The 228,418-nt window shown below is 41.5% G+C and overlaps 1 protein-coding gene across 2 annotated transcripts; it reads left to right on the top strand.

Moving 5' to 3' along the window:
- Positions 1 to 36,462: 36,462 nt before the first annotated feature.
- On the top strand, positions 36,463 to 223,802 carry LOC139473966 (protein eva-1-like). Of its 2 annotated transcripts, XM_071256832.1 has the most exons (8): positions 36,463 to 36,722; positions 100,528 to 100,790; positions 150,885 to 151,008; positions 205,328 to 205,474; positions 208,406 to 208,549; positions 216,503 to 216,694; positions 217,693 to 217,950; positions 218,199 to 223,802. In XM_071256832.1, exons 1-8 carry the CDS (start codon positions 36,638 to 36,640, stop codon positions 218,492 to 218,494), a joined length of 1,509 nt encoding a protein of 502 aa, XP_071112933.1. In that variant the 5' UTR covers positions 36,463 to 36,637; the 3' UTR covers positions 218,495 to 223,802. The 2 variants fall into 2 exon arrangements, with proteins under 2 accessions (XP_071112933.1, XP_071112934.1); XM_071256833.1 differs by lacking the exons at positions 36,463 to 36,722; positions 100,528 to 100,790 and adding an exon at positions 136,261 to 136,321.
- The last annotated feature ends 4,616 nt before the right edge of the window (positions 223,803 to 228,418 follow it).

A 228,418-nucleotide genomic window follows, 5' to 3' on the forward strand; every position in this document is an offset into this window, starting at 1 on the left:
ACAGTAACTATCATCAGTGAAGAAGTTATTTACAGTAACTATCATCAGTGAAGAAGTTATTTACAGTAACTATCATCAGTGAAGAAGTTATTTACAGTAATTATCATCAGTGAAGAAGTTATTTACAGTAACTATCATCAGTGAAGAAGTTATTTACAGTATCTATCATCAGTGAAGAAGTTATTTACAGTAACTATCATCAGTGAAGAAGTTATTTACAGTAACTATCATCAGTGAAGAAGTTATTTACAGTAACTATCATCAGTGAAGAAGTTATTAGAATGGGTATAAGTATAAACAACTGACCACCATCTCTTATCAACCTACTGTCAGCGTAAATCTGCAGGTCAAGTTGTGGCCAAGAGATGCTTGGTGGGCAGGCATTAAACATTCATGTACGTGGTTGACTATTATTTTGTTCTCTGGATATTAAAGGTGTTCAGTTTGGTCCACAGTAAGATGACAGAAATCAGTTTCCACCCTGTAAGACAGTGTCTTTTGACAAGTTTTGCAGACAAGTCAAGACAAATCAAAACATATTTGCTCTAGGCATGGTTAGTAAATGTTTAATCTGTTCTGTGACAGTGTGAGTGAGTGAGTTGGGTTGGTAGCTTCTAACCCCACAGTTGACTAAGCTTATGTTAAGAATAAAACCATAGATTTGGTGAAAAGTATCCATGACATTTTAGAGACTTATTGAACTTTTCCGCACCAGGTGCACATCACCATTCAGTGTTGACCTGTAATAATGAATAATGTCTGAGGTAGACCTGGGACTTGTCAGTCTCCCAGACCAGCGAGAAGAAATTGAAAAGGGAGCCCAACTCAAGTTTAAAATTATTTGGCAGGTCTAGATTGCCTCAGCTCCTGTAATTGAGGATTGTTCTGACCCATATTTGGATTATTTTTTTTATATTTTGTAGATATAATTTTGTTAACTATTTCTGGGGCTAAATGTCAGTCTAGGCTGGGATGAGTCCAAATTTACTGACCAACCTCCTATTACCCGACCCTACCCAGGTACCCGCTGTAGGTCAAGGAATAGGACCAAAAGTTCCAATTTGGAATTGTTTGACTAGAGCCCAGGCAAAAAGTATTTAGGTGCACTATAAAACAATCTGGTCATGCATACATTGAAGTTGACTGAAGCTTTATTTAAACAGTCAGAAAGAATGGATGCATAGTCAGAAAGAAATGTGAACATTAGTTACATGTAGTGTAACCATGGAGTTCCAAATAATTTTTGTCATTAAACAACATATCACTTGACTAACCATGGGTCAGGGTGGTCCTGTGGGTACCAGGGTCCCACTAAGTACCCATCCGACCCAAGTACCCGAGTTACCAGTCCCAGCCCTAGTCTAAGGTCTCAAGTAATAATAATCTTAAGGTATTCAGTGCTTAACGTTATCTTCAGGCATTGCAAATATTAACCATCACAAATTCACTGTGCTAACTTGCGCACTAGGTTAGTTGACAGTTTGGGTCTCAATGTTCTTATAATAATGACTTGGGAGAGGGAGGCTATGCATGGTTTTGTTTAGATTAGTTTCGCAATAAGGCCAAGAACACAGTTATTGTAGCATATGGTTGTACTTTCAGTGAAATTATAGAATCCGTCGCCAATCAATATAGTATCATAAAAAGTAAGATATACATCAAACATTATTTAGTATCAGAAAATATATATTTATGCAGGATTGGATTAGGTCACTCCCAACTCTATAATTAGCCCTTGGATCCTGGAATAGAAATGGTGGAAAACATTCTATAGCAGTTGCCCAGTTTTTGTGTTTTGTAAATATTACAAACGAGTAAATATTATACAATCATAAACTTGTAGGCCTAAGTCATATTTTGTTATGCTTCAAAGATATTTGCCTACAAGTTGGTAACTTTATGATTGTATAATATTTACTCGCTGATTTGGTTGATGCATGACATCACTTAAAATTTGTGTTGATCGATGCTCGTGATGTCATGATTCTTTCTGAGATTCCTTTCTAAGAAGTTATTAACCACATTCTACAACAATATATGATTAAGTGTGTGGCTGTACTTGTGTTCCATTTGTGAAACGTTGAATGGTGTACAACATGTCAGATTCATTCTGACGCTGACAAACTAGCATGATCACATACAGGCTCTGACGTCATAGTAGTGTCGTTCTACAGCTGTTCTAGAATATAGATATACTGTAGATATCGCTGCAATGAAATTGCATCACAATGCTTTGCAGACCATTGTGACGTCATTGGTAACCATGATGTCACAATCAAATGACATCACTAATGGCTCTGCTACTGAAGCTGTTAGAAGTACTTTTTACACTTAAGACACTGCTTATTACTTTCAACAAACTGAAATAGTTGGAAGAATGATGTTGGATGATAAATAAAATTTCACCCTCGTGTCTTTTGATATCAAATATATCAACACTTGTTTATAAAAGTGGAAAAAAAAACCTCGGCAAGCCTCGGAGTTTCCCCACTTTTATCAACTTGTGTTGATATATTTGATATCAAAAGACACTCGGGTGAGATTCTCTATTTATCATGCAAAACTGGCTCCCACAGGAGATATCGCTTGGCTGAGATCAAGAGTGTAGATATGGCTGCAATGAAATTACATCACAATGCTTTGTGACCATTGTGACGTCACTGGTTACCATGACGTCACAATCAAAAGACATTACTAATGGCTCTGCAACTGAAGCTGTTTGCAGTACTTTTCACACTGAAGACACTGCTAATTACTGTCTACAAATTGAAAAAAGTTGAAAGAATGATATTGGATGATAAATAAAATATCACCCTCATGTCTTTTGATCTCAATTATCAACACTCGTTGATAAAAGTGGCAAAAATCCTCGGCAAGCCTCGGAGTTTTTCCACTTTTATCAACTCGTGTTGATATATTTGACCTCGGGTGAGATTCTCTCTATATATACTCAACTCACACGTATTATCAGGAACGGACGTAAGTTTGGTACATTTCCCGTGCAATTGACGACGCCATCAAAAAGTGTTAAGTATCAATGATATTTTCATGTCCTCGCACATGTGCACGAATTTCACGTGCGCGTGACGGCGCCACCTATGTAATAGAGAGTTACCGATCTTGGTTCAGTAGAACGTAATAAAACAAAAGTAATTATTGTCATTCAAAAAGTGACATTCATACCGACATTCATGTTGTTTATTCAAAAGTGGACTACGTACTATTTAGCCAAGTCAATCAGTGGGTTGCAAGCGACAACAAGGGGAGATCACTGTCATGAAAGTTGTCAAGGGTGTTTTATATATCTGATTACTACTATACCACATGGTAATTTACGACGGGTGTACCAAATAAAATACTGGTTATGAGCTACAAATTTGGTTACAATGAAATTGCATTCGTGTTCCCATTCATATGATTCAAATCGCCCGCTACACAAAGTCTTGTTTGGGCCTAGGCCAAGCAGTCATTTCACTAACACACCGAGATAGTGACGCCAGAGTTACTCCCCTTTCAAATTCACATAGTAGTCCATTCAGCGCAAAGTAGGTTAGATTTACACATTCGTGTAAGGCGGTCTTGAACATGTTATACTTTGATATTTGTTTTCCAAGAGAACTCCAAACGAAAAATAATATAAACACGATTACAATAAAAACCCGTGAATGTATGATATTATGAAATAATGCAACTGCACCCCCCTGGTAAGAAAGGTTACCCTTCTTTAAAACTTTGAATGAGTTGGGGTTTTTTTACCACAGTAATATTTTACTGTTTTCAAAAAGTTCCTTCATACAAGGACAGAATGATCGTGATGGATGTAAGGAGACAGCAGGTGGGCTTGTAGTTCAAACGTTAAACATGGAACCAGCAAATTAGAATTTAACTAAAGCTGGACATGACGATGATGATGATTATTATTATTATTGGGTTACCATTGATAATCGAGCAATTTTCTTTCGTAAACCGAAAATACATAAGGCCACGCCCATTTACAGACTACTGTTTTCTGATTGACTGAGACCGCCTCCGTGGTCTTGTGGTAGATCGTCCGCCCGGATAGCGGAAGGTCCAGGGTTCGATCCCCGGCCGCGTCATACCAAAAGACGTTAAAAGATGGTACTTGATGTTACCCTGTCTTGCGCTCGGCATAAGGGGCTAAAACGAGGACTGGTCGGCTCGGAGTCAGTATACTGTGTCTGAGTGGGGTATTCATGTTAAACTGCGGCATGGTTTCTCAGTGTGCTAGCACTATAAATCGGCATCAGTCCGGACTCATAAAAGCAGCCACACACACATATGTGCATGCACATCGCTATATAAGTGCAAAAATCTTGGACGCGGACCTCACCTCAATGAAGTGTGTGAGTGCAGAAGCTTTCTAGTGAGTGAGTATGGTTTTACGCCGCTTTTAGCAATATTCCAGCAATATCACGGCGGGGGACACCAGAAATGGGCTTCACACATTGTACCCATGTCGGGAATCGAACCACTAGGCTAATTGACCGCCCCAGAAGCTTTTCTAGGTGACATCTAATTCCGAAAGTGCACTGTCATGGAGTTCTTTTACCACACGCATGAAGATCAGCTTGTTAACGAATCCATTTTCATAATTTTGTGAATTTCAATATGTGTAAAGAATAGGCATTACTTAGATGTTGGCGGATGACAAAGTAGACACATTTTATGGATAACAATTTCTTTGCTACTGTAAAAAGCGACGTTTCGGTGTAGATCCTTATACCGCTATACATGCTTGACAACGGTATAAGGATCTATACCGAAACGTCGCTTTTTACAGTAGCAAAGAAATTGTTATCCATAAAATGTGTCTACTTTATGTGTAAAGAAAATGCATCTTATCAGTTATGTGAATCGCTACAACCTAATCTTGTATGAATGTATTTCAGTGTAAAGTCGTACGTTCTGTAATTTTCATTACACGGTACGAACTTGATGTTTTATATTATATTAGAGAACAATCGTTGCACGAGTTCTACATACACTAAATAATACCATTACAGTCACCTTAGATCTTTGTTTACATCACTTTTCAACATAGGTATAGACTGAGGACGTATTTAAGTAAACAACTTACACCACTGAACTAGCTAGTTTAAACATATTTTATTCGACTTGGGATTGGTAAACAATCCCAAATCGTCGCCGATGACGTTGTTGACGAGACTGTCTTTCAGAGCCTGAAGACGGTTGTCAATCAGCCGGTATCTTCTCTTTCTGGGTGGTGCTGACCAGTGGGCTCCAATTCGTTGAATGGCGACGCTCTGCAGGCAGCAACAACGCTGTTCCAGCATGGTCACTCGAACTTGTGCGTTAGCCGTTTTGACCATAGATAAATAAGTTGCACTCTTTATATATACCATCAAATACATACTGTATGTATTCTTAAGAAACGACTCTCCTCTAAACTCATCGGTATCATAACCCATATCAACTAAGAAACTAATTGTTTGTTCAATTAAGAAACTGATCATCTTTTCTCCTGTGTTTAAACATCCAACTGTATTATTTTTTACGTAACGACTCTCTGGTAAATCTCCTCTCCTCTCCTCTGTTTGAACAGCACGGGCGCTAATCTAAACTACGGTAATCCGGTGTTTTTATAGCAATTACTCATTTCTCGCTTTCGTAGGACAAATGCCCCAACTTGGGTTTTCGCTTTACTGAAACTAGGGAAAATTGGATTTTCGCTAACCAGGCACGACACCGGTCTAACAGACATATAAGTACCGCTCCCTGTTAAATAATATACATTTGTGGAGACATAGAAAAATTTAGGTCAAGAAACAAAAAATATTTAGTAAGACGACACTCATATTACCAAGACTACAGTAATATGCATATAAGTTTAACATAAATTTATACTTAATGTACAAACCTAACACTACTTTCTATAAAATCATGGACAGACATAGATAAGTATGTTGTTGACATCTGTTGTTAAATTCCTGTTGCCTTGCAATGCCATACCTCTGAACTGCCATTATTATCTTTTGATAGAAGTGAGTATTAAGGATTCACTTACCTCAATCTGAAAGGTCTTCTTGTCTTGTTTTGTAGCAGGGGGGAATACTGTCAGTCGTGAAACATTCTCGGGTCCCTTGTTCGCATTAACAAAGTGATGCACCTTCATCTGTCCTGTCAGTTACTTACTTACTTATATTGGAGATTTTACGTGCGCTTTCCGGCTGTAAGCGTATGTCGCACACAGTGTCCGGTCAGATTCAAAGCTCACAATAAATACTTACTTACTTAAATACACAATAAATACTGTAATCGAGCGCTAGATGTAGACCGTGCTTACCACTCTGTTCAGGTGTCAGTGTGTTGTGACAGCCATCAGCAGTGTATGGCGGCGTCTTTGTTCCTGGTAACCTTATAAAATAATCTTATAATTACAAGCAAAACACTGGACACCTACATTGTGAAAATGTCCAGTACTGTAACAGCAGTGGTTGTGCATACATAGCACTGCCGATATTCTTTCAAAGGATTGCACTAACTCGTGTAACAGCACTTATAAACTGTACAATCTCATCTGAATATGTGGAATTTGAAATGTCTTGCTTTTGATTTTATAGAAATAAGATCAACAGTTGAAGTTATATGAAGATAGAAAATGATATTATTCAATCACAGTGGTGTTGTTTTCGTTGGCTGATTAATAGTTTTTATAGTTCAAAGGCAGGGCTATTCGCGATAATTTAATGACATATTTTAGTCCCTTATGAGCATAGACTTACTGAACTTTATCGTGAGTGAGTGAATATGGTTTTACGCCCCTTTTAACAATATTACAGCAATGTCACGACCGGGGACACCAGAAATGGGCTTCACACATTGTACCCATGTGGGGAATCGAACCCGGGTCTTAGGCGTGACGAGCGAACGCTTTTACCACTGGGCTACCCCACCGCCCCTACTGAACTTTATAATATTCATGCTAAAGTAGACACAATTTATGGATAACAAATATTCATGCTAGCTCAAAAGAAACTTTGATTTATTTTTATAGTAACCCTAAAATAAGTAGGATGGTTTAAACATATTATGCATACATATAGAATGAAATGGGGATTGGTAAACAAGCAACAATGCTTATATCAATACCGTTGCCGATGATCACAAATATAAAAGCGGCAGTTTTAATACATCAAACATACATATATAAAGTAATTAATATAATAAAAAGGTATAATCAATGTACAGCTCATGTGGCACCAACGTAGTTGGCATTACTATACAGACTTAGTAAATATTACTTCCTTAAACGGACAGCCTCCGTGGTCTAATGGTAGAGCGTCCGCCCGGAGAGCGGAAGGCCCGGGTTCGATCCCTGGCCACGTCATACCAATAGACGTTTAAAGATGGTACTTGTTGTTACCCTGTCTGGCGCTCGGCATTAAGGGGCTAAAACAAGGACTGGTCGGCTCGGAGTCAATATACTGTGTCTCAGTGGGATATTCATGTTAAACTGGTGCATGGTATCTCAGTGAGCTAACACTATAAATCGGCATCAGTCCGGACTAGTACAAGCAGCCACACAAACACACACACGTACATGCACGTCGCTATATAAGTGCAATAATCTTGAACCCCATTTCACCTCACCTCACCTCACCTCACTTCCTTAAACACTTTCGCAGTTAACATACACACTGTTGTAGAACACTATAAGTGGCTAACCGAGTTCAAATCTTTCAGATTTAGTAATAAGCATATAAACAGATTCAGTAATGTTATTGTTAGTCAGCTTATTCAGATTAGGGTTGCCTTTAAGAATTGTTTGTTAATTTTTAATTATATCCACGTTGTTAAAATACACATCGTGCCTATTATATTTGCATATGTTTACACGTGAACAGATTATGAGTTGACCAGATTATATCATATATGTCTCTTAACCTTGTCAGCGTTTAAATCACTACATCCAAGCCTGAGGCGACAATGAATAACTTGGCACACACGAGTACCAAGATTAAGATCGAAGTGAATGTCGGAACTATTTGGTATGCTATTGAAATCTTAAATTCATTTAGAGAACGAGCATTTCTGTTACCTCTGGTAGCGAATTCCAAATTATTAAAGTTCCTGAGACTATAATTACTGATATCAGACACTGGTCCAGGTATTAGCTACGAAAGATATTCTGGTACAAGTTTTTTATAAAAAAAATTACCAATTTAAAATACTTTCTTCTTTCTGCCAAAGGTCGAAAGCCAGTTTCCTGGTAGTTTTTTATTCATGATTCGTACCTCGAACAGCACCGCATATGGTTCTCAACGCATCTAGTGTGAAGTTATCGATTGTAGGACAAACGCCCTCATGGACAGAATCCCCATAGGACAAACAACCCCCCCATTAGTCCGGACAAATAAAAGCAGCCACACACACACACACACACACACACACACACACACACACACACACACACACGTGCATGCACGTCGCTATATAAGTGCAATAATCTTGTACGCGACGTTAAACCCCCATTTCACCTCGCCTCACCTATTATGGGGATATTGTTGGACGCTCTCGTTCATCAACTCATTTTTGCAAAATAACTCTAGTGTTTCATTTATTTTGTCTTTGACGAGGTTTTGTGTCCATGTTTCCGTCATATTTTAAGTTGTTGCCCCATTCTAAAACGGCATGAAGATTTTGAGAAACCGGACATATTGTCTTCACTAACTGAAGATTACCTAGGATGCATGGTATAACGCGGCCGGGGAATATAAACAAAATATAAAAAAACGATAACCGATGTGTATTCGGTTAAATCAAAATAAATTAGGGATAGAATTTTGGAATTCTGTAATTTTACCGGAAAAGGTTTGCGCATTTTTGTATTCGTGAATGCGAAAAAAGACTTCATGTATGACTTCGTGTTATTCTATATTTGCACTGTTTCTTAATCCCCCTTGCGCGACGAGAAGAACATGCGTGACATTTGGCACCTGAAATGTAGTCATTATTAGAGGCGGGCGGGTAGCCTAGTGGTTAAAGCGTTTGCTCGTCACGCCGAAGACCCGGGTACGATTCCCCATATGGGTACAATGTGTGAAGCCCATTTCTGGTGTCCCCCGCCGTGATATTGCTTGAATATTGTTAAAAGCGGCGTAAAACCATACTCACTCACTAGTCAATATCATAATTAGTTTAATAAGTACATATGATGTTCATTTGGAATGATTAATACCACATAATATAACGCTAAAAACAGATCTGATTATTGATATCTAAATATCAACCTTGTTAAAAAAAATATTCCTGAGATATTTCAGAGATGGGCACTGATGTAGATATTTATGTATTGTGTGGTATTTAACCGTTTGGTCAGAATAGAAGTGTAACGACACGAAACCTATCGAAGCGACAGTAAAATATCTCCATAGGTTCCGACAGAGTACACTTTAGAGTCTGGTATTTATAATTGTTTCAAACACCAAACTGATAATACCAGACTAATATTTCTCAATTTCAAACGTTCTTTCTAATGTAACTCAATAAACTATTTAAAATACATAAATTTCCCTCTTTATGTTTATTTTGTGCAATATGGCTAGTTGGATTTCTCTCTATTTCTCGTCTAGACTTTGTATTACGTTCATTTTCGATATTTCACACTCATTGTGCATGCCAATGAGATTTACCATCGTCTTTATCGTATGTGTAGACTGTATGTGTCAAGTTAACCTCGTTAATGCTCTGTTTAGACATATTGTCTGTGGCGTTATCGCAACACTGCGTCTGTGTACATCAGGTAGAGGTATAACAAGCATGGTTAGACTGGCAGGTATGAACCATTCAAATCAAAGAAACAGACTTCGACAAGTCAGATGAAGTGTGATATTTATCATCCTACTTTACGGCGTGTCGCGACGTGGATCGACGATGACGTCGCATGGGCCGCAGGGGAGGGTGTCTACAGGTGTACCGGCCTGGTCCACTGGGCAGCATACCCAGGGAACTAGGCTGCAGGTGTATCCCAAACCGTTTCTCCCTGCTTGTTTGTTATTATTCTGAACTGTTGAATTGTTTGTTAGGCACTACTTAGAAGTTGACAGATGACAAAGTAGACACACTTTATGGATAACAACTACATTAATTAGGTCCATAGAGATCCTTTTACCGTTGTCAAGCAAGACAGTCCCTTCTTGTCGATGCTGAATGAAAACTCAAGCACGTAAAAATAATAATAGTATTATAGGTATATTTATTCTACTGTCCGTCCGTTGGGTGTCCAGATCAGAATAGATCCCAGTACCCATTGCTTGACCTCCCGTGGAGGTTCCAGGTTAGAACAGATCCCAGTACCCAATGCTTGGCCCCCCGTGGAGGTTCCAGTTAGAACTGATCCCAGTACCCAATGTTTGACCTACCGTGGAGGTTCCAGGTTGGAACAGATCCCAGTACCCAGTGTTTGACCTACCGTGGAGGTTCCAGGTCAGAACAGATCCCAGTACCCAATGCTTGACCTCCCGTGGAGGTTCCAGGTCAGAACAGACCCCAGTACCCAATGCTTGGCCTACCGTGGAGGTTCGAGGTCAGAACAGATCCCAGTACCCAATGTTTGACCTACCGTGGAGGTTCCAGGTCAGAACAGACCCCAGTACCCAATGCTTGGCCTACAGTGGAGGTTCCAGGTCAGAACAGATCCCAGTACCCAATTCTTGACCTACAGTGGAGGTTCCAGTTAGAACTGATCCCAGTACCCAATGTTTGACCTACCGTGGAGGTTCCAGGTCAGAACAGATCCCAGTACCCAATGCTTGACCTCCCGTGGAGGTTCCAGGTCAGAACAGACCCCAGTACCCAATGCTTGGCCTACCGTGGAGGTTCGAGGTCAGAACAGATCCCAGTACCCAATGTTTGACCTACAGTGGAGGTTCCAGGTCAGAACAGACCCCAGTACCCAATGCTTGGCCTACAGTGGAGGTTCCAGGTCAGAACAGATCCCAGTACCCAATTCTTGACCTACAGTGGAGGTTCCAGGTCAGAACAGATCCCAGTACCCAATGCTTGGCCTACCGTGGAGGTTCCAGGTCTGAACAGATCCAATTACCCAATGTTTGACCTACCGTGGGGATTCAAGGTTAGAACAGATCCCAGCACCCAATGCTTGACCTTCCGTGGAGATTCCAGTTTAGAACAGATCCCAGTACCCAATGCTTGGCCTACCGTGGAGGTTACAGATCAGAACAGATCCCAGCACCCAATGCTTGGCCTACCGTGGAGGTTCCAGGTCAGAACAGATCCCAGTACCCAATGTTTGACCTACCGTGGAGATTCCAGTTTAGAACAGATCCCAGCACCCAATGCTTGGCCTACCGTGGAGGTTCCAGGTCAGAACAGATCCCAGTACCCAATGTTTGACCTACAGTGGAGGTTCCAGGTCAGAACAGGTCCCAGTACCCAATGCTTGGCCTACAGTGGAGGTTCCAGGTCTGAACAGATCCCAGTACCCAATGCTTGACCTACAGTGGAGGTTCCAGGTCAGAACAGATCCCAGTACCCAATGCTTGGCCTACCGTGGAGGTTCCAGGCCTGAACAGATCCCATTACCCAATGTTTGGCCTACTGTGGAGGTTCCATGTCTGAACAGATCCCAGTACCCAATGCTTGGCCTACCGTGGAGGTTCCAGGTTAGAACAGATCCCAGTACCCAATGCTTGGCCTACCGTGTAGGTTCGAGGTCTGAACAGATCCCAGTACCCAATGCTTGGCCTACCGTGGAGGTTCAAGGTCTGAACACATCCCAGTACCCAATGCTTGGCCTACCGTGGAGGTTCCAGGTCAGAACAGATCCCCGGTGCCCAGTAATGCTTGTCTCCCAGAGGTCTTTACGTAAGAGCAAACAATATGACGATCGTAACATTTCCGATGTGGACCGGCTGACTGAGTGTCAACCTACCGCAACAGACTGGATCGTTGCTCGCGCCATGTCATCCACTGCCTTGTCTGTAGTCTGTCTCCCAGACCCTAGAGAATAAATTGAAAATGGAGTCCAACTAAAGTCTTGAATGATTTGGCAAGTCTACATTGCTTCAGCACCAGGCCCTGAAATTAAGGATTGTTCTGGGCTACATTTGCATTTCATTTTTTTATATGTTGTAGATATATACTTTAAATACGATAACTTTATTTCCGGGACTAAATGTCAATTTACCTTGCCTCTCCTAAGTCTGAATATTTACAGCCCGCCGTGACTCAGCTGGACCATGAGAGCAAACTGAGGAACCCCAGATCCTACACAGTGGATCATGTAGCAGAGGCGCCACTGTGATATGAAGAGGTGAGATTAGGTGAAAGGGGGTTTAACGTCGCGTCCAAGATTATTGCACTAATATAGCGACGTGCATGCACGTGTGTGCGTTTGTGAGTGGCTGCTTGTACTAGTCCGGAGTGATGCCGATTTTTAGTGTTAGCTCACTGAGGTACCATGCCGCAGTTTAATAGAATACCCCGCCCAGACACAGAACACTGACTCAGAGCCGACCAGTCCTTGTTTTAGGCATAATGCTGAGCGTCAGACAGGGTAATAACAAGTACCATCTTTTAACGTCTTTTGGTATGAGGCGGCCGGGGATCGAACCCCGGACCTTCCGCTCTACCATTAGACCAAGGAGGCGGTCGTGATATGAAGAACCCCATACGAGCTATACTGAGTAACACAATGTGGTATGGCTTAAGTGAGTGATTGAGTGAGTTGTGTTTAACGCCACTTTTTACAGTTATATCGCGGCGTGTCAGCTTAATGTGGGAGGAAAGCCCGAAGTGATGCAGATATCAGACGTTTACCACTTTGGTGAAACCCACGAGCACGGGTATGGTGCTGACAAACCTAAAAACATAATCGAGGCGAACCGGAATTCGAACACCACAATCATAGTATACTGTAGAGCCCAAGGGACGCAACTCTGCACAGTGAATCGCGGCGCCTTAGACGACTGGGCCCCCGGTGCCCCCGGTATGGCTTAAGACCACTTTTAGTAATGATTCAGCCATATCACGGCATGTAGGGCACACCTTGAATGAAAGGGATTCAACGTACACCTGTGAAACATCAAACCCAGTTTTCGGCTTGACGAGCGATGGCTTTAAGGGCTCATTCACCCTTTCAGGACTTTTATTGCCGTCCTTGATAGGACCATTCCCGATTAAAATTTGTCAAAAGTTTGATCAAGATCCTGTGATATTGTTCAGGAAGCGTCCCGATTCAGCCGTTTCCAGTCGAGTTCGTCCCGATTCTCTCGTTCTCAGTCCGAATCTCATCCCATTTGTATCTTCCACATGTTAAAAAAAAAGACCGAATCTGTCCCGACAGTGTCCCGATTCTCCCGATTGTAACCCGACTAGACAAAATCGGCTGAATTTCCCGAATGTTACGGGAAGCACCATACTGTCGGGAGTGCTTGGCCGACGTCTCTGGACCTTTCCCGATCCGTAGGGAACGTATACGACTGCGTTCAGGCACTCCTCGTGTCGTACCGCTGTCTGATCTCAAACGGGAGCCATAATCGGCACTGTGTGAACCTGGCCTTACCAAAAGATGGCGTCGGGTTCGACCCACCATAGCTAATAACACAAACATATGAAAGCTGTCAACACCGAAAGACATCACTGACTGACTGACGATGTCTTCATGGTGTCAATGTTTTGTTTAATTGAAGGGCATGCACCTTCATTCCGACACTTCGTCACCTCCAATTTCTGTACTCCTTACAGTGCAGTCAACGGGTGATATAAAACATCATTCAACGCCCACCTGTCATGTGCATAGAATAAAAACCTCTGACACCAGAGGTGTAAGGTTCGACACAAGGTAGCGGTGCGTCGAGCGTGGCGAATAATCAAATTTCCATATGTGGGTCATAATGTACTGGTGACCTGGCCAGTATATTTCGTCAACGGCAATACACCCAGATACAAAAGTCCTTTATGCGAGGCATAAACACGGCGCCAAAATGCAACACGTACCGTTCTTGTGGCTTTACATCACGACTAGACTAACATCTAGTCTCTGAAATAAACATATTTTACAGAAGAAAAAAAACAGTTGTTAAATTGTAGTTATAAAATATTATAAGAAGGAGCCCAGAGACTTTCTTCATTTTCAGATACTGCAGTAATCTAGACTTGCCAAACATTATAGACTTGCATGGGCTGTATTGGGTATATTTGTTTCAGGGACTGTATGGCAGGCTACATCACGACTGGCACGAGCATAGTGAGATTGATGAGTATATCACAAAACAGGTAACAGTATAGCAATATATTGCATCTTTTTGCCAATACACAGCCCTGTGAAAATAATGGCATGGGTATGGGTTCCTGAACTATTCTAACCCAGATCTTCAAGGGGTTTTAAGTAAACGATAAACACGCATAATTTGACAATATCATACACTCGGAAAAGCCATGTGAGAACATGGAAATACATCCGAATATAAGCCGACAGCTATGTGAGAACATGGTACTTCACCCGGATATAAGTCGACAGCTATGTGAGAACATGGTACTTCACCCAGATATAAGCCGACAGCTATGTGAGAACATGGTACTTCACCCAGATATAAGCCGACAGCTATGTGAGAACATGGTACTTCACCCAGATATAAGCCGACAGCTATGTGAGAACATGGTACTACACCCGAATATAAGCCGACAGCGATGTCAGGTTATGGTACTACACCCAGATACAAGCCGATAGCTATGTGAGAACATGGTACTACACCCGGATATAAGCCGACAGTGGCGTTAGATTATGGTACTACACCCAGATACAAGCCGACAGTGGTGTCTGGTTATGACAATACATCCTGATATAAGCCGCCAGTGATGTCTGGTTATCATAATATATCCGGATATAAACCGACAGTGGTGTCAGGTTATGGTACTTCACCCAGATATAAGCCGACAGCTATGTGAGAACATGGTACTACACCCGAATATAAGCCGACAGCGATGTCAGGTTAAGGTACTACACCCAGATACAAGCCGATAGCTATGTGAGAACATAGTACTACACCCGGATATAAGCCGACAGTGGCGTTAGATTATGGTACTACACCCAGATACAAGCCGACAATGGTGTCTGGTTATGATTATATATCCGGATATAAGCCGCCAGTGGTGTCTGGTTATCATAATATATCCGGATATAAACCGACAGTGGTGTCAGGTTATGGTACTACACCGGTATATAAGCCAACAGCAGTGCGAGAACGTTGTAATACACTTCATGCCCAATAATCATTTGAATTAGAATTTCTCACGTTATTTAATGGTTGTTGAATGCCTTGAAGGTAGTCACACACACAGGTATAAATTACCAGGGCCCCGTTCCACAAAGCGATCGTAAAAGTATGGGACGGAGAGTGGCCTTAGCACTGAGATTTCTTTGTGGAACTGGTCTCAGGGGCTCTATAAAGGACTGATATACATCCCTGCTAGTATTCGTGTAACAAAAGGAGGGGTATCTTTGCTGATTAACATATAAGGGTATTAGAAGACTGGATGTGTTTTTAACTTTATTAACAAGAGATGACAAAGAGATGGCGCGCATTCGCCTTCATTTTCTAAGGGTAGAGTTACCTCGTTATCAGGTAACAGGCAAAACGCGAGGGGCACGAGACGAGGGCGTGCGAACTGCCCCTAGGCACGAGCCAGAGCCCCTTCCTGACCTGTGACGTGAGAGAGAGTTAATGAGGCCGTGAGGGCCAAGCGAGGGGGACAGGTGCACAGGTGGGTCGACAGCTCGGACCTTTCATGTCTCATTTTGCCAATAGGCAGTGGATGGTGGAGTATTATTTCGCTGAAGCGAAACCTAATACAGAAATGGTTACTTATTAAAAAGATTATGCTACAATGTACAAGGTTTAACCAAAGACGTACAGTACGTGTGACATCAACGTCCTCAGACACGTCTGTTGACGCGGACTAAATACGTGGGACGCCATGCGCGTTCAGTCAAAGTGTTCGACTACATGATTATTGCGATCTATTTTCAAGGAACGCCGCCTGGGTATTGCTGAAATAGTGCTAACGCGGCGTAAACCCCGACTCACTTCACTCACGCTAAAAGAATTAAGTGAATGAGTTGGGTTTCCCGTAGCCTTGCTCCAAGGCTGTACTGAAAGAAAAATCCATGGATGAGTATTAATTCTATCCTCCTAATAGGCAAGTCTAGATATGTGGACAGTACATTCCAGTCTCTTATAGGGACAACTTGTTCTTATTATCTACATAATCCAGAACTTATGATTAAAACTAATAATTATTGCCTTAGAGAATTATGCAAGTCTAGGTTTAGCGCCGCTTTGAACAGTATTCCAGTTATTTCACAGCGTGTCAGCTTAATGTGGAATGACAGCCCGAAGTGACGCAGGTCTTAGACGTGAAAACACACGAACATGGGTATGGTGCTGATGAACCTAGAAACATAATCCATGAATCGGAGAGAACTGGGTTTCAAACACACTACTAAAGGTTGCTGGCAAGGGACGCAACTGGCATTTCAAGAATTACAGTTTAGTGAGAAATGACTATGGACACTCCAAGCAAAACGTCAGTTCACCGGAAATAAACGTAGCTGGAACACCTGAGCACTTTGAACATTCAATCCAACAGGTTTAAATATCCGAGCGTGACAATACCCGATTGTCTCCCCTGTACAATAGTACCTGTTAATGACGCCAGGTGGATTAACCCTGTCAAAATGAGACCATGGTTAGGCATTCAGACGGTAGAACTGGCGTGCAGCGCACAATCGCTAATTGTTTCTTCTTGTTCCGTTGACACGCAATGCACACGCTTGCGCAAGCACGCGTCCTGGTCAAACACGTGCTGTATGTCGAAATGCACGTGACGACGCCTGCTTCGGGCGGCTTCCAAAGCAGATGGAAAACAGCTTTAATTAGAAGCCAGCAAGTCATACATTTCTTTACACGCTATTAGTCCTCTTATAATACAAGTGTCACTCGCCCCCATGTTTCTATAGAACCAAGGAACCATCACGATTTTGTTGTTTGCGTTCTTGTTGTATAACGCCGCACACGGCAGTATTCCAGCTATATGACGGCGGTCTTTAAATAATTGAGTCTGGACCAGACAATTGATATCATGAGCATCGATCCACGCAATTGGGATACGATGACATGCATTAACCAAGTCAGCGAGCCTGACCACCCGATCCCATTGGTCGCCTCTTACGATAAGCATATTCGCCTCAACTTATATGGGGAGCCAAAGCCGCCCCAATTTCCCGTGAAGAGTTGCGCCCCGTAAATGTAACAGGAACCTGTGCTCATGGGTTTCACATTTAAGACCTTCATCACTTCGGGCGTAACTCCCACACCAACTTTAGACGCTGTTATATAACTGCAATACTGTTAGAACACATCTGTGACGTCATTCTATTGTTTGAACGCTCCATTATTTTTCAGGAATGGAGAGTTGCTTGTCAACTGTACATTATCTTGAAGCAGCATTTGAATTTTTCAAATATTTTCAACTACAGAATATTTTGTCAAAGTGTAAAAGTAGGGATGAGTTTTAAGTAGGGGAATATCCTCGTAACTCTCCATTCCTTAAAAATAATGGGCCTCGGACCCTGCGGGGTCTCTGCTCCATTATTTTTAAGGAGTGGCGAGTTACTCGGACATTCCCCTCTACTTCAAAGCGGGGTATAAACCCAACTCACTCACTACCCCTGTAGCAACCCAGCTGTGTACCTTTTCAACTGCCCCTTGAAGATCCCGGTTAGAATAGGTCCTATGCTTGCCGTAAGAGGCGACTATACTTGTGGTAAGAGGCGACTAACAGTATCGGGTGGTCTGGCTCGCTGATAGGTTGATGCATGTCATCGTATCCCAACTACGTAGATTGATGCTCATGGTATCAGTCACTGGATTGTGTGGTGCGGCTTGATTATTTACAGACCGCCGTCATATAGCTGGAACATTGCTGAGCGCCGCGTTAAACAACAAACAAAGTTGTTTTTTTAACCTGGCACTATGTCACCAACCAGTCCCCACCGTCACTGGTTAATTAAACAAACGCCTTGCACGGGAGACCATTTTGCGCGGAATGGCCACAGGGCGCTTTCCTTAAGAGATATATATGCTTTTATTCCTCCATAGGAGAGTACAAAACATGTTATAAGTTAACAGTGGAAAGCAGAGATTTTACATGGATTGAGAGTCACTTGAGAAGTTGCACATATCATATAGTCTGGTTATCACAGATATTTGGAACAGTTCTTGATCCTCATCGGACAGGGAAACAGGAGGCTGGCAGGACAGGAGACTGCAGACAAGATCAGTGTCGGGTCTATCTTGGAGATGGACACTGAGTTCCACCGGACCAATGTTGATGATGTCACACCACAACATGTCTCGATGCATGCTTAATGTTTCACAATGACACAAGGCGTGTGTTAGAAGGTCGTCGTAGTGTAGACCACAGAGAAAGCAACTTCCTTGAACAACGCCAGGTCTCCAGAGGGCACATAAATGAACAATAAACGCACACTGTTTCTTAATGTTTGGGTTGGCTTTTGCTATGAACCAGGCAGGGTGGGGCTTTCTGGTGGAATGGATTTTCCTGAAATGTTTAAGGCCTTGATCTAGAGATATTCGGGTATTCCATTCCTTCTCTTCATGGTCATGAATGGATTTCTTTACAATTTTCTTCCAGGAGCTTTGCACGGGAAATGTACCACTGACCATGAAAGCATGTAAGAAAGGTAGAAGTTGATACTTCTCTAGAATGTTCCATAAATCCGGGATGAAGCCATGTGCATTCATACAACAGTTGTTCTTAAAAGCGAAGAGACGAGTTAAAAAGAGCTGCCTGGCTAGAAAATGGCTCCGGCTGTTGCACAGGTTTCCAAGAAAGAACAATTTCCTTGTGTTGATATGGGATTCCAAAGAATGCCAACCTATTAGTGTATTACAGATGTCAGTCCTTGTTTTTCTAGGCAGACCTTGGCACAACTTGAGACAGAAGCGTTGCGATCTTTCAAGTGAGATTTGTTCACCTTTGGATAAGTTGTTCCAAAGTTCACAGCCAAAGAGTGCCCGGGGAAGGCTGACAGAACGAACCAAATTTGCACTCGTGAGTGGATTAAGACCTTTAGCGTGACAGCCCGACTTAATAAGCATCATCGTTGAGGATTTCATTTTTGAGCAAGCATTTATTGTTCTCTCCCACGAACTGAAGTTGAAGTTTAGCTCAACACCTACGTGTTTTGTGCTTTTCGCCATGGGCAACTCCTTTCCATATAATTGTATGTGACAATGGACGTGTTTTGACTTATGAAATGTCATCACACAGCTCTTGGAAGGGGAAAAAGTGAACCGCCACTTGGAGCTGTAATTCTCACATGTTGTTACCATCAATTGGAGAAAGGATGTTATCGGACTGATAAGAGAGATGTCATCTGCTTGAGTTGGTGCTGAGATATGAAGATCAAGAACCATGGAACCTTTCTTTGCAGTTGACAGAGTCCCGAGAAGATCGTTAATGTAAACCAAATACAGTTTGGCAGAGAGCACACTTCCTTGTCTCACGCCTCTCTCAAGGTGGAACCAATCAGACTGGATGTTGTTCACCATAACACAGCTTTTCATTTCAGAGTAAGTGTTGCTTAATATCCTCCATATTGCAGTAGGTATGTTCAGTTCTTTAAGTTTCCAAAGAAGACCAGAGTGCCAGACGGTATCAAATGCTTTGCTGCTGTCTAGGAAAACCACCTTCGGTGTGTCCCCCCTCTCTAAGTAGTGTTGAACTGTTTCTTGGAGTATAAATGAAGTATGGAGAGATGAAAGGCCTTTCTGAAACCCGCATTGGTGTGGGTCCGGGAAGGATTTGCAGTGACTAAATTCAGGAATTCTTCTGCACAGTACCATTTCAAATACCTTTGAGATGACAGGTAGAAGAGTCACACCTCTGTATGAGTCTGCTGAGGCTTTGTCTTTGTTGTTCCCTTTGTATATTGGAACGATAAGACCTTCTTTCCATTGCTTAGGAATATAGCCAGTGGTCAATATTCGGTTGAACAGTTCTGACACGTAGTAGTACAGATAGGACCCTCCATACTTCAAGTGTTCATAACACAAGCCATCAATTCCTGCAGCCTTATTGTTATTCAGTGATTTGCACAAGGTTTCAATCTCTTTAACGGATGTAAGAAGGTCGTGCACATCGTGATCATGGGAGCCAAGTTCCTGTTTGAGTTGGTCGACTTTAGTTTCTATTGCTTCCCTAAAATCATTATCAAAGTGCTCTTCCTGGATATTGCTGAAGACTAAACGCATATGGTCTGCCATAACATTGCAGATCTCCTTCTGGTCCATTGTCAGTTTATCACCTGTACGGATTGATGAAATTTGTCTCTTCCTGTTAGAGGTCTGTAACACTGCCCAGAAGGCTTTCTGATCAACATCATAGAGTTTGTCAAGGCTACTGAAGTAATCGTTTTCAAAGTCTGTTGCAGCTTTTCTCATTGCATTCCTGAATTGGTCTTTAATTTCCTTGTATGCTTTGTATGAAGCGTGCTGCATTCCTCTAGGTTTCCCATCTGTTATCCATTTTCTTCTTGCCTTTAACATGGAGTCATGGAATCTTTTTACCTCGTTTTTCCAATAAGGTTTAATGTATGATCTATACTGACTAACTGGAATCCAATCTTTCGCTGCCTCTGTAAGTGTTTCAGTGATAGCTTTATACATAGTTTCAATAGCTTCGTTAGAACATTGAGTTGGAGGTATGACTTTTCCCCAAAGAGTGTGAGATACTGCATATGTGTAGTCCCTTACACTGCCATTGAACACCGCTTTATCCCACGAAGGTCTCGAAAAAAGTGACGCATGTGTCTGTTTTGAGGCCGTGTTGATCTTCAAGCAGCAAAACACAGGGTGGTGATCAGATATATTGAAAGGGTTGTCCCCCCTTACCTCTGTACTGATGACCAGCTCCAGTAATTCAACTGGTACGAGGATGTGGTCTATTGGAGTTTCTGGGCCTCCATCGTATGCTTGAAAAGTGAAGACTGGGCCTGTACAATAATCCTGCATATTCACTGAAGTTAACGAGTGTTGCGTCGTGAAGAGCTCCATCAGAGAGCTTCTATGATCCGTCTGAATATGATATCTTGGGCCTTTTAGTTTGGTATTCAAGTCTCCAAGAATTATCACAGATCCAGTTTGTGAGAATGCAGAGTAGATATCATCAAGTTGTTTGAGGTAGTGTTTAAAGAGGTCATTTGAGCGGTTTGCAGGTGGCATATAAACACTAAAGAAATAAAGAGTTTGAATATCTGGTAACGCCAGTTCGATACCTGTCACTCTGTCATACTCAAGGGTAATTTCCTGGATGAAGGGTTGAAGTCGTTTGTGACATAGAAATGCAGTTCCACCGCTCTTGGGAGGTCTACGAGCATCGCTTGAAGTAGGCGCTTCTGTAACAATACCAAAATAGTCAGCATTCAGGGAGTCCATGAATGAGAAGTTGAAGGTCTGTAACTGATGATCACTGATTGCACATATGTCAACGCAGTGTTCTAAAAGACATGTATTGAGATAAGTGACACTTGTCATAATTCCACGACAGTTCCATGTCATAAGCGTTAAGTTGCACGCTTGGGCTAAGTTGAATTGATTCGTCATCACTTGGAATACATTTCATTCTGTTGGTGTTTATCATCAAATTGTTGCCAGAACTTGACTTTGCTTAACCAAGGTTTTACAATGATATATTGTGGCCAGAAGTCAACATTTTCAACTAAGCGTTTGTCCTCTGCCAAGACATTCAATTGTGCAGATGCGTACGGTTTTTCTGGTCTATTAAACAATTTCATATGAGTTACAGTCACACCTCTGTCAGACATGTAGCTTCTTATAGCTTGTTCAGAGCACTTTTTATTGATACGCCCAATGTAGTAGCGACTAGTTCTGTGTCTTGGAGGAGCAGAACAGAACCCTGCTGAATCTGTGTTTGTTGCACTACACTGGTCGTTGCTTATGCGGACCTTGATTGGATTTGGAGTGACACGTTCAGGGGCTGTTGTAAAACTGGTGTCTTTGCTTCTGGGATCATTGATATAAACATCTCTCCTTCCAGACTGATGTGACATCGCAGCTTCCTCCGTTGGAGCAATATTTGTGTGAGACAATATATCTCTTGTTGGGATATCAGGAGCTAGCTGCCTTACATCTCTCGTCGTGGTACCAGATGTTTGCTCATCTACAGATCTCGTTGTTTTCTCAGGACTAGGGAAAGTCAGCAATGTTTGCAATAATTCAGTAGCTACTTCCTCACTGCGTGTTGCAGTAACAGTAGGTTGGGTTGTTCCCAGGACAGTAGCGTGTACTATGTTCCTTCTGTTCAAGTTCGGAATCTCGGTGTTGGTGCAGGATAAATTCGTGTCTTCGGTTGTGGAACCATAGTTCACACTGTGTTTGGTGATATCTGCATATGTGTATGCTCTAGACTTTCTGCAATCTCTCTCGACAGCATTAATCCTTTTTCTGACATCACCAACTGAGTTGGAACAAGCCTTGCATTGCTCATCTATTGTTTTCATATCTTCTTCTATTGATGAAAATCTTTGGTTAAGGAGAGTCACTTTTGATTTAATCGAAGCGACCCCAAGCTGCCGCTCGTCCGATATGTGTGAAATATCCAGACAACCGTCGTCCACCTTACTCTTGAGGTCATTAACCATATCTTTGAGGTCAATGTGACGTTTCTCAATTCTATCTCCAGATTTCACAAGTTTTTCTATTTTTTCCTCAGATGTAGCTGACTCTGATTTGATCAGAATCATAAGGTCTTGTTTGTACTCAGATAGCTTGCTTTTAACGTCCTTTATTTCGGATGAGCACAACTGAGTATCATCCGAATTCATCTTATTTGCTGTGCGTAACTGTTCTACAGCCTTACCTACTTTTCCCCGCAGGGTCTCCATTGCTTCTTTTGTCTTAACAGTTTCACTGCGTGCAGCTTCAATTTCTACCTTCATTACATTGTTTGCCTTCTCAAGCTGTTTAATTTTATTATGTAAGCAGTCCACGTCTTGCGTGTATTCTCCCTTCAATGTAGCAAGGTCCCTCTCCAGGCGAGCTATTGTCTCACTGATTGATTGGACGGTGGCTAGCGGCTGAGCGTCGTTTGCAAGGGTAGGTCTTTTGTTGTGTAGATTTAGAACATCATAAATATCATCACTTATTTCACCAACTAATGTTCTGAACAAAACAAAGCAGTCTTTAGCTAATTTTTCAAGTTTTTCACCTTGTTTTGACCGTATATCTTTCCTCCTTTTTAGAATGCTGTCTTGATATGGAAAGGATTCCTTTTGTTTACATAAGTCAAACAGATAGTTTCTCAAGTCATCTAACACATTGGTGTCACCCTGAGCTTTGTTAAGTAAACTTGACACAAAAACATCTCTTGCGCTGGTTCCAATTTCTTCATTTATGTATACTAGAAGTCTGCAATACTGTTAGAACACATCTGTGACGTCATTCTATTGTTTGAACGCTCCATTATTTTTCAGGAATGGAGAGTTGCTTGTCAACTGTACATTATCTTGAAGCAGCATTTGAATTTTTCAAATATTTTCAACTACAGAATATTTTGTCAAAGTGTAAAAGTAGGGATGAGTTTTAAGTAGGGGAATATCCTCGTAACTCTCCATTCCTTAAAAATAATGGGCCTCGGACCCTGCGGGGTCTCTGCTCCATTATTTTTAAGGAGTGGCGAGTTACTCGGACATTCCCCTCTACTTCAAAGCGGGGTATAAACCCAACTCACTCACTACCCCTGTAGCAACCCAGCTGTGTACCTTTTCAACTGCCCCTTGAAGATCCCGGTTAGAATAGGTCCTATGCTTGCCGTAAGAGGCGACTATACTTGTGGTAAGAGGCGACTAACAGTATCGGGTGGTCTGGCTCGCTGATAGGTTGATGCATGTCATCGTATCCCAACTACGTAGATTGATGCTCATGGTATCAGTCACTGGATTGTGTGGTGCGGCTTGATTATTTACAGACCGCCGTCATATAGCTGGAACATTGCTGAGCGCCGCGTTAAACAACAAACAAAGTTGTTTTTTTAACCTGGCACTATGTCACCAACCAGTCCCCACCGTCACTGGTTAATTAAACAAACGCCTTGCACGGGAGACCATTTTGCGCGGAATGGCCACAGGGCGCTTTCCTTAAGAGATATGTTTCTTGTGAGAAGGATCAGGGTAGGATTAAAACAAGCTTAATTAAGCAGGTTGTTGGCCTTGCGGTGAATGGTGTGGGGCGAGCATCAATTACGTCCATGCAGCCGTGTGCAGCTGACGATAATTTCATTTTTTTTCTCATATTGCCGTCAACCTACTTTCGCCTAGTGTCAGGATGAAGTATGAGTTTTTCAGCGTTTGATGTTTTAATCAATTTATCTCGCAGGTAAGATCAAAGGACCCCGCAGGTAGACACGCGTGACAGGTAGGCATAATGGCATGCAGACTTGTGTGTCAGATGTGTTGTGTTACCTTTGTGGTGTAAACAAATGTGTGACGCAGACATGGGGAGAATTTTAATATATGTTATATTACGGAAGTGAAATGAATCTCAAGTTGTTTATTAGTTTAACTCAAGACTCGCCTTCATTGCACACACACACACACACACACACACACACGCACGCACGCACGCACGCACACACACACACGTGGACATAAGCAGGCATATCCTCTAAATTCAAATATGTAAAATCACTTATTATACATGGGCAAAAAGTAAAGCCCCGACTATCCTAGCACTACGTGTATTGTGGCTATGTGACATACCCGTGAAGATCCGGGTTCAAATCAGTCTTCAGCAACCAATGCTTGCCGTAAAAAGGCGATTATGCTTGACGTAAGAGTTGACTAAAGAGATCGGTCGGTCTGGCTCGCTGATAGGTTGATGCATGTTATCGTATCCCAGCTACGTAGATTGATGTTCATGGTATCAGTTACTGGATTGTGTGGTGCGGCTTGATTATTTACAGACCGCCGTCATATAGCTGGAATACTGCTTAGTGCGGCGTTAAACAACAAACAAACAAACATTCTCGTAAAGATTCGGGTCAGAATCGGTCTTTAGCAATCCATGCTTGTCGTAAGAATGAGTGAGTGAGTTTGATTTTACGCCGCTTTTAGCAATGTTCCAGCAATATCACGGCGGGGTACACCAGAAATGGGCTTCACGCATTGTACCCATGTCGGGCATCGAACCCGGGTCTTCGGCGTGACGAGCGAATGCTTTAACCACTAGGCTACCCGGCCGCCCCGCTTGTCGTAAGAAGCGACTATGTTGATGTATGTCATTGTATCCCAACAGCGTAGATCGAAGCTCATGATGTCACTCATTGAAATGTGTGGTGCAGACTCGATTATTTACATACTTTTACCTTTTCAACTGCCCCGTGAAGATCCTGTTTAAAATAGGTCCCATGCTTGCCGTAAGAGGCGACTATACTTGTCGTAAGAGGCGACTAACAACATCGGGTGGTCTGGCTGGCTGACTTGGTTGATGCATATCATCGTATCCCAGCTGCGTAGATTGATGCTCATGGTATCAGTCAATGGATTGTGTGGTGCGACTTGATTATTTACAGACCCCCGTTATAAAGCTTGAACATTGCTGAGTGCGGATCAAATAAACAAACAAATAAACAAACAAACAAACGAATCTACATCCGACACTGATGACTAGTCGATAAATGTCCAAGATACCACTGATACTTCTTGGCGATTGGCTGAAGAAGCTGCAGTTCCTCCAGATCGGAGCAGATCAGATCATAGGATGCACACATGCAGAGGAAACGTTTGACAGGGCAGTCAAAGAGCTATTGCTGTGGAGCAGTTTCGAAACGCCATTAGCCTGATTTAGTAATCTATTTCGGTTTGTCTATTTCAATATGAGAAGAAGAAGAATAGTTCATCATAGTGTCACGTGTAAATCACATGTCACATGTCATTTTATAGTTTTAAAACAGAAATATGAGCACCCAGCCAATTTGGCTTACGAGACACTTTTAAAACATTTACATAGTAGTAAAGTGTATCATGCTGACAATAACACATGTTAGAATACAATATAACAAGGTACCTGATGTATACGATATATCCATGCAATGTGTACAAACCCAACCCCCCACGCCACGCCACGACACGACACGACACGACACCCCACGGCCCGCCACGCCACGCCACGACACGCCACAATGTATACTGTATATTACACACCACACTATATCATACAATTACATTTCATCTCTTTGTATAAATACAAGTTTATACATATGGCAAGATTTACAAACACAAATAACCAGGTATACATTCGTCGTGTATGAGTATGCCACTTTGTAAACATATACAAATGTTTCTTGTCATAAAACTAAAAATACCATTTAAAAATGTCTATTTCATTTAAGAAATAAAAGACTTGTGGTCGTTGTTTATCGTGCAATAAAACACTGCAGGGAGAATAAACCATGAGGGGCGCAGCCCCCAGTGGTTTATTCTCCTTGCAGTGTTTTATTGTACGAGTGAGTGAGTGAGTATGGTTTTACGCCGCTTTTAGCAATATTCCACCAATATCACGGCGGGGGACACCAGAAATGGGCTTCACATATTGTACCCATGTCGGGAATCGAACCCGGGTCTTCGGCGTGACGAGCGAACGCTTTAACCACTAGGCTACCCGACCGCCCCTTATTGTACGATAAACAACGACAACAAGTCCTTTATTTCTTATATGAGATATCAACATTAAGTACAGCCTCTTCTAGGATGTTAGTACACCCGTATTTAAATAATGATGACTCCCTGAATGGAATCCGACCTCGGCAATGTCAGACAAGCCCATTTTTGAACAGAGGATTAAAGTTGGTCTTTCCCGGATATTCTCACATTCACGTCAATTATCTGTACCTTTTCTCCGAATACCGATTGTCACATCTCTCCCACTTTTGGAAGCGATCGTTCGGCCATTGTGTTTATCTACGTTGCCTAGCTACATCTATGGGGAACAACTCACCAGACACTCCCCTATCACAAAAAAACGTCGTCCAATTTACGACGTCATCAATTTGCTTGCGCGTGTTCAAATGACGTCATGATGGCACAATGTATTATCGTGAAATAAACCACGCTTCGTTCTTTATTGTTCTTTGCGATTTATCGCGTAGCTATCTTATATATGGAAATATATGGTTAGAGGTGTTTCGTGTTTTTCCATGCAGGTGTGTGTACACAGTTCAGTTAAAAGACCATTGACCTGCTCGTGGTGAGATGTTATCACGTGCGTACGTGTGTAGCGTTCCATTGACCTGCTTGTGGTGAGTAGATGTTATCAGGTGCGTACGTGTGTAGCGTACATGTGTTACCAGCAGGCGTATTGAGCGAGAACTTGTCGCGTTGACTCGTGTATGTATGCCTTGGCATGATGCGTACTGACGCTTACACGGAATAGTAGTTTCTAGTGAGTGAGTGAGTATAGTTTTACGCCGCTTTGAGCAATATCACGGCGGGGGACACCAGAAATGGGCTTCACACATTGTACCCATGTCGGGAATCGATCCCGGGTCTTCGGCGTGACGAGCGAACGCTTTAACCACTAGGCTACCCCACCGCCACAATAGTTTCTGAATAAGTCTGAATAAGAAATAGGTTTGATAATCATCTGCTAAACGTATAATCATGGGACTGTATAGTCTAGGTCTCTACAGTCAGGGGACCGTGTACAGTCTAGGTCTCTATAATCATGGGACTGTACAGTCTAGGTCTCTACAGTCAGGGGACCGTGTACAGTCTAGGTCTCTATAATCATGGGACTGTATAGTCTAGGTCTCTACAGTCAGGGGACCGTGTACAGTCTAGGTCTCTATAATCATGGGACTGTACAGTCTAGGTCTCTACAGTCAGGGGACCGTGTACAGTCTAGGTCTCTACCAGGAGACTGTGTACAGTCTAGGTCTCTATAATCAGGGGACTGTATAGTCTAGGTCTCTACAGTCAGGGGACCGTGTACAGTCTAGGTCTCTATAATCATGGGACTGTACAGTCTAGGTCTCTACCAGGAGACTGTGTACAGTCTAGGTCTCTATAATCAGGGGACTGTGTACAGTCTATGCCTCTACAGTCAGGGGACTATGTCCAGTCTAGGTCTCTACAATCAGGGGACCGTGTACAGTCTATGCCTCTACAGACAGGGGACTATGTCCAGTCTAGGTCTCTACAATCAGAAGACTGTGTACAGTCTAGGCCTCTACAATCAGGGGACCGTGTACAGTCTAGGTCTCTACAATCAGAAGAATGTGTACAGTCTAGGCCTCTACAATCAGAAGACAGTGTACAGTCTAGGTCTCTATAATCAGGGGACTGTGTACAGTCTATGCCTCTACAGTCAGGGGACTATGTCCAGTCTAGGTCTCTACAGTCAGGGGACCGTGTACAGTCTAGGTCTCTATAATCATGGGACTGTACAGTCTAGGTCTCTACAGTCAGGGGACCGTGTACAGTCTAGGTCTCTATAATCATGGGACTGTACAGTCTAGGTCTCTACCAGGAGACTGTGTACAGTCTAGGTCTCTATAATCAGGGGACTGTGTACAGTCTATGCCTCTACAGTCAGGGGACTATGTCCAGTCTAGGTCTCTACAATCAGGGGACCGTGTACAGTCTATGCCTCTACAGACAGGGGACTATGTCCAGTCTAGGTCTCTACAATCAGAAGACTGTGTACAGTCTAGGCCTCTACAATCAGGCGACCGTGTACAGTCTAGGTCTCTACAATCAGAAGAATGTGTACAGTCTAGGCCTCTACAATCAGAAGACAGTGTACAGTCTAGGTCTCTATAATCAGGGGACTGTGTACAGTCTATGCCTCTACAGTCAGGGGACTATGTCCAGTCTAGGTCTCTACAATCAGGGGACCGTGTACAGTCTATGCCTCTACAGTCAGGGGACTATGTCCAGTCTAGGTCTCTACAATCAGAAGACTGTGTACAGTCTAGGCCTCTACAATCAGGGGACCGTGTACAGTCTAGGTCTCTACAATCAGAAGAATGTGTACAGTCTAGGCCTCTACAATCAGAAGACAGTGTACAGTCTAGGTCTCTACAGTCAGGGGACAGTGTACAGTCTAGGTCTCTACAATCAGGGTACTGTGTACAGTCTAGGTCTCTATAATCAGGGGACTATGTACAGTCTAGGCCTCCATAATCAGGGGACTATGTACAGTCTAGGCCTCTATAATCAGGGGACTATGTACAGTTTAGGTCTCTACAGTCAGGGTACTGTGCACAGTCTAGGTCTCTACAATCAGAAGACTCTGTACAGTCTAGGCCTCTACAATCAGGGTACTATGTACAGTCTAGGTCTCTATAATCAGGGGACTATGTACAGTTTAGGTCTCTACAATGGGGGACTGTAAAGTCTAGGCCTCTACAAACAAAAGACTCTGTACAGTCTAGGTCTCTATAATCAGGGGACTATGTACAGTTTAGGTCTCTACAATGGGGGACTGTGTACAGTCTAGGTCCCTACAATCAGAAGACTGTTTACAGTCAAGGTCTCTACAATGTGTAGACTGTGTTTAGTCTCGATCTGACTATACGGTCTAGGTAACTTCGCTCTACAGTCAAATGGAGGAGCAATGTCGAGGCGCCTGAGCGTCGGACGTCGTTCTGTTGCTGGGTCAGGAAGTCGACGCGTATAGGAGAGTATCTAAGAATTTCATGTCAGGTTGTCGGTAGTGCCCATGCTCCTAAGAGTGCCGGAGAACCTTATGTTTTGTCCGGCGAATGACAGAGAGACTAAGACCTCACAATGGTATGTACTTGGTTGAGGACTTCAACAGAACGTCTCCGGCATACAAAACACATAGCCTGGAGAAATGTTGTTATATCATCATTACATTAATCTTAATGAACATAAGTGGGGAAAAGAGCGCTGTCAGGGACGTCCTCGCCTGCCCCCGGCATGTCTGTGGCTACATACGACTTCATGATGTCTGCCTTAACTCTTTTTTAGACAGCTCTGTCCTTGGATGTCCCTGACAGGTGGCGTTGAAGAGTGGCTTGCAGTGATGAGTAGATATTCTATTATCTATGTAACTAGTCCTGCGGAATTTCTTTTATTACTAAAAGCCTAGGCAAGTCTAGATCAAACTTAACCAAGTCTAGTGTTCTTGATCCCACAGCAGAAGAGGAAAGGGTCCTTCGAAGAAAAAAAATATAATTATTTTAAAGAAATGTTTTCATTGACTAAGATTTGGTCTACTATTTTACTTTAATACACAGCTATATAGTTATGATGAGTAGATAAACGGATTTAAGATTTGTGTGTAAGTGTTAGGATTTAGACAATACCATTGATTATGTTTGATTTTTGTGTTTGTTTAACGCCGCACTCAGCAATATTCCAGCTATATGACGGCGGTCTGTAAATAATCGAGACTGAACCAGACAATCCAGTGATTTACATTATGAGCATCGATCTACGCAATTGGGATACGATGACGTACATCAACCTAGTCAGCGAGCCTGACCACCCGATCCCGTTAGTCGTCTCTAAAGATCAAGGGTTGATAAACTGCAAACTTCTGTAGTTAGTGTGAGTGAGTGAGTTGGGTTTAACACTGAGTAAACAGTATTCAGTTATAGTGTGGCGTGTCAGCTTGATTTGGGACGAAAGTGAAAGAGGTAATTGACGTCCACCACTTTGGAGTGAGTGACAATCTCATTAAAATCAGATCTTAGTTCTCGCTACCGCTAAACAAAGATCTGAGCGAATCCTATTACGGGTCACGTCAGTACGACTCTTGAGCGAGTTGGGTTTACCGCCGCTTTGTAAAGTATTCCAGTTATATAAATTATATCAGCTTCATGCGGGGGGAAAAGCCCTAATTTATGAAGGACTCAGTGGTTTACCACTTTGGTGAAACTCACGAGCAGGGGTATGGTGCTGAAAAATCTGGAAACAGAATTTGGGATTCGAACCCACAATCATAAGTTTCTGGCCAAGGGACGCAACTCTGCACGGCTAATTGCAGCGCACTTAAACAACTGTGCCACCCGTATCCCCCTTTCTAAAATAGTGAAACCCATGAGTACGAATACGGTGATGAAATTTCAAGATACTAAGTTGAAATTTCGAGATGTTAATTTGAAATTTCAAAATACTAAGTTGAAATTTCGAGATGTTAATTTGAAATTTCAAGATATTAACTTAAATTTCAACTTATCTTGAAATTTCAAGGTCATTATCTTGAAATTTCAACTCAGTATGTATCTTGGAATTTCAAGTTAGCTTCTTGAAATGTCAGCTTATGATTCTTGAAATTTCAAGTTTGTATATTGGAATTTCTACTCAGCATCTTGAATTTTCAAGGAAAAAAATGAAATAAACAAAAGACTCAAAAAGGCTTCCGTACAAATTACTAGCTCCTTGCATGCAGTCACAGAGCTAAAAACCTGAGGGTCTAAAAGTGTTTAGGAACTTGGGGAAACATTTTGCGCACACTTATCGTATGCGTTTGTTTGTTTGTGTTGTTTTTGTTTTTTCATTCTTTCTTTTTTTACGCTTCTTCCTATCTGGAATAATGCTCAGATCGGCGTTAAATAACAGACTAACAAACAAACGACATCAACCACTTTGCACGAGCATCCTACACAATCGCATAAGACCTGAGTGAATTTATTTAATAGTTTATTATTCAACCAAAGTTTATAATTCAACTACATAATATATTTATCTGTGTGTTTGTGTATCGAACGGGACATAAAAAATGACTGACAATGATAGATACAGATGGAATAATACATAGCAGTATCATTATTATACATACAAAATACAACGATTTACATGCATGATTAATAATACACATACAATATTTCATATTTTATGTAACTTCTCACAACAACCATACCCTAACATATGGCATGTATCCTTATAAAATATTTGTGATAGTGTGTCCATGTTCCCCATGTTAATAATATTCCAATGTGCTTTTAAAATTGTGTCTCAAAAGTCTCCATAAACAAATGAGCATAACAGATATTTACATTTGAAGAGACGGGTACATGGAAATTGGAGGCAGTGTTACTGCAGGTTTAACATCGACAAATGGCAACTCGTGCGCATGATGGTGATAAGAACATATGCACAAAACGGCGTCCTAAATCTACATACATTTCTGACAGCCATCACATATATGCTGCAACAGCTGACGGACAGTCAAAGCAGACGACGCCGAATTACCGTTAACACTCATGAGGTGTATGTAGGTATCGGTGTGGAATATCAAGTTTATTCCACACCCTTGTCAATAATACCGATACATATCAGCCGAGGACACGAGTATATATTATACCAACATGCCCAGGGGCGGGCGACCCGATATGTAGCACTTAACAGATGCCCAGATATGATGAGGTAGACTTTGACGAGTCGACAGGTTCGGTACTAGACCTTGAAATGTACACGTCCGGTAGTGTATAGGTGTGGCCGGATTAATTCTCATATAACTACGCACAGGAGTAGACGACTACTTGAAAGACCTTGGACCGTGTTTGTTCTGTCAAATCCACAAAAACAAAGCATATTGAAACACTGCCACTGTTCAACAGGTGAAAAATCCATCGTGTTCAGGTAGATGTCAGATGAACGCTCATGTGGATTGCCCCGTGAATAACTGACAAATGCCTATGGGACCTGACATTCTAATACATGTAGTCTGCACATCAAAAAACCGCCAAAGTAGTAAAATCGTAAATATCTGACAGAGTGATGCCGACATCCATACAAAACTACTACCAAAAATGGTCATGAGTTGAGATTGATTTGTGTGGAAAGAACGAGGTACTGCAGAAAGTTGGAGAAAAGATGAAAATATCGCAAAAACACAACCACGTGAGAGCCTAGCGCCGAAACACACCAACCTTACATGTACGTGCAACATCACGAAGCCTTGTTGGGCTATAAAAAACGTTAGATTTTCATTTGCATGCCATCACAATCTTGCAGCAAGTGAACAGTGAAAACATGCCACGACTGACGCAAACCCAACGCAACAACGCCATCGGCCGACTTCAAACAGGAGAATCAGTTTCAGCTGTAGTCATGTTTTACAATGTGGCATCAGCCACCATTCATTACGAGACTGTGGAACCGTTATCAGACACACGGGACAACACGGGACCTCAGATCCGTTTGGCCACGTATCACTACAAGAGCACAGGGCAGATTCATACGGCCACGGCACTTACGTGAAAGAACCACCACGACTACCTTGACACCTGCGGCATTACCAGGATTGCATAGGATATCAGCCTAGACAGTGAGGAACCGTTTACGTGCTGAGGGTATTGTGCTGGACGATCCGTTCGAGGAGTCATTGTGACGGACATCGTCGGCAGCGACGTGATATCAACGGCGCCAGAGTATGGCCACAACTGCGATGGAGACAAGTTTGGTTTAGTGGCGAGTCACGTTTTATACTTCGCCGTGCGGATGGTAGGCGTCGCTTCACGGGGAATACACGAAAAATGCATACAGGAAGTGGACAAATTTGGTGGTGGTAGTTTGATGATGTGGACAGCCATCTCCTACACTGGTAGAACAGACTTGGTGCAAGTTCTGGAGAATTTAACCGCACAACGTTACATGGATGAAATTCTTCGGCCACAGGTCCATCCCATTATGCAACACGCGGACGTCATTTTCCAACAAGACAACGCCCGACTTCACATGACAGGACTGACAACAGCCTGACAACACAAATATCCAGGTCTTGTCATGCCCTTCCAGGTCTCCGGCTTTAAAACCAATCATACATTTATGGGATGCACTGGATCAAGGACTGCAAAAACCACAGAACCTCAAACAGTTGGCACAAGCAATGCAGGCAGAAAAGGTGGACTTTCCCCAGGCCACAATTCGGGATCTGATTGCTTCCATGGGACGACAATGCCAGTCACTTTTGGACTCTAATGGTGGCCATTCAAGATATTGAGAACAGATGACATGACCTTCACCTTGAAAATCTACTGTTCCATGTGTGCCATGTGGAACCTGGGTCAGTGACAATGATGTGTGCCAATTTGAACAGGCGATGACCATATGTTGATTATTTATACGATATAAATGGAATATACATCTAAAATCACTTTTGCGTTTTGTTTTTCTTTCAGAGTATAGTGTATATACATACTCCCTAGTGCATGTAATGGGGAAGGTCAAAAAGGTCAGTTGTAAGTTCTTTGCGTCGAAAACAACTTCAGATTAAATATTAAATCCCCCCCCCCCCCCCCCCCCCCTTTCTTTAATTTGGTTGCTATCACCTACCCTCGAGGGGATTCTGGGGTATAATTGGTCCCTAGCAGCCTATGCTGGTCGTAAGAAGAGTCCAAATGGATCCGGGTCGGTGACTTGCTTGATTGCATGTTATGGAATCCCGACGGTATGGATAATTTCTCACACTATCAATCACTGGATTGTCTGATCCAGACTCGATTATTTAGAGGCCGACGTCATATAGCTGGAATATTTCTGAGTGTGGCGTTAACACAGACACATTAGTGTCGAATATATGATCTTTCAATACATCTAACGTTTTTAATACAAATACAAACAGGAGAAACAGAATGTAAAACAATTAAGTTGTTTGGGATGGTTGGTTGGTTGTTTTCTTGTTTAACGCCGCACTCAGCAATATTCCAGCTATATTACGGCGGTCTGTAAATAATCGAGTCTGGAACAAACAATCTAGTGATTGATATCATGAGCTGACGCCCTATTCTACCCCGGATCTTCACGGGTCCTGTGTGGGATGACAAGAACCTGAATGGCTGATCTATGAGAAGAGACGGTTTTTCTATCATTGATTTATTTATACCGACCAATCCTTTGCAAATAAATCTGCTTCCGGATTAGAATTGGTCCCTATCTATATCAGTGAGTGAGTGAGTTGGGTTTAACGCCGCTTTTAACAATATTCCAGTTATATCGCGGCGTGTCAGCTTAATGTGGGGGGAAAGCCCAAGCGAAGCGGGTCCCAGACGTGTACCACTTCGATGAAACCCACGAGCACGGTTATGGTACTGACAAACCTAGAAACATTATCTCTATCAACACATGCTAGTCGTAAGAGGCGACTAACGGGATCGGAAGGTCAGACTTACATGTCATCGAATCCAAATTGTGTGGATCGATGCTCATAATGTCAATAACTAGATTGCCTGGTCCAGACTCGATGATTTACAGACCGTCGTCGTATAGCTGGAATATTGCTGAGTCCGGCGTTAAACAACAACAACAACAAAATTATTAATTAAGAAAGATGCCATAGTCACGACGTTTCAACAAATGTCATTCATCAGTGTAATTATCGCTATCTTATCGCGACCTTGACACATGCCTCCTTCGTTGGCTTCATCTCGTGTCGTCATTCGTCACCCTGATTGTCGTTTCCCTTAACCTCTGTGTACATGTAACCTATATATAGTCTGCCCTTCTGCCCACCTGTTGATCACTCCTTAGATAACTGCATACCCAGATACAGAGGGGGCGTGCATCCCCACGTTTTGACCAATACTTAACATGTAAGCACATAACTTAATGTATCAAAAACCACATAGAAGATCCGGGTTAGAATTGATCTTCAGCAACCCATGCTTATAAGCGGAAACTAACGGGATCGGGTGGTCAGGCTCGCTGACTTGGTTGATGCATGTCATCGTATCCCGATCGCGTAGATGGATGTTCCTGATGTCAGTCACTGGATTTTCTTGTCCTGACTTGATGATTCATAGACTGCCGTCATAGAGCTGGAATATTGCTGAATGAGGCGTTAAACAACAAAGATATATATGTAACACATACTTAAACTAAGTCAGTTGGTGATATGTTTATAACCAAATTAAAACACAACACACACACACACGCACGAACGCACGCACGCACGCACGTTGTATCCTTGATTGTATTGGTAACTGTATCAAACGTCGCATTTAAGAAAATTAGACCACAGGTAAAACATGATTTAACCACGTCTTCGGTATAAATAATCCATACTATCTGCCCAGAATAAATGAAACAGTGGGATTCAGGTATTGCGGGATTATATACAGGCAAAATGTTTGAAAAACAATGTCACACCCATTTTAGTTCATACGTGTCGATTTTTACATGCTTTACGGTACTGTCGTCATACCGTTAACGGGAGTATACCTTTAATCCACGGTCTCCGCGTGCATGGGATTCCCGCTACTCCAATAAGCCCCGCCCCCTTTCTCGCGGTCCACGCGGGACCGCCGTTACACTGTTTACGTCACGCCACATTTGGCAGTGTGTACTACGAACGACTCTCATGAATGGCCCAGAGACTCGAGGGGCAATCCACATGAGCGTTCATCTGACATCTACCTGAACACGATGGATTTTTCACCTGTTAAATAGTGGCAGTGTTTCAATATGCTTTGTTTTTGTGGATTTACTTCAAATTTGGATACTATCGGACTGTGTGTTTCGCCGTGCGGCCAGGCGGGGCCCCGACCCCTCGTATAGCGAAGAATGGTGTCTTGCACTGTCATTCGCATTTTTACCTTAGCCGCTTTTTTAGGACGAGTGGCATTAGAGTACAGAGGATACAACGGAGGTAGGACGAATTTCTCCTTTTTTAATTTGATCATAAAACATTTAAGAGATATTCAAACACACAGGTGTATACATCTATACGGACGCTGCGAGAGACATTCTCTTTGAAGTTTATGATCAGTGACATCGTATATTGGACGGGTCAGACCGAGGGCCCGTTGAAGCGTTAGACACAAGCAAGCGAGTAACTTGCTATTTCACGAGTTCATAGCCCCGCAAATCTTACCTGCCACGGGCAGTAGTTTGTTATGAAAAACAAAACAGACCGTAAAAACAGATGATTTAGTTAGGGCGCGTCCCTCTTTGTCGAGGACTCAGTACCGTGCAAAGGAGGGACGTTTTCCCCATTGTCCAGCGTCTTTGGGGGGAACAGTAGGGTATTATGACCCTACCAAGTCCCTATCAATTCTTTGATCACGCTTTGTCGAGGGGAAAGAATTTAGGGGAGGAAGGGGACTCCGAGACCCGATCATTTGATAAATCACCCAGGGGGTTCTTCTCTGAACTGGACAGCAAATTTGAGAATTTATGGCCCGATACCAGTGAAATATGATTATTGGTGGAAATTTGAGAAATGCTTTATGAACCTCTTATCATATTGAACTTGGTTTAAGCCAAAGAATGAACTATTATTTGTAGAAAATGAATCTTGGTATAATTTTCAGACTTGGTGGATCTTTAACTAATGTTTAACACATCACTGTGTATTTCTTTGATTTAAGGTGGTATTATAATACAGCTTCTTTTTGTAAGAGGAGACATCTGATTTAACACAACCCTATATATTGTTTCAGAAACATATATGTTTTTACAGCAAACTGCACAAATAACTTGCAGGCATTACCAAAAAACATTGTCCATACTACACAGAGGGGAGTCACGTTTGGGAGCTTCTCAATGTGATAGAGGTTTATATTTTTCATATCTGTAGTACCCGTCTTGGCTTGTGGAGCAGTTAACAAACATGTTTAAAATGAAGGTCCTAATATGAATGTTAGCCACTGATATTACTGTTACATATTTGCCCTGAGGATCATGTATGTCAAATCATGGTCAATGAAAGTAGACATGTTGACAGGACTTGAAATTGAAATTAGTCCGTTTCAATCTACACTGTACACACACATCATTGTGTTGTGATGACATGTTTTTACAGTGAGTTATCTTGAGTAGGTAGCATTTGACTACTGAGTCTTACAACATACAACAATGTTGCTTCTGTTTAATAGTGTCTGATGTGTTCCACATTGTAATATATTCTTGTACAAAAATATAAATATATTCCTGACTGATATATATATGATATTATATCGCACTTTCATAAATAGTATGTTTTGATAACATGCTAGTTATCCTAAGAGCGTGTAGCACTGTCTTTATGTACATGAATTAGCAGGAAATATTGTGTTCGTTGAACTGTGACTGAAGTGAGAATGATCAGGATCAATGGAATTGGTTGTGAGGAATTTTAAGTCTTTGGTGTTGTGCCAATCAGTCAAGTAAGGTTAGTCAGGCCTGGTACCAGTGTTTGACAGTTTGAACTAAATAGCACCTTTGAGGTTATGAGGGCGATGGGGTAGCCTAGTGGTTAAAGCGTTCGCTTGTCACGCCAAAGACCAAGGTTCGATTCCCACATGGATACAATGTGTGAAGCCCATTTCTGGTGTCCCCCACTGCGATATTGCTGGAATATTGCTAAAAGCATCGTAAAACCCAACTCACTCACTTTTAGGTTTTGATGAAATGAGCGAGTGAATTAAGATTTTATGATTTCTTTTATCTGAAACACAACATTGTGTAATGTGAATGATTACACAATTTCTATGTATTGACATGAAGATGATGACGGAGTAGTGGACATGCTGCCTCAGTGAGCACACTGAATGAGAACCTGGGCTACATATGTACAGCTACAAGAATATGTCTGCGATCAGAGTCAGAGAAGGGACTATTTACAAATTTAAATAATAAAACACACTGCACCTCCAGCCTCCTAATGCACACATGTAGTCTGAAAATATTGATTTTCATCAGCTTCGACTGATAAGTTGGGTGGAGATGATGATACTATCTCCAGATATTCTGTTGAGAAACACGAATAAATTCAGGTACATTCCCGCCATTCCAAGTTCTCACAGTGACCAGCGGTCATTATAGCACTAGTCCTAACTTCATCGTCATGTGCTAGCCCCACGACCCGGCTCTGTTTGCTTTCTTCGCTGCGTACACACGGCAAGCAGACATGTTTTCCTCGGCGCTTATCAAACCTGTGGTTGAGCCACGACCCTCTTTGATAGCTCGGGATTACCTGGACCAGGCCCTGGGAGGAATGTGGTCACTTGTAAATAAAGGTGGACTATGCAGAATTAACGTCATATGGGTGAAAAGTTTGCCTAATCTATTGACCAGCTATGGTCCGAGATAATCTTGTTACCTTGTCAACATTAGCCATTGCCGTTGTTTGGTGTAAGATTCTGGTTGCAGCTTTGTGCTACTGTCTAACTTCAAACATGGAGATTCGTGGGGGAAATTAGGGTATGGTTGTGATGTTGGGCTGAAACAGTGGCTAGCAATAACGTCACATCATATGTTTGTTTGTTGCTTGTCCTTCACGGTGAAATGGAACATTTCATATTGGGATTACAAATGATTGATTTTATTCCATTGTGTGTTGTCTAAAGAATATGTTGATTTAGAGGGGCAGGGGTGCACACACACACAGACAGACATACACTACACTACACATACATACACACACACAGACACACACACACACACATACACTAAAAACACACATACTGAGTAACACACACACACACACTGAGTAACATACACACACCATGAGTGACACACACATACACACACAGTGTGACACACACATACACTGACACCACACACACACACACACACACTGAGTAACACACATACACACACACTTCAAAGATGGATCAATAGTCGTCTTCTTGTCACACCTAAACTCCACACTTGAGCTTGAACATCTTACAATCACCCATGACAGATCCATTTCTATCTGTACATCCTAAACTAAAGCAACAAACTTTTATCTCTTTTAACATGTTAATGAAATACTGAAAAAGATGGAATGTTCACCCAGTGTAAACAAAGTGGAATGTTTAGTGTTTAATACCTACCCGCCCTTGAAGCTTTTTTTGCATGCATGGGCGATTAATATGTCAAATACATTAAGTCTCCACTGAAAGTAAGGAGAGCTAGAAACTGGATACATTGTACATGAAGATGGTCAGGTAGTATGTTAATGTACATATCACATAGCTGATCAGTGTTTATAAGTTCTAGATGAACAAGGCCATTAGGCCCTTAGAATCTGATTCTGTTTATCAGATTAAACCAGGTATGAACATGTGTCTCTTAATCTGAACATCAGAATGTTGATTTCCCCCAGATAAGGGTACGCGGCAAGGTGGCTCTTTGCTCCCTGATCCCTTCCCTTGTGGTGTTAATGGGGAGGACTATTTAATGTACATGCCCAATGCACACAAGGTGTTAATGATGCAGAACGGTATTGTTCACTGTTGCAGAGAATCGCCTCTGCCTTGCCCCTAAAGTCGCCATGCTTCATTTCCAACCTTTTACACACATGCTTTCATTTTCGCGTTTAGAAAATAATGCATTAGTTTGGCACAAGTACAGAATTTAATTGCTATTGTCATTACAAATATCTTTGTTTGCTTTCCTTGGACTTGTGTTAAATGTTTCATAAGTTGTTGGTTCGATAATTACATTTGACTGCAACTGTAACAATTTATTTCTTGACATTCACCACACTTTGTTGAGTGAGTCACGTGATGGAGGTTGGACGCTGTTGGCATACTAAACAGGAAATTATTGTTCTGTTGGTAATTGGTTTCGGACAGAACAGACTTGCAGGAATTGTTTACAAACAGTGTTATGTGAATATCTATTTACCATTGTAAGATATTTGAAATACTTTTATGTATACTATTCAGAATTGTGATATTTTAGTTATTTTTTCTGAAATCATGGATCATTGTTGATACGGGGAGACCAATATGGCATAAATAACTTTCCTGGGGACTAAAAATAGATTTATCAGATTATGATCATCAGGATAAGAATAAACATATATAAATCCCATCTCTCCATGTTAAATGCTTTGTGTGTGAACTGTGAATATAGTACACTATTTATAAAAAAAATGTTTAATAAATAAGATACAGTATTTCCCTTACAACTTGGATGGGTATTTCAACAGCTGTTCTGTTACATCAATAAATCACATCTTATAAATCTCACAGCTGTGTACAGTTTGAACATGCATTTTCAAACTATTGATATAAACCCAGTCTGATACAATAACACTTAAGCATGTAAAAGTACAAACATCATGGAGTTTAGAGCTGGGACGTGTAACTCGGGTACCCAGGTCGGGTGGGTACTGAGTAGGACCCGGGTACCCACAGGATTACTTGGACCCGTGGTTAGTTACGTGATATATTGTCTAATGACTAACATTATCTGGAACTCTATGGTTACACTACAAGTCATTAATGTTCGCTTTTCTTTCTGACTATGCACCCATTCCTTCTGATTTGTCATATGGATGAATAAAGATATAACTTATGTCAAATTCAGTGTATGCATGACCAGATTGTTTAATACATATATCTAAATACGTTTTGCCAGGGCTATGCTAAAATAGTTCCCAATCGGACATTTTGAGACATCTCCTGAGACCTTCAGTGGGTAACCGGGGAGGGTAGGGTAATAGGGGGGGCAGGTACCCGGGTAGTAAATTTGGACTTGTCCCAGCCCTAGTGGAGTGTATTTTAAATTACAATTTCACCAACCCATATATCAGGGCTGTGTTGGTATAACCTTTGCCAGTTGGGTACAAATCGGGAGATGATTAAATACATGTGAATGTGTTCCTTGTGTGGCTTCAGATGATGTTAGGGGCAGTCGGGTAGCCTAGTGGTTAAAGCGTTGGCTCGTCATGCCAAAGACCCGGGTTCGATTCCCGACATGGGTACAATGTGTCAAGCCCATTTCTGGTGTCACCCGCCGTGATATTGCTGAAATATTGCTAAAAGCGGCGTAAAACCATACTCACTCACTCAGATGATGTTAGTTGAGGAGGTGGTTTCTTGAGGAGGCCAAGTATTCCTTGTAAACATATGCCATTTGTCACAGTGATATATCAACATCAATAATGAAATATGTGGGAGTCAGAAGGCAGCCCTCACACCCAGGTTTGCACAATGGCAGTTGAAAGATTTCCCTTAACACTGTCGGACTGTGTGTCTGTCCCTTCAACAGATTTTCATGCCAACGAGCCAATTAATCTCATCTCCATGTCGCAGTGAGGAGCTGTACAATGCCCCACGTGAAAAAGGACCTGGTACCAATTTTACCAATTGAAAAATTGTCTTGTTCTGAAGGGCGTAGTGGTGTTTGTAGTCTTGCTATTATAACGCACAGAATCCCTGACGCAGAGGCGTGAAATACAGAAATACAGACACACAGAACATATAGCTTTACAGGTGAGAGACACAATAATATGTAATTGATGCCTCGTGAAATATAGCAAAACTGTGGTAGACTGACAGGTCTTACATCTGATTGGGGAGATGTCATCCCTACTTAGAGTCTGTTTGAGTGAGAAAAAATAATTGGTGGATTTATGTTAGGTGGGTATTGAAGTAGAGGTGTCCTTCTTTGCTGTTGCTATGGATAGCATGAGTGAGTGGGGAGGGAAGGGGAGAGGAGAGGGGAAGGGTGTTTGTGCTTGAAGTAGTGAGTGAGTTTGAACACCGCTTGGAACAGGATTTCAGTTATATCATGGATGTCCGTTTGATGATGGTGAAAAGCCTGTAGTGATGCAGGTGTCAGATTTTACCACTTTGGTGACACCCACGAATACGGGTATGGTGCTAGGAGCTGGAGGTGACAGATACATTCAAGTTCTGTCTTGACAACGTAGGACCCCAGTACCCCAGAGTTCCAAGACTACTAAGCACTTGCTGACCTGTAAAGATCCTCAGCAACCCATGCTTGTCGTCAGAGGTGACAATGCTTGTTGTAAGAGGCGACTAACAGAATCGGATGGTCAGGTTCGCTGACTTTGTTGATGCATGTCATCGTATTCCAATTGAGTGGATTGATGCTCATGTTGTCAATCACTGTATTGTCTGGTCCAGACTGGATTATTCACAGACTGCCGTCATATAGCTGGAATATTGCTGAGTGCAGCGTTAAAATACAAACAAACAAACAAGCACTTGCTGATAATGAGGTTCTGGTAGTCGTGGCCTTAGTGGCATGGGATGTTCATTCTATCAACCACTGGTTTGTGTGTGTCAGTCTGTAGTACATATAGACTGAGTGGTGTATATAACTTATATTCACTCACTCATACCGAGGTCACTGTTCAGTAGTAGAGACTAACATATTGAAAGTGACATCTAGTTAATGATCTATATTAGAAAAACTCAAAACAAATTCACAAGTTTATGGTACTTTTAACCAGTTTTTAGAACTAGGGCAATAACAAAGATTGCATTGGTTATGATATATACTCCTCAAAAGAACTTAAACAAAGCCCAATTCATTAATTTTACTATTTTTTCATTTTACTATAATTGTCATGACAGATTAACTGTAATTATATGAAAAGATAAAGGGTGTGACAGTCTGGTATTTTTAAAAATTTTTAGCAACTGCACCTTAGTTAGGGATGGTTATTGGATGTTTTATGTGTATCACAATATTTTACAATGCATTGTATTGCGATACGTATCACGATATAATGTATTATTCTAAATTTTGAATTCAGAACCAATTTGAAACATCAGTGTATGAATCGAAGTTCATAAATGGAACAAAACAAGATGCTGGTTCAACATAATATTTACTCAGTCAATATACACACACAGATGAACGCTCTGGGTACTGGCAAGTGTATAACATTAAACACGTGACAAAAATCGCTATTTGAAATCACCCAATATACCGAACATTAAGAAAAGATATTGCGATACATATCGTAGAAAGAATGAACCTCAATGTAATTGTAATATCTCGCATCCTTAACCTTGCTACTTTGAAAATAAATTTTTTAAAAACAAGCCCAACAAAAGTTGTATATGAAAGATACATTCCTGTCAGTGTTGTGTGACCACATGCCCCAGCACACAGACGCGATGACTTTCACTGAACCACAAGATGAGCATATTGCGAGATAATTGGCCTGGTTGACAGTAAATGAAGCGAGTGATTGAACCTTGTGGTGGCGTGTAATGTTAGGAGAGAGACATAGGCTTTGTGTTAGTCACCTGGGGCGGTGTAGTTCCACTGTCTCTGTTGGTTTATCAGATCAACTGGAGACTGGATAGACTGGGGCTATTCACAAAACTTTATTACCTAATTTGAATCAGTTACAGGTATTGTTTTATTAGTTTCATCAGTAGTGAATTATTGGATGGTCGGCGGCAAGGTTTCGATGAGTATACCGGTTCCAAACTGTCAGGCAAGAGAAACTACACCCATGTTTGATGGTCGATAAAACTGAGACAAACAGGAAATGGTTATTCAATGGTGATGTATTTGATACGGGTATCATAGTTGTGTATTTTGGTCAAATACAATTTTCAAATCGATGCTTTCTTTTGAATAATGTTTTTTGAATTGGTGAAAAAGCTTATTTTTTTAATGGTATCCTCTAATTCTAACCTGAGAATATTTAACCTGCTCTGAGATTGATTTTGATGAAATATTAGAACAGCCAGGTGACTGTGTCAGCAGTGGTTGGGGGTGAGATCAGACTCTAGAACAGCAAGGTGACTGTGTCAGCAGTGGTTGGGGGTGAGATCAGACTCTAGAACAGCCAGGTGACTGTGTCAGCAGTGGTTGGGGGTGAGATCAGACTCTAGAACAGCAAGGTGACTGTGTCAGCAGTGGTTGGGGGTGAGATCAGACTCTTGAACAGCAAGGTACAGCCCTCCAAGTAGCGACCAATTTGGTTGCATTTGTAGCCTAAATTACTTTTTTGTGACCTGTATTGATTGCTTGGTTGCCGGTTGGCTCCCATTCATAATATTAGCTTGGCGACTAAAATATTTCACATATTGAAAGAAACTGGAGAAGACCATCTCTTGTCTTTATTACCAGGAGACAAGTGGCTCTCATGAACACATCTAAGCATGGGGTGCTGCAGATGACATAGACAGCCATCATTGGGTGAGATCAGACACTGGAACAGCCAGGTGACAGTGACAACAGTCGTTAGGGTGAGATCAGACTCTGGAACAGCCAAGTGACAGTGACAACAGTCGTTAGGGTGAGATCAGACTCTGGAACAGCCAAGTGACAGTGACAACAGTCGTTAGGGTGAGATCAGACACTGGAACAGCCAGGTGACAGTGACAACAGTCGTTAGGGTGAGATCAGACACTGGAACAGCCAGGTGACATTGACAACAGTCGTAAGGGTGAGATCAAACACTGGAACAGCCAGGTGACAGTGACAACAGTCGTTAGGGTGAGATCAGACACTGGAACAGCCAGGTGACAGGTGACACAAGAACTGTAGATCACAGTGGTTAATTCTGACAGCAGTCATTCTGTCCATCCAATCCCCTCCGCCAACAAGCCAGGGACCCCTGGGAAGGGGGTGGGTGTGGAACAACCGCCACATGCCAGAATAAACGTCCTTGAGCTAAGGTGGTGCTAAGCTGGAGTCTGACATCTTGACATCTGTGGTTCTGTGGGAAATCGGATCTATTTACTACAGCAGATCACAATTCCTAACATAAACTATGACAGCAACAGATAAAGCTCTGTGTCCTTGTGGAGAGTCAGGTCTCCGTCCCAGTAGCCTCATGAGATAGCCATCAGAATCTGGGCCCCGTGAATGTGGATCTGTCTATAGCCCCTGGGCGTACACTCAGTTGATCTGACGTTTCTCCCGCCTATTGTCAGGGTAGATTTAGTGAAGGAGGAAGGCGGGTAGCCGATACAGGAAGTCATGTGACTTCCCAGGGAGCAGCTTGTATGTCCAGGAGATAGGATGTCGGAATATCTTTGGGCAGAAGATTAACACCAACGTCATTCAGTCTTTGTGAAAAGGAATTCACAGTGGTAGTTCTTCCCGATTGAAACTTTGATATAGGAGAATGTCCACTTGAAAAATCTACCTGACATTCTTACCTGTACTTAGCCCCTCCAGCCACCTGTTCTCAGTGACAATGTTTCCTTATGAATTATGTATACCTGTACTACTCAATATTTGATTGGGATGCACTGGTACAAAACTCAAATTGTTTTATTCATTGCAAACTGAAAGGCCATAGGCCCATAGTTCAACGTATTTACAAGGTATTGGTGTTTCTTCTAACTAACAATGCATGATGTATGTACAATGCAATATTTTGTAATAAAGTAATATTTGAAGTTGACATGAGGATGCAAAACAAATTAATATTTGTGTAAGTTATAAACTTCTTTGGAATATGCTTGTTTCTTAATTGACGATAGTTTACACTCAAGCATAAAATGATACTCATGTTCTATAACATTAAGGTTACAAGATGTATAGATATTGTTAGGCTTTTTAAATATACCTTTATAGATCTTTAAATCGTAATATCCTGCTCTGAACTGCGCAAGCGATACTTCAAATTTATTTTTATTTTTATTTTTTTATAATTTTTATTTTTTTGGTACAAAACTCAAAGACTTTATTTTGGGTTTTTTCAGGGTTGTGTTTTGTAGTGGTTTTGTTGTACACTGTTTCTAAGATTCAAATTGTGTTCTTTAATATGTTCATTTTGACATATGAAACTGAAAATTCCATGGACACTAAGCTTTAGTCACATTTCTTCACCATCTCAACATTCAGAATTAAGGGTGAGTATTGGGGTTACTTTCACTGTTATAATTGTATTGTAATAGTAGCCCAAACCAATTTTAAGGCTTGATAATTATATCAATCAAAGTGATAAAAATGGATAAAGTATTGCTGATAATATCAAAGATGGCCATTTTCCTCCATCACTACTTAAATGAAAGTAACTCTAACATGAAGTTGTTGTAACCCTTGCTAATGGACCACACTAGCAATTTTGAAATGCTGAAATGAATGTGGAACATCATGTCATCTACAAGCGAAATATTTAGGTTAAAAAATGTAACAAAATGTTTTTTTAAGAATTATGTTCTCGAACCAGTTAATTGAAAAAAATGGTCCTAACAAATGAGGTTATCCGACATTGTTTGCAAAAGTTTAATTAACAGTGAAAGAGTCCATTAAGCAGTGGACCTCGTGTAGTATCAGACAAAACCAGCAGTCCCGTCACCTTTCACTTTACACACAGAAACCTTTCCCTTTTCATCAACTCCACACAGGGTTTCATACACATCTCTCACAATATGTACACAGTAGTCTGTTCGACAACTCCACACAGGGTGATGGGTTTCATTAACCCCTGCTCCCAGCTATTTCCACTGGTATTGTCCTAGAGAAAGGGACACCTGTGCCAGAGACACAGTAGTCCTCTGTATTGTTGCACGGACCCTGTGATACTTAATCTCAGCCCTTCCCCATCAGCTCCTGGGAGTATATAGGGTTGCGGGCTCTCCTCAGTGGCTTGCCAGTAATGGGAGCCAGCCATTGTTATGCAACTGTTGTGTCTTCGGCCTGCTTTAGCATGGCACAGTGAGTAAATATTGTATCAAGCTGATATCAAATTAGATTAGAAAGGTGGCACGATCGCTGATTGAAGGCGTGAACTGTGCATTGAAGGTTAAATTAGAAGATTAAGATGGTGAAAAGTTTTGTCTTGAGTTACTTAGCTTCGGTACATCTATGTGCAGTGAAAGTCTCACGAATCTTGTACAGTTTACCGTACGCTCTCCTAAATGTTACAACCCGGTATTTACCGTGACAGTGAGCTGTTTTCTTATCGTATGACATTAAGCTGCAAGGGCGGACCCAGTATTTTTTAAAAGGGGGGGGGGGGGGGGGGGTGTCAAAATATCAACATACTAAATTTGGTTTTTAAAAGGGTGGGGTCGAAACTCCCCCTCTGGATCAGCCTATGAGCTGTGTGGATGGTTTCTGCCTGAGTTTATCTGTGAGGTTTCAGCACGTCTTCAGGGAAGTCTCACAAATATTTTACAACTTATTGTACTCTCTACTAAATGTTGCAGCCAGTACTTTATGATGACAGTGAGTTGTTTTCTTGTCATGTGAGATTGAGCTGTGTGGATCCTAGAGAATAAATGAAGAAAATAAATGCAACTTAAGTCTAGAATGATTTGGCAAGTCTAGATCGCCTCACTCTGAAATTAAGCATTGTTCTGGGTTCCATTTGGATTTTATTATGTATTTTGTAGATATAAAAAGAAAATGGGAATGAATGTTAGCCTATAGGGATGGTTTCTGTCTTGTGTGACTTAGGTTTCAGCATGTCTTCACAGAAGTCTAAAGAATATCTTACAACTGACTGTACACTCTCTTATGTGTTGCAAAAAGTGATTTATAATGAGTTATTTTCCTATCATATGCATCAACTTACTGGTTAGCCCTGTGGTGAGAGTGTTTGATAGTCACACTAAAGACCTGGGTTTGAATCCCATATGCGACAACCATTGTTGAAGTTCCTGTCATGATATTCTAGAATATTCCTCAGAGCAGTGTCAACAACATTGTTGCAAATTGGCACCATTGGTTCGGAACAAAAATTTGAAGTCAATGAAAGGGTGCTTAAGGTTCCTTTTGTAGAAATTTAGTTCCTGAAAGTTTTAAATATGAAACACAAAGTCTCAATATAAATGATTGTGAATAATTTTGATCCCATCGGCCTGAAGGTCAAAAGGTTATACATACATGATGTGGCAACCATCTTGAATAGGTTTGGGTGAAATCTGACCTTGTAGCTGAATGGCATTTATTTGTCTAATGGCTGGATTCAGTGGAGAATTGGCTTTAGTAAACAATGCAGTGATTACAGGTATGGACTGAGGGTATAGGGGAAAACAACAGTCAGGAATAGCAGGAGAGAAGGAGGAACAGGTGCCCCCCAGAGGTGGGGAAGGGCAGCAGGTGGGAGGGGCTGGGGGGGAAACTGGCGGGGAACGTTATTAGTGTGAGGGTGGATGCGGGTGAGCTTTGTGGGTAGGATGATGTGGGGTGGATGTAGGGGTGGGTGGGTTAAAGCAGACAGGGACAGGTGGGGTGGATGGTGGGGGGGGGGGGGGGGGGGGGGGGGGGGTTATGGGGTTGGGTGGATGTTAAGCTTGCAGGGGGCAGGGTAACCCTTTGATTCCCACACAGAGTTGTGTGGATGTGGGGATGGATATGGGGTAGGGTGGATGTTAAGCTTGCAGGGGGCAGGGTAACCCTTTGATTCCCACACAGAGTTGTGTGGATGTGGGGGTGGATATGGGGTAGGGTGGATGTGCAGGGGGCAGGGTAACCCTTTGATGCCCACACAGAGTTGTGTGGATGTGGGGGTGGATATGGGGTAGGGTGGGTGTGAAGCTGACATTGACAGGTAGGGTGACGAGGGATGGGATTGGTGTGCAGAAGGGTGAGTATGAAGCTGACTGGGGGGGTGGTGGTGGTGGGGGGCGTGACCCTTTAAAGCTGACATTGGGGGGCACACTGAGGGGTGAGGAGATGACAGGTGGATGCTGCTGTATCATCATGATCATGGTGGATGTGAAGCTGACAGGGAAGGGTCTGGAATTCAGTTATCCCATAGCCTGTCTCTTATACCAAAGAGAATATATTCATATGAATCCAGCTCAAATCTAGAATGGTTTAGCAAGTCTACACTCTCTCAGCTCTCCTGAAATTAAGAATTGTTCCATTTGAATTTTACTTTTTTTATTTTATTTTATTTCGCGGACTTAACATTAGTCAAGGTATCGCTGTCATATACAGGAAGATCGAGCAAGAGCATCATAATGGGGGTGGGTTTTACATGTGGGAGCCTGCCCGCTGACCACTGAGTGACCTGCAAACATGAGGAGGGTCATGTGGGCAGGGACGGGCCACCGATCTACCAGCAGATGTTCGACACAGGGTGGAAGGTGTGAGGTGGGTGCTTGTGTGGGTCTCCATCCACTTGACTGACCACAAGGTGACCGCAGACATTAATGGAGACATTATTGCAGCTCTTTAACATATGGGAGTAGGCCTAAATTGCTTTTATGTTGGCACATCAAGGCAACTGTTAATGATTTATGTGGTTTGGCTGTTGTATTTCAGTGCACCCTGAGTATTTGAAAACTTTATGAGGAATTTTGAATTTTGAATGAATTTGGGAAGAAAATGGCTATTTGTGAAATTTAAGTGATGAAAATTTAAATTTTGTGTTTGTAAGGGATTAAGATAATTAAGTGTCCTTATTTGGTCGTCTTGGTTCATGACTCATGCCAGTTGTAGATGCCACTCATGAATGGTGGTGCTAGGTCATCAGTGTTGATGGTGTGGCACCAAGTGTATGCCTGGAACATTTCATTTGTGCAATTTTCTTTGTAGATGATGAGTTTAATTAGTGCAGTGTTTGTCAAATGCACAGTTCTCAGATAGTGATTCATGGTTTTAAGCATCAGATATTTCAAAATGCTTGTCATGCAGTCATTGAGTCTAACCCCCTTTCATAAAGTGATATTGTGCTTGACTGGGACAGTCACTTAGTCTACGATCACTTTGACCATGGTTTAACACAGATATGCCACAGTTATAGTGCTACGATCACTTTGATCACCACAGACAACTACATGACAATAGGTACAAGTACAAGACAATAGGTACAACTACAAGACAATAGGTACAACTACAAGACAATAGCTACAACTACAAGACAATAGCTACAACTACAAGACCATAGGTATAACTACAAGACAATATGTACAACTACATGACAATAGGTACAACTACAAGACAATAGGTACAACTACAAGACAATAGGTACAACTACATGACAATAGGTACAACTACAAGACAATATGTACAACTACATGACAATAGGTACAACTACAAGACAATAGGTATAACTACAAGACAATATGTACAACTACATGACAATAGGTACAAGTACAAGACCATAGGTATAACTACAAGACAATATGTACAACTACATGACAATATGTACAACTAAATGACAATAGGTATAACTACAAGACAATATGTACAACTACATGACAATAGGTACAACTACAAGACCATAGGTATAACTACAAGACAATATGTACAACTACATGACAATAGGTACAAGTACAAGACCATAGGTATAACTACAAGACAATATGTACAACTACATGACAATAGGTACAACTACAAGACAATAGGTACAACTACAAGACAATAGGTACAACTACATGACAATAGGTACAACTACAAGACCATAGGTATAACTACAAGACAATAGGTACAACTACATGACAATAGGTACAAGTACAAGACAATAGGTACAACTACAAGACCATAGGTATAACTACAAGACAATATGTACAACTACATGACAATAGGTACAACTACAAGACAATAGGTACAACTACAAGACAATAGGTACAACTACATGACAATAGGTACAACTACAAGACCATAGGTATAACTACAAGACAATAGGTACAACTACATGACAATAGGTACAACTACAAGACCATAGGTATAACTACAAGACAATATGTACAACTACATGACAATAGGTACAAGTACAAGACAATAGGTATAACTACAAGACCATAGGTATAACTACAAGACAATATGTACAACTACATGACAATAGGTACAACTACAAGACAATAGGTATAACTACAAGACAATAGGTACAACTACATGACAATAGGTACAACTACAAGACAATAGGTATAACTACAAGACAATAGCTACAACTACAAGACCATAGGTATAACTACAAGACAATAGGTACAACTACATGGCAATAGGTACAACTACAAGACAATAGGTATAACTACAAGACAATAGCTACAACTACAAGACCATAGGTATAACTACAAGACAATAGGTACAACTACAAGACAATAGGTACAACTACAAGACAATAGCTACAACTACAAGACAATAGGTACAACTACATGACAATAGGTACAACTACAAGACAATAGGTACAACTATAAGACAATAGGTATAACTACAATACAATAGGTACAACTACAAGACAATAGGTATAAATACAAGACAATAGGTACAACTACAAGACAATAGGTACAACTACAAGACAATAGGTATAACTACAAGACAATAGGTATAACTACAATACAATAGGTACAACTACAAGACAATAGGTACAACTACAAGACAATAGGTACAAGTACATGACAATAGGTACAACTATAAGACAATAGGTACAACTATAAGACAACAGGTATAACTACAAGACAATAGGTATGACTACAAGACAAAAGTGAGTGAGTTAGTGAGTATGGTTTTACGCCGCTTTTAGCAATATTCCAGCAATATCACGGTGGGGGACACTGGAAATGGGCTTCACACATTGTACCCATGTCGGGAATCAAACCTGGGTCTTCGGCGTGACGAGCGAACGCTTTAACTCCTAGGCAACCCGACCGCCCAACAAGACAATAGGTATAACTACAAGACAATAGGTATAACTGCAAGACAATTGGTTAAATAGGTTTACCAAGACAAGCAACACCACACATGGCAACAATTCAGATAAGAACATAAAGAACATGAAATATTATCTGAAATGCCTTTTATCGTTTATATTATTTTTCCCATCTACCACTAAGGACAAAAATATCTGTAATCCAAGAAATAAACAAAGTGTTGCCTAACATGGATGAGGAATTACTTACAGCCTGATGCTGGTCTTGGGGAAACAAATGAGGGGATTACCTGGCCGAGGCCAAAGCTTATCTTCACAGAGGTTACTGACGGTCAGGCTTCAGGTTAATCCCTCTGTGAAGGGGGAAATTAGGGGGATTACAGCAGGTGAGTGCTGGATGAGAAGGTGATTAATCAGGGCTTTAGTGAATCATGGGCCGTATATTGTGGGTGATGTGAGGGTCAAATGTACAGGTAGGAGGGAGGGGAGGAAAGGTGTGGAGTCGGTTGTACAGGTATGATGAGGATGGAGGGAAGAGAGGTGTAGTGAATCACATGTATGGGTAAACAGATTAGGGAGGGGAAGACAGGTGTGGGAGTCACATGTACAGGTAGGATGAGGGAGAGGAAATCAGGTGTGGGGGGCACACGGACAGGTAGGATGAGGGAGAGGAAATCAGGTGTGGGGGGCACATGTACAGGTATGTTGAGGGAGAGGAAGAGAGGTGGGGGGGCACACGTACAGGTAGGATGAGGGAGAGGAAATCAGGTGTGGGGGGCACACGGACAGGTAGGATGAGGGAGAGGAAATCAGGTGTGGGGGACACACGTACAGGTAGGATGAGGGATAGGAAATCAGGTGTGGGGGGCACACTACAGGTAGGATGAGGGAGAGGAAATCAGGTGTTGGGGGCACACGTACAGGTAGGATGAGGGAGAGGAAATCAGGTGTGGGGGCACACGTACAGGTAGGATGAGGGAGAGGAAATCAGGTGTGGGGGGCACACGGACAGGTAGGATGAGGGAGAGGAAATCAGGTGTGGGGGGCACACGGACAGGTATGATAAAGAGGGAAAGAGAGGTGTGGGGGCAAACATACAGGTAGGATGAGGGAGAGGAAATCAGGTGTGGGGGGCACACGTACAGGTAGGATGAGGGAGAGGAAATCAGGTGTGGGGGGCACACGTACAGGTAGGATGAGGGAGAGAAAATCAGGTGTGGGGGGCACACGTACAGGTATGATAAAGAGGGAAAGACAGGTGTGGGGGCAAACATACAGGTAGGATGAGGGAGAGGAAATCAGGTGTGGGGGACACATGGACAGGTATGATAAAGAGGGGAAGACAGGTGTGGGGGCAAACATACAGGTAGCATGAGGGAGAGGAAATCAGGTGTGGGGGACACACGTACAGGTATGATGAGGGAGAGGAAATCAGGTGTGGGGGGCAGACGTACAGGTAGGATGAGGGAGAGGAAATCAGGTGTGGGGAGCACATGGACAGGTATGATAAAGAGGGAAAGACAGGTGTGGGGGCAAACATACAGGTAGGATGAGGGAGAGGAAATCAGGTGTGGGGGACACACAAACAGGTAGGATGAGGGAGAGGAAATCAGGTGTGGGGGGCACACGGACAGGTACAGTAAAGAGGGGAAGACAGGTGTGGGGGGCACACGGACAGGTAGGATGAGGGAGAGGAAATCAGGTGTGGGGCACACACGGACAGGTAGGATAAAGAGGGGAAGACAGGTGTCCGGGCAAACATACAGGTAGGATGAGGGAGAGGAAATCAGGTGTTGGGGGCACACGGACAGGTATGATAAAGAGGGGAAGACAGGTGTCCGGGCAAACATACAGGTAGGATGAGGGAGAGGAAATCAGGTGTGGGGGACACACGGACAGGTATGATAAAGAGGGGAAGACAGGTGTGGGGGCAAACATACAGGTAGGATGAGGAAGAGGAAATCAGGTGTTGGGGGCACACGTACAGGTATGATAAAGAGGGGAAGACAGGTGTCCGGGCAAACATACAGGTAGGATGAGGGAGAGGAAATCAGGTGTTGGGGGCACACGGACAGGTATGATAAAGAGGGGAAGACAGGTGTCCGGGCAAACATACAGGTAGGATGAGGGAGAGGAAATCAGGTGTGGGGGACACACGGACAGGTATGATAAAGAGGGGAAGACAGGTGTCCGGGCAAACATACAGGTAGGATGAGGGAGAGGAAATCAGGTGTTGGGGGCACACGGACAGGTATGATAAAGAGGGGAAGACAGGTGTCCGGGCAAACATACAGGTAGGATGAGGGAGAGGAAATCAGGTGTTGGGGGCACACGGACAGGTATGATAAAGAGGGGAAGACAGGTGTGGGGGGCACACGGACAGGTAGGATGAGGGAGAGGAAATCAGGTGTGGGGGACACACGGACAGGTAGGATAAAGAGGGGACGACAGGTGTGGGGGCAAACATACAGGTAGGATGAGGGAGAGGAAATCAGGTGTTGGGGGCACACGGACAGGTATGATAAAGAGGGGAAGACAGGTGTCCGGGCAAACATACAGGTAGGATGAGGGAGAGGAAATCAGGTGTTGGGGGCACACGTACAGGTATGATAAAGAGGGGAAGACAGGTGTGGGGGCAAACATACAGGTAGGATGAGGGAGAGGAAATCAGGTGTTGGGGGCACACGTACACGTACAGGTATGATAAAGAGGGGAAGACAGGTGTCCGGGCAAACATACAGGTAGGATGAGGGAGAGGAAATCAGGTGTTGGTATGATAAAGAGGGGAAGACAGGTGTCCGGGCAAACATACAGGTAGGATGAGGGAGAGGAAATCAGGTGTGGGGGACACACGGACAGGTATGATAAAGAGGGGAAGACAGGTGTCCAGGCAAACATACAGGTAGGATGAGGGAGAGGAAATCAGGTGTGGGGGGCACACGTACAGGTATGACAAGGAGAAGAGGCAGTTTCAAATTTCCTGTCATCAGTTGGTGGTGCATGTTATGTTCTCTAGCCTCACATCTTCCCCTACACTGCCAAACGCTGAGTGAATGATCTGCCCACATACACAACCTGGCCACTCCTATGACTGCATGACCGTCTTGTAACAAGGGCTGAACTGGATCAAGATCTGTATCAAGGCCAGCACAGAATGGACATCCTTAATACATTCCATCCCAGACAAATACATGCCTTTAAGTCAAACTGACAGACATTCTAAACCATTGTGCTTGTTATTGTGTCAGACATGGGGATTTTCTGCCCCTGCGAATCCTTTCTTGTTGGTAGGTCACTATTTTCCACATCAATTATCTTATTGACCCCTGGGAGTGTGTTAGGAGCTATAAGTTGATGTCGTTCCTCCGCAGCAGGTGTTGCGCGATATACCTCCTGGGCTCCTGGGCGGCTATTACGGTGTCGCACGAAGCAAGCTGTTCTGCTATCGTATCTCTTAGGTGGGTGTGATACTGTCGTACCACCCAGGGTTACAGGTTGTGTTGTAACCACTCTCCGCCGTCACTCGGTAATTGCAGATTGCGGTATCACCATAGTGTCCACCTCATTAGCCACGGAGAAGGGCGCTGATTTCCCCGGAGGATAAGGAGGTCTTCACCTCATTTTACTGTCATTAAACTCATCAGTCTTTGGTGTAGGTTTATGTAATAGTTTGAAAACTGAGAAGAATGTGTGATTTTAGCTTTTGACTTCTGACCTGACCTTGACTTGCATGCGTAACTGAAGTTGCATTGTTGATTTGTGGCTTTAGATATACAGGTATATATTACAGGGTTTAACTGCACCCTGGAAACCTGCAAGTGATCATGACTCATCTTTGCAACATCTTTTAGTGTCAAGGTGAGGTGAGTTGAAATGAGGTTTAACGTCGCGTCCAAGATTATTGCACTTATATAGCGACGTACATGCATGTGTGTGTGTGTGTGTGTGTGTGTGTGTGTGTGTGTGTGTGTGTGTGTGTGTGTGTGTGTGTGTGTGTGTGTGTGTGTGTGTGTGTGTGTGTGCCTGATTGTAGTAGTCTGGACTGATGCCGATTTATAGTGCTAGCCCACTGAGATAGCATGCCACAGCTTAACATGAATAATCTACTAAGACACAGTATACTGACGCAGAGCTGACCAGTCCTTGTTTTGGCCCCTCAATGCCGAGCGCCAGACAGGGTAACAACAAGTACCATCTTTTATCGCTTTTGGTATGACGCGGCTAAGGATCGAACCCTTGACCTTCCTCTCTCCGGGCAGACGCTCGACCACGAGACCACGGAGGCGGTCTTTATTGCCAAGAGAACAAGTTACAGAGTCATGCGCAGTGATGCAAGAGTTGAACCTTCAGTCTACAAGATATTTATTACAAACAATAAATAGATAGAAGTGACTCTGTGGCATTTGAGTGGCTCACTGAGCAATGTTTTGTGTGTTGATGTTTCCATACCCGCCCATCTCCCCCAAAAGGCAACGCCCAGTAAGGGACTACTGTTTCTTGATTGGATGATAATAGAAGGGGCACAACATGTTAATTATTATTGCATTTTTGCACTGGACGATGTCACTGATTTCATATTGTTGTGTACCGTGTGTTTATTTTAATGATTAATTAAGCAGTATGAGAAGTTATTATTGTCGACATATTTATTTATAAGAATTGATGTCAACATTAACAAATTTGTGATAATCAAAAGACGAATGAAAAAATAGCTTGAATGATAACCACCTGACCAGATGGGACCAAGTCCGGACAAGACAATGAGCTCCCTCACATATAATTAGCAGGATTAAATGACATCTTGCCAATAAAGAAATGCAAGCCGGAGCGAAGCACTGACAGGTCAATGTTTACCCAGCTTTAACTAGGAGTCAAGAGGGCCGGTCATGTGAATCAAGTCATGTTATTAATCAGTTAAGGATGAGAGACATGTAATTAGCGTGAAATGTTTGATCTGGACATGGAGATGATTGAGATGTCAGGGCATTAAGACATATTGGTGACAAGCTGCTGTGAAGAGAGGGTGGGGATGGTGGGTCAATATTTATGTTTTGTGACAATCGGATGCACGAGTGTTTGACACGGAAAAAAGGTTACTCAGATGGGTGGTGAAAATTCCCAAGAAGGGGAGACAACTGTGGACACGTGTGGAAAGATTATTGATGTGGTTTCGGCAAGGTTTTATCGTACAAATCTTGATATTAATAGTTTCATTGCAAGTGTTACTTGAGGCCTGTATAACAGCTGAATTGGTACAAGAGCTATAAACCTACTGCCACTTTGCCTATAGCATTGTACTTGTCTTCCTATCCCATAGTAACCTTGTGAGGGGTCCTACTTCATAGTGAGACCTGCTTGGAGGTTTTACATTCCAATTGTAATACCTACTTGGAGGTTTTACATTTCAATTGTAAGATCTGCTTGGAGGTTTTACATTTCAATTGTAAGACCTACTTGGAGGTTTTACATTTCAGTTGTAAGACCTGCTTGGGGGTTTTACATTTCAGTTGTAAGACCTACTTGGAGGTTTTACATTTCAATTGTAAGACCTGCTTGGGGGTTTTACATTTCAATTGTAAGACCTGCTTGGAGGTTTTATACAATTTGGTATTCATTGTTCATAATGCCATTTGATACTCGGGTAAAGGTGCCTAGGTTGCTTTTGAGAAAATGATTTGTTCCAGAAGAAATGGAAGACTATATATAATATGTCCTCAGATTTGATTCCCCAAACAGATTTTTTGCTGGACACGATGGGTGTCCTGGAACAATGTGTAGTTGTGAATACTGCCCTAAATCGGATCATGGTTGCTGTAAATAGCAGTGAGTTGGGGCGATTGGCTTGGCTTTATTTAGCTTGTTTATGCTTTGGGTTTTTATCAATTCGTTTTGCTTTCATGTGTTAGTATATCAAACTTTGAAACATAATTTCTACTCTGTAGTTTTCATAATCTGCAGTCATCTCTGAACCAATATGGGTAATGATTACAGTGGAATTACTTTGTAATATCATGAAGTCAATTTAAGCAACCTCTAGACTGCAGACCTCCAATCAATCATGACTTGTTGACCATGATGATGGTTTCATCTTTAAAGGTTAATTATGTGAACCTGGTGAGACAGATTGTAACGTATGACTTGTTTGTTCTTTTTCACGTAGTTCAAATCATTCTATGTAAAAGAATAGAAAAAAGACTGATAATTCCTGTCATGAACAGTATCCGAAATAACTGCTGGCCTGCCTGCCCATGGCTTGTAACTTTTCTTTTGGTTGCATGAAATTTTCCTCAACCATCCCAACTGTCAGACAATTTTAAGACTCAGACTTTTAAGACTTACTAAGTATAGTGCGGGTAGCGGGTTCAATATTCAATATTTTCCTATCACTTCACACACGATATCGCCGAAATTAATTAAAACAATATTAAAAGGAATTTTGAATACAATTAATGAAATAAGTTACAAACATAAGTCCAGATATACAAAGAACACTTTTTATAGCCAGACAGTGTAATTACATGAATAATTTGCGAACTTCAGTATGGATTTGTTGACATGGTATGTCCGGTGTTACATGCTCACGGTAATGTCTTTCCATGGGGGAAATTTCAATTGCATTATTTCAACTGAATCACAATGCAATTTGTCTCTTATTGTTTGTGATATTTCAATATTTGTAATGTCTGAATGAGGGCAGGTCACTTTGAAGATGGGCAGGCAACATTTAAGGTCACCTGCCGATTGTCTTGTTGGGTTTTAAAATCATTTCAAACACGGAAACATTGAACATTGCAATGCTGGACATTATTTCCATCACGACTTTGTTCATGGTGCAAACATGTCCTCTTTCCTGACATATACATACACTGAATACAGTGTCATGGCCACTTGTGCAGTAAGTTTTGTTTTTGTTTGTTTGTTTGTTTGTTGATAGAATGGATTGTTAATGCTGGTGATAATGAAGGTGAGGGCTTACTGATAGTCAGTTTCAAAATATAGAATAAACAACACCAACTGTGAACTATAGATAGACTGCCACTATGTATGAGTTAAAAGGGCCAATCTGCCATGTTTCTTCCATTTTATGCCTCGAATAAACCCTGAGCCTTTAATAAACCCTGAGCCTCGAATAAACCCTGGGTCTTGAATAAACCCTGAACCTTGAATAAACCCTTAGCCTCGAATAAACCCTTAGCCTCGAATAAACCCTGGGCCTCGAATAAACCCTGAGCCTTGAATAAAACCTGAGCCTTGAATAAACCCTGGGCCTTGAATAAACCCTGGGCCTTGAATAAACCCTGGGCCTCGAATAAATGCAGGGGAGTTTTTTGGACAGAATTAATCACTGGGGGTGAAGAGTGTTTTAAAGAAATATAAGCCGGGCATTTAATTGAGGAAATATGGTACTTAAAAAAAAAACACAACTTTTGTTGTTTCTTATTCGCTTGTGTTAAACTAAGCTCAACTTATCCCCAATTTGGATCAAGATTCAGAAGATGCTGTACATCCTATATATACTTGACATGTTATGATGTTCAAATTATGCTGCAAAAACCCCGGAAAGTTATCCCTGCAGAAAATATGACAGGGCAGATTCATGTTTTGCAGCTAACAATGCAGACAGGCAAGATGTGACGTAAGTGAAATGTCAAGCTCCAGACACTGTCACATCGTGTAAATGCATTGTCTCGTCAGTGGCAGCCAAATCAGTCCTGGGCTTCTATTTCCCAAGCTGACATTCTCCGTTTTTCTCATTCTGTCACCAAATGCATCACATGCAGAGAACATATAAAAATAGGGATTAATTTGTTCAAGATGTTTCCTGGCAAAACGTAATTATGCCTCAGGTATTACATGATTAACTGTCTGTCCTAAAACAAATAGTAACATCAGAGTCACTTGTCGTAAGGGTTCGGATGGTCAGGCTTGCTGACTTGGTTGATGCATGTCATTGTATACCAATTGTGTACACTGATGCCCATGATGTCAGTCACTTGTTTGTCTGGTCCAGACTGGATTATTTACCATCATATAGATGGAATATTGCTGAGGGCGACGTTAAACAATAAACAAAGCCATTAAAGAAAGTGACAGAAGACATGGTCAGGCTCTTACAAATTACAAAAGTCATGAGAACATTCCTGTCTTGAGCAGAGAAACCAGTGATGAATATTATGAGCAATGTTCCATCACATTGGGGGGGGACCCATAAAGATCCGGGGTAAAATAATTTTCAGCAACCCATTCTTGCCGTAAAAGGCGACTATGCTTGTCGTAAGACGTGACTAACGGGATCAGGTGGTCAGGCTCCCTGACTTGGTTGATGCATGTCATGGTATCCCAATTGTGAAGATCGATGCTCATGATATCAATCACTGGATTGTCTGGTCCAGACTCGATTATTTACAGACTGACGTCATATAGCTGGAATATTGGTGAGTGCAGCGTCAAACAACAAACAAACAAATAAACAAATAAACACATCGAGGGCTGATGGTGCAAAATCAACCAAGCCGGGCCACGTCTTTGCTTGGTCGCCATTTACAACAAGCATCTTAACGTTACTTGGAACCTTTTCTAATCTGCTTATGCACAGGGGTCAAATGTCAACTGAAGGGTGGAGTAAGGATGATAGTAAGTATATTTATTGATAATGATAATGACTATAATAATCCGTTTGTAGTGAAGGGTAATATAGGTTTTAAGTGTGTCACAATATTTTACGATGCACAAGGCTGTATTGCAATTTGTCTCACGATTAATTGTCTCATTCTAAATTTTGAATTCAGAACCAATTTTAAACATCAGTTTATGAATTGAAGTTCATAAATGGAACAAAACAAGATGTTGGTACAACATAATGTTTACTTATTCAATATATACGCACAGATACATGCTCCAGGTATTTGGTGTATAACATTAAACAGATGACAAAAATCAGAATTTGAAATCACATGATACACCGAACATTAAAAAAGGATATTGTGATACACATCGTTGAAAGAATGCATCTCAATGTACTGATATACCGGTAATATCACACCCCCTTATCCATTTGAATGGCGCTTTTTCCAAGCTGATCATCATGCTAAATAAATTCTGACAAGACAGGGAATTTTACAACTGTCCCTTGCTTAAAACAACTGATTGATTTTTAGATGCCCCCAAGGGGTCAAACTAAGTCCTAACATCAAAACCCAGTCAATGAAACCCTATTTGGGATAACACTTTCTGAGTAAAGTACAGATTTTCGTACTGTTTTGGTTGAGTCCCGTCCGGGATTCGAACCCACACTGCCAGAGTGAGGCACCTAATCGCCAGCACACAAAGTCAGTGATCTAGCCCACTCAGCCACCGAGGCTTCCACAATTAACAGAGACAATAAAGCAGTGCCATGGAATCGGTTAACTCGGTACGACAGATCCCCATCTGACGAATCAGCCATGTTACCGTCTGTTGACATCTTCCACCAGGAAGACTATCCTGTTGTCTCAGGGTTAACTCGTGGCTTTCTGTGATCAAAGGCAGGCCGCATGATGACAGATGAACCATTTGGATACATGTCCTGCTACAACAAGCTTGTGTAACAGTGTGTAACTAAGTGTGTCGGAATGTAAACAAAGTGTAACAGGCTGTAACAAGTGGATCTGACTGTAACAAAGTGTAACAGAAAGTACAAAGTGGGTAGAAGTGTTTGAAGATGTTCTTTGTTCTGGCTACCCAGCAGGCTGGTCAGATCTGTGGGATTGCAAGGTTTACAGATGTATGATATACATGCTGATATTGCATAATTAGTGTGGGAAAGTAAGCGATAAGGAATGTCGGGGACACAGGGCGGATCATGGTTGATCTCTTCAGATGCCCTGATATGGCGGTGAGATGCTCGCAGTTGCATCATAGGGATGATGTGGTCACTGAAGCAGTCCCTTCTATGTGAAATATTTACAGGTGGACAGGATCAAGGGCCAGTGTGTTATGTTCAGATGGACATGATTAAAGGGTGTCCTTTCTCAAGGGACCCTTGAAGATTCTGGGGTAGAATAGGTCTTCAGCAACCCATGCTTGTCGTAAAAGGTGACTATGCTTATCGTAAAAAGCGACTAAGGGGATCGAGTGGTCAGGCTCGCTTATTTGGTTGATGCATGTCATCAATCCCAATTGCGAGGATCGATGCTCATGGTATTGATCACTGGATTGTCTGGTACAGACTTGATTATTTACAGACCGCCATCATATAGCTGGAATATTGGTGAGTGCGACGTTAAACAACAAACCAACCAACCAACCAACCAACCTTTCTCAAGGTCCACATTGCCAGAGACACCAATTGCGCTAAACACCAATGAACATCTGTGAACTGAGGCTTGATTCCATCTTGTCCGAATCGAATCGTCCAACCTCTGTGAGTTGCACATGCTGAGGTGGACATAATGTACCCTGTCAGGTAGTACAGGTAGATAGGATTAAAGGGTGTGTTATGTACAGGTAGATAGGATTAAAGGGTGTGTTATGTACAGGTAGAAAGGATCAAAGGGTGTGTTATGCACAGGTAGAAAGGATCAAAGGGTGTGTTATGTACAGGTAGACAGGATCAAAGGGTGTGTTATGTACAGGTAGACAGGATTAAAGGGTGTGTTATGTACAGGTAGACAGGTTTAAAGGGTGTGTTATGTACAGGTAGACAGGTTTAAAGGGTGTGTTATGTACAGGTAGATAGGATTAAAGGGTGTGTTATGTACAGGGAGATAGGATTAAAGGGTGTGTTATGTACAGGTAGATAGGATTAAAGGGTGTGTTATGTACAGGTAGATAGGATTAAAGGGTGTGTTATGTACATGTAGATGGGATTAAAGGGTGTGTTATGTACAGGTAGATAGAATTAAAGGGTGTGTTATGTACAGGTAGATAGGATTAAAGGGTGTGTTATGTACATGTAGATGGGATCAAAGGGTGTGTTATGCACAGGTAGAAAGGATCAAAGGGTGTGTTATGTACAGGTAGACAGGATCAAAGGGTGTGTTATGTACAGGTAGACAGGATTAAAGGGTGTGTTATGTACAGGTAGACAGGTTTAAAGGGTGTGTTATGTACAGGTAGACAGGATTAAAGGGTGTGTTATGTACAGGTAGACAGGATTAAAGGGTGTGTTATGTACAGGTAGACAGGATGAAAGGGTGTGTTATGTACAGGTAGACAGGATTAAAGGGTGTGTTATGTACAGGTAGACAGGATGAAAGGGTGTGTTATGTACAGGTAGATGGGATTAAAGGGTGTGTTATGTACAGGTAGATAGGATTAAAGGGTGTGTTATGTACAGGTAGACAGGATTAAAGGGTGTTATCAGCATTAGAAAATGGCACTAGTCCTGTAGTCCTTGCCAAAATGCCCAATAGTTAAGGTATCAAAAGGACTAGTAAAAATTTGCCTTTCTCAAGGGTTTTGCTATATGTTAACATTATGAGGACTAGTGAACTGAAATTGTTAGTTTCTATCACTGCTTGTGTAGCTGTTGGAAAGTTCAGATCTGTATTCTTGCGAGTTTGTCGAGTTGGTGGGTCAAGGACATATCACTAGTGTGTCATCAAAAACACAAGCTTTAAACAGATAGAATGTGTTTACCAGAATGAGTAATATTCCACCAATGTCACACCCACTCATAGATAACAGAGCCTGGGACAGATAAACCAGTGACTGATATTATGAGCAACATCCTACAACATTTGGATACGATGACACACAACCAACCAAGACAGCACACCTGAACACCCGATCTAATGTAGTCATCTCCTACAGCAGGCAATAGAGTGCATGGGACCACGTTTTACCTGGGTCCTACATGGAGTAGAAAGACAAACTGAAAAGTTACACAACTGTAGTTATAAACAGGCCGTGGGAAACTTTGGGTTTCCCCACCGAGACCAGGGTTCCTCAACCCAGGGGCACAGTCCTTACATCTGTGTTCTTTCAAAGATTCTTTCAGTGGTTACCTCACAATGGAACACTTTTCTCAGTTATCTGGTTTTCTTCTGAAAAAGTGTCCCCTCACCAAATGTTGCCATTGCAAAATATTCTTTGAACTCTTTGTCTCCATGACAACAAGACTTATTGCATGGCCAGCAGCTCCAGTAGCTCTGATATACCGTAAATCTTCAAATAGAAGTCGAGTATCAAGTTGATTCCAACATAAAAACAGGCTAGAGATGATGCTTATATTAAAATTTAAAAAAATGAAAATACCCCAGATGAAATATTTGCAGTGAGTGGTCCCATCCAATAACTCATCAGATTAGATGATTAAAAAGAAATATATGCAGATCTAACATAGAAGCTATTGAGTGAGTGAGTTGGTTAAGGCTGCTTTAAACAATAGTTCAGTCCCATCTAGTGGTGGGATGATACACTGATGCATCAGTGGATCGCAATTTTTTACCTCTTGATACAAGTATCGTTTACAGCCGCACACTAAGTAAAAAATATCGATTCTGACCTTAAATGTTTGCTTAAATAACTGTTCCACTAAACACTAATCAGTAGTGCAAGTTAATAGTTAAAAAAACAGAAATATTTTCATTCATTGCGCCATACTTGACACTGCCAACTGTAAATCATCAGTGTGCCAGGTATATGGCAATCCTGTCTATGAACATGATGGCTTATGCACCACAAAAAGGGTGAGTGAGTGAGGGAGTTGGGTTTAATGCTGCTTTTAACAGTACTCCAGTTATATCACGGCGTCACAGATAAGAGCACATGCAAGTATTGTGATACATAAAGGATTGTGAGTAAGGTATCTTGATACGTATCGGATCGCACAGGTGGTGTATCGTACCAGCCCTAGTCCTATCACATCGTGTCACCTTAATGTGGAAAGATGGCCTGAAGTGAAGGAGTTCACACACGAATTGTGTCTGGTGCTGACAAACCTAGAAACATAATCTTGAGGAATCTGGGATTGGAACCCATGATCACAGGATTCTGGGATGTAACTCTGCACAGTGAATGACAGCAACTTGAGTGAGTGAGTGAGTTGGGTTTAACGCTGCTTTTAACAATATTCCAGTTATATCGCGGCATGTCAGCTTAATGTTGGAGGAAAGCCCGAAGTGATGCAGGTCTCAGACGTTTACCTCTTCGGTGAAACCCACGAGCACGCGTATGGTGCTGACAAACCTAGAAACATAATCGGGGCGAACCGAGATTCGAACCCACAATGCTAGGTTTCTGGCATGCCCAAGGGATGCAACTCTGCACAGCGAATCGCGGCGCCTTAGACGACCGGGCCAGCCGTGCCCCCCGTGTTCCAGGAAGCATATACAGGACTGCTTAGTCACATTCATAAACTCTCTACAGACAATGTAGGAAAGGATTAAGGCCACATTTTGAATACATACAGCATGAGATAAAAAGTTATTACAATGCTACAAAGGTAATGTCATTCACAAATTGTAACTATGCAAACTTTTTTAGTTTTTGGTCTTCCTTCCACACTTTGTAAAAAACTGAACAGTGATACACTGATACAGTACGTGGACTTTACAGGCAAGAATTTATTGTATGGGAAGATGTACATTTTTTTTAAACCATGTACCACAATTGTATTGACAAGACATGTATATGTAAATGCCGTACCTGCTGAGATGAATAAAGAGGGAAAATAAAAAAAATAAAAAAATTAAAAAATTCATAAACTCAGACAGATGCTTTCTCTAAACTCTGTTAAAACAATTAATAAAAAAGTAGCAAAACCATGTACCTGTCAAGCTGTGTATCTGTATGTCAGAGGACTTGAGGCCAAGTTGGAGCTTAACAATCACAATTCAATCCTAACATTGTAAGTTTATGGCCATATTAAGTGTGTTTGGTATGTTGGAGAGTCCTACACTCCATCAACCTGTAACAGTGGCAGTGATAAATCAGCTGGAAACTGGCTTCAAGTGTCTATCTCTTGTCATAATGATTTATATGTTGATTAACTTAATATTTTTACAAATTCAGTAGATATAAATTACAATTAATTTTAATCCAAGGACCTGCTGTCAAAACATTCTTTGATTCAAGGAACACACAATGGCTTGTGTGTTAATTTGTTTTTCCAGAAAGGTTTGGTTCAATTTTAAACATTTGCTGAATTTGAGATTTGTGTTTTTTTGGTTCCCTTAACTTTGGAAAATGACAGGAAAAGCATGTGATACCTAGAGGTGGGTCCCTTTGGGAATCTGAGAATAGTATGGGTACCCAGCCACCTACCGGATTTGGGAATCTGGGGTTAGTATGGGTACCCAGCCACCTACCGGATTTGGGAATCTGGGGTTAGTATGGGTACCCAGCCACCTACCGGATTTGGGAATCTGGGGTTAGTATGGGTACCCAGCCACCTACTGGATTTGGGAATCTGGGGTTAGTATGGGTACCCAGCCACCTACCGGATTTGGGAATCTGGGGTTAGTATGGGTACCCAGCCACCTACCGGATTTGGGAATCTGGGGTTAGTATGGGTACCCAGCCACCTACCGGATTTGGGAATCTGGGGTTAGTATGGGTACCCAGCCACCTACCGGATTTGGAAATCTGGGGTTAGTATGGGTACCCAGCCACCTACCGGATTTGGGAATCTGGGGTTAGTATGGGTACCCAGCCACCTACCGGATTTAGGAATCTGGGGTTAGTATGGGTACCCAGCCACCTCCTGTATTTGCTGGTCAAATGGGGTAACTGACCCGTGAGGATCTGGGGTAGAATTGGTCCTCAGCAACCCATGTTGTAAGGGGCAACAAATGGGATTAGGTGGTCAAACTCACTGACTTGGTTGATGCATGTCATCGCATTCCAATTGGGTGGATCAATGCTCATGATGTCAATGACTGGATTGTCTGGTCCAGACTTGATTTTTTACAGACCACAGTCATATAGCTGGAATATGGTGAGTGTGTTAAACAACAAACTAACAAACGAAAAGAAATGAGGCAACATTATGGTTTAGGAAGTTAAACTCTAGACTCTAGCATGAATTGTTGCTCATAATATCAATCACTGGTTTGTTAAGACCAGAATGAATTAGTTACAGGCTGCTGTCATATGGCCTGACTTTTGAGTGCGGGGTTAAACAACACACAACCAAAGACCATTGTGACAAGCATTACAAGGTAGCATGGCCAACACACACTACACTGATCATCAGTAGGCCTGAACTAGTTAGTCTGTCAAGCCTTCATGTTCTGATACTTTAGAGGGGCGGTAAGGTAGCCTAGTGGTTAAAGGGTTCGCTCGTCATGCCTAAGACCTGGTTCGATTCCCTGCATGGGTTCCCCTGATGTCCCCTGCTGTGATATTGCTGGAATATTGCTTAAAGCAGCGTAAAACCATACTCACTCACTCACTGATACTTTAGAATGTAGGTTAACATTAAAGAATGAAAGTTAAAGAAGTGTTGTAAAATCAGAGTTCACCAAATTCATTCTGGAGGCTTGGATTTTTTATTTTACATGTCTTAAATGTGTTAGTGACTTCAAGATGACATTAAGAAGATTGACATCAAATACTGAAGAAATACGTTCAGATTTTTAAGAAGAAGACGTACAACAGACTGTTAGGTTATTCAGATTCACATATCACTCTGTGGTTAGGGATATAGTATTTTCAAGACTCCTAGCTTGTTTCACTCGTAGGCAGTGTGTGAAGTTCGTGCCTAGAAATAGTCTGAAACCTAACTTGCTTGCTTACTCACTCACTCACTCACTCACTCACTCGTGGTGACCTCAGCTAGAGTGTGGTCAGGGGACTTTGATGAGAGGACTTCACGACAGTGCCAGATGACAGTACAAGGTTTTTGCCAGTTTAGTCGAAGAGAAATATGATGCCATCTGATCCATTCTTGGTTCTACAGTAAAGATGTAGGCATGAATTCCCAAGGATTCCTCCATTTGTTATCTGTATGGTCTGAAGCTATTTTATGTCTATTTTCATGTTATACAAGAAAGCATGCAGTAAAAGAACTTATGTACAGTCCATGTTGAAATAATAAATAATGAAATCCACCCCTTCTTATCGGTATTGGGCTAGCCTAGTGGGTGAAGCGTTCAGTTACCTTCCGAGCTACAGTTTCATTCCTCACCAGCTACAATTTGGGATGCTTTTCTTGGTGTCTCTGCTACAACATGGCTTATGTACCGTTTGAAACATATCTGTGTTTTACCAAATGTGACTGAGTTGGGTTTAGCTCCGCTTTTAACAGTATTCCAGTTATGTCACGGCGTGTCAGCTTAATGTGGTAGGAAAGCCAGAAGTAATGCAGGTCTTAGACGTTTACCACTTCGGTGAAACCCACGAGCACAGGTAAGGAAACATAATCAGAGTGAACCGGGATTCGAACCCACAATGATAGGTTTCTGGCATGCCCAAGGGACGCAACTCTGCACAGTGAATAGTAGTACATTTGGATAAGTAGAGTTTATAATATATTACTTTCCTCTATCTCATTGCATGTTAAATATACAAAGACATTTTTTGTTAAAGTAAGCAATTCAAGTTTTTTAACTGAGATATGAATTTAAATTGGGATTGACATACAGTAAACTACAGTTATAACAAACTCAAAGGGACCACTGATTTTAGTTTCTTAAAACTGCAGTTCATTATAAGCATATATACAGCACATGATCAGATGACCGGGATAAAAAAATAAGTTTGTTACACTTAATCTTTAATACAAAATATAATGGACACAGCAGTGTAAAAAGAAAGTTATATTTGTCTTCAATGTGATAGGGTTAAGGCTTCTAAGCGTGTGCAATGATAGAACATCAGCAGACATCTTGTAAAGTGAAGTGAGCACCTGTCACCACCCCGGAATCCCCGAGTGCAACAACCTTAGACCCCCTAAAGTTATTAAATCCCCTGGCTCAAAAATAGCCACACTAAGGTAAATCCCTGGGCTGTATAACCTCAGTGACTGGCCCTCATGAAGAAGCCCCAACCATCCTTCTAGAAGGATGCTATGTAATATGGCAGTACTTCATCACAGTGACAGACAACTCCAGCTACTTGCTGCTTCTTCTGACACACACAGGGCCATGGGAATCTCACTAAGTGCTTGTAAATCTGCTTTACTTTCATGGCCCTCGTAACCACCTACACAAATTATTATTAATAGGTGTAAACTGGGGGTTGAAAGGAGGTATCATAATTTTGTGTGAGGCTCGTTGGATAGGTCAGGGATAGAGGTTAATGGTCATTCAGGCTGTTTTCAGGAATCTCACCTTTGTGAGACACCAGCTGTCCTGGGTTAATGATATTATTGGATTGTTTCTGAATTATGTAATTATATAAGTGTATGTTAGCTTATTCTCTCTACAAGGGTGAAGTGGACTGAGTGTACCTTTGACTTGTGCTAATGATAGTTTCCAGCGAACGTATGAATCTGGAAAGAAACAAAACAAATATATTGCTTCATTTCTCAAGTATGCCAATGTCATCTCCATTTCAACGGGTCATCTTCCAAATTGGAGGGAGACAACCCCCTTTCGGGCGTACATCCAATGCCAAGCTCTATATAGTGGTCCAGAAGCTGCAGCTTTGTAGGTTGGATGCCATGAAACATTTATCTTGAAATATTTTGTTAAAAACAATTTTACAAGGAGTGACCAGTCGTTTAAGGCGCCTTGATTCGCTGTGCAGAGTTGCGTCCCTTGTGCACGCCAGGAACCTATGATAGTGGGTTCAAATCACAGTTCGCCCCGATTATGTTTGTAGGTTTGTCAGCACCATACCCGTGCTCATAGGTTTCACAGTGGTAAGTGTTAAACGTCTTAGACCTGCATCACTTCAGGCGTATTATCCTCCCATATTAAGCTGACACACCATGATATAACTGGAATACTGTTAAAAGCGGCGCTAAACCAAACACACTCGCTCACTCAATCAAGTGCTATACTTTATGATATACTATATGAGTGTTTACCCTTGGCTTGTGTTTACTGTTATAAACCAATGGAGTCACTAAAACTGTGAAGAGATAGTCCTGTAGTGTTGTATTGGTTGTCTTCAGAACAATATCAAAATAATACCTATCATTAGACTATACCCTGATTTTCTTCCAACTTCAGATTTCAAAATGATCATTATTTGTTCATTATTTGAAAGAAATACTACAGGCAATAAAACCCTCCATATTCACTTCCTGGTAGAAATGGAAGATAATGTTATCATTAGTTTATACTCCCCGAAATGAACTCCTGAAAAAATGTGAATGGACAAGGCTAAGTCTCCACGGGGTCCCATTAATATATGTATATAAAATATAAATCAAAAATAAAATTGTGTTAACCAAATTGCTGCAAAGGCTTATGTTTGTACCACATATGTCATGAAAAAATAAGTGCTTTAACTTATATGTTAAAAATAAAGTTTTATGACCTGCTTCCACAAAACATTCATCTTTGTGCTAAGAACGGCATAAACAGATAATGGTCTTTGGATTTATGTGTTTAAAATTGATATTGCAAGATCATCCAGTAATATCACAGTTATGAGGAAGAGAGTGTCATAAAGTGTGTGCCACTGAGAGCTCATGTGTAGAATACCCGCTATCAAAATTGTTTTGCACAAAAGAACCATTTATGAGTGCGACTCTGACTTATTTCTATGGCTCAAAAGCTTAGGCTTTCTGTGAAAGTCTGGGGAGGGTGTAAAGCTGTTCCCTTACAAAATGGGACATTATGAAATGTGTGGGAGGATTTCATTGTGGTGTCAGTTCATCATGTTGCTTGTCATTTTAATGAGCAATCATTTAACAAACTCACTACAAGCATGGGGTACTTTTATGGGTTATTAAAAAGTTAAGTGATGGTATGGGACTTGGCTGTGTTATATATTCCTACTTGGTAGAGGGTTAAAAAGAAGTGGGCTTGTGTTGTGAGGCAGAGAGAGCATTGGTACTACCAGTGTCAACTGTGAATTCATGAGTCAAATATTGCACTTAGTAAGGGCACTAGTCTCATGTTCCCCATGCTTGTCTCCATAGGAAATTCCATGAGAGTCCTTTATGTTCCTATATAGCCAGTCCCCAGTACCCATGCTTGTCACCTCTATATTCCTATATAGCCAGTCCCCAGTACCCATGCTTGTCACCTCTATGTTCCTATATAGCCAGTCCCCAGTACCTATGCTCGTCACCTCTATATTCCTATATAGCCAGTCACCAGTACCAATGCTTGTCACCTCTATATTCCTATATAGCAAATCACCAGTACCCATGCTTATCACCTCTATATTCCTATATAGCAAATCACCAGTACCCATGCTTGTCACCTCTATGTTCCTATATAGCAAGTCCCCAGTACCCATGCTTGTCACCTCTATGTTCCTATATAGCCAGTCCCCAGTACCCATGCTTGTCACCTCTATGTTCCTATATAGCAAATCACCAGTACCCATGCTTATCACCTCTATATTCCTATATAGCAAATCACCAGTACCCATGCTTGTCACCTCTATGTTCCTATATAGCAAGTCCCCAGTACCCATGCTTGTCACCTCTATGTTCCTATATAGCCAGTCCCCAGTACCCATGCTTGTCACCTCTATGTTCCTATATAGCAAGTCCCCAGTACCAATGCTTGTCACCTCTATATTCCTATATAGCAAATCACCAGTACCCATGCTTGTCACCTCTATGTTCCTATATAGCAAGTCCCCAGTACCCATGCTTGTCACCTCTATGTTCCTATATAGCAAGTCCCCAGTACCAATGCTTGTCACCTCTATGTTCCTATATAGCAAGTCCCCAGTACCCATGCTTGTCACCTCTATGTTCCTATATAGCCAGTCCCCAGTACCCATGCTTGTCACCTCTATGTTCCTATATAGCAAGTCCCCAGTACCAATGCTTGTCACCTCTATGTTCCTATATAGCAAGTCCCCAGTACCCATGCTTGTCACCTCTATGTTCCTATGTAGCAAGTACCCATGCTTGCCCTTAGATTGTCACTGTAATTGGTCTTGATGAGACGTATTACCACCAATTACATGCATTCCTAGGACTGAAGAAGACTCCAGCTATGCCCAGGTCTCAAAACACAAACTCAGTTTACGAACGCACGGCTCCAGGGGAAACAGATTGTCTTCACCGATCTTGCCTCATATTCAGTTTCCATGAAACATGGCAATTTTCATCTTGAATAACAGAATAATGAGGGTGTCATAATCCCCCGTCAGTTTAATGCGAACGTAGACACACCAGGCAAATTTGTTTACCTGAATGTAGCCATGTTTTATCTGTTTCAATGTACCCCTCCCAGAACGAAAGATCAGATTTCCGTGATTAGAAAGTGACGGTCAAATCTTGTAGTGTCTGACTCGGCCCGTGGGTCGGATTCACAGTCGGAACCTCCTGAACGGCTTCGGGAAAATGGGTAGTCATTGTTGTTGATTTTATAGCACTATGTAGGCGTGTGAGAGGAGGGTGGTCGCAACAATTGATGATGACAGTCGGATCAGGTTAGCATGAAAACCCCTTATTACGGAGTGTTTACGTTAACAAGAGTGTATCTTTGGTTTCTGTTTCGTAACACGGGGGAGTAAATTCCTACGTGTATCTATTATCTCGAAGGAGCATTTGATCTGCCTTTCCTGTACCAAGTCACCTTGTCAATTCATCACCAACCACAGCCTGTGGCATATTCTCACTGAAATTTTGAAAGAATTTGGTACTGGTTATTTCAGACAAAAAATGCTTTTTTGATTGTAGCCTTGTATTTCCTTCAGTTGAAAACCTGCATAGAGCTGGAGTTTTGCATGAGTGTGGCGTTAAACAACAAACAAAAATTTATGTGCAATATGTTTGAGTTAGTGAGTGAATTTTATAGAGTAATCTAGTGAGGGACTAACCATTTGATATTCTGTGAGCGGGCCTGGGATTCTGTATAAAGACTGGATATATTTTCTGCTACAGTTGCAAACCAGATATATTTTTTAATGAAAACTATGAGCTTAAATATTCTTTGGTTAAGTTCATATTGCAACGATGTATTTTTTGTAGCAGACAATTTCTTCTTTCTTCAACAGCAAAATTATTTTTTCAAGCATTTTTGGGACAGTTTATATGTTTCTCTAAAATCCCACTGATGGACACCAAGAATAGTTTCATATTGTCTGCCAATGTAAAGTTGAAATTCTGGGACTCAGGCCTGGCTATTGGATGCTGTAGCCACTTGGCTCTGATATCCTCCAGGAGCGTTTGGAGCAGATGATGACTCAGCAGGACATGCTGTGTGAATAATGGTTTGTTTGTTTGTTGTTTAACACCGCACTCAGCAGTATTCCAGCTATATGAGGGCAGTCTGTAAATAATCGAGTCTGGACCTTACAATCCAGTGATTGACATCATGAGCATCGACCCACAAAATTGGGATACGATGACATGCATCCACCAAGTCAGCGAGCCTGACCACCTGATCCTGTTAGTCACCTCTTCCGACAAGCATAGGCACCATTTATGGCAAGCATAGGTTGCTGAAGACCTACTCTACCCCGGAGTTGTTAGTGCATGTAATAAATATAACTAATATCTCAGCAGAGAAAAAGTTATTGCCCGAGAATTTTGACTATAATCACAGATTTTGACACTGACAATATTAGTATCAACTGATTACAAAAAGATGTGTTTATATTGGCTGAAAACAGATTTATTGCTTTAGTGGTTTTGTCACTAGTATTTATCATTATAAATGTCATAAAGATCAACGGATATGATACCAATGTTAATGTTAGTTTTGCTGTGGTTTATGACTCTATATCCTTGGTGTGAAATATATACCATATATTACCCCTGTTGACAGTCAAGTGCATGGGAATTTATGATTTGTCAGAGTTGATATGAGAACTCAAGTTTATTGTTTGCAGTTCGTATGGCTCATCTCAAATTTCTAGTGTCATGTCGGACAGTCTGCTGCTGAACTAGTATACTAAATAGTGGTATGGTAGAGGTATCAGTATTGGTAGTGATAGCGGTACTGATGGTAGTGGTATGGTAGAGGTATCAGTATTGGTAGTGATAGCAGCAGCAGTTATGGTAGTGGTATGGTAGAGATGGCAGTATTGGTAGTGATAGCAGCAGCATTAATGGTAGTGGTATGGTAGAGGTGGCAGTATTGGTAGTGATAGCAGCAGCAGTAATGGTAGTGGTATGGTAGAGGTATCAGTATTGGTAGTGATAGCAGCAGCAGTAATGGTAGTGGTATGGTAGAGGTATCAGTATTGGTAGTGATAGCAGCAGCAGTAATGGTAGTGGTATGGTAGAGGTATCAGTATTGGTAGTGATAGCAGCAGCAGTAATGGTAGTGGTATGGTAGAGGTATCAGTATTGGTAGTGATAGCAGCAGCAGTAATGGTAGTGGTATGGTAGAGGTATCAGTATTGGTAGTGATAGCAGCAGCAGTAATGGTAGTGGTATGGTAGAGGTATCAGTATTGGTAGTGATAGCAGCAGCAGTAGTGGTATGGTAGAGGTATCAGTATTGGTAGTGATAGCAGCAGTTATGGTAGTGGTATGGTAGAGATGGCAGTATTGGTAGTGATAGCAGCAGCAGTAATGGTAGTGGTATGGTAGAGGTATCAGTATTGGTAGTGATAGCAGCAGCAGTAATGGTAGTGGTATGGTAGAGGTATCAGTATTGGTAGTGATAGCAGCAGTTATGGTAGTGGTATGGTAGAGATGGCAGTATTGGTAGTGATAGCAGCAGCAGTTATGGTAGTGGTATGGTAGAGGTGGCAGTATTGGTAGTGATAGCAGTTATGGTAGTGGTATGGAACTACAAGGCGAATGTTTGTAAGGTTGTAATAGAACACACAGTACTGGCACACACAAGCATTGATTAATAATCCAGTTGTTTGCTTGAAGTTGTGAAAGAAAAGTCAAGTGTCCTGTGTTATAAAATCGAGTAAAAACTGTTTTCCTTTGTTTGGAGTTGAAGTATTGAAGTACATAAAGTGTAGCATGGTGTCTATGGAAGGCTTCGCAAATTGATCGCATGGGGTTAATAGTAAATTGTGTCCATGTTACTATGTTTAATTACATCATGATTTGATATTATAAAAAGGCTAGAAGGACATCCTACATAAATTGTTCTGTTTTCACCTCTGTATGTGTCGCGACCAAACAACCCGCTTCATATCATGGTCGTGTCCACAAGCACCTATGGACGACGATGTTCCGTCTTTCTGTACTTGATAAAATGTATACACTTGCAAATTGGATTTGACCAATAAATTACATCACCATCAAATAACCATTCCATTTTTTCCACCATCAAACATGATCATTGCCGCCGTCTTAGAAATGTTGACGTTGTTGAATGACATCAGCAATCTTCAGTTATGGCATCATTTCTAGTGTGACGACATTCCAACTTTACATCACAAAAAGATTCAAATGAGGTCAATAAAGCCATCATTCGGTGAACATGAAGTGATATTTACCCTGGTGCCCATATGATTTTTATGAATTCAGTTGTTTCTAACCCTAGGGGTTATAAAGCAAGGTTTTACCTGTTTTAATAAGATGTTGAGAAACACACATTGCAGTAAATATGTCATGGTGTGACTGAAACTTGTTTGTCCGAAATTTGAGTCTCTATCTCTCATCAGAAGGATGTCCTTTTGAGGTAATAGAGAGACAAACGAGGGATCCCGATACCCAGGTACTGTACCCCTCTCCAACAGGATTTCCTGTGTTTATGATCTCCAGGGTCAAGAGGTTGTGTTTTATGATCACTGGCAAATGTGATAAAACAAATTGACAGCTGTAATGGTGTGGGTAATATCGTGTTACAGGAATGGCCTGACAAGTGTTGTAATTTACATGAGGATTGCACAAGGCACTGCAGGGGTAACTGGGTGGGGGAGGGGGAAGGCACAAGCATGGGGTGATTGGGACTTAATCTGACCCAGAGACAAGTTATTGGGTCCTTGGGGCCTGCTCTGCCTTGGAATCCAAAAGGGTAGACATTTATGGAGGACTGGAGATATATTCATCTCCAAAATCCCGAGTGATGACAAGTATGGGGAACTTGGACCTAGGCTTCTCCAGAATCCAAAAGGGAAAAATGTTGGAGGTATTAGGGACCTCAGCTCCTTTGGAACCCCAAGGGATGACAAACATTGGGTGCTGGGGAACTATCCTTCTCCAGATCTCTGAGAATGACAAGCATTGGGTAAAGGTAAATGGAAACCCAAGGCCAACAAGCATGGGGTGCTGGGGAACTATCCTTCTCCAGATCTCCAAGAATGACAAGCATTGGTTAAAGGGAAATGGAAACCCAAGAACGATGAGGTGTTAGGGACCAACTCTATACTCCTGAATACTGGGGACAAATTTTTCACAAGATCCTGTGGGGTGAAAAGCATTGGGTACAGGTGAAGTAAACTTCTCCGGAAATACGAGGGTGACAAGTGTCGATGGTTACTGGGGAACCATCATCCCTGAATCCATAGAGGCGATAAGTATTGGGTATTGAGACAAGCATTGAGACAAGCAAGTGTTGATCTATTTTCTACAGAATCACAGTGGGTTACAGGTACTTTGTACTCTGGTTACTTCCCAAGAATACTGAGGGTACAAAAATGAGTAAGGGCACAAGGGTACTGACTGGGACCTTTTCTGACCCATGAAGATTCGGGGTAGAACAGGTCTTCAGCAACCCATGCTTGCTGTAAAAGGCGACTATGCTTGTCGTAAGAGGCGACTAACAGGATCGGGTGGTCATACTAGCTGACTTGGTTGATGCATGTCATTGATCCCAATTGCGTGGATTGATGCTCATGCTATCAATCACTGGATTGTCTGGTTCAGACCCGATTATTTACAGACCGCTGTCATACAGCTGGAATATTGCTTAGTGCGGCGTTAAACAACGAAGAAGAATCTTCCCCCAAACTCCCCGGGTAGCCAAGCATGGGAACTAGCGATCTACTTTACCCCTGAACCCTGTTTCGGAGGTCCAAGAAATGGAACCATGTGGGGAGATAGTGCATGGGACATTTGTATCGGCTGTAGATATTGGCCCTGAAAGGGGTGGCTGGAGTACTGCAGTGTGTCTGTCACCCCACCTGAACACAGACAGCAGGTAATGAATGCTGCAGGTGTAGGCTGGCCACGACATACTGCCTGACATCTCCCATGATTCATGTGGCTTGGGTCCCCTTCATGCAGGCTGAGACAGCAAGGGTAATGACAAGGGGTCCTTGTCACTTGTGAATAATCAGGTAATTAATTTTCTCGTTGTGAGTGGTAGACCTACCTGTGAGAAATTACTGTCGCAGTTGTATTTCTGGCCCCAATCTTGCAGAATGTTTTTAGTAATTTGCTCTTTGTCCTACCACCTCCACATAATCTGGGAAACATGGTGCCCGATTGCACTCGACCCTGCCCCTCCCCTCTCTCCACCCCCACATACCCTGATGTACACAGTGCCCTATCTACTCACCCCTGTCCCTCCCCTCTCTCCACCCCCACATACCCTGCTATACACAGTGCCCTATCCACTCACCCCTGCCCCTCCCACCTCTCTCCACTCCCTCACCCTATTGCACTCTCTTCATTGACTACTACTTGGGAGACTGGCAAGCGTCAACACTGGCCTCACTGGAATGGAATACTGACATCATGCAGGATGGTGGGCTTGTGTTTCATGCCAACCCTCACCCCTGCCCCCAGCCTCAACTCCTCCCTTGTCGTTCCAGCCCCAGAGTTTGATTGTGTCACCATAAGCCAACAGCATGGGCCATTAATCATACTATCAACCATTGGTTCATCATTTGGTTTCATCATGACTTCATTTTTTGCCGATAGTCATGATACAGCTAGACTATTCAGGGTTCTGTCTGCATTATCAACCCATCACACACAGACACACACTGACACATACAAAGGTGCAAAGACACACACAGATAGGAGAAGTTCGGACTATTAATTCAAGACTTTATATGTTGAGTGAGCTGGACGGATGTCAGAGAGGTGAAATTGGGTTTAACGTCGCGTCCAAGATTATTGCACTTATATAGAGGCGTGCATGCACGTGTGTGTGTCCAGACTGATGCTGATTTATAGTGCTAGCCCACTGAGATACCATGCCGCAGTTTAACATGAATACCCAACTCAGACACAGTATACTGACTCCGAGCCAGCCAGTCCTTGTTTTAGCCCCTTAATGCCGAGCGCCAGACAGGGTAACAACAAGTACCATCTTTTAACATCTTTTGGTATGACGCGGCCGGGGATCAAACCCCGGACCTTCTGCTCTCCGAGCAGACACTCCACCACTAGAGTTTTAGTATCATGATTGTCACCCACAAGTAGGCATCTTGTCAGCATGGTCAAGTGGAGCCAGGTTCAGAGTTTTGTTTGTTTGTTGTTTATCGCCACTCAGTAATATTCCAGTTATATCACGATGGTCTGTAAATAATCAGGACCAGACAATCCAGTGATTGATGTCATGAGCATCAATCCACGCAATTGGGATAACATCCACCAACCAAATCAGTGAGCTTGACCTGCCTCTTACGACGAGCATAGTCACCTCTTATTGCAAGCATGGGTTGCTGAATACCTATTCTACCCCAAATCTTCACAGGGCTGCAGGTATATTGACGGGTGTGGCCAGGTTCAGAGTTTTGTTCACCTGTATGTTCATAAGTAAGGATAAGAAATTTATGGATGAACAACTTCAACATCAAAAGACTTCAGCCCTCAATCAACCGTGACCAAGGCTATTACATACCCCTGGCGTACCATCAACTCATCAAAGACCCCAAAGACCCCAATCAACCAAATCCCGTTGTTTACATTACTGGCTTCATCCTTTGTTTCATGGCATTGACTTCACCGATGGTGATCATCACTGCCCATGTGTGTACACAACAGGCTTCTCTACTCCAGTATACAATATCTACCCTACTGTATAAACATTGCCTCCTACGTGTATATATACTTGCTTACTGCACTCTGTAAATCACTTGCTTGATAACGGTGTTAGAACCTACACCGAAACGTCGCTCTTTATTGTAATAAAGAAGTTGTTCATCCATAAATTTCTTATCCTTACTTAGTACTCCAACTTCTAAATGCCTATCAAAGACGTTACTGTATGTTCATGTGGACATAGTTTGGTCAGGTTTTAGGCACAGTATTGGTTTGCAGGGATCCAGGAATCAGGGTGACCTGGCTGGTTCCAGCAGTGCTGGTAGTCCCCCTTCTTCATGTGTCAGCCAAGTGGTGGGTATCTTCTTACTTGCTAATCCTGGCCACTGTCCAGTCTATTCTGATCTGTGTCAGTGCGGATCCTCTCCTGAACACCCCCTGTTAGATCTATCCTTGTTGTCACCCAGTTCTTGCACCTTGGACAATAGACACGGCTCACACTGAGCCTGACTTGGCACAGAGTCGCAGGACATGTCCACTCTGATGGACACACAAATCTATCATTGATCCATGAGTTTAGAATTAGATTGCTGGGTGTTAGGACAGTCCTTAATGGTGAGTCAGTATCTCTTGACGAGCAAGTACCCAGCTGACTAGATCTTCTCAAGATGGCTATGAGAGTCTATGACAACTCAGACTTGATCGTCATGTATGTTGTTAGCTATGAGTGTCATGAACTCCTCCTCGTGATTGGTTCATAAACATGTAAAAGACAATTGCTTAAGAAAAGTGAATTCTGATTGGTTTACCTGAAAATCAAATTATCTTCCCATAGTTTTCTATTAAGATACATCTTTGTTTGATGGTAATTTTAGTGTCTGTTTGTTTGTTTGTTGTTTAATGCCACACTCAGCAATATTCCAGCTATAAGATGGCAGTCTGTAAATAATCAAGTCTGGACCAGACAATCCAGTGATTGATATCATGAGCATTGATCGACGCAATTGGGATATGATGACATGCATCAACCAAGTCAGCGAGCCCGACCAGCCGAACCCGTTAAAGTTAACTAGCTTGGTTTGAAATTAACATTAACCTTACTAGCTAAATTAAAGATTGGTGACATTTCCTTGTGGACTTCCACTTTTACCTCATTTTGCAGATGAGAGAAAGTAAAAATTAATTTCTAACCCAGCTGGTCCCAGCAAACGTAGCTATGGTAGTAGCATTCAGTTAGAGTTGCCTGCCCTTTGGATATTCAAAATTCCAGAAACACCTGACACCTGTTTCTGTTTGAAAATATTTTGTTGAAAAGAAGAAACTAAAGACTTCTTCCCTTTCACCAGGTCATCGTGAACTTGTGCCGTCTCGGGAAACAATTTCAGATTAAGTCCCGAGTGATTCAAGTTTGCAGGAAGAAAATTTGAAATTAATTCACAAAGATAAGAATGGCCCTGTGGGTAGAGCTCAGTCTTTATCACCGTCCCTGTGCTGTCACTAGCTGAGGGTTATCACCAGACATGCTGCCAACTAACTTATCTAATCCCGTGGATTAACTAGTTAATGCCCAGGATTTACCAAATATCAATCAGTTCAATATTCCTTGCTGAGGTATGGGGGAGCCATGGCATTGCCAAGCTTGGATACACATTTACATTACAAGGTTGCAGGCTCTTGGTAGTTTAACTTGACATATCTATCTCCATGTAGTCGTGGCTATCAGCATGTCACACAGACTTGACAATAAAGACCAGGGCTTCATTGTAGCAGTGATAGGTTGACCTGGTTATAGGGGGGGCAAAACCTGGAGTTGATGGTGAGGGAGGGGAGGGGGTGGAGGGGATTGGAAGAAGCCTGTACTTCATTGTGACATGGGCCGACTTGCTCAAAGCGATCTTAGCGCTAACACTATCGTAAGCCTATGTTAAAGTATGGGAGTTGCGATCATCTTAGCGCTAAGATCGCTTTGTGCAAGTGGGCCCTGGTTGAAAGGTGGAGTTCAAAGGTACCTGGTTATTAAGGAACGGGATTTAAAAAAATTAAAAAAATTGTCAATGCAAGAGAACCAACCTAGATTTTCTGCCGAAACAGATTCCATTTGGTGTAAAGGGCAAAATAGCTATGGAAATTCTATGAATGGGCCACTGAAAATCAGTGATGACACCAGGTGTTTGCGAAAAGACACCTATTAATTCGATAATTACACAATGAATGCACTGTGTATTATCAAAGTAATTGTCACAGGCATAACGTGTAAAGAAAATCTAATTTATTGCATGGGTTTGAATTGTCAGGGTTCAGGCATTGTGGATCACCAGTGACTCCATTGTAGGAGCACCCCAACCATGAGATGCTGACGTGATGTGATGTCAGGGTTCAGGCTTTGTGGATCACCAGTGTCTCCATTGTAGGAGACCACAAAAGGGAACTCAGATTCCGGTCTCTTGTACACCACATTCCAGCTGCTGATTTGTCTGTGGTGTCTTGCTGGACTGTGTCATCATTCTATGGACATATATTCAGCCCAGTTGTGTGTGGAAGGGGACAGTCATGGTGATTGTAGCTGCCCGAGGTAGCTGGCATGAACCTTCTACCCTTCCATCCTAGACAACCCTTCTATCCTTGACAACCCTTCCATCCTAGACAACCCTTCTATCCTAGACAACCCTTCCATCCTAGACAACCCTTCTACCCTTGACAACCCTTCCATCCTAGACAACCCTTCTATCCTAGACAACCCTTCCATCCTTGACAACCCTTCTATCCTTGACAACCCATCCATCCTTGGCACACCTTCCCTCCTTGACAACCTATCTTTCCTTGACAACCCTTTTATCCTTGACAACCCATCTATCATTGACATCCCTTCCATCATTGACAACCCTTCCATCCTTGACAACCCATCCATCATTGACAACCCATCTATTATTGACAACCCATCCATCATTGACAACCCATCTATTATTGACAACCCATCCATCATTGACAACCCTTCCATCCTTGACAAGCCTTCCATCCTTGACAAGCCTTCCATCCTTGACAACCCTTCCATCCTTGACAAGCCTTCCATCCTTGACAACCCATCCATCCTTGACAACCCTTCCATCTTTGACAACCCTTCCATCCTTGACAACCCATCCATCATTGACAACCCATCTATTATTGACAACCCATCCATCCTTGACAACCCTTCCATCCTTGACAACCCTTCCATCCTTGACAAGCCTTCCATCCTTGACAACCCATCCATCCTTGACAACCCTTCCATCTTTGACAACCCTTCCATCCTTGACAAGCCTTCCATCCTTGAAAACCCATCCATCCTTGACAATTTAACCCTTCCATCCTTGACAAGCCTTCCATCCTTGACAAGCCTTCCATCCTTGACAAGCCTTCCATCCTTGAAAACCCTTCCATCCTTGACAATTTAACCCTTCCATCCTTGATAAGCCTTCCATCCTTGACAAGCCTTCCATCCTTGACAAGCCTTCCATCCTTGACAACCCTTCCATTTTTTATGACCCATCCGCTTTTGACCACCATTTCATCTTTGATTGGACCTTTAATGTTTGACGAGTGATTGAAACCTACTTCCCCTCTGAAATACCAAGCATGACTGCAGTGCTCAGATACATGATAATTAGGGCCTATTTTTTGTCTCTTTCTACAAGACTTGTGTTTTTTAAAGGTTCTGTGTCCACCCACATGGCTTCCTTATAGAGGAGTCATCAGCTGGATCCTTCCCCGATAAGGATGATTCACGGGCCCAGTAATGTTGATCACATATAGGGGCTTTTACACCTGTAATCTCATAGCTTCATGAGTGTCAATGCCTGGCTGTACTATTTTTAAGTCTGATAATCCAATGATTTTTTTCATCGATCTTGGAAGATTTATGATTTCCTTTTAAGATTTGGATGCAGATGCAACGAGAATGAAAAAGCTCTTTGTTACTGAAGATAGTTTTTTATTCATTACAAGTCATCATCATGGCTACAAAGTGTGAAGCCCATTTCTGGTGTCTCCCGCCGTCTTATTGCTGAAATATTGCTAAAAGCAGCATAAAACCCAACTCACTCACTCACAATCAATGTTTTAGTGCAGATTATTGATGAGGCATGCTTGATGGTATCCTGTATGAGATTGTATAGATAATCAATAAGATGGATGGGTGAGTACAATGGATGAAATTACTGTCAGCCGTTATCATACCCAGACTGCATGAATCGTTGCTCATATTATCAACCACTGGTTTGGCAGGTTTGATTACAATCAGACTGCCTTATGGTAAAGTTAGGTTGTTGTCTCCTAGGCAATTAAGATAGCTATGGGATAAATCGGAAAGAACAATGAAGAACAAAGCATGGTGTATTTCACGATAAAACATTGTTCTGTCGTGACGTCACTTCTGGAGATTTGAATATGCGCTCGCAACTTGATGACGTCATATATTGGACGAAGTTATGTTTGAGAGGGAAGTGTCTAGTAAGTTGTTCTCCAGAGATGTAGCTGGGGTACGCAGATAAACGCAGTGGCCGAATGATCACATCCAAAAGTGGGAGAGCATTGATTGACGCAATTGGGATATGATGACATGCATCAACCAAGTCAGCGAGCCTGACCACACGAACCCGTTAAAGTTAACTAGCTTGGTTTGAAATTAACATTAACCTTAGACTAGCTAAATTAAAGATTGGTGACATTTCCTTGTGGACTTCCACTTTTACCTCATTTTGCAGATGAGAGAAAGTAAAAATTAATTTCTAACCCTGCTGGTCCCAGCAAACGTAGCTATGGTAGTAGTATTCAGTTAGAGTTGCCTGCCCTTTGGATATTCAAAATTCCAGAAACACCTGACACCTGTTTCTGAATGAAAATAATTCGTTGGAAAGAAGAAACTAAAGACTTCTTCCCTTTCACCAGGTCATCGTGAACTTGTGCCGTCTCGGGAAACAATTTCAGATTAAGTCCCGAGTGAATCAAGTTTGCAGGAAGAAAATTTGAAATTAATTTATAAAGATAAGAATGGCCCTGTGGGTAGAGTGCAGTCTTTATCACCGTCCCTGTGCTGTCACTAGCTGAGGGTTATCACCAGACATGCTGCCAACTAACTTATCTAATCCCATGGATTAACTAGTTAATGCCCAGGATTTACCAAATATCTATCAGTTCAATATTCCTTGCTGAGGTATGGGGGAGCCATGGCATTGCCAAGCTTGGATACACATTTACATGACAAGGTTGCAGGCTCTTGGTAGTTTAACTTGACATATCTATCTCCATGTAGTCGTGGCTATCAGCATGTCACACAGACTTGACAATAAAGACCAGGGCTTCATTGTAGCAGTGATAGGTTGACCTGGTTATAGGGGGGGCAAAACCTGGAGTTGATGGTGAGGGAGGGGAGGGGGTGGAGGGGATTGGAAGAAGCCTGTACTTCATTGTGACACGGGCCGACTTGCTCAAAGCGATCTTAGCGCTAACACTATCGTAAGCCTATGTTAAAGTATGGGAGTTACGATCATCTTAGCGCTAAGATCGCTTTGTGCAAGTGGGCCCTGGTTGAAAGGTGGAGTTCAAAGGTACCTGGTTATTAAGGAACGGGATTTAAAAAAAAAAATAATTGTGAATGCAAGAGAACCAACCTAGATTTTCTGCCGAAACAGATTCCATTTGGCGTAAAGGGCAAAATAGCTATGGAAATTCTATGAATGGGCCACTGAAAATCAGTGATGACACCAGGCGTTCATGAAAAGACACCTATTAGTTCGATAATTACACAATGAATGCACTGTGTATTATCAAAGTAATCGTCACAGGCATAACGTGTAAAAAAAATCTAATTTATTGCATGGGTTTGAATTGTCCGGGTTCAGGCATTGTGGATCACCAGTGACTCCATTGTAGGAGCACCCCAACCATGAGATGCTGACGTGATGTGATGTCAGGGTTCAGGCTTTGTGGATCACCAGTGACTCCATTGTAGGAGCACCCCAACCATGAGATGCTGACGTGATGTGATGTCAGGGTTCAGGCTTTGTGGATCACCAGTGACTCCATTGTAGGAGCACCACAAAAGGGAACTCAGATTCCGGTCTCTTGTACACCACATTCCAGCTGCTATTTTGTCTGTGGTGTCTTGCTGGACTGTGTCATCATTCTATGGACATATATTCAGGACAGTCATGGTGGTTGCAGCTGCCCGGGGTAGCTGGCATGAACCTTCTACCCTTGACAACCCTTCCATCCTAGACAAACCTTCTATCCTTGACAACCCTTCCATCCTTGACAACCCTTCTATCCTTGACAACCCTTCCATCCTTGACAACCCTTCTATCCTTGACAACCCTTCCATCCTTGACAACCCTTCTATCCTTGACAACCCTTCCATCCTTGACAACCCTTCTATCCTTGACAACCCATCTATCATTGACATCCCTTCCATCCTTGACAAACCTTCTATCCTTGACAACCCTTCCATCCTTGACAACCCTTCTATCCTTGACAACCCTTCCATCCTAGACAACCCTTCTATCCCTGACAACCCTTCCATCCTTGACAACCCTTTTATCCTTGACAACCCATCCATCCTTGACAACCCTTCCATCCTTGACAACCCATCTATCATTGACATCCCTTCCATCCTTGACAAACCTTCTATCCTTGACAACCCTTCCATCCTTGACAACCCTTCTATCCTTGACAACCCTTCCATCCTAGAAAACCCTTCTATCCTTGACAACCCATCCATCCTTGACAACCCTTCCATCCTTGACAACCCATCTATCATTGACATCCCTTCCATCCTTGACAAACCTTCTATCCTTGACAACCCTTCCATCCTTGACAACCCTTCTATCCTTGACAACCCTTCTACCCTTGACAACCCATCTTTCCTTGACAAGCCTTCCATCCTTGACAAGCCTTCTATCTTTGACATCCCTTCCATCCTTGACAACCCATCTTTCCTTGACAACCCTTCTATCCTTGACAACCCATCTATCATTGACATCCCTTCTACCCTTGACAACCCTTCCATCCTTGACAAGCCTTCCATCCTTGGCAACCCTTCCATCTTTGACAACCCTTCCATCCTTGACAACCCTTCCATCCTTGACAACCCATCTATCATTGACAACCCTTCCATCCTTGATAACCCATCCATCTTTGACAACCCTTCCTTCCTTGACAACCCTTCCATCCTTGACAACCCTTCCATCCTTGACAACCCTTCCATCCTTGACAACCCTTCTATCCTTGACAACCCATCTATCATTGACAACCCTTCCATCCTTGACAACCCATCCATCTTTGACAACCCTTCCATCCTTGACAACCCTTCCATCCTTGACAACCCTTCAATCCTTGACAACCCTTCCATCCTTGACAACCCTTCCATCCTTGACAACCCATCTATCATTGACAACCCTTCCATCCTTGACAACCCATCCATCTTTGACAACCCTTCCATCCTTGACAACCCTTCCATCCTTGACAACCCATCTATCATTGACAACCCTTCCATCCTTGACAACCCATCCATCTTTGACAACCCTTCCATCCTTGACAACCCTTCCATCCTTGACAACCCTTCCATCCTTGACAACCCATCTATCATTGACAACCCTTCCATCCTTGACAACCCATCCATCCTTGACAACCCTTCCATTTTGTATGACCCATCCGCTTTTGACCACCATTTTATCTTTGATTGGACCTTTAATGTTGGATGAGTGATTGAAACCTACTTCCCCACTGAAATACCAAGCATGACTGCAGTGCTCAGATACATGATAATTAGGGCCTATTTTTTGTCTCTTTCTACAAGACTTGTGTTTTTTAAAGGTTCTGTGTCCACCCACATGGCTTCCTTATAGAGGAGTCATCAGCTGGATCCTTCCCCGAAAAGGATGATTCACGGGCCCAGTAATGTTGATCACATATAGGGGCTTTTACACCTGTAATCTCATAGCTTCATGAGTGTCAATGCCTGGCTGTACTATTTTTAAGTCTGATAATCCAATGATTTTTTTCATCGATCTTGGAAGATTTATGATTTCCTTTTAAGATTTGGATGCAGATGCAACGAGAATGAAAAAGCTCTTTGTTACTGAAGATAGTTTTTTATTCATTACAAGTCATCATCATGGCTACAAAGTGTGAAGCCCATTTCTGGTGTCCCCCGCCGTCTTATTGCAGAAATATTGCTAAAAGCAGCATAAAACCCAACTCACTCACTCACAATCAATGTTTTAGTGCAGATTATTGATGAGGCATGCTTGATGGTATCCTGTATGAGATTGTATAGATAATCAATAAGATGGATGGGTGAGTACAATGGATGAAATTACTGTCAGCCGTTATCATACCCAAACTGCATGAATCGTTGCTCATATTATCAACCACTGGTTTGGCAGGTTTGATTACAATCAGACTGCCTTATGGTAAAGTTAGGTTGTTGTCTCCTAGGCAATTAAGATAGCTACGGGATAAATCGGAAAGAACAATGAAGAACAAAGCATGGTGTATTTCACGATAAAACATTGTTCTGTCATGACGTCATTTCTGGAGATTTGAATATGCGCTCGCAACTTGATGACGTCATATATTGGACGAAGTTATGTTTGAGAGGGAAGTGTCTAGTAAGGTTGTTCTCCAGAGATGTAGCTGGGGTACGCAGATAAACGCAGTGGCCGAATGATCACATCCAAAAGTGGGAGAGATTTCACAATCGGTATTGGGAGAAAAGGTCAACATAGTTTACGTAACGATTGTGAGAATATGCGGGAATTACCAAACTTAACCCACCTGTTCGTAAAATGGACTTGTCCAACATTTCCGAGGTCAGATTCTGTTCATGGAGTCATCATTATTAAAATTTGGATTAATATTTTAAAGCTTGCACATTTTATCAACATCCTAAAAAGGCTGTACATAGTTTCAATTTATATATATAGAATTAGATAATGACATTTTAGTTCCAAATTATTTTTCATATACCGACATGTTTTTATAACAGTTACGGTATATCACAGTATATACACATTATGACACTATAGACACATAGCCTCTATGACAGCTGGCTAACACTACTCTCTCCAAAGTCATTACATATGACTGAAGTTCAATGTGACATTCTGTACCAGAAAAATAAAGTACTTGTTTGTCTATGCTAAAGCCATGAGGAATGTCAATATGTCCCCTCTGACGATACATTTATTATGTGTAATGTGGAGACCTTTGATACGAGGCGTATGCCGCGCCAGCAAAGTAATGAAATAATAAAACGTTTGTATTGGACCAGGCAACAAGGAAATATGTCGTTAATACATGCCATGAACTGGCTGGCTTCCAAACGCAGCCATGAATCATGAACTATCTGTATCAACTGTAGTGTTAAGATTATGGAGTGTTTGACTCATAAACACTGTGTTTAACCTTCTTTATTATTTCCAGAAACTTCTAACATATTTAGTAAGCCTGAAGACAGGTGTAACAGATACAGTTGTGGCCTTGTTGTATTGCAAATAATGTGTGTGCTTTCAGCTTATCGCCACTTAAGGAATTATGCAGTTGCGACATGAAGCGTCTTACGTTTGACGCTGGCTCATGTTTTTGTGAAAAGACAGTATCTGATTCATACAGTTGCTATTTGATGGATGGCATGGAGTTGGTAGATTGGTTTATGTTGACAAGTTTGGAATCATTTCTTCTCCTAAACAAGTAGATCTATGAGGAGTTTCACTACACATGAGCACAGCGATGTCTCGAGGAGGCTTTGTACTTGAGATTTATTTCAGCTGTCTTCTCGTTTAAAAAATATGTTTTGTTTATTCAGATTTAAGACTTGTTGAATTTTTTTTATGTTTTGTTTATTGTATTTAACATTGAATTTAAGAATTTTTCATTTTTAGTTATATTATTTTTAATTTGGTGTGTTTGTTGATAAATATGTGAATACCAAGAGAAATAATAAGTCTAAACGATGAAAACTGACATGAAGTGAGTGATTGAGTTTGGTTTCACAGTTCTTTTAGCAATATACCAGCAATATCACAACAGGGATCAGAAAAGAGCTTCACACATTGTACCCATGTGGGGAACTGAACCCAGGCCTTCTGCGCAATGAGCAAATGCTTCAGGCACTAGGCCACCTCGCTGCACCACTTGCAGTAATATGGGTAGGCTGATGCATTGTAGTGAGTGAGTGAGGTTTTATGCCGCTTTAAGCAATATTCCAGCAATATTACGGTGGGGGACACCACAAATGGGCTTCACACATTGTACCCATTTCAGCGTGACGAGCAAACGCTTTAACCACTAGGTTACCCAACTGCCCTCTGATGCATTGTAATTAAAACAAAGTAAATAGTAAAATCTCAAAGGAACAATTAGAATCTGTCTGAAGATATAAAACCTTTAAGGATCACAATTTTGTATTGTTTGTAACAGCATTTCAGAATTACTTGATGCCCCTTCTATGCCTTCATCAGGTAAATACTGCATATATATAGAACCTGTCTGCTGTAGATTAAAACTTGTTGCCCCTTCATCAGGTAAATACAGAGTATATGTAGAACCTGTCTGCTGTAGATTAAAACTCGTTGCTCCTTCATCAGGTAAATACAGAGTATATGTAGAACCTGTCTGCTGTAGATTAAAACTTGTTGCCCCTTCATCAGGTAAATACAGAGTATATGTAGAACCTGTCTGCTAAAGATTAAAACTCGTTGCTCCTTCATCAGGTAAATATTGCGTATATATAGAACCTGTCTGCTGTAGATTAAAACTTGTTGCCCCTTCATCAGGTAAATACTGCCTATATATGGAACCTGTCTACAGTAGATTAAAACTTGTTGCCCCTTCATCAGGGAAATACGGAGTATATATATAGAACCTGTCTGCTGTAGATTAAAACTTGTTGCCCCTTCATCAGGTAAATACGGAGTATATATAGAACCTGTTTGCTAAAGATTAAAACTTGTTGCTCCTTCATCAGGGAAATACGGAGTATATATATAGAACCTGTCTGCTGTAGATTAAAACTTGTTGCCCCTTCATCAGGTAAATACAGAGTTTATATAGAACCTGTCTGCTAAAGATTAAAACTTGTTGCTCCTTCATCAGGTAAATACGGAGTATATATAGAACCTGTCTGCTTAGGACTAAAAAGTCAGATAAAATCTCACTTATAGCACTAAGTAACCCTTGACCTCTTGTGGCCTTCAGGTTGACCTTTGACATTACAGGTAGATGATTAGGGTGACACACAGGTAGGGAAGGAGGTACACTTGGTAGTTCCTGAGAGATTCTCACATTGCAGGACTTTAAAGGTGTACGGGAAAATGTTTACTCCCTTTTGAATGTTGTGTAAGATGCATTTTTCTTTTTTTCATCCCTTTTTAACAGTGTTTCAGTTGTGTCACTGAATGTCAGTGTGATGTTGGAGGAAAGCCCAAAGTGATGCAGATCTTAAGACATTTCCCACATTGGTAGAATGCACGAGCACCAGTATGGTGCAGACAAACCGAGAAACATATTCAGGCCTGAACCAGGATTAGAACTCGGGCTGGGGCGGGTAACTTGGGTACACGGATCAGGTGGGTCCAGAGTAGGACCATGGTACCAACAAGACTACCCGGACCCATGATTAGTCATGTGATATATTGTTTAATAACAATAACAAACTTGGTTACACAACAAGTTGCCAATGTTCACGTGTCTCTCTTACTATGTATGCATTCCTTCTCACTTTTGTATTTTTGAGTAAAGATAAAGCTTCAATCAGATAATTTTATATGTGGATCTAAATAGTTTCTGCAAGGGCCCTTGGTAAACAATTCCCAAATGGACGCTTTGTACCCAACTCTTGAGACCTATTTTGGGTACCAGGGTGGGGTCAGGTATTAGGGGGTCGGGTACCCGGGTGGGGTCAGGTATTAGGGAGTTGGGTACCAGGGTGGGGTCAGGTATTAGGGAGTCGGGTACCCGGGTGGGGTCAGGTATTAGGGAGTCGGGTACCCGGGTGGGGTCAGGTATTAGGGGGTCGGGTACCCGGGTGGGGTCAGGTATTAGGGAGTTGGGTACCAGGGTGGGGTCAGGTATTAGGGAGTCGGGTACCCGGGTGGGGTCAGGTATTAGGGAGTCGGGTACAAGGGTGGGGTCAGGTATTAGGGAGTCGGGTACCCGGGTGGGGTCAGGTATTAGGTAATCGGGTACCAGGGTGGGGTCAGGTATTAGGGAATCGGGTACCAGGGTGGGGTCAGGTATTAGGGAGTCGGGTACCAGGGTGGGGTCAGGTATTAGGGAGTCGGGTACCCGGGTGGGGTCAGGTATTAGGGAGTCGGGTACCCGGGTGGGGTCAGGTATTAGGGAGTCGGGTACCCAGGTGGGGTCAGGTATTAGGGAGTCGGGTACCCGGGTGGGGTCAGGTATTAGGGGGTCGGGTACCCGGGTGGGGTCAGGTATTAGGGGGTCGGGTACCCGGGTGGGGTCAGGTATTAGGGAGTCGGGTACCCGGGTGGGGTCAGGTATTAGGGAGTCGGGTACAAGGGTGGGGTCAGGTATTAGGGAGTCGGGTACCCGGGTGGGGTCAGGTATTAGGGAATCGGGTACCAGGGTGGGGTCAGGTATTAGGGAATCGGGGTACCAGGGTGGGGTCAGGTATTAGGGAGTCGGGTACCAGGGTGGGGTCAGGTATTAGGGAGTCGGGTACCAGGGTGGGGTCAGGTATTAGGGAGTCGGGTACCCGGGTGGGGTCAGGTATTAGGGAGTCGGGTACCCGGGTGGGGTCAGGTATTAGGGAGTCGGGTACCCGGTGGGGTCAGGTATTAGGGAGTTGGGTACCCGGGTGGGGTCAGGTATTAGGGAGTCGGGTACCCGGGTGGGGTCAGGTATTAGGGAGTCAGGTACCCGGGTGGGGTCAGGTATTAGGGAGTTGGGTACCCGGGTGGGGTCAGGTATTAGGGAGTCGGGTACCCGGGTGAGGTCAGGTATTAGGGAGTCGGGTACCCAGGTGGGGTCAGGTATTAGGGAGTCGGGTACCCGGGTGGGGTCAGGTATTAGGGAGTCGGGTACCCGGTGGGGTCAGGTATTAGGGAGTTGGGTACCCGGGTGGGGTCAGGTATTAGGGAGTCGGGTACCCGGGTGGGGTCAGGTATTAGGGAGTCGGGTACCCAGGTGGGGTCAGGTATTAGGGAGTCAGGTACCCGGGTGGGGTCAGGTATTAGGGAGTCGGGTACCCGGGTGGGGTCAGGTATTAGGGAGTCGGGTACCCGGGTGGGGTCAGGGAGTCGGGTACCTGGGAAGTAAATTTAGACTCGTCCCAGCCACAATTGAAACAATATTTCAGTTATATCACGGTGTGTCAGTTTGATGTAGGAGGTAAGCCCGAAGTGATGCAGAGGTGTTAGACATTTACCACTTTGATGAAACCCCTTAACACAGGTATGGTGCAGACAAACCTAGAAACATCAACAGGACTAACTGGGGTTAGAACCCATGACCATAGGTTTCTGGCATGCTGAAGAGAGGCAACTCTGCACATCAAATTAAAGCGTCTTTGTCAACTGGACCACCCATGCCTCCTGACACTAAAGTGTGTGAGTGAGTGAGATGGGTTTAACGCCGCTTTTAAAATATTACAGTTATATCACGGCGTGTCAGCTTAATGTGGGAGGAAAGCCCGAGGTGATGCAGGTCTCAGATGTTTACCACTTCGGTGAAACCCACGAGCACGGGTATAGTGCTGACAAACCTAGAAACATAATCGGGTCGAACCGGGATTCGAACCCTCAATCATAGGTTTCTGGCGTGCCCAAGGGACGCAACTCTGCACAGCGAATCGCGGCACCTTAGACAACTGGGCCACCCATGCCTCCTGACACTAAAGTATGTAGAGAACAGTTGTGGGCACAGGGCTGCTTAGGGTTCATGTAGTGGACAAGCCATGACCATGTACACCCAGCAGATTCTCGTGTGACCAGGCAGATAGATTAATCTACACCAGCCGAACCCTGGACCTTATTGCTACATCAAACATGGCAATCACATGGGATAAAAGTGTCGATGACATTCAGATACCCTGTACCCAATCCCAGTGTATACCAACACACTATCCCATATGTACCAACACAACACTCAAGGCTGTATATATTTATTGTCTTTGGGGGAATAGTACCAATTTCGCACTTCCATTTTCATATGAAAATGAAAAGACGCCAAAAGAAAATTTAAATTAAATTTAAAATATTCCAAAATTAATATTTTGAAAAAGAACTAAAATAAAATTATGAGGGTGGGGGCCTTAAGAAGGAAAATAAATTTACCTTTTTATCTATTTAGTAATAAGATATATATATTTTTGAGATGGTCCACGGATGACCACCATGAACAAATATTATCCCTAGGATATATGTCCACATGTACCTCCTCTCTGTCCACACTCAAGCAACTGACCTTTCCAGGGCAGTAACTAGCCATAATGTCTTCTCCTCATGCTGGAGTGGTCACCAGGTGCAAACTGGTTAACCTGTGATGTTTTTATCTCACTAGTACACCACAGTGTGCTGTAAAACATATATCACCCCTGACAGCCTGGCGCTGGGGTGTTACTGGGTTAATACACTATGGTATTGTCCCTGCCATTGTCACTGTGAAGCATTAGATTGTATGTGTTAACAAAGAAAGGGTTACACTCTTCATGTTTTTGAGTGTACTGATCAACATTTTACACAAAGACCCAAACAAAAATAAGATGAAAAAAACGTTATTCAAGTTTAAGTTTTTTGCCCGTTCTCATAGTATAGCCACTTCAAAGCCTCATTGTGAGAATAAACCACCCTTGGGCAGAAATCAGTAATTGTTGTTAGTAAATATATATCCTGGGTACAGGGGTACAAAGCGATTTTTGCACTAAGGTGATCATAACTCCCATACCTTAACATAGACTTACGACAGTCGTAGTGCTAAGGTTGTTTTGCACAACAGCACCCTGAACTTTAAAAAATCCATTCAAAAGAGACCAACCCACACAATGCTTTGTCAAATTAAATTTTGAATATTTATTTGTATTTTGTCCCCCCAACCAAGCTTATTTGTTTGCAAAAAAAATCTGTACAAAATTCTTAAATATGAAAGTGTGGTCATATGAAGAAACAGCATACAAATCCTAATATCATTTTAAAAAAAAAATTTTTTTCGAAAGGTGATATGTTAAAAAAAACACAGTGGATGGATAACAGCATTAAATGGACAATATCATTAATCTAAATGTAATCTTTTTATGTTTTTGTTATTAATGTGAAATTTAGTCTGCATGATAGATGCTATATTTAAATCTGATTATTTCTTTTAATCAAAACAGTTTTCTGTGGACTGTATCTTATTGCCACCATGTTTCTCACTACGGAGTTCATTATGTTTCCTAGAACAAGGAGGTCTCTCTGTTTTCCAGCTTTTTGATGGTGCTTGTATTGTGTATGCTTTGTTTGATCTCTTTGTAAGTCTTCACAAGTATGTTGACAATCCGCTAAATGTTTTACAGATTGGTTACTGATGGCCTTTTGACCAGCTTGCATGTGGCGTGCAGGTGGCACTGTGTTTATGTTTTGGTAAGCCGGCTTGGGTTTCTCCGAAACATGCACCAAGTACACATGCTCCTGCTTTCTACAGATAACATTTCACTGGCCTGTAACTTGCAGACTTGAACTGTCAGCACTGCTGTGATTGGACAATTGGTGTTTGGATAAGATTCACTGATTGGTCAGTACACTGAGGTTGTGGTTGGTAGTAATCACTGATTGGTCAGTAGACTGAGGTTGTAAGTGGGTAGTAATCACTGATTGGTCAGTACACTGAGGTTGTGAGTGGGTAGTAATCACTGATTGGTCAGTACACTGAGGTTGTGTGTGGGAGTAATCACTGATTGGTCAGTACACTGAGGTTGTGAGTGGGTAGTAATCACTGATTGGTCAGTACACTGAGGTTGTGGATGGGTAGTAATCACTGATTGGTCAGTACACTTGGGTTGTGAGTGGGTAGTAATCACTGATTGGTCAGTACACTGAGGTTGTGAATGGGTAGTAATCACTGATTGGTCAGTACACTGAGGTTGTAGTGGGTAGTAATCACTGATTGGTCAGTACACTGAGGTTGTGAATGGGTAGTAATCACTGATTGGTCAGTACACTGAGGTTGTGGGTAGTAATCACGGATTGGTCAGTACACTGAGGTTGTGAATGGGTAGTAATCACTGATTGGTCAGTACACTGAGGTTGTGAATGGGTAGTAATCACTGATTGGTCAGTACACTGAGGTTGTAGTGGGTAGTAATCACAGATTGGTCAGTACACTGAGGTTGTGAATGGGTAGTAATCACTGATTGGTCAGTACACTGAGGTTGTGGGTAGTAATCACGGATTGGTCAGTACACTGAGGTTGTGAATGGGTAGTAATCACTGATTGGTCAGTACACTGAGGTTGTGAATGGGTAGTAATCACTGATTGGTCAGTACACTGAGGTTGTGAGTGGGTAGTAATCACTGATTGGTCAGTACACTGAGGTTGTGTGTGGGAGTAATCACTGATTGGTCAGTACACTGAGGTTGTGAGTGGGTAGTAATCACTGATTGGTCAGTACACTGAGGTTGTGGATGGGTAGTAATCACTGATTGGTCAGTACACTTGGGTTGTGAGTGGGTAGTAATCACTGATTGGTCAGTACACTGAGGTTGTGAATGGGTAGTAATCACTGATTGGTCAGTACACTGAGGTTGTAGTGGGTAGTAATCACTGATTGGTCAGTACACTGAGGTTGTGAATGGGTAGTAATCACTGATTGGTCAGTACACTGAGGTTGTGGGTAGTAATCACGGATTGGTCAGTACACTGAGGTTGTGAATGGGTAGTAATCACTGATTGGTCAGTACACTGAGGTTGTGAATGGGTAGTAATCACTGATTGGTCAGTACACTGAGGTTGTAGTGGGTAGTAATCACAGATTGGTCAGTACACTGAGGTTGTGAATGGGTAGTAATCACTGATTGGTCAGTACACTGAGGTTGTGGGTAGTAATCACGGATTGGTCAGTACACTGAGGTTGTGAATGGGTAGTAATCACTGATTGGTCAGTACACTGAGGTTGTGAATGGGTAGTAATCACTGATTGGTCAGTACACTGAGGTTGTAGTGAATGGGTAGTAATCACTGATTGGTCATTACACTGAGGTTGTGGGTAGTAATCACTGATTGGTCAGTACACTGAGGTTGTGAATGGGTAGTAATCACTGATTGGTCAGTACACTGAGGTTGTGAGTGGGTAGTAATCACTGATTGGTCAGTACACTGAGGTTGTGAGTGGGTAGTAATCACAGATTGGTCAGTACACTGAGGTTGTGTGTGGGAGTAATCACTGATTGGTCAGTACACTGAGGTTGTGAATGGGTAGTAATCACTGATTGGTCAGTACACTGAGGTTGTGAGTGGGTAGTAATCACTGATTGGTCAGTACACTGAGGTTGTGAATGGGTAGTAATCACTGATTGGTCAGTACACTGAGGTTGTGAGTGGGTAGCAATCACGGATTGGTCAGTACACTTGGGTTGTGAGTGGGTAGTAATCACTGATTAGCCATTAAAGTGAGGTTATGAGTGGAAACAGTGTGTTATATACCTAATCAGCTTGTGACCTAATCTACATGTATGTATTTCATCGATACCCTATACTAGATCCATATCCATTGCCTAAGCAAATTCAACCAACTCCGAAGTTCAGAGGATGTCAGGCAAGACCGGCTTGTGCAGCTTACACCTTCCTCTCCTGAGAGTTCACATTCCCTAAATCTTGGGATTTCTTTGCATCGTAGCTGGAATGAATTACACCTGTTATGTCAATGTGTCCAACACATGTACTGATGTTTTTTAACCTTGACATCAAAACTCAACGATGTTGAAATAAGTCCAATTTCATATCACATTCCTTCTGCATGTCTGATTTATGGCTTTTAGAAGTACTGTGTTGGAACTGATTGTATCAGAGTTATCTGCCCTTCACTGACACAAAGTATTCTTTCCATTTAGAAACACACAATTATGATGACTGCCCATGCGGTACTTAAAGTTTAGAGTATTAAGCCTGTGACTGTATTGTATTCTGCATGGCGGAGAAGGTGTTACTGCCGACTATAGGCCATCAGTAGGGGCTTGTTGTGTGGCCATTGTAACGCTGAACTGGATAGCCTTTGGCTTAGGCTACAGAGTACGGAAAGCTGTCTTAGGATCTGTAAGGTCACCTTTAATGCAGGGATATTTCAAAGTTTCTATTAAATCCTTTTTCCATTTTAATAAAAAAAAGTGTTGAGTTTCTTTGATGTCAAAGGATATTACACCTGTTAATCTGCGGATCTTTAAGCATGTTTGCCTTTTGCATTAAGTCGATATCACTGAGTTGATCTTCCTAATTTAACAGCATGAGGTTGGTTATCAGCCTGTTACGATAGATAAATCCAAAATGAGAACTATACATGTGGATCTTCATAACATCAAACAACACGCACCCTGCAAGGATTTACCTGGTTATTTATTTGGGGGTATGTAGGACTCAGAGCCTTTCACTGAAAGGGTCCATGGGTAAAAGCTGGGGGTCCTAAGCTACAAACTGGGGGTCCCAGAGAAATGTCTCAAAAATAAAATAAAGTACAAATGACATAAGATTGTGCATCCACAGAGGCGATTCGTTAACAACAGATATTCCCCGACTGAAACGAATCTACAAGTGCTTGCACTAGAAGTTTGTGCTGCATTCGAATGTGTATTGTATTTTTTAAATGATTGATGAATGAAATTGAATTTTGTGACACATTGTTGTGTAGGTTAGTGACACAAAATTTTTAAGTAATTTACTGACACCTAATTGTTGTGTAATTTGGTGACACACAATTATGTAATTTAGTGATACACGATTGTTATGTAATTGAGTGACACACGATTGCTATGTAATTTAGTGACACACAATTATCTAATTTAGTGATACACAATTGTTATGTAATTTAGTGACACAATTATCTAATTTAGTGATACACAATTGTTATGTAATTTAGTGACACACAATTATCTAATTTAGTGATACACAATTGTTATGTAATTTAGTGATACACAATTGTTATGTAATTTAGTGACACACAATTGTTATGTAATTTAGTGACATGATTGCTATGTTATCAGTGACACACAATTTTTATGTAATTTAGTGACACACGTTTGTTATGTAATCAGTGACACACAATTATAGTGTAATTTAGTGATGCACAATTGTTTCGTAATTTGGTGACACACAATTGTCATGTAATTTGGTGACATAATTTTTTCATAATTTAGTGACACACAGTTTTTATGTAATTTAGAATCCTTCTCTAGCATGATGATATGAGGCATTTTACACCATTGAATGCCACAATAGACCTGATATATTACTACATGTTCTCTAACTTGTTTCAATCAGTATTTGTTTTACGATGCCATCAGGGATCAACAGTCCACGGGTGTCTATAGATTTCACATCAGAACTAACAGTTGTAACTGCATCGTTATTGACAAAGCCATGCTGTTTCCAAATCAGAAGTGAATAAAAGCCTTCGATCAGGAAAAATAGAGGTGGTATTTCACCCACCTCGTACTCAGTGCGCAATTACACAGCTGTTTCAGACAGGTTTATGATACAGGGAAGTCAACACCACCAGCTCAATGTTGTCAGTATTGACCAGATCTGTTGGAATAGCTTTGTCCCTAATGGCCTCTCCCAAGGTCACTGTGTCACTGATAATGTATTGTGAACCCAAAAGCTTCATCTAATATTGACTTAAATTGTTGTTTTGTCTTTTTAATGTTAAATCTTACAAGATGACAATGATTCCTGCATATTATATTTTGACATATTACTGTGGACGAGAGACTTGTATTGGTGTGAACTGATGACACACTGATTGGGTGACATATGGTCCGGAGTGCTCTCCCTTCACTGACAGCCATTGTGTCCTTTGTAAGGCTTTGTATGGCTCCCGTTTGAGATCATACAGCGCTAAGTGAAAAAGTCAGATTACTATCCTCAATGATCTGGAATGTCCTATCATTGTCTGAACACAGTCGTATGTGTTTGCAACAGAGTCCTACGGATCGGGAAAGGTCCAGAGACATCGGCCAAGCAACTCCCATAACATTTGGGAAACTCAGCCGATTTTGCCTTGTCAGATTACTATCGTGACTATGTCGTGACAGATTCTGCTGTATCGGATCAAAATCGTAACAAAACCCTGTGTTGTCTGGACGGTGTCCTGTGGGTTGGGATGCTGACATGATGAACGGGCATGAATTGTTCATTGCCCTTTCCGTCACGCCGTCACTCACTCACTCACTCACTCACTCATTGCTGTTTCTTGTCAATTGAATCCAGATTGCGTCAAGATCTTGCCGAATGCGAACTGTCTTAGTCAGTTCACTGTCCAGTCACTGTCTGATCTCTGTTTGATCGCATTCGGGAGAATCTGGACACTGTCGGGACCGATTCGGTTGTTCTTTACCATGCGAAAGATACAAATCAGATCAGATTCGGATTGAGAACAGGAGAATCGGGACGAACTCAGCTGGAAAAAGCAGAATCGGGACGCGTCCTGAACAATATCTGATTGTTTGTGAATTTCCCGCAACAAATCACAGGATATTGATCAGACGTTTGACAAATTTTAATCGGGAATGGTCCTATCAAGGAGGGCAGTAAAAATCCTGAATGTGTGACTGAGCCCTTACACCCTGTAGATATTGATGTGGGCAACTTCTACAGTGTCACATTATGTAGACAGAAGGATATAGAAACAGTGCAGTATCCTGATTGGCCATCCCGATTTGTCATTGTCCAAAATAGTGTTGTTGTTTTTTAAACAGATTGAAATTTTAATTTTTATTATTGTGACTAAAGAAGGACTACTATGGTCAACAACACAAGAATATTTAGGGGCCATTTACTATGTAGACAGTGTGTTGGGGGTTCTAACTTATAGCACATTCTTAGAGGACTTGCACATGAAGTGCAATTTGTGTCCATATTTTATATAAAAACTAATTGGGTTTTTTACATTGGTACATATTTAGGCTCATTTATTGAGGAGAACCAATTTGGGTGCAAGATGTAGAACACATTTTGAGGTCACTTGACATGAAGTGATACAGAATCAGTAGCAGGAATGATGAAGTGATGGTTCTTGGAGTATTTCTGTGAGATGTGACAAGTGTACCTATTTTTGCAGGTTCTTTGTCAAGCACATTAGATACTTTCCACCAACACACATGTGACGGTGAGTCGATGACGGTCAAGTGTCCACAGAAGACCATCATCAGCATACAGTTTGCCCAATATGGCCGCCAGGTCCCGAGCAGCGAGATGTGTCCAGCAGCAGCGCCATTGCACAGAGACGTGTACGGCAACACGTACCGGACCTACAGGAACTACCGCTCACTGTCATACAGGCAGCAGGAGGATACCAACTGCCAAGCCACCACCTCCCTACAGGTCAGTGACAGGGCTTTCTTTGAATGGGGAAATGGGCCATCTACCATGCTGCAGTTTACTATGCAGAGTTGTGTCCCTTAGATGTATCAGAATCCTGTGAGCTTTTGTTCAAATTCCAGATTCGCCATGATTATGTTTCAAGGTTTTTCAGCACCATGTAACCCATGCTCTTGGGTTTCCTCAAAATCTTAAATGTCCCTTTAGACTCTCTTCCCACAGCCAGTTGACACACCATGATATAACTGAAATATTGTTCAGAGCGGTATTAAACCACTCACTCTTTCTTTTACCTAATAATGGAACCCAGTCCTGATATGTGACAAGCACACACACAACCCATAGGGCCACCCACCATTGCCCTGTAGACCGTCTACATGGTGTGTGTATTCCAAGGCGTTGCTTAATTCACTAGCAAATCAACAAGAACTGAAAAATCCTTCGTACTCAAGAACAGTTGTCGTCCAATTAATCCAACTCAGCATCTACTCCAAATCACACCCACTGACCAGGCACAGTGCCCACTTGACCATCACTGCCACCTTTGTTTATACATTGTATTGATTCACAGTAGCCTTGACCGACATCTGGTCGGTAATACACCATTGCATGGCTACGGAGACTTAATCAGAACTAGTCCCCAATTGCTGCGGTGTTCTCCAGGCCAGAGACGAACACTCTTGCGCCGGTCCTATTGTCGCTTGAGGGAGCCAGATACCAGTGTTTGTTTTCATGACTTATCAGAGACCCTGGTACTTAGGTGTGAAATCTAATTTGACCCCATGGAAAGATTAACCAAGGAATGTTAATGAAGTTTTTTTCCCCAACAAGATATACCTGAAAGCAGTACTATCTGAATTGATCCTAGACCAAGTAATTTAAGGCTTTGAGATTTCTAAAGGAATTAGGCTGTGTTATCTATTTGTTATGCACTAAATATCATCGGTCAGAGTTCTTTGAAGGTAGGCGGTTTGAAGTCAATGAAAAGAGGGGTTGTTTTAAAGGAACAGTGTCATGTGAGAACAGTGGGATATGGGCGTGGGATTGGCACATGGGTGTGGCAGATGATAATGGGCGGGGTGGTATGGAAGTTCCGGTGTGACACGGTCAGGAGTTTTGAGGATCAAGCAGACAGTTATATTGGGCTTCTCGATCAGCCTCACAAAGATTTATAGGTGGAATGTTAATTAGGAGGAGAAATATTTAATCCACTAAGTTGAATGATGTAAATTAACTGTGGACAGTAGGTAGTATTGTTAGTAAGGTGGGTCAAAAATCAACCTGAGTCTAGTCTGATCAGGTTGCAGTGGGGTGGGTACCCTAGTCTAATCTGATCAGGTGGTATTGGGGTGGGTACCCTAGTCTAATCTGATCAGGTGGTATTGGGATGGGTCCCCAAGACTAGTCTGATCAGGTGGTAGTGGGGTGGGTACCCTAGTCTAATCTGATCAGGTGGTATTGGGGTGGGTACCCTAGTCTAATCTGATCAGGTGGTATTGGGGTGGGTACCCAAGTCTAGTCTGATCAGGTGGTATTGGGGTGGGTACCCGAGTCTAGTCTGATCAGGTGGTATTGGGGTGGGTACCCAAGTCTAGTCTGATCAGGTCTTTGTGGGGTGGGTACCCGAGTCTAGTCTGATCAGGTCTTTGTGGGGTGGGTACCCGAGTCTAGTCTGATCAGGTGGTAGTGGGGTTGGTACCTGAGTCTGGTATGATCAGGTTGCAGTGGGGTTGGTACATTAGTCTGGTCTCATCAGGTGGTAGTGGGGTGGGTACCTGAGTCTAATCTGATTAGGTTGTAGTGGGGTGGGTACCTGAGTCTAATCTGATTAGGTTGTAGTGGGGTGGGTACCTGAGTCTAATCTGATTAGGTTGTAGTGGGGTGGGTACCTGAGTCTAATCTGATTAGGTTGTAGTGGGGTGGGTACCTGAGTCTAGTCTGATCAGGTTGTAGTGGGGTGGGTACCCAAGTCTAGTCTGATTAGGTCGGGTGGGTACCCAAGTCTAGTCTGATCAGGTCGTAGTAACTTTAACTTCGACACATCCAACACAGGGAGACAATGCTCAAGAGGGACTCAGGAACACCAGAAAACTCCAAAATGACACTGAAGTGTCAGCCAAAATGAGGCCAACAAACGTGAGGTTCAGAAATTACACGAGTCACGTTTTCTGTCCTTTACGCCAGTGTATTGTATTGTTCAGCACTCGGAAACATTTAGTAATATCCTTTGTAATGATGGGTTTAATAACCAGATTATCTGTTCGAGGTCAATGGTTTTATAGACATTTATATTGAATTTGGTCATTCAGTGCAAACTGGGTTTGTCGTGGGGCAAAGGTCTACCTCATAACATGAACAGAATATGGACAAATAATGTCCTTTTGTGAGGTCCAACTCTCTGTATTATCTCCCCTGCTAAGACGAAGCATTAAAGGGACTCCCAAGACGGCCTGTTAGCCCCTTGATGTTGACAATGAAAGTATTCAGGGTCTTCTCAGGTGGTTTGACGTGGCTTTGATAGAAATTCTACAGAGGTATTCATCTAATCCTCAGTTTATGTAAACCTGGGTGGAGATGTAAGAATGTAATTTGTCTCATCGGTAAATTATGACTTGGTTTCTGATGTTTGGATCAGCTTTCTCTTCTAATGGTGGCTGGGGTGTTCCTGTTAGTGTTCCTGGTGGCTGGAGATTGACAAGTGAAGATGATAGCAAGGCTGAAGTGTTTTTTTCTCGACATTCTCACACCTCCGTGACATGACACACTCAGTGTGGTATACACTCCTGGAACTGTATTGTATATCAGTAGAGGGTGAAAAGCATGTGTGGTCAAGTCCCTGTAGAGAGTACACTTACTCACAGGCTTCTCCAGTTTATTAAACTAATCTCTCGAAAACAAAGGAATTAAGCCCCTACTCCCAACACGATCGCTAGGCACCCACAACTTGAAAATGTTTGTGTAAACAACATGACAATACCAATCGGCCCATTATTATCAGTGCTCATTTCCTTGGGTACCGTGTTGCTTTTTAAACAACAGGAAGCAATCACAGTGGTCAGTGTTTGTGGGTGTACTCACCCACCCACCCACCCACCCACTCACTCACTCACTCACTCACTCACTCACTCACTCACTCACTCACCCAACCCACTCACTCACTCACTCACTCACTCACTCACTCACTCACTCACTCACTCACTCACTCACTCGATCACTCACTCACTCACTCACTCACTCACTCACTCACCCACCGACCCAACTCACCCACCCACCCACCCACCCACTCACCCACCCACCCACTCACTCACTCACTCACTCACTCACTCACTCGATCACTCACTCATGTTCAACACATACACTATAAACGAGGTATGAGTCAGCTTCTTTTTTTTTTCTTTGACAGCTGATAACTCTTGCAGCATTCACTTCATTCCACATGAAATTTAAAAATCTGATATGTCATGAGTTACTTTCCAACCATGTGGTTGATAGGCATTCTGTTGATTGATGACTTCTGTGTTTACACAAAGCGACATTTGGCGCAGGTGCTTGTATCTGTGTGTGTCGTGCATGCTTAAAGGGGGACTTGGCGCCACGGGCTGTTACCATGTTAACTAAAGGTCTATGCATTGTAGTTTGTGTAAACAACATGACAATACCAATCGGCCCATTATTATCAGTGCTCATTTCCTTGTGTACCGTGTTGCTTTTTAAACAACAGGAAGCGATCACAGTGGTCACTGTTTGTGGGTGTACTCACCCACCCACCCACCCACCCACTCGCTCACTCACTCACCCACTCACCCACTCACTCACTCACTCACTCACTCACCCCAACCCACTCACTGACTCACTCACTCACTCACTCGATCGCTCACTCACTCACCCAACTCACCCACCCACCCACCCACCCACTCACCCACCCACCCACTCACTCACTCACTCACTCACTCACTCACTCGATCACTCACTCATGTTCAACACATACACTATAAACGAGGTATGAGTCAGCTTCTTTTTTTTTTCTTTGACAGCTGATAACTCTTGCAGCATTCACTTCATTCCACATGAAATTTAAAAATCTGATATGTCATGAGTTACTTTCCAACCATGTCATTCTATTGATTGATGACTTCTGTGTTTACACAAAGCGACATTTGGCGCAGGTGCTTGTATCTGTGTGTGTCGTGCATGCTTAAAGGGGGACTTGGCGCCACGGGCTGTTACCATGTTAACTAAAGGTCTATGCATTGTAGTTGACAACTTGTTTGAAGCAGCGTATCATTTGCTCACTCACTCACTCACTCACTCACTCACTCCAGTCTGTGGGTTGTAGTTTAACACCTTTTTTGAAACGGTATCACTCACTCACTCACTCCAGTCTGTGGGTTGTAGTTTAACACCTTGTTTGAAACGGTATCACTCACTCACACACTCACTCCAGTCTGTAGGTTGTAGTTTAACATCTTGTTTGAAACGGTATCACTCACTCACTCACTCAACCACTCAACCACTCACTCAACCACTCACTCACCCAGCCACCCACAAACTCACTCACCCACAACCCCACTAGGTGTTGTGCATTTAGGTCTGAAGGTTGTAGTTAGAATCGTGTTTGAAACAATATGAGGGGTGAGGTAACCTCGTGTTTAAAGCGTTCGCGTACCATGACATTTAGTTTAGTCACAAGTTCTGTAGAGAGAAATGTATTCTGTATTAAAAGATTTCATAGGCTGTAAGTTTTGAAAATCCTGCATAACATCAACATAAAAAGCATATTCTAATAATGAATAAAATTGTTTTCATTTTTCATTTATCTTAGGTTAGAATTGTGACATAAAGTCTTTTAATCATGATTGTGGGCTTCCTTTGTTTTAAGAAATGCGTTCTTATTCAATTGTCAGTGAAGTTGGCAGAGAGTATAAAATCTGACTCACCAAGAATGCAAGAGTTATTTCCCTTTGTCCACACGTTCAAGCCTTTACTGACATCTGTTTCTGTTGATGGGCATGAAATATATTCTTCAATATTTTTAAAGCTCAAAATAAATATCCCTGCTTAAAGGTATTAATGAAAACTGTAGAGAATTTTACTTGATTTATCAATAAATTATCAGAATAACAAGCTGCCACCTTAATAAGATATACTTTATTCCTGATACTGTGTAGAAAGCTTATTTGAAATCATTAAAGATGTGAATAGCATGGACACAAATATTACAAATATAGAATTTTTTTTACAGAATTAGAAATTTAAGAGTAGGGTCGTACAATAAAAACAGATGGTTTGCGATAATATCCTGCAGTCTACCGGAAACTGTAAAGTTAAAAGCTTCCGCACCTGTTTCGTTTCATAAATTAATTATTTTTTATATCATTCCTTCAATACTTCATTATCAGTGCTATAAACTTATGTGAAAGTGAACCCAGTCATGAGAAGTGCAGTATCATGTTCATAGAATTAAAAAATAACATTTTAAAAAAGGACACCAAGAAAATTGGCTCAATTTCAATAACTGCAATTTATTTTTTGCACCGAGGTGACTTGTTGCTGATAGAAACTGGCCAGGAATGCCGATTATGGGTATTTCAAGTGTTCGTCTTCTCAGTGACAAACACTATTTACCCTCTCTACAATGTAAATAGTTGTCAAGCAACACAGAAATGTAAAGTTAAAAAACGTGTAAAATACATATGTACAACAATCTGTTTGCTCTCCTTTATTCATCGTAAATCGTTGTCCCAGTTGAACTGTTTAACAGCTGTTTAAGTGCTATTCAGACTTTTTCTACACAAGTAGAGAAAAAAACACTGTGAAACTCAAACGCATAAAAATATGATATCTGCTGTCTGAGCCTATTTGATGAAGCTGTTTATGTCAACAGCTAAGCCAGAATTCACGGAATATTTTGCCCTGGAATTTGTGATTACAACACAAGCAAACATGGCTGCGGTATTGAGCATTGTAATGGCAGGGTTAATCTTCTTGCACATCTTCCCAATGGGCAGGTGCCCCGTGATCTTCAGCCTAAGTCATAAGGCATTACTTGTTTGCACATGGGAAGGGAAAAATAAAAATATGTTGAATTCATTGTGGGTTAATGGGCATATGATGCAAGATTTATTGGCCAATTTAAATTATTCTAGAGGCATGGTTATGTTTTTCATTGTGTGGCTCGAGGAATTAGATTTCATGTTTATTTTCCCATAGTTTATTGTAAAGGTATGGAGGCTTGGCAGGGTGCTAAAACCCATCTTGAAAGATTGTGAGATAGGACTGCGGAATTTGAAAATCAATTGTTGTTTGTTGAATGGTGACACGGATCCACTGTTGTGCTTTGTGTGTCCATGATGGAGATCTTATTTAAATAAATACAGGAATCTTTGTTATGGATGTTTTTTGTCCTGTTAGATAAATGGTTCAAATTTTTTATGTGGACAAATAATTATAGCAAATTATATCCTCAAGACAATATCTCAATATGTAAGAAAGCAATTAAGCCACACAATAACAAAAGATTTGAAAAACAGATACCTCAATAGTATTCTACTACAAATAAAGAACTCTATTATCAAGAAAATTACAAAATACCTTCAGACTTTTTAAAAGGTATTTTTGATTGTCTTGATAAAAGAGTTCCTGTTTGTGGTAGCATAACAAGAGCTAATTGTTCCTATCGTCCATGAGTAACGTGCACCACAATGCATTGTCCCAAACTACTCCTGGTGACTCGGCCTTCACAGAGACCCTCTTATCCCTGATCCCCTAAGTGCAGCATCTATTGAGGATCAGGGCACTGATCGACCCCTGAAGGCACACTGCCATTGTTAGGCCCGCAGCTGCTGATGTTGGGGACAGGTCACCAGGTGCAGGGACAGGGGAGACAACTCTTGACAGGTCATTGTTTTGGGAACCCATCAATCACTTCAGTTGTTCTTGACTCGGGTTCTATTGTGCTCGCAAACCAGCGAATGTTATGAATTTAATAAATATATATCTGAGACGAGATATTGTTTTGAAGAAATTTGATTTTGTTGGAGGCGGCCATGGGCAAATGGAGTTCTTCGTACCAGAAACAAAGGGTCATGTGCCAAATATTAGTTTAAAGAAAAGTGATGAGCCGAAACATATTGATAAGTTGTTCATCAGTATCACTGCTTCCTTTTTATGAATGTATAAAAACGATTATTGTGATTTTATGATAAAGTTCAAATGATCATATACAGTTTAACCACTAAGGGGAAAAAAAGTGTCGTGAAGATCTGGGATAGAATAGGTCTTTAGCGACCCATGCTTTTTGTGAAAGGGGACAATGCTTGTCATAAGAGGTGACTAACAGGATCAGGTGATAAGGCTCGCTGACTTGGATGATGGGTCATTATATCCCAATTGCGTAGATCAATGCTGATGATATCAATCACTGGATTGTCTGGTCAAGACTTGATTATTTATACAGACCGCAGTGGAATATTGCTGAGTGCAGCGTTAAACAACAAACAAACAAATCTAAGGGAAAAAACTCACTCAATTATGCGCATTTGTGCATACAAGGTGATTCCTTTTCTAAAAATGGTTTATGGATCTGCCAACTCTAAAGACAAATGTATAGTGGGAAAATGGAAATCTGAAAAGCAGTGTTTGTTTTCTTAACCAACTTGAAATACATGTGTTTCGCCCCAAAACCAATGTGCATACATTTTAATAAAAAATCACTACAAGTATAATAACTTCTGAAAAAACTTCTCTGAAATGATAACCAAGACTTTTTACATTAAATTCTGTAAATCTAGAAATAGAAAATCTGTACCAACTGTGATATTTAAGAAGATTAGTTCTGCAGACAGATGAAGTCTTGGTATTTAAATATATTTCCCATCATGTGCCTTCCGGACGCGTTTTTGTTTGAATGATAAATTCAAATCAAATATTAATTCCAATTTATTAGATTTGAGGAAAATCTGCCTTATTGTAGACAATTGATGGGATTAGATATGCAAGTCCTATGGTGTTGTTCACAGGAAAGATATTTGATATTCATTTCCAACAGCAATAAATGAAATTCTGAAATGAAATGTATACAAGATACATTTTCGTTTTGAACTCAACGGCAATATGTCTTTGTCCTTTGTGTTTCTGTTACTGTAGTAACCCTGCTTCCGATATCAGTATAAGATCAACTGTTGAGGTCACGCTTGTTGTTTGGGTTGTATGGGATATCCTGTTTACTTTAATGTGTGGGAGAAATATGCACAAACATCTTAAATCTACTGCCATAGATAGACAGCACAAAGCTGTTTAACAGGAAGGATGGCTGCTTTAAAACAACAGTGGGAAATAAAATACAGGGAGGCATATGGACATGGGGAATAAACAGGATATGTTCTCCCAGATGAAGGGTATCCATGACCGAAGCATGAACTGAACGCTGTACAGCAGACACACAATACTACAGTTGATACACTGTCTTTGGAGTCATGTGTGTCATGATCAGGATATATACATTATATAACAAACACACAATACTACAGCTGATATACTGTCTTTGGAGTCACGTATGTCATGATAGGATATATACATTATATAACAAACACAATACTACAGATGATATACTGTCTTCGGAGTCACATGTGTCATGGTCAGGATATATACATTATATAACAAACAATACTACTGCTGATATACTGTCTTTGGAGTTATATGTAACAAACACACAATACTACAGCTGATATACTGTCTTTGGGGTCACGTATGTCATGATCAGGATATATGCATGATATAACAAACACACAATATATACTACAGCTGATATACTGTCTTTAGAGTCACGTGTGTCATGATCAGGATATATACATTATATAACAAACACAATACTACAGCTGATATACTGTCTTTGGAGTCACGTATGTCATGATCAGGATATATACATTATATAACAAACACAATACTACAGCTGATATACTGTCTTCGGAGTCACATGTGTCATGGTCAGGATATATACATTATATAACAAACACACAATATATACTACAGCTGATATACTGTCTTTAGAGTCACATGTGTCATGATCAGGATATATACATTATATAACAAACACAATACTACAGCTGATATACTGTCTTCGGAGTCACATGTGTCATGGTCAGGATATATACATTATATAACAAACAATACTACAGCTGATATACTGTCTTTGGAGTTATATGTAACAAACACACAATACTACAGCTGATATACTGTCTTTGGGGTCACGTATGTCATGATCAGGATATATACATTATATAACAAACACACAATACTACAGCTGATATACTGTCTTTGGGGTCACGTATGTCATGATCAGGATATATACATGATATAACAAACACACAATATATACTACAGCTGATGTACTGTCTTTGGAGTTATATGTAGAGTTGGACTGTTTGTTTTGTTTTTTGTTTAACGCCGCACTCCACAATATTACAGCTATATGACGGCGGCCTGTAAATAATCCAGTCTGGACCAGACAATCCAGTGATTGACATCTTGAACATCGATCCACACACAATTGGGATCGATGACATGCATCAACCAAGTCAGCGAGCCTAACCACCCAATCCCGTTAGTCGCCTCTTACGACAAGCATAGTCGCCTTTTACAGCAAGCATGGGTTGCTGAAGACCTATTCTAAGCCGGATCTTCATGGGTCGCAGAGTTGGTCTGAATCATGTCATCATTTTGACAGATGGAAGATGTTATTTACGTCTCACTCTTAATAATGTCAACAACTCTGTCACAGTGATAATCAGAGTTGTCTTGCTTCCAGTGCCACCGATATTGTCACAGTATCACAGGTTGCCATCGTCATCTTCCTCATAAGAAAAATGCCAAGTTTCATTCGGAGTAATTGGTGGCAGTCCTCTACACAGCATGTCAAAGGATATTGAGGTTTCAAGAAAACATGAAAAACAGTTTATTATTACTTAGAAGGAACCAAACTGGCTGAATGTCAGAAATATGAAAAGAAAGGTTTCTACAATAGAACCCCTAGGAAATGGAGACATAGATAGTGAGTCTGTCACACAGTCCCCAAAACCATATTATTCTCCCTTCCGCCCAGCCCTTTCTGTAATGCTATAACCTTAAATGAAGCAAGTCTAGATTTTCACAGGTTCTCGTATCCTGTTCAGTTTGAATGAAGTTGTTTATTATAGAAAATATGTTTTAAGGGACTAAGCATTAGTCTATATAATTACAAATATGGGAGCTTGGCACCATTACCCAAAGCGATGTTACCAGTAAGACCGTTGTATCTCCCATACTTCGACAATAACTTAAGCCAGTTTTAGCTCTAACATAGCTTTGTGAAATGGGACCAATGTATATTTTCAGAGACTAAGTGTTAGTCTAAGAAACAGGTTGCAAGAAGATTTAATTCTCATTTTTGGAAATCAGCATAAATAATTTTCAAATAGGAGATTCGGGTATTCTTAACCACTAGAGCTATTGGTCTTAAAAATGTTAGATAAGTAACTCAAACTGAATACTGAAAGTAGGCCAGGATTTCCATTTGTAATTAGCGTCTTTCACTGGATAAATCCTTGAATATTTATCTTAATGTTTATGTTGAGCTGGTCCTGGGGCAGGGTTGTGTTCTCAGGTGGGAACCACTTCACTGACCACAAAGGATGACACATGATAGAAAAACATAGCGTTGTTGTTAGCACCACAAATGATGGAGTCCACTTTCGTCCGCTCCTGTATGAGGGCGTCCATCATTGCTGCGGCTATACGTGACTGCTCCACCACAAAGACCAGTAGCCTGAGTCCAGGGCAGCATTTGTATGTGGTGATGTGATGGACTTGGAGGAAACGTTGCAAGTTTATTAACCAATCAATTGGTGGTTTTCTTTGAAGGGACTAATCGGGCGGTCAGTAACGGTCGTATCGGTCAGTAGCAGTCGTATCGGTCAGTAATGTTATATCAGTCAGTAATGGTTGTATCGGTCAGTAAGGGTCATATCGGTCAGTAACGTCATATCGGTCAGTAATGGTCGTATTGGTCATGTGCTTGAGACAAGGAACACATCCATGTGTTTATATTACTTCACGATAAAACCAACCTTATTTTTGTCAGCTCAGCTCAGACAAGTACAATTTCAATATTTAATTTTCTATAAAAACTGTGACATGACTTGTGCTAATTCAGAATTGCTACCACAATCTCATCTTTTGTTCAAAGTCAACAAATACTGCTCTTGTGAATATAATAATTTTAAAAAGTTATGTTTATAATGGTATTTTAGTACTTTGACTGTTTTCAATGACGAAGTACGAACTGAAAGCAACTGGCCAGCCTGAAGTGCTCCATCCTTAACGTGACATGACAGTGAGCGAGGAAGATGGAGCTATGGCACCAATACGTACAACAGAGAGCGTTCCTGCTGGAGGATTTCATTGTCTGTAAATCGAATTACTGGAGAAGTGACCTGATGAGATTAGCAGACTAGGCCAAGGTTGCAGGGACATCCATCACACCACACCTCTACTGTCCATCTCCGTAGATACTAGGAAAGGAGAGGTTGAGATCATGGAATTGAAGACTTTCAGGCTTGATTAAGTACAGTTCAAAGTCTCAAGAAAACACTCATTGGTTCAAATATTTGTGTGATTGCTCCTGTTTGTCCATGGGTTCCAGATGATAGAGGTTTAACATGAATATAAGCATTGAATAACATGTTATACCACAGTGAAAGTCAACCTTGGAATAGCAAGTTATACTGCAGGGAAAGTGAGCCACTGAATTACAAGTTATACTACAGTAAAATTGAACCTTTGAATAACAGGTTTTACATGTACCAGAGTAATAGTGCAACCATTGAATAACAAGTTAAACCACAGTGACAGTGCAACCATTGAATAACAAGTTTTACTACGGAGACTGAGTTGTATCGTTGGTTCAGAAGCCAGAATGATGGACATGATGTCATTTCAAGGAAAACTAAGGCCATCAATTGGATGTCTTTGATCTTTGATAATTTGAAAGAAAGTTGATTCACTTCACAGAGAACAGATGTTTTTTTAGGGAAATGTGTAAACTGAGAACATTAGTCTGACTTCACTGATATAGTTGCTGACCCCTTTCGAAGTTTGACTGGAAATGTTTGATTGAGTATGCGCTACATGGACACAGTGTTTGGTCAGGGACAGTGGTAAGACAAACTGTGAACTGTTTGTTCAGTATTATGTGAACACTGGGATCACAGATCATCACAGAGAGTTTGGACTGGAATATTCTGGGATCTGTGAACACTGATCATAGATAGTCACAGAGAGTTTCGACTGGAATATTCTGGGATCTGTGAACACTGATCATAGATAGTCACAGAGAGTTTTGACTGGAATACACTGGGATCTGTGAACACTGATCATAGATAGTCACAGAGAGTTTTGACTGGAATATTCTGGGATCTGTGAACACTGATCATAGATAGCCACAGAGAGTTTTGACTGGAATATTCTGGGATCTGTGAACACTGATCATAGATAGCCACAGAGAGTTTCGACTGGAATATACTGGGATCTGTGAACACTGATCATAGATAGCCACAGAGAGTTTCGACTGGAATATACTGGGATCTGTGCGTGAACATGGCAGCATTCAATGATCACCTTGGGAGGAAAGTTTCAAGGTCACAACACTCTCTGCTCCATATTGCATGGTACTGTCTGCTGTCTCTGGTAAGTCTGATGAGGAAGTTGTTCAAGATGGCTGGTGTATCTAGAGATGCAGCTTGAGTTAGCTGTGCGTTGTATTGATATTGTATACATATCTCTGCATTTAAGGAGAAAAGTTTGGGAATATGGAAATGTTTCTCCTGAAGCATGTGGATCTGATAAGTTGACCTGGGCCCCATACCTCAAAGCCATCTTAGCGCTAAGGTGATCGTAACTCCTCTGGCTTACGATAGTCGTAGTGCTAAGATCGTTTTGCGGAGCGGGGCCCAGGTCTCTCTTGATGACCATGTACAACTGACAGTTTCAATATCTTTCTGTCAGAGATTGACTCCACAATGAATACCAGACATCTCCAGGTTTAATGGTTTAAAGGTAATTATGACTGACATAATTGCCGATTAGCTAATTACATCAACATGCTCGAGTTGCCCGATGAAATGTTAGATCCCTTGAAACGTGTAACAGGATATCGGGGTCAATTTGACTTTGACCTTGGGTAAAAGGTCAGGGGTCACCCTTCCAGGAAGAGGATATTAGAATGGTGTGTTTGTGTGTGGGCAGCTGGGAAGGGCAACATTCTGGGCATTGTCAGCCGGACAAGCATGCTGGTACATCAACAACTCATAAACAGGCAATAAATGTTTACTGACATTCCAGTCAGGAATACAAGACAATAGCTAGACAGTTCCATGTCAGATAGTTTCAATTTGTCCATTGGTTCAGAATGGCTATTTCCTGTCACTCATGTCACCAGCTTCACTTCAGTGCTAGTCCTGCACCATGACCGTGGAATATATTTATTTTATGAAAATAAAATAATCTAGAAATGCATACAAAAGCAAGTCTAGCCAGCTCAAGCTAGCTCTATTCCTATCAGCATAGGGATTTAAAAAAAAAAAAATTAGAGTCAAGAAGGATATTGTGTAATAAAAGATTTCAGAGACTAAATGTTAGTCTAATTCAGTGCACAAGATAACATTTATTGCAATACTTTTCATAAAGAAAAGATGCAATTTAAAACACAGCTACAATTTACATTTACACAAACACATCAATGTATGTATATCTGTAAACATATGTATATAGAATCAAGAATCAAGAATTTTTATTGTACAGAACACCCTCGTAGGGCAGGGTACAAACTAACTACATATGGGATAGATATAACTATCAACATGAAAGGTAGATAAACATAATGTACATTATATATATAGATATTGCATATTATTTTCATTCATAGTGTGTAAACATTTATATACCATTATGAGGTGGCTGGCAGCGTGTACTTTAATGATGCTGATACTGTATTGATAAGACATAATAATCATAAGGTCATATCTAGATGTTGTCTATAAGAGAGGTTCTTTTAATAAACATGTCGGAGATAATTTGTGAAACATTTTGCTTTTTCAGGACAGGGGTTTAGGATATTTGCTAAGATTTTATTATCATTTTGGCAGTTTTGTAAGTCTAGTGTTCGAAGAAGTATCTGCCTTTCATTCTGATAATTTGGACAGTACAAAAGGACGTGTTTTTCATCTTCTATCTTATTTAGGTTACATAATTTACATATTCTCTGGTCGACAGGCGTGTTAGTGTATCTGCCTCTTTCAATCTCCAGATTATGGCAACTGAGTCTTAACTTAGTTAAAGCTAATCTATGATCTTTACATTTTACAGCTGAAAGATACTTCTTAAGTTTAAATTTATCTTTAATAAGTCCTAGATGCCTAAGTTTGTGTATACATATGTATATATGCATCATAATGTTTTGTCATTTTAAAAAATTGCATTTGTCCCGTAATGGAATGTCTCCGCAATAAATATTATCTTATCTTATCTCATCAGTAAGGGACATGTGGAAGACGAGCATTAAGCTAAATAAAGTAAGTCTTGAATAAGATATCTTAAATGATGGGTATGTTAAGTATCATGATTAATGGTTGAAATTGTAAACATGGAAGCAAATGGTATTGATTGAGGTGATATCGTTAACGTAGATAAGATAGATAATATTTATTGCAATACATTCCATTAAAGAACAGATGCAATGTACAAAACACCTACAATGTACTATCACACAAACACATCAAATATGCACTGTACTAAAAGAAAAGTCCATGCATGTTTATTAATTCTATCCTCCTAATAGGCAAGTCTGGACACATGGACAATACACTTGCACATAAGGCAATAATTATTAGTTTAAATCATAATTTCTAGATTATGTCAATAAGTTGTCCCTATAAGAGACTGGAGTGTCCATATATCTAGACTTGCCTATAAGGTGGATAAAATTACAACACATCCATGGACTTTTCCTTTCTGTACAGCCTTGGAGCAAGGCTTTTAAAAGGACTCCAGCCTCTTATAGGGACAGCTAGTTCTTATTGTTTTCTTAATCTAGAATATATTATTTTAACTAATAATTGTTGCCTTAGGGACTTGTGCAAGTCTATAAAGACAAGGATGGAGCCAAAAAAAGCCATGATTGGAAATGATGAGTATCTTGACGTATTGAAATTGTAAATATGGAAACAAATGATATTGAGGTGATGTCATTATTGGAGAAAATATATTGAAACAGGCCATCTACACACCTAAGTGCTACGTTTTGGTAACTTTGTTAGGTAATTTGTCCTATGATATTATTCTTTCTTGACTATATTTGATACAATGAATTAGATTGTGTTTTGCATCATATGGTCAGGGGTTACACTACAATGCTATGTTTACTATAAATGTCAGTTTAAGGAATCTGTATCAGATCTGCATGTGATTCACTAGGTTAAAATGAGTGAGTGAGTGAGTATGGTTTTACGCCGCTTTTAGCAATATTTCAGCAATATCACGGCGGGGGACACCAGAAATGGGCTTCACACATTGTACCCATGTCGGGAATCGAACCCAGGTCTTCGGCGTGACGAGCGAACGCTTTAACCACTAGGCTACCCGTCCCCCCACTAGGTTAAAACAAAGAGAGGTAGTTTGTGTTTACAAGTAGTGAAAGGTTGCCAGAAAAATGTTTCTGGTCTATGAAAACACTTTTTATAAAATGTGTGGGATTTTTCTAAAGATGTTTATTTTATGTGTGTTTTTGTTGATTTGTCTTCATTGGTAAAAGCAGGGAAAGCAGATTTTGTATTTGGAAAGAAACACAAATGTGGCCTCAAAATGTTTTCATTTTTCTTTTGATTATTCTGTTCCCCAATCATGATGAATTAAATAGATGGCATACTCAACACCTGAAATATTACTGTTTTCAAAAGAAACAATTACAATATTGTGGCTTAGGAGTAGATGGAGGGCTACTGATGGCAAGGAGGGTGGGCATCTTTGTCTGCTTGTCCAAACAGTTGACTCCGCAACATCTGGAGGTAATTCCACCCCACCAGGGCACCTGCTGGGATCCTAATACACCCCCACTGTGCTCATCATAGACCATGCACAGATCACACACCAGGGTCAGCTATAGGGGGCAGGGCTGTTCCATTCCATGGGTGGGGGGTACTTATCCAGCCTTGCCACCAGGGCACCTGCTGGGAGCACAATACCTCCTACTGAGTTCACCATACCATGAAGAAATCCGGAATGCAAAATGATAAACCATATTGGTAGAGGTACATGTAGTCCCAGAAATAAAGTTATCATATTTAAAAATAATCTACAAAATAAAAAGTAAAATCTAAATGGATCCATGAACAATTCAACCTAGAGCTGAGCTCGAGGCAGCCTAGACGAGTTGGATTGATTCAGTTATAGTGTATTTTCTAGGGAGACAGCCTAGGGCCTTGGTAGTCCTGCACCATGACCGCGGAATATATTTATTTTATGAAAAAATAATAATCTAGAAATGCATACAAAAGCAAGTCTAGCCAGCTCAAGCTAGCTCTATTCTGAAATCAGCATAGGGAATTTTTTTTATTTTTAGAGTCAAGAGGGAAACTGTGTAATATAAGATTTCAGAGACTAAATGTTAGTATAGGGCCTTGGTTGATATCCTAAATGATGGACAGTTCATGGGTGGGTTGTGTCAGGGTGGGACAGGGAGAGAGTTCATGGTTCTACCCCCAGGATTGGGGATCAGTGTCAGTACATTGAGTAGTTAAGATATATGATGGTATTTCCTCCAGAAACTAGGATCATGGTTGCAATATGTTGCTGACGGTGTGTGGGACAAAAATATTGCAATCTTTGGTCAAGGTGCGGAGGTCATGATTATGCTATCAAGTCAGATGTAAGATTGTTGCTGTCTCATGGCAAGGTTGAATTTGGTCTCCTTGGTTTAATTTGAACTGCAGGAATAGGCTCCAAGTTACTGAAGATTTAACCAATGGTGATGGTAATCTGACTGAGGCTCCCTGGGAAATCAAGTCAAGTGGGCATGTTATGGGATGCCTGCCTTCTGTCCCTGTCACCAACCATTAGACATGACTGGTTATACACGTGGGATGCTCCAGGGCATAATACTGATCTCCTCCTGATTGACCGATGCCCAGTCTCCCAGTCTGCCTCCGGACTTGGCCTCTACTGTTGCATTCCCAGAACAGTTCATGAGTCTCCCGAGGATCTACGGCAAGAACTGCCTGGCTCTTTTGTTTATTTCTGTGTCATTAATGCCACCGCATGATGCGCCATGTCAGAGGAATTGTTGTGAATCAAATGAATTAAGGGGTTCTTGTGTAGATAATTATTTGCTATGATAATATTCTCCCTCTGAGAATGAGGCAATTTTCTGGAATGTCTTATTTCAATACAGGGTTACTACCTTCAGTAGTGTCTTTGTTGATTATCTCGTCTACAAATATATCCAATACAGACCCTGCAAGTTTATAATCTAGATTAGTCTAGATTACTGCAGGATCAGGTATCTGAAATGAATAGAGTCCTTGGGCTCCTTTATATTATATTTTGATAGCCATAATTAAACAACTTGCTTTATCTGTAAAATATGTTCATTTGAGAGACTAGATGTTTGTCTATTCATTATCGTCTGCTATAAGTTGTTACTTACATATCAATATGTTTACTAGCTCTCTCCCTGTAAAAACACACACACACACACACACACACACACACACACACACACACACACACACATACACACACTTTATTTGCATATGTGTAACATTAACAATAATATCTAACTATCAGCAATGCTCCAGTCTAAGTTAAAAGTAACTTAAAAGGACACAATTCTCAGATCCATTCATTTGAGTATCATAAAATACATTTAGACAAGGCCGGGGCTCTGTTCCACAAAGCAATCATAGCATGATTGTCTTAGATTTATGTTAAAGTATTGGAGTTAGGATTGTCTTAGCGCTGAGATTGTTTCATGGACCACAGCCCTGTTAAACTGGTTCACTATATGATTATACAATAAAGTAGCCAAATATTCCCTGATACGACCCCTATCCCTGCCCTCACCCTGCCTGAGGGGGTCCCGGGCATCACAAGTCTGTCATACACGTCCATGCAGCTGACAGGGGGCACGTGAAGTGTCTCTAAGAGGAAACTTGCCTTCAGTCCATACGGTCAATGGAAGCCATTGTGACTGTGATCAAGAAAGAGCAATGGTGTCTGGATGGAATTAGTTAATTAGCCATGTTCAAAGGAAAATAGAATTTAATTTACAAGTACATCATCTTCGCTGTATTACAGAGATGTGTTCTGCATTTAGGAAGTGTGTTCCTTGTTTACAGAAGAGGAGGGTCATCATGTATGTTGGTCAATGGTGGAATTGATAGGTTTTGGATAGAGGGTTGAAATAATGCCACATTCACCATTACAATATACATGACCACAGCCCTAGCTATATCTGTTGCGACCCGTGAAGATCCAGGTTAGAATAGGTCTTCAGCAACCCATGCATGTCGTAAGAGGCGACTAACGGGATCAGGTCGTCAGACTCTCTGACTTGGTTCATGCATGTCATCGATCCCAATTGCGTGGATCGATGCTCATGATATTAATCACTGGATAGTCTGGTCCAGACTCGATTATTTACAGACCGCCGTCATATAGCTGGAATATTGCTGAGTGCAGCGTTAAACAAACAACCAACCAACCAGTCCTTCAAACGGTGTAATAACACATTCTTGCCTCCATCAAGTTCAATAGCGATGACACTGAGTGAAGATGGAAGGTCTTCGACACTAAGGTCCATGAAGGAGTAGTATTTCTTCCCCATGAAAGAATCACTTGAACATCCTCCCCTGATGGTGCACGGAGACAAAGCTGGCTCAGGGGGCTCGCGGCAGAGATCTTCATGACGTATGTGGAGATTCAAAGACGAACTGACAAGCTGCAGTTGAACTTCCTCCGGCACGTCCCTTCAAGCTTCCACTGAAGTCAGCTATCAAAGGAACTCAAAACCAGCACAAATGGACGACAGTCTTTTGTTGTCAGTGGGCATTTTTACGATGAAATATGAGACATTCTGACGAGATGCTCAGAAGGACACCTAATGCCTTCAAACAATGCATTGTCAGAATGAAACGTGAGGTATATAAAGAAGAAACTATTTATGTACGGGCACGAGGGTTTTTACTGCCATGTGGCAGCTGGATACACCTAATAATAGCTCTACAAAAAATTGATTGGATATAGCTCATGAATATACTTCCTGGAAATCTGCATGAGAAAGGGTTATTTTAACACAGTGTTGCAACCAATCCAACTTGGGAGGACTTTTAGCCAAATATAAAACCCATGACTGGTTGCACATGCTGTGTAATTATCTGTGTTCAGGAAACAGGGCGGCCTTGCTTGGGGGCGCCTTGATTTAATGATCAAATCTATTCTATTAATTATGGCTCGGCCTCTGTTTTCCCTTACACATGCATGTTAAATCTATACATGCAGTGGGATACATGTTTAACACTGCACCAGTGGTGGATTGTGTCTCCAATATCAATATGCTATGTATGCTATGGGTAATTTTGAACAATTTTATTAGTTCTTTTAATGTAATTACCATTGATGATATTTGTGGATTTTGTACATGAAGGATTTTTCAATATTTATTTTTGTCATTATCTTGTTAAGCCAGACCAAATTAGGTTGTTTTGTTGCTATAAGTTAATGTAAATGTTTATTTTTCTTGTCTGGTATATAAATACCTTTTTGTTTGTAGCATCTGAGCTGATGGTCGTGTTGCCATGGTAATGAGCAGCCCCATACTGAAACAATTTCAGAGCCATTAAAAGTAACAAAACCCTTTCCGTAGTCGTAGAAACCTCTGCTTAAAGCACAATCCACTTTTCATTTCCAACTATAACACGAGCATGATTTTTTTAAATCACTGTCAATTAGTGATGACACCAGGTGTTAGTGAAAATGTGAGCATGTCCTGCCCCACCGGAGGCACCTGTCACACCCACATCACAAACACAAAGTTATTTTGTATTATTGGTCATACAAGAAGAAACACGCTGTAGTAGTAGTAGTAGTAGTAGTACCGTATTCACATATAATGCACACTCGTGTGTTATATGCACCCTTAATTATGGGCAATTAATTTCTGGAAAAATATATCTGTCGTACATAAACATTTCAGGCTGTCACCATAAACCACGAAATTTATCTTTTTTCACCAAAATAATATTCTAATAATAGCCCCCTATTTCTAATTTTGAGAGCGCCCTGGTATTATTATTATTATTATTATTGTTATTGTTGTTGTTGTTGTTGTTATTATTATTATTATTATTATTCCTGGATCACCCAAACCCTCTGCTGCATTTTTTATTTTAATCTCAATATTTAAAATATAAATAAATAAATAAGTAAATAAATGAATAAATAAAAATCTCTAATTTCTGCTACCATTTCCTGTCAGTAAAAAAAGGAAATGAGTGTCCACTGATAACATAGTAATAAGATGGAGGAAATTGCAGATCCAACAACAAATACCACAATCTGAAATATTTACCAGGATGAACTCCTAATGAGAAAATGAAGACAGGAGCGTGCTTCACAGACTATTTGGTGATCAGTGATCATTAAGGGTTAATAAGGTGAGATAAAATTTAATGGAATTCTTAAAGTTCCATTTTGGGGCAGATGCATCATAATGAGAATGGGAAACGAAACAGTCTTAAAAACAGATGCAGTAGATTTGACACAGCCTGCATAATTTCACAAATATGGAAAAAACTGGGTAATCACTTTCAGCAATTACTGTTCTACAATGAGTAGCATGCATATACAGAGGATATTGTATGAGTGTTCATGTCATATACTATGTTTACGACACGAGTGTCTAAATTCCGGTATGTGACCAGTGAAGATGCAGGGTAGAATAGGTCTTCAGCAACCCATGCTTTCCATAAAAAGCGACTCTGCTTGTCATAATGGGCGACTAACAAATCGGGTGGTCAGGCTCGCTGACTTGGTTGATGCATGTCATTGTATCCCAACTGCGTGGATCAATGCTCATGATGCCAATCAATGGGTTGTCTCGTCCAGACTTGATTATTTACACACCACTGTCATACAGCTGGAATATTCCTTAGTGTGGCATTAAACAACAAACAACAAGTAGAGTGCATATAGTGTATCAGTGTATGTCTTTGAATGAGTTATTGTGCAAATATGAAAATATGGTATATTGTAGCTAAATTATTATTTAACATGAAATATGTAAATGAACATCATATTTCTACTCAGGACTTCAGAGAATGTGTTTTTCAAAACCAATATGTCATCTTGGTTTTGTGCATTAGGGTAATAATGTAAGGACATCTACTTATTGGCAGAAAATGTAATAATTTCTGAAAGACTCAATGTTATTATATGTTTCTTTGAGCGTGATATTTGTCTTCCTTATCTTCTGAGGTGAAACTCCTCTGTAAATCACCACTTTACATGTAAGCATGTGGCGGAATCTGCTCAGAAGACAAGCCACAGAGACATCTGCATTCAGAGCAGACGGCAAAGCAGCAGATGTGAAAGTGCTGGCAGAAGATAAAATTTTCATTGAGATAGCAGACAATTTTGTTTTGGATGAAAGCAGCTGGGATGATCAAAAGATTAGCCTGAAAATGAAATGAGATGCGAATTAAAGGGAAGTTTGAGAATTGTTGAAAAGCTAAGCAAGCTGACCTCTGAACACAAGGGCAAGAGATGACGTTGGGGAAACATGAAGGGGTCTGGGGGATGGGGGGAGTATTATTGTTAAGAGAAGGAGTGTAGAATGGGGAGTGGATGTGGGATTTTGACAGAAATAGGGAGACAGATTTAGGGAGGAATGGAGCCGATCAATTGGAATGGATGTTTGTCAGTGGGATGGGTGTTTTCATGAAGGGGAATGGCTAGGGGAAGGTCTGGAAGGGAAGGTGACAGATAATTTAGACAACAGGCTTGTGTAGGTGCTGAAGATTTACTATGTAATCCCTGAAATATTAGCTAAAAAAATACATCTATAAAGGATCCCTCCTCGAGCCTCGTAATTTCAAGCTGAAAAGTGTGCAGGTTGCTGGAGCTCAGAAGGGGATGGGAAAAGAATGGAGTTAAAAATAATATGCTCTAAAGGAACTAGAGGAGTGACAATTATTGCTTGGAGACATCATTGGGATATCATTTTATCATTATTTTATTATATTAGTTACTGTGGGTGGGGTCGGGTGGGGTGGGATGGGGAGTGGTGGATGGGGTGAGTGTGTGCGTCTATACTTGTGGATAGCCCTATGGTTTCACCATTCAACCTTCATGATGTTTAACTCCCCGCTGTACAGCAAACCATGTTTCTAACGAACACGCTTACAACAAACTGACATGTTTGACAAACTATTTCCAGGTCTCATTCATGTGCTGTACACCGTATTTTCTTGAGTATAGTGCGCACCCAAGTTTAATGCACAACCCCCTCTAGCAGATACACTACATGTATTTTGAAAAGAGACATTCCATATAATATGCGCAGAAAACAATTACCCCATACCCCTTCAGCGAATTCCGGTAAACAATCAGGTGATAAGAAACTTGGTCAGTACAAAATATTTTAAATTTGAGATAAAAAATCACCAGACATGTTGATTTACCGGTTACGGTTATAATGAGTTAAAGTTAGTGGTCCCTTTGGGTTAGTTATAACCGTAGTTTACTGCACTACATTAAAACCCATTCCATTTCCCATCACAATGTTGCTGTGATACTGATGAGAGTGGAGTAAAGCCATATTGACTCACTCACCCTGCTCTCAGTGCCCCAATGTTGCTGTGATACTGATGAGAGTGGAGTAAAGCCATATTGACTCACTCACCCTGTTCTCAGTGCCCCAATGTTGCTATGATACTGATGAGAGTGGAGTAAAGCCATATTGACTCACTCACCCTGCTCTCAGTGCCCCAATGTTGCTGTGATACTGATGAGATCTGAGTAAAGCCATATTGACTCACTCACCCTGTTCCCAGTGCCCCAATGTTGCTGTGATACTGATGAGAGTGGAGTAAAGCCATATTGACTCACTCACCCTGCTCTCAGTGCCCCAATGTTGCTGTGATACTGATGAGAGTGGAGTAAAGCCATATTGACTCACTCACCCTGTTCCCAGTGCCCCAATGTTGCTGTGATACTGATGAGAGTGGAGTAAAGCCATATTGACTCACTCACCCTGTTCTCAGTGCCCCAATGTTGCTGTGATACTGATGAGAGTGGAGTAAAGCCATATTGACTCACTCACCCTGTTCCCAGTGCCCCAATGTTGCTGTGATACTGATGAGAGTGGAGTAAAGCCATATTGACTCACTCACCATGTTCTCAGTGCCCTAATGTTGCTGTGATACTGATGAGAGTGGAGTAAAGCCATATTGACTCACTCACCCTGTTCTCAGTGCCCTAATGTTGCTGTGATACTGATGAGAGTGGAGTAAAGCCATATTGACTCACTCACCCTGTTCTCAGTGCCCCAATGTTGCTGTGATACTGATGAGAGTGGAGTAAAGCCATATTGACTCACTCACCCTGCTCCCAGTGCCCCAATGTTGCTGTGATACTGATGAGAGTGGAGTAAAGCCATATTGACTCACTCACCCTGTTCTCAGTGCCCCAATGTTGCTGTGATACAGATGAGAGTGGAGTAAAGCCATATTGACTCACTCACCCTGTTCTCAGTGCCCTAATGTTGCTGTGATACTGATGAGAGTGGAGTAAAGCCATATTGACTCACTCACCCTGTTCTCAGTGCCCTAATGTTGCTGTGATACTGATGAGAGTGGAGTAAAGCCATATTGACTCACTCACCCTGCTCTCAGTGCCCCAATGTTGCTGTGATACTGATGAGAGTGGAGTAAAGCCATATTGACTCACTCACCCTGTTCTCAGTGCCCTAATGTTACTGTGATACTGATGAGAGTGGAGTAAAGCCATATTGACTCACTCACCCTGTTCTCAGTGCCCCAATGTTGCTGTGATACTGATGAGAGTGGAGTAAAGCCATATTGACTCACTCAACCTGTTCTCAGTGCCCCAATGTTGCTGTGATACTGATGAGAGTGGAGTAAAGCCATATTGACTCACTCACCCACCCTGTTCTCAGTGCCCCAATGTTGCTGTGATACTGATGAGAGTGGAGTAAAGCCATATTGACTCACTCACCCACCCTGTTCTCAGTGCCCCAATGTTGCTGTGATACAGATGAGAGTGGAGTAAAGCCATATTGACTCACTCACCCTGTTCTCAGTGCCCTAATGTTGCTGTGATACTGATGAGAGTGGAGTAAAGCCATATTGACTCACTCACCCTGCTCTCAGTGCCCCAATGTTGCTGTGATACTGATGAGAGTGGAGTAAAGCCATATTGACTCACTCACCCTGTTCCCAGTGCCCCAATGTTGCTGTGATACTGATGAGATCTGAGTAAAGCCATATTGACTCACTCACCCTGCTCTCAGTGCCCCAATGTTGCTGTGATACTGATGAGAGTGGAGTAAAGCCATATTGACTCACTCACCCTGTTCTCAGTGCCCCAATGTTGCTGTGATACTGATGAGAGTGGAGTAAAGCCATATTGACTCACTCACCCTGTTCTCAGTGCCCCAATGTTGCTGTGATACTGATGAGATCTGAGTAAAGCCATATTGACTCACTCACCCTGTTCTCAGTGCCCTAATGTTGCTGTGATACTGATGAGAGTGGAGTAAAGCCATATTGACTCACTCACCCTGTTCCCAGTGCCCCAATGTTGCTGTGATACTGATGAGATCTGAGTAAAGCCATATTGACTCACTCACCCTGCTCTCAGTGCCCCAATGTTGCTGTGATACTGATGAGAGTGGAGTAAAGCCATATTGACTCACTCACCCTGTTCTCAGTGCCCCAATGTTGCTGTGATACTGATGAGAGTGGAGTAAAGCCATATTGACTCACTCACCCTGTTCTCAGTGCCCCAATGTTGCTGTGATACCGATGAGAGTGGAGTAAAGCCATATTGAATCACTCACCCTGTTCCCAGTGCCCCAATGTTGCCGTGATACAGATGAGAGTGGAGTAAAGCCATATTGACTCACTCACCATGTTCTCAGTGCCCCAATGTTGCTGTGATACAGATGAGAGTGGAGTAAAGCCATATTGACTCACTCACCCTGTTCCCAGTGCCCCAATGTTGCCGTGATACAGATGAGAGTGGAGTAAAGCCATATTGACTCACTCACCCTGTTCCCAGTGCCCCAATGTTGCTGTGATACTGATGAGAGTGGAGTCAAGCCATATTGACTAACTCACCCTGCTCTCAGTGCCCTCTGCCTTTCAGTGACATCATTATGACCTGGCAATAACGTAACTGCCACTGCATATCAACCACAGCACAAAAACCTACTGTAGCTGGATAATTGACTTTCCTCATTTGCCATCATTCTCATAAAAGAGTTTTGTCCCATCACCCAATAACTTAGCATTATTGAGCAAATGCTATTAGGGTGAACACTAGATGCCTTCTGTGTCAGTCCGTTAACTAGCGTTAGGATTAGATTTATGTATTAATGGAAGCTAGCTGTCTCTGTACAGAAGGTGTCTGACATCACATTATGACATAGAAACAAACACTATCTGCAGGGAGTTTCTGACGTAAATGATTCAAGCATGTTTATTGCTCATTTTATGACACTTTATGTTGTTCTAATGTCCTGTATCCCCATTACATGGTTCTAAAAGAACTTGCTCAAGTTATTTTACATGGTTAAGTCCTGTTAAATTTGACAAAGATTGCATTTCAAAATTAATGAGAGTTTTAACTTTCATTCCAGCTGATTACTTGTAGAGATATATTTTTAAGAATTTAGAAAGTAAGGACATTTTTAAGATGTTAAAAATGTTTAGAAATTGCCGATAATTGTGAATGAAATTATGTTCCATGCTGCTCCTGTTTGTATGTGGATTGTATTCCTTGTAATTAAAAAACTGTACGGGTAGGTAATGGCGAAAGTAATATTTTAGCAGGTTAGATTCTTTAGAGTGGTGGGCTAAATCATGTAACTTTATGCCAGCACAGTAGATGCCAGTCTTGTGGGATGGGCAGGTGCTCTGTAGAGGACTTAGTTAAGTGCTTCTGTTATACTTGTGTTAGAGCCCTGTCATTGTTCTGTTATACCCAGTTATAAACACGTTATACTTCTGTTATACTCTTTTTAAGACTGCTCAGCCCATGCCTCTGTTTTGCTCTGTTTTAGAGCCCTCTTATACCTCTGTTAAACCCTGTTATAAACCCATGTTATACTTCTGTTATACCCTTTTTTAAGACCCCTTTTATATACCCATTATTCTACTACGCCCATTCCTCTGTTTTAGAGCCCTCTTATACCTCTGTTACACCCTGTTATAAACCCATGTTATACTTCTGTTATACCCTTTTTTAAGACCCCTTTTATGTACCCATTATACTTCTCAGCCCGTGCCTCTGTTTTGCTCTGTTTTAGAGCCAGCTTATACCTCTGTTACACCCTGTTATAAACCCATGTTATACTTCTGTTATACCTTTTTTAAGACCCCTTTTATATACCCATTATAGTACTCTGTTATACCTCTGTTTTGCTCTGTTTTAGAGCTCACTTATACCTCTGTTGTACGTAGATACAAATGTCCGATTTGGAATACCGATAGTTTGATCGTCGCCCTGGCAAAATGTATTTAGATACACATATAAAACGATCTTGTCAGGCATACACTGAAGTTGACTGAAGTTTTATCTTTATTCAAACATTTAAAGTCAGAAGGAATGGGTGCATTAGTGAGAAAGAAAGGCGAACATTAGCCACTTATGGTGTAACCATAGAGTTCTAGATAATCTTTGCCATTAAACAATATAATCATGTGACTAACCACGGGTCTGGGTAGTCCTGGGAATATGGTGGTCCTACTCAGTACCCACCCGACCGGAAAAAAACAAACCGAGTTACCAGTCTCAGCCCTAGTTTTGAAAATTTCACTTCTACCCATGACAGATTTTGGATTGCAAACACACAACACTACATTTGTAATGGTAGACTCCAGAACGTGTTGTATCATGTACTGGGAAAAATGAAATACAGGTTAACATGAATACTTGACAAAGAGGAATTAACATGTCTAAAATGATTGATTTGGCACTGGTATAAATCATCATGAAATATGTTAAATCCTAACTTTTCAAAGGGAATACTTAGGCATCTTGTTTTAAATTTTTTTTAGCCTTTAGGTTTGCACTGAATTAAAATGAAATGACTCCGCCCATACCAAAGGCATTAACGTCAGCTGACATGACAGCCCTGGATTTATCAGTGGATTTTTACACAGCAATAAGATAACACTATTACATGTCTCTGAGTGAGGAATCTAGCCTTGCTCCAAGGCTGTACTGAAAGAAAGGTCCATGGATGTGTTGTAATTCTGTCATGACAGCCCTGGATTTATCAGTGGATTTTTACACAGCAATAAGATAACACTATTACATGTCTCTGAGTGAGGTATCTAGCCTTGCTCCAAGGCTGTACTGAAAGAAAAGTCCATGGATGTGTTGTAATTCTGTCCTCCTAATAGCAAGTGATGATAAGGACTCCAGTCTCTTAAAGGGACAACTTGTTCTTATTATTTACACAATCTAGTACTTATGATTTAAACTAATAATTATTGCCTAAGGGACTTGTGCAAGTCTAAGAGGGATCATAAATCGTCATGTCTAACAACTCCCAATTACATGAAACACTTCCCAGCCCTGTCGTTTGATCATACCACGCCTAACAAGATGGCAGCGTTCTTGAAGGTTTGAGTGTAGGGATAATTTTAAATGAATTTGTCTCTTTGGGGAGCATTAAATCATGAGGTTTTTTAAGGACTTGTCTGATCTTTGAACCCTTAGAAGCTAGTTGACACAGTAGGCGTTAGACGAAGACATGGCGTGGTTAAAAATATATGCTGTTTGTGTGTTTCTTTGTTGTTTAACGCCGCACTCAGCAATATTCCAGCTATATGACAGCGCTCTGTAAATAATCAAGTCTGGACTAGACAATCCAGTGATTGACATAATGAGCATCGATCCACTCAATTGAGATATGATGACATGCATTAACCAAGTCAGCGAGCCCGACCACACGACCCCGTTAGTTCCCTTTTACGACAAGCATAGTCGCTGCTTTCAGGAAGCATGGGTTTGCTGAAGATCTATTCATCCCCGGATCTTCACGGGTCTTGCATTTTGTAGATACGCTAATCACAAGAAGTTAAAGATTCCTTCATATTACTATAGTTAAGTTGTCATGGCATGACAAATTAAACATAATATTCTTTAACTTGTTTTGAGTAGTATATATATTTTTAAATAAGACAACTTGATGTTAGCCCAACATAATGCGGCTGAAATATATACCTCCTCACCCACCAAAACCCCCCTAATACCAGCAGATGGGTCAGGTTGCAAGGATAACGAAGAAAAGTGGACAAATTAGAATAATGAGGATTTGTCCTTGAGTGTGCCGTGGGTTGTGTGTAGCATTTAACCTGACAATGTCTCCTTCATGATGAAACTCGATCCCGTCAAACAGCCATTAACTGGTCAGGCTTTCCCCTAAAAAAGCCATCATCACCTTGTGGTTTTTTCCCTTTTGTCAGAAATCCATTGTGAATTTTTTATGCCTCCTCAGTTGTTACAGCCGTTATCTTGTGACAGATGGCGCCGGCAATTCAAATTCCTTGACGTCCTCCCAAAGTCGATCACTCGCAATTTGTTGGAAAAGGAAAATTAACATCGTTCAATTCTCTATCAAAAGAAAATACTTGTGTGAAGTGATTTGATTTTTTAAGCATTTAAACATTTTTGTGTGAAATTGAGTTAAAACAATGGTAATTGTAAAAAGACATTTACACTTGAACAGATGGCATCAAAGTAGGCTCTTCAACCTCCAGTCTGCTCTTGAACATGTTTTAGCATCATGTTTATACCAAGCCTACTTTTTTTTTATCCTGCACACAAAAAGTCAGGGATCAAGAATATTTTTGGGGATAATTTTATGAAATGTGTGCTCAGTATTCGCTACAAAAAAATGTCCCCCAATATATTCATGATCCTTCAATTTTTTTGCTCAGTGTATTATGGATTTCCAACTGTTCAGGTAGATCTTGGAGTCGTAGGACATAACCTGTAATCATTTGGGCAAAAATAGCTGTTTTATATCCTGATAAAAAAAAGTTGCAAACTAACAAAGACAAGATTCTTAAAAGATACATTTGATCACTTTCTTTTGTCACACTATCACTGTTCGGAGAAATTTCAATTGAACTTTAGGGGGCACGGGTGGCCCAGTCATCTAAGGTGCCACGATTTGCTGTGCAGAGTTGTGTCCCTTGGGTCAGCACCATACCTGTGCTCATGGCTTTCACCGAAGTAGTAAACATCTGAGACCTGCATCACTTCGGGCTTTCCTCCCACATTAAGCTGACCAAAGGTTTGAGAAAAAATAATCTGTTAGCCAGCTGATAAAAAAGGAAAGGCTTTTGGTTAAATGAACGAATCATAATTGGAAGAAACAAAAGGGTTATTTTTCTTCCCATTTTTCCAGTACTTAGTGAGCCATGAGTCAAAGAAAGAAAGCCCCGCCTAATATACCCCACGGTATTTGTTTTCTGATGTCATGTTGTACCCGATCATGGAATGATGATGATCACTATGCTGTCGCCTCTACGTTATAGACTAAATGTTAAGCTGGCATTTTGCCAGTATATTAAGCATGACAACATGCATTGTGCAGATAAATATGTGAAAATGTCAACTTTGTTGGTTCGCAAGGTGATATGAAGATGTTATTTGACAACAAAAGTCAAATGGTTGATTTATTTTGCATTTTCCTTCAGATCATCATGATCTTACTCTGAGTGAGTGAGTTTGGTTTAACGCCGCTTTAAACAGTATTCCAGTTATATCGCAGCGTGTCAGCTTAATGTGGGATGAAAGCCCGAAGTGATGCAGGTCTCTGACGTTTACCACTTCGGTGAAACCCACAAGCACGGGTATGGTGCTGACAAACCTAGAAACATAATCGGGGCGAACCGGATCTTACTCTGAAAACCATAGTTTCGTCATGGAGACTGACTCCGTGTAGCTCCGGCATAACGTGCTATGTCACTCATGTTAGATAACAGTTTTAGTTTTTCAGATAAATACAGTATTTTCACGATTAAAAACACAATAAATTTATATATCTCACCTGTCAGATAATCCTAGCTAAAGCCACAACATATCAGAATCAGAATTGCCACATGGTTTTTTTCTACTGCCTGTTTTTGTAATTATTTTCTGATTTGGAACAGAGAACTATCTTTAGCTACTAATTATCTCCCTTGCCTCAAAATAATGTGATCTAAATGCAGGGGAGCCAAAATAAACACTGCTAATCACTGTTCAACAAAAGAAAGAAATTCTAAAATCAATGACTTGATATCTAATTAGTTGACGAGATATTAGTATCTGACGGCAAATGATACGTTGACAGTCAGGTTACAGGAACTTGAAGTGCTGGCTACTCTATTTCGTTGTCTCTAATTTGTTTTCCATTGAAGTCAGGTTATAGATAACAGCTGTGTTACTCAAATATTCTCCTTTTAATTCAAGACAACTAATTTGATAGGGCACGCTGGAGTGATGCCCATCTTGCAATCAAGTAATGTAAACATGGCCTGTAAAAACTGTAGATGCTCCTGCTGCAAATTGCAGACATGTGATTCACAATATTTCATTAAAAAATTATTGTTAATATTAGTTTTAATAGGTAATTAGGTTGATGTTTGCCACCTGGTAATGCCATATCAAGAAGATTAGCTGCTGGAACAATGGTATCACTCACTCACTCACTCACTCACTCACTCAACTGTAGGTTGTAGTTTAACACCTTGTTTGAAATGGTATCACTCACTCACTCACTCCAGTCTGTAGGTTGTAGTTTAACACCTTGTTTGAAATGGTATCACTCACTCACTCACTCCAGTCTGTAGGTTGTAGTTTAACACCTTGTTTGAAACGGTATCACTCACTCCAGTCTGTAGGTTGTAGTTTAACACCTTGTTTGAAACGGTATCACTCACTCACTCACTCCAGTCTGTAGGTTGTAGTTTAAGACCTTGTTTGAAGCGGTATCACTCACTCACTCACTCACTCACTCAGGTCTGTTGGTTGTAGTTTAACACCTTATTTGAAATGGTATCACTCACTCACTCCAGTCTGTAGGTTGTAGTTTAACACCTTTTTTGAAATGGTATCACTCAGTCAATTACTCACTCACTCAGATCTGTAGGTTGTAGTTTATCACCTTGTTTGAAACGGTATCACTCACTCACTCCAGTCTGTAGGTTGTAGTTTAAGACCTTGTTTGAAGCGGTATCACTAACTCACTCACTCACATTAAACCCCATTTTGAACAGTACTGGTATTTCAGTCATATCTTTATTTCATGATGTTGTTTTATAACTTATTTTTATGATCAGAAAAATACAATCGCTTATTCCCTGGCAGAACAAGTATTTTCCCCTGTTACCAAATTTGAGTAATAAAAGACAAAACAAAGTTCATTGATATGAGAACAGAAGTAACTCTTACACTTTGATTCCAAGAAATACAGGAATTCATGAAGAGTTTTTAACTTGCCTCTGTCTGACCAAATTGAGAGAAAAAATGGTATTTTGTCCCCCAAATGTGATTTTATTAAAACCCCTGTTTTATTTAATTCAAGGTATTTTACCATTGCAGTCAATGCAATAATGTAAACCTATAAAAGCACTTCATATTTTATTTCAAAATTTGCAATTTAGACATTGCTATTACTGATAATAACCTTACATTGTTTTTTTCCAATTTAGGAATTTTTACATAGTTATCTATAGACCTGGGTGTTATACCTGGCCCCTGAGCAATCCCTGACTGTCTGAGATAGTCTTTTTTTTTACCCAGATGGTCAACTTTTATAGTTTTTAATACCGATGGTCTTACAGAGTTAAAATGGAGTTGTTTGTTTCTATCATAATTATTTCTTCTGCGCCTAAGCATTTTTGTGTCTTGATGATTACAAATATGGCAACCTTGGCACCGATCAACCAAAGAATCTTACCACTAAGACGGGTGTAACTCCCATACTTTAACAACTTAGGACAACTGTAGTTCTTTGTGGAATAGGACCAGGTCGATTTACCGAAGCTGGAACCCGGACAGTGTTATAGACATACCCAAGTGCAAAACCTAAGCAGATTTATATATCTCATCTGTAGTTATTTGTGTTGCTTGTCCTGCCCAGTGTGGGGAGATCAGGTAGCCTAGTGGTTAAAGCGTTCGCTCGTCACACCGAAGACCCGGGTTCGATTCCAGACATAGGTACAATGTGTGAAGCCCATTTAAGGTGTCCTCCGCCGTGATATCGCTGGAATATTGCTAAAAGCGGCGTTAAACCATACTCACTCACTCCAGCCCAGTGTAAAACGAATATGGTCAGGCAACTTTACGACAAGGTAGGCAATTTATTAGACTTGCCATTCCAGTTGTCTAGCAGGAATTTATCTAAATTTTAAACACTGCTTAAAGCCTGAAACACTCCAAACAACTCCTTGCTGTTATTATGCCAATCAACCATACATTTAAAACAACCTTTTCAAGGAAGGATATCTTACAAGGTTTCTTATAACTTTGAGTGGACCAATGGAAACAAATAATTTAAAAGCCTTCACAATGAGATGACACAGCCAAGCAACAGTTTGTTGAAACAAAATAAATATTGTCTATAATATGCATATCTCATTGATGTTGCTGTTGGCTTGTTGATGTGCTGTGCTGTCTAGACATAAGGAGAAAAACATCCACACAAACTTCCTTCTGTTCTTGTCTTTAGTTGCTTGTCTGGAGGAAGTTGTTATTGATAGAAGAACAGTTTAAGTGTGGAGTTTCAGAGGTGGAAAATAGACTTGAGAGATGTGTGGAATTTAGAGATGAGTAAGAAATGAGAAAGGCTCTGTAATCAGTACATGCAATCTATCATTGATCTGGCACCATGTTGACAATATTGTTTGTGTATACCTGGCACAATCTAACCATTGATATCACTGACACTGCTCCCAGCCAAGTCCTTTGTCATTTGAAGGGCTTTCTTTTCGTTCCCGCAATGGGGTTTCCAGACCCAGTTCCAAAAACCTATGTTGGTGCTATGAGTGATGTAACTCCCATTCTTTAGCATAGACTTACGGCAGTTGTAGAGTGAAGATCTCTCAAGGGAATAAGGAGCAGGTATGGGTCTCTTCCATGAGATCACAGTATGAAAACACATGGCTGTGGGGGCAATGAGTCTGCGACATCACAATGGCCTTGATGTGGGTGCCATGATTCTGTAACATCACAATGCCCTTCCTGTCGGCACCATGAGTCTGTGACATCACAATTTCCTTGCTGTGGGAGCCATGAGTATTTGACATCACAATGGCCTTGCTGTGGGGACCATGAGTCTTTGACATCACAATGGTTTTGCGATGGGTGCAATGAGTCTGTGATATCACAATGGCCTTGCTGTGGGCACCATGAGCCTGTGACATCACAATTTCCTTGCTGTGGGAGCCATGAGTATTTGACATCACAATGGCCTTGCTGTGGGCACCATGAGTCTGTGACATCACAATGGCCTTGCTGTGGGCACCATTAGTCTGTGACATCACAAAGGCCTTGCTGTGGGCACCATGAGTCTGTGACATCACAATGTCCTTGCTGTGGGAGCCATGAGTCTGTGTCATCACAATGTCCTTGCTGTGGGCACCATGAGTCTGTGTCATCACAATGTCCTTGCTGTGGGCACCATGAGTCTGTGACATCACAAAGGCCTTGCTGTGGGCACCATGAGTCTTTGACATCACAAAGGCCTTGCTGTGGGCACCATGAGTCTGTGACATCACAAAGGCCTTGCTGTGGGCACCATGAGTCTGTGACATCACAAAGGCCTTGCTGTGGGCACCATGAGTCTGTGACATCACAAAGGCCTTGCTGTGGGCACCATGAGTCTTTGACATCACAATGGCCTTGCTGTGGGCACCATGAGTCTGTGACATCACAAGGCATGCAATTGTTGCAACATGTTATGTTTATCATTGCAAGCAGACAGGGGGAATGATATGCATGGTTATGATGTACATATATCTTCCGAGACAAAGGATGCAATATGGTTGATACAACAATAGAGAAAAATGTATGGTTTGTATTTGATGTCCATCCAGTTGTGGTAATGCTAAATGTCACCCTCTACAACCCTGTCTCTACTGTTGTCAGATACAGCACAAATTGCTCCTGGATCCACAACATGAAACAACAACTTTCAATTAGCTGCCCATGTTTATAATACAGAGTAATACCATGTAAACTGTGGCTATTACTCCAGCTCAGGTTAATCTGCTCTCATGGTTGAAGCTGATCTACTTGAGGAGTTTTTCATTACTGTTGATGGTTGTCTGGATGTGTGGAGTTTGATATATGGTGGATGTCTGACTGAAGAGGGTTATTTTAGGCTGGTGTTATTGTGGTTCTGATATTTCGGTAATGGAAGAGATCTATCTCATGTCTGAACTACAAAGTGATGCATGGTGGCAAGGCTGATGGCATAGTTGATGATGTTGCTGAAGATGTAGATGTTGTGTCCCGTTTTGATCAGATATTCCCTTCTGGTTTCAGTAATGACAATATTTAAGAATTCAATGTTAGGGATCAGACATTTATTATAGGCAGGGTTGGGTTGGGCCGGTGAGATTGAACTGTTTCATATTTTCCTATCCCCAGGAAGGCCTCTGGGTACCCAGGTCCTACTCAGGACCCACCCAACCTGAGTACCCGAGTTACCCATCCCAGCCCTAGTAACAGGGTCTGACCGACCATCCAATCCCCATGTCAGATCAGTAAACAGAGCTAATGAGAATCTATTCTGACCTGAAATCCCCATAAATTGACTCAAGTTATGCAGGGTCCAATAATGGCTGATTCTACCAGGATTGTAATTTAGAATCCTCTTAGTCGTTTTACATTTGCTTATGTATCGAGTTCCTAAAATTTCTCTTTATAAACATTGTTTTTTCTGTATTAATGAACAGTAATTTAGGATTTATTACCTTACTTTGTTCTTTCTACCATTATGATTAATTATGTCCAATCATAATTACGCATTCAGTGCAGGCGTGGTGTACCTTTGTATGTAGGGCATACTCTGAGTGTTTTAGGAGAGTGACAAGTAGAGTTATAAAACTGTATGTTTCCTGTACATGGAGTATTGTGGAGGACACAGACCCAACATGGCGCAAGGTGACTTATATGGGGCCTGGCTTGTTATCGTGCTCTGTCTGGTGAGTCTTCCTCCTGTTCTTCCTCTTCTTTCTCTTCATCTTCTTCCCCTCAGCCCACATACACCTGCACGCAGTCAGGTTTGTGTGAGGCCTGCATGACAATGACAGAAGAGCTTGATATTGCCTGTGTGATATCAGTGATATCCCACAGCCAGGGTATTCCTCATCATTATTCAATACACTTAGGGTTCTATAATCCATGGCCTTGTATTAAGGACTTAGTTTTTTATTAGTTATGTGTCTTGATTCTGACTTGTTAATACTGTGATATTTACCTTGCTGTTTTGCTGCCTTCTTCTGACAGCTATTTAATCCTGATAAACTTGTTCTGCAATATTGCTTATGTGATGTAAAATTAAGATTATCCACTGTTGTAAGGCTAACATTTTTATGCCAGGAAGTCGACATACTTTATCTGTGCTTATATTCATTATTTTTTTTGTTTCAAGATCCTCCAACATAAAAAATAGCAAAATAGAAAGATATTTTAAATGACTTTTCTGACATTTTCTAATTATTGACCTCTGAATGACTTTTCTGACATTGTTTTTAATAATGTCGAATGAATGGTATAAAAAATACTAAAAAATAAGTTAGCATTAAATATCACTCAGATTACTTTGTGTTGAAAAGAATATTCATTGTGAAATATGAAATACAAAGCAAACTGTTCTGAGGGTATTTTTGAAGGTTCAAATAACAGCCAGCATTTTTTTTAAACACTTTTTACTTACAGCTCTGATAAATGCAGATTGCTAACCCCTGCCATGATATATAGATAGAGATTGCTGACACCTGCCCTGACAAATATATAGATTGCTAACCCCTACCCTGACATAAAGGTTGCTGACCCCTGCCCTGACAGATGTATAGAGGTTGCTGACCCCTGCCCTGATATATAGATAGAGGTTGCTGACCCCTGCCCTGATATATAGATAGAGGTTGCTGACCCCTGCCCTGATATATAGATAGAGGTTGCTGACCCCTGCCCTGATATATAGATAGAGGTTGCTGACCCCTGCCCTGATAAATACATAGAGATTGCTGACCCCTGCCCTGACAGATATATAGAGGTTGCTGACCCCTGCCCTGATTTATGGATAGAGGTTGCTGACCCCTGCCCTGATATATAGATAGAGGTTGCTGACCCCTGCCCTGATATATAGATAGAGGTTGCTGACCCCTGCCCTGATATATAGATAGAGGTTGCTGACCCCTGCCCTGATAAATACATAGAGATTGCTGACCCCTGCCCTGACAGATGTATAGAGGTTGCTGACCCCTGCCCTGATTTATGGATAGAGGTTGCTGACCACTGCCCTGATAAATACATAGAGATTGCTGACCCCTGCCCTGATATATAGATAGAGGTTGCTGACCCCTTCCCTGATAAATACATATAGATTGGTGACCGCTGCCCTGACAAATATATAGATATTGCTGACCCCTGCCCTGACAAATATATAGATTGGTGACCGCTGCCCTGACAAATATATAGATATTGCTGACCCCTGCCCTGACAAATATATAGATGTTGCTGCCCCCTGCCCTGACAAATATATAGATTGGTGACCCCTGCCCTGACAAATATATAGATATTGCTGACCCCTGCCCTGACAAATATATAGATATTGCTGACCCCTGCCCTGACAAATATATAGATTGCTGACCCTTGCCCTGACAAATATATAGATATTGCTGACCCCCTGCCCTGACAAATATATAGATTGCTGACCCCTGCCCTGACAAATATAGAGAGATTGCAGACCCCTTCCCTGACAAACATATAGATATTGCTGGCTAGTGCTGTGGTGTAATTATTGACCTCTGAATGATGAAGTCCTTGCTGTTAGTTTGAAGAGACAACTCAGAGTATAATCTGTAATGAATGTTTTAAATGTTCACATGGATACAGGGATATTTACCATATACTAGCAAATATATCAAAGTGTGTGTTGGGAGGGTTGTGAAAGAAGGATCCCATCCTGTGTTGGCGCCAATAAATGGTGCTAATTATAAATAATTTGATGCTTAGTCGATAGAGAGGAAAGATCAAGTTCTAATTCCCTCACAAGCCAGACAAGAGGTTGGCTAGCCTTGCTCCTAGGCTGTACTGAAGGAAAAGTCTATGGATGTGTTGTACATTCTATCCCCTTATGGGCAAGTCTAGATATGAGGACTGTTCAAGGTTTCCAGTCTCTTATAGGGACAACTTGTTCTTATAATGTAAATAATCTAGAACTTATGTTTTAAACTAATAATTATTGCCTTAGAGATTTGTGCAAATCTAGAGGTTGGGTTATACTTCAGTTAAAAATGTGGATATGATAGCATGGAGGGCAGGGATGTGTTTTGATGTACGTGTGGTGGGGTGTGACTTATGTATACTGGAACGAGGTCAGATATACGATGATGTGTGTTGATGTACGTGAGGTTGGGTGATGTACGTGTGCTTAGGTGAGGTGTGTGTGCTGGGGTGAGGTGCGTGTGCTGGGGTGAAGTGTGTGTGCTGGGGTGAGGTGTGTGTACTGAGGTGAGGTGGACATGCTGGGGGTGAGGTGTGTGTAGTGGGAGGTGAGTTGTGTTTGTGCTGGGGTGAGGTGTGTGTAATGGGGTGAGGTGTGTGTGCTTGGTCGAGGTGGACATGCTGGGGGTGATGTGTGTGTAGTGGGCGGTAAAGTGTGTGTGCTGGGGTGAGGTGCGTGTGCTGGGGGGTGAGGTGCATGTACTTGGGTGAGGTACCTGTGCTGGGGTGAGGTGCATGTGCTGGGGTGAGGTGTGTGTAGTGGGGGGTAAGTTGTGTGTGCTGGGGTGAGGTGTGTGTGCTGGGTGAGGTACCTGTGCTGGGGGGTGAGGTGTGCGTGTACAGGGGTGAGGAGGGTGTGCTTGGGTGACGTGTGTGCTGGGTTGAGGTGTATGTAGTGGGAGGTGTGTGTGCTGGGGTGATGTGTGTCCTTGGGTGAGGTGTGTTTGCCAGGGTGAGGTGTGTGTACTGGGGTGAGGTGTGTGTAGTGGGAGGTGTGTGTGCTTGGGTGAGGTGTGTGCTTGGGTGAGGTGTGTGTACTGGGGTGAGGTTTGTGTGCTGGGGTGAGGTACCTGTGCTGGGGTGAGGTGCATGTGCTGGGGCGAGGTGTGTGTGTACTGGGGTGAGGAGGCTGTGCTTGGGTGAGGTGTGTGTGCTGGGGTGAGGTGTGTGCTGGGGTGAGGTGTGCGTGCTGGGGTGAGGTGTGTGTGCTGGTGTGAGGTATGTGCTGGGGTGAGGTGTGCGTGCTGGGGTGAGGTGTGTGCTGGTGTGAAGTGTGTGTGCTGGGGTGAAGTGTGTGTGCTTGGGTGAGGTGTGTGTGCTGGGGTGAGGTGTATGCTAGGGTGAGGTGTGTGTGCCTGGGTGAGGTGTCTGTGCTAGGATGAGGTGTCTGTGCTAGGGTGAGGTGTGTGTGCTAGGGTGAGGTGTGTGTGCTGGGGTGAGGTGTATGCTGGGGTGAGGTGTGTGTGCCTGGGTGAGGTGTCTGTGCTAGGGTGAGGTGTCTGTGCTAGGGTGAGGTGTCTGTGCTAGGGTGAGGTGTGTGTGCTGGGGTGAGGTGTCTGTGCTAGGGTGAGGTGTCTGTGCTAGGGTGAGGTGTCTGTGCTAGGGTGAGGTGTGTGTGCTGGGGTGAGAGGTATGCTGGGGTGAGGTATGTGTGCCTGGGTGAGGTGTCTGTGCTAGGGTGAGGTGTGTGTGCTGGGGTGATGTGTGTGTGCTGGGGTGATGTGTGTGTGCTAGGGTGAGGTGTCTGTGCTGGGTTGAAGTGTGCATGCTGGGGTGAGGTATGTGTGCCTGGGTGAGGTGCATGTGCTGGGGTGAGGTGTACATGCTGGGGTGAGGTATGTGTCCTGGGGGGTGAGGTGTGTGTACTTGGGTGAGGTGCATGTACTAGGGTGAGGTGCTTGTACTGGGGTGAGGTACATGTGCTGGGGTGAGCTGTGTGTGCTGGGGTGAGGTATGTGTGCTTGGGTTGGGGTGAGATGAATCAGCATGGGTTGGGGTGAGGTGTATCAGCATGGGCTGGGGTGAGGTACGTGTGCTGGGATGAGGTACGTGTGCTTGGGTTGGGGTGAGATGAATCAGCATGGGTTGGGGAGAGGTGTATCAGCATGGTCTGGAGTGCAGTATATATGTTATAATGCCTCTGTGACACATGAGATACAGTGTTCAGTGGGGGGCGGCATGTGTGAGTACATGTACATCCTGGTACATTGTAACAGATAAGATTATCAACCGGTCAGATGTCTCAATTTTGAGCAGGGAGGAAAGAATTTTATGGGATAGGCAGAAGGGTAGTATTTTAGATTCCTTCTTGTAGATAATAAGTCTGTGTATACACTTTGTGCTGGAAGATATGTTGTATCCTGCAGGGTCACACAGTGTACAACGGCAAATGATAGTCAGGTTATTTGAAATACAATCTCTCACAGGGACATATGCTACAGGGATAACCTCTTTGTACACATTTGTTGAGTCAACTCTCTCTCAGTATATAATGTGTTGTAAAGACACAACCACACTGAGGCTCTGTGTTGTAAAGACACAACCACACTGAGGCTCTGTGTTGTAAAGACATGACCACACTGAGGCTACATGTTGTAATGACACGACCACACTGAGGCTATGTGTTGTAATGACACAACCACACTGAGGCTATGTGTTGTAATGACACAACCACACTGAGGCTCTGTGTTGTAAAGACACGACCACACTGAGGCTCTGTGTTGTAAAGACACGACCACACTGAGGCTATGTGTTGTAATGACACAACCACACTGAGGCTCTGTGTTGTAATGACACAACCACACTGAGGCTCTGTGTTGTAAAGACACGACCACACTGAGGCTATGTGTTGTAAAGACACGACCAAACTGAGGCTCTGTGTTGTAATGACACAACCACACTGAGGCTATGTGTTGTAATGACACAACCACACTGAGGCTCTGTGTTGTAATGACACGACCACACTGAGGCTATATGTTGTAAAGACACAACCACACTGAGGCTATGTGTTGTAAGGACACGACCACACTGAGGCTGTGTGTTGTAAAGACACGACCACACTGAGGCTGTGTGTTGTAATGACACAACCACACTGAGGCTCTGTGTTGTAATGACACAACCACACTGAGGCTATGTGTTGTAAAGACACAACCACACTGAGGCTCTGTGTTGTAAAGACACGACCACACTGAGGCTATGTGTTGTAAAGACACGACCACACTGAGGCTATGTGTTGTAATGACACAACCACACTGAGGCTGTGTGTTGTAATGACACAACCACACTGAGGCTATGTGTTGTAAAGACACAACCACACTGAGGCTATGTGTTGTAATGACACGACCACACTGAGGCTCTGTGTTGTAAAGACACAACCACACTGAGGCTCTGTGTTGTAAAGACACGACCACACTGAGGCTCTGTGTTGTAAAGACACAACCACACTGAGGCTGTGTGTCATCATGACACGACCACACTGAGGCTCTGTGTTGTAAAGACACAACCACACTGAGGCTATGTGTTGTAAAGACACAACCACACTGAGGCTCTGTGTTGTAAAGACACGACCACACTGAGGCTCTGTGTCATCATGACACGACCACACTGACAACATTAGGCAGTTGTATACAAGTTAAGGCTGATTTGGGGACATTAGTTCTTGTTGAGTAAAATTTGTACTTTAAAATTCATGAGATGACATAAGTCAATATATATATGCTTACTATAAATACTATTATTTCAATCAAACTGAAACAGTTATGACATTTTTATCATATGGTCTTGGGGTGACGTAACTCTGATCTATTTTCTCTCCCCAGAACACATTGAGACAAGATGTAATTCATCAGTAACATGACAAGTTGTCAGGAAAGCTGTACTATGTAACACCTCACATCTGAGGGCACAGCCTTTACATCCTCATAAACCCTCCAAACCTTCACCATGAAAGCTAACAATATAACTGAGGACAAGCATGCATGTCAAGGTGTTGAATAAGGCGACTCATTTCTTTTGTTGGTTTACAGGTCCTTTGACACGAAACATTGCAAAACTAAAATAAATTTAAAATGACCTTCTGATATCATTGATACTGCCTACTCTACTGGTATGGAAAAAAATAGTTAACTTGAAATATCACTCAAGTTAGTTTGTGTTGAAAAAAGGTTGGATTTTTTTGTGGGTAGGGTAGGTGCTTATACTAGCCTGAATTAATGCCAGTTTTATGGTTCTAGCTCACTGAGATACCATATCGCAGAGTAACATGAATGCCCCACTCAGACACAGTATACTGACTCCTAGCTGACCAGTCCTTGTTTTATCCCCTTAATGCCAATGCCAGTCAAGGTAACATCAAGTACCATCTTTTAACATCTTTTGGTATGACACAACCAGGGATCAAACCACTGACCTTCCACTCTCCAGGTAGATGCTCTATCCACTAGGCCATGGAGGTGTAGCAAGTTGATGATATCCGTTTCAAATGTGTAACTGTTTTAGCCATGGGTTGGATTGAGTTTTGGGTTCGACCAGAATCGGCGATGATGTGTACATTCTCAGTGAGTGGGTGAGTGAGTGAGTATTGTTTTATGCAGCAGCAAACTTCCATCAATATCTTGACAGGGCACATAAGGAATTGTGTCTGGTTGGAATCGAACTTAAGGAATTGTGTCTGTGGTTGGAATTGGACAAAAGGAATTGTCTCTATTGTTAGAATCGGACATAAGGAATTGTCTCTGGTTGGAATCAGACATAAGGAATTGTCTGTGTGGTTGGAGTCGGACATAAAAAATTGTATCTATTGTTAGAATCAGACATAAGGCATTGTCGACGTCTGTGTGGTTGGAATCAGACATAAGGAATTGTCTCTGTGGTTGGAATCAGACATAAGGAATTGTCTCTGTGGTTGGCATCGGACATAAGGAGTTGTCTCTGGTTGGAATCAGACATAAGGAATTGTCTGTGTGGTTGGAATCAACTTTAACCACTTGGCTATCCAAGCACCTTCTACTATATTTACTCTGCATGTCAAATAATTTAAATAGAGAACATGGATTGAGATGAACTTGACAAAGTAATAAATGTCTCTACTGGCTTTTTAATTCATGCTGCAGGGACTTTTTTGTTGATTTCTTAAAAAGACTCATGATTAAAAAAGTCAGATATGTCAATGGTTTAGAATGTTTGACAGCAAATGTCATTATTTTACAAAAAGTTTTCTTCAAATTTCTCCAATAATTTTGTTTAACCAGTTCATTGTCACGGAGGAATTCATCTCAAAGACCCACTACATAACGCACATCGGCACTGAGGCCAGTACAGTCGATAAATGAGCTTAGCTGACATTACTGAAACAAATTGAAAGTAAAAGATTTGCGGCAAAGATCCCTCTGATGTTTGGTATAGAAATGTCTGTCACGATAACACCGACTCCATGTACCTCTTGGTAACTCTTTGTATCATACTATATGTCTTTATATCATAATGTATCTCTTTGTATCTCTTTGCATCATACTGTATTTCTTTGTATCTCTTTGTATCATAATGTATCTCTTTGTATCATAATGTATCTCTTTATATCATAATGTATTGCTGTATATTATAATGTATTGCTTTGTACCATACTGTATCTCTTTGTATCATACTGTTTCTCTTTGTATCATACTGTATCTCTTTGTATCATACTGTTTCTCTTTGTATCATACTGTATCTCTTTGTATCATACTGTATCTCTTTGTGTCATACTGTATCTCTTTGTATCATACTGTTTCTCTTTGTGTCATACTGTATCTTCTTGTATCATACTACAGTGATCGCTCGCTATAACGCTACCAATGGGGTCCAAATAATTGGTGGGCGTTATAGACGATGAGCCGTTTAACCGAGGCCGAGGCGCGCGCTCGGAAAATCGCAAATCATCAATATGTGTTTATCTCACGTCACATCAAAAGAGTATAAATTTTTATGGACCTAGATCTACCTGTAATATCATTCATTTATTAAATCTGTCACATTTCACAATGTCTGAAATACGTATTCCATTTCAATTTATCATTTTTAATCGATAAATTAAAAAATTATTCACTATTTTCCGCGATGTTATTGAAAATAAAATTCTCGGACACACATTTCGACAACGGGTCCACATCAAAGAGCAAAATAAAGACGTTTTAAACAAATCTTTAAATATATTATACAAAGTGATAAATAAAATCAACAAAAATATATCTAAAAGTAATCAAACTTACATCTAAGTTATTATTTCCATTGTTTCGTGCGATCGCGTGTAATGTAAGTCAAATGACATCTCGGCTTTCGTCGCCTTGAATTCTCGGCTCGGACACAATGTTTAATGCAAAAATATATGCATGAAAAATCTTTGTCACAGCTCGTAACCTAGCACGATACATTCGCGAAGTTCCATATTTTTAATATATATCGTGATTTCCTGCTTAAAACGTTCAGATTAACACGATTTAACAAAAAATCTTTCGCCAACTTCTGAAATTTATCAAACACGAGCTTGGTATCACAGCTATAATTTGATTGGCTGCCTGAGGTCACGTGCTCAAAATTGACCAATCACGAAACTTGTAGTAGATTTCGGCAAGAAAGCGTCATTAGAAACAAATTTTAATCCAATGAAATCGCTTGTTATAACTACGGAAAAAAACAGGCGATGTTACGAAAGCGCGATTACGAAATGAATGACCGCCGTGTTGTGACAGCAACTACATGTGTGTGACAGTGTCGCCTCAAATTGGATTGCCCACTAATTAAGAATATAAACTTCGCTTGTGGTTCTCTTTTATTGCATGCATGCGCTTCTAAGATCAAAGGTCGATAGTGTGAAAAGTTAACTAGTTGAACAATCGTATTTCCGGGACTTGCCGCGGATGTTTTCAAACAGATTATTAGAACTCCATTCAGCGATAAACGGTTGATTATGCAATGAGAAGCGTTATGTGCAAATGAACAACGAACAACAATACAATTATGTCTGTGTAAAACTCTCAGTATTAAAAGTGTACATAAATTTTGGGAGCCATGCGTTACCGCGCGTAGTAACCGAAGTAGCGCTTTATCGAAGAGCGCAATAGCGAGCGATCACTGTATATCTCTTTGTATCATACTGTTTTTCTTTGTATCATACTGTATCTCTTTGTATCATACTGTATCTCTTTGTATCATTCTGTATCTCTTTGTGTCATACTGTATCTCTTTGTATCCTACTGTTTCTCTGTCATACTGTATTTTCTTGTATCATACTGTATCTCTTTGTATCATACTGTATCTCTTTGTACCATACTTTATCTCTTTGTATCATAATGTATCTCTTTGTATCATACTGTTTCTTTTTGTATCATACTGTATCACCTTGTATCGTAATGTATGTCTTTGTTACTTTGTATCTCTCCATGTATCCCTCTCCATATGTTTAAGACCCGTGAAGATTCCGGGGTAGAATTGCCGTAAAAGATGACTATGCTTGTCGTAAAAGGCGACTAACGGGATCGGGTGGTCAGGCTCACTGACTTGGTTGATACATGTCATCAATCCCAATTGCGTGGATCGATGCTCATGATATTAATCACTGGATTGTCTGGCCAAGACTCGATTATTTACAGACCACCTTCATAAAGCTGGAATATTGCTGAGTGCGGCGTTAAACAACAAATCAACCAACCATATGTTTCATGCGTCTCACCATCTGTCGATGTATCACTTTGTACCTCCCCTGTCTTCCTGTCATTATCTATAATGTTCTCTCAGCTTCAGAAGTCATTGATTTTGTCTTACCATGGATAATGGTTGAACGCTTCATCCTATTTTCTGGCCATGACCCATAGATCTGTTTATGGACAATGCTAAACCAGAACCTTACCCTCAAGGAAAAGGCAGCATAATCTCATTGTTCCACTCAGATGTTGTCACAGCAATACACAGGGCCTTGTAGTGATAAGGATCTACGTACGTCCACTTATTTCCCAACTATTGTTAATGACATGACTGATTGACTAGTCAGATGAAAAAATCGGGTGTTCTTTAACATCTTTTGAGTGAGTGAGTGAATATGGTTTTACGCCACTCTTGGCAATATTCCAGCAATATTTCAGCAATATCACGGCGGGGGACACCAGAAATGGGCTTCACACATTGTACCCATGTTGGGAATCAAACCCGGGACTTGGGCGTGACAAGCGAAAGCTTTAACCACTGGTCATATGAAAAAATCGGGTGCTCTTTTAATTCTTTCGAGACAAGACAAGACAGATTAACGATAGTTATTTGAAAAATTTGAGTGTTCTTTAACTTCTTTAGACGTACATGAAACCTCTTTTGACTAATATATATCTAATATAACTTACAAAGCAGTTAATATTAGCCCCATGGTTGAAGTACTGGCTTGTTATACTGAACACACAGGTTTGACTCCTGCATCAGTACAATGTGGGAACCCCATTCTCAATGTCCCCCACTAAGATATTGCATGCTGTCACTTAATGACTGCAATACTGCCAAAGCAGTGTTAAATTATAGATTACTTTCATATTTCCTTAATATGCCATAAAACAACATTCACTCGTTAAAATAATTTTTGCTTGTTACTTTTTATCCAGTTCTTTTCAAACCATAAACTGTAGGAAATATTGTTGTCCTGTGCCATGACTGTGGAATTTATATTTTTTAGGTATGTTATTTTGCTAAAAGACTAGGCAAGTGTAGCAGGGCGTCGAGTCATCCCGCAGATGACATCCTTACCTTGTCAGCTTGCTGATGGGGCTAACCTCTTTGGTCATGTGGACAAGGCGTCCGACCTCGGATCAGAAGGTCCGTGGTTCGAATCCCATCACGGGATCAAACTAACCAAGTCGAGTTTGCTTGATTCCACATGAAAACAGCAGAAGAGAAAAGGTTCTTACGAAGAAAAAAATATTAATTATTTTTAAGAAAATTGCTAAATATTAGTCTAGAAATAATGTATCATCATCACTGTGTGGCAGGTAATAAGAGGTTATTTGCTGTGTTTGTGTTTGCGGCGTAAATACCCTGACTTACTGTCAGTTCTGACATAGTAATGTCTCAGCATTGTCTGCCACACACTCCCTACATAATCTAAGTTGTATAATGATGGTCATAACAGCCTAACAACTACTTAATGAGCTCTTTCATCGATCACTTCCATATACTATTTCCCATCAACTAGTCTACACATCCTATAACATGGGAAACAAAGGAGCTATTCATGTAAGGTGCTATTTCTTTCTCTATTTACACAGCACCATTGATTCCACATAACACAGTTGTAACAAAGCTCAATGTCGCAGATTCTCCATTCCTGCTTTTTGTGTCAACCTGCTGGCGGCCATATTGATTTTCTGGAATCCTTGCTAATACAGGGCTAGGTTAGGATGAGGCCAGGATGTCTTTTTTTGTTTGTCACCAGTAAAAACATTGATTTTCTTGTAGAGACCAGATATAATTTTCTGGTTGACCTACAATCTGTGTTTTTATTTCTGATTTTGCTGCTAAATATAGATCTGGTGCAAGACACTCAAAATGGATGTGTAGCTTTAACAGAGGAACAACTGTTTATTTGGCAGTTTGAAAAATTCAAACAATGTCATTTCTATGACGACTTTTAAGTTGCTAATATTATTGTCTATAATTTTCCTTTAAATAAAGGTTAATACACTTTGAAGACATGACATTGCTGACAATTTTCTATCTAATTGTTCAAATAATGAAATCAACAATCACGTGCCTCGTGTGATGTTGACATTATCAGACAGTGCAGTGCCACTGTGATGGCCATGATCTATGCTTTACACCTTAAACTAATTACCTTGGACGGAACTGGGGCAACAGGAGGTAGTGCTGCCCCAAGACAAATGCCAAGCTTTGATAATCCAATAAAATGGTAACTGAAGTCTTTCATTGGTCCTATTGTCGATAGAAATCCATTTGACAACTTTTCACACTGTCTGTCAGCCAAATATTGGGCAGCATATTGATTTGTGTAGACTTACTTACAATGGATTTCTTATGATGATGGTTGTTGTTGCTTTGGTGTACATTACTCATGTTTGCTGACATCCTTCACTAGATCACAGTGTTAATCTCATAATGGACGATTTATCGAAAGCCCAAGAAACACTTGACATTTAACCCCTGACATTTAACCCCTGTTTCATCTCAGTTGATCCATGGGATCAGCAGTTTTCAACATAACATATATAAAAACAACTGACATATTTTCTTGTGTGTAATGCACATTTTTGCGCCAAAATAAAGTTCTGGGGAGGGGAATAAATCACTTTAATGTTTTTCCCCTCAAAATATAAAAATTACCACATTTAAAGAAATCCATAGTGGAGTGTGGAAGTTAGTCCATTTGTACTAAAAAGTGTTCAGTGTTTAAGTTTTTGTTTTCAAATAATTTAAGTAATTGTAACCTTCCCAAATCGAGTTTCTGGAGCCTAACTCTAAACTGTTCAATCTCTTTGCCTGAAACTTTGTCTACACATCAGGCATGTTGGAACTGAACGGATGTCTTTTCCTATTCAGGAAGTTTTACATTATTATTTTTCTCATTTCCATGGCAACAAATTAGAGTGTATCTAAAAACCATTAAATGTTTCCGTGATAGAAATTCGGAAATCTACAACCCTGTTAAAATAATGGGTTGATATAGGTCTCCTATGCTTGTTGTGACAGGCGACTTAATGGATTGGGTGGTCAGGCTTGGTGGCGAGGTTGATTTTGTGACATTGTGCCCTGACAGACTGGGACGTTGCTCGTGATGCTGTGTTAATTTAAAAAACAAGCACAGCGTTATGCATATCAGTTCATGAATTGTTATGCAACCTGGTTTTGTCTGGTGCAACTAGGTTTTCATGTCAACATGCACCTGGTGCATGTTAAATCCAGTTCCCTACATCGAGCCCTGGCTGGCAAAAGAAAAGCTTTGTCTATTGAAAAGTACCATTACAAAATCATGTCTTTAGAAGGTTTAGAAAGAATTTTTTTTTTTTCATCAATCAGACCTGTGGAGATCCGGGGTGGAATAGGTCTTCAGTAACCCATCCTTGTCGTAAAAGGCAACTATCGGGAGTGGTGATGAGGCTCACTGACTTGGTTGATGCATGTCATCATATCCCAATTGCGGGCATCGATGCTCATGATGTCGATCACTTGATTATATTGTCCAGTCTTGATTATTTACAGACTGCCTTCATATAGCTGATCGATTCCCGACATGGGTACAATGTGTGAAGCCCATTTCTGGTGTCCCCCACCGTGATATTGCTGGAATATTGCTAAAAGCGGCGTAAAACCATACTCACTCACTCACTCACTCACTCATATAGCTGAATTATTGCTGTGTGCGTCGTTAAACAACAAACAAACAGACAAGTCATTTAGAAGGATTTCTTATATGAGATATGACCATTGTTTATCATGGGATATGACCAGTATGTATCATGCGATATGACCAGTGTTTATTGTGTGAGATTGACCAGTGTTTATTATGTGGGTTATTACCAGTGTTTATTGTGTGTGGATCCGACCAGTGTTTATTGTGGAATATGACCAATGTTATTGTGTTTAATATGACCAATGTTTATCATGTGGGATATGACCAGTGTTTATTGTGGGATATGACCTGTGTTTATTGTGGGATATGACCTGTGTTTATAGTGTGGAATGTACAACATTTAACATTTAACACTGTTAGGACCCACTATAACCAATGCCTCAGTACCCCTATTGTGAAGTGCACACAATATACACTGTGTCTAGATGGCTGCAAGATTGTTGCAACAATTTCATGAGTGCGTATAGTATCTGCACATCTATGCATTGTGCAGTACATGTGGGTGGTGCAGACTACATGACCCACAGCCTCCGTGCAGTATCCAGAAATATCACATCTACATACAAAAACTCACACCAGGCTTCTTAGTACAAAGTACCAGATGTCGTGTAATTCAGAAGAAAAGTTGTAGAAAAGACTAAGTTATACAGTTAACTACATTTATAACGAGCATGCTTATAATGAACTGGTGGATATGATGAATTTTGGTTGTTTTTTTCCTGTATATTTGCTGTGTATATGCTGTATATATGCTTATAACAAACTACAGTTATAACGAACTAATATTAGTGGTCCCTTTGAGTTCGTTATAACCATAGTTTACTGTTACCTACCAACTCTGCCACAGCAAGAGATTCTCATAGCTGCATATAAACAAACTGCCAGGCAAAAGAAATTAAGCACTTGAAAATTTGATTTGACCAAAATAATTACAAACATCAAAATGTTACTAGGCTGAATGTCTGGTATCGGTGACCCAACCCCAATCAGGACAAGACCTGTATGTATGGAGGGAGGGAGGGAGGGATATATGCCAATAAATGGGAGAGTATATGCTAGATGGGTGATTGAGTTCCGTTTCCCGTTGTTTGGGTGACTATCAGTTATCGTCCTATACTTATTATGAGCTGTCATGTTCAGACATTGTTGTTATGTTACAGGTGCTCCTTGACTTGTGTCAGAACCGACACTCCTGCCACCTGGTGGCCAGCGCAAAAACCTTCGGGCAGGACCCATGCCCAGAAACATCCAAATACCTGGAGGTGGCCTACAAGTGTCAGCCAGGTAGGAGTTGTCTACCCTGAAATCAGTACATTTCACATGTGATGGGGATACAGTTTTCTACCCTGTCCAAGACACACGTTAAATGTCATGGTGATAGAGTTGTCTCCCCTGAAATCAGTACATTTCAAATGTGATAGGGGTACAGTTTTCTACCCTGTCCAAGACAGATGCTAAATGTGATGGTGATAGAGTTGTCTCCCCTGAAATCAGTACATTTCAAATGTGATAGGGGTACAGTTTTCTACCCTGTCCAAGAGAGATGTTAAATGTGATGGTGATAGAGTTGTCTCCCCTGAAATCAGTACATTTCAAATGTGATAGGGGTACAGTTTTCTACCCTTGTCTCCCCTGAAACATATTACACATGAGTATGGGACTCTGGAGTTGTCTACCTTGAAAAGGACAATTTCAAATATGTATATGACTGGTAGTTCCATTAATCATGTTACTTTTGTTGTTTGATACTTCTACATTATTTCAGCTATTTGTGCCCATGATTGTGGTACCGTCCTATTGAGGACATGGTTTGAGTGTTTTGAATGTTTATTCAGAAGATGAGTCTTGAAGTACACAAGTCAGGACGTACATCTTCAAAACACATCAGTTTCATTATGACCTTGAGGTCAACAATTAACACATATTCTACCAAGATTTTGAAAATCAGAGGTTGTCAAATCAGAATAAACCCCCTCTGAATGAAACAGCCGATTTGACGGCTGCTGAAGCTAATTTACATAGAGTAGTACTTTTTTTCAGTCATTGTCAGTAAGCGTATTTAAATCAGTAAATAATAGGTGGTTACTACAACATAGGCAATACATTTTGTGCAGAAAAACACAATAGAAATCTACAAATTGAATGTATTGTAAGTTAGAGGAACAACAGAGAGCTTGGAATTTGGCGCTTTTCTATACATGACTGACATATCTTTTGCGTCCAATGAGCGATATGACGTGATAAGGTTTACGTGCAGTGTAGAATGAAAGCTTTGCAAAGCTTGCTTAGTTATCTTCAGGGGTGACCACCTCATGTCAGCATTCCAAGTTGCTGTGCTTATATGCTTTAATAATATAATATGATATGATATGACATGACATGACATGACATGACATGACATGACATGACTTGACTTGACTTGACTTGACTTGACTTGACTTGACTTGACTTGACTTGACTTGACTTGACTTGACTTGACTTGACTTGACTTGACTTGACTTGACTTGACTTGACTTGACTTGACTTGACTTGATTTGATTTGATTTGATTTGATTTGATATGATATGATATGATATGATATGATATAATATATCACTTGAATATATACGATAAAGAGGTCAAATATGTGTATCAAACACGTGATGTCACAGCTGATTTAGTAACAAAAACACAATCACACTGAAGTGGTACTGTTCCTGATTCTTCCTTAATGGTTCAATCGGAGCTGTTTTTCATGCTTAGATGTGTAAACACCCATGAATGTGACACCCTATAGGAAGTGGGATATTGACAATACACATAGCATACTTGAGTCAACGAGAGGGTGGGAAGTCCCACTAGCTTCAAGGAGCGTGTCCATGTCTTCCACTTCTCTGAAGGGGTGCCCTGATAGAGTGGGGCCATTCTTCACTGGAGAGTGCAGTCATCTCCGTCCCTGTGTGACAGGCTAGCAGGACAGGCTCTATTATTAACATGTCAAGTGCAGCCTTATTCCTGTTGTGTTCAGTGCTCAGGTCACTGGATATAGGTTTGGGAAATGTCAGTTGAATGGTCATGGGATTGTGTGATCTTTGGTTTAGTCAGGTGCAACTTGTTTTGAATAGGTCAGGTGAAATGGGGTTTAACGTCGCGTCCAAGATTATTGCACTGATATAGCGACATGTATGCGCGTGTGTGTGTGGCTGCTTGTACTGGTCCGGACTGATGCCGGTTTATAGTGCTAGCCCACTGAGATACCATGTTGCAGTTTCACATGAATACCCCACTCAGACACAGTATACTGTCTCCGAGCCGACCAGTCCTTGTTTCAGCCCCTTAATGCCGAGCGCCGGAGAGGGTAACAACAAGTACCATCTTTTAACGTCTTTTAGTATGACGCGGCCGACTTGGCTCATGAAGTCATATGTGATTGTAGTGGAAAGTGAGTGAGTGAATGAATGAGTACGCCATTCATTTACACAACTTTTAGCAATACCCCTGCAATATCATGGCAGGGACTCCAGAAATTGGCTTCACGCATTTTTCCCATGTTGGGAATGGAACCCGGGTCTTTGGTGTGACAAGCAAATGCTTTATCCACTAGGCTACCCAACCGCCCCTAGTGGAGCATTAAGTATTATACGTTAGTGCAACAGATCATAGAGTATTATGCTGATGTCAATTGATAATAAATAGTGATTAGTATACGAACATGTGTGTCATACTGATCTTATGTAATGAATGTAAGAATTCTAGTATATACTGAGCGAGAGCAAGGGTAATGCAAGAATTCTTACACAAGTTTCATAAAATCAGTATGACACACATGTGAATGTAATAATTTCGTTCATTCCCATTATTTCATAATCGTTTTGAGTTCCCCTTTAGAAAAATGCACTGATCACAACCGCCAACTAAGAAAACCACAATTGTTGAATGACGTCAACAATCTTCAGCTATGACATCATTTCTACTGTGACATCATTCTAACCATTCTGACATCAAGATAAGATTTGAATGATGTCAACAATACCATCTGGATGACGGAAACAATACACTGGTGCACTCGTGCACATACAATTTTTCTTAACTCGGTTACTTTAAGCAGCCATGGAAAGGCTTTGTCTGAATTTGTCGCTACCACCACTGGTGCACTTTGTTTTTGAAACTATACTGCAACATTGTTCTAATGCACATGTACTTCCACTCTCTTAGTTTCACATGACATGTAAGATCACGATGATATGACGTTTCCCCTGATTGTGCATGTGTATACACAAGGAACAGCATCAAAGGCATATGGAAAGAATGGGGTTTTCTATTTGATCAGGAAATATTACTACCGGAAGCCTTTGGTGTATTGTTCTTGTGCATTATCAACTTCTTCCTGGTTTTGACAATGACACTGCAGAAATACAATCACTATGCAACAATGTGCATTTGTACAACACTGTTCCTGTGTACAACAATGTTCCTATGTACAACACTCTTCCTATGTACAACACTGTTCCTGTGTACACTGTTCCCATGTATAACACTATTCCTGTGTACAGTAATGTTCCTATGTACAACACTGTTCCTGTGTACAACAATGGTCCTATGTACAACACTGTTCCTGTGTACACTAGCGAGCTGTTCCTATGTATAACACTATTCCTGTGTACAATAATGTTCCTATGTACAACACTGTTCCTGTGTACAACAATGTTCCTATGTACAATACTGTTCCTGTGTACACTGTTCCTATGTATAACACTATTACTGTGTACAACAATGTTTCTATTTACAACACTCTTCCTCTGTACAACAATGTTCCAATGTATAATACAGGTTCACTCTAAATTATTATACTCATAGGTATGACTCTTTATTATCACGGTACTGGTAAATCTCGTAATCCACATCCCCTGTCGACTGTTTACATAATAAGCAAATCTAAGCACAATATTTCATAGCTTGATCGAATACAGGACTATTTGCGGTATGTCGTGGCTATCGTAGTTATGCACATTAACACTAGAATGTTTTGGAAGTGGAATTACCCCTACCTCCATTCGTAACTGGTTAGAAAAGAACCCATTTGTTTGGACAAATCCGTTGACCCAACCTATGCATACTGAACATGCGTAGTTCATAACAGGAAGTGATGTAAAGCACATATTCCACATGTATCAAAACACAACAAAGTGATACCGCGATAATATGGAGTTGCCTGCCTTTCACTAATGACCCTTACTTGTTTTACCAAGCTCGGTAAAGAAAATCAGCATCAATCAATCGTAATTGATGTGTTATAAAAGTTGAACAAAGAACAAGAAACATGTTGCGGATGACATATTTAATAGGCGACTGTGCTTGTCGTAAGGGGCAACCAAATGGATGGGGTGGTCAGGCTCGCTGACTTGTCTGGTGCATGTCATCGTATCCCAATTGCGTGGATCGATGCTCACGATGTCAATCCATGGATTGCCTGGTCCAGACTTGAATGTTTACAGACTGATGTCATGTGGCTGGAATATTGCTGAGCGTGGGGTTAAACAACAAAGAAACAAACAGGTATTAGACTATGCCACATGTTGCAAGCCACAGAACAACTTCTCTACTTTTGAGGAGATATAGGAGGATATAAGCTGCCTCGGTCATGCACCCTTGTACCTGCATTAGAAGGGGTCTGAACCAGTAATGCTCTTTTGAGAAAGTTGATGTTTTATCATTAATGAATGAGTGATTTTTTATGCCGCTTTTAGCAATATTCCAGCAATATCACGGCGGGGGACACCAGAAATGGGCTTCACACATTGTACCCATGTCGGGAATCGAATCCGGGTCTTCGGCATGACGAGCGAACGCTTTAACCACTAGGCTACCCGACCGCCCCGTTTTATCATTAAATTTTGACAGTTATGGGTGGCTTCATCCAGACACTACCAAGCTAACTGTCGTTCATTTCCCGATGAGCGTCAGTATATCGCATGATTATGTTATCAATCGAGCGTAGAACTACAGGACTAAAGACTAACATAGTCTATGAAATCTTTTATTACAGAATACAATTCTCTCCTCTAAATTTTAACCAAATGATTTTCCTGATGGTCTCCGAAATGAAGCATCCGTGAATGCTCTAACTACCAAAAGAAATCACTGACTTCCATCCTGTTGTGTGGGCCAAAATGCATCGGGAATTCAAACCATGCTACCTTTAGCGGTAATCCCCATCTTCAGATCATCTTAGCTTAGAATGATTCAAACACACACCCAATGTTGATGAAATGTTTATATTAATCCATTTTAAGATTCAACCGGGTCTGCATTTCTTTTCAATTCTAGCTTCTCTGGGTGCAACTTCTGTTTCAAATGAATGACATTGGCGTAGCCGCTGACTTTTGTAAAACCAAGGGATGTAAATCCGGTGCAATGTCAATGCCGGATGATGTCACGACAAAAGCAACTCTCCTCGTTAATGTAGTTCACGATAAATAATTAAGGTTTGATGTTTATTGTTTGGTTATGATTTATGTGTGTGTCAATTTAAGGATTGAAGTTGTATTTGATGACGCTCATCAGCTGATGAAGAAGGTGCCTCACATGAGCAAATTTACAATGAAGCGTGAATGAAACAACTTCAATCCTTAAATAAAGTGCTTAAGTGGTCTCCTGTTGCATTACCATTTCAATTACGACAGTTGTAACAGTCTTTGAAAATAAACAACTAAAAATAACATTCTGATTGGAAATATTTCTGGGAGATAATCTCTTGGTATAGAAGTTTGGGTGCAGCTCTTGACCTTGTTTTGGCATCAGTGGACATTATCTGTCAACATAAGGGCTGCAGTCCTTCTCCTTGACCTTGTCTGTACACCAGGGGAGATAATCTGTCTGTGCTGCCTGGCCAATCTGGATACCTGTCTTCACACACTTCACTTCATTGATAATTCTCAAGTCCGTCAGAGGTGCGGACAGCAGCCACACTACCTGACCCTTGATACACTGGTGTGTACTTCAGTGAGGACACGACTGCCTTTCTAAGCCTGTTGACTAGCCTTGCTCGAAGGCTGTACAGGGAAAAAAGTTCACGAATTTGTAGTAATTCTATCCTCCTAATAGGCAAGTCTTGATATGTGGCCTTGGGACTCTAGTTTCAACAACTTGTTCTTATTATATACATATTCTAAAAATTTTGATTTAAACTAAAAATTGTTGCCTTGTAGACTTGTGAAAGTAACGGACCTGTGAAGTTGTTTGGACAAAAAAATCCCTTCAGACACAGAATCAACCATATCACCACACTGTCCATTCAGACAGGCATTGGTTGCTGGGGACCTATTTTCACCTGGAATCCCCTGGGTTGTAAATGTCAAGGAAATTTTGGTGGGGATTTACAATCAAGTACAGTAAACTACAGTCATAACGAACTCAAAGGGACCAATAATTTTAGTTTTTTATAAGCATACTTCATTATAAGCATATATACAGCATATATACAGCACACGACATAAAGGACGTGACCAAAAAACTGTTCGTTATATCCATCAGTTCGTTATGAGGGGGTTTGTAATAAACATAGTTTATTGTATTGCCATATGTGTTTCTTGATCTCTTGGCAACTCTCCTGAATACATAGAGATTATTATTAATATCATTATTTATTAATATTATTGATGTTTAAGGTGTAATTTCACTCAATGAAGAGTCTTTAGAAACCGTGTATTAACACAGTGTTTGAGTGAACCGCCCCATTTATCATATAGTGCAAAATGACTTGTGTCCAAGTTTGTCTACAGAAACACAGTGACACATTGGAAAACGTCTTTCCAAGCATAGAATGGGGGAATGTTAGTCAATAGTTTATTGAGAAAGAAGGCATTGCATCGAGGAATGGAGCTGGAAAGTAGTTCCTGCTAGGCAACCTCATTTGCATATTTATCGGATCATGATACCAAGTTTACAGTAATGGTTTATCACATTGATGACACTGAACATTATAGGATCAAAGTAATCATGAGATAAAATCAGACCCGTGAAGATTCCGGGGTAGAATAGGTCTTCAGCAACCCATGCTTGCCGTAAAAGGTGACTATACTTGTCGTAAAAGGCGACTAATGGGATCGGGTGGTCAGCTCGCTGACTTGGTTGATGCATGTCATTGATCCCAATTGCGTGGATCGATGCTCATGATATTAATCACTGGATTGTCTGGTCCTGACTCGATTATTTACAGACCGCTGTCATATAGCTGGAATATTGCTGAGTGTGGCGTAAAACAAAACAAAAAACCAACAAACCAACCAAAGATAAAATCAACAAGACCTACACTCGTAAAGACGACCTTATCACCAACATCTGCTTAATATACTCTTTTTCCTCCTGAAAGTATCCAGGAAGAAGCAAGTAAGATGTAATGTCCATTAATGTGGCAGTATAAACAGCTGACTATTATCTGGCCAAGGACTTGCTGACAGCTACACGTGTGGTAGCTTCTTCATCTGTTGTGGGAGGTGTGTCTGACATCCCATCTGAGTGAGGGACTGGTTTCTGTGTGTGTGGAACCTGTTGTCCCCGGATAGATGCTGATAACTTAATGGCCACTGGTTGATGGAAACATCACCCTGGGGTCTCCCTCGGGAAGTGAGTGAGGAGAATTCAACTCTGTGTCTACATATGTGTATTGCCATGTAGCTGCAGGAGGCGAGGTGAAATGGGGTTTAACGTTGCATTCAAGATTATTTCACTTATATAGCGATGTACATTCGGTTAAAAAATACAAAGTTAAAAAAAAGGACAAAAGTACACGAAGGGTCAAATATTACGAATAAAGAACTAAATGTTACTAATGAAGGTCAAAATACAAAACAAATTTTAAACAAATACAAAGTTGAAACAAAGGTCAAAAGTATTAATGTCAATAGTCAAATGTTACGAAAAGACATAATAAGAAAAGAAAAAAACAATGTGTACGAAAGAACGTCAGTGAGCACGAAAGGACGTTTACAATAAAGAACGTCATTGATCACGAAAGGACGTTGACAATAAAGAACGCCAGATGGCGCTGCAATTTGTAAGACATGTGTGTCTGTGTATGTGGCTGCTTTTATAGTGCTACCCCACTGAGATACCATGTTGCAGTTTTACATGGTTACCCACTCAGACACAGTATACTGACTCCAAGCCAACCAGTCCTTGTTATGTCCCCTTAATGCCAAGTGCCAGGCAAGGTAACAATAAATACCATCTTTGAATGTTCTTTGGTGTGACTCGGCCGGGAATTGAACCACCGACCTTCTGCGCTGTGGAGATGCTGTGTCCACTAAACCAACGTGGCTGTTGTTTACTAAGTGTTCAGATCAATTTTACTGCTGTCAGCTCAGTGGATCTCATTGATCGATTATTGATCAGCTGTTTGATATTCTTTCAAGTTGTATTTGTCACAATATTTTGTGTCATCGGAAGAAGGGAGGTAACAGACTAGGCCCCTTCTGTAGGAAACCGGATATTGCTGACTGTGGCGTAAAGCGGCAAACAAAAAAACATGGTGGTCAAGCTTATCACTGCAGGCTGTAATTAACCAAAAAGAAAATCTCATGGGTCCCGATCAATGAAGTGTTTGTAGCGCTATGACTATGGATATCATATATGTACAAAGACTTACAACTGTCATAGCTCTTATACATTGTGGCTTGGGGCCATCTGGCTAGTGAGCCATTGAAAATAACATGTATGTCACAGTTAGGTTTCAGTCAGCAGGTACATGGGTGTATTTATAATGTTTTTATTTTATATACAGTAAACTATGTTTATAACGAACATGGTTATAATGAACTGATGGATATAACGAACATATTTTTTGTTTCCAATCAGTACATGCTGTATGTATGCTTATAGCGAACTACAGTTAAAATGAACTAAAATTAGTGGTCCCTTTGAGTTTGTTATAGGTGTAGTTTACGGTATTTCAGTTAACATTATCTAAGGTGGTCACCCACAGGAAGGCTGTCAGTAGTATCTGCCATGAGAAATGACTAACATGAGGATCAGGTGGACACAATGTCCGATGTGTGTGGACAGACCTTGCTTATGTCTGTGTATATCATTCTGTTTCGCCGCTACCCCTTGTTAAGACATCAGGGAAGGGTTCAGGTGGGTTTTTAGAATATACGACCCCCACCTGTTCTTGTTTGTGTACTTCGGAGGCATTACCTTGACGTACATCGTATCTTCCCTTCATGCTGCTTATCAGGTGTAGAGCAAAGGTGAGGCCCAGGCCACCGTCTGGCAGCTGATGCTATGTGGAGGAGACTACAAACCTTGGTCTATCAGGGACAGATGTGACCCCCTCCCCTCCCCTCCCCTCCATCCCCTCCATCCCCTCCCCACCCCTACATCCCCTCCCATCCATCCCCTCCCCACTCCTCCATCCCCCTCCCCATCCCATCCCCTCCCCTCCCCTCCATCCCCCACCCCTCCATCCCCTCCCCACCCCTCCATCCCCTCCCCATCCCATTCCCTCCCCTCCCCTCCCCTCTCCGTTCCCTTCAACTGCCTCCTTATGGCACCAAGACTGTGTGTAACTGTTTGTGCAGTGTAGTACCATGAAATGAATGTGTACCCCTACTGAGACAGATACTCATCTAGACACTGCTTTCCTTTGACCTGCTTGCTCTGTTCTTGTTCTCTCCTTGATCGGACCAACAAATCACGTTGATGTCCTGAATTTGACACAACCTATTATTCTTGTTTGGTGTTCATATGGAAGTAATCTACTTCAGTATCTTTTCATCATATTGCAGTCAATCACTTTAGGATGTTGAGAAGTAGATGTGAATATCTTTGCTTAATAAATCTTACTTCATAACCTTGTTTCCTCAGAACAATACTTTATTTCATGTTTCAAATAATGTTGTTTGTATCATGAATGTAAATTCCTAAGATGGTATAAGAGTACAGGTGACACAGGACACGGGTTGATAGATGTCCATTATGCTAGATTGTGAAGAAGGATCTTTTGTATAATGTCATGCATACAAAATGTGATATTCATTGTTATAAAATAATTAGAGTGTATGTACTGGTATGTATTTGTATCATGATGCAGCCTTTACAAGAAGGACAGTGGGGTAGCCCAGGGGTTAAAGTGTTCACTCGTCACGCCTAAGGCCTTGGTTCAGTTCCCCAATGGGTACAATGTGTGAAGCCCATTTCTGGTGTCCCCTGTCATATTGCTGCAATATTGCTAAAAGCAGCGTCAAACCACATTCACTCATTTGCAAGTACATGGAGCAAACTGACATCCTCATGGTGCATGGGTTACTTTAGGCTCTTCCAGATTCACCCTGATTAGGATCCTTGGTGTGTCAGCACTGTACCTGTGCTCATGTGGTAAATGTCTGAAATCTGCATCCCTTGGGGCTTTCCCCCCACATCAAGCTGACATGCAGGCTACCTGATAAACATGTTCAAAACAAAGTAAAACTCACTCACTCACTTAAGGGCATATGTTGTCAACTCAAATTAATTCACCAATAACGTTTTGATGATTTTCCTTTTTTCATGACTTTTTCCACATGGGTCACTTTAATGTTAGAGGCATGGATGCCGATATATAAAAGTTCTAAGTGTGTTCTGGAAACTTTCTAGGATGGTAAAAGTGTCCCTCTTTGAAGTCAGTGAAGGCTCTTCCGTTGGCACAGTGGCCCTGTGTGAGGTGAAGTGTGTGGAGACAGTACTGTCTGTGTGTGGAGACAGTGCTGTCTGTGAGGGGCTGGTGCAGACATACACATCTGTGTTCGCTTCCATCCCAACGGTCTAAAACATGGCCGGGAAGAAACATGTCTGGCAGCCATGAAGGTCAAGGTCAACAGCTCTGGACCCCTATAGTAACTGTTACAGAGGATGTATTACCATGACATGCATGTGCCACAAGTCCAAACATCAATAAACAGTCACACCATGCTTCAGAGAAAGACTGAGCATGTTTGGAATGTAGCAGGTTGCTAGTAATGTTTTGACCAATGGATGACTTGGAGTTGTTTAAAACCAGTTGGATATGAGTTATATTCCCCTAGCAGGAATTATGGCATTTTTTTCTTTTGAGATCAAATTTTCGGATACAACAAACTTCTTGTTGTTTTTTTATATATGCGGACTGTTCTTTGTATTAGACTTGGTGCATTGCAAGATTGTATGTTCCACCTAGGCATTGGAAGATGGTCACATAATGTTCTTGCTAGGCATTGGAAGATGGTATGCTCCAGCTACTTTGATGTGTAAAGAAAGAATCAATGGGTAAATCTGTGACCATTTCCTTGCTGCTACTGAGTATAAATACATAGATATATCCTGACAATAATCAATTGATGTTGTTAGCCAGATGCTCTGGGGAATGAAATGATTTTGATTTGCTTGTGTGTTCAGGAGTGCAATCAATAGTGCCATGAAGTTAGTGGGCAATTACACTTAGTAGGGTGCAAATACTGAAAGAAACACATCTTCATGTCTTTCAGCCAGCTGAACCAACTGAAGAAACACATTTAACTAATCAGGGAAATGGAAACATGACAGGGATATAATACCTTTAACCACTACTGCATGATCCCCAAGCTCACAGCAGCGCTTGTTCTGTAATGCCAGTTCAATACAACACATAAGACTCCTCACGGTGTTACTACAACAATGCCTGTTGAATACATGAGTGGACAACTTGTGACTTCTGGCCTGAACCTGACAGCATGACCCATGGTGTGATTGGACAATTATGCCACCATCACTTGCTTTTATTTCATTTCCTGATGTGGTCAAAGGATCTTCCACTACACGGCCGGAGCACTGACCTTGCTGTCCATACAATTGGTCAATAAGTAATGTGTTTATCTCGCTTCCATGCTCAGGGTGCATTATTCAGTGGGTGGAAACATCGATCTGGGTTTATTTTACATCTGGAGTTGTTAGTTTGAAGCACACTTGAAACAATAGTATGTCTTTAGGGGCGATGTATTACCCTTGAGAGTGATGTGCTATAATATCAACAAGGGTTACATTATGCTGGAGAGTGATATACTACATGATTTCAGCAGGCCGGTTATACCATGTTTGAGGTTGATATGTTGCAATATCAACAAGAGTACCATGTTTGAGGGTGATGTTTTGCAATACTAACAAGAGTTATCGATGTGTGAGGGTGATGTATTGCAATACCAACAAGTTATACCATGTTTGATGGTGATATATTACAATACCAAATAAAGTTATCCCATGTTTGAGGGTGATATATTGCAATACCAACAAGAATGCTATGTTTGAGGGTGAATGTTTTGCAATACCAACAAGAGTTTCACCATGTTTGAGGGTGATATATTGCAATACCAATAAAAGTTATCGATGTTTGAAGGTGATATATTGCAATACCAACTAGAGTTATCGATGTTTGAGGGTCATGTATTGTAATACCAACAAGAGATATACCATGTTTGAGGGTGATGTATTGCAATACCAACAAGAATACCATGTTTGATGGTGATATATTACAATACCAACTAGAGTTATACCATGTTTGAGGGTGATATATTGCAATACCAACAAGAATGCTATGTTTGACGGTGAAATTTTTGCAATACCAACAAGAGTTATACCATATTTGAGGGCGATATATTGCAATACCAACAAGAGTTACACCATGTTTGAGGGTGATATATTGAAATACCAACAAGTTATACCATGTTTGAGGGTGATATATTACAATACCAACAAGTTATACCATGTTTGAGGGTGATGTATTGCAATGTCAACATGGTTTACAATTATCTTCCTAACCTTAAAATACCCACCTGTACACCAACCACAACATCCCAACTGTCTCTCACATCCATCCACCTATTCTTATGTCCACCAATCCATACACCTCCTACCCTTAAATATACCCAGCCTTTCACCTACCCACCCATCCACCTATCCAACAGATACTACCCTCCCTGACGACCATTAGTGCCATCAGCAACAGTTCGATAACAGACTGGTCACCCTCTCTCTTAACTCCATGGTCTCCGTAGTCTAGTGGTAGAGGGTCCCCCCGGAGAGCAGAAGGTCATGGGTTCGATCCCCCACCGCGTCATACCAAAAGACATTTAAAGATGGTACTTGTTGTTACCCTGTCTGGCGCTCGGCATTAAGGGGCTAAAACAAGGACTGGTCAGCTCGGAGTCAGTATACTGTGTCTGAGTGGGATATTCATGTTAAGTTGTGGCATGGTATCTCAGTGGGCTAGCACTATAAGTCGGCATCAGACCGGACTAGTACAAGCAGCCACACAAACACTCACACGTACATGCATGTCGCTATATAAGTGCAATAATCTTGGATGCGACGTTAAACCCCATTTTACCTCACCTCACCACCTCTTAACTTCCGTGTGTCCTGTAATACTCTTGGGGTTCCTTCCACCCCCAGTGTGTTATTGGTTATAAAACATCAATTGCCCATCTGAACGGACTGGACAGATAATATGTGCGTGATGTTTAACAGCCAATATTGATTTAAGGCTGTCTTGGCAGATGGCCGGCTGCAGTCAGTTTCAAGATGGCACCTGTCAATTCTCAAGTGAAGAATGTTTATGTGAATCTGATTGGACAGAAGGGCATATCTCATCTACTTGATCAGCTTATGCTTCAGTACAATATTTGAAACCCTGGCTGTGATATGGTTGTTTTATTGAGATTTGCATAAAACCTAACTCTGGGTGAGTGAAATGGGTGAGTTATATTTAGTGCTGTTTTTAGTTGAAACACACTATGTCAGTTCAAAGTGGGATGGTACCCGTGAAGATCCGGAGTAAAATAGGTCTTCAGCAATCGATGCTTGCCATAAAAGGTGACTATGTTTGTCGTAAGAGGCAACTAACTGCATCAGGTGGTCAGAATCAATTATTGACAGATTGCCATCATATAGCTGGAATATTGCTGAGTGCGGCTTTAAACAACAAATGAACAAACAAACAAAGTGTGATGGTGTGGTAGAGTAGCCAAGTGGTTAAAGCGTTTGCTCATCACACTGAAGGCCCGGGTTTGATTTCCCAACTGTGTGCAATATGTATAGCCTATTACTGGCTATATTGCTATAGGAGTAAAACCATACTCACACGCTCTAAATGGAACAAGAGCAAACGAGACAGATGGGCAACATTTACACCCACAAGCATAGGTGACAGAACAAGAATGTTAATCAGGGAATGCTGGGTACAGGCCCATGATCATCAGTCCAGGCACGATAGTTGGCTGGTTTGTTGTTTAACGCCGCACTCAGCAATATTCCAGCTATATGACGGCGGTCTGTATAAATAATCGAGTCTGGACCAGACAATACAGTGATTGGCATCATGAACATCGATCCACACAATTGGGATCGATGACATGCATCAACCAAGTCAGCGAGCCTGACCACTCGGTCCCATTAGTCGCCTTCTTACGGCAAGTATGGGTTGCTGAAGACCTATTCTATCCCGGATCTTCAGGGGTCCCAGGCACGACAGAGGAACAGCCTCTACATAGTGTATTCCTGAGCCTTTAGTCCGGCACCATTACTGTGGAATTTGTATATATACTTAGATTTGTTTTTATTTACCAAAAGCCAAGGCAAGTCTAGATTAAAATAAACCAAGTCTAGTTTCCTTGATTGTCTACTGAGCCTTGTAAAACATGAGCTGTGAGTGGTGTGTGCTCTGGTTGGTTCACGACATGTTAACCCTTTTGCAAACACCTGGTGTCATCACTGATTTTCAGTGATCTCTTCAAATGATTTTAACTCTTTTGTTTTTTATGCCCAACAAATCTTATTTCGTTGTTATTTTCTGACGTTTTATGTTTTAGCGAATGTAAATTTGTGTTCATTTTATGACTGTAGATTGTGGTCTGTTTTCTAATTGTGTTCACTTTATGAAGCAGGTTCGCTCGTCACGCCGAAGACCTGGGTTCGATTCCCCACATGGGTACAATGTGTGAAGCCCATTTCTGGTGTCCCCCGCCGTGATATTGCTGGAATATTGCCAGAAGCGGCGTAAAACCATTCTCACTCACTCATTATGATGCATGTACAAAGTGACTTTAAATTCCAGGAATGGTTATGGTAATGGGTTGTTAGAGGACATACAGTCCCTTGATGTGTGTGCATTGTGTCCAGTCGGTCCACTGTTCCTGGTAATGCCAGGATGTCCACTGTTCCTGGTAATGCCAGGATCTCTGGTGTGAGCCTAATTACAGATCAGTTCCAGTGTCAGTGCCACTGTTCACTAGGTCTGTGTGGGGATTACTTGGCTAATCTGTGCAATCTCCATTAACAGGGCAATAGAGGTCAGTCAGCAGGGGCAGAGATAGATACCTCATTATTACACATACATCTAGTGGAGTTGCTGTGTCCATGTGGGAAGCCAGGTGGCTAGTGATCTAGCTTAATATTGTCACATGTAAACTTGAGTTTGATTCCACAGATGGTACGATTGTTTGTCCTTTCTGTTGGCCTCACTGATGATGCTCCAGATGCTGAAATTACTGATGAAGCTGACTCTCTTGAGGATACTATATTGCTGAGGAGATGATAAAATAAAAGCGACAAAAACCCTTATCTCATTCATAAGATATCTCTGAAAGCTAAGTCAATTGTACGATTCCGACTATATCATCAGCATGTGCTTATGAATCACTATCAAATAGTGATGATACCAGGTGTTCATAAAAAGGAGGGGCGGTCGGGTAGCCTAGTGGTTAAAGCGTTCGCTCATCACGCCGAAGACCCGGGTTCGATTCCCGACATGGGTACAATGTGTGAAGCCCATTTCTGGTGTCTCCCACCTTGATATTGATGGAATATTGCTAAAAGCGGCGTAAAACCAAACTCACTCACTCACTCATGAAAAGGAGCATATCTTTCCAACCAGTGGCACTATCACAAACAAAACAAAACCCACCTTTTCATTCTAGCTCCTCTTAAGTGACCTGAGTAAATGGCCCAGTCTCATTCTCAACCCCTTGTCAGTTCTCTGGGATGGAATAGGCCGCCAGCAACTGATGCTGGTCAGACTCAGTGATATGGTTGACGACATGTCAAGTACCTGATGGGAGGATGCTCACAACATCAATCACTGGTTTGTCCAGATTATTTACAGACTGCTAGCTGTCACATAGCTGGAACAACAAACAACTCTGAGAATGCAAAGATTTTCGGGTTCATTTACAGAATTATTTTATAAAATCTTACATGTAACTATTTCTGAGGTAAGTCTACCTCTAGACTAACATTTACACTCTGAAATCTTATATTACACAATATCCTTCTTGACTCTAAAAAAAATAAAAAATTCCCTATGCTGATTTCAGAACAGAGCTAGCTTGAGCTGGCTAGACTTGCTTTTGTATGCAATTCTAGATTATTATTTTTTCATAAAATAAATATATTCCACGGTCATGGTGCAGGACTAGTCTACCTCTTATTTGTGTAGATATGTATACCAAGTCCTGCACTATAGTGAGGAAGCACCTGTCTGTGATAAGAAATGGCCTTGGAACTGAGGTTTTCTGATATATACAATCAAACGCTCATTAATCGGATGTAGTCAGCTGATCCCACTGATCAAACTGTGGTCAGCTATAAATGGAGATTGATGAGATGGAGTTAGAGGGGAGAGCAAGGCATGGTGGGAAAGTGAGGTGAATGCCCATGTTGAGTGCTACGGAGGCTGACCTCTATCTTCATCATACTGTAGTCTTGTAATTACCGTGGTCAATCTTGTAGGCCCTTGCTTGACAGAGGTAGATAGTGGAGCTGTACCGATTGATTTGCCATCAATGCTTTTCATTTATCCATCGCCCTATGGTGGTGTAGCAATGGTAGTATTGAGAGTTAACAGTTTTGATAAACATAGATATGGCAGCATTTTCTAATTTTCTTCGGTTTTCAGACTCGACTGAAAAACACACAAGCTGAAAATTATAGAACAATTATGAATTATAAGACCTTGGTTTTGTTACAATTGAAGTTTTATGAACCTTCTTTTAGGTTTCATATTTGAATTGTTAGACATAGGTATAAAAATTGAAGTTTTATAAACTGACCTTTTGATGTGAACATAATGTTGATTTTTGATTTTTAAAGTCACAATTTCTTTTTTTCACATGAAAATGCCATGACATGAATGGAACCTGCAACGGTGATGAAAGGCTGCTCAATTTTACATGCAATAACTTCATTTGTGTGCATGCTGCTTTAACCCACTTGTTTTAATTGAATTCCTTTTAAAAAATGCCACACTGTATTGTTTCACTATAAAGCATCCAAATGTTTTCATTTCAGTCTCTATATGGCTGAAATAATACTGATGTAACGTTAAATTTTAACTCACTCACTCTTATGTTTTCTGGTATTTCTTGCATATAGACGGTTCATAAGTTGGATAAAACACTCTTCCTCCATTTTGGTTGAAATTTAAAACCTAACAGTTTTACATTTTCAACCAAAACCTCGGAGTCGTGTTACACACTTTCTACCCAAGGTTGAAGGTTATATAAGGCCCAAACTTTGACAACCTTGAAGTCCTGTCAGATCTTACATGTACCTCCTCCATGAAGGCCCACAGATGTGCAATGAATTCTCAACAAGAACCAGGAAGAATGCCTCCAGGTCCTCCAGCTGAGCTACTGGTATTGCAGGAACTGCAGTCCAACTGTTTCACTGTTTATACAACAAAGTTCATATTCTGGCATTTATACACCATGCATAGCTGACGAGTCCCACCTTCCAGCAGCTGACTGTGCATATCATTGTGCTGACTCTGTTACCTGGCAGACGCTCCCCATGTACAGGCAGGTCAGGGTGCAGCTATTGTGAGTGAGTGAGTGAGTTGGGTTTAACGCCGCTTTCAACATTATTCCAGTTATATCGCAGTGTGTCAGCTTAATGTGCGAGGAAAGCCCGAAGTGATGCAGGTCTCAGACGTTTACCACTTCAGTGAAACCCACGAGCACGGGTATGGTGCTGACAAACCTAGAAACATAATCAGGGCAAACCAGGATTCGAACCCACAATCATAGGTTTCTGGCGTGCCCAAGGGATGCAACTCTGCACAGCGAATCGTGGTGCCTTAGACGACTGGGCCACCTGTGCCCCCACTTAGATAGTGAGAGGTTTGAATGCTTGTTTGTTTGTGTGTATTTTGAGTATGATTACGGCAGTGAGAGATTCAGACATCGACAGTGTATTTACGTCTCAGACATACATGGTGGCTTCATGTTATCATAAAACAACATATGAAGGTGGTGCACAAATAATGCCATCGCAAGGAGCAATAATCTCAGGATTGCAGAATCATAGTGAGATAGGCTACTGTCTGGCATGACAGAGCTTGTGCATATGTTTGGTGTTATCAAAGTGTAAGTGAGTGGTCACCTTGTCACAGGAGTTTATTTGAATGAGGGGGCACGGGTGTCCCAGTCGTCTAAGGCGACGCAATTCGCTATGCAGAGTTGTGTCCCTTGGGCATGCCAGAACCCTATGACTGTGGGTTCGAATCCCGGTTCACCCCAATTATGTTTCTAGGTTTGTCAGCACCATACCCGTGCTCGTGGGTTTCACCGAAGTGGTAAACGTCTGAGACCTGCATCACTTCGGGCTTTCCACCCACATTATGCTGACACGCCGTGATATAACTGTAATACTGTTAAAACCGGCGTAAACCCAACTCACTCACTGATTTGAATGAGTGAGTGAGGGTTGATGCCACTTTTAGCACACCACTGATACGTAAGAGCATGATCACGATGCAGTCACTAACCACGATGTTGTTGGGGTACCTACAGAGATCACCCAGGTTTCTCCTGCAGCTGGTTATAATGGTCCTTCGTGTCTCAAGGCTACGTCCTGTCAAGATGAAGATGGTAGCAGCTGCTGCCTGCAGCATCTGGGGGAACAACAGGCCACATAGACTAACATAGAGTCCCCAAATAAAGTTGTGTTAAGGTTAAATACATATGTGTCTACAGGGAGCAAGGGGTTTTAAGAAACCATTCTCAAGGGGAAGAGACTGCTAGAGCTGCCTCCAACCCCTGCCTCTACCTTTAGCACCAATCCCCTGCCTTTACTCCAGCCTTCTACCCTTGCTTCTACTCCTACCCCACCCCTACCCCAACCCTACCGGGATAGAATAGGTCTCCAACAACCCATGCTTGCCGTAAAAGGCAACTATGCTTGTCGTAAAAGGCGACTAAAGGGATCGGGTGGTCAGGCTCGCTGACTTGGTTGATGCATGTCATTGATCCGAACTGCGTGGATCAATGCTCATGATATTAATCACTGGATTGTCTGGTCCAGACTCAATTATTTACAGACCGCCGTCATATAGCTGGAATATTGCTGAGTGCAGCATTAAACAACAAACCAACCATCCATCCATCTATTCCTACCCCTCCTTCTCCCTGCCTTCACACCTATTCTATCTCCTGCCCCTATTCCTACCCCACCCTCAGCCTTCACTCCTACCTCCCCCTCCCCTACTTCCTACTTCTACTCGTACCCCACCCCCTATACATCTACTCCTGCCCCACCCCATTCCTTCACTCCTACCTCCCTCCCCCCTACTTCCTACTTCTACTCGTACCCCACCCCCTATACCCCTACTCCTGCCCCGCCCCATTCCTTCACTCCTACCCCCCCCCCCCCCCTGCCTCTACTACCCCACCCCTTGGCTTCACTCTTTTGCTCCAACCTACCCCTACTCCTGCACCAAACCAATTGCCCCCACTCCTCACCCCCACCCTCCCCACCCTCTTTGTCCTCACCATCAACTGATCGGATACAGCTGGTGTGAATGAGGCTGTGACATAATCAGTTCTCTATCATTACCCAATCTACTGTGCTGTTGTCCCTGAGGACTACCTTAATTATCACCAGAGGTTTTTCTTTGCAACATTGATTTTGATTGAATTATGAAAATGGCATAGAGGCGAGGTAACTGTATTGAAAATCTTTTGATGACAAATGTGCAAGTACGAACGTCTTCAGATTGAACATTGATCTTTTCGCTCAACATGTTATAATGAGTCCAGGTTCTTTTTCTCTTCCTAATGGGCACTGGTGATTAAGGAGGCTTGTATTTCTATTGAGAAATCATGCCTTAAAATGTCGATCAAGTTGATGTCAGTGAAATAATCAAATAAGGCGAGGAAGTTGATAATGATTAGGTCTTCAAACAAATAGTTCCATCTACACAAATTAGCATGTATAGATTTCTTTGTTATAATTATTGGTTGCATACATGGTTATTTCAGTATTTTCAGTTGGTTTGAATGAATGTCGGAAAGAGTTTGGGCTAGGTACGCATAATGAGATGCACCAGACAATGAAGGGTGCTTTCATTATTAATGTATACAGCTCAAAAGAAGTCAAAGAACACCCGATTCTTTCATATTATTATAGTTAATCTGTTATGCCACAGCATACAGTCAAAGAGCATTGTGTCGAAATTCAATGTGTCAAATTTACCATTAGTTCAAAGTAAAAACTTGGTCCCTGCGTATAGCATCTTTATTCATCATTTTTCGGTGTGTCGCACCTCGGATAACTCAAAGTATTTACGAAGGTCCCTTCAACTCCGACACAGCGATGTTAGACTGTATTAGAGAGAGCTAAGAGCATTAAACTATATTAAAGAGTTTGGTATTCTTGAAATACCTGTGTACATTCAGATTGTCACCCCAGCGCCCTAGTCTCTCTCAAAGACCCTAGAGAATAAATTAAAAAATGAATCCAACTCAAGTCTAGAATGATATGTGGCAAGTCTAGATTATCTCAACTCTGGAATTAAGCTTTGTTCTTGGATCCATTTGAATTTTTATTAAAAAAGTTATACATGTACATTTTTAAATAAGATAGCTTTATTTCTGGGACTAAATGTTAGTGTAACTCCCATCCCAACCAATGAAAATTAAATTCTGTGTCCTCTGAAATTGAGAATTTGAAAACATGGTTCCTAAAAATTCTAGATTCGCACATTGTATCATGTTGTATCTGGAACCGATCAATTACAAAGTGTGGCAGTGGAGTATTGAGATGTAATATATGACAATATAACCCATATTAGAGTTGTAGGAAGTGCGCTCCGGTTCTGAAAGGGGATTTGATCCTGCATTGTAGGTCTAGTGCTAAACATGGGCCTTCAGCTAAACTACCACAGATTGATAATCAATAGGGACAACCCTCCTCGAGTGATCTGTAAATAGAGGGACTTGTCCCATATAACAACTCAGCTTGAGGAGCCTTACAATGCTGGCCCCTGGTCATGTGACAGATCATGTGACCTTGATCCGATAACACGACCTCATGGCAGTCACGCCAAGACTACGGACGTTTATTACTATTGACTTTCAAATGAATCATTAACGAAAATCGGGGAGATTTTTCATTTAAGGAAATAGTTTGGGACCATTTTCATTTGGACAGAGAGATGACCTGGCAGGATATGGGCGATTATTATTTATTTATTTAATATTTGAATGGAATGTAAATCAAGTCCAATTGATATGTCAATTTAGATTAAATGCTAATCTGGTCAGAAAGGGGTTCAAACTTCATCAGATTCTATTTTGAGATTTTATTGTCAATTGAAACAGCCCCAAATTTAATAGGGGTGTTGTTACAGTAGTCATAATCATCGCCTGCGCCTGCGACATCGATGTTGGCGTGATATGACATCATGGTTTGGTGATCTCGTGCACATTACGACACACTACAGATTCGTCATCACCCATTAACTTTTCATCTCAGTCATGAAATTGAAATTTTCAACATGTTTTTATATCTATTGCTGTGGGATCAACAGCTACTATCTACAGTAGAAATCTCCATACAGAGTGGCTGGTCGTTCTTTGGATACTCAAACAAATGGAAGTCCGATATGGAATTTGTCTGAATTGATATTTAATCATTTCTGTAGTTTATGTGATAATTTACAGCAATTATTTTACTAAGTACACAACAAAAGTATGTTTGTTTGCTGGTTACAGTTGGTGGCAATTATTTATTATTTTTTTCCAAATGACAAGTTCTAAAAAAATTGGAAATAAGACATGAATACATGACACTTTTTATGGTTGGTTGGTTGGTTTGTTTGTTGTTTAATCCAGACAATCCAGTGATTGATATCATGAGCATCGATCCACGCAATTGGGATCGATGACATGCATCAACCAAGTCAGCGAGCCTGACCACCCTATCCCTTTAGTCTCTTTTTACGACAAGCATAGTTGCCTTTTACAGCAAGCATGGGGTGCTGAAGACCTATTCTACCCCGGAATCTTCACGGGTCGACACTTTTTATGGATAGCAACTTCTTAGAAGTCTTCATGTTCTCCCAACTTCTAAATGCCTATCTAAGACTTCAAAGAGATTGTGGAAACAATGTATTAGCCATGAAGCCATCTTGCTGGGAGCTTTAAGAAGCATCATCTGGAAACTTTTGTCTCCAGAATGTAATTTCTAGCATGTACCCAATTTCCGTGTACTTCTTGTTTGTGATGAGACCCTGTGGGGGTGCAGGATCAGAATAGTTCCCGAGGTCAGAACAGGGCTGACTATCAAGTGTTCCTGGTGGCAACCTTGCCGAAACCAAAACAGTATGGATCCCTGCTGTGACCTCAGGTTAATTCCTAATTAAATTTCTTTAAATCATGTTTTGATAGAAATACAAACAAAAAGGTATTAAACTTGCAGATATTTCATGGCTGTGGTTTAGTGACAGTAATATTGTGGTTTATTTGCAGTGATATTGTGGCTGTTGTATGTTTGCAATAATATCGTGTCTGTGGTATATTTGCAGTGATATTGTGGCTGTGGTATATTTGCAGTTATATTGTGGCTGTGGTATATTTTCAGTTATAATGTGGCTGTGGTATATTTGCAGTTATGCCATTGTAATTTGAGCAATATTCAATCATTTCATGATGTTATACAGTGGTAATTGTTAGAGCTAGTGTCAATGAGATATCAGCAATTCCTATCACACAGCACACTTCCAGACAAATATGTATGAATATATCTGTACGTTGTCAGCAGGCTGTGGGTGACATGAATAATGACAGTCCACCTGGACACGAATATGTTCTGGAACATGGCCCAGGCAGTGGCAAGAGTAGACACTCACTCACTCACTCACTCACTCACTCACTCACTCACTCACTCACTCACTCACTCACACTTACACACACATATGCATGTCGCTATTTTAGTGCAATAACAGGGTGTTAAACCCCACCTCACCTCACCTCACTTCAACCCCGACCCACCCCGACCCACCCCACCTTACCTCACCTCACCTCACCTCAACCCCACCGCACCCAACCCCAACCCACTTCACCTATGTTAAGAAATTATTAATTTCTGTAAAGTCCATATTTGTAGCCAATAGTAATCTTGAACTGACTGGGGGAACAAACCAGTTATAACCCATGTCAGCTCCAATTGCCTCCCCCTACTCTACACACTGTAACCATTATCACAGTTGAATGCCCACAGTCATGTTTTATGGTATTGAAGCACAGCACCCTCGTCCCAAGCCACTGAGAGTTGCTCTTTACACAACCCAAAGATGCTGTGAAAGTAATTTATCTACGCTGCCACAGTTACAGCAATTACCCCACCCTGGGAGTTGAGCAACATCCTCGTGAGCTGTACTTGACCTGTCTTATCTTATCAGGGTCTCCCATGCCTCTCATTCAGGTTCCGAGTCCTGCTTCACCATGTTCACCAGGCTTTATGAAAACTCCCTGTGTTTTACAACCTTTGAGTATTTGGTCCATGACATGAACATTAAATCATGTTCAAACGGAGTGTCAGAATATTAATAGCGCACAAGTGTATGGCTATGGAGCATTGGAACTATTTGTGTAGCAGATAATTGCTTCTCCACACTTTTCCTCCATGTAAGTCTCCATCTTCCATCTGCTCCAGCATAGGTTTGAGGTGATCTTGTACTGTACATCGTGTATATCTCACTTGGACAAGATTTGTTTGTTTGTTTTGCTTGTTTGTTGTTTAACGCCCCACTTAGCAATATTCCAGCTATATGATGGCGGTCTGTAAATAATCAAGTCTGGAGCAGGCAATCCAGTGATTGACATCCTGAGCATTGATCCACGCAATTGGGATCGATGACATGCATCAACCAAGTCGGCGAGCCACCACCCGATCCCGGTAGTCGCCTCTTACGACAAGCATGGGTTGCTGAAGACCTTTTCTTCCTTGGATCTTCATGGTTCCCTTGGAAAAGAGATCAATAACAATGAAGTTAACACAGTGTTGATGTGACTGTTATACTATCCATCTCTGCTAGGGCTGTTATAGTGTTGATATTGAATGGCGTACAATATTGGTTCTGTTGTTGTACATTGTTAATCTGTCTGTTGTATAGTGTTCACCTGACTGTTTTACATGTATCAGCACCTTATCAATGCCTACAATCAAGTTAAGTGTTTAGGGACCAGTTCAAAAGTTAATTTCTGATATAAACCTTAAGTCCTTAAGACATCCCCCGTCTCTCAAAAACCCTTAATTCTGAAAATATGTGAATTTTGAAGTTTAATGGCCTCTTTTGTAACACATTCTTGTGTTTTGTCCTGCTTTTTCAGAATGTTGATTGACTTTATCATTTATTCCCTAGGTTTTGCTTAAGGTCAGCAGATCCAGAAACAAAATTTAAAAAAGCAGTGTGTGTAAGATATATCCAATGATTGTACAACAGCATGAATCTCCTCAAGGAGTTTCCTGTGTTGAAAGTACATAAAGAGCGTAATCTCCCAGCCAGGATATATAGACGGGTTCTAACAACTGTACATCTCCCTGTAGGGATATAAAGACAGTGTAGACATGGTGAATATCTCCCTGAAGTGGTATAAAGACGACATAAGGTGTGTGTTTCCCTGTAGGGACATGACTGAGACAGTACATGTGGTGGCACAGCCTGGCGTGAGTCTGGAGTCAGGCCTCAGTGACAGTGATGCATCAGGTGACCGATGTAAGCCACTGTCGTGACTGCTGCTGGCATGATTGATCTCCCAGGTGACCAGTCCAAGACGTTCCTGGCCTTTACACACATGATGGTCAGCCAGTCTGATGGTCAAAAATCCCTGTCCAGGGTTGTTTTCAGACCAGTTTTGATATGCAGAAAACAGCTCATTATGGGGACAATTGTCATTATTTTTTGAGTGAGTGAATGAGGGAGAGTGTTGTTTTACACCACTTTTAGAAATATTCCAGCAATATCACTGCGTGGAACATCGGGAATGGGCTTCACACATATTGCCCATGTAGGGAATCGACCCTAGGTCTTCGGCGTGACGAGCGAACGCTTTTACCTCTAGGCTAACCCACCATGTAGTAAACAATGATCCCACATCTATGCTATGCAATAAATAAGTCTTCCGGTTCAGAGACAGGTTGATCTGCCAATGATTGCTTGGATACCATGCTTGGATGTCCAGGATTGAAAAGATGTGATCCTTCCTGATGCAGGTCTGGTGAGACACTGAGTAACACTCCTCTGTACCCAGTGGCAGAGATATTATGACCCTTGTCTAGATGTCCAGTGTATTTCTTGTGTAACACCATGCTCAACAATATTCCAGCTGTATTGTGGTAGTCTGTAAATTAATGAGGCTGGACCAGGCAATCCAGTGATTGACACATCCACACAATTGGGATACAATGGCATGCATCAATCAAACCACGGAGTCTGACCACCCGATCCCGTTAGTCGCCTCAGAAACATGGGTGGCTTGTCTAGAAGTAGGGGCATTGACATGATTAAGGGAGTGTGTCATCTTCAAGCCTTCACTGACCATTTACCAGTATGAAACTTCCACTTGTATCAGTGCCTGGAGGCAAGGGGGTCCATCTAAGGTGTCACAGTTGCTCAGGCAGAGTTGCATTCTTTTGTTATACCAAAATCTGATGATCAAGAGTTAGAAACTCAGATGGCCCTGACTATGATTCTCGGTTTATGAGCACCTGATCCGTGATCCTTGATCCACATCCATGATCTGTTATCCTTGATCCACATCCATGATCCATGATCCTTGATCAACATCCATGATGCATGATCCTTGATCCACATCCATGATCTGTTATCCTTGATCCACATCCATGATCTGTTATCCTTGATCCACATCCATGATCTGTTATCCTTGATCCACATCCATGATCCTTGATCCACATCCATGATCCTTGATCCACATCCATGATCTGTGATCCTTGATCCACATCCATGATCTGTGATCCTTGATCCACATCCATGATCTGTGATCCTTGATCCACATCCATGATCTGTGATCCTTGATCCACATCCATGATCTGTGATCCTTGATCCACATCCATGATCTGTGATCCTTGATCCACATCCATGATCCGTGATCCTTATCCACATCCATGATCTGTTATCCTTGATCCACATCCATGATCCATGATCCTTGATCCACATCCATGATCTGTTATCCTTGATCCACATCCATGATCCGTGATCCTTGATCCACATCCATGATCTGTTATCCTTGATCCACATCCATGATCTGTGATCCTTGATCCACATCCATGATCCGTGATCCTTGATCCACATCCATGATCCGTGATCCTTGATCCACATCCATGATCTGTTATCCTTGATCCACATCCATGATCTGTTATCCTTGATCCACATCCATGATCTGTTATCCTTGATCCACATCCATGATCTGTGATCCTCGATCCACATCCATGCTGATGGTTTCACGAAAGTGGTAACATCTTGGACCTGTATCATTTCCGGCTTTCATCACATGTAAACTTGACACCTCGTAATGTAACTGAAATACTGTCCAAGGGATGTGAAACAAAGCCACTCATTCATGTCTTTGTCTGATGTAAGTCTGTGTTGTAATACTTCTCCATAAGGGTCTTCATTCCACAAAACGAACACTTGGGCCCCATTTCACAAAGCTATCTTAGCACTAAGGTGATCGCAACTCCCATACTTTAACATAGACTTACGAATGTCATAGCGCTATGATTGCTTTGTTGAACGGGACCATGGACCCTGATAAAGAAAGTAATCTTAGAGTGTTGATTGGCATAACAAACTCTAAAAAGATTTACGATAGACATAGAAATATGATTGCTCTGTCAAACGGTGCCCTGGACACACAAGGACACATTCTATAGAGTTCTAGCAGGCCTGGCACCAACAAGGACGATGGCCCGGGCAGTACATTACAAGCAATGTTCCCCCTGCCAGCTCGTTATGACTGTCCCGATGATGGCAGGCTAGTGGTTTGGTTCCTAATGGTCCTATGAATGGCTGCTTGTGTCCACATGGCATGGACCATATAATCAGATCAGATTGACGATCAGTGTCCTGTGTGGCTACAGGCAATTCATCAGATGGGATTGGGGTCCCAGAGATCAGCCAATGCTCAAGATGTGACTGACCTGGTATCAGAAGATTTTGTGATTTAATATCATGAGCATCAATCCACGCAATTGGGATACGATGACATGCATCAACCAAGTCAGCGAGTCTGACCACCCGATCCCGTTAGTCGCCTCTTACGACAAGCGTAGTCGCCTTTTACAGAAAGCATGGGTTGCTGAAGACCTATTCTACCCCGGATCTTCACGGGGCATGATGATTATGATGATGATGGTGATTGGGATAATATTGATTATGATGATACGATGATATTCATATTGATGATGATAATGAGTAAGTTATGTTTTACGTCACTTTTAGCAATATTCCAACAATATCACTGCAGGGGACAACAACAAGGACTTCACACATTGTACCCATGTGGGGAATCAAACCTGGCCATTTGACATGATGAGTAAATGCTTTGCCCACTAGGCTACCCCACTGTCCTGATGATGATATGGAGATGATGATGATGATGATGATGATGATGATTATAAGGAATTTTGTTTGTTTGTTCAACACCACACTCATCAATATTCAAGCTATATATCGTGGGCTGTAAAAAAACGAAGTCTGGACCAGACAATCCAGTGATTGACATTAAGAGCATTGATCTACACAATTTGGATACGATGACATGCTTATATACCAAGTCACTGAGTCTGACCACCTGACCCTGTTAGTCGCCTAAATGTTGCCTACAGCAAAATGTTTATGATGATGATGATGATGAGAAGGAGGATGATGGTAAGACTTATTTGACACCATTATCTACTCTATTAGGTGAACTGTAGATAAAATTCTCAAAAACATTTTTATGAAGAGTATAAAAAATGGCAAGAGGAGCCAAATTGGTTTCGGGGGGACCACAAAGTGTCTTTAAAAGATGTTGGCATCACTATAATAGCACAACATTCACCAGTATTTCTGTATTGTGATTAGTCTGACAGATCACAGATGATGGCGACTGTTGTCGTAATGTGAATCATTATGACGATAAAAACAATAATGAATTATTGCCATGTGATACTCAGCAATACTAAGCCATGCCAGATGATTGTATGAAGGTTTGGGCTAAGTGACATTAAGCAAGGAGCCCCGGAACATGAGCGCAGGCAGTTTAAGCCTCCCAGGTTTCAAGTGGTTACTCGCGCCCTCTGCACAAGCTCCTTGAGCCTCTCTAACCCAGCTAATTCTGGGATTAATGGAGAATCCCAGTCAATAGATGAATCTAGGGGAGGCTTTTTGTTGACAGATGAGACCAAGTGCTGGTCTGTGTTTAGACACGACTGTATCACTGCCACTTCATCATGGACAGGTCTGTGCCTCCGGCTGTGAGCGAGCATTTGTCCTCTGTATCTGTCATGATGGACACACGATCATGTGGTGGTCATGGAGACACTATCATCAGGTTGTCATGGGAACACACAACCATGTGGTGTTTATGGGAACACACTACCATCAGGTTGTCATGGGAACACTCTACCATAAGGTTGTCATGGGAACACACTACCGTTAGGTTGTCATGGGAACACACAACCATGTGGTGTTCATGGGAACACTCTACCATCAGGTTGTCATGGGAACACACACCCATGTGGTGTTCATGGGAACACTCTACCATCAGGTTGTCATGGGAACACACAACCATGTGGTGGTGTTTACTCCTTGACCAAATTATGGATGCAACAGAACTTCATCAAGAGCTGGGCCATTGGCTTAACAAGGCAGTTGTAGTCACTCTCAAGAGGCACAATATTCTGTTGAAGAACACAAGACTTTTAGTACAATCATCATCCTACACTACCTTTTTCATGTGGCGACATCAGATAACACACAACTACATCAAAGGCAATCAAGTCATCAGAAACCTATGTCCATGTATCTCGGCCACAAAGTGGCTTCATCAAGAACCGGTTCCATGCCTCTGGGCAGGGCAGTTCCATCACATGGTGGACAGGCCAGTCACATGAGCCTAGCCCCTCACTCAGAGCCTCACTGAGACACCCCTACCAAGTCTATATGGCATGTAAACTTACGACAAGCCTTGGCTTGAACTGGACCTACACTGTTCCTTGAAGTGATCTTAGCACTACAACCATCTTTACCCAATACTTAAACATAGACTTACGACAGTTGAAGCTCTAACATGGTAAAGCCATTCTTTAACATAGGCTTACGACAGTCGAAGCTCAAAGATCGTAACCCCATACTTTCACATCGACTTACGACAGTTGGAGCTCAAAGATCGTAACCCCATACTTTCACATTGATTTACGACAGTCCAAGCTCTAAGATCATAACCCCATACTTTAACATAGACTTACGACAGTCCATGCTCTAAGATCGTAACCCCATGCTTTAACATTGACTTACGACAGTCCAAGCTCTAAGATCGTAACCCCATGCTTTAACATTGAATTATGACAGTCCAAGCTCTAAGATCGTAACCCCATACTTTAACATCGACTTACGACAGTCCAAGCTCTAAGAGCGTAACCCCATACTTTAACATCGACTTACGACAGTCCAAGCTCTAAGATCGTAACCCCATACTTTAACATTGACTTACGACAGTCCAAGCTCTGAGATCGTAACCCCATGCTTTAACATCGACTTACGACAGTCCAAGTTCTAAGATCGTAACCCCATACTTTAACATCAACTTGCAACAGTCCAAGCTCTAAGATCGTAACCCCATACTTTAACATCGACTTACGACAGTCCAAGTTCTAAGATCGTAACCCCATACTTTAACATCAACTTACAACAGTCCAAGCTCTAAGATCGTAACCCCATACTTTAACATCGACTTACGACAGTCCAAGCTCTAAGATCGTAACCCCATGCTTTAACATTGACTTACGACAGTCCAAGCTCTAAAATCGTAACCCCATGCTTTAACATTGAATTATGACAGTCCAAGCTCTAAGATCGTAACCCCATACTTTAACATCGACTTACGACAGTCCAAGCTCTAAGATCGTAACCCCATACTTTAACATCGACTTACGACAGTCCAAGCTCTAAGATCGTAACCCCATACTTTAACATTGACTTACGACAGTCCAAGCTCTAAGATCGTAACCCCATACTCTAACATAGACTTACAACAGTCGAAGCTCAAAGATCGTAACCCCATACTTTCACATCGACTTACGACAGTTGGTGCTCTAAGATTGTAACCCCATACTTTCACATCGACTTAGACAGATGGAGCTCTTAGTAAAGATCACTTTGTGGAACAGGCCATGTATATTTCACTGTCCTAGTCTAATTACATCAAATGACATGTCTATGTAAAAGCTTCAAAAGTAACGTGGACTCCACAAGTACGGTTCCGGAAGAATTTCTTATGTTTGATCTGGGGCTCCTAATACAGACTTTTTTACTTGGTGTTCTTAGTCTTTCCACAGGAACTGCGTTGACTAGTCCCAGCTTCAAGCCATACGTGTTGATGTTCCTGTGATATTCTATAAAAATTATATCTTTTGTGTACAACTTATTGATTTATGTAGAAAAAGCTCTTAGTGATTACCTCACGAAATATGGTAGAAAGGTTTAAGTAGAAATTGTCATATTTTAGAACAAAACGCTGAAAGTGCATTTGAGATGCAAATGTTCGTCCCCATTATCAACAAATGAATACCGATCCTAATTGTACCAGATTGATTTACAGTTCTTACAGACAGAGGTTGCTTCCCATGCATCCATTGCTTTTAACCTCTGTCTGACCTGCAGAGTATTGATCAACCCTACCCAGAAGGATTTAATTGATTCCACCCTCTGTCTCCACCCAGTCCCTCCCATGCTGGTCAATATCCATCAATATCAATGTCCCCCCTCTGCCCTGACACCCCTACCCTCCACCCCTACCCCCCACCTCCTTCCACCCAGTCCCTCCCATGCTGTTCAGTAGCCATCAATATCAATGTCCCCTCTCCCCTTCCACCCCTTACCCCCCCCCACCTTCCTCCACCCATCACCTCAATGACTCATACACAAAACTGCCTTGCTGTTCAATATCCCTCCCCTCTCCCCTTCACCCCCCTCCCCTCTCCCCTGCACACCTCTCACCTCTCCCCTGCACACCCCTTCCCTCTCCCCTGCACACCCCTCCCCTCTCCACCCAGTCCTTCCCAAGATTCTAGTCTGTCCCAGACCTTGGAGAATAAATTAAAAAAGGAATCCAACTGAAGTCTAGAATAATTTGGCAAGTCTAGGTTGCTTCAGCTGGAATTAAGCATTGTTCTGGCCTCCTTTTGGATTTTATTATTTTTATTTTGTAGATATATATTTTTGAATAAGATGACTATATTTCTGGGACCAATGACTCTCCCCAGAACAGCCTGGTTGTTGGGTACCCCTTCATCTCTTGCCTCCCATGTTCCTCTCACGACTGGTACATTGACATACCTTCCCCTTCCATATCCCCCTCCCCTTACCCCTCCCTGACCCCTGACCTCCAGCTCCTCCAACCCCCAGCACACGTGCTAAGCTCCTACTTGGAAAACATTCATATCATTCTTTGTCTCTCCATACAATCTCAGCTCTTACCACTTAGCCTGTGTTTATCATATCATCAATTAAGTACCCCTGTCCCCCACCCAGGCCTCCCTTTTTCACATTACGCCCATCCTACGGGGAATTATTTACATTACAATCACCTTTGGACAGCACCCTGCAACCAACCCATCGTTACACAGGATCCTCTCCAACCAAACAGAAAGAAAGTCATTGTCATAGTCCTAATGTTAAACCTGATAGAGTTATGGGGTTGTAACACGATTTAAGCATCATGCCCTCAAAGACCCCACCTCCTTATTTTCTGATATGGTGTGAAAATATATCTTTTTAAATGTGATGAACTTCTTTTTTATCTATTACTTTGTTCACTCAGGCACAGGAATACATAACTGTGGATTAAAAAAAATATTTTTAAAATTGATCTATGTATCATACGAGGCCATATTGTCTCTGGTTAACTTCACGTTAGTGCTTTAAGATTATCATCAATGTTGACAGGCATTTGGAAATATTGGCTCTATAAATCAGTCTGCCGCATGCTCTGTTGCAACAAAGTGCTCCCACTTCCATGTCAAAATCAATGAAGTTTCAGTATTGTGATGCTATCAACATGCGACCCACCCGCATGGGCTCCCCCACGACCCAGGCCATGGTAGTATATTGATCACAACCCCTCCCTTGTGTCTCGGCCATTGAGGCCCGGTATTGATTACCTCCCCTCCCCCACCCCAAGATGTTATTGATTCCCCCGATCTGTATGCACGACCAGGTCTTCAGTCACAGCAACAGCAGAGACCACACCACTGACCATCATCACACATCATCTTTGTCATCCTCTCACTCATTCAACCTCATCGTCCTCATCGTCACCCCCCTCCCAGCTGGACCACTCGGGCCATGTGGTCATCTCAGTGACTACGGATGAGGTCATGCTGAGTTATAATGACCACTGCCAGGAGGTGGGCTGGCCATGTGATATACATGGCACTATACACCACTGTCTTCCTGGGCTCTCTGCTACAGATGGGAATAACACCCCCTTAGCAATCTGCAATTAACCCTACTGCTGGAGCCTGCTCGCACAGCCAAGAGGATTCCCCGGACAATCCCACAGAGAGAGTAGAGAGAGGTATTTCCACAGTCGGTGTAGAAGGTGTAAGATATAACATTGCTGAATCATCAGCTGTGTGTGGGGAAATACTACCGGGATTGTCCAGCCCATGTGTTCAGTCTTTCACGGAGTGATACAGTGTACGTGTGTCTTCAGGTGATCAGTGTGTCTTCAGGCAATACCACGTACGTGTGTCTTCAGGCAATATAGTGGGTGTCACCAGGTGATACAAGTCAGTGTCTTCAGGTGATACGAGTCAGTGTCTTCAGGTGATACGACTTCCAGGCATGGAATAACATACTGGCCTGCCTACCAACCTCACTGGCATTTACTAATGGAGGACAGGATTTTACTACTGACGTTACTACTAACGCTGTGCTTGTTGCTCACTACAGGTAAGCAAGAACTCAATCTGTGTCCGACAGATGGAACTGAGTACACCTTTGTCTCAATACACCTGTCTAGTACACCTATCAATGCCTACAATCATCCAAATAGCATGTTCATTGTCCATTGATATAGTCAGGAATTGAATATCTACGATATATGAGGTATTCATGTATGAAGGTCTGCGGGACTTTTTACATGTAATTCCAGTCATGACATTCATATATCTTCCTTATCCCATAATTGATATTTTATGTTATCCCATCAGGAAAGTAGTTTTATCGCCTAATGACGGTGTTGTCAGATGCTGATGCTGTAGTAGATCACGACGATGGCCACGGCAATTATGTTTGTTATCCGGCATGAGTTGTCGTGGGATGGGTATTGATTCCGAAACAACTTTTCCTGTTGTATATATCACCATCAAATAATCATAAGAAAACAACACTGGCTTGACATCCCCATATGTCTTTGGAAAAGCTTTTATGTTTTATAAGACATTGATAATGACTGTTGATTGATTTTGCCTGGGTATTGCTGCTTGTTTGGATAGGGTGTGTGTGGATGGAGGTGTATACACAGTGGATGATGTCTCAGCCTTAGAGAGACGAGGCTGATGGGGACGGAGACAGTGATATATGGCCGTGTTTAACACATGACTGGGCTCCACAAATATTGACTCTATCATTAACTGAGCGTGGTGTCTGCATATTGGTTCTCGGCTCAAATCAAGGATTTCTCATTCTGTCAAAGATGCGATGGATAACATAAATAATTCCTTGCGTGGTTGTATGGTAAAACATGGTGAATTATGTGATGTTAGAAGACTGCTGTTCTGTGAGAATGATCACAGTGATACAAACCGCTCCAGGATCTCACAGATCTCACAGTTGGCATACTCTAAGCCATTAAAACACTTTGAAATCCAATAAAAACGCATTTCCCAATAGTGGTAATTTGCACTATTGATCATGTGAAGTTTTAGAAACAGTTTAAGATTTCATAGACTTTGTTATGTCTTGGATTGTTGGAAAAATTATTTTCAAAAATAACCAAAAGAATTTCTAATATTAATATCTGTGTCTGTAAAATATTTAAGAATCAGTTTCAGTTTAAATGATGTCATACTTTGAAATTAGTCATAGATTACTCAGTTGTGCACAGGCACATCTAGATTATTCCATATCAGAATGTTTATTGTTAGACAGTGACCAATTAATATTCCGTGGCGGGGTTAGCTGAATTTGTTAGTGACCGAATATATTATTTTGGTCACTGCTTGAAAACTTCACAAGTTATATTTATTTATTTCAAAACAACAATTATATTTTATTTATATTTCTTAAACCTTAAGGCAGAATAATATTTTCCAGTATTTTAAGAAACAAACCATTTATTTTTAAAACAATCCGAGCTTTTTCCAAAATGTTTGTCCCATATTAAGCTGTTTTCGAAACAGAATTTCCTTGAAGCCTGTCTCACATGTGGATCTGTTCATTAGAGGGCAATGAGTTGACTGTTGCATCATGCACCGACTCACTGAGTCCACCCTACCATGACAAACTGGGAATTATCTCCACATAATACATTGAAAGAGGACAAGGGTATAGAACACGACTCAGCATTTTAATGTGCTCCCATTGACAAAGAAGCCTAATTGAGAGTCTAAAGGATTCTGTACACTGAGAAAATGATTTAGGTTTTCAGAGGAGTAACCTTGAGAACTAAACAGCCTTGACGGGGGTTTGTGTGTACTGATATTAGAAACAACACCCTCATTGTGAGTGCGAGCGTGCGTGCGTGCGTGCGTGCGTGTGTGTGTGTTGTTTATCACCCCACTCAGCAATATTCCACCTGTTTGACGGCAGTCTCTAGATAATCAAGTCTGGACCAGACAATACAGTGATTGACATCATGAGCATCGATCTACACAATTGGGATAAGATGACATGCATCAACAAAGTCAGGAAGCCTGACCACCCAATCCCTTTAGTAGCTTCATACAACAAGCATATAGTCATCTTTTACAGCAAGCATGGGTTGCTGATAAAGAAACATTTTTTATGAATATCATTTATTTTCAACACATCAATAAAACTGTATTCGTATGGTTGCTACTTATACAACATAATTCCTTTCGGGAATGAATAGACATGATGATAAACACACGTACATGGTAACACAGCTACATCGTCCCCTGCACACACAGATGTGTCTATGATGGACATTCCCGACACAGCCCAGATATCTGACAACCTCGTCTTAGTAAGCAAGTATAGTTGACAACACAGTTCAAATTGTTGGCTTATATTGACACAATTGTTGGAGGAAGATTAACGTCTTGATACCAGAATAAGGAAATAGGAAGGAAAGGGCAGAAAAAATAAATACAAACAAACACGCAGCCTGTACCATGGCCAAACAACTACTGTGGTGCAAAAAGCCAATGTCACTGATTGTTAAAGGCACATGACGCGAGGTTCCGTGAACTTAAAATGGTTTTATTCTAAATCGTCTCTGAACTACCCATTAAAAATAGTGATTTTGCAAAAGTTTAACAAAATATATGCTGTTTAGACATATTGTTTGTCATTTTCTTGTTTTAAACAATCGCTGTAGGGCTGAAATATTGCCAGTACGATGTAAACTTATAACTCACTCCCTCTTTCAAATATTTATATCAGGAGGTAGTTTTTAGGAAAGTAACGTCAAATCAAGCTCCACATTTTCATATACTTTCCTCCTGTTCTTGAAACAAGGAATTAATTTGGCATTGCCTTATGTAACCTGACTTATTATAAAGAAGTTGACATAAACTCTGGGCTCCACTTGTGACAGGCCGTTGCTGAAGCAGATATGTCTTCAGCACATTAAAGATGAAAGCCTGTTGAGGCTGGCAGGGAGGTGATGATTAGCAGCCAGGACATCGTTATCTGCGGTGCAGTGATAAAGTCAAGATGATGATGTTTACAAGCAATGGGCATGTGAAAAACCGACATATTCCTGCTTGTTAACAACAGCAACAAGCTGTCAGGAATAGAACAGTTGTACTTCCCATGGTTGGGATGACTCTCATTGTTCTGGGGAAATACATTGTTTTACCACTCCATGGGGAGGGAGGAACTGACGGTGACTTGTTGCCTACTCAGACCCATGAATGATAGTCTTGGTGTTGTGTCTACTCCAGCCCATGATTGACAGTCTTGGTGTTGTCTACTCCAGCCCATGATTGACAGACTGTGTGGTTGTGTCTTTTGAAAGCCATGATTGACAGACAAGGTGGTTGTGTCTTTTGAAACCCATGAATGACAGTCTTGGTGTTGTGTCTACTCCAGCCAATGATTGACAGTCTTAGTGGTTGTGTCTACTCAGACCCATGATTGACAGTCTTAGTGGTTGTGTCTACTCCAGCCCATGATTGACAGTCTTGGTGTTGTGTCTACTCCAGCCCATGATTGACAGTCTTAGTGGTTGTGTCTACTCAGACCCATGATTGACAGTCTTAGTGGTTGTGTCTACTCCAGCCCATGATTGACAGTCTTGGTGTTGTGTCTATTCCAGCCCATGATTGACAGTCTTAGTGGTTGTGTCTACTCAGACCCATGAATGACAGTCTTGGTGTTGTGTCTACTCCAGCCCATGAATGACAGTCTTGGTGTTGTCTACTCCAGCCCATGATTGACAGTCTTGGTGTTGTGTCTACTCCAGCCCATGATTGACAGTCTTGGTGGTTGTGTCTACTCCAGCCCATGATTGACAGTCTTGGTGTTGTGTCTACTCCAGCCCATGATTGACAGTCTTGGTGTTGTGTCTACTCAAACCCATGATTGACAGTCTTAGTGGTTGTGTCTACTCAGACCCATGATTGACAGTCTTAGTGGTTGTGTCTACTCCAGCCCATGATTGACAGTCTTGGTGTTGTGTCTATTCCAGCCCATGATTGACAGTCTTAGTGGTTGTGTCTACTCAGACCCATGAATGAAAGTCTTTGTGTTGTGTCTACTCCAGCCCATGATTGGCAGTCTTGGTGGTTGTGTCTACTCCAGCCCATGATTGACAGTCTTGGTGTTGTGTCTACTCCAGCCCATGATTGACAGTCTTGGTGTTGTCTACTCCAGCCCATGATTGACAGACTGTGTGGTTGTGTCTTTTGAAAGCCATGATTGACAGACAAGGTGGTTGTGTCTTTTGAAACCCATGATTGACAGTCTTGGTGTTGTGTCTACTCCAGCCCATGATTGACAGTCTTGGTGTTGTGTCTACTCAAACCCATGATTGAAAGTCTTGGTGTTGTGTCTACTCAGACCCATGATTGACAGTCTTGGTGTTGTGTCTACTCCAGCCCATGATTGACAGTCTTGGTGGTTGTGTCTACTCACACCCATGAATGACAGTCTTGGTGGTTGTGTCTACTCACACCCATGAATGACAGTCTTGGTGTTGTGTCTACTCAGACCCATGATTGACAGTCTTGGTGGTTGTGCCTCCTCGAACTCATGAATTACGATCTGGTTGTTACAGCTTGGACCTTTTACAAAGCCTGAATGAATTCAGCTGCTCACTCATGTTGACCATGAGTTTGTCAAGTGAAGGAATGGCATAAAAAATTAAGAGTTTTACATATTTTACCAGTGAACATTGTAATCATCAGAATGGAGTTATGGCACAAACCTCAGGGAAATCCTAAGTTTGTATACATCTCTAAAGGTGTTTGTGGAGTTTTATCCCCAAGCATATAAAGAGAGGAGATAAATTCATCTTCTTGTCTGTCTGTCCATATTTCATTTGCGGAGCATAAACGTGAATGATTTGTCATCCAAACTTGGTACATGCATTAACCAGGGGCTGAAGTTGTAAAGTGGTGCCTGTTGCTATTTTGGGGGCCAGGGGTATTTGTCATCTTCTGATGACTCTTGTTAGATTAGTGATCAGTTTACATTGTTATTTGTACACATAGAGTATTTTTACCAAAACGTGTTTGTTTTCTGTTTCTGCCCACACTACAGGACTAATGTCTAACACCGGCAGATCAAATAAAAAGGGGGCGGTCGGGTAGTCTAGTGGTCAAAGTGTTCGCTCGTTACGCCGAAGACCCGGGTTCGATTCCCGACATGGGTACAATGTGTGAAGCCCATTTCTGGTGTCCCCCGCTGTGATATTAGTGGAATATTGCTAAAAGCGGCGTAAAATCAAACTCACTCACTCACTCAAATAAAAAGTGTCATGTGCTTGACATGGAATCATTCCTTTTTGCAGCCGATTCCTAATGAACAAGTTCTTCTTATTGAGTTCAGACACAAGGTTAGGAAAGAATATCATCATATTTTATCCTTTTTTCACTATTTCTGGCCCAAGCTCTCACTTCATTTCCATATTGCTCATTTGTTTTCCAGACACGTTCAGGACTTGCCCTGAATACCTCTGGGTTTACCCAGCATAGGTGTGTGTGGACACAACGTCAGATCACGCTGCCCTGTCAAATCCATATTAATTTCTCTGTATTTATTAAGTGCTTCACATACCATAGAATGGCTTCAGTGTTTAAATAAGATCATGTAATGTTATCTCTAATTCATCCGTCTGTCATTAAAGCACTGGTTCTTATGGTTAATAAATCAAGACTTTCTCTTTTTGATGTTATTTAATCCGGTACCAATGATATACGTGTATCATGCAGGGTTATTCAGAAGAGTTACTGTTTTATATCCGTAGGGTTCAGGGGTGATGGGGTAGCCTAGAGGTTAAAGGGTTCACTCGTCACGTTGAAGCCTGGGTTCAATTCCCCACATAGGTACAATGTGTATATAAGCATGTCATCGTATCCAAATTGTGTAGATCAATGCTCATAATGTCAATCACTGGATTGTCTGGTCCAGAATTGGTTTTTATACAGCCCACGATATATAGCTGGAATATTGATGAGTGTGGTGTTGAACAAACAAACAAAATTCCTTATAATCATCATAATCATCATCATCATCATCATCATCATCATCTCCATATCATCATCAGGACAGTGGGGTAGCCTAGTGGGCAAAGCATTCACTCATCATGTCAAATGGCCAGGTTTGATTCCCCAAATGGGTACAATGTGTGAAGTCCTTGCTGGTGACCCCTGCCATGATATTGCTGACTATTGCTAAAACCCAACTCACCCACTCACTTCTGAAGGGTTTGGGTATGCATCACTAATTCATTTGCTTAGTTTATTAACTGTGTGAAAGATTCCCCTATTTATTTCAAATCTGTTTATGAATCTATCCAGAGTAATATTGACTGGGAAGCCCAGTACGCCAGGTTAGAAGTTGTTCAGTCATTTCACTTGCTGGTCTACTTCCCTGTGGTTTAACCTGTAAAACGTGATGATGAAGAAACAGTCATATTGAAAGTGAAATTAAACCCTGGGAATCTTGAACATGATTAAGTAAAAATTATTACTTTTTTCATGTTTTGTGAGGACCCTTCTTCCACACAGTGCCAGCCAAGGATTGAAAAATAGCATGACCCTCCAAACCCAGGCCCCACATGAGTTCAATGTGTCAAGCCCATATTTGATTCCTCTGCTGTCATATGACTGGAGACTGTGGTCTAGTGGTAGAGCGTCCGCCCGGAGAGCGGAAGGTCCGGGGTTCGATCCCCGGCTGCGTCATACCAAAAGACATTAAAAGATGGTACTTGTTGTTACCCTGTCTGGTGCTCGGCATTAAGGGGCTAAAACAAGGACTGGTCGGCTCGGAGTCAGTATACTGTGTCTGAGTGGGGTATTCATGTTAAACTGCGGCATGGTATCTCAGTGAGCTAGCACTATAAATCGGCATCAGTCCGGACTAGTACAAGCAGCCACACAAACACACACACATACATGCACGTCGCTATATAAGTGCAATAATCTTGGACACTACGTTAAACCCCATTTCACCTCACCTCACCTCACCTCACCTCACCTCACCTCACCTCACCTCACCTCACCTCACATGACTGGAATATCAACGAAGTGGAGTCAAACAATACTCATTTACTCACAGAATATTTAGAAACACTGATGAAAGATGGACCAGGTGTCACTGAAGCTTCCCTATCAATGTCGTTGTGACAGGGTGCTGCATGGATGACCCAGTGTGTTATATATATGTTGGATTGTCAGCACCTTTCCTTTCATGGATTTCACCAGAGTGGTAAACGTCTAAGACTTCATCGCTTCAGGCGTTCGTCCCACATCGAATTGACATGCTGTGACGTAACTAGAATGCTTTTCAAAGCAGCGTTAAACCCAACTCACTTAACTGCGTCAGACGGTGACAGAGGTAATACAGAGGGCTTAAGGAAGGGACGCGTTGGGTTACGGATTGCATCAGAGATAGAGGAAACCTGATCTTACCCACTGATGCTCCTTTGTTTCTCGATGCTCCTTTGTTTCTCGATGCTCCTTTGTTTCTGGATGCTCCTTTGTTTCTCGATGCTCCCTTGTTTGGCGATGCTCCTTTGTTTCTTGATGCTCCTTTGTTTCTCGATGCTCCTTTGTTTCTCGATGACCTCCCTCTCAAAAATAAGGTCGTCCAATTTACGACGTCATCAGGTTGCGAGCGCATGTTTGAATCTTCAGCAATAGCCTCATGGTAGAACAATGTTTTATCGTGAAATAAACCACGCTTCCTTCTTCAATGTATTTGTGATTTATCACATAGCTATCTTATATTTTTCAATAAAGTGCAGGCGGGAGTTTTTAAGATAATTTTCACTAGTTTGTTCTTACATTTTTCTGATTTCTGGTCGATGGAATGAAAAACTCACTGTTTTTCATTTATTTTTTATTTAGGAGTTGGTGAATTTGTACACCAAGTTTGAAAAAATGTCTGGCATTACAGGTCATAAATATATGTGAGTGAGTGAGTGAGTGAGTATGGTTTTATGCCGCTTTTAGCAATATCCCAGCAATATGACGGCGGGGGACACCAGAAATGACGGTGTGATGAGCGAATGCTTTAACCACTAGGCTACTCCAACCGCCCGTATAAATATATGTGAAATACTGATGACCGAGTAACGTGATAAGCTGTTTCTGCTAGCTACATGTCATGTATTTGTTTGATTTGTGTGATATATATTCCTCGTTTCTGATAACCTTTCCCTTAAGGAAATTAATCATGCATTTCTCAGATCTTTTGTAAAAGATAAAGAACTACTTGGAAATATTTAGCATTCTGTAGCTCTATAAATAGCATGAAATCCCACGTACTGTCCCACACAAATATGTTGAGTCAAAGTAGGCATCAGTTATGACGAGCAAACAATCAATTTGTTGTTGCTCAATGAGTTTTAAAGGGAAACAGACATCTGTATGTGGAAATAGATATGTGGATAGAACGTTCATTGTTTCTCAATTGCGTAGATCGATGCTTATGATGTCAATCACTGGATTGGCTGGTGTAGACTTGATTATTTATAGACTGCCGTCATATAGCTGTAATATTGCTGACTGCGGCTTTAAACAAATAAACAAACAAACAGACACAGTATACTCACTCTGAGCTGACAACTTTTTATCTCCTTTATGCCAATGCCAGGCAGGGTAACAACAAATACCATCTTTTAACATCTTTTGATATGACGTGAGTATGGTTTTACTCCACTTTTTGCAATATTCCAGCAATGTCACAGCAGGGGACACCAGAAATGGACTTCACACATTGTGCCCATCCCGGGATTCGAACCCAGGTTTTCGGCGTGACAAGTGAAGGCTTTACCCACTAAGCTACCCGACCGCCCCTTATATGTAATGAACACTGTGTAAGGCACCAACCTGTGGTGTTAATGACAGGACATGCATAGAGAACCCGACAGTCTGTCCTGGTGCTGCTGTAGTCCTATATGACATTGTCGTATTTCCTCAAATAAGTGCAAGGTCTCAAATAGGCACTGGCTTCCAATATGCACTGGGCACCAAACAGTATACAACACAATAATAATAATGATAAGGGTCGGGTCTCCAGTGAGAGATGGGCATGTTAGATTTGAATTACTTCTCTGAATAAATATAAACTTAGAAACATAGGGTCTATTTTAGTACTTTCGGTCTTTAGCACCACATGGTAAGAGTTAAAGGTTCTGGCTTTCCTCTGTAAGAGGCTTCCATGTGTGTAGACATGTATGGAATCCTATGTATGTCAGTTTATTAGTGACTCCAGCTTATGCAACACTGTAGTTGAAATATTAAGCTCAAAGTCTCTAATTACCACAGGGCCTCCATTACCCAACTGGTTTGGAAGCTTGTTTAAAGAATAAATGCAGGAGCACTTATTAGAGTAAATATGGTATGTACATGGTTAATTAAAAATATTTCTATAAAGATACCCTCGGGTGTTAAGGAACCCTCAAGCCTCTTAATTTCAGAGCTGAAAAGGGGGTATGAATGAGCTGCTAGAGCTGAGAAAGGCATGAGAATGGATTGGGGGTGATTGTATTATGAACACGCTGCCTGCAACCAAAGATGAAAGGGGAGACAACTGGGGATGGAATCCTGTCATCTGCTCCTTCTCCATGCCCCAGGCAATGTTATCCTGAAATGGACCACTATCAGTATTAGCAGAGTCGAAGGGGTTGTATACGCCACTATAACATCCTCCTGGCAGAATGTGTTATACACCAGTATATCAACCTAACAGTATGTGTTATACACCAGTATATCATCCTAACAGTATGTGATACACCAGTATATCATCCTAACAGAATGTGTTATATGCCAGTATATCATCCTAGCAGTATGTGTTATATGCCAGTATATCATCCCAACAGTATGTGTTATACACCAGTATATCATCCTGACAGTATCTGTTATACACCAGTATATCATCCTAACAGTATGTGTTATACACCAGTATATCATCCCAACAGTATGTGTTATGCACCAGTATATCATCCTAACAGTATGTGTTATACACCAGTATATCATCCTAACAGAATGTGTTATACACCAGTATATCAACCTAACAGTATGTGTTATACACCAGTATATCATCCTAACAGTATGTGTTATACACCAGTATATCATCCCAACAGTATGTGTTATACACCAGTATATCATCCTAACAGTATGTGTTATACACCAGTATATCATCCTAACAGAATGTGTTATACACCAGTATATCATCCTAACAGAATGTGTTATATGCCAGTATATCATCCCAACAGTATGTGTTATACACCAGTATATCAACCTAACAGTATGTGTTATACACCAGTATATCATCCCAACAGTGTGTTATACACCAGTATATCATCCTAACAGTATGTGTTATACACCAGTATATCATCCTAGCAGTATGTGTTATACACCAGTATATCAACCTAACAGAAAGTGTTATATGCCAGTATATCAACCTAACAGTATGTGTTATACACCAGTATATCATCCTAAACAGTATGTGTTATACACCAGTATATCATCCTAACAGAATGTGTTATATGCCAGTATATCATCCCAACAGTGTGTTATACACCAGTATATCATCCTAACAGTATGTGTTATACACCAATATATTTTTATCCTAACAGTATGTGTTATACACCAATATATCATCCTAACAGTATGTGTTATACACCAATATAGAATCACCTCCATTGCCTCATGTTATATAGTTATATATCCGTATATCCTGCTAGTCATATGTGCCCAGACAAAGGGTGTTTCGTGATCGAGTTAATACTCTGGTAGCAGGAATACCTGGTAGGTCTCACACTGTTCACGGCCAGATCAAAGTCAGGATGCCAAATTCCAACACTTAAGAAATTCCTCATTGTGTCAGCAGTTATCGTCATTCAAGGATACACTCTACCACAGCCAGCTAGAGCTGAGAGTGACTGTGATTACACGTAGATGCTGCAGGGCTAGAGAACAGGGCACTGCCTTACAAGCAATCAAAGCACTGTAACAGTTGTAATTCTGATAGATTATCATACACCTATGACCCTCTTAGCACTATCATCGATTTGCAAAACAGGGACCAACTTAGCAGAGATAAGTAAAAGAGTCTCAGGAATGTCGGAAACATATGGAAACCTAAGTCAAAAAGAAAAGGAAAATCAGAGTGACTAGGTGTTTGTTTATTCCGCCAACAGTAAAGATCACTTTGACAATAAAAATAATCCAAGGGATTCTTATAAGACTAAAACAAAAGGATTTCCATCAGTAAACTGTAATTCCATTTTATTTGTATGGGTCCAACCCAGGCCATGATTGTTTTTAACACTACCAATCCAAATCAAACTTTACATGAATAAAATAATACTAGACAATCCATTTTATGAATTCACATAATGCGATAGGTGCCTCACTCTGGCAGTGTGGATTCGAATCCTGAAAAGAAAATGTTATCCTAAATATAACATTTGTTACAAATGCATTTTATGTTTTTCATTTTTTCGACCTACCAACCAAATATTGAACTATCAAAATTCACAAGCCCAAAGCATGTGGCCTAAAATAGTTTTGAACAAACTTAATATATTCCACAGTCATGGTGAAGGGCTAGCTCAATCTAAATGCTGGTTCTTATTCATAGACAAGTGTATCCATTACACCACACATGCTGTATGTATGTCTGTATACATGTTTACTACTCGTCAGCTGTATGCAGGGGCTCCATGACGGACAGTTAGTGTTGCAATGTTGACGTACAGAGTCTTGTTTTCAATCATGCCATCTCCTGGTACACATGGCCGTCACGGACAGTTAGTGTTGCAATGTTGACGTACACGGTCTTGTTATCATTCATGTCAGCCCCTGGTACACATGGTCGTCACGGACAGTTAGTGTTGCAATGTTGACGTACACAGTGTTGTTATCATTCATGTCAGCCCCTGGTACACATGGTCGTCACGGACAGTTAGTGTTGCAATGTTGACGTACACGGTCTTGTTATCATTCATGTCAGCCCCTGGTACACATGGCCGTCACGGACAGTTAGTGTTGCAATGTTGACGTACACGGTCTTGTTATCATTCATGTCAGCCCCTGGTACACATGGTCGTCACAGACAGTTAGTGTTGTAATGTTGACGTACACGGTCTTGTTATCATTCATGTCAGCCCCTGGTACACATGGTCGTCACGGACAGTTAGTGTTGCAATGTTGACGTACACAGTGTTGTTATCATTCATGTCAGCCCGTGGTACACATGGTCGTCACAGACAGTTAGTGTTGCAATGTTGACGTACACGGTCTTGTTATCATTCATGTCAGCCCCTGGTACACATGGTCGTCACGGACAGTTAGTGTTGCAATGTTGACGTACACGGTCTTGTTATCATTCATGTCAGCCCCTGGTACACATGGTCGTCACGGACAGTTAGTGTTGCAATGTTGACGTACACAGTGTTGTTATCATTCATGTCAGCCCCTGGTACACATGGTCGTCACGGACAGTTAGTGTTGCAATGTTGACGTACACAGTGTTGTTATCATTCATGTCAGCCCCTGGTACACATGGTCGTCACGGACAGTTAGTGTTGCAATGTTGACGTACACGGTCTTGTTATCATTCATGTCAGCCCCTGGTACACATGGCCGTCACGGACAGTTAGTGTTGCAATGTTGACGTACACGGTCTTGTTATCATTCATGTCAGCCCCTGGTACACATGGTCGTCACGGACAGTTAGTGTTGCAATGTTGACGTACACGGTCTTGTTATCATTCATGCCAGCTCCTGGTACACATGGTCGTCACGGACAGTTAGTGTTGCAATGTTGACGTACACGGTCTTGTTATCATTCATGTCAGCCCGTGGTACACATGGTCGTCACGGACAGTTAGGGTTGTAATGTTGACGTACACGGTCTTGTTATCATTCATGCCATCTCCTGGTACACATGGTCGTCACGGACAGTTAGGGTTGTAATGTTGACGTACACGGTCTTGTTATCATTCATGTCAGCCCCTGGTACACATGGTCGTCACGGACAGTTAGTGTTGCAATGTTGACGTACACGGTCTTGTTATCATTCATGTCAGCCCCTGGTACACATGGTCGTCACGGACAGTTAGTGTTGCAATGTTGACGTACACGGTCTTGTTATCATTCATGCCAGCTCCTGGTACACATGGTCGTCACGGACAGTTAGTGTTGCAATGTTGACGTACACAGTGTTGTTATCATTCATGTCAGCCCCTGGTACACATGGTCGTCACGGACAGTTAGTGTTGCAATGTTGACGTACACGGTCTTGTTATCATTCATGTCAGCCCCTGGTACACATGGTCGTCACGGACAGTTAGGGTTGTAATGTTGACGTACACGGTCTTGTTATCATTCATGTCAGCCCCTGGTACACATGGTCTTCACGGACAGTTAGTGTTGCAATGTTGACGTACACGGTCTTGTTATCATTCATGTCAGCCCCTGGTACACATGGCCGTCACGGACAGTTAGTGTTGCAATGTTGACGTACACGGTCTTGTTATCATTCATGCCATCTCCTGGTACACATGGTCGTCACGGACAGTTAGTGTTGCAATGTTGACGTACACGGTCTTGTTATCATTCATGTCAGCCCCTGGTACACATGGTCGTCACGGACAGTTAGTGTTGCAATGTTGACGTACACGGTCTTGTTATCATTCATGTCAGCCCCTGGTACACATGGCCGTCACGGACAGTTAGGGTTGCAATGTTGACGTACACGGTCTTGTTATCATTCATGTCAGCCCCTGGTACACATGGCCGTCACGGACAGTTAGGGTTGCAATGTTGACGTACACGGTCTTGTTATCATTCATGCCAGCTCCTGGTACACATGGTCGTCACGGACAGTTAGTGTTGCAATGTTGACGTACACAGTGTTGTTATCATTCATGTCAGCCCCTGGTACACATGGTCGTCACGGACAGTTAGTGTTGCAATGTTGACGTACACGGTCTTGTTATCATTCATGTCAGCCCCTGGTACACATGGTCGTCACGGACAGTTAGGGTTGTAATGTTGACGTACACGGTCTTGTTATCATTCATGTCAGCCCCTGGTACACATGGCCGTCACGGACAGTTAGTGTTGCAATGTTGACGTACACGGTCTTGTTATCATTCATGTCAGCCCCTGGTACACATGGTCGTCACGGACAGTTAGTGTTGCAATGTTGACGTACACAGTGTTGTTATCATTCATGTCAGCCCCTGGTACACATGGTCGTCACGGACAGTTAGTGTTGCAATGTTGATGCACACGGTCTTGTTATCATTCATGTCAGCCCCTGGTACACATGGTCGTCACGGACAGTTAGTGTTGCAATGTTGACGTACACAGTGTTGTTATCATTCATGTCAGCCCCTGGTACACATGGTCGTCACGGACAGTTAGGGTTGCAATGTTGACGTACACGGTCTTGTTATCATTCATGTCAGCCCCTGGTACACATGGTCGTCACGGACAGTTAGTGTTGCAATGTTGACGTACACAGTGTTGTTATCATTCATGTCAGCCCCTGGTACACATGGTCGTCACGGACAGTTAGGGTTGTAATGTTGACGTACACGGTCTTGTTATCATTCATGTCAGCCCCTGGTACACATGGTCGTCACCATCACGTCAGGGGGCTGGTGATGCAGGTGATGAATGGGCGTAGCTTCATCCAATATATACAGAGAATCAATCATGTATGTGTGTGTACGTGCGTATCTCTCTCTCTCTCTCTCTCTCTCTCTCTCTCTCTCTCTCTCTCTCTCTCTCTCTCTCTGTGTGGTGTTAGTCTGTCTCCTAGACACTGGCGAATAAATGAAAATATGAATCCAACTCAAGTCTAGAATGATTTGGCAAGTCTATATTGCCTCAGCTCTGAAATTAAGCATTGTTCTGGGCTCCATTTGGATTTGATTTTGGATTTGGTAGATATATATTTTTAAATAAGATCACTTTAATTCTTGGACTAAATGCTAGTCTAGGGTTATGTGTGTGAGAGGGATGGTGGTGATTTGGAGGGATTTTGGTGATTTGGGGATTATTACAAGAAACATACTTTTGCGTTAGGTTTTACCTCAGGAAAATAAAATACACAGTTGATATATTCTGTCTCTCAGTCACAGGTCTCCGCAGAATATTAGATGTTCTGTTCCTTACTCATGCTGCCTGTTACCTTGGTTACCAGATGTTTATGCTTGTCACATCTTCACTGAATGCTGTGCACATTTGGGAGAAATGTCCCGGCCATGTCATACGAAAAAACGTTAAATGGAACTTTTGTTGTCCTGCCTTATATAAGTATAAGGTTATATAAAACAAGGACTGGTCAGTTCGGAGTCTGTATGCTGTTTCTCAGCTGGGTATTTTTTATAAACTGCAGCATGGTAATTTGGACTCAATAGCCTAAAACTCACTGCCAATTAAGTACATGTTAACTGACTCAGAATGGACAAAAAACTAAATATTAATAATAATGGGAATAAATACTCTCCGCAATCCCATGGAGATTTGCAATTTGCATAGAAATGACTGATTAATGACAGAAGATTGGTGAATAAGTCGCTACAGAGGAAATTGTCCAAGGCAAGTATTGGGATGGTACGATTAGGGCTTACATTGTAGGTTGATAATTGGCGTATTGTAGCGAGTACTGGCTTTGTGGGCAATATGTTAGAGTCGTTACTGATTTAATCACTCCATTCACACAGTCTCCGCACAGTGTGAGGAGCATGTTTGGAAACACCAGAAATCTCGGCAGACCCATAAGTGACTTAATTGTAGTTAATTGCTAGGTTTTGGTGGCAAGTTTGTCACATATATAAGACCATGCTCCATTACATCTAGGAGACATTTTGGTTGTCATGACAATGGAAACACAAGATTTTCATTTTTTCAAGTTAATCTGGAGTTTTGGGGACAAAACTGTATGAAAATGACACAACTGAAAATGTTTCTTTTTTTATATGTAATTCTTGTGTAATTTTCATGTAGTATATAAATACATTTATGATGACATGGAGGAGTTTTGCCAGGTCTAATTTGGTTTTCAGCTCGTGGGATAATTATATACATTCTGGAGAATGGTTAGTCATAGTGATAGTGAGACATATTGGATTGAGCAATACAGAGTAGTGTCATGTTGAGCAGCATTGTAGCCATAACACTGATACATCACCGTGGTTACAGTCACAGATATTCCTAGACTTGCACAAGTCTCTAAGTCAATAATTATTACTTTAAATCATAATTTCTAGATTTTGTAAATGTAATAAGTACAAGTTATCCCTGACCCTCCACATATCTAGACTTGCCGATTAGAAGGTTTGAATTACTACACATCTATGGACTTATCTTTCAGTACAGCCCTGGAGCAAGGCTAGGATATTCCCTAAGTCAATAACAAGTTCTCCATAGCGTTTAGCATTCAAACTTCTATATGAAAACTGTTGGTTATGCCAATATCATTGAAAGGTTTTGACCTATACATAAATGTCTTTTCCTCTATAAATGCTTCATTGATAAAAACTGCTATTTTAAGTTCCAATATCTTCTAAGATTCTTTCAGTATTGCAGCTGGAATAATCCACTTTGTGCTACTTGGCATTTCGTACCCAAAACGGCACTCCCTTTACCTCCCACTATAGATAAAGGAAAAGAGTATTTAGATGCCAAGATCTTTTCAGGTTGATTCAGTGTTTGTTAAAGATTATGTCATCAGGAATTTTTATTTTTTTTATTTTTTATATCCAATATGGTCCAAGATCTGTTCCTATCATAAATGATTTATTGAAAAGGGTGTGAGAATCTTAAAGGCAATGCCTTCAGCAATGCAGGAGACACGGTTAGTGTTGAAAGATGCTGCTGGTGGTTGTATGGAGATATTGATGGTATGATCGGTATATTGACACACGCTGCCAGTTTTCCGCATGCAAGGCCTCGGGCTTTGTCCCAATGATCATTCATATAGCACCAGCTCAATATGGTTTGTCCAGCCCGGTGGTGACACTGAATGGCCTGACCCCACTCTTCCAGTGTGTGTGAGTGTGAGTGGGTAACACGGTGCACCAGCTCAATACGGTGTGTCCAGCCCGGTGGTGACACTGAATGGCCTGACCCCACTCTTCCAGTGTGTGTGAGTGTGAATCAGTAACATGGTGCACCAGCTCAATACGGTGTGTCCAGCCCGGTGGTGACACTGAATGGCCTGACCCCACTCTTCCAGTGTGTGTGAATCGGTAACATGGTGCACCAGCTCAATACGGTGTGTCCAGCCCGGTGGTGACACTGAATGGCCTGACCCCACTCTTCCAGTGTGTGTGAATCGGTAACATGGTGCACCAGCTCAATACGGTGTGTCCAGCCCGGTGGTGACACTGAATGGCCTGACCCCACTCTTCCAGTGTGTGTGAGTGTGAGTCGGTAACACGGTGCACCAGCTCAATACGGTGTGTCCAGCCCGGTGGTGACACTGAATGGCCTGACCCCACTCTTCCAGTGTGTGTGAGTGTGAGTCGGTAACATGGTGCACCAGCTCACATACACTCAAGATGTTATAGAAAGCAGGACAAAATTGTTGTGTAACTGAAATGATATTGTGAACACAGTGAAATCCTTGTAAAACATACCCATTCATCACCACATTAGTGAAGAAACTCATTGACCAAAGTAAAGAAACATTTGTAGGAAACCCAGTGATCAACACAATTGTAGGAAACCCAGTGATCAACACGTTTGTAGGAAACTCAATGATCAACACATTTGTGGGAAACTCAATGATCAACACATTTGTGGGAAACCCAATGATCAACACATTTGTGGGAAACTCAGTGATCAACACATTTGTGGGAAACCCAATGATCAACACATTTGTGGGAAACCCAGTGATCAACACATCTGTGGGAAACTCAATGATCAACACATTTGTGGGAAACCCAATGATCAACACATTTGTGGGAAACCCAGTGATCAACACATTTGTAGGAAACCCAATGATCAAAACCATTGTAAGAAAATGACTGATCGGCATGATGGTTATGTAAGGAAACCAGGAATGTTTACATTCATGGAAATCTATTATTCCTATGAAAACTAAGGTTGACATGACCTAACTCGTTTATGTAAAAGTTGCCCATGATTATTCTGCTCAGTGAGTGTTCAGGGCGCCTCCTTGTATGAAATAGAAAATTCCCCATGAGCGCTGCTACACACCTCTATAGTCCGGGGGCCTTCTGTAGGGAGTAATTCACTGACTACAGGCGATATCTGACATATTGCACACACACCTCCCCATTGACAGTTTTAGATTGCTCTGTAGCCCGAGAGTTGATACACTGTTGATGAATCTCTCGGGCACTGTGATATAATCCTTGTATCATCACAGATATACAGGGTGCTCATATAAATATATCATCACAGATATACAGGGTGATGATATAGATATATTATCACAGACATACAGGGTGCTGATATATCTATATCATCACAGATATACAGGGTGCTGATATATCTATATCATCACAGATATACAGGGTGCTGATATATCTATATCATCACAGATATTCAGGGTGATGATATAGATATATCATCACAGATATACAGGGTGCTTGTATTGATATATCATCACAGATATACAGGGTGATGATATCGACATATCATCACAAATATACAGGGTGCTTATATAGATATGTCAACACAGATATACAGGGTGCTGATATAGACTTATCATCTCAAATATGCAGGGTGCTGATATAGATATGTCATCACAGATATACAGGATGCTGATATAGATATATCATCACACATATACAGGATGCTGATATAGATATATCATCACAGATATACAGGGTGCTTATATAGATATATCATCACACATATACAGGATGCTGATATAGATATATCATCACAGATATACAGGGTGATGATATAGATATATCATCACATACCCATGAAAATCCGGGGTAGAATAGGTCTTCAGCAACCCATGCTTGTCGTAAAAGGCGACTACGCTTGTCGGAAGAGGCAAATAATGGGATCGGGTGATCAGACTCGCTGACTTGGTTGATGCATGTCATCGTATCCCAAATGCATGGGATGGATGCTCATGATGTCAATCACTGTATTCTCTGGTTCAGATTCAATTTTTAACAGACCGCCCTCATATAGCTGGAATATTGCTGGGTGCGGCATCAAACAAACAAACAAAGCTTCACACATATCATCACAGATATATAGGGTGCTGATATTGATATATTATCCCAGTTATTCAGATATCTGTAGATTTGTATGTGTTCCCTAGGGAAGACAGTCAGGTCTAATGTACCTGTTACTGATGGCAGACAACTCATCCTCAGTTCTATCTGTGTCCTTCTATGCCAGTTAGATGTTCCCATGTTTTTCTGAGGCCTTGACATGTTGCCATAGTTACTATATAAATAATCAGAGAGGAAATTTGAGCAGAGACTTGTTTTGTAATCTTCGGTAGAAAAATAAACTAGTGTATGAAGGGAATGCACGGGAAAAACTTCAAGGATAGATTTATTTTCATTTGTGCTGCAACCAGTTTGCTAGACATTTGTCTTTGAAGTGCAATTTCACAGTGTATGTTCCATGTTTTCGAATAATTCTACATGTACAAGTATTTACATAAGAAGAGAGCTTGCAATGTGTATATACACGGATGAGAATCTTCAGCGGATCCGTGAATTTCCGCAAATTGTTTCGACCACAAGTTTGTTAAAATCTGATGGCATCCCCCATAAACACCCCCAGATCATGGACCATGCGCCATTGCAAGGATGTTTCAGCTGAAAAGGAAAATACCCATTCTCATCCTTGTACAAAGCTTGCCACATTTCCCATCCCGGAACCACTTCCAACATGGCTCCGTAAACAAAGTGTATGGGGAACAAAACACTTCCTGCATTTTGTTCATTGGTTAGATGATAAAAAACTCATGTCGGCTTGTCTAGAGAGACAATAATCTGTTGGCTCATGTAACTGTTGAAATATTACACTTAGCTTAGAGTTCAGGAAATGCCATGACTCTTGTACTGACAACAATCTCACTTCCTGGCTTGTTGCTTTCAATATTATACAGGGCGTTAGGGTAGCCTAGCGGTTAAAGTGTTCACTCATCTCGCCGAAGACCTGGGTTCGACTCCCAACATAGGTACAATGTGTGAAGACCATTTCTGGTGTCCCCCGGCTGTGATATTACAGGAGTATTGCAAAAAGCTGTGTGAAACCATACTCATTCACTCACTCACTCACTCACTCACTCACTCAAAAGTATACAGGGTAGTAAGGTTGCATGTAGTCTGTCTTACAGACCCTGATACAAATATATGTCAAATACAGCCCATGCAAGTCTATAATGTTTCGCAAGTCTAGATTACTGCAGTATCTGGAAAAATGTAGAGAGTCACTGGGCTCCGTTTTAGTATATTTTTATTAAGATAACTGAACAACTGTTTTTTTCTGTACGATATGTTCATTTCAGAGACTAGATGTTAGTCTAGGTTGCAATGAACATTTTGTTGTCATCACACTGGACCGAAAATCGGTAATTCCTGATAGCTTGTGGGCTATTCTATCTCTGAAGGTTACACTCACTTCTACTTCACCGTTTCTATGACATCAGGCTTTAGTCGTTGCAGCTGATTCTAAGCCAGGAATTCACCGGGCATTCTGAACAAGCATTTTAACACGTAAAACTGACCCAACTATAGGTCTTTGGGCAATAGTGTTGAGTAATTAATTATCATCCATGACATGGTTTAAGTTGGAGAAGTGACTTGAATCTGTTGTTTCTAGGAGTAGAATCAACAGATTCGAGTGATTTCTCTTTTACAAAATCTAGTGTTGTTCTCCGTGTGTTCTAAGGTGTTTAGGCTTCAGGTTCTCTGAAATAAACATATTTATTAAATATTGTTTTGGTTAAATTGTCTTTTAATTTATAGTAGAGAGAGTCAGTTAATCCCTTCCTGAACACTTAAGAAATCTAGACAGCTTTGTAGACTTGTTTTAGAATTTCGAGGATTTCTGTTTCAGGTCTGTATGAAAGATTAGTCAGTATGTATCCTTTAATAAATCCCTTGTCAGAAGATGAGCGGATTCCTTCTCTTTTAGCCTGGAAATCTTACAGCTGACAGAAGTTGGTATGTGGCTGACTGTTATTGTGTTGTTTCAGATGGGTACGAGAGCCAGGTGGTGTGTCAGGGGGAGCAGATGGTGCTGTGGTGCAAGCGGTCCACACGGGTCGCCATCTACTCCGCCATGTTTGGTCGTACACCCAACGGGACCAATGTCTGTGAATACAGCGGCCCAAGACACATAGGTATGTAATTGCTTGATACTGGGGCCAGCTATGTGGCTCCCATCTGAGGAATAGTTCCTTCTCTATACTCCTTTCAACTTCCCCATACTTAGGCATATCTATAACTTAGTGACTGACCTGCTGACCCTAAACTTTACAAATGTGGAATAAGATTTAAAATTTGAGGAAAGTCATTTGTTATACCTGCTGAATCTGGTAATGTAACAAAAAGTAATACATAAAATTAATAATTGATAAAAATATTTATGATTTAGACTTTAAAAAGTAGACATTGTCTGCCACAAATAGTTGTAATAGTTTGAATTTCTTTACACTACAACTGTAAAAGAACCAATTAATAAAAAACAAAATGCATTATCCACCCCCTCCTCAACCCATCTCACAGCACATATCCCCTTCTCAATCCACTCCACACTCACCCCCACACTCACCTACCCCCTCCTCAACCCATCTCCACACTCACCCTCACACATACCCTCACTCACCCCCACACTCACCCTCACTCACCCCCAAACTCACCCTCACTCACCCCCACACATACCCTCACTCACCCCCACACTCACCCTCACTCACCCCCACACTCACCCCCACACTCACCTACCCCCTCCTCAACCCACCCTTACACTCACACTCACCCCCACACTCACCCTCTGACTCACCCTCACTCACACTCACCCTCACTCACCCCCACACTCACCCTCACTCACCCCCACACTCACCCTCACTCACCCCCACACTCACCCTCACACATACCCTCACTCACCCCCACACTCACCCTCACACATACCCTCACTCACCCCCACACTCACCCCCACACTCACCCCCACACTCACCTACCCCCTCCTCAACCCACCCTTACACTCACACTCACCCCCACACTCACCCTCTGACTCACCATCACTCACACTCACCCTCACTCACCCCCACACTCACCCTCACTCACACTCACACTCACCCTCACTCACCCCCACACTCACCTACCCCCTCCTCAACCCATCTCCACACTCACCCTCACACTCACCCTCACTCACCCCCACACTCACCCTCACTCACCCCCACACTCACCTACCCTCTCCTCAACCCACCCTCACACTCACCCACAACCTCCTCAACCCACCCTCACACTCACCCCCACACTCACCTACCCTCTCCTCAACTCACACTCACCCCCACACTCACCCTCACCCACGCCCTCCTCAACCCACCCTCACTCTCACTACCCCCTCCTCAACCCAGTTCAGACATGAGGCTAATCAGCCCAACCAGTTACTGACTACAACAGCAGGATTGCGGTAACACACTGGAATGACATTTAACAAGATTCAAAATGAAATGTCAACAGCCACCAAAATACCACCTGCCCTGATTAAAGGAAGTAGTGGTATAAATGATAGATGAAAAAAATATCCATGTTTCATTTGAAATAACATACTTCACCATGACCCTATTTGCATCAGAGGCTAACCATCTGGATGCAGTGATGACTGATGAGTAGACACGTTCTGCAGTAATACTCATGTATCTGTGCCGCTAGACTCCATGATGCCAGCAGATCCTCGTGACTCCTACGTTTGCTGCACGCAGTCTAAAAACCTGTCACTAAGTATACACGTGTGGGCTGATCTCTCAATCAAAGGAGGTCACAAAAACTTGGCCGTCATAAAAAAATGAAATTCCTTTTTTTGTTAAAGCGTTGAAGAGTTCTTAAATTGCTTGAAATGGCCATGAGGGAGGGAGGAAATATTTGTTACCCCAACTGACATCCAAATGGGAGGGTCATTTGTTGAAAGTACACCCCCTGAACATCCCTCATAAATTAAACCCCATGGGGATTCCTGGTTAGAATTGGTCCCCAGCAGCCTGTGTTGGTCATAAAAGGAGACAAAATGGATCGGGTAGTCAGACTTGGGGATCGTTTGTGGATCTTGGCTTATAGTGTCAATCACTGGATTGTCTGGTCCAGACTGCTGTCATGGAACTGAAACATTGCTGAATGATACAAAAATTGAGAAACAAACAAACACACAATTCCTAAATTAAAGGATCAGTTCCCAGAAATATTATATTATCATTATTATATGATTTGTTGGCCTTATAAGAAGAAGTGGTTATGTTGGATCATTAGCCCAGTAGAATGTGACCTTGTCATACAACAAGACCAGGTTCTATTCCAGCATGACTCAAGTGTGAACAGTTTTGTCATGATGTCTTATGTAGTAGGTAAATGTTCTAGTATTAAACAGATAAGGCCAGATTAAACTAACTACCGTATTCGACGTAATAAGCACCAAGGGCACACTCAAAATTAGAAATAGGGGGTTCTTATTAGAATAAAATTTTGATGAAAAGGAAACAGAGTTGAAAGATCGTAAATTTTGTGGTTCATGCTGACAGTCTGAAATGATACAAAAGAACAGTCTGTGCGTATTATACACGACAGATATATTTTTCCAGAATTTAATTGCCCATAATTAAGGGTGCATATAACACACGAGTGCATATTATACACGAATAAATAAGTCTTGGATACATTGATCAGTCGGAAGGGGTGCTAATTGGGATCGTTCACTTGCGAATATATATGCAAATATCGCCATTGGCGCTTATTAGAGCAGGGTACAGTATTAGTTTTTCATCCAATATTAAGAAATATGTGAGATGGGAGGCATTGTTTATGTTATCTTTTGTATAGACAAACAATCTATTTTTTTAAATTAATTGATCATGGCCAAAACAAATATCTCTTGGAGAACATTTGAGTTGTTTATATGCTGGCTGGGAAGGTTTGGGAAGTAAAATTCTTTTCAACTAACATGATTATTCCCTGCTTTACAGGAAATTGTTTTCCTTAATTCTGCCCCTGTATGAATGGATCACTTGTATGTATGAATGAATCACTTGTATGTATGAATGAATCTGTGTCTGTTTCAGACTGCCAGGCGCGGAACACCGTGGAGGCAGTTCGCAGCAAGTGTCATGGCCGCAAGCAGTGTGTGTTGGAGGCGGAGGAGTACATCTTTGGAAACCCTTGCGAGGAAAGGGTCAATAAATATTTAAACGTAACTTATACATGTGGTGAGTAAAATTAACTATCATGTGTATTGCAGATTCAGAGATAGGTTTGTGCGTCACTGTGTCTTGAAGTTATATTTCACATAAAAGTACAAAATATTTGTGTGCCAAAGATATGCACAGTATACGTGTAATACTGTCTGTGGCTGAGGGGTACAGAACATATTGATACTCAAGGGGGCTGGGATTAATATCCCCCGCCTCAAAGTGCGAGGGGGATATAGGAATTGGTGCCATCCGTCCATCATTCCATCATTCCATCAGTATGTCCTTCAGTCATTTCGTCCGTCCGTCCGTAACTTTTGATTTCTGAAGCAGAACTAAAAAAACGTCAATATTTCTTAACCAAACTTTGCACACACATCATTTGGGTGCCGAACTGGTGCCTTTTGCCACTTAGAGATTCCTAATATTTTTAAGTTTTCTGGTGTCTTACACATTTTGTTTCAAAAGCAGAACTCAAAAACCATTCGATATTTGTTAACCCTACTTTGTACACATATTACTTTGGTCTTGAACTGGTGCCTTTTGTCACATCGAGATTTTTAACATTTTTCTTTTTTCTGGTTTCCATGGAAGCACTTTGGACTTATTACATTTTCTGGGTAGGGTTTTTTTCCGGGCTATAACTTGTAAACTATTTCATATTTTTTTCACAAAACTTTGTACGTGTACAGCCCTGGGGATGAATTGGTGTCTTTTGCTAAGTAGGGCATTTTTTTATGGGAGCACCCATGGCGAGGATATGAGTATTTGATGCTTGTTATTATTTGTAAATAATTTGTTCCAGAAAAAAATCCCAGACCCCACTCTCCCAGAATATTAAATGTCATGACAGATTAACTGTAGTCATGTGAAAAAATTGGGTGTTCTTTTATTTCATTTGAGTAGTATAATTTCTGCTAAGAGGGTGAGTCCCCACAATGTTATAGAATCTGGGGCATTCAAGTAGATCTCTTTGGAATTTAAACCTCATTAAACACTATTCATCTGGAATTTAAGTGCATTTGGGAGGACACTTTGTAAGAGATAAGAGAGCTCAATCTGAGTACCTGAAAAAAACAGATGGTTTCTACCGAGAGATGTGCAACTGTCTTATTATATGTCTACTCCTGCTGCAGTTAAAGGAGCCTTCTGATAGATATTAATTGGTCTACTCCTGCTGCAGTTAAAGGGAGATGTGCATCTGTTTAATATGCATACGTTTCTACTGTTAATAGTGTTATCTACCCGTGAAGATCCAGGGTAGAATAGGTCTTCAGCAACCCATGCTAGCTGTAAAGACGACTATGCTTGTCGTAAGAGGCTACTAACGGGATCGGGTGGTCAGGCTCGCTGACTTGTTTGATGCATGTCATCGTATCCCAATTGTGTGGATCGATGCTCATGATGTCAATCACTGGATTGTCTGGTCCAGACTTGATTATTTACAGGCCGCCGTCATATAGCTGGAATATTGCTGAGTGCGGCGTTAAACAACAAAGAAAGGAAAAACATAGTTAACAGTTTGAGAGATGTCATGTATAAGCATGTGATATATATGCCTTATCGCCCAGTGGGTGGGGTAGATATTGATAATTGTCAGACTGGGTTCATGAGAGTTTATGATACTGAAACAAATTAGTGTTGAAACTGATCCAGGATGGGCAGTGTAGGAGATGCTGTATCGCCAGCTGCCACACTGATGTCCTTATCATCTCCCTCAGACCAGCTCTCTTCCCTCTGCAGTCAGATGGGAAGATGTTTAGTAGCAATGGCACATTTAAGTTGCACCAAACCTTTTTGTGAAGTGACATGTTGATAATATCACATCTTGAAACAACAGACACAACATGGGCATGGTCCCCAGTGCCCTGTGTGTATCCATGTATCTGTGTTAGAAAAGGTTGCAGGCGGTCTATGCTTGTTTACACGTTTGTTGGTTCAGAACAGGTCCCCAGTGTTCTATGCTTGTCTCCAAATGGAGAGGGGCTGTCGAGAAGCCTAGTGGTTAAAGCGTTCGCTCGTCACTCCGAAGACCCAGGTTCGATTCCCGACATGGGTACAATGTGTGAAGCCCATTTCTGGTGTCCCCCGCTGTGATATTGCTGGAATATTGCTAAAAGCAGCGTTAAACCATACTCACTCACTCAAGTGGAGATGTCAGGTCAGAACAGGTCCCCAGTGTTCTGTCTTGTCTCCAAGTGGAGATGTCAGGTCAAAACAGGTCCCCAGTGTTCTGTCTTGTCTCCAAGTGGAGATGTCAGGTCAAAACAGGTCCCCAGTGTTCTGTCTTGTCTCCAAGTGGAGATGTCAGGTCAGAACAGGTCCCTAGTGTTCTGTCTTGTCTCCAAGTGGAGATGTCAGGTCAGAACAGGTCCCCAGTGTTCTATGCTGGGAATATGTTTGTAAGTGGAGATGACAGGTCCAGAATCCTGATGTCCTGGGCCCACTTGCACAAAGTGAACTTAGCGCTAAGATGATCATAACTCCCATACTTTAACATAGGCTTACAATAGTCGTAGCACTAAGATCGCTTTGTGCAACTGGGACCTGGGGCAATACCATATGCCCAGTAATAGCAACACTACAACATACTCAACACACATGGACATGGCAAGCCCATGTGATGCAGCCTGCTGTGGCCGACTACCCAGCAGAACACCCACTCATTCATACACAAAAATTTGTGTTGCTTAAAATGATATCCTGTTCATCATTCATCTCCATGTGACAGTGTTCTTTACCTAGTTGGGGAAATTGGGTATGCCAGTGGTTAAAGCCTTCCCTCATCACACAGAAGACCCGACATGGGTACAGTGTGTGAAGCCCATTTCTGGTGTCCTCGGCCGTGATATTGTTGGAATATTGCTAAAAGCGGTGTAAAACCAAACTCACTCACTCACTCACTCACACAGTGCTCACTCTTTACGTAGTTGCTTGTATCCTGCAGTAATCCAGTAGTTGCTCGTGTCATGCAGTAATCAACACATGGAATGGGATCTGCTGTGTTGGAAGGAGATGAACTTTAATAGGATGTTGTGTAACACTGAAGCGGCTTCCTGTTTTCTCAAGACACCAGCTCCCACACAACCTGACACCCTGACCAGTTCACATGGAGGAGCTGTGCTCCAACCATCAAAAGTTGCTCACTCAGTGTGGGTCTTTGCGGCTTGAAGTCTGCGATTAGGACCAACTCCCGCCCTCGTATTTGCTGTAGGTGTTGACATTCAGGATGCCCTTGATAGGGTGCTAGAATTTAATCAGTTTTGCCGAGCCTGATAAATGGTTTATCGTGTGGATTTTAGTTTAATATTTCATGGATTTAAGCTAGGGGATCTTCATGTCAGTACAGCCTGCATTACATGCCAGTGAATCAATGGTGGTTTTGTAGAAGGATCTGAACATTCTACACTGCCAGCTGATCACTCCCACATGCCACCACTGACAGTTGACCACTCCCATGTGGCAACACTGACAGTTGACCACTCCCATATGACAACACTGAAAGTTGACCACTCCCATGTGGCAACACTGACAGTTGACCACTCCCATATGACAACACTGACAGTTGACCACTCCCATGTAGCAACACTGACAGTTGACCACTCCCATATGACAACACTGACAGTTGACCACTCCCATGTGGCAACACTGACAGTTGACCACTCCCATATGACAACACTGACAGTTGACAACTCCCATGTGACAACACTGACAGTTGACCACTCCCATATGACAACACTGACAGTTGACCACTCCCATGTGGCAATTCTAACAGTTGACCTCTCCCATATGACAACACTGACAGTTGACCACTCCCATGTGACAACACTGACATTTGACCACTACCACACAGCATCAATGACGGTTGACCACTCCCACATGGCAAAACTGACATTTGACCACTCCCATATGGCAACACTGACAGTTGACCACTCCAATATGGCAACACTGACAGTTGTCCACTCCCACATGCCACCACTGACAGTTGACCACTCCCACATGCCACCACTGACAGTTGACCACTCCCACATGCCACCACTGACAGTTGACCACTCCCACATAGCATCAATGATAGTTGACCACTCCCACATGCCACCACTGACAGTTGACCACTCCCACATGCCACCACTGACAGTTGACCACACCCACATGCCACCACTGACAGATGACCACTCCCACGTAGCATCAATGACAGTTGACCCCTCCCACGTAGCATCAATGACAGTTGACCACTCCCATGTGGCAACACTGACAGTTGACCACACCCACATGCCACCACTGACAGTTGACCACTCCCATCTAGCAACACTGACAGTTGACCACTCCCATGTGGCTAAATGTACATATATATTTTCAACAGCCTAATCCAAGTCATCAATACACACAGAAAGTAGCCCTTCTCTGTACATACAAACCACCATGTCATTGATCCACACACGACAGTTTACAGTTTGTACTTATGTTAATCTGAGTAGCTGATACGGATGTTTGTGATGTGCGAGGCGCCCAACTCATCTGTTTCAAGTGTGACATGACAGCTAACCTTTAAACTCCGGCACATTGTGCTCGTGATATTTCATTTTTACACTCAGTTGACTTAAATGTTAAAAGTAATATCTGAATGAATTAAACAGGGTATCCCATGACCTATTTCAACCCTAGGTGGAGCTAGGTGGAGGTGCTGTGTCACTATTAAATGTCAGGGCATATGCCAACTTGCACACAAAGGATAATGTCTTTCATCAGTTTCTGGTACGTGGTGAATGACGGTCAGGTCTAGCTGAGTGAGTGAGTGAATATTGACAATATGTCAGCCATTCCCCGTCCATCTACTTCTGATGATATAGTGGCCATGATCATTGTGTGGCTGTCTTCTTGGCCTTCGACATTAACAGGGACAGATTCACTCCGGGGCATTCACTCTATGCATTCTCACAAGGACATTCACATTTAAAATTCACAAAAGACATATACACGGCATCATTGTAGCTAGACATTCACAGAGAGACATTTTTGCTGGATATTGTAACACATTCACCCGTTGACATGTTTACTAAAGATATTCATGCAGTGACATTCATATTGTTCACATTTATACAAGACATTCACACACCGACATATAGCTCCAGTTATGACATTCACCTTACAAGACACATTCATACAAGATGTTCACACAGTGACATATAGTTCCGTTTATGACATTCACCTTTTAATACACATTCATACAAGATATTCACACAGTGACATATAGCTCTGTTTATACAATCACCTTATAATACACATTCATACAAGACGTTCACACAGTGACGTCATATAGTTCCGTTTATGACATTCACCTTTTAATACACATTCATACAAGATATTCACACAGTGACATATAGCTCCGTTTATACAATCACCTTATAATACACATTCATACAAGACGTTCACACAGTGACGTCATATAGTTCCGTTTATGACATTCACCTTTTAATACACATTCATACAAGACTTCACACAGTGACATATAGCTCCGTTTATACAATAACCTTTTAATACACATTCATACAAGATATTCACACAGTGACATCACATAGCTGCGTTTATACAATCACCTTATAATACACATTCGTACAAGATATTCACACAGTGACATATACCTCCGTTTATACAATCACCTTAAAAGACACATTCATACAAGACATTCACACAGTGACAGACATATAGTTCTGTTTATGATATTCGCCTTTAAATACACATTCATACAAGACATTTATCATGGCGGCACACCAGTCTCTGAATCCAGCAATTATGTAATAGTTCCTCAGTCAGCACTGATGGCAGGTGGAGAACAATTCCTGATTGTTTTACATGGTGATATACATATCTGCTGTAGAAAGGCCGCCAGCTATTTATGAGTGACAGGAAAACCCTCATTGGTAACCAGAAATGGTGGAGATTCCATAGACTGCGTATAGCCATATTTCCTGCCACCAGAGGAAATTATACTGCCACAGGGCCGGATGTCCTTGTGTCACACATGTAATATGGTATATATAGCACTACGACCGCGTCACACACCAACAGTGGGAATATACGACAGTCGGGACATCGAACACGGGTAATCATTCAATTTCTTGTCGATCTTGATTTGTTTCAATGATGTCTTGTACAAATTCAACAAACATGTATATCTTGTATATCATGGAGCCAGTACATTTTGAGTGTGAAATTGGACTGATTCATGACTTGGAAGAACTGCCCATCCATGATGAAGATGATAAAGTTAGCGAGTATGATCTACGTCTGTCAGGAGACTCAAATACCAACTTTGGTTTGTTTGTTTCGGAGCTTTTTGTCTCATGAAAGAGATCACCAACCCTGAAAGAAGAATTTTTTTTAATCTAATTACATGCTATTTCAATTAAATTTCACGATTTTGGTTCATTCTTTGATAAAAGAAACAAATTATCAATCATTGGTTTATTTTTAAATTTGAATACTTAATTAAAACAGTCCAATTTTTTGTTATATGGTGTAGGATGATATGTATGATATCGTCTGTTTATGATATTTGATAATTATTATATGCTATGGAAGTCAGTCTGGCGTGCAAATGAGCGGAGTGTTCTTGTAACATTGTTATACATGATAGTTAAGTGATTATCCCAGTAGGGAGGGCTTGAAACTGAGCCGCAATCTAAATATGTGAGTGTGACTTTATTGATTGTTGGAGTAAGAAGTGAACCAGGAGGGCTACGACAGGGTTAGCCTGCCGGTACTGAAGCTGGCATATGTTGAGTCATCTGCCCAGTGCAACTAATTGCTTTAATTAGGTCAAACTACTACAATTTGGAATTAACGAGCCTGACTGGTTCCGCTGTTTGCACCACTGGAATGGTAATGATTGTATTATCTAAATGTTGCCCGGATAAGAGACAACCACCATTTTGAGCATCTATCATGTTGACCGAGCTCGGGACTGAAAAGTGAGTTTGGGGTGTTTTATGTCATTGTGGAATTATTTCTTGTGTGTTGATGAAGTGTGTTGTTCACCAGCGGGTTTGTGTCTGATTTGGGGGATACCAGTTGTGGGAGAAGGTCTTGTAGAAGCAGGGCACTTGTTGTGTAATGACCACTTGGCGCCGTTGCATGGCGTAAAACACATGGGTTCATCTTCAGCACTCGAGAAGCAGGCTGATGTGATTGGACGCAGCCTTGCAGTGAAGTGTTTGTGTATTATGTGTTTGTGGAGGTTGTTTAGAAGCCCTCAAGCACTTGCCAACATGTGTTGTATTGTGGGAAGATACAATGGTTGAGTGAGTGAGTTGGGTTTAACGCCACTTTGAACAGCATTTTGGTAATATCACAACATCGATTAATGTATCTCCTGAATTGATTAAGGTGTTAGATGTTTACTACGTGAAATCCATGGGTACAGGTATGGGTTCTGACAAAACTAGAATTATAATCGGGGCTGTTCTCGGATTCAAACCATGATCATCGGATTCTGGCAAGCTAAGGTATGCAACTCTGCAGAGCAAATTGTGGGACCTTAGTGGGACCTGACAGTGGAAGGCCTTATAGGGGCTCAAGGTCACTCGTCAGGTTGCTGTTGTATTTTGGAAGACGATGAAGGAACAAAGTATTCTCTGATATTAAACCAACTACTATTATAATGAACTCAAATGGACCATATATACAGCATATATACACCAAATGGCCGGACTAACAAATAAGTTTGTTATCTTCGTCATTTCGTTTTAGGCGTGTTCATTATAACATAGTTAACTGTAAATTACTTTTGAAAAAAATCTGGGGTTTTTTCCACTTACTGTTGGTGATATTGTTCACCAAAACATCCTGTTTCGTTTTTGGTTCTATTTAAGCCAGTGAGGTAACTAGTGTTCTGAATCACTGGTGTGGCCTAATGTTTGTTGCTTAGAGTCCTCATGTCTTTTTCAAGTCTAACTAACTTATCTTTTATTTCAGTTCCTAAAAAAATATTTAAGGCAGCTCATCGGAAAGAAAGGAGGCGGCACCACAAGAAGAAGGACAGGAAGAATTCCCTGCGAAGCAGCAGCACCGAGGCCGGCGTCTTCACCAAGTACAGTGAGACATCCACGCCCACGTACAAGACATCCAGGAAGGCAATCACAGTCAGGCCTGAGCAGGCTTCAGCAGGTACGTCCTGGTGGCAGGTCCCAGTAGACAGGTAGACTTGGGTAGAGCTTCAGCAGGTACGTCCTGGTGGCAGGTTCCGGTAGACTTGGGTAGAGCTTCAGCAGGTACGTCCTGGTGGCAGGTCCCAGTAGACAGGTAGACTTGGGTAGAGCTTCAGCAGGTATGTCCTGGTGGCAGGTCCCAGTAGACAGGTAGACTTGGGTAGAGCTCCAGCAGGTATGTCCTGGTGGCAGGTCCGGGTAGACTTGGGTGGACTTAAGTGGACTGGGGTAGACGTGGGCAGATTCTGGAGGTAGGTTGTGATGAGGGTCATTTTGGCCCCAGGTAACCTATGACCTAGTCTGGAATACGAGATAACCCTCAACCTTGTCTGTTACCCATGATAACCCACTTGTCTGTTACCCTTGATAACCCACTTGTCTGTGACCCATGATAACCCACTTGTCTGTTACCCAGGATAACCCACTTGTCTTTTACCCAGGATAACCCACTTGTCTGTTACCCAGGATAACCAACCACTTGTCTTTTACCCAGGATAACCCACTTGTCTGTTACCCAGGATAACCCACTTGTCTGTTACCCAGGATAACCAACCACTTGTCTTTTACCCAGGATAACCCACCACCTTGTCTGTTACCCAGGATAACCCACTTGTCTTTTACCCAGGATAACCCACCACCTTGTCTGTTACCCAGGATAACCCACCACCTTGTCCGTTACCCAGGATAACCCACCACCTTGTCTGTTACCCAGGATAACCCACCACCTTGTCTGTTACCCAGGATAACCCACCACCTTGTCTGTTACCCAGGATAACCCACCACCTTGTCTGTTACCCAGGATAACCCACTTGTCTTTTACCAAGGATTACCCACTTGTCTGTCACCCAGGATTACCCACTTGTCTGTTACCCAGGATAACCCACTTGTCTGTTACCCAGGATAACCCACCACCTTGTCTGTTACCCAGGATAACCCACCACCTTGTTTGTTATCCAGATGCTGCAGGGTCTGACAAAAAGTCAGGTGAAGGAAACCCCAGCACTGTCAACACTGACAAAAAGCCCGGTGAAGGAAACCCCAGCACTGTCAACACTGACAAGGAGACGCCCATCAAAGACAAGACTAAGCCGACTGAGACCAGTAGCAGCACCGCCAACCCCTGTGACAACTACACCACCGTCCCTGCTGGTCAACAGAGAGACAGGTCCATGGGGATTCTCATGAACTGGCTTAATGCTGTCAACTTTTTGAACAGTAGGTCATTTTATACACAAGTATACACAAACTGTACCTTTCTTTAAAATAATTATACATGAACAGTTATACTCATACTGTCAGAATATTGCTTTGATCTCAAGAAGTCTGTAATTGCATGACACTGACAAAATACCCACTTCTGTCCATGTTAGTTGCTGATAAATGATTCTTGATGTGAATAGCAAATTTAGGATGTAACAAATTCAGTAGGTTCAACATTGACCTGTACATTGTTGTGATTTCAGAGAATGCTGAGAAGGTTATCCTGTATCTAGTCCTAGGAGTCTGTGTCGGGATCATCATTCTCCTTACCGTGATTCTCATCAAAATTGGACGTGATTATAAACGCAATGTTCGCGCCAAACTGGACGTTACAGAGCCCACCCATAGTCATAATGTCACCTCCAATCATCATCCTTTGGAGGCTTCGTCAATAGAACGGGCGGAATCTATAGACCGTATCGAAGTTGTACGATTTAGCCCTCGAGGCACGTTACGAAATGACACAGGAACAAGGAGTTTAAGTAACTATTATGGCTGAAATGTTCCAACATTCTAGTGCAAATGTGTGCCATGGCTGGTAACCAAAGGATTTGTGATAGTTGAGAGTTACCTCCCTTGAAACAAGGTTATCTCCCCTTGTTATGTGGTTGTGATGTGCAAGTGCAATTGTTATGGAGATATTTGTGAGAAGAAAAAGAAGATATTTTTGTGCATTTTCACAAAAATTCTTTTAGATGCAACTTACAAGTTGTGCATTATCCCCCAGCGACAGTTTTCGGGCAATAATAGTGCTGTTGAAATGTGTACATAATGATGTCATTGTGTGGAACCCACATGTGGGTGTGAAGAACATGTGGGGGGAAATCAGATGAGGATGCACCAAGATATTCATGTCTGCCAGGAGCCGTCTGTGTTATCGGGGATCGTTATGGAACTGATACATTACAATTAAAGCCCTTACAAATCGTGGGCTGAAATATGAGTTATTGAACAAATTGATCTTTTTCAAGAATTCTTAAGCTGTCAGTCACTCGAAACTGAAAACTTGAAACAGGCACAGGATGTATGCTCTCATGAACCGGATGATGAAGCCAAGTGTATGAGAGTTGAAAAGGGGCAGAAGCGATTCTCACAGTTCCGTCAACTCTTATGTCAGCATTCATGCCTTAATGTTTATAAACATTATTGGCGAAACAACCCGCAACATAAAGTGACTTTTTTAAGCCCATGTTCCTTTGTACTCATTAACAAAGCTAAGGCCAACAAGATTTTCAGCCAACAGGCAGAGGCGACATTAAAAATTGACCACTTGATATTCTATTGTGGGGGAGGGGGAGGGTAGGGGTGGCTGGGAATCTTATTGGAGAAACATTATTTTTTTCAGTTAGACAGTACTTCTTCAAGACATACATTTTCTTTACTCTGAAAGGAGGAGTCATATATATTTTTAATTGTCTGTCCGAACATCCAACATGTCCAATAAAACAATATTAATAATGATAAAAAATCTTTTGTAAAACGTGACGGTAAATTTTTTCCAGCAATTTTGGGACAGATTTAACCTCCACACACCCCCAAATTCAATATCAAATGGTCAGCCACTCTGATTAAATAAATTTCTTAGGGCATGATTGTTGTGTATGAGAGGATTTCTATAGCTGGTCCACCTGCAGCCGGTGACGTCTGCTTGGTCCACCTGCAGCTGGGGACGTCTGCTTGGTCTACCTGCAGCTGGTGACGTCTGCCTTGTCCACCTGCAGCTGGTGACGTCTGCTCTTGGTCCACCTGCAGCTGGTGACGTCTGCTTGGTCCACCTGCAGCTGGTGACATCTGCTTTGTCCACCTGCAGCTGGTGACGTCTGCTCTGCTCAATGGTCTGTTGTGCTACTGTCATTCATCATGTTAGTGTGGACTGACGACTTCCCCCTGTGATAACTGTTTTGTAAACATTTTGATAACATTTATAAATTTTAATATATGATATATTCCAACATTGATCTGAACATTTCCTGTAACAATAGGGCATACTCTGATGCTCAACCTCAGCAACCATTTGTATTCCAGTGTCACAGACAGTTACCGTATTCAACGTAATAAGCGCCCAGGGAGCTCTCAAAATTAGAAATAGGGGGCTCTTATTAGAATATTATTTTGAGTTGAAAGATCGTAAATTTCGTGGTTTATGCTGACAGCCTGAAATGTTTATATACGACAGAAATATTTTTCCAGGATTTAATTGCCCATAATTAAGGGTGCATATAACATACGAGTGCGTATTATACACAAATAAATAAGTCTTGTGTACAGTTGGAAGGGGTGCTAATGTGAGATTGTTCACTAGCCAATATATTAGCAAATATCGACGTGGGCACTTATTAGAGAAGGGCGCTTATTACGTCGAATACAGTATTTAAGCAGCAATATATTTCAGACAAACTCCAACCATGAAACTATGTTTCGCCATTTGATAAAATATGCAACTTCGCTTCGACACAGGTTCACGATATTGGTAGTTTCATTGAAAGGTCAATAAAATCACATCAAAATATGAGGCAAAGTTGAGAAACTTTGGCGGAATTGAATAATTGTTGTGTTATTATCAAGACTGGAATATATTTGTATTTACAGTGAGAATTACTTGACTGGCTGCAAGGACATTGTGTCAGCAGTCCACCTCATCTCTTATTGGCCATTCGTTGGTCACATGTATTAAACCTGTGTGTAGCTTTACCTCAACCTGACAAAAGCATGTGCTGGTCACATCAGAGTTCTCTCCCTTAGACTGTTAATATTAGTCTCTATATATCTGCATATTGAATATTCACTTCAAAGATCTGTAGTATTGCATAATATATTTACAAATTAAATATCTGCACTGTCTATTCACAATGTCTATTTCTTTATTTTTTTTCAATTTCGTTCTTATTGTCTGAAGGTTGATTTGTCTGTACCCAAGGTTGAATGTCAACCATATTTTCTGAGTACATTTTGATATGGAAGTGTTTCAGCATTCCGATGTTGTGTGTGTGCACTCATTGTCTTCAGTGATTATCATATTTGTGAAACTCTACATCCATCTTCATCAGTTTCAATGCGACTCTTGAGCCTTCGAACCATGTTTCATAGTTCATGATTCTCAAATTATGATGGTTAGGCTTAAAAAAATGAAAGAATTGGTTCTCAGGCAATGACTTTTGAAAATATAGTTCGGGAGGGCAGTAGGTTTTTTGGGATGCTTGTTCAAACTAGTATGTAACCAAATAAACAGTTGTATACCATCAACCTGGGAAAGGGCCTCCCTACATAAACAAGCATACAAACTCCTATTGCTGCCATGACCATAACACGAGATGTGCAGTAAAGCAGTGTGCATGAAAAGGGAAGTAACTGCGTGGATCGCATTGTTTTTAAGTATTAGGATTTTTATTTAAAAAAATAAAATGGAAATAAAAACGAAAACATGCAGCAGACTTTATACTGATGCGGAGAGGACCTGAGAACCAAGACTATAATTTTTCAGCCTTAGTAATGAAACTTTGTGAAATGCTCAATCACAGATGTTTTTGTATAACCACTTTGCCAAAGTTTTATGGTATGGTAGTCTTTAAGGAAATGCTGATATTTTTGCAGTCTCAGGTTTTTCAGCATTTATATGCATGTACCCTACCATACAGTGCCTAGTATGTCCTTGCCACTGAATGGGAAAGTTGGGTCGAAGCGCCATCTGATATGATTTAGCTGTGTGCGGTATTTGCTTCAGTAATCTATCATATATTAATCTCCTGTAAAACCTTTTAGCTTATCTTTATAAATGAGACAAGAAACACAAGGATGACCAAATAGGCCATTTGCATCTCAGGCCATCACTTTTAGAAACTGGTACCCTGTAAACTGAACCCAAGTGAGATGGAATATTGCAATATGATACTTATATTTATACCGGTAGCTCCTATTTCATGTTTATTTCAGGAAATTAACCTCAAATCATCCCTGACGTCTGCCTTTTGGTATATTGAGAGAGAAATCTAGAAAAAGGAAATAAATACAATTGGTCCTGCTAAGTCAGAAACTAAATGTTGTACTTAGATCTGTGTCACCAAGAAACAATGTATTTGTCCTTATCTTTAGAGTCAGTGGTAATGACTGTTTTTGTTGGAATCATAATTCCAAACCCTTTAATCCTGATATTAATCCCAGTTTAATCCTTCATGTTTGGAAATTTAACATAGGTACAAATTATGAAACATTTTCACTCAACAAATACCAGACCTGTTTTCAATTAAACAAGCTCAAACCTTTTCTACCCTAGAAGAATCTCTATGCTTATTTAGTCTCCACGGCAATGTGAGGAATACAATAGAAGAAAGAGGTGATAATGTTCCAATATTTCCCTGTACTTACGTTACTATACTACTACAATGTGTCAGAGTTACCTCCCCCTGATGACCACAAGGGAGATAACTTGGTAATGTGTATTCATTGTGCTGATGTGTTCAATTTCTTGGACATCTTCATGATCCTAAACAAGCCCAGTGTGCTCAGAGTTATGTAAGCCTGTGTTCACCAGGCAGAAACCAGTGCGTCACACATGTTGGGTACATGTGTACTGACTGCAGTCCATCTCTATGTGGGGCAGTCGGGTAGCCTAGTGGTTAAAGCGTTCGCTCGTCACGCCGAAGACCCGGGTTCGATTCCCGACATGGGTACAATGTGTGAAGCCCATTTCTGCTGTCCCCCGCTGTGATATTGCTGGAATATTGCTAAAAGCGGAGTAAAACAAAAATTCACCCATCTATATGTGACACAATCAGTGCATCAGCTTTAACACACTAGTTTTCCCAATCGTGTTGCACATTTACCTTATAACCAATCAATATATACTTTACAAAACAAAATTGCGGGAAAAGTTTTCTTCAGTGGCCTCTATGAACACAAAACAAATCAAGAATGGATATCCTTCCATGAAATTGCAAATAAAATATTGCAGTCTAGTAATCCACATCACTTGTATTAATCAGAATAGCCTTGGGATAATATACCCTAGACCACTGAGGATGGTCCATTCAATAGTTCCACCATAAGGAATATAGTGTGGTATGTCTGTTTCTGTTAGATGTCCATCTGCTCTCGTGCGAAGCTGTTCATTAAGTTTCTTCATCGTCTGTCACACCGTTGTTGTTGTGTTTTTTTTATTGAATGTGAATTCCTGTATTCCTGTTATTTACTTTCTTCAACAACAATTCTAGTCAGACCTGCACCACATACAGAGTCGGATGTAAGCTTCCACTTTCATGAATAACAAACCACAACAAGGAAATGTTATGGAGAATAAACAAATGCAATACGTTCCTACATCACCCGTGAATACATCACTCGTGTAGTTGCAGTGAAGTCATGAAATGATGCCGTGTAGGACTCTCAGAAGTCTAATGAACCCAACTCCAAGCATGAATTTTGTGAAAACCCTACCAGTAGATTAGGGCTGGGACGGGTAACTCTAGTACCCAGGTCGGGTGGGTACTGAGTAGGACCCGGGTACCCACAGGACTACCCGGACCCGTGGTTAGTCACGTGATATATAGTTTAATTACAAAAATTATCTAGAACTCTATGGTTACACTACAAGTCACTTATGTTCACATTTCTTTCTGACTATGCATCCATTCCTTCTGACTTAACATATGGTTGAATAAAGATATAACTTAAGTCTACTTCAGTGTATGCATGACCAGATTGTTTAATGCATGTATCAAAATTTGTTTTGCAAGTGCTGTAGTAAAAAAATAATTCCCAATCGGACATATTGTATCTCTTGAGACGTACAGTGGGTACCCGGGTAGGGTTGGGTAATAGGGGGGTGGATACCCGGGTAGGGGCGGGTAATAGGGGGATGGGTACCCAGGTAGGGGCGGGTAATAGGGGGCGGGTAATAGGGGGGTGGGTACCCGGGTAGGGTCGGGTAATAGGGGGGTGGATACCCGGGTAGGGGTGGGTGATAGGGGGATGGGTACCCAGGTAGGGGCGGGTAATAGGGGGCGGGTAATAGGGGGTGGGTACCCGGGTAGGGTCGGGTAATAGGGGGGTGGATACCCGGGTAGGGGCGGGTATTAGGGGGATGGGTACCCAGGTAGGGGCGGGTAATAGGGGGCAGGTAATAGGGGGGTGGGTACCCGGGTAGGGTAGGGTAATAGGGAGGTGGATACCCGGGTAGTAAATTTGGACTCATCCCAGCCCTACAGTAGATGGTCTCAAGGCTCTGACACATTGCACAAGAAATATTGCCATTTGTGTTGCGTAATCTGAGTGTTGATTGGTCAGAGAACTCTCTGGTTTTCTCTTGATTTATTGGTTAAAATAGCGACTACACACCAAAACGTTGATGTATTCATGGGTGAATAAACTCGTGAAGTATTGACGATAATTCTTCAGGCGTTGACCTATGTCCCTAGTCCAATGTCCCCTCCAATGTCTGGGGTCGTTATTGGGTGTGAAACTGAAGACTGTCTCAGACTAATTAGGGCAATCATTAACTGTAGGATGGGATACATGAAAAATAGATGTGATGGCAGACATGTTAAATAACTGTAATCCAACTAGAACTGCCCCATATCCCAAACCTAGTCTCCGATAGCTTATATGTTGTGTCTACGTTCATGCACACTTCACTGTAGGTCTAAATGTGACATTTTAACCATATAAGAATAAGTTTGTAATGAAAAGATTGATCAAAATCTGTAATTAGATATCATCTACATGTCTTTAATACATGATGGTTCTTATTGCATGGGTCACGATATGGCTGAAATATTGCCGATGTGACTTAAAATTTTAACTCACTCACTCACTCACTTATTGCATGGCGGGGAATCCAGAAATGGGCTTCACACATTGTTCTTATGCTTACTAATCGAACCCGGGTCTTCGGCGGACGAGCAAAGGCTTTAACCACTAGGCTACCCGACCACCCCTGTTATTGTATGAAGCGAAGGTATATGTCTAAAAGGGCTCTTGTGCATTAGGTTATGAAGTTTCACTTAAACTATCCTAATTTCTGTGAATAAAGTGTTTTGATATGTGAAAATAACCTGCTGTATCTTGGTTACTAAGTAAGGGAAAGCTGTCACAGAAACCTCTATATAGTGTAACCCTGTTAAACTGGACAGTGAGTTTCCTAGTGAAATTGTCCATATTAACAAGGTTATGGGTTTAAAAATTATGGTTTCTTTGTTATGTCTATAATTGTAAATAAAAGCTCCCAACACAAATTGTCCAGATTGTAAGGTTTCCAGACTAACAAGATTCCAATGTGTACAGTATGATGTGAGAATTAGTGAAACTAGTCTTGATAACAGTGTACTGTTGTCTTTGAACAACGGCAGCAGAGAGAGCATTTATTGTCAGGACGTTTACCATGTTTTGTGGCTGTATGAAGCATATTCCACCCTATACAAGAACTTACTATAGAATGGCATATCACAGGGCAAGCGTCAACAGTATTTTACCCAATCGGCAGAATATTGGATGCCTTTAGAAAATTGGGCTGGTTTTTTTTCAACCGAAATGATTATGATTAATACAATTCAGCATTTTTTCTGAAGAAGTATATATATATATACATATATATCTCCCATAAAGATGACTATTTATGACTCATACACACTACCAGCCAATAATCATGCATATTGTGTTCAAAACATCGGATGTAACGGATCCACCATGTGTTCCTGTCAGTGTATGTGTTACATGTTGAGAAGATGCGGGGTACAGTGGGGGTATAGATGGGTGGGAGGTTAACTCGATAGTACTGTGAATATTATGATAATAAAACTATGAAAAAGGGGGAAACATAGTTGAGAGTTTAGTACACAAATTTTAATTTGGAACATGTAAAGCCAGATTTTTATTTTTTTTAAATTCCCTTATTTAATACCATGAGTATATCAGCATCACTCTGAATATTTTTGACCAACGATGAGATAAGGGACCTTATGGGTGAAAAATCACATTTTGACTTTTCATTATATTTAAAACTACAGTATCTTCAGAACACAAAATTACAATTCACAAGCTTATTACAGAGATACATAACATCAAACATCGATCTTCACTGAAGTAAGATGACGTCAAACATCTTTATGACATCACAGCACAATTGTATCCGAGCACCCATTAGGTCCTTTTTCTCTTGGTGGGTGACATTTGCAGTTTTAATTGATCAGTTGGGTCAAATACACAGATATGTGAACCAATCTGAACACAAACTGCATTCATTTTCAGCTACTCTTCATTCGTATCATCTATCATAGTGATGTACAACACACACATCCTCACCGTCATAACTGTGTAATCTCGCATAACCATTAGACCACCCTTTTCACTTCTTGGTTTTAAGGTCACCATATTTTTAATGCCAAACATAATTAAATCTTTTTAGATGAAACTAAGTTGGAAACAACAGTATGTTATGTTTTGAAACATTTTTTGTTTTTAATATAGTGTTTCATATTATGCGAGAGAACACATTTATATTTTTCACCCTAATAGCTTTCTTCACTAAAGCCAGACTGCCTTTGTATAGCATATCTTAAAGAGTCTGCTCTAAAAATCAGATAAAATAAATAACAATTTTCCTCTTTTAAATTCTAAATCTTTTGTCAACATATGGTGACCTAGAATCTGTGAAACATGGAAACATGCAGCTGTAAGCTATAACTGTGAAGCAAGGTACGTACGTGTCTGTTCATGTGAACGTATGTTCCTCTACTTTGAACAGTGTTACAGTGTTCGATGAGCTTTGTCCCTCAACCCTGTCCACTGTACCAGTGTATGTATTGTATATTCTTTACACTGTAAAGTTTGTGCACATCGAAAATTTCTACTTTTCAATTGTATGCCAAATATATTTATTAACAGATGTTTTATTTTGCACATATTTATACTTCATTTGAGAACAAATATGCTTTTAAAACAAAACTGCATAAATTTATTAACTGAAAGAAAGTTGAGAATGTTTGTGTTTCAATTATGTACATTATTTACAATATTCATACGTTTAAGTTAATCGTATATTTCCTTATACCCATTTGTGATGTCACAGCTCGGCCTCGTCTGGCTGCTGTCAACCGACTGTGGTTGTATTGTGTGACACTGTGCTACGTGTTGGGTGTATATACACACAATGTCATGTACAACTTTGGTTTGTATATTTTTTGTACAGAATAAATGTTCCATGCTCTGATTGTATCTAGTTTCGTGTCATTGTGTCTCCTCAAAGAATAGAGAGTTCATGTTTACGTTCTACAGACAGGGTACAGGGTTTTAAAGAGGATAGCGAGTTCATGTTTCTACAGAAAGGGTACAGGGTTTTAAAGAGGATAGTGAGTTCACGTTTCTACAGAAAGGGTACAGGGTTTTAAAGAGGATAGTGAGTTCACGTTTCTACAGAAAGGGTACAGGGTTTTAAAGAGGATAGCAAGTTCACGTTTCTACAGAAAGGGTACAGGGTTTTAAAGGTGATAGCGAGTTCATGTTTCTACAGAAAGGGTACAGGGTTTTAAAGAGGATAGTGAGTTCACGTTTCTACAGAAAGGGTACAGGGTTTTAAAGAGGATAGTGAGTTCACATTTCTACAGAAAGGGTACAGGGTTTTAAAGAGGATAGCAAGTTCACGTTTCTACAGAAAGGGTACAGGGTTTTAAAGGGGATAGCGAGTTCATGTTTCTACAGAAATGGTACTGGGTTTTAAAGAGGATAGTGAGTTCACGTTTCTACAGAAAGGGTACAGGGTTTTAAAGAGGATAGCGAGTTCACGTTTCTACAGAAAGGGTACAGGGTTTTAACGAAGATAGCGAATTCATGTTTCTACAAAAAAAGGTACAGGGTTTTATTGCAGAATTGCAGCTATATATAACACAGCATTACGACTTGTTTGTTGATAAACACCACACACAGCACTATTCCAGCTATACAACGGCAGCCTGTAAATAATCAATTCTGGACCAGACAATCTACAGACAATGATCAATACCGTCAAGGCATCATAACATACAGTTGACCAAGTCACCAGCCTATGTATTTGGCCGCCATTTATGACAAGCATGGGTTGCTGGGGACCTCTGATATTTATAGATCACAGCAACAACATACATAACACAGCAGTTTTAAACCCCCTTAATGCCGAGCTCTACCTTTTAACGTCTTTTGGTATGACGCGGCCGGGGATCAACCCCACTGACTATCTGCTCTCCAGCCACTAGGCCATGGAGGCGGGTTCATTAGTGTTACAGATATAAACACTGACATATAACAGATATACCACTAAGCAGCTTTGTACTCTATATATTGGCAGTGTTATCGATGTAGGTGTACCGCTCCACGGTTTGCTCTCTCTCTCCCCTCCATCCTTCCTTCCTTTCTTCACTCACTCTTCAAGACCCATGAAGATCCGGAGTAGAATAGGTCT

This window comes from Haliotis cracherodii, unplaced genomic scaffold, assembly GCF_022045235.1.
Source record: "Haliotis cracherodii isolate W230 unplaced genomic scaffold, xgHalCrac1.p SCAF_3, whole genome shotgun sequence".
NCBI lineage: Eukaryota > Metazoa > Mollusca > Gastropoda > Lepetellida > Haliotidae > Haliotis > Haliotis cracherodii.

Coding starts and splice junctions, on each gene's coding strand:
- LOC139473966 (XM_071256832.1), top strand. CDS start 36,638: ATGGTGTCTTGCACTGTCATTCGCATTTTTACCTTAGCCGCTTTTTTA. Junction 205,475..208,405: donor CAGCGGCCCAAGACACATAG/GTATGTAATTGC, acceptor TGTCTGTTTCAG/ACTGCCAGGCGCGGAACACC. Junction 216,695..217,692: donor GCCTGAGCAGGCTTCAGCAG/GTACGTCCTGGT, acceptor TTTGTTATCCAG/ATGCTGCAGGGTCTGACAAA.